This window comes from Coloeus monedula (assembly GCF_965178545.1).
Source record: "Coloeus monedula genome assembly, chromosome: 16".
NCBI classification, from domain to species: domain Eukaryota; kingdom Metazoa; phylum Chordata; class Aves; order Passeriformes; family Corvidae; genus Coloeus; species Coloeus monedula.
The window spans coordinates 489,278-730,485 of NC_138796.1; the positions used below are offsets into that span (position 1 = coordinate 489,278).

Below are 241,208 nucleotides of genomic sequence, written 5' to 3' on the forward strand. Positions count from 1 at the left end.
CACAGCCAGGGCGATAACCACAGGAGCTGTACTAAGAACTCTTGCTTCCTGCAGCTGCTGCTCCCTTTTAGAGATTGTTCACAGCTGGAGACACCAGCTCTGACTTCGTCCCTGTAGAGCTCTGGCTGTCATTGCTGGGTGCTAACCCCAACGGTCCCCAGGGGTCTGCATCATGTCCCAGCTGCCAGTCCCAGGCAGGCATGGGTGCTACAACCCCCTGAATCATAGGTGACCTATAGCAGCCCTCACTTCAGTCAAGACTGAAATAACAAGCAACAATTCAACTTGCCATACAGTTTATTTCCAAAGACTAGTTCAGTCTAGACAAATGTGGTTAGGCTACCTCCATATAGCAGTTGTCCTCTTGGGCAAGGGTTTGCACAAGTTTCATTTTTTTCTCATTCTTCCTGCTGTTTTCCCTTAACAGTTCTATTGGTCGTTTTTTAATTGCAAGTGCCAGTCTGGAGTCCTCACTGTGAGTGGTGTGAGAATCAGAAGGATAGGAGTTACTCACAAGATGACAAGGCAATGCCTTGTCTGAGACATGGAGCTCCAGGGGCTCTGCAGTTTTTCTGTCTAAGTTTAGCCCAATACTGTCCAGTGATGCTGGTAAGCTAGCTGCTGAGCCACAACTTCCCCGTTCTGCATGCTTCAGCACCTCTTCACTTCCCCCTGCATCTCCGAGTTCCCTCAAGTGGTTGTGTGAGTGGCAGTGGAAGCCAGTATTTAGTCTGTTATCACCACCGTCTTGCATTCGCTTACCAGTAGGGTTAAAGCTTTCCCATTTTGTCCCCTTTGCAGCTCTTTCTCTGCTGTTTAAATCTTGACATTTCATCTCTAACAAATGCAACAGCTGTTCATCTCTTCCGGTATTTTCATCATTGCTATCACCAGACAGCTCATTAGCGCTGTTGATCCAAGGGCTCCCATCACAAGTCTGTGTGTCATTCTCACTAGATGCTAAACCTGGGAAAATGCTGCTGTCAGAACCCTGAACAGTCAAAGACACACAGTCCTTTATCCTTGGGTCAGGTTCATAGATTGCAGTATCTGGAGGTGCTACACTCAGGTTGTTACACAGACTAATGAAGGATTCATTTGGTGATGTAGAGATAACTTCATTGTTACTGTCACAGTCTAGACCATTACATTTACCTGCACTACCAAAAGGCTGATAACCAGATGGCCAAGGTGCAATAGGGCAAGAAATTATATTGGCTTTCTTTTGAACATTTTTATATATTACTTGCTTATGTATTTCTTCCTCTGATAGAAAAGCTGAAGCACCTTCATTTGCATGTGTGGAGAAAAACAGAAAATCAGTATGTTCTGAACAGGTGTTTGGAAAATCAAGCTCAGTGCTAGGAGATCTGTAGTTGTTATAACACGTCTGATTGCTAGCAGGCTGAGCACTTTGATCTCTGCAGCTGTGTTCCAGCGTCTCTGACAACTGTCTCAAAGGCAGTGAGGGACGCACGCTTTCAAAGCACGGAGTCAGGCTACTGTTAGCCATCGACTGAGACACGAGGGCATTGAAGCTCTTGTATGCAGAGCTGCTTGGTTCCTTGCATGCAGACACAAGCATATTAAAGCTCCTGTAGGCAGAGCCACAGGGCTCCAGGGAGGGAGGCAAAAGGGTGTCACAGCTCTTGTAGGCAGAACCACACAACTCCATGGTGGCAGACACAAGGGTACCAAAACTCTTGTCTGCAGGGCTGTTTATTCTGTCTGTTTTGGTCCCAAACAAGGATTTATTTGTAGATTCCTGGATCGGGACGCAAGAGTCAAGCTCACTTTCAGAACTACATAGAAAAAGGCTTTGATGAACCATTTGTTGAAGATCTCTCGCATCCAGAGTAGCAGAATTTATGCTGGAGCTCCGATAGCCAGATTCAAAGGATTCTTCTGAAAGTTCTGACTCTTTGCTGGCTGTACTACAATTGTAGTCATCTTGAGAGGCTTTGGTGAAAAGGGGAGCTGTATGAGAAATATCACATGGTTGCTGACCCTGAGCTGCACTTTCCTTTAGATTTCGCTGTGATAGATTTTCTGACCCAACGTTCTCTAAGGTTTTCCTCCCAGCTGTGGGGATGTTTGGGCCTTTATTGTCTTGCATGTTATTTTCATCTGCCAGGAGTGCATCAAACATATTAGCTAGTAACTCATTGTGTTCAGGCTGCTCTCTGAAAGCACCGATGCTGCTCTCACAAGGCTCAAACATGGTGATCTGGGTGCCAGTTTCTTCTTGGCTCTCAGTTTCACTGTCTGTTAAACATACACAGATTTCTATAGACTCTTCAACTGGTATTGTATCAGGGGTTAAAACTGCACTGCTGCCTTTTGGCAACCACTCTCCAGACCTGCTGTGGCAACTGCAAGATTTCTCAACATTTCTGATGTTATCTTTTCCCTTGAAGTTTTGGCTTGAAAAACTTCGAGCCAGACAGTTCTTGCAACTTCTGTTTTTGGAAGTCAAAAGGAAAGGACAGTTAATGTTTATGTTACGGGAAACAACTTTATGCTGTAAAGCAGAAGGATTTTTTTTTAAATCTTACTTACATTTGTTGATCCATATGACTCTGCTTTAAGTCATGGAAAGGAAACTTGATTTCATCAAAGTAGCACATAACTGAAAACTAATAAAGATACAATGAGATTTAGGACTCATATGAATTGTGTTTAGAATCCTTTGCACTAGACAGACAATAGAATTTATTATATATTCTACTTCTGATGATCAGGAAAAAGTATTTTTTGCAAAGCTTTTTAATTACCTTGACATTTTTTACAACCAAATGGCTCTTTGCTGGATTTGGGATTTGATCCCACCATTCTTTCTTCACTCTGCAAGAGAAGAATGAAAATTATTTGTTTTGACTGCACTTGGGCTTAATCAGTGTACATTTCCCTCTTCTGTTCTCCTTTCCCTCTTAGGCATCTGTATTGCAGCAACAAAAAGTGCTCATTTTGTGCATCTCCTGCTTTTCATTAAACCAGTGCAAAGATGTTTATACGTTTGGTATATGACTGCTCTGCACAATGACAGTCACCTGTTCTTCTAATCGTATTTAAAATGATGTGTGAAACAGACAGGATCTCACTTTCACATTACCATTTTAAAAAATTTAAAAGAAATAAAGATATTTAGCCATCATTACTTGAACTCCAGCAGAGACCATGGTCCAAAACTGACAACCCCCTGCAATAACAAGCCTATTCTAGTAAGATTAATACAGACTATTCAGAAAATGACAGAGTGCAACTGACTTGTGTTTATAAAATCTCTGCTCACAGACAGCTAGATAAAGGTGCTGAGAAAACACAAAATATTAGATTTCTGTGCTACCAGACATTCCGGCTAATCGATAGCAATACTGATATCCGTATAAACTGTTACTCTATAAACTCTGTAAGAAGCAGGATACCTACTTGGTAAAACAGAAGTAACAAATGATGGATCCTGCCATGATCAGTATGCAGGAAGTGGGCACAGCCATCTGCAGAATGTCTTCAGCCTTCACCTGGTAATCTGTTAAACAAGCAAATATTTACATGTGAACGTGCATCTAAATGCAAGCACTGGCAATACCAAATTCATTGCTGCTCCGCTGCAGCTTAAAAAAATGCTCTCTTAGAGGATGTAAAATAAAGCCTCCAGCCCATAAACAACACACCCCCACAGCTGCCAGTAGTGATGGTGTGTGGTGTGTCAGAGACCGTCTGGCGCAGGTACTGTGGTCAGCTACTGGGCATGTCAGGAGCTGGGAGAGCCAATGTGTACTGCGAGGCCACTGTCAGCTCTTAGGGACAAAGCCTATCACACAGTGCCTAAAATTATCATTGTCACTGTAGTGCAGCTATGTTTCTTGTTCTCTCTGTTGCTCTTCAGGGGTTTTTATAAACCCTCAGACCTCCGATGGTTAAAATACTGCTTAATTTGCAGCCTATATATATATATATATTGTTCATTTATACCCACTTCCTCTCACATCAATGTTGCTGTTTAGCTCAAATATCTCTTCTACTTCCCTGTTGTCTACTTCATGAAATATTTATACAGAATAAACACATCCCTTTCAGCCTTTTTTTCACAAGGCTAAGCAATCCAACCTCCCTTGGTCTTCTCTTCCTTAGTTTCCAAAGGAGTTGCCTATCTATGTTTAGTGTCTTTGGAAGCCTTTACAGATGTATTCACATTACATTCAAAATGATGAAGATGATGAGTCCATAGCTCTCCTCCAAGAGAGCAGCAGAGTATGAAAGACTATACCATTCTTTTACCGAGCTGCTATTTCTGACACTATTACCACAGTGAAATTCAACTTCTTCACTCCATTCACTCCAGTAGGCTGGGTAGTCTGTGTAGTTACACCTGAGACTTGCAACGTAATCAAAGCCTCTCTTCAAGGACCTTGCAGTAATCTCAAAGCTTTTTGTCTGGTAGTTAATTGCTTTTACAGAAATCTGAAAAGAAAGTGAGAAAGTTGATTTTGATTTCTTTATAAGGTGAAGGGTTAGTGACAGCAACTAAATACCAATAGGGTTGTGTGTTTCAGTGACCTTTCACAAATGAACAAATGAATGACTGTGTATGATAATGCAGTTCATGTCATCAGCGGGTGGTATTTGTTACATGCCCCCATGCACGTTCCTCTACCAGAAGAGGCCCAGCCCAGAAATGCTGGATTATTCAGAAGAGTGTTTGAAGTGCCTCACCTCCCCCACAAAGCCACCAACATCCAGCTTCCTGATGTCTAAGGATCAAATGAAGTTCAGGCAACAGAAGCATTGTATTTTCAATCTCTGCCCTGTCTACTGCAAGCAGCAGACTATTTTGGGGTGGCAGTCAGGAGAGTTTCAATCCTCTGACATCCAGCTGAACCATCCTGGGGGCAAAGTGAACTGTGGCAAATGTGTAATCAGGAACACTGTGGGACTTGCTCCTACTGGCCCTTATACTAGTATTCATGAAGTGACTTTTTAGAGGACTTTTTAAACTTGAAAGCTCTGGAGACAGAAAATGAAGAGACTGGGTGTCTCTTACCTCTGTTGGGTGCTGCTTCCTCCAGTATTTCACTTCATAGATGACTGGCTGTCCAGAGAGCAAGGATGGAGGAGAGTAGCTCTCCTCCCAACTCAGATTGAAGTTACCATTTTCAGCTTTCTCAATGGCAAGATTTTTGGGGGCCCTCGGCTTAACTGTATGTTAAAAAATACAGAACAGGGTAATGGGAGAGTACTGATAGAGAGAAGCAGAGAGAGAAGTATTCACCAGAGACCAGAATATCATCGTAGTCTATGCACTTAGCCCTTTTCACTATGCTGTAGCACAAGGATAGAGAAGCCAAACCAGAGCAACTTCAGGGTATTCATTAACAAGCACTGATTCTTCAAGCTGGCTGAACAAACTGAAGGTATGGCCTTTTGGTGCACTGGATGCAGCTTTCACCCTGGAGAAACGGGAACAACCTGCGCCCTGACAGTAGCAGCTGTGTGGCAGGGGGGGCACAGAGCTCCAATGTCGCAGGCAAGCTGTCCTGGCTCCCTGTCTCTTGGAAATCAATGTGAACTTCTGCTTACTTGGCAGATAAGCAGCAGCATCAATCAAGTATTCTGAAGAGAACCAGCTCCTCAGCCTGCCTAAGGTATTAAAATGGTTTCTCTAAGTGTTCAAAATGTGACAGGCGTAACCAACAAGCACACTGTTCTGACCAAACTGGGGGCCTAGGCAGAGACATGAACTGTGTCTACACTGTCCTGTTTAGGAGCAGTCTCTAACTTTTTATCACTGGCTGTTAAAATCTAACAGCAATTACTGTAAAAAACCTTCTGCTCATGTAGCATGATTCAACTGGCATGAAAAATCAGAGTACGACAGAGACAGGAATGGGAGGAATTCCAGTAGGGATAGCCTAGTTTCCTTCTAGAAACTGAAAGCAGCATAATTCCTCTTCATCCTGTAAACCACAAATAAAATGCACTAAAGATAATCTAAACCCCCAAACTCCTGCTGAGTTTGCTTGCAGCTGAGAGGGAACAGCTAGAGGAAGAATCACTCTCTGCTTTCCCCATTATATTCATTCCTTAAGAATCTAATCCAGAATAAGGTTGCTAAAACAAATTGATTTTGCATTTAAGCTACCATGACACTTTCCACCTCTGATAAGCAAAAACTGTTCTGGTGACATGAATGAGAAGTTAGCTAAGATTGCAAAGCCTGGAACCAGATGTGCCAGTGACAAAGTAAACAAGTTCTTACCAACAAGGGCTGGTGTAACATTGTAATTCCACATATCAGTCCCATTGAATTGTAGGGCTAGAATATATGTGAGGCCTGATACAAAATAATCTGGATATATTGTGCAAGTGCACCTTAAACTGTCTTTTTCATTCTCAGGAACACACATGTTTCTGAAAAACAGGCACAAAATTATGGGATGTTTAAGAGAATGTGACACACTATTCCTTGGAAAGGTGAAATCAAGTTTCCCAACATGCAGAACTAATCAAAGCTGAGACAAGTCAGTTCCCAGAAATGTTTCCAAGGCAAAACTGAGATCCCCAAACAACCCACCCTCCCTAGACATCCCCTGGCTATCTGTATCGCACAAATGAAAAACTTGACAGAAAGGCCAAGGATTGATCCCAAATACGACCCTTTGTCACACTTCAGCCTCTAAAGGAACATACTAACAGCTTGTTAGTACAGGAACAGGCTTATTGCAGTGTATGAGCAAGGTCATTTGAATGTCAGTGTGGTGAAATCCTACAGAGAGGAACAGGAGAACCCAGATGCATCTTCTTTTGTAAGAGATGATGACTGGCCCTGCTCAGAACAAGGACAACAGTCTGTGCCTGAACAAGGAGTTAGACTGTATGCAGAGACAATTACCTGCACTCCAGCAGAGAGTATCTTTCACACAGGCTACAGACTGGTGAATCACATAAGATTTCTCATGAAGAAGGTAACATTTTGCATGAATTAAGGTTTTGTAAACTTCTAAGAGCCCTACCATTCCTACCAGTAGGACTTGATCCCTCCTCTGTACTAAGAGTGCATAAAGTTCTACAGAAGAGTAGACCACCGAACAGGGAGTGCTGTTAATTGCAGAAACCCATTTTACTAAAAAGGAAAAGAATCCATTTTACTTTAAGAGGAATAATCTGAACTACATTTTGTCCCAGACACCCACAGTAGAGGGAGGGAATTAAAGCCAATAGTGGCTACAGGATATATGAAGCCTAACAATGGCAGTGTAACATCTTATTAAACACTTACGACACAGAAGAAGTTTCCTTGCTGTAGCAGAGCAGGAATTCTTTGGAGCAATTAGTTTGTGCAGGCACCTTCCAGTGACAAACCAGCTCTTTGTCATAGTCAGTGAAGCATGCAAATTCTTGTATGTGTCCTGCAGTCTTAACTAGAGAAAAGCAGCATACAATGAGAAGCAAGAGAATCAGAAGACCATTGGACTACACAGACACATCAACTTTTCCATCTGAACAGAGCTGCCACACCCCTACAAACTAACTGAAAACATTGTTATTTTTTGTGTCTGGGCAAATGTAAAGAGTGGCACTCAGACTGTCTCCACCTTTCTGGAGACAATCTCTACCATCCTGGAGAGGAAGAGTCTGCAGTAGCAATATTGAGATAGAAAGGCACATCTCAGCCAACATAGACTTCCAAAAACAGAAAATCCGATTCCAATAGCCCTATTTAAAACACATAAACATTAAATTACAAAACAGCATAATCCCACCTATTAAGTACAAAAGGTTCAAAACCCAAAATGCAGATAATTAACAGTCAGAGCAGGATCACTGCTTACAGTCATGACTCATGCTTTACCTACAATGGTTCTAAGCTTCCCAAATGCACAACTTCTGCCTCCCCAGAGCAGCTCCCCAGTGCTTAGAAGACCGTCCTGCCACAGTCTTTCTTCTAGTATATAGCTTTACTTCATCTCACTCAGTACTTCCCATTCTGTCTTCTACTTGTCATTGTTATGAGAGCATTCAAGACCCAGGAGAAATGAAGAGTCACACAGAGCCAGGCACTGAGCAGGTATACGAAAGCCCAAAGTCTTTGCACTCCAAATTTATAACTATTTTCACTGGCAGTATTTAAGCAAAAAATAGAATATACAGTTTGTTATAACTGGAAGCGGAAATAGAATACACAATCCCCAGTACCCCTTCCAGCCTCACTTTCCTTTATTTCAATGTGCTCCACATGAGTGATACACAGAACAGAAGAGGAGAAGCTAGGTGACAGTAAGGTCATGCTTTTATTTGGACTAACAGTATGCCAACCATGGTACTGGACCCTGGAATGGGGTAATTTCTCAACAAAGCAGTCAGAAATAGCTAATACTTTTATCATCCAAGACAATTATTTCCCTTTTCTGATGTTTGACTTCTCTTTCACAGGTAAATAATAACAGTATCCCCCTTTTCTTGCACAAGCTGTACAAATATAAATCCTTTTCTACTTTACATGTCAATTTCCTGTAAAAAATTTAAAATAGCTTTGACTGGTTTTTTGAATCCTATTAATTAAGATTTTCTGAGAATTTCCAAAAGGATTCTGCTAGAAGGTTTTCTGTGGCAATTATACAAGACCAAATTTTGTGTACGTGGCCCAGTGCATTACCAACTTTCTATGCTGGTCATTTACATTGCAAATTCAAGACTCAGTTGCCAACAATTCACATCCTGCAAGGTCGCTGTCCTTCAGCCACTTCTGCTTCACAGGCTTATTCCTTCCAACGGGTACCTAAATTTCAGATTATTCCTTCCAAGCTTTTTTCTGAAAGTACCTAATTTCATTTTATCTTCCCTATATTTCTGTTTTTCTGTAGTCCACTTGTGTTATTTATTATGATCCAACTTCTGCATACTCTGCTACAGTACAGGATCTGCAAGTGTAAAATGTGATGGTCAGATACCTTTTAGTGGACATGATATATAGCACAATGGGATCTAAAAAATTTGGATTCTAAGTTGTCTGATAGATTGACTACTTATAAATCTAGAACTGACTGCAATTCATGGTTTCATTAGTGTTCAGATACTTAGAAAATGTTTTGGTTTAGTTAATAAAGCTACATATTTATCTTGTAGGTTAGAACTATTGCTATTATGTCCTTCCTGGATGGCAGTAGCATGTTAGGTTCCTTTTTTTTCTGACCCAATTCTTTAAAACTCATCCAAAAAGCAGCAAGTCAAACTTCTGCAACACTTTAACAGTCACACTCCTTTTTATTTTACAATAATCATTATCCTGTTGATGTTGTTTATATTTGGTTGCCATTTGTAATTTTATTGCTAGTTTCCTTTATTCACTTTAAAATGTACTTTTAACAGAAGTACTATCAATTTAAGGCCCTTAAAGATGAATGACATTATTTTTCAATGTGTTAATCATCTTACACTTTCAAGAATACTCCAGTTAAATGAAGCTCCTCCTGCTGTGTTAAGCTATGATGACTAACAGTTTTACTTTATCTTGCCATTCAGTGCCCTCATGTCTTTTCAGAACTCTGAATTATATTCTCTGCTCTTTTCCTGTCACCTTCTCGCCTTTCCATCTCTGGTATACCATATTTTTTTTAAAAAGCTCAGATATTTGAGAATTTCCTTTTGAAACCATATACGGTACAGGGTTTGTTTTGAGTTTGTGTAGTTAAAAAAGGGAACTGAAATATTGAATTTCTTTTTTAATCCTCAAAGAGTACACGATGAGGAAGAAACTTAAAATGTGCAGTTAACTAGGCAAACTAACCCAAAGAAAACACTATAAAATTAAACTTAGATAAAGATCATTTAGGGAAATCAAATGGTGGGATTACCTAGATCAGACAACCCTGCCAATGTGCTCTTGCAAACCTTGATCCTTCTAATGAATTCAAATTGCACTATTTCATAGTATGTAAGACAGTAGCTATTAAACCTTCTTTTTTAGAGACAGGGTATTTTAAATTGTCTTTTAACTGTTTTGGTTTGCTTCATAAAACAAAACAAAATGAGATCTAAGAAACCATAGACCATTGTAGAGCTAGTTAAAAAAATACAGAAAGCAAAGTGTGAGATTCATTTTCCAGAAAATAAAAACGCATTATTTAAAACCATTAGTATATATATCTCATTTGTATTTATAATCAAACATCACAAAAGATGCAAGGAAAACAACCCATGTTTATATTCAGCTTCTGCCAACTAAGCCTCATGAAATAACCCTTAAGGAAGCAGCAGCACTCGGACGCATCTGCAGGCTGCCAGAACGGCAGCAAGGGACACACTGGAGATCCTGGATCCTGTCCCTTGTCTGTTCCAGGTGCCCGTCAGAGCTGCAATGTCCTACAGACACAGCCTGCCAAATCTCTTCTAATCCAGGCAACTATGTTTTCCAGCTCAGTCACTCTGCAGACTTTGGAGGGCACAAACTGACAGCAGCCCTGCAGGCACAGTTCTGGGAGCACAGCTCCCTCGTGGTCCCACCAACAGGGCACAGCAGCCAGGGGACACTGAAGCTTCCTGCAGAGCTGCCTAGGCTACGTTGAGACCTTGTTCACAGTGAGGTCCAGTGCAGATCAGATAGTGGGGAAGGAGGAGATGGCTTTCCAAACCTGTTTCTCCTTTCTGTAAATTTCTAATTTTTCTTGCCCACATAGAAAAGGTCAATATAAAGAAAAAAAAATCTAAGAATTTTTTCTACTACAGGGATATTTCTGACTTTTGAAGTTACAAATTTTATAGCAGTTAATTAGTTAATTAGTGGTAACAGCGTTACCTAGTGGTTGTGGAAAAATGCTGTCAATAAAAACTTCAGTATAATAATTTAAAATATTGACGAACATACCTTCATTTGTTGTATATGAAAAGAAAAGGATCCACAGGGTATATGGTGCAGCACTTGGGAGTCTTGCCATTATTGACACTGGTCAGATTCAGTAGGAAAAACTGTGCTGCAATTCTGCCAATAGAAAACATAATAAGCTTACATCCCTGTCTCAGTTAAGGTAAAAGTGTAGTTTTTCCTACCACTCTGCTAGATGTTAGAATTCAGATCCCCTGCTGCACCTGTTTCCCACCTCTGTCCCCTAAAATTAGCTCATGGAACAATGAGACACGTAGAAGAATAAGAATACAAATGATCTAGAAGACTTTTCTGCAAAATTTAAATTACAGAGGATATGGGACTGACATTGGCAGTGGACCTACTCTCTTCAGCTACTAGAAAAGGAAAGTTGCTAGTATGTGGGTGATTAAAAGGGTAAGCACTAGACCAAAATCAGTGACATTGTCACCAAAGCCCTATGATTCCACTCAGATAACTAAAAGAATTTAAGAATGAAGTGTCTGATCTATTGACTAAAATGTTTTCCCCAAGTCCTATCACCAATACCTTGACAATCTGAGTATCATCCTCTTAAAAAAAAAAAAAATTAGCAAAGAACTCTGAGCAGTGCTCCAACAGAATGCAGATTCATTAAAGCATGAAATAATTAGAAGCTGTAAAACTCATTCCTAATCATGATATAACCAGCACAGCTTTGGAGAAGGAAAATAATGCAGCTTTTATGTCCCTAAGCATAGCAAATCTGTCTAGGTAAATTGAAAACAGATGAAATAATTAATTTCTTAAGAAATTAAAGAAGAAATTAAAAAGACTTAAAATAGCAAGTGTCCCCAAGATTTTTTTACCAATGTAGCTACTTAATGCCTGAGATATGGCTACCAGCTTTTGTATCACTACAAATGGATGTGATACATTTAAAATTCTGGTAAATTTGTAGGTGAAATCATGCTAACTAATATGCTTTTGGTTTTGCATTCATTATAAAGAGGGATAAAATTTGTTCAGCAGCACATTGTTAACACATAACCCTTTGGTCCCTTCCTCCCATGCTTTTGGAATTTTCTAACCTCCATGTCTGGACAGAGTGTTCTTGCTGCCTGCAAGCTTCAGATGTTCTGTTTACACCTGTAGAGCTCCCAGGTAGTACGCTAGTTTTTATTTCAAAGCCTCATGATTCTCTCTGTGTGAGGAGAGGAGAGGAGAGGAGAGGAGAGGAGAGGAGAGGAGAGGAGAGGAGAGGAGAGGAGAGGAGAGGAGAGGAGAGGAGAGGAGAGGAGAGGAGAGGAGAGGAGAGGAGAGGAGAGGAGAGGAGAGGAGAGGAGAGGAGAGGAGAGGAGAGGAGAGGAGAGGAGAGGAGAGGAGAGGAGAGGAGAGGAGAGGAGAGATCTCCTTCAGTAGGTGAATTGTGTTGGGTGTTCTGCAGAAGCTTGGTCAGATTCTGAAGTAGAAAAGACCACTGAAAGGTATTTGTGGATGGCAGTTCAATACTCTCTGCCCCAAGCCAACCACAGCAGCAGAACCACATTTCACGTGTCTAACAGGCGAGTCTGTCTGTCTGAAAATATCCATCTTAGAAGTTAAGGGATAAGGACATTGTTAGTGAAAATAGAACATCAGATTGGAGACTCTTCTGTGACCTTCTCTGGGGCAGTTACTACTCATCTAGTAATGAAGGACAAACCTGAAAGACAAATTTCTCATAAGAGCTTGAGAAAACGATTACTCAAGAGCTGACTTTTTCAAAATCTGGGAATAGATGAAATGTGAATAAGGACAGTAATACATTTTTTTAAAAGAACACAAGCGCCTTTGCTGCTGCTCAGAAAAAAAGAGCCAACTGCTCCAGCATAAAAAAATTCCTTCATTTCCCCTTTTCCTGGAATTCTCAAGAGAGGAAGCATTTCTTCTCCACTGTTAGGTAATACTGCTGCATGACTGGAGTTCCAAGAAACTCTTAGAACTCTTACAACTTTGGCAGAGAATCCTGAACCATGCAGGCATGTCCAAAGGAGCAGATGGCAGACCAAAACCATCTTTTCACAGTAGAATGGATCTGCACATATGGATGAAAACGGAGTTAAGCCATAGTTTTAATGAAACTGCAAAAGGAGAAAATTTTAAAACATCCACAGCTCTTCTGCCTGTTTCCTCTTAAGTTTTTCATTATACCAGACAATGACATACCAATTTTTAAAAAGTATGTAACACATACAGACAATACTAAAATTGCAACAAACCTAGGAATCCCAATATATTTGAGGAAAGTAAATTGTAAAGACATAAGTGACTTCCCCAAAACTAAGAAAGAAATCTCTGTAGGGGTTAGAAGCAGATCCACATGATTACTGGTACAAGCTACATGCCTTGATCACTTAACCTTTCTGTTTCTTGAAAAAAATATGATATGATTAAAATGATTTCATTTACTTTCAAGAAAAACGGTACTAACTTTTGGTCTGGTCTTCTAAGGAAATGAGGGTCATATTTCATTAATAGCTATGACCTACAAAACTGTTATGTGCAAAGAGTAATTCCTTCCCAAACCAAGAGGTCAGATATTACACAAGACTGCTTAATGCACCATTGCTGCAATTGTACAGTTGAAGCATCACTCCCTGTTTAAAACTGGCTCTTTTGAAAACTGAGGCACATCTGGTCTTACTCTCTAGTTTAAAGCACTGGCTGTAGACGCTGAATAAAATGAGACAAGCGGTACACGGCAAAACAAAAGGTTCACCACCAGATTCTGTATCAAACCTTGAAAAGAAAACCCGCGCAGAGTGTAATGCCTTCTGATGAGAAAGCGCTCTCTCTGAAGCCGCGTTGAGCCCCTTTCCGGGCGCTCAGCACTAACCGGTCCGAAGTTCTGTGGGCCTCCGGGCACACGGGGAGCGCAGCCCGAGCCCCGTGCTGGGCACGGCCGGGGACGGCTCCGGCCGGGGACGAGGGCCCGGGACAGGCGGGGCTGCTGCGCCCACCGCCCAGCACGGCCGGCGGGAACGACACTTCGGAGAATTACACCACTTCCGTCTAAAATATTGTAAAAGGAGCACCCGAGTTAAACAACCTCAAGGAAAGAGAAGCGCTTCTGCTCGCGGGCTCCAGCCACAGCCGCCGCACAGGACGGGCCCCGGGATCTCCGCCCGGCCAAGCTCCGGAGGAAGCACAAACCTTCCGCCCTTCCCAGAACCGGCACGGAGAAAAACACAGACGGCACAAACGGCGCGCCAAGCGCAAGTAACGAAAAGGAGCGGGTCCTGACGCCGGGACGAAGGGGCCGCCGAACGTACCTTGTCTCGTCCGGGCCCCGCACCGGGCTCCGAACCCGGGGCCTCCCAACCCGGTACACGTCGCCGCTCCGGAGCCGGCCCGACGCCCTCCGCCCACGGGCAACGAGCGTCCGGGGCGGGGCCATCGATGGCAGGCGCGCGCAGCCAGCGCGGTGCTGGCGAGCACAGGTAGGTGCGGGGGCGGCGTGAGGGGGGTGGTGGTGCGTTGGGAGCTCCGGGAAACTCCGGTAGGTTCCGGTGGGTCCCGGCAGGGCCGAGGGCCGGGCGGTTTTTCGGGCCATTGCCTTCGTGGGCTGCGGCTGGCCCGGGGCCGCGCGGGCGGCGAAGCGGCGGGGCCAGAGCTCAGCCAGAAGCGGGCAGTCGGTCGGTGCGCTGGTCAGGGAATTTCTTGAGCTGCCTTTAGTTAGTTCAGGCGTTCTTCGAAACCTGTAGAGGATTATTTTCGGTCCAAAGTCACCCGCTCTGATTGACTGTGTTCAGATCAGGTTGTGTGGGGAGTAGGAGCTTTATCCAATGTAGAATCACAGATGGTGTGTTTGTCACCCAACACTGTTATTTTCAGGTTTGGGGGATGGCAGTGTTGTAAATACCGTAGGAGGGGGTAGCGGTTAATGGAAAGTTATGTAACGGTTGGTGGGGCGTTGAGAGCTCTCTACCCACCGTCCGTAACAAGTCAAACCGGCCCAATCCAGTTTGCTCAGCGACATGCTGTGCAGCTTCGATGAAAACCACACCGTATAGAGAAGATCATTATCAAAGTTTAGAGGCTCAGTGACCACCAGGGGTGCCTAAAGACCCTCCAAGAACACCGTCTGAGACTAACTGTGCAGACTCAAGCGACTTCATATATATATATCGCCTTGAGCCAACTATGCACGTTAAGTAGGAGTCATTCCTCTGTGTATCCAGTGCTGCAATAAAATATTGCTTGCTTCTTAATTAGGAGTTTTATTCCCGATTTTGGGTAACAAAAATGCCTATGTTGTTCTTTTCTGTAGCTAAAACTAGTTGGGCTTTATCTCTTGCACCCTTCCAGAACCTCAGAGCTGGTCACCCTCAGCCTTCTGAGGACGACCTTGGGATCTGATTTTTTTGCTCTTATTCAATGTAATAGAGTTTAATGGAAATCTTGTGTACACTTGGACTGTGTATTCTTAATTTCCATGAACATGTGCATTAATTCCAGCTTAACCCTCCTGCAGCCTGGTGAAGCACCGTGATGGCAGCTCAGATGACTGATGCTCATCGACGGTTCTTGCAGGTTTTGATGTCTAATGGAATAACAGAAGGATCAGAGGCCAGGAAAATACACCAGCACTGCTGTGAAACTGATAAAGGTGTGTCTGTCTTGGTGATGAAAGAACTGGGGTTTTTTCATGGTGCAGCTTACAAATAATTTGATTTCTGAAGGGCACGGACCAGCTAAAAAAAATTTAAAAACTGTAATGATATGAGTGTTCCCTCTCTTTCCTGAAAGATAAAATAACATAGCAATGAGTAAACTAACTTCTAATCAGGCCAGATTTGTATATAGTACTTTTTATTTTATCAGTGTTGTTTATAGGTTATACATATAAATAATTTAACAAAAATTTTTAGAAGTACTGGAAGTACTTCACTATAGTGAATGCTTTTAAGTAAATGCACTTCAGTTATTTCTCTCAGGTGTTGTGGGAGAAGTGACTACTGCAGAAACATTTTGGTGAGGATGAGATGAGGTTTCCTGGTGAATTGCTGTGCTTTTTTCCCACCTCACCTGCACTGTATTGTCCATTCCAAGTCCTGGCAGCTGTGCTCCTGCCAGACTTAGGAGTGTCCCTGTGCCATGTCACCATGCTACCCACTCTGCAGGGACTCTTCTGGTTTTCTGTGAATTTGTACCTACTTACCCATAGATGTAAGGTCAGAATGAAGTAATCTATTTGTGTGTCTCTTGAGTCAGGAAGTATAACCTGACCTACTTCTTAGATGCTAAAATTGTGAAGCGCAACTTTTGGTGTGCTCTAACCCCTATTCATTTTTTATGGAGAGTTTTTATCCCTTTTTTTCCCACATAAGATCTACTGGAACAACCACTCATCTCACATGAAAATATTAGAGCTGTTGTACAAAAGAGTATTCTGCTATCTTTCATCTTTTACCCTCTCTGAGATCTGTCACTAAAGCTTCTTGACTGCTGTGTGCAGTGTTTCCTGTTGACAGAGACTAAGCAGGTGACAAAATTACACTTAAATATTGTACTTACTTTACTTAGTACTTATTGTACTTACTTTTTATTGTTCTTGCTGTTTGTTGGCTTTGTTCACTAAAGGAATCATGTATCAGAATCAGGAAGTCCTGGCCAGGAGCATCCTGTGAGTGCTGTTTGGCACTGTGGTGTATAGTGCCATGGGGCTTGGGAGTGGGACCTTGGTTCAATGCTGTTATGTGAGCGAGGGGCTCCTGTGACTGAGAACAGGATTAATTTAGTGATAACTGGTTGTATTTTTGGGACATGAATCATTTATCTAAAATTACAGAGCTGTTACTTATCTCGGGTTTTTAAACCATAGACTGATGAAGGCAACAGGAGTGCTGCCACTGACAAAATCTTGTTTTGGATGGACATGAGGGTTGTGCTGGTGCTGTGCAGGCAAGAGCCATCACATGCGCTTCCACAGAATGACTCTAAAGTCCATCTTAATTATGTGTATGAGAAAACTGCTGCTAGTATTTACTTGGTTTATAGAACATGATTCAAGATACTACTTGTGTTTCTACAACACTAGGATTTTAGCTTTTCTGATATGTAACTTGATCACTTATATGCCAGTTATTCGTGAAACAGAGCACACAGAAACAAGAAATCCCTTGCATGTAAAGGAATTCAAGTCAGTGTATTTTTCTATCGTGCATAATATTTTTTGTCAGTTGTGTTTTATTTTCAGTTTAGCTTAGTTCAAGTCACTGTAATTATTGGATTAGTACCATGGATTCCCTGAAACAAGGCAGAATGTCTGGACTCTGTCAACTGATTTTAAAGGAGCTGAGTGTCTCTTAGGGCCGCGAGACAGCAGCACAAGGAAGTGATATCTCTGCTGAATAGAACAGTTTGAATTCCTGTTTGAATTCTGCCTCACAGTTTTAGCACTTTTACTTGGGAAATATGTTTCACATAAAAAGATCTGCCTGATGTGTAGTTGTTTGACTTTTCTCTGTATGTGGTTTTTCTCATTAATTTTCAGTTTACTATGCACACGATAAACTGGACGATTTCATCAGCACTATTAATAGCCACCTGCAGCCTTTGTTTATGCAGATCCGGAAAGGACTATCGGAAGATGATGGGAGAGCACATTATGCTGTAGTAGGTACCTGCTGTTTGTGTGGGGCTGGCAGTGGCTGCAGGAGCTGCTGGGAGGATAAACTGCCATAGCCCACGTGTGTGGGAATAGGACATGGCAGCAAGGACAACAGCAGTGTCGGAGTTACTTAGCATAAACATTGCTTAAGTGCTGAAGTGAGATTCCTTTACCACAGGAGACTTTCTTTCTTGAGACAGATTTTTAAACTAGAAAACACAGAGAGCTGTCCAACATTAGTTTCTTTTTCTCCCACTCAAAAATCAACCTAGCACAAAAGGGTTGTTGAGGAGTGGCCTATAAGAACTTTCCCCAGATGATCTACAATATGCATGTCATAGAAGGAAGGTTATCTAGTAATTTCCAAAGGCCATACAGGAGGTATTCTAACATTAGCTGCTGCTTTTAGACTTTCCTTTTGCCAGTTAAGTTGAGCTAACAGTTAATAGTAGTAGCATGTGCAATAAGAGTAGAAAACATGGGCAACTGTTTTTCACAGTGAAAAAAAAGGGGACTGATAGCATAGTTTCTGCTGCTGTCTTGCACTGGGCCTGGTGTGAGGTGTCAGCTCTGCTGCAGCACTCTGTGTCAGTTCTGGGAGCTTGGGTTGTTGAATGGCTTTGCCTGGGCAGAGGCAGCTGTGGAGAATTTGTGGTTGGAAGATCAGGGGTTGTAAAGAAAGAACTTGAATATGATCAAGTGCCCCTCAAATAACTAACATTTATGTTAATTGTAAGATGATGTATTCTTTATCTCAGAGGGTCCTTTACAGTTTCTGGTATACAACTACAATGGCACTTTTGTATATCAGTTGATTTTTTTTTAGGTGAATTTGGCGGAAACTGAAGTAACTAAAATGGCATCTGACTATACAGAAATTGAATTAGAATTGTTCAGAAAAACAGTAAGTATGTCACTTACCACTTAGTAAATCATATTATTTGGGAAGTTATCATCTTAAAATTAATGAAAATGGAAATGAATGGAGATGTGGTTGAGGAAGTAGTTGCCATTTTACCTAAATTTATCTGAGATTAGATGGGTGGGGTGGGTGGGGACGAAAGTGTGTGCAAGTAATGATTTGCTCTTGTAAATCAGTTATGGGTAAGGCAATATCAGCACCAGGGAAGGGCTCCTTGGGGTTAGGGACACAACACATCTGCTTTTAGTTACACAAACAAAAGCAATTTGTTCAGGATTTTCAGTCATGATTGCTGAGTTTTTCACTGGCTTCCGTAGTTTGGTCATATACAGTAGTTTTTAATGCTAGTAACACACAAAATGAATTTGCTGATTTGAATATAAACATTTGACCATGGTTATTGAGGTCTTTCCTGAAAAGAACTTCAATAAAGAGCAGATAAAAAGAAACGGATCTCTCACCACTGAGTGTGTCCAGGGGTCCCTGAATGCACTTAGGCAGCTCTTCTATTTGTGGAAATGTTTCCTTTCCAGAGATGGAAACTGTCAAGGGGACAGTGATTGTTTCAGCTTTTGGCCTTTGTTTTACAATTCTGGTTCAAGCCATATACTGTAGTATCTCTCACTTACATGGATGCTATAAAAATGCACATCAGCACGTTACTATAAGGTATGTCTGCCTAATTGCAGTGTTTCTAATACTTGATAATGTTTCTTCCTGTAGATGGACCTAATAATTTTATCAGAAAATGGGTTTGCCTCATCTACAGATATTTTAAACTTGGCAGACCAATTTAAGACAAAGAAAATGAAGAAAAAGGAAGCAGAACAAGTGCTGAAAGTTTTTGTGGAGGACAAGTGGCTCTCTGAGGTAACTGCATTCAAGTGTTCGTAGTTCAGTAGGTCCAGCTACCATGTTCTTATGGATGTGGTAGCTGAAACTGGAGGTCTTCTTGAATGACTGATGGCAAAAATGGTGTTATGGGGCCCATGCTTATTGCTGCTCCAGTGATTTTTGCAGAAAAGGAAGGAGACTTATAAGGAAGAAGTCCTTGGGTAGGTCTGTGCAGGACTATATGGTTTCAATTTCTTGTACCTGAGCCAGGTGGGTTCATGTGTCCAGTCCTGCCCAGTCACACACGGACATCCTTTGTACACAACAGCACAGCATCCTTCAACCTGGAACAAGAGCTGGGGAAAGCTCTTCACAGTGATCAGTGCTGTTAGTTACGTTTACAATTTCCTGAAAAGGAGTAAGGCCAGACATGTTGAAAACTCCTCTACCAGAAATGCATGGGCCACTGTGCACATGGTTACACCTGTTTTATTTTATGAGGGAGCAGTGGAGATGAGCTCACCATGTGGACACTGCAGTTGCTTGCTAAATGAGACCTTAAACCCTTGTCTGCTGGAGTCATTGCATCATAGATCTCCAGCCTGCTGCCACACAGTTACTTGCATGTTAAGTTGATTTGACAGAGATTTCCAAAGATACCTCAAGCAGGAAATGCCTAGATTTTCTCGAAAGCTGGGAGAATTTTCTCTTAATATATCAATGGAGAGTCCCAAAACAGCATGCCTCTGTTAAGGCACACATGCTTGCTCATCTGTGCTTTTCAAGGACTAGATCCCTGTTAAAGGTGTGGGATCTTTATTCTGCTCCTCTAAACCAAAGGGGTTCTGCTATTTCAAAAGTGTTCTGGTATTGCATTGTACCAGCACAGTAATTTCATGACGGTAGAAGAAAGTGGCTTGTTAATAAGTGGTTAGCAGTCAAAAAATGTAAAAGGAATTTAAAGAAATTCCTCATCTCAACACTTGTTTCCTTAGAAAAATGGAGAATATACTCTGCATACTCGTTGCATAATTGAGATGGAACAGTACATTCTCAGCAACTACCAGGATGTGGCAAGGAAATGTAACATCTGTCACAGCCTCGCCATCCAGGTAACATATTTTACCACCTCCTCCAATGGACTTGTGTCATCATAGCTGAGGTTTGTGGTACTTTCCCTTGGGTAGTAGGTAGGCACTAAAAAATCTTGGTCTTGTAATCTGGTCATGGTGCTCGTGTATTTTGAAAAAAAACCCCTTTTTTCAGGCATTTTATCTTCTGTCTTTAGAAATAAAATTGTCTTGGAGCAGTGTCTCCAAGTATAAGGTTAGGGAAAGTGCACTCCTGCAATGAGATTCGTGGTTGTGCTGTCTGGCTTTCCAAACCAGCATGTTAGAGATGAACCCCTGATGCTGAAAGAGGTTTAGCAATGAGGTGTTAGCAGTGTCCTCTTCGGGTCTTACCAACAGATGTCATCGTGTGACACGTTCATTCTTGGTCCTGGGATTTTAATTCAGGAATTGCTTGTGTTTGAACCTCAGAAGGAGCACATGTGCTATGTAGAGCATGCTGAAGCACTGTGTTTTGATAACTGGGACGTTACCAGTTCAGTCTTAAGTAGTTACAGCCTGGATTCCTATTCCAAAACTGCTATGTTTTCTTGCTCTGTGAGCCTGCATCTTCTGATCTGCCCAACTAACATGCTTCCATGTTACTTTTTCCATCCTAATTGGTCTCCTTTATTGCACTGAAACTGTTGTCTTTCAAGCTAGATTTTGTCAATATACCTCCTTTTACCCTTTACCACCATTGACTGTTGAGTGTGTCCACCACCTGTATTGTGGGAACCATTCTTTGGAACAAAGCGTTGCATATCTGCTGCCCTTTGTAACAACTTTCTCTTAAATTGAAGGACAGATTAGAAAGATTTTCTGAATCAACACTCCTGATTTCAGAGCCAAGTATGTGAATCCTGTGGAATTGGAATGCACTTACCTTGTGTCAGAAAGTACTTCAGAGCTCAGGCTGAACCTCGCTGTCCCAAGTGTAATGAATTCTGGTCATGTGACATCCCAGGTACCAAGCAACCTATTTTTAAAAAAATTGAGTGTAATAATACTAGGGAATGGGCTGTGATGTTCAGTGGCACTGGCTGTATTATTTGTAACTGTATCAGCCATTTCTGACTTCAGCGGTATGTTTCAGACACTAAACCACACATAGGCAGTATCGAGCCCCCACAGTGCCCAAAGAGTGCCACAGGGGCATAGAAGACCCTGCGCATGTTTTTTTATAACTATCTTTAGGAGGTTGGGGGGAATAGAGACACAACCATGACACTAAAACTTCTGGAAATACCAAGCTTCTAAGAATCTCTTTGGAATTCCTCCATTTGTCCAGGGAAATGGGACATTGTGAACAGCAACATGGGAATATACAAAGCATTTTCGAAAGGGAGGTTATACAATATTATTCTTTTTTCTGTGTTGTCCATTAACCTTTAGCTTTCTTTGCAGGGATGAGTCGGATGGGCTCCCAGACCCACCACAGAACTCCATTCTTGGCCCTAGATGATGCCAGTAAAACTTGATGACAGTGACATCTGTTTGCCCCCACTCTGGCAGAACAGCCAGACTGTATTGTATCCATTAGTAACAGTGGTCAGTGTACTCATTTTCTAAAGTTTTAAGAATCTTAAAATAAAACCATCACTGACCTCCCTGTTCACAGTAACGCCTGCCTTCCTGTTTTGTGTTTGTAATTCTCCATATTCTTGGGTTGGGACTCTCAGTGCATGTTTGGGGATGAAAGATGCAAATGTTTTAGTTGGTCCTGCAAGCTGATTTATGCAGCTGAACTCTTGAAAGAAGCCTTTCTCAGCAAGTGCTCCCTGTTTGTACAGGGACAGTACAAATTCAGGTGCACAGTGGAAATGACACCTGCTGTAGCACCTCAAGCAGGTGAAAAATCAGTGCAGTATGTGCAAGGCAGCTGGCTGAGTCTCTGACCTAGGACTGGAGTTGAAACACTTCTAGTTGGCACTGTGGTTGTGTTTTGTCCCTTCTTTAGATACAGAAGAATTTGTCTTGACATAAGGCCAGGTCATGAACAGCTGTGCTCTGTAAGGAGGGAATATTGCCACAGAATGATTAGGAAGCAGTAGGAGCAGACTTAGGGCAATTTTAGCTTATGTCTGCAAAGTGCTGAAAAAGTTACCATATTGAGATTCTTTAGGTTTTTTGTCGTGGCACTTCTGTCTCCAGTTTTAAGTAAGGATGCTTCTTCCTTTAAGAGTGACTTGGATAGGAGCCAAGGACTGGCTGTTGCCAGACACCAGACTGAAATGGCAGCATTCTTGTCCTTGGTAGAGATGTGTGACACTGCAGAAAGGCTCTGTCAGCAGTTCAGGTGGTGCTTAATCAAAGTATAATTAGTTTATCTAACTGCAGTTAAACTATGGATTAACTTATGTTCTAGGCATTAACATGATGTTGTGGTTTAGGAATGGTACTCCCCAAATTAGTGTTCCCACCAAAACACTCCAAACCACAGGGTGCTTGCTCACTCCCTCCTCCCCCTACCTCTCCCCTCATGGAGAGGAGAATTGAGAGGCCCAAAAGATAGAGATCATAAATTGCAAAAAGAACAATTTACTGGAAACAGCAATGGAATAAGAAAATGAGCAGTAATAGCAACAATAACAAAGTGTACAAGAGAGACAAAAGATTCACACGGAAGTGTAACTCAATCATTAAGAGACCAAGGAGCTCCTTCCAGCCCCTGGCCCACAGCAGTGGCTGGCTGAGGTGGTACAGAATAACCTCTGGGTCTGGGCCAGATACTGCAAAAATTAACCCTGTCCTGGCCAGAACCAGGACATGAGTAGCTTCTTCCATGCAGGAAACTAGTACCTTGCTTGGTGTTAGCCTAATTTTTTAATGTATTTAACCTCTAGGTAGCACCATTTCTCTAGCTAACTCCAGGGTTTAGTGTTGCTAAATCCAAGTAGAAGATAACACTAACCTGGTTTTTCAGACAGAGGCTCAGGCAGAGCCCTGGCAGTGCCTGTACACAGGCTGTTTCTGAGGGGTGCACACACAGGATAATGACCTAACACATGCTCTTTAGGAGTTACTAGAAACATCTACAAAAATGAAGTGGCTACAGCATCATCTTTCCGCTTACCCATCGTGACTCCTTTTCCATGCTTTAGCAAGAGTTTGTTGGTTTTTGATTTTGCTCCACCTCTAAGCTCCCCTGAGAGAGTTGCTACTTCCCAGATTTTTAATTCCTGTTTCAGTTGGCTGACTACATTTCAGAGCTATGACCACCAGAAACTAACAGAGAAGCTGAGCTCAAGTGATCGCACGTAGTGCCAATATTTAACAGGAATAAACAGAATCTGTCCAGGCATCAGAATGCAGGACTGAAATGCAGCCTTTGTGAAATTTGGAAACTTGACCAAGTCTGGATCTTCCACATCAACCTATAAAAAAATCAATCATCAGAAGAATGTCTTTACTCACATAGGATTTAATAAGGCAACACTACTGATATTAAAATTTCAGGCAACTATTTACCTGACTAGTGTTGTGAAGAATTTGGCTCTCATGTGGGTACAGGTTTTCTGAATATTGTGGTGAAGAGAGACGGATATACTTTCTTCCAAATACCTATATATAATAAAATAATTTTTTTCCATTGGTCATTAACTGGCACATTACTGGAAGCTGTGGGCCATAGCTGGCATTTAACAGTAAAGTATACCTGATTACAAGGAACATAATTACCTTCATTAGTAATAGACACTGCTATAATAGAAAGTTAAATCAGGCTATTGGAATTCAAGTACTTCTTCAGTTGGAGCAGATAAGAACTTGAAATGACTTTCGGAAGGAAATGCCTTTAACCAAATTGCGTTCAATTCAAAGTTTAAGGCACCCAATTTATACATCGTTTTTTGGGCTCTACATAGCTAAAAATAAGAACTGAGAATAAGGATGCTGAACCTTCATTGCAATTCATATCAACAGGCAGAGGTACATGCACAGTGACTGCTAAGCTTCCAGATATCCCTCAAACTCTTATTTCTATGTTGTCATTAAACCAGTTCTTTCATTGGCACGCTGAAATGAGATGAGAATTCGTAAGGTGAGTGGCCCGGCTTCCCTAAGCACTACATGAACTGCAAGTTTTGGTGCCAAGATGTGGCAGCATGAACGAGTCAAAGCTGACTCCTCTGCTGATACCAGTGGAACAGCAGGTTGAGGGTGAAGATTCATACTCTTGTGCCAGCAATCCAGATCACCTCAAGAGCTAGGCATGATCACACTTGTTGGGAACTGTCCTCTTATGGGTACTCTAACCCCAGCACCCTGGAGTGGCTACCCAGCCATTCCTAACCAACCTGCTTTTTCTCTACCTTAACATCCCTTCCCACATAATAGAACAGAATTTCCTGAAATCTTACCAACACCGAAGCTGTCATACAGACTATTTAGAGTTTGTTGCTTCAAGGACAGCACATAAATGTATTCTACAGACTGGACAAATACCAGTGTACTCCTGCCTTGTCCTACTCTTCACTATCACTGATTAAACTACTAGAGCATTGATCTACATAACTCTGTCTGTCCATGTGTTTTTAGGATGCCTTCCATACCCCAAAGGGATTAAGGATATTAATTACTCTGTAAAGAACCAAGTATTACATGGTATTTTTGGTGACCCATGGAAGTGACAAAAAATGCTGGTTATTGCTCCAACAGCATGTTCTCTGAATGCTTGAACTTTTTTTGGGACTGCCATCAGCTGTTAACAGCTCCTTCCTTAACTTGCCTCACTGGGTTAAGACCTTGTATATTATAAGACTGGGGGCACCAGTTAATGGGGAATAGCCTGCATCTCCAGAGACTGCTTTTCTCAATAATGGAAAAACTACAACCTTGGCACCAGCCAGCAGGGATCATTTCACTTTGTTACTTGTGCTTGTGTCTTCCTGTACTCCACAGCCACAGTTTAAATGGCATCACGAAGCAGGGCAGTTTTAATTGAAAGCTGCCAGATCACCAGCTGTTCAAATTACAAAGACTCTCTCACAGCACTGGCAGATAATCTCCCATTTTTCAGGCAGAAGAAAACAAGCTCTGAGGTTTCTAAAGGAAGAATCTTTTCCCAGTTCAACAGCTCCTATAAATTTTTCTTCTACCAAGAACAATTCTCCTCAAGCTTTACATAGCATAAGTAGTACAGTACTTCACTTTCAGAATGCAGCAGTATGTGTGTGCCGAGCAAGTAGCACAGAAGAAAAATACAGTCCATACAGAGCTGCACAGCAGTTGTAAAAAGCCATTCTAGGAAGGCCTGAATTAAGCCTCGGTTTCAAGTGAAAATAGCAAGATGCAACTGGAACAGAGAAACTAAGGCTAAACCCATAAATAACTATCAGTAGAAAGTAATGTCACAGTCCTTCTGGAAAAGTGTGAAAGTGTAAGCCTGGGTTTTTTTAAAGAGTTTGATGGGACAGCAATCTCCTTCAGTAAACAAAACACCTCTCAGTATTTGAAGATTCACAGTAGTCAACTGCTTGGATCCAGAATACATCCATATATATACAGTATTGCAAAAACTTCAGTATTGCTGAAGCCTTTTCTGCTTATCATACTGCCATGCTGGCAAGGAAGTTGGAGGTGCCTGGGAGGCTGGGAGGAGACACAGCCAGGACAGGTGACCCAAACTGACTGACCAAAGGACATTCCAGACCATATGACATCATGCTCTGTATATGGGGGAAGAAGAAAAAAGGGAGGATGTTTGGAGTGATGGTGTTTGTCTTCCCCAGTAATTGTTAAGCATGATGGGCTCTGCTCTCCTGGGAACAACTGAACACCTGCCTGCTCATGGGAAGCAGTCAAGTAATTCTTTGTTTTGCTTTGCTTGCATGCACAGTTTTTGCTTATTAAACCTCAATCCACAAATTTTCTAGCTTTTACTCTCCCTGTTGTCTCTCTGATCCTGCTGGCTGGGGGATGAGAAAGCGCCTGCATGAGGCTTGGGGATTGGCTGGGCTCAAACCACACCACCAGAAAAAGAAACTCCTTAGTACAACATGACAGGATCCAGATTCTTCCCAACTCTGTTACAAATTCCATGTGACCTTGGAAAAGCTGCTTCTTGTGATTTCTATCTATCATCTGTAAAACAAGGGTAACTAATGGTCTCTCTCAATGAGCAACACTTGTGGTCTACAAGATTACATTCAGTATTAAGTTGCAGTAGTGGCAAATGCAATAAAATAGGAAAACAGTATCTGTCTGCATGTTCTCTATCCTTCAATTTGTCTGCTCCCCTTGTCTCTAACACATACCATAAGCATTTTCTCTAAGTATTGCATTAATGGCATGTGCAGAGTAACTACAGTACATACCTGAGCTAAAAAATTTTGCTGGGGATCCTGATGAAGGGGTGAGATTGTGCCTCCTGGACCAAACCAAGCATTAATGGTGATGTCATCTTCTTCCCCTTCCCCCAAGCAGCAGTAGTCAGGGATACTGATATCTTCTTTCAGTTCTGGGATCTACTTCCATAAAGAAAGAAACATTAAAAAGAGTATGTGCTGACTTGCCAAAATATGTAATTCATAGAACAGATGAGCAAGGCTGGACACAAAAGAAAACAAATGACTGGCTGGTCCAGCAAGGGTAGGAGAAAAGTAGCTGACCTGCTAGGAATCTGCAGGAAATGTTCTCAAACTTTCTGTTCTAGTGAGCAGATTCTGTTGGAAGGAGAAGTGGGAGAAAGAAAGGGGTTTCCTCATTCTTTAGAGAATCTTTGCTTTTGCAGAAACCAGAAACACCCACAAGAGTCTGCTCTTCATGGAAAAGGAGCAGCTGATCTCTTCTATACTATGCTTGCTTCTCTGTGAGATTCCTTTTTATGTCTCCCACCAACCTAAGCTCTGGTAAACTGGAATGACATTTCAGATTATGGTAAACATATCAGTGTTGAACACTGTTTCCTGTCCAAATCTCTTCCCTGACTTATAGTCTTTGAGGAAATGGGTTTTCCAGGTGATATCCCCCTAAGTATATGCTACATTGTACTGAAACAGCACTAGGACTTAATGTCTTCATCCCAAAAGGGTTTTGTTTCCATGTCTTGCAGCCAAATGGAATAAACCTCTCCCTCTGTTCCTTCAAATCATGGGAATAGAAACTTAAGAATTACTGCGAATTCTCCATATGCCCTTCGATCTAGTACAGTCGTCTTCAGAGACAACTTGTGCTACAAAAGGAATACATGACTGTAGGAAGATAAAAACCTTCACTAAGTTTTACCTGATCAAAAAGCTGGTGCTGGGCAAGGTATCCTACATTGTTCTGAAATGACAGCAGAGAAAGACAAAACACAGTAACATACAGGTAAGACAGTGAGTTATTTTACTTACAGGTGAATATAATTTACTTATAGGTAACAACCATTTCCAATGGCCTATTCAGAGTACTATAACTATTTGAACAGTATAAGGGTCTTCAGAAATAGCAACTTACAGTAAGCTCCATTGAAATTGTGAGAGTGTAGGTGTGTCTCCACAATCAATAAATCATCCAGCTCGAGTTACTGAAGGAAGCTGGGACTCCCTATTGAATCTTGACAGCTGACAATGCCCTGCATCTTTCTAGCCAGACCCTGCTGGCACACAGACCAGTTCTCCTTCACGCCCTGGAACTACTTCCATACTCTATTCCAGGGTGCACCACAGATCAGTTTGCTATGGCACATGGTCCTTCCTGCCAGAAGGCCAGGAAACACAAATGGGGGCTTGGGATCCTCATCTGTGAAAGCAAAAAGACATTCCAGATGCTAATCAACTTTGTATTTTTGTGCCTCATGGCATGTAAATTTGGATCTGATCCTAAATCTCATGAAACAGTTTAATAGAAAGAGGAACAACACTGCTGGCTGAGGATCCCTTATCCTTAGATTCCACCAGTCAGGTTTTTGCTGCTTATGTATGTATGTATGTATTTATTCATCAAATTCCAGCCACTGTACATTTGATTATAGGTAAAATTCAAACCTATTGTTGCAATAATTATTCCTAGCTTCAGGTCTTGAAAATACGTTAAACCATTTAATTCAGAGTTGTGCTTACAGCACACCCCCTCCCTCGACATCACCTCTGTTTGTGGTAAGCAGAACTGTTGTCTGTATCAGCACCACACTGCTGTGTTTGGAGATGAAACAAATGAGTGTAACAGACCTCATCCATGATACACTGGCTGATGAAGTCACTGACAGTCATGAGCTGCTGAGACCATTCCTCGTCTGTGTACCGAGCACCCAACTCCACAGGGACTGTGCGGCACCCTGCGACTTGACAAAAATAGTCCACGCTGAAATAAAGAAAGTTTCATTACCTTCTATACTGCTCTTACTAATTCTGAATGTAAGGCAATCAATCCAAATCAATCTTGTTGGGTAATAAAATTCTACTAGCCTGAGCTTCTCCTGTCTAAATCAAACCAACCAGAGGAAAAAGGCAGAAGAAAAGGGTGCAAGCAACAAGGAAATCAGCAGGCAGGTTTGTGTGTACATGACCCCACAACTGTCTGTTTTGGTTTGGTTTAAAAACCTGTTTGCCTCAGTTGTTTCCTTCCAAACTAAGAAAATTTAAGCAGTTACTGTCTCTTGGCAAGGGATGGCAAATTTTTTGCTGCCTGCTTCCACATGTGATAAAATGTTGTATCTTTTAGTCAGTAATACGAGATCAACTCTCTGTCAGTGTCTATACGGGTGCCAAAAATACCCATCCCAATTATAGCCAGAGGGATTAGTTTGATGGGTGAAATACATCTTTCCATGGAAAATGGTATTACCTAAATGGAGAAGTTAATCTTTTTAAGTGCCTAAGGTTAACTAGTGCAGTTAACTTCCCTCAAAAATTAATAAAATCCCTATGACATAGCAAGTGTGATCAGTTAATTTTACCTTTGGTTGTTGAACTACTCAAACTAAGCAGGAGTGGTTTTTCCCCTTTTCTAGGGAATCATGACCTTCACCTCACAAATGCTGGATGCTCAGTATTGGAAATGTGGGCACCATTGCTTGCATTACCCAGGCAGCACAATGCTGTTAGTCCTGCACAGTGGTGTCTGAAACTCAACACTCAAACACAACAAGGAACAAACATCAGTGCTTGGACTTAAGAATGAAAAAGTCAATCATGCTTACTCACGGCTCTAAAATTCACTTTCCATCGCACTAATTATCAGCAAGTTCCAAGGGGTAAAAACCACTGACGTGTGCATGACACAGATCCACTGAGCTGTGAGCAGCTCACTGGCACTTTGCAACGTGCACTTCTGGTGAGTTCCCAGGTGTTGCCATTGGGCTCCTGGGACGGCTGCAGGCTGGGCAGAAGGCGGCCTTCACTCATGGAAGAGCCAGAGACTGGGCAAAGGGTCACGTCTGCCCCAAGACAGTCCAGCACCTGCCGTGTGATGCCCTGAATGCTACGAAGAGCTTCCCTCATCTATGAGGCAACTTCCACAGAGCAGTAGGACACCGCTGCTAGCAAAATGCACTGCCCACGGTATCCATCCTCTGTGAAGGTCTCTGCTGCCCTATCGAGCATCAAGATACCCAACACAGGGAACAATCGTGCCTTTACTTGGACTGGGAAGGAACTTCTCACCTCCACTTCTTCATACACGGCCAGTGGTCCATGACGCCCTCCAGGACCACAGGCCGCTGGGGAATGAGGTAGTTGTCTCTGAAGTGCTCCAGCGAAGGACACTGAAGGTGCGGAATCACCTCCTCCGGCTGTACCGCGGGGGGCGGCGGCGGTTCCGGCCGGACCCTCTGGAATGGACGTTCCCCCTCAGCAGCCGGCACGGGGGGGGGGGGGGGGGGGGGAGGAAGGACGGGGCGCGGGGGGGAGGGGGGGGGGCGCTACCTCGGCGCGGGCTCCGTCGCGCGGCACCGCGCGGGGCAGGAGCGGCTGCAGCGCGCGCACCAGGCGCGCCAGGACGTTGTCCAGGACGGCGGCGCCCAGGAGCAGCCCCAGGTCGCAAAGCCGCACGGCGCGCGCTAGCGGGCGGCCCGCGGCCACCTCGGCCAGCGCCCCGAAGAGGCAGCCGTAGGCGTAGACCTGGCGCCAGCCCTTGCCGACCTCCCTCCACGGCCCCGCGTTCAGCTTCTCCCAAGAGTAGTCGCGCAGGACGTCGCCGAGGCGCTCCAGCGCCGCTGCCGCCTCCGCCCCGGGCCGGCCCGCCGCGCCGTAGAGCAGCGCGCGGGCCCGCCGCAGTAGCGGCAGGATGCAGTCCTCCACCTCGCCGCTCAGCGCCAAGGTCAACCCCTGCTCGGTGCGGGGCAGCAGCGCCCGCATCTCGGTCCACAGCGCGGAGCCGTCGCTCACGCCGCCCGCGCTGCCGGTCGCCGCCATGGCCGCGCCGGCGTCCGAGAGGCGGTGCTGCCGGGCCGGGCCGGACGCGGAAAGCGCGGGGCCGGGGCTGAGGCGGGGCCCGGGGGACGGCCCCGCCGGGGGGCGGAACTTCTCGTATCGCCGAAGCTCGGTCTGGACGTTGTTACTTGTGCGCTTGACCAGCGGGTCCTCTGGAATTGCGTGACTGTGATCGACGCTGCCGTTCGCAGTAAAGGGGAGCGCCTGGACCCGGTGAAGGTCACGGTGTCTTCTCCGGGCGTTCACCCGGGACCGGCGTGAGGAGGTGGCTGCCTGCGCTTTGGAAGCCTCTCAGTCCCGGTCCCGGGACAGCGGAGCGCAGGCGGTGAGTGCTGGGGGAAGGGGACATACGCCCTTCCCAGCTGACCAGTTTCTTTTGTGCTGCCAAGAAACGTCCCTGCTCGGGCCCCCGCGTGCGCTCGAGGAGCTCGAGCGGAGCCCAGCGCGGCTCTGAGCCCATGTCCTCTCGCTGGCTCGGCTGCTTGGTGTTAATCTGCACATAGGACGTGCTTTCTGCATGGAACATGCACGTCAGTCTTCTTTCTAACGTGCTGGGCACGGCATCATTGAGCCCCAACTTGCTTTGATAATGTGCCCTGAACGTTCTCAGGTCTTAATACTATTGACTGCAAAGGCAAATCAATATTTTACTAAAAATTCAGCAGCAAAGTTTTAAGATGGTGAACCAAGCTCTAAACCACCATAAGAAGAAATAAGGAATTTGTAGCTCCTAGTTAGGGTTGAAAGCTTCAGATTTGAGACAAATCCTAATTCACAGAAGTTAAAATCATCACATTCTATACTGAGACACTCTCTCTTCTTTGCTCCATGTTCAGTCACTAGTGCTTTCCAAAAAGGAAAAAAAAAAAAAAAAAAAAAAAAGAAATAAAAAGTAAAGGTGATGTGAATCCTTCTGTTGCTGCTGGTGGTGGCTCTCCCCCTGCTCCCCAGCTGTCTCCTCTAAATGATCACTTCTGTTCTCACACTTCTCACTCTTCAGACTTGTGCAATGCTTATCATGCTGGTCTGTCTATTGCCTGTCTTCTGACTGCCTTTCTCTTGGCACGTTAAATTCCTCCCATGACAGTGTGATTTTAGCACCTTCATTCAGAATTTTCTCCTTAAACAGATAGATGTTAATATATGCTGCTGTACGAGAAAGTATTTTAGTGGCAAGGAGATTTTCTTGTTAGACCTTGTGTTCATTATTTGTAATTTAGGATGCCAGCAAATGTAGTTAGTCTTGTGCCTGTGGACTGTCCACTTTTTATTACCATTTACATTAACTTTTATTTGCATTTAAGTTGGTCAATACAATTTTCATTAAATAATAGTTTTTTTAGTTTAAATGTGAGTAATATTTTCACGAGTTTCACTTCAAAGATTAGGATTTTGTTTCCAGAATTTCAAATAACACTAACATCTGAACATGTAATCTCCAGCACAACAGTGAGGCATTGAGGCCGTGATGAACTTCATCGGTTTCACTGCAGGTGGTTTTAGTTTTTGGATATTCAGGGAGGCTCAATGTTCCTCTGTGAGCATACACTGGAAGACAGTTATTTCTAGTCAGTTTTGGTGCAATTGTTTGAATTCTGATACAGCATCAATAGTCTTGAATCACAGAATCAGCTAGGTTGGAGACCTTTGAGATCACCAAGTCCTGCTCTTGACCTAACATCCCCTTGTCAACCACACCATGGCACTGAGTGCCACTTCCAGTCTTTTCTTAAACACCTCCAGGGATGGCGATTCCACCACCTTCCTGGGCAGCCCATTCCAATGCCTTGCCACTTCTTCTGTGAAGAACTTCTTCCTAATGTCCAGCCTAAAACTCCCCTAGCACAATTTAAGACTGTGTCCTCTTGTCCTGACACTAGTTGCCTGGGAGACTAACACCCACCCGGCTACAACCTCCTCTCAGGGAGTTGTCATTGCAGTTAAAGGGGCTGCATATCTGCTGAGCTAATAAAGCTCAGGTCTTAAGGTGTGTACTGAGTCTTGTGTGTTTGGCCTCTAGTCTAGGAGGAAAATCCACTGAAAGCTGATAGTATCATGCTGTGTCTTAGCAACTTGGTTGAAATTGTCTTCATTGGGAAAAAAACCCAACAGATTTGCAAATACTGAATTGGAAAGTTTAGCTCTCAGAGCAGTTAACTTTGCAATAATGTATGCTAGTTTTGGAATGCCTGTAAGATACTGCAGATATTTTGTGTGAGCTGGCTGACCAAGGAAGTGGACGACTTCAGTGCTAGACATTTCCGTTTTAGGTCAAGAAGAGAGCATTTAATTCCTGCTGCCAAAGAGCAAAGATTACTGTCATGTGTCTAACCTGCAGAAACTGATGGGAAACAGAGTTCCATGGATTATGCCACTATCACTGAAGCTTGTGCTGTTTTCATCAGAAGTAAATTTTTAAAGATTGTGGAAACCAGACTGCCTAACCTTGTAGAAAGATGTCCCTTTAAAGTACAGAAGAAAAGTTGGTACCAAGATTTCCTGTGCTGCTTCCTGAGTTATAGCCTGTGCTTTTTGTTCTCTTTTATATTCTGCGTATTTTTAAAATATGCTCCAGCCACCTCTCTTTCTCCTAGCACGGACTTTCAGAAAGAAATGACCTATTTAAAAAAACCCAAACAAACAATTGAGGGAGAAAAATGAAGTCTGGTAAACCATCTGTATTTCTCTCTTCTGTTTACAGTCATAGATTCCAGGACCCACAGTTGATGTTACCTTGTCTGCCACTGGTGAAAAAGTGATTAGTTACTCCAAATATTAAAAAAAATGCTCTGTATCTTATCTTGCATTTGTCTTCATTGAAAAGAATAGGTATTTGGCGTGTCCAGAATTTAATTTTTTAAACTTTTTATTTATAGGAATATTCTCCTTTATAGCACTCTTTCCTCATTTACTAATTTGAGTTAATGAACAAAGTCCTGTGATTGTTTTTGGATTTTATTAAAATGTTTTGGATTTTATTAAAATCAAGACACATGCTCAGTGATTCACCACTTAAGTCCAAAGTAGGATGTATGTACTAGGTGGATCAGTTTTTTAAATGACATCATTTGCTTGCTTCTACACATTTATTTATGATTCTTCCCCAGGTGAGTGCAGCAGGAGTCTGGTGAGTGATAGCCAGCTGTTGGAATTAGCAGATAGAGAAAGCAGTTATTTGTTCTGGGAAGGAGTGTGAGGGCTGAGGCCAGGAGTAATAAAAACTAAACAGATGCCCTAAATATCTAAACACAAGACAGGACGTGTAAGTTGCTTGCAGTGCTGATTGGTGAAGTCATCTCAGTTGGGTTGCCTTGTCTGGAATTCTTATTCAAGATGAAATATTCTCTGGTGCAACATCGTATCTAGCAATCCAGAGCACAAGTAACACTAAAGATTTTCTTTCTCGGGACTCCAGGCTCAGCTCCTCAGGAATGCCATGTCCCTTTTGGCAGCCTGACATTTTGGAATTTACACCCTCCTTAAAGGGAGGACGCCAAGAAGATGGAGCCAGGCTCTTCTCAGTGATGCCCAGCAGTAGGAAAAGAGGCAACAGGCAGAAATTGATGCACAGGAAGTTCCACCTGACCATGAGGAAGAACTTATTCACTGTGTGGGTAACATGCACTGAACAGATTGCCTGGAGAGGGTGTGGAAAGTCCCTCACGGCAGATATTGGACACAATCCTGTGCTATGTGCTCTGGGATGACCCTACTTCAGCAGGGAGGTTAGACCAGATGACCCACCTGTGATCCCTTCCAACCTGAACCATTCTGTAATTCTGTACCAGGGAAGGTGATCTGTTCCCTTGTTTCCAGGCTTTTGGAATGCCTGGGCATGTGCCTTCACCAGCCATCACAGCAGGTAAGTGCCTGTCAGGAGTGGCAGTGTCCAGGAGCAGGGATGAAATGGGGACAGGCTGGTACTACTGCTGCCCTGCCACCAGTGCTTAGGCTGTTTTTGCTTCCAGGAGTGATTGACTGGTACCTTCCATGAACAATATACTCATTTAACATCGCCTCTGCGCCTCCCCACCCACACAAAAAAAGGTAAAAATAAATGAAATTGGAACCTAAGATGCCCTCTAGCACTTAAATGGGAATATAAATTGATGACTGTCATGAAAGCCATAGCTGGCTCTTATATTCCTTTACAGGAAATGGTTGTCTCCTCTTTTGCAAGAACAAAAGTGACACGTAAGACTTTAAAGATTTTGGATATCTTTGCTGGTTGCTTTTTCTGTTCCTCTGAACAGAAGATGAATGATTCTGATTAAAATATGCACAGAACTAATTGCTAAACATAATTTTTCTCAGATGAGCAAGGTCTTCCTGACTAAGAGTAACACAGCCATGCATTTTGATGGTATCTTGGAGTTGAGTGGAATTGTGCAGCGACAGTGTGTAAGGACAGATATATCTGTATAAATCCGTTCCCTGCACTGTGTTTTTATCACTGCCATCTGCTCAGCCAGCTGCCAGGTCTCACAAATAGTGCTGTCATATACTTTCATGTAGAACAACTTAATGTTGTAATTTCCCTGATATTACTAGATGAAATAACTTTAAGTGAGATAAGGTGACATTTTGCATGGCACTTTGGAATTCCTCTCATTGCAGTGGATATAGTGTTCTTTCTGGAGCAAGCTGTATCAGCACACCCAGTTCTACTTTCAGAAATCACTGGAAAATACTTATTTTACAAAAACATTATGTAACATCCATCTGGGACATATGCGTCAGTGCTGAGACATAACTGAGACAGTATTGCTTACACATATAGCCTTAGTTACCTTTGCTGGATGGAAATTATGTAAATTAGACTATTTAAATTTTGTTTTCCTTATATCACCTTGAATCGCCTTCATATTTGCAAATATGTTCAGACAGCTCCTTCAACATTAAAGAAAACATAAAGTCTTTACAACTGTCATGAATGAGTGTTTTAAGGTTGCTTAAAGAATCGCCGGCAAAGGTATCAACAAAAGCGTGTTTGATATAAAAGTGGAAGCATGAAAAAGTTTGTTGGCAAGGTTAACTCTACTACTTGGTTTGAACTAGAAAAAGCAAACTAAAATCTAAAATCAGTCAATCTAAAACCAGAATCAACTCCAAAATTATCTGTGTGGAGACTGGGAGGCTGAAGGGAAAAAAAGGGTAAGGGCAGAAAATGATAAGGATAAAAAGGAATCAGGAAGACCCTCCTGCTGAGTTACAGGGTTCAGAATGGACCTCCTTGCTAAACTGAGCCAGGGCTTGACCAATGGTTTAGGCCCAAAGGTTTAACAGCTCTTAAATTTAACAACATTTAATTGACAGCTCAAGTTAAACAATTTAACAAAATATTCATATAGAATTTACTATAGTGCAACAGTAACTACTAGGCCTAATTTACTTACAAATTTAAATTTCTTAAGAATTTAAGAGAGCATCATTCATAGTACATTTCATATAGCATATTCACATTTGCACGCCCAGAGACCTAAACACTATTTACAAGGTATATACCTGTGAAAAATTCCCCTCGAATTCAGTGGATTCACATTGGATACCTTTGCATCTTCTTAACAGGCAAAGGGTTGAGCCTTGAGGAGTGGGGGTATCAGCCCAGGATCTGTCCTTGTCATTCAGCAGTGGTTGTCTGAGCATAACAAACTTGAGAATTCACTGGCTCTGAGTGGCCCCACTCAAAAGGAGGTCGCTGGTCGCAGCCCGCTGCAGTCCAGGAGAGTTCAAAGGGTCTCACTCAGGACCTCTGTTTATAGGGTTGCAAGAGAGTGAGCTTCAGTCACAGTAATTTTTCATCCTGGCTGCAATTTGTGTTGGTAACTTTCTTTGAAATTTCGATAACAAAAATGTTGTTCCACTTGGGTTGTTATTCAGGCAAGAAAAATAAGTTTCCAAGGCTGTTCATTAAAAACAGGAGCTCATTAGACAGCACCACTTCCTGGGAACTGACAGGCACTGCTTCTGATAAGCTCAAGAGGAGCTTGGTGCAGGTGCTGTTTGTCAAGGCCGAAGCCTAACCAGCATTTCTTAGATCATAGTGTGGCCCAAGAAGGAATGGAGCAGATGCACTACCACAAGAACAAATCTTTAAAACAATCTTTATAGCTGCAGGTGCAAGGAAAACTGAATTGGGATATTACTTATTGCTAATGAGCATTACTGAGAAACAGCCTTTCTGATAAGACAGAGAACCCAGCTGGGATAAAGAAGGTAGAATATGTATTCCTGATTCTTCTATCATTTTCTTATTCAAGTGCTATAGGATGTCAACTGCTGAACAGCTGATTGGCAGCCTGAAGGTCTGAGGCACAGAGACAGCTGGCTTGTAGTCAGCCTGTTTGGAACACTGCTGCAGGTAGAAAGCCTTCCTGACAGGAATGCGGAAGGAAGTGAGGGCATGGGTCCTTTATATTCTTCTGTTTTATCTGAACGGATGTGTAGATTTGGAACTTCATTGCTAGCAAGGCATAGGCCAGTGGAATTGTGACCAGTGTTCTCCCAATGGCAAACAGAGGGCCAGGCCAGAGAAAAGTCTCTTGGCATTTAGCTGATGTTGGACATTCTGGAAATGTAAGTCTAACCTGTCGTTCCAGTAGTGCATTTCAAGAGCTGACGCAGGCTCCTGGCATTGTAATGATCTTGAGCACACACAAGATTCCCTTTTTATCCTAAGGGCTGGGACATGTCATTTTCATTAGCCATACTTCATATACATGTATGAACCTTAAGAGGAAGAATATATATACATGTAGAACTGTACTTGGTGAAGCCACTTGCTAGTGGGAAGTGTACTCAGAGAGAAAGCATTATCCCTCCTTAAATCTGTAGCTGACACACACCTTTCCCAGCTAGGAAAGCTCAGACATGTAAAAGTGATGGTTGTTTGAAGTGTTGAAAATGAGGGAGGTAGCTGAACGTATTATCTATAGATAGTTTTCTTTGGGGTGCTTGTGAAGAACTCTGAAACAGGTATTTATCTGCAGGATATTGAAGTTTATATTTGAATGCTGAAAATAGAAAAAAAACCAAAAACTTCCCTTGTGGAAAGGAAGTGATGGTATCAGTAGTGTCCTTGTGTTGTGCATGGATTTGTCAGTCAATGTAGAGTTTCTCTAGAGAGGTTTCTTGTCTTCTTTTCATGGTTGCTGGCTTTTAGATTTGAGTAAGAATATAAACAATGGGGGAAAAAATGTTGTTTGTGTAACATTTAGTTGAAAATTTTATTAATTTTATGGACTAAACTCTAATTGCCCTTCTTTAGAATCTGAACTTGGAGGCTTTCAAGATGACATTTTTATTTGGAGCCAATAAAGTTTGATGCAAACAGTGCAATTCTTAACATCCTTGAGAAAACCACATTTCTGTATGTAACTGAGGTGCCCTCTGTGTAGTCTGACTTATCAAAGTTGGGGTGTTCATTCTGACAGACTGCAGAAATGAGTTTTGGGGATGACACTGCAAAGTGCATCAGTGGATTTGTTCATCATTGTATAAACTGAGACGTTTTGGTTTTAATTGTAGTCCTCTTTATTGTCAGTACTGAGTAATAAACAATAGATTTCCATCTGAAATAGTTGGATTTTCTCCTGGCATGGAAGAATCTTCAGATCATCAAGGGAAACATCCTTTGAAAATGCCTTTCAGACACTACTTCCAAAATGAGGCTGTGTAAAACTTTCCCAGTTGTAATACCACGTATGTGATTCAGGAGCTTCCACGTCTCTTTAAAAGCAAAAAAACCAAAAAACCAAAAAAAACCAACAACAACAACAACAAAAAAACCAAACAAAAACGCATAAGTGTAATGTGCGGACATTGACCTGTCTGTACTGAAGTTGCACAGTTTTAACTTAAGTGTTTCTGGAACCTCTGCTGTGACAGCTTTGTTTTACTCAATGTAATCGCAGGCAAGTCTGCTGGCAGGTGCTGGTGTTTTGCTAAAGAGACTTTGTAAATACCAACTGCTGTGAGAGGAATGGTCATCCTGAGGTGCCATTTTGTCTCACCTGAAAAATGCAATGTATCTTTTGAAGAAAGCATTTATTCTGCTATAGAATCATAAAGTCATAGAATGGCCTGGGTTGGAAGGGATCTTAAAGATCACCTAGTTCCAAGCACCCTGTCACTGGCAGGGTCACCTTCCACCAGACCAGTTTGCTCAGAGCCCAATCCAGCCTGGCCTGGAACACTTCCAGGAACAGTTTACTTTTGTGAAGATGGATGGAAAAGCCAAGCTGGGGTCCTGGGCATTTACTGTCTGTGGGTTGTGGGCAGTCTGGGTGCCTGTCTGTCCACATTCCCTGCAGGGTGAATTAACTCTGCTGCTACCATGGTTATTTTTTTAGGGTCTTCCACAGACAACTGGAGGAAAAAACTCTGGTCTTGAAGGAAAAATGGACGTCTTTGGGATTGTCTGAAAATCTGTCTTGTGGTTGCTGGGGTGAAGGATGGTGATGTGGGGATCGGCTTCTTCTCCCAGGCACCCAGTGATAGGACAAGAGGATGAAACTGTGCCAGAGGAGTGTAGGTTGGGCATTAGGAATAATTTCTTCACAGAAAAGATGATTAGACATTGGAATGGGCCATCCAGGTGGGTGGTGGAGTCACCGTCCCTGGAGGTGTTTAAGGAAAGGCTGGAGGTGGCATTCAGTGCAATGGTACAGTTGACACAGTGGTGTTAGGATAGAGGTTGGATACGATGACCTCAGAGGCCTTTTCCTACCTTAATAATTCAGTGATTTGTAAATTTGTGGCTTTATGACTATGTTATTATTTCATACCACAACCTATGGCTAGCCCCGCAGTGGTGAGAAGCACGGGAACCTCTGTAAGGTTACCGTGTTAAAATGGTCAGGCGAGGCCCAGCCCAGGCCGAGCCCCGGGCGGTGCCGCGGGCGGTGCCGTGGCCGCGGTTTCCCAGCGCCCCGCGCGGCGCCGCCCGGCCCGGCCCGGCGCGAGCTGGGAGGGAGCGCGGAGCTGCTTCCGGGCCTGCCGCTCCCCGAGATGCCGCTGCTGGTTAATGGAGCGCGGGTCGACCTGGCCCGGCCCACAGGGGACATGATCCGCGCCCACCCGTACCTCGAGGTGAGGGAAGCGAGAAGGGGCCTGGCGGGGCCCGCGCTGCTGCGGGTCCCGGGGGGAGAAGCCGCGGTCGCGGCGGGTGGCGGAGCGGGGCGGCCTCGACCTGATAGCGGGCAGGGGCGGCCCCGGCCCCGCGCGTCCCCCGTGCTCTGACAACGGAGAACCACGGGCTGATAGAGAATAAAAAAGTCGGTGTCCGCCGAGAGGCTTAGCGGTGACGGTGCGGCCGGACGTGGCGGGGGCTGGGCGGGCCCGTTCTGCGTGAAATAACAAAAACTGGTGATAAAAGTCAAGGTGGGCACTCTGAGAAGGGTGCCGATCTTGCTTTCAGGGCATAAATGTTATAATTTCAACACCGGAGTGCGAGCCAGGAATGTGAGCAGAGCTGCCTGGGGAGGTGTTTCCCATCAAAAGATGTTTCTTTACAGACCCTGAGATTATGCAGAAAACGAGGGCAAATTTTATAAAGCCGTGAAATATTTTTTGAGCCCAGAATGGAAATTCACTTTGTCCCCAGCAGGTCTGTGATGAAGCACTGCAGTAGTCATAGCCCAGGAATCCGGGTTTTTCACGCACCAATCAAGCTAATAATCGACAATATTTTGATAAGTGCTAAATAAATATTCTGGATTATGGCAGTAGAAGACTGAAACCTCTATATTACAGAAGCGTCCTGTTCTGATTAAACTTCCAAGATCAGTTCTGGTATTATCTACTGTAATCTTTGCCTAGTCCAAATGCCTTTTATTGTGCCTCCATTTTATGGTCCATATAACAGGGAAGGGTGTTTTGTGTGTCTCTGGAATGATGGGATTTAACTATTAACTTGATCAGTGTCAGGAAAGCAAAAAACTTTCAAAATTCAGAATACTCTGTAGTACAAAATACGCGTGTTTCTCTCTGACCTGAGTCCCTTTGCTTTTCAGAAGTGATGTTTCTGTGAAGTAATGGATATACCTGAGAATTCAGCCACTGTAGTATCTGTTATCATTTATCTTTAGGAAAAGGCAAAACTACTGAGAAGTCAGCCTGCTCAGATTGTGGAACCCAAAGGCCTTCTCTATGTCCAGCAGAGAGAGTTTGCAGTGACTACTCCTAAAGATGGTGTGTAAGAACATAAACATTTCTTCTTGTACTGAAGCAGTGATTGTGAGAGTTGAGTTCTTACGGTGTTTTCCTCCTTTAAAATAGGTTCTGTTTCCATTCTTGGATCAGATGATGCCACTACCTGCCACATAGTTGTGCTCCGACACACAGGTATCTATCTCTAAAGGATGTTCAGAGCAAAGTCTGTACCCCTGAAGTAAAGAATTAGTACTGGTTTATGTGGCATTAATAAAATAAACTGCAGTTACATTAATATAAACCTGAATCCCCAAAAGTCACATAATGTGTTAGCTATAGACTCGTTCAGAGAGTTGGTGTGTTTAGCATGAGAGGTTCAGTGTTCTCATTGCTCAATGAGCAGATTTTAACTTGCTCTGCACCTTTGGCCAGTGGCAGTGGCATTGCAGCCCTGCGCAGCGTACAGCAGTCTGGCAATGCATGGTTTGGACATTGCAGAGATGGAATTTGTGGAAAGATCCTCACTATGTGCCTGGATTTCTGCCATTAGAGACATTGCCTGGTCCCGTTAAGAAGGTGCTTGTACCCCTCACACGAGGTGTGATTTTATAATGGCCCATGCAGAGGGTGTTGCCTCAGCCCGGTCATGTCCCCTGCTGGAGGCTGCTGTGCTCAGGTGAAGCAAGGCAGTGGGGAGACAGCTCTCCCCCGCGGCAGTGGGGATTCCCGCTGTTGGTGCCACAGTCACTGAGTCCTGTTCTGTGCCTTCCCCAGGCAGCGGAGCCACGTGCCTGACACACTGCGACGGCTCAGACACGGAGGCCGAGGTGTCGCTCATCATGAGCTCAGTAAAGTCCTTCTCTAACTCCACAGGCTGTGGCAGGTCAGCTCTGGTCCTTTCTTGTGTTCTACTTCTCTCAAAGGCTGCTGCAGCTCATACAGTGGGGAATTGTGAGGTGATTTGGGTTCAGACAAGGGAATTGTGCAGGAAATACCTCTTGATAAGCAGCTGCATGTAAAGTGAAAATTATTTCCTTGATGACGATTTTGGGGGTATTTTTAGCAGTCATTTAAAGCATGGTTTTGTTCTGAAGAGTGTCTCTGTAAAATGCCACCATGAGGTTTGTGTTTGCTGTTTCCCATTTAACTTTTGTTCTAGATTTGCGAAATTTTCCATATAACTGTTATTTGGTTTATATTATATTTTTCCCTTCAGAGTGTTGAGTTTTTAAATTCTTTTCAGCATCTGACAATCCATCAGGAATTTTCTAAGTCCACATAGAAAAAAAAAAGGGGTGTGGAGCACAGGACAGTGGGTAAAAAGCTCTGAAACAGAATTTAGCAGGCAAGCTTCATGCTGGATGTGGAGGTTTTTGCCCCTGTGGTTTGGTAAGAACAAAAGCTAGCTCATGAACTTAATGATTTGTAAGGACTTGTCTTTACATAGACACTGCTTGTAGAAGAACCCTGCTGCATGGTCCAGAATAACTGTGAGGAGGTCATGGGAACAAAAATCTTCACATTTAATTAACCCTTTGTTGGGAATTGAAACGTGATTACAAAGTTCAGTCCAAACCAGAGGTGCTGACCGTCAGAGATACCCCTGGGATAGAATTGCATGTATTTAATGCCTCTTCAAGCTTTTTCCTGTGCCATTTCCTGGGTGATCGCTGAAGTTTTCAGAATGGAATTACCATAACTAGCTGTGTAATGCAAACCAGCTTGGTGCATGTGATTGTAATAAGTGAGGCTTCTCTAATGATTGCTTTGCAGTTTGGGCTGGGGATTATTTTGTAAAGCTATTCATTTTGAGATGTCTTTTTAATTGCTGTTTCCTGTTATTCCATCTCTGTTAGGCTGGAAGTGCACCTAGTTGGAGGTTTCAATGATGATAGGCAGTTATCACAAAAACTTACTAATCAGCTTCTTAGTAAGTTCATGTTTTTTCCACTCTCATGTCCAAAAAAAAAAAAAGTTCTGGCTGGATTTGGGTAGAGTTTGTTTGTAATCCGAGTCCCCAGACATTTACTGGAAAGAAATGTGGATTCACTTTGAAGGGTCTTTTTCTCTGCCTGAGAATGTGGTGTGGAGCAGGGTTGGACTGCTGGGGCTTGCCCATGGCCAGTGCCTGGGCCACAGGGTCTGATCCTGTCACTTCTCCCTGGCTCATACTTGGGTGTGGAGAGTTGGGTGCAGTTCAGCTGGGCTTTGATTCCTGGCTTGATTTCTGCTAATCTGTTGTGGGATTTTGGGCAAGTGTTGTCACTCTCCAAATGTATGCATGTGGATGACTTCATTAGTTACCATTCAGTTAATTCCTTAATGTGATGAGGTAAAATTTAATTATTGTTTGGAATTGTCTAATGAAAAATGTCAGGTCTGTTTATAAAATCCATAGTCCAGAGGAGTGATGGCAGTGCTTTATTAACAATTGGAAATGTAAAGTACCTGCTTACCTGGAAGTGCTCTGGCTTGTGCTGAGCACTTTCTGAGTGTGGAGAGGCCTCTGCCCCACTGGAATAGGGATGGGGCAGGTGTCAGGAGGGAGGTGTTTAAGGGGGTAAACAAAGGAAAACCACGGCCCTGGGCTGCAGCCTTGTGGCTATGATGCTTGATGTGTGTTATGTGTCATGTGAGAGTTCTGTCCAGAATAAAATATTTTGGTTAATTTACTTTAACCTTCTGATCTTCATGCATCAAGGTACAATTTGAATCAATGATGCTGTTTTGCTATCAGAACTTCATAAAAAAGAGGGGTTTTTTTCTGGATATTTGGAATGGTAAAGGCAGAACTAATTTACAGTTAATGAAAGACTGGGTTTGTTCACTATATATGTATCATTTTAGGAAAAAATGTTTAAATATAAGCTCCTAAGTGTATATAGACTAAAGCAGAGCTGATGTGATGCCAGAGCTAAACCAGTGTCAATAGAAGGAGTAAGTGGCAGAGCACTTTTTTAGCAGATTTTTGCTGTTACAAATGGCCCCTCTCTGTAAATTCCTGTTAGTCTGAAGCAAATGTGCAGAACCTTGTTTGCTGTATTGCCCTACCTGGGGCAGGGGGTTAGGTGTGTTCCCCTGGCCCCAGACAGCACTGCCCTGCCACCACTCTCACAGTTTTGCTGTCCTTGTCCCTGCAGGAGCATTCGATCTCCAGCCAGAGGATGTTCATTTAGTGACTTTCTGCGTAACAGGTAAGAAAGAAAATGATGCCTTGGGTTTGGAAGTACCTTTCCTGAAATCAAAGGGTAGGGGGCTTTTCACACATGGCTTTTTCTCTGTCCTGTAAGAAAGAACAGCACAAGTCCCCCATACCAATGTGTCATTTTCAGTTTTGCTGCTGGTGTGCATATGGTGATGTCAGAGAGCCAATGCAGGGGGGATTCTCTCCTTACCAAGTGCTGCTGCACTGCAACCAACTCGTGATCATGACCAGGTTATTTTGGCCCATTTATCCCAAGCAACAGGCTCTGTACCCGTGGATATCTTACAACTGAGTAGCACACTTACGGACCTTTATTCTCCTGGGCTGCTGGACCTGCCTCCCTGCAGGGTCCAGTGAATTCATAAACTTCAGTTACTTCATGGTGTGTAGTGTCATGCGGAGGGGTAATTTCCTTTTCATTGTATCATGTTGTGGTCAAATTTCCATCCTCTTTCCATGTCAGAGGTGTCAGTGACTCATATCTTTGAAACTTGGCATCACAGTCATTTTGCATTGTGGTTTTTTTCCCCTGGAAATTGTCCATGCAGAAGTAGGGGCAGTTGGCTGGAGCTGGCTGTTCTGCTAGGAGACAGTTCCAGGTCCCGCGTGTGTTGTTATTGACTTCTGCCTTCTTTTCCATATTTCTTTCAGGCTTCCTTGTTTTTTTCTGTCTGTTGCTCTCCAATAACATACAACTAAATAAATGCTGCTCAGATTAAAATCCAAAGCCCTATGAGTTTGACTTCTTTTTTTTCCTTACAGAACTAAATGACAGAGAAGAACAGGATATTCACTTTCCAATCATTTATGGAATAGGTGAGTTAGTTAAACTAGAATTGAATTTTTTTTTTGGTAGCTGGATTGTTTTTCAGATTCCAATAGTAAGTGGGCTGCTTTTAATGACTGAGTAAAGTCCTCCCTAAAAGTTACATGCTGCTGTCAGAGGCATATGTAAAAATACTTTCCTTCAGGTGCCACAGCTGGGGAGCTGCACATATGGAAGGGGCCATGTACAAATGCAAACATTTTTTTTTCCTTTAACTGCACTTAAGATTTTATCAACATCAAGCTACTGCACTAAATTTATGCTTAGAATTTAACCTTCTTCTCTTCAATTACACAGTGTTTTTTCTGATTAGTTTACTCATCTCTGGAATATTGAAATGCTGCCAAAGGAAAGTAGAAATGTGCTGTCGCAGGCTCGGGGTCTGAGAAATACAAGTGTGTGATGTGTTCTGCAGTTCTGCAACACAATTGTGTTGAGGATGTGGTCACTGTAAGGAAGTGCCTTGAAACAATTAATTCTTACTGTATTTAATCTCTATTTCCTCCCAGCTGTGAATGTTAAAACAGCAGAGATTTTCCCTGCCACATTCCCAGAAAAAGGGCCGGATGAGGATCTGCGTTCAGCCCATGTTTTAACAGGAGCACCAGTGAGTAAAAGTAATGGGGAAAACGGGAAGGGGAGACCAGCTGGGGCAATGAAACATCCAGAGTCTGAGGAAAAAAACCCTTTGGTAGGTCTCTGTCCTTGGGTTCTGGGTTTGTTGTTACCGATTCACGTTGTGTTTGTCAGAGTAGCTGGGTAATGTAAGCGCAGTTGGAGGGAGGCGGGGCTGACGTGGCCTAGCGTGCCTGGGACAGGCCAGACTGAGAGGAACTCTCCTTGTCTGGATGAGCCCTGGCTGCCTCTCTGTGTTGTTACAGCTGACCAACATCTATGATGCAAAGACAGAACAGCTCCGGATTGGGCCTTATTTCTGGGGGCCTTTCCCACATGTGGATTTCTGGTTGGAACAAGATGATGCACAGATTTTACAGGTACCTGAAACTAACTCTTTTTTTTTTGCCTTCTAGCTGAATAGGGAGAGGGGTGTTGTAGTCTGTCAAAACTTTTTCCAGTGCACTGCTGTCCCTGGGAGGGTGGGGAATAACCTTCAGGAAGGGCAGGATAACTGAGAACATTGTATTCTGAATGTCAAGATGCCCTTGCTCCCATCTTCTTTTTCAGAACCTTTCCACATCGCCCCTGGCTGAGCCACCCCACTTTGTTTCCCACATTAGATCTACATTAACATTTCTAAAAGAACATCCATTTCCATCTCGGTCCCTGTTCCCTGACAGGAAACCTCGCATCTACAAAAAAAATGAAGAAGGATTGTGGGAACAGGTTTGTTCTGACAAAATCTAACCTGGAACCAACCCCCACAAGTGCTTTAGGGAAATACAATCTCGCAAGAAGAGCAATTTGTTGCAAATATCATATTGCTGGTCGCAAATACCATTGTTCCTGTGCTTTTCAAAATAAAATATTTTGATAGAAGTAACTTGCTTTTTCTGCATTACTTATGTAGAAGTCAGGGCTTCTTTGAAGAATTTGGCTTTGTTTAGGTTCTGTTGCTCCAGTGCAGTAATTTGATGGGCACAGGTAGAGAGGTGGCAATGCTGGAGGCTGACAAGGTGAGTCACTGCACTGGTGTGCACTTAATTTAATGATTCTGCACACACGGGGGGAAAGAGCGAGCTTGCTGGAATGGAGGGAAGTGTCCTTCAACAATAATTCCAGAGCAATAATTTGAAGAATCTTTATTGAAACATTCAGGTAAGTATTTAAAGAATGAAGCTCATTCCAACAAAACTACTGATTTAACATTTCCAAATATAAAAACATTAAAAATTAATCTTTGTGGTGATAACTTTTATCCCCAACAAATTACTCTTATACTTCATTGCACTGAAGAAACCACGGAGGAAGACTAGCCAACTTAATTGCTTTTGCACTTTAGAAAAAATTGCACTGATTTACATAAATTACCCCAAAATTACCCCAGGAAAATTAACCTTGTTCATGCCATCCCAGCCCTGCAGGCTTGAGAAGCTGAGAGTCAAATCAGGTGCCAGTACAATTCAACACCTTCAAAATTTGCAGATGATCAAAGTAAGTCCTACTACCACTAGAGTCATTATGGTGTTAAGGGATACCTGGGGGGCGGGAGGGAGGGAAAAACCCAACTGGAGCAAACTATAGTACTTGTATCCAGTTCTACAGGGAGGGGAGGGTTTGTATCACAGGTAACTTGGGGAAAGCAAATGTTGCCAAAGATGGCTTTTCCACAAGAGGCTCTGAAAATTTGCAGTGAAGTAGTTAGGATGATTTGGGGGAAAATGCTTTTACACATTGGATGTTGATTGATTCAAAGCTTTGCTTGTGCATTAAGTAGTCCCAGACACTCTGAAGTTGTGCTGTGTTGTAAATAACCTAAATAACTTCTTTTGAGTCTGTACAATTCCTACCATAGGTAAGTTACTGTTATTCAAAAAATAAGTGTTGAAACCATCACAAATGTATTGGTTTTTCAAGCTTTACTACAACTGTCTTTAAAAATACACAACAGAAAGAACCCCAGTTACACTGCATGAACATGTTCAGTATTTGGTGTGTAAAGGCCATGCAAAGGAAAGTAACAGTGCCTTGTGCTCCTTCCCAGGGCAGGAGCAGGAAGCTGGCCAGGCATGCAGAGGCACTATTGCTTTCTAGAAGGCTGAAAACTCACTAACTCAGTCCCCACCATAGCCAGGGCCATGGCTGGGGGGTGAAGTGGTACAAGTGCAAGAACAAAGAGATGATGGTCCAGCATTCCTTAGTGACTCCCATCCCTAGGGCACCTGTCCCTCCCCAGTGCCCCCACCCCACGGCTCTTGGGCAGGGTGTGGATAAGGTAACAGAAAAGAAGCAATACAGAACTAGGTTGATGGCGGGAGATGTTTTGCAGGAGAGGCTAAACTGAATTTTAAATAAAAGGTGAACAACTGGCAGTTGCTTGTTTTTTATAAAGTATAGTAACATAAAATAATTTTATAATTATTGGGTGCATGGCTGAGTGGTTAGTTAGCAACTGTTGTCATGCGTGGACTCCTGCAGGAAAGGTAACTGCCAAGTGTTTTTACAAACGTTCATGAGCACTTTTATAAAGTTCACTACAGCTTTGGTGACACCAACATGGAGAGGATTAAAGTAACTGTAACAAGTGTACAATAAGACAAATCTCTGTCCCAGCGGAGGGAACGTGTATTTGTGCAAAATGCCAGTTAATAAGTTACAGTAGTTATTACTGTACTGTGTGTGGCACTGTTCACATTTTCAATGCATCACTGCCACCTTGCCTCCCTGGGCAGGGGCTTCCTGGGCACAGTCTGAAATCCACACTTTGGATTTTATCTTTGACTTGCTTGGTCCTCTACCTTGGTGCAGTCTGGTGGCAGTTTGTCACTGTGAATGTCCTCAGTGTCTGTCTTTGCCTGTGCCACCTCCTTCTGCTCCTCTGCTTTTTCCATCTCCAAAGGTCCTTGCTCTTGGCCAGGGGAGAGAGTTGGGGGTCTCTGATCCATCTTATCCAGTTCATCACAGTGGCTGATGGAACTGGTCTCACTGAACCCATCAGAGCTTCTTAAAGACCTTTTGAAAGCTTTCTGACCTGTGAAGAGTTTGAAGCATAATGTACGCATGGAGGCAGCAAATACAGTGGCGTGCACAAGTTCAGTTTCCAAAGGAAGTACTGGAATTTTGTAACAGCAGAGAAGTAGATTTTGTTTGTGTGCTACTTTGGACCCTGAACACAGCCCCCACTCCCTTGAGTTACTGACAGGTCTGCAAAGTAATAGCACCTGTTAACTGTATCCTGTGTATGCAGAGACACATAAAAATGAGCTGAAGCCAAGCTGCCTGCACACAAACTGAAATCATTCCAGGTCAAAAAACTGCACTGAAAGTCATAGCCCAAAAGGTGAGTTAAAACTGGGGTTCCTGCCAGGCAAATCAGCATTAATTACTAATAAACTATGCAGAGAGTGCCATCAGTTTAACAGATCTTTACCTCAGAATGGATTCGGCCACAGAATGTTTGGTAGCAAAAGAAATGCAGTTGCTGAAGTACATGGCTACATGTTATTATGCTTTTATTTCAAATAAAACTTTTGGCTTGTTTACCTGCTCATTTTTAAAGCTCAATAACCTCATAATATTCCAGAGGAAGATTCTAGACTTCATGGACAGTTGTCAGTTAATGGGATAACTTCCTGTGGTCCCAGGAAGAATGTGTGGGGAGAAGACAGCTTGGGGTAGTATTGCGTGCCATGTGTACATTAAGGTTTTTAAGGTGGTAGAAGATGAGCTCTAGTTCCAGATGTTATGAAAGATGGAAAATCATGTGGGTCTGCCTCTGACGGGGAAGTTTCGGAAATTAAACTTGGCCACAGAAACTTACCAGGAAGTCTGTGCTTTGCAAGGCTGGAAGTGGGAGTTGGTGGTGGAGTGGTGCCTGTTCCTTGGGCCTTTGATACATACATAGATTCTGTGGATTCCAGAGAGCCTGCAGGTTAAAAAAAGTAAGTTGACTAAAACTTACTTCTGAAACTGCAAACTGCCACATGGGGGTGATGCATTTCTGAGAACCCAGGGACTCGAGTGCTGAGACTTCAAAAGTGAATCATGTTTCCCCTCACGCTCATTTCACAACACTGCTACACTCCATAGTCCCATTTCCTTCCTGCTCTGGGCATGTAACATCTTCCCAGCTGCAACCTGTGGAGCGGTGCACTTGGAAGGGGTATCTCAGCCATGCAGGGTCAGCATTCCCTGAGGAATAGACTGTTTTCTGCTCTAAGAACCTGCCAGCTGGTGCATCCAGAGTCCGAAAGGCCCTGAGCAGAGCAGGAAGCTTTCCCTGCAGGGTACAGACACACAGTGGGCCACTGTCCTGGGTGTGACACACACTCTGCCCAGGAATATTTATTCCTATGACTGCCACAGTATTTTTACAGTGAAAGTTTATAATTTCAGGAAGTATTATGTTGGTGCATTGGTCTCACTGATGTAAAAGCTTATAGGCTTCCTACATCCCCAGACACAAACTACAAATCTGAGAGTAAAATAACAGATTGTACCATTCCATTTACTACTGTTTCCCACACAGCCCAGTTGATGCCAGTCCCCAGCTGGCTTTAACATGTTCTCCAATTGCTGGACATGCAGTTTAGCACACAGACCAGCACTTATCAGGATGGCAGCAGCCAGGCAACATCCCAAATCAGGATTCCAGGTAGACATCCCATTCAGGGGCACAGTGGAACACGAGTGCCCTGGAAGCACTGGAGAGGATACACATGCACTCATGTGAAGAGCAGTGTGCTAAGGCCAAGCTACCCCCAGCTCACGTATTTACAACCCCCAAACTCCTTCAGCATATGCAGCCAGAGGTCACAGCAATGATTCCTCTATTAATAAATGCCCATGTCTATCATGGCCTTTTTAAACATGATTCAACATGCAAGAACAAAACGTAAACTGTACAAGAGAGAGTAGAAGATTCTTACTGGGCATTACAGAAATAGTGCAAAGCATGTTCTTATACATCCTGAGGGTGATTATGCCACTCATGATCAAACCAGTACAGGAACTGTGCTGCAGGTTCAGTACTGAACTGAGCAGTCCCAATGACATGGCTGCAGGTGCCCTGAGCCCTACCTGCTGTCAAATTAAATGTCCTTCCCTTGGGCGAGGCTTGGAAGGGAGAAAACCAGTTCAGCACAGAGCCCACCACAGGGATCTGTCGCAGCAGCCCCTGCAAGGCACAATCCAACACTGGCTGGTGAGAAGAGTCCCCCGGGGGGACAAGTTACCTCAAGGTACCACAGGGCCGGTGTTTGTGGCCTCACCTCTTCCAGCAGTCGTTCTTCATTTGCTTTCTGAAGCTGGAGCTGTGCTTCCTGTATCCCTTTTCTAACAACTTCAGTCATGTTTTCCAACAGCTAATAAAATCCAGAAATAAGGACATATATTATTTGGACTTGAATTTGTCTTTTTAGTTCAGGTTTTCAGGATGGAGACAGGGTAGTCAGATATTTTTCTAATTTAAGACAGTATGTGACAATCGCTATTTCATTATTACTATAAATTAAAGAATGTACATGCTGACTGCAAGATTTTTAACACATAAACCCAGAGAAAATAATGTAATTTTAAACAGGAATGGTACTTTTTTTTTTTACACTTAGAAATGAGCCTGTGACCCAAATTCTTTGAAGACCTGCTTAGTGTATAAATGTTCCTCAGATGAATGTCTGGGAAGAATGTATAGAGTACATTTTGGTTCCTAGAAGCACCAAGGACTTATATCAGCCTCACAGTAACAAGGTACGTGTCAGCCTGTAGGTTCACATTGTTTTTCTGCTCTCATAAACAGCTGCCACTGATCCCTGTGGCAGCCCAGGCCAGCTGTGTTCTATGCTGCAAAGGGCAGGCAGTTTACTGGGACAGCTGCAGGGGCAAGGAATGAACCCAAGAAGCTACATCTTTCTTTGTGCAAGACAACTGCCAATTTCCATGTATTAATGTTGGTTTTAATATTGCACAAGGACATGCACTTCCTCCAAAATGCCAAATGTCAGCTAATAAAAGGGCAAAGAGGAAGCTACTCCTGTTCCCTGGGGGAGAGACCAGCCAGGAACTGACCCCCAGGGTAGCTCAATACCCTGGTACTCCCTGGCTAGAGGAAGGAGGGCAGTGGGGTGGAATTCAGAGTATCAGGAAGAACCACTGTGTTTTCTGGCCCAGTCAAGGTGTTTATCTTCAGCTTTGGTCCTGCCTTTCGGTGCCTTTAGTGCATGTCCTCAGGGCAGGCTGGACTGATGTGGGTTTTTTCTTCCCTTTTGTACCAACCCTCTTCATCTGAGTGGGGCAAGGGGCATTCACAGATGGGTTCTGCTTCCCAGCTTTGGATCAAATGATGAAGATCCACAGGTTTACTGCAGCTGGTTCCAAGGACTGCACCTTTCTGAGTCTTCCACTACTCTGCTCCTTCAGGATCCGAGGGGCCCATATCCAACATTCAGTTCCAACCTCTCCACTACAACAGTTAAAAAACTGAAGGTGCTCTATGGGCAAAGCATTCCTCATGTCACCCTCCATGCAGAACAGGGAGTCAAGAGTGGGCAAGAAGTCACTGCTAGAAAAAATCTCACTGCATATTCCCATGAGCAGAAGTAGGCAAAGGATTTCTGAAGTTCTATTTATTTTTGAGATGATAAAATTAAATGCCCAACACTAGCAGAATCAAGGGACAGATGTAATGTAGGTCACTTAAGAATTCAGTTTTAGAGAACATCTGGAGAACTCTATTCAGGTAAATGCTTTGAGAAATAGGAGTTGCATCATCAGCTTTATTACTTCAATGTAATTTGTAATTTCTGGGTTTAAGACACCAATTTAAAGTTTTTCACACATCTTAGAGCATAATCTTATCTTGAAGATGCTATATAAAGAATCTCAATCCCACCACATCTAGCAGTGAAGAGAAACACCAGCTCAGAATCAACCTTCCCCTTTCCTTTTGTTTTTTGACAGCTTAAAATTTGAGTAATAAAATGAGGCTATTTCAGTACTACTGAAGTTTTTCATTAGAACTGCACATAGGACCATGAACACAAATCCAGACATCCTCACAATATCATAATCCATAATTCTTCACAAGTAGACACAGATTATTCCTTCCACAGTAATTAAAACTGTTGTGGACAAGCACAACTTCTACATTCACAATGAACAAAACCATGTCCTGAAGCCAATATGAAAAGGGAGAAAAAAAGGTGCTTCAATGTTTTGTGAGTTATTAATACATACTCTTGAATTTTCTTCAATTTCTCTGCCTGTTGCTGCAATAGTTTCAACCAACTCTGACACATCCAGATCCTCTGTGACCATGCCAATGTAAACACAGTTCTTCTGCCCTCCGAATTCTGGACCTGGGGACACAGGAAGAGTCAGGTCTTTGTGGTGAACAAATGTGCAATCCTGCAATGGCTGCAGTGCTTGTGCTCATGAATCTGGAAATCCCAGTACACAATCCCCACTCCAGTACCTAAGGGCAGCATCTGTGTGGCTACAAATTATGCAGGCCAAGAAGGTTCAGTTCTGGGGGTTTTCAAAGACAGAAAACATAACCTGAGCAAGAAAAACAGTGGATATTTTATACAGTCAAGGAGTTGTATAATAAATACCAGTGTTGAATATGCTTTAAACTCCTTAACTCTGCCATTTACAGGTTATTTGGTTCCACAACTGCAGGGCACTTAATTTCTGTCAGCTGATCAGAAAAAGACCAGAGTTCTGAATACTGAATTAATACTGTTTCAGCTATCATGTGGCACTGTGTAAATGTGAAAGTGTTGCTGATTATCACAAAAGTCATCTAAAGTGTTTAATTGAGCCACAGAGAGCAGTGAAACCACCAGTGCCAGTGGGTTTGGAATGAGATCTGCTTTCCACTAGATCCAGCACTACTTGAGAAGGCTCAGTTTACACAGAGGAATCCTGCAGCTTATATTCTTTCTGACAAGGAAACCCTTCTTGGTCTAGTTGCCCATACATCAGTTTTCACAAGGATTTCTGAGAACAGTGCACCTTGCTCACCTAGTGAACACTCCCCAGCTGAAACAGGGGGGAGGAGGAAACAGTTACAGGTGTTCCTTCTGCAGCAACCACATAGGCAGCAGCTCATTCTGCATTATAATGACCTATCAAATCATTCTAACACAGCTAGGAGATTGACTATTAGCTTGAACAGAAGTTCTTTAAATACTGCAGTTACCCAAAGAAAAAGTGAGATCCGACTCCAGTTCATTTAACTTTTTCAGTAGTTCTGTATTGATTTTTTCTAGTTCTTTTTCTTGTTTATCATCATTCTTCCCATCACAGTGATGGTTGTACCTTCAAACCAAGCCAAGAGATAGTAATTTCACTTTACAGTACATACAGAAGCACCTACACATTTAGTATGTGTCTACAAATTCGTGTATTTTACAAACAAAAACCTCAGAACATTACAGCTCCTACCAGCAAGTTTATGGGCATTTGGCACTGGGGATTTTGGAGTGGGCCGAGCTTGCTGCTGCAAACTCAACACAATAGATTTCTAGTTGCTGTTTTGACTATACAGAATCCTTCCCAGAGGACTGTATCAAAGGATCAGAACACAGACTTGGAGGGTTTATTGAAGTCTATTCAGCATATCAGTGAGTGCCATTATAGATAAAAAATATAACTTATGCTTGGCTAGAGACAGTGAGATGCACTTGCTCATGACATATCCCACACATACACACACAGCCTTCCAATGTTACAGCTGGTGCCCAAAACAGCTCTTCAGCTTTTCTTTAAGAAATAATCAAAGAAAACAACTTTATAAAGGCAATTTTCTAAAAAGCTTCCACTGGGGTGCAAAGCCAGATAACAATCAGGAAATGAAACATCCAAATCACCACTGAAGAGACCACGTAGTCCTGTCTGGTCAAGCACAGTCTTTGCAAATACAGCATGAAGAAAATAATTTACCTCACAACACCTAATCCTGGCCAGCTAAGATCTTCAATATATAACAGGCCAACTGTTCTTCTCACTTCTTGCTCAAATTCCTCTCTCAGCTGCAGTGTGCTTGTCAACACTGGTATCTTCATTTTTAAGCAGTCTACCAACTGATCAATGTCTTGTATTTCAGTTCCTAAAACTACAGAGCAGAAGTGTTAGTGTGTGGCAAATGTGATGGATGTGACACAGATGTCTGAATTAAGTAATTTGTAAAGGAGCCACTCTGCAAGTTAATGACAAATACAATTTACAGATAGTATTAAATATCTTGTTCTATACAAGTAGGTTTTTGGGTCAATTATCTATGCACTGATACATCAAAATGAAAGGAAGTAAGTATTTAAAAAAAACGTAATAAAAAGGATTTTCTCATGTTACAAACAAATAAGGATATGTTACAATACCCTTTTACATTACATCAGTAGCTAGCATTACAAAAACCTACTAACATCCTTTTCCCATAGCCCAGCTGCTCATGAATTAGCTTCCATGCTGGTTTAAAACAAAACATCACAGCATCACCAAGTAATTTTATTCTAAAATCTGCTGTTCTGTGTACACCAGGACCCTCTCACGTGAATGTCAGCTGTTCTACAGCCTAAGCCCCTCACCCCACACAAGCCAACAGGAGACACTGTGCACCCCCTGAGCCCTGCACACTGCTCTGTGCATCTGCAGAGTCTGAACTAACAGTAAAACACTGTGGGCTTAAACAGGAAATTTAAGACACTTTCCAAAACACAGATTTTTTTTTTATAAACACACCCCCCCCCACCAGTAATTATAGAAAACCCTAGAGGCTTAGTAAATAATTATTCTAGCTAAGTAGGTGTATTTTGAATACAAGTACCATTGCAGTGCTGAAACACCTGTGTAGAAAGGTCAGGCATCTGGTGTTCAGCAGCCGAGAGAAGGAATTTAAGTGCTTTTCCTAATTAACTGCTTTTCCTAATGAGTTTAAAAAGTAACCAGGAAGTCTTTCTCTGCAGAGGTAATGAGGCAATGTCACCCATAACAGCAGGGCTCCCACTAATGCACCCACTGCTGAGGTACAGCAGAATGATAAAGCTGAGGTGGTTTTGGTTTGTTTATAAGAAAATCCTCCCCCCACAGAAGAATATTCTGAGGAGCTTCTTAGGCACACCTGCTTTCACCCCAGGAAATTGTTGTACCATTCCATAGCAAAGCCCAGCCTGCACAAGGGGCTGACTGGAGTGAATGTTACCTGCAGAAGTCATCAGGGGGCTGAAGCGCACGCAAGTGCCTTCATCCTCCAGCTCTACCACATCGACTCCACTGGCAGGAACCAGCTGTGCCAGCTGCTCTCCCAGCTGCAGGGACAAGGCACAGTTAGGGAACTGGACAGAGCATGGCTCCTGCAGGCCCTGCCTTAGGCTCTGCCACAGCTCCGGGAACAACATGTACACAGTTTTCTCTCAAAATCAGCTCTTGCACCAAAATACTTCACCCTGCGGGTGAGACAACTGAGTTTGACAGCTGCTTAAAATCATGAAAATTCAGGATAAGCTGCAAGTGTTATGAGTCAGAATTTTCTGCAAAATTGCCACTGCCATTAGGTGTGCCATGACTACTGCACAATGGAGCCAAACCAACCATATGCTCAGCCCTGCCAGCACAGGCTTCTAGAATTAACTCAAGAGCTGGAAAAGGCAGCTGTCTGTTCAAGAATACAGTGGCACTGGCAATAGAGCATTTGGCTGATTTAAAAGAATTCTAGTTCTCACATATTCCCACTAGACCAGGGGAAAAAACAGCAGCTTAAGATTCAGGAATTATTTCAGTAGTAATAATGTGTAAAATGATCAGAAATGTGAAAGCAACTTTGCTTCAGAGTAAATTAATCTTTTAAATAGCCATAAGTTCTGCAAAGGAAATCGGATCAAGAATACTTTTGAAAATACTCTAACAAAGGGTTTATAGCTCCTGATGACCCCCTGAACCATTCCACTGTCACTTCTCTTTCCCTAAAGAGAAAAGCATCCATTCTTACCCACTGATTGAAGGTGTCATAAATGTGCCTTTCGTTGCTTATTATGGGGTGCTGAATAGTTGAGGCTTGTGCAGCATGTGAGGTCTGATCTGAATCCAAAGACACAAGAATCACAGAACTGGATTTTTATTTACTTAATTAAACAAAAGGCAACCTAAAATTTAGATAAAAGACAATTACATTTCCTAGATAATATAGCACATCTACACCATGTACTGAGCCTGGAGAAGATGAACATGGATGTTTTTGTAAAGGTATGTTGAACATGATAAATACTAGAAGTAAAACAGAGTTGAATGTAACACCTTAAAAAAAACAAAAAACAAAAAACCCCAAAGAAACCCCAAACCAGTAAAATAATTCTGAGTTTTAAGGTTAAAATGCTCCAATGGAAATACAACCAGTATTTTCACAAAGCAAAATCCTGTCACAGTAGGCTGCAATACTTAATACCTGTGACAGCATTTCCCGAGCAGTTCCTAATGTGTTCTGCTGCTTTTAAAATTATTGCAACAGTAACTGTAATCAGTAAACCACAGTAACAGTGGTGCTTGCCACTAGCTACAAATGTTTGAAAGGAACAGAAAACCTAAACAAAGTCTTTCCCCACCAGTACACTCAAACCCAGCCTGCAGCTTGCAAGAGACTTCCAGCATCTGCTCTCAAGATCAAAATCATATGCAAATCTTCTCACTCAAGAAGGCAGAAAATTACTTGTTATGAAAATTTAAAACACTGCAGTCTGTCTAAAAAAAGAAGCTATCACGTGTATGATTTGTCACAGATTTTGACCAGCATTCACCACCTTTTTAAAAGCACTTTACACGAGTGAACTGCACTATATCACATTTATCCCAAATTCATTTGGTGACTTACTAGTTTAAAATACTGTATAGAGAGGGCTTTTTTCCTTGTTGTTTGGTTTTGAATAAATCACATACCTCTATTTGAATATTCCTGGAAAAACTTGAAAACCACCACTGGTGAACTCAGTTCATCTTCAACCTTCAAAAGAAAAAAAAATATTTTCCCCTGTTTTTTTAAAGATTTGACACCATGTATAATTCCTCACACTGCTAAGCAAAGCTTTAGCTCTCTTGGAAATCACCCCAGAATCACTGGGAAACATCAAGAAAGTTCCAGCAGGAAAAATAAGATTATAATTGATCCTGCTTTGGATCAGTTTGGAGAAACAGACTGGGCTACTTCTGGAGACAATCTGAAACTACATTCACAATCCTAAAAACGCAGGATTTATTTATGTTGAAAGGTAAGTGATACAGTAACTTGAACTCCCAAGGCCATTAATACTCCACAGCTTACTCAGCAAACTGACTAAATTTTCTATACATCAAATATCAACTAAAATTCAGGGGTGGGGGTCAGCAAGTAAAATCATCAAACCCTGTTGGACAGGACATCTCACAGAAACTGAATTTGGAATGAATACATTAGCTGTAATTTCTAAACCTATTTCTGGTGTAAAAACTTCAGCTGGGATAATTTTTGTGTACAATTTCACAGGGTTCACAATATGATCTCTACAGCAGGGTAAGATGCAGCCAGAATATATTAGAGACACTTATGGAAACTGGTTTCATAGATGTATTACTGAGCAAACCCATGTTCTAAATGCAATTAAATCAAGCTCTGAACACAACTTCTGGATGCTCTTCTGCACTCCCCTGGGTGCAGGAGTACAGAACAATGGAACAAACACGATCCAGAGGTCACACACAGCCAAGCCATGAGATTTCACTGAACAACAGAACTTAATTAGAAAGATCCTGAGCGTCTTCAAAACAACAACTATGATTTAAGAAATATTTTAAAATAATTTATTCTAGTCAAAGTTATTTTTATCATTTAACAGGCAGAAACTAAGATATACAACCAAAATATTAGAAGTAGACTGTACCGAAGTTTTAATGAAATCCAGGTTTTTCAAGTTTTCCAGCAGCCTTTGACTCTAGAAGACCAGAGCAGGAGAACAAATGGAGGAGAGAAATACACAGTTTTAGAAGTGGAAAATTATTCTGACAAACATGAAACAGCCACTGCCACAAAATCTTAAAGACTGATGATACTGATACTCTTTTAGGTCTTTCATGCCAGTAGCTTCTGTACCTTTAAGAAATAATACTTTGCATATAAGCACTGCATTTTGTAACTAACGCGTTATATTGGACCTTAACTTTTACTAAAGTAAGGATTCCAAACATAGTGCACTTGTACCTCAAGAAATGTTTTGAAGTCCTTTTTACTAAAAGTAATTCACTATTACTTAAATCAATACGATGCCAAGTAGAATAGGAAAATAAAGTCTCTCTGAAGAGCTTTCAAGAAAAAATAGTTAAGAGAAGTGACAAAAAAGGAAGCGATTATGTTACTTCACTGTCTAGGAAGAACAAAGACTTTTTTTTTCTCATTTATAAAAAAATACATACAATCCAAGAGTAAAAGCACATCCCTCCCTCAAACACTTTCCTGTGCTTTTATCATGTGTGTGACAATATGAACCAATGTTATACTGCCAACAACTGCAGTATTTTAGTTAAGCCTTCTGCAGCACATCGCAATAACCAGAAAGATCTGTCAAGAGCTGTCATAAATCACTGCTGAGCTGTTGCTCACCAGTTGTGAGGCATGTTTTATCCTCTCCACAATGCCATCGTGGCCCAGGTACTGCAAGGAGAGCCACAGTGGTAGGGCACGGAGCTTCTCCACGGGCTGGCTCGACGTTAGTCCCGCTGCCAAGGACTGAGGAGGAAAACAAACCACTGTTAACCTCTCCTCAATGCTGCCACTTTTGCCAGCTTTGGAAATTATACTTTAGATGCTTATGAAGAACATGGCAGCACACTGATCAGAATCAAAATTCCAGGATCGTGAGAATGGTGAGTGGGAAGCTGAACATACCAAGGATGGATCCTCATGTCTGTAGAGTGTCACTGCAGGCACTGCTGGGAGTCCCAGCCAGGAACCCAGAGTCAGAGTCATGCTGTCACATTTTGTAGCAGCCTGAAGTTTATTACAATAAGCAGAATATAAGCCATATCTATTTTGATTAACCTTACACAAGCACATTATTAAGTTTCTAGATACAGTGAAACATACCAGTACAGAAGAGGAGACATAACCCAAAGCCAAAGTTGCCAGATTCACACTGGAAAAAAGAAGAGAGTTTAGCATATATTAAATATGTATTAAGAGACAGCATTTTAATCTGCAGTTTAAATATTTCATATGGATGTATAAAGGGAGATAATTTTTTGTTCATATATTTTTCATTAACAATGCAGGAGATGTTGCTGCTTGTTATTCCGAGATTGAAAACCCAAAAGTAAAAATCTACTTTGATCTAAAAATTTTCAGTCCAACCTTTGGTGAAATCATCACCCAAGGTCCTATCCATAATTTAGCATCAATTTGGTATCAGAAATAAGTAGTACACAAATATAGCTATTCTACAAAATACCAGGAGAAACAGTCTCTATTTCAGGCTCAAAAAGTATAATCTTAGAGCACTGGAGTCTTCATTGACATTCCAAGTTCTTGGAATTTCTTTTACTCTTGGTTTAATTCCCCTCCCAGTCCTGCTGCCCACTGCTCTTGCTGCAGCCTTTTTGACAACCTTAACTGAAGTGTCATTTCATTCTCCCTTCTCATTCTCAGTAACCTCTGTATAATGTCCTTCCTGACTTAGGTCTTTTTAGGCCTCCCTGGCCTAGAAGGTCTTTTTATACATATTTCAAGCTCTTCAAAGCAAGGGCAGATAAGATTACCATCTGAATAAAAGTAATCACTAATAAGTGCTGAAATTACCTTTCCAATTAATTCTTCCCGGGTATGTAAATCAATTTGTATCTCACAATAACAAAATTATAACCATATAAAATGCTTCCTATGACAAAACTAAAGTTGGCTGTATGGCTCTCTGTGAGCTGTCAAATTAGATGGTGTCTATTAATCAGCCTTTTAAATGAATGCAGTTATAGAGAAATAAGTCTCCAGTTTCATACCCTTCCACATGAAGCCACATCTTGTACTGCTCACAGAGCTCCTTCAGCCGGCCCAGCTTGTCCGTGTGCCCAGCACCTGGAGTCCCTTGAACAGGAAAAAGGCAGTGACAAAGGATCAGCCTGCAAACCAAGGCTCTATAAAATGACCCTCTAGTACTGATTAACATCTCAGATAATTTTCCAGGTCCCAAGCAAGTAACAGTAACCTCCGTCATTTATACTTAAAGCAAATTTTGTACATGTGTTTAATTAACTAGAAGAAAAATATCATTTTTCAAGCTAAAGTTGATGGCATATCCATCAAAAAATTCTGAAGTGTTAATGTGAAACTGATTTTTAACAGGAGATGTGCGCTCACTAAAATAAGTTATAGTCATATTAATATATCAACTGACATAAGCAGAACTGTAACAGTACAATCCAAATTTAAACCAGTTAAATAAAATCCCCTCTGGACAGGTAATTATTGTGTGGTCATTAAGATATTTCCTGATATTTCTTGATATGCAACCACTGAGCTATTTAGGAAAATACATATATATATATATATATATATATTTTAATTGTATTCATGAAATAGCATGGGGGTTATTGTGATGGTTTAGCCACAGCACTTACCAGCATTGGCCACAAGCAACAAAGGCAGTTTTCCAGACTCAACATCATCTTTAATCACTCTGTCCAACAAAGCAACATCCTGGTATCAGTAAGAAAACAATATGTTTGTCAAACACTGAATTGTTTGTGCTGAACTGGGAAAATGCATTAAGATTGAAAGTGAACAGCATTCTGAAGTTCTGAAAGGAAACACTCTCAATGGCTTTGTTTGTGGCTTGCGGTTTCTTCTTCTCAAAGGCAAAATAATCTGAAGGCCAAATAAAGTATTTGTGAAAAATAAACCACAAATACATCACATAATTTGTGAAAGTACTCCAACTCCTCCTATTCTAGAAATCTTGCACTAAAAAGCACTTTACTTAAAAGCCATTAAAATATTTTGCAAATGACAAGACCAAGATACAAGCTGCTTTTAGAAAGTTTCCATGTGTGATTTGTACAGCTTTAACACAGAAGATTTAGAGGTTGAAAAAGTAAATATATTAACAGCCTTTCCTAACAACATACTTGATATTCATTTAATGAGGCTTAAAAACCAACCAACCAAAACACAGAAAGAGCTCTTAGGGTAGACAAACTTACCATTTGGTGCTGAGATCCAAACATAGTGTTACAGGGCACACGGCACATGCAGGAAAGGGGCAACCCTAGCTGCAATAGAAATTATGGAATTTCAATTGAGAAATATTCATTTCATGTGCTCACAGAAATACAGAGCGACACAAAATGACAATAGAAACCTCAATATTACATTACAAATTAAGTTTTCTGCTGAAACTTATAATCAAATTAATAGAGAAAAAGCACAGGACAAATTGTGTATGTTTGGGCTCAGGTCTATTTCACACGACCAACAGCTTAATATTTAAAGCACAATGCACTCTAGAAACAATCACGCATTTTTAAAGAAGTTAGCACGCAGGATCCTTTCACTGGAAATATTCAGTTCTCTTCCTCCCACTGTATCACTGCTGCAAAACACAGTCTGTAGATAAAAACTCAAAGTATTTTTCTCAGACAAATGGTTTTATTTTAAATGTAGGGTCCACTACAGCTGAGGTTATGCCCAGTATGGATTCTGCTTCCTTTGCTGTTATTTCCACCATGAGGAAAAATAAGTTGTCAAAAACCAAAGCTATGCAGGCAATACGAAGCCAGGTAGGTTCTAGTTGCAGCTCAACCCCCCCTGACTGACTTTACCTGATTGCAGAGAGCTTGGCCCAGGCCTGTTCTGGCTGCAGAACTAATGTATATGACAGGCTGCTTAGTGTAGAGCACATTAAATCCCTCAAGTGTATAATCTTCATAGCGGGTGTGAATCACAAGTCGACAGATTTTTAGGAGACCTTCACGATCATCTTCATGATAATAGGCTGATCCATTTTCATACCTGAAAGAAAAGCCAAGTAAATATGATCAACAAAACCAACAGTCAGTTTAGGGACTAAAATAACACTAAGCAGCAAAGGAGCTTGCCAGAGGGTGGAGAAGGTAATAAAAACACTTCTATTTTCCCAGGTTAAAGCAGATTAAAAGAAAACACTAATGAGACAGGTTGAGATTAACAATGAGAGAAGCCTAGTATGTATTTTCATTTAGATTCAGAGTAAGAAAGAAAAAACATGTGGGTTCCTTTAAGACTGTCTTTAGAGAGTTCAAAACCTTGCTTACTGAGAGTGGAGCATGGGAGGAAACACACAAAAGGCTTCATTCTGGTTTTAACACAGATGTAAATTCTGGACTGCTAATTTTAAAGACAATGTAACCTGACATTCTTTAGGCTAGGTTAAGGTTGTGTTTCAGACCTTCCAAGTATTTCTAAGTTTGTGGGACAGTGGTTTCTTTTGTTGACATCCTCAGAGCAGTCACATCCATTTTTAAACATTATCATTACCTTGTCACACAAGTTATTCCCAGGGACTCACCTGAAAAGCCTGCAGAGCCAGAGAGTAGTGTCAGAGAGGATCCTTGTTGTAAGTTTTCTCAGTCTTTCCCTGTCCAGCACAGATATGTAAGCTGCCAAACTATGTCCCAGTAGAGCCATGTGACCCTGTTCACCAACATTCTGAAGCCTGCAAGCCAGAACAGAGAAACAGCCGACCAAATACAAGTCACGGACATTACAGTAATACAGGGTTTGGGGGTTTTTAATGTAGAGTGACAGAATTGGTTGACATGCAACTTAAATATTCAGCAGAGAGAAGTGCAGTATATCACCACCACCCTCCTGTCATTGTGTATGACACACTAAGGTGCCAGTGCAGACAAGAGCACTTCCCTTTGCCCAGCTGCTCACAGGAACACCTCTTGCTTTTGAACCAGCCAACATGAGCTGGAACTAAGCACTTTACCTGCTCTGGGACTTGAAAGTACGTTAAACTCTCCTATGCACAGAAAACTCAGGACACTTACTATTTTTAGAGGCAGAGCTTTTCTTTGACGGGTTTTTTTTGTTGGTTGGTTGGTTGGTTTGGGGCTTTTTTTCTGGTTGGTTTTTTTTTGTTGTTGTTGTTGGTTTTGTTTGGATTTTTAAAAAATCTTGAACATGCTTTTTGAATGTTAGTTTTCAATAATCTTCTGCAGATCAGTTAGTACTATTTCCATTTTGCAGAAAAATGGAAACAAATTTTATTTCCTTTAATTTTAAGGTCTACAGAGATAAAAAATAAAAATCTATTGGTATTCAAAGCTTTAAGACTTTCTGACTTAAAACAACTTTCAGAAAGTGGAAAAAAAATGAGCTGTCACATCAAAAACAACTCCCTTATATACCTCAATTTAGTAATTAGTAATGAAAGCTTTGTAATTTTAAGAAAGCCAAGCCTCATGCACTATTCTGCTTCACTATACAATGTAAAGTGCCTTTAAAAAGTTACCTGGTTGCACAATATTTTACACTTTAAAATATATACTAAAATATAGAGAGAAATTATATATACTGAAACATACATAGAACTTAAAATTAAGTAAGTTCTATAGTGATCAGAATATAACAAAATCAGGTGTCTTCCAAATACAGTACCTGATATTGGCCTTACCTGTAGGACTGTGAAGTTTCCTCTTCCTCCTCTCCATGCATTAGGTTCTGAACTAACTGAAGTATGCTCACCATATCCTGGCCACTGGGAGAGAAACAAAACCATATTAAAAAGACACAAGCAGGTAAATACCAGCATCTAAAAGAAGCCATCTGGGACACTGCACTTTTACTGAATGCTGAGTACAGCAACAAAAATGGTTCCTTGGTCTCAGAAAAACTGATCACGAAGATGAGGATGCTGAATCAATTCAAAACTACTTGCTTATAGTAGGAGACTCAGAAAAACAAATCTATTGATATCTGAAAATTTGGTCTGAAAAGCCTGACTTGCCAACATTGAATTCTTACTGCTACACAGCCAACTAAAGTAGCAGCTAAGGATCCACATCTTGCTTCACATGAAGCAGCTTCAGCTCATAACTCAGCACATCTCTTAAACAATTCCCTACTAATCTCAGTTTCTGGCAGACACAAGCTACGTTAGACTTCTGACATGAGACAACATGGTAAAACTGGAAAGGATACACAACACCTCAACTTTTATAACTCCAACTAAAATTTACAGTAGTGTAGGAACTTACATTGACTGTTGAAATTGCTTTTTATTCACAGAAAAGATAATTCAGTGTCTCCACTCAAAAACAGGGTTAGTTTCTGCACAGCAGAGACTTTGCAGTATTTTCTGAAGTGCTAGCCTGAGCTCCTGCAGGATCTCCTCCCACAGAGGACACAACCAGTTTAAATCTTAGTTTTCAGGTGCAATGGTCTTACCTGCCTGATGCATAAGAGCTCTGTTTAATTTCTAAAGACAGCTGCGCTGAAAAGGTGGGAGGTTTCTGGGTTTGGGATTTTTTTTGTTTGTTTCTTTACTGTTTTCTACCTTATCAGTCTCAATTATTTTTTTTTTAATCTGGGTACTTTTTTCCGACAGAAATTTGTTTACTTTGAGTCTCAATCACCACTGTAAGCAACAATACTTCATCAGATTCCATGAATTCAAAATCTCAGTCACCAAGGACAAGTAATCTCTTTTTCTCCTTTCTACATGAGAATGAAAATAGTTGGTATGACTATAGATGATGCCTGGAAAATGTTAATATTTCCATTAATACAAATTGCTTGGAAGACAAACATGCCATGCGTAGTTTAAGATTTTGAAAAGAGCAATATCTAAAAACTGTTGCTGCCTACCTGCCTTGGAGTGGTCCAGGAATATCCTTCCGTGCATATTTCTTTTCATTTTCCTCCTCTGCTTTCCTAAGTTAAAGACACAAAATAAACTCTGTATTTAGTTTGTGTTCTGTAACATCAAATACGTAATTGACTTTGACTTGCAGAAATACATACTGACATGTATCTATTTCACGAACAGGTTCAGGAATAAACCAGATGAGATCAACACAGAAGTTTTGTTCAGACTGAATTTAAAAGTTCCCAATTGTTTGGGTTTTTCAGTTCTTTAAGAGAAAGCTTAGAGAAGAATCCCATATATACAGGAATTAAAAATTACTTGCACTGCAATACTAAAAAAAAAATCCTACCTTTGAAAAACAGACTTGTTGGACTTGAGTATTAGAGAGCATGCATAAAAATGCATACATTTACTTTAGAAACCCCATCATTTGAGAAATAAAGGTGATTTGTATAGGTGTAAACTTCAGAATTACAATATGACTTTAAACTACCAGGAAAATGACGGTTTTTTCGACTTAATGTCAGTGACACAAATAATCCTCCCTTCAGCACAAACAGCTGTAGTTTTTTATTGTATCCTTTGCACACACCTCTGATTGTCTTCCAGCATCTTCATTGCTTCGTTCAGATTCTTCCCCATTTCTGCTAGAGTAGGGTCCACCATCTTTTAGGAAAAAGATAGCAACTTTAAAGAAAAGATCAAAAACCACTTATCTTACTACTGTCTCTACAATCTAATAAATCCTAGAAGAGGCTAAAAAGTCAAAATTTTGCACCTAGAAACACAAGAAAGTATCCTTTGAGACTGCCCTAGAAAAGAGAAATAAAATGGCACCATTCCCTGCCATTTCCCCAGTAGACTTTTACAACAGTAGTTTTCAAAACAGATGAGAAAACACCTAACCCAAATACTCTTGTAAATCTATTTTTTCCCTATTTCTGGTATCTTTAAACCAGTTTTTAATTTTAACTTATTGGAGAAATTCCCTTTCTGTAGACAAAAGAGTAAAGCTGACCTGTGGCAGGAGACAGGCTGACATGCAGCAATTATCCTCCAGCAGCTACCGCCCTCCAGCTGCACAGAACAGGCCACTCACTGCTGTAACCACAGATATTGCCAGGATGGAAATGTTTAAAAACCATGGAACTTTTTGGCCCTGAACCAATGACAAGCTCAAAGTATTTCCCGAAGAACTGCTCTGGCTTTGAAGAAGTGTCATTCATAAACTTTAACCCAAGAGGCCTGGCAGAAGTTTGTGACACTGACACAAGACACCTGGACAGGAACATTTATCCATTTAAGGATTAGATGACTTTTGAAGCTTCCAGAGAATGTGGAGGTGTCATCTGGCAGAGCCTGATTTACCTATATTTGAAAAATAAATATACCCCAACGTGATGGTAGAAGGCAACACCACTGCTAAGCTCCATCACATCAGACAGCAAACCCCCCTGAGATACTCAGGTGACCCCATGACAGAGTTTCTTCTCCCTACCTCTGCATAAATTCAACACCAAGCCACCACCCACATACCAAAGACTCTGGTGGTTACCCCTGCAGGCTGCTGCTAAGGTTGGGGGGGGGGGGGGGGGGGGGCAGGGGGAGGGACAGGGGTTGTTTAAAGAAAAAAATCCCACAGGCAAATGCATTCACTCAGGCAGATGCAGACACAAAAACAAATTTAATCACAGAAGGTAGCGGGATTCATTTACATGAGGATTTTACACGATTTTCATCTGGAGGACTGATCAAGAAAGGAAAAAACAAATTAAGTTGAGAGTTACCATATGTTCAAAGAGTGATTTTAACCAAATATTTTGAGATTTAACTCACATTATAGCAAGTGGTAGGTGGCTGAAAGAATCAGTAGCCAGGAACGGGCACAGTGATCAGACCAAGACTGACAATTCTCTATTCTGTGGCTTTGGAAGTGGCCAGTAACAAATGTTTGGGGGAAGAACAAAAGAACAGAGCAAGTACTGAGTAATATTTTCCCATCAAAACTGCCAGAATTCAGCAATAAATGGGTTTTTACACTTTTACACTGACTTGTACAACATCAGCTGAGTATGAGGGCCACAACTTGATTAAGCACTGAGTGACAAAGTAGTACAAATACAAAAAGTTCAAGACCCCATCACAGAAATTAAAAAAAACCCAATACACACTGCAAGCATTCAATACTCAGAAGAAAACAGATATAACCAAAGAAAAAATATAAATTTGATCTTTGGCAATATGTCCACACATTTTGACTGGTTTCCAGAGTTGTACCATGTCAAAGAAACTCTAAAAAGAAACTTCTAGAAAGAAGTTTGGGAAAAAAAAAATCAGTTTTGCTCCTGCAAGCCCTTAAGAGAGTAAACAAGTGGACTAATCTACTGATTGTGACTACCTCACATAATTTAATTCAGGCTGCCATAAAACATCATCAGTGGCTGGAAGGCAGTTATTTGTTTGAACCTTCCTCAGCATCACATGCAATTATTCAAACAGATGTGTTGTAGATGAGGACTTGAAATGTAGAGGCATTACAGAAAGGGCTCTGAGCTGCTTTTGTTCGCTACTTACAAAATTCACCTGCTGAAATGACATCAGATGTTAAAAACTGCACATCCCTACCTTGTGACTCATCCTGTCTCTTACTAATAATTACACACGCATGAAACCCCTCTGCCATTAAGCTGGCAGAGTAACTACATAAAATACAGCTTCAAAACTCCTAAGTTACACTAGGCTCCAAAAAATGCTATGAAATCCACAAAGTCTTTGAATTCTGATATGGGCTGAATTGGAAAATTAATCCCTTCTGATTTTTTCCAGTTGCTAAGTGGCTATGCAGCAACTTATTTTCTCCTCTGAATTATGGAAGGGGAAAAAGCCCACCTTTAACTGCTGCATGCTGAACTTTATATATGCTCCTCCTCTGCTCACATTAGTAAGGACATGGAGGTGGGAAGCAGGACACTGCTTATTTTAAGCAGTAAGAAAAATAGGTGTGGCAAAGTTGCAGCAACAAACCATTTAGTTAGGAAAGGTTTCTGAACACACTTTAATAACAAGAGCAGTAATAAACAGAGTATTTTTTTCATGGTCTTGAACTGTTTTGAAAATGACTCGGGGAGGAGTTCTTGAACGCTCCCTCCTGAACCACAGGACAACACATGTGTTTAGGAGGTTAAGCAGCTGCAGGAAGTTTCTGCACTCAATCTTTTCCCTGGATCACAGGCAGCCTTTGACCAGGGGAGTTACAGGACACGCAAATCCTTCCAAGCTCTAAGGAGGCACCAGCCATGGCTTTTTCCTTCTAGGTGTCCATTCAGCATCCCAACACCTCCTGCCTCCTTCAGCCCCTCAAAGACCCTGATATACCTCAGCCTGCTTTGTCTTTTATCATTCATTGCCTTCAAAATGTATTAATCCAACTCCCTAAGGTTATCCTGCAATAGCTTTGATTAGTAGTCACTTCCCTATTCTGTAGCTAATCTGTTACTATTTTATTAAGCACTTTGAACTGTGTACTGTTTATGACTTTATAGGCAGGATGTCACACCTTGGAGTCACTTGGCAACTGGGGAGAGGATAAGGGGCCATTTTCCAACTGTGATAAGACTGAACATTAATTGCAAATTCAGAAGGAAGAACATTGCTTCATATGCCAATGTTTTACAATATTGATTTTGCATGTCTGTAGGCTGTACTCCTAATCAAATAAAGGGATGAATTTTAAGCAGTTTACATAAACTAATGTTGTGCAAAGCAACTCACAGGTGTAGCTCTTTCCCTATTTCATGAGAGCTCATTTTCCCACTATGTTATTATAACTGCCTGAAAAGAAAGTTTTACCATCAAAACCCAAAACCTCTTCTCAATAGTAAATGAATCTCAAACAGTATCAGCATTCTTCAGCCAAAAGAATATTGTGTTTATTCTCCAGGGTATGAAGAGTTTAAGATAACAACAAAAAAGCAGACACTTCACGACTATTTGGCTTGAATAAAAATGGCACTGTGTCATCACAAGGCTTCTGCTCATAGGTATTTGCTCTTTTAATCTTTATTATTCCCCTGACATGCACCAGGACCTGCATGCAGCTCTGCTGCCATGAGTTTTCTGTAAACTTACCAGGACGTTGTGGTAAATAGCACAGTAACAAAAGACAAGAGCCACAGGCTGAGCAAGAAACCAAAACAGTTTTTTTCATGTTTAGGGAAAATACTGCTGTAGAGACAGCAAGAAGTTACAAGGAAAGAATTTACACTATTCTACTACTGACAAAGTCACCTAACTTGAAATGTTAAATTCTTTCAGAAGATTGGTCACTTCTATCAAAATCTAAATGGGGGGAAAAAAAATAGAATAGTTCTGTTAAGGCAAATTCCTGAAATCTAACACAGGCTTCCAGAATTATTTAAATAAGTTCAGCCCAACAAAAGATTTCTGAATTTCAGATAAAATTAACTGTAATTATATCACTTATGACACACAATATTAATACCTTAAAAATAATACAAAAAAAAATCTGCTGAAACAAAGTTAATCGGCAAAATCAAGCCAAGAGGTTTTTGGTGTGCACACTTGTGTGTCAGACTCTACAATGGTTTTCCTTGCAGTTCTACTGTGCAATGTTTTCAATTCTCAGGAAGTTTCTCATCTGCTAAAAAAAAAATCTTTTTCCATTTGCAAGACCCTAATGATGGCAGTCACTCAATGTCACTGCATTACAGCTCATCAGGTGATTGTACCAAAATGGTTATGAAAAATACAAAGTTGTAACAAATGTTACTACAAGTTAAAATGTATTTATCACTGGCATCCTGATAAGCTACATGTATAAACACATGGCAAGGAGCGAATCCATGGTTCAAATAAAAGACAGTCTCAGATCTATTACCATAATGCTTAAATAAGCATAAGATAAGTGAATAGACATTCTCTGCAAAGAAATGCATCCCAGATTGGAGGAATTTCAGATATATTTGGGGAGAAGACTTCTGACAAAGCATGCTCAAGACTAAGTAAAATGCAAATTGTACAGATTTACCACAATCTTAACCAAAGACTACTCCAGGAGGGCACTTACTGCTAAATATCTAGAAGACCATAATTGTATTATGGCATTTTATTATACAGAGAACTACAGCTTTTATCACAGACGTGGAAAAAATGATAAGAGACAAAGTAAAACAAATTATAACTCTTGACACTTATCTATCTGCATATTTGGAAAAATCAGACATGCAAGTTTTTGCAGACCATTATAGACGATTCCTTACAGCAAGAATAATCAAAACATGGACTTTTTAAAGGTATTTCATTCTCACAGTGTGCTTATTGCTTCTTACGATGAACTAATCAAGCAAAGCTTTTACGAACTTGGTCAGTACTACACTACTTGCTCTGTACTAATGCACCTTCTTTAGATAACCACATATCATACTATTACTCTTTCACTCCAGTTCATAGAGACCTCACTCCAAGCTATTCCAGTAAATTTTACTTATATAACTAAAACTTTTCATAACAAGCAGGAGCCACTTCTCCCAGCACAAGTAAAGAACCTAAGCTTTTAAACACTAACAAATACTCTGTAACAGTATATTCTTCATGAAGCTTGTAATAAACATATCAAACTTTTTTGCCACCAACCAATTAGCCACGTCAGAAGGATACTTCCTGAATTTCCCAGCCATCTTACTGGAGCACATCCCACTCAAATTTCTCTGGACCATCCCAAAGATCACATAAAACCGAGCATGCTGGATATAGTAAATGACGCAAGGAGGGGCGTGTGCATTCAAAGCCTTAAGCACACAAAGTACTCGTTATTCCAGAGGCACACTGTCCCCACAGCAAGAGAGCGACGGGGCCAAGCTCCGGGAGCAGCAGGGCCCTCGGGCAGGTGCCGGCCCCAGCACAGGTGCGGAGCAGCCTCTGCCGAGTGACTCACTGTGACAGAGGAAAACAGGCTCTGTCCGGCACTCACGGCATTACAGAGCCAATATCTGCTTTGTACAGTGCATTGGGCAGAAACGCCCAGGGCAGCAAACGCCTCCATTTCGATTTTTAAAAATGGGTAACATAATCATTTATTTAGTAACATTTCCTCTCCTATCCTGCTGAAGGCTAACGCTCACAGGAAATAACCTCCATCTTTTTCTTTTTAACAAAACAAAAAACGCGCTCCTAAAGCATTTCCTTATAGTTATCCTGCCTAGTTCCAGATCCGGGATACGGATGCCAGTCACACCGGCGGCTGCGGGGGCCGAGGGGGACACGCCCGGGGGATTCACTGGTACCACAAAGCTCCGGGAGGCAAAGCCGCCTCAGCCCCGAGGCCAGCGCCGTGCCCCGAGCCCCAGCCGCCGCCGGCCCGCGCCCTCCCCCGCCCCGGCCCCGCGGCGCTGCCCCGCAGACCTTCTCGAGCGAGCCGTCCATGGCCCCGGGCCCGGCGACGCCGCCTCGGCCGCTCCACGCTGGCAGCGCTGACGGGGCCGCGCGGGGCGGGCCGCGCTCGCGCGCTCACCTGGGCAACGGGCCCGCCCACCGCCGCGCGCACCACCGCGCCGCGCCGGCGAGGGGGTGCGCGGCGACCAAACTGCGCAAGGCGCATCGAGGCCGGGGCCGATCCTTCGCTCCGCGCACCGCCTGAGGCCGCTCCCCCCCGCGCCGGCTGCTGGAACAGTCCCGGCGAGAAGGCGGGTCGGTACTGCACAGATACCGGCGCATGCGCAGGGAGTGCGGCCTGCGCGGCGGTTGGCGGCCGCTCCGGAGCGGAGCTGCGAGGCGAGAGCGGGACGCCGGTTCGAGTACCCGGGGCGGCGGGTCGTGGCAAGCCGGCCTCCGGGAGGGCTCTGCATGGCTCCAGCCTTCCCGATTTTCTCGGTTGTCACCCCGCTGTCGTGTACGGGAGCACCAAAGCCTTTCCTCCGCGCACGGGTCCCGCGCCGGAACGCTTCACGACCTTGGCGGAGAGCACGCACCTGCCCGCGGGTTCCCGTCCGACAAGCAGCCCCCGAAGACCCAAACCTGGGCTTTTTCTGAGCTTTATTTCTGTGCTTTCAAGCCGCAGTTACTTTTCGGTACATATGCCTCTTCCTATTAGTGCCATTGTTGTTATTTAATAGCACCACTTGCAAATGGCGCTGTTTTGCGCAGGGATGTGTTGGGATGAGGAGCTGGAAAGGGCAGTCCCTGGGCCCTGCCACAGCGTGTCCGCCAAGCACTGGGCAGCGCGCTCTACACTCTTACTAAAATTTACTTAAATCCATGCCTATTTAAAAATTTACTTAAATCCATGCCTATTAAAGCCGTCCATGCCTATTTATAGTTGTTCATGGAAGAATTCATGGTAGTTTCAAAGGCATTAATCCAGGTCACAGAGCAAGCTACCACCTCCTGCCTGGAGATGGTTCCCTCAGTCAAGCCTGAGCCCATTGCCAGGAGCAAGGGGAAGATCCTCGCGGATCCTGGCGGATGCGCCGTGGCCAAGGGGGCTGTCATGCAGGACACGAGCCACCCTCGGTGTCACCCCACAACGTGGGCTTCGAGTCCGCTTTGTGGCACTGGTTCTGCATGTACAAAGCTGTGTACACGAGTCTCTTCAATCACCTGTGGCTTTCTCCTCAAGTTGTCTCAGCAGCAGAGGGCAAAGCAGAGGAACCCCACGGGCTGCTGCTGCTCAGCAGGTGTGCATCGGCCCTGCTCCGTCTGCAAAACAAGGGCAAAATTGAAAAGAAAAAGCCATAACCTACTCGTAAGCAGGCAAAAAGGAGATGATTTAAAAAAGATAATAAGGAAACAGTGCCTAGTTTTCACTTGTTTCTCAATAGCTGCAGCACTAATGCACAGTGACCCCATGGTACTACTTAGACCAAACCCCAGGCGACATAATCACTGACACTTTCGGGGTGAATGCACAGGCGCTATAGAGGCGAGCCCACGAGCTGGCGCCCAGCTGCCCTGCCATAAACCGCGGGTCATCCATCACCCACCGGGGCCCGGCACGGGGAGCCGGCCTTTCCTGGCAGAGGGAGCGCTCCGGGGCCGCGGGGATGGCGAGGCGGCGGCGGGGCCGGGGCGGCGGGCGGGCGCGTGGGAAGGAGGAGAAGGACAAGGAGGAGGAAGAAGAGGCGGAAGCGGCGGCGGGCGATGGCCGCGGCGCTGCTGCGCGGGGTGCGGCGCTTCCCCTGGCTCTGCAACGTGCTGCTCTACGGGGGGCTGTTCGCGGCGGGGGACGCGGCGCAGCAGCTGCTGCGGGGACAGCCGCCCGACTGGGCGCAGACGCGGCGCGTGGCGCTGGTGGCCCTGGCCTTCCACGGCAACTTCAGCTACGTGTGGCTGCGGGCGCTGGAGCGGGCGCTGCCCGGCCGCCGCCCGCCCGCCGTGCTGGGCAAGGTGCTCTGCGATCAGCTCCTGGGCGCGCCCGTCGCCGTCCTCGCCTTCTACACGGGTGAGTGCCGGAGGCTCGACCGCAGAGCCCCGCACCGGCAGCGGCACCGCATCGGGACCCGCGCCGGGCTCGGAGAGCGCGCACCGGCAGCGGGACTCGGCACCCCCGGGGTGGGTGGGTGCGTACCCCCTGCCCGCCCGGCGCGGCTCCCGCACCCCAAAACGCCGCTGCCCGGGCGCTCGGAGCGGGGGCCGCGGCCGGAGGCCCTGCAGACCCCGGCGGCTCTCCCCGAGGATGCTTGCGGGTACCGCGGGCGCTGAACCGCCTGTGGCACTTCAGGGCTTTCCATGAGAGGTGCTGGACCAAAGGAGGCCTGCCCTGAGCTCGGTTGGGCACGTAGTTTTTAATTAACAACAAAGAGTTCAAAGCACCTTCAAGGATTGTAGCATCCATGTCTGTTTGAACTGTTCTCCTTAGTTCTCAGCATCAGCTGTCTTATTTTCCAAAACACAGCTGTAAATGTCAGGAAATGCCATAGTTCAGCGAACCATCTTCTGCTGTGAGAGTCTATAGAAACACAGCATGCTACTAATGGCTAATCTCAAAAGCTAACAAGTAAGAAGATACTTTAAAGAAGTCTAGTATCTATTTCAGAAATAAACAAGAGGGAATAAGAAAATTAGGAGGTGAGACTAATGTAATTAAATTATCTAATTTAATTCAAACTTCATGTGGAAGAAGAGTAAGACAGGTCCTCTTTTTGCCTGGCATTGTGAGATCTGTATTCTATGACCCCAACAGGAAAACCATTCAGTTTGTTTTTGAAGAGAAGTAAACAAAGAAGTCAAACACCAGATACTTCCTCTCAAAATCTTAACTATGTCACAACTTAAGCTGAGAATTGCCCAAGGACCAGAAGGATCGGAAGGACCACAAAGGGGATAGTAGAAGTCCCTAAACTGGGAACCAGTAAAATAATGTATCCATTGAGCGATACCGATAACCTCAAGGCATGGGAATACCCAGAAAAATCCCAGAGTCGGACTAAGGAGCCTCTGCTTATATGGTAAATGCCTTATTCTCTCTCTCATGGGTGTAAAAGGTGCTTTCATCCTCTCTGTTCCACCACCACACCACTGGTGACTGGTATGGCAGAGAAACAGATGCTACACCACCTGTACACCCAGTATATCTCAGCTGATCTCTGGTGTCAGTGCTAGGAGTCAAGTCAACAGATGAGATTTCTTGTAGCACTATTAGGTAGTTAGAATGGTATTTTTTGTAACAATATCAGCTTTTCTTGCAAAGATATTACAATATATTTTGAGAAGGGTCTAGGATGTCATTGAAAAATGTGAGGATTTAATTGTTTGCTTTTTTTCTGATTATTGTAAATATTTTACCACTAGGTATGAGCATCCTTCAGAGGAAAGAGGACATCTTTTCAGACTGTAAAAAGAAATTCTGGAATACATATAAGGTGAGGCAAGCAATTTGCTTATCTCACAGCTAAGCAAAAAAAAAGGATAAAATATTTGAAATATTCCTTCCTCCAACCCTCTTTTTTCACTCTTTCTTTCACTCCATTATTTAATTATGTGTAGGAAGCTTTACGTACCAGCAGCCACGTGAAGTAAAGGCAGTTTGGGTTCAGCAGTGTTGCCAGATGAGTGAAATTATGCCATTTTAAAAATGTACAGTGTTTATATACATAGCATTTGCACCCAGCTCTGTTTGACTGATAGCCCTACAATACAACAATGATTCAGGGTTTTTTTACCTTTTGTCTTAAGAACTACCCACACACAGTGTTTAGTTAGTGATACTATTGGAAACACTTTTATGCACACCTATTAAAATCATTAATTACAGAGACACCTTCTTTGATAATAATTTTTAGCCTGTACTTTTCAGTGAGAATTTTCTCACTTTCAGAAACACAACCCCTTGCTTTAAGAAGACTTTGCTATAAACAATTGGCTTTGATTTGCATTTCTGCATACACAAGACAAAATTATCTGTGCACTTCAGAGCTCAGCAAGCTGAGAACATTAAAGGTTTCTCAGATGCAAGAAGAATGATGGATTAGCAGGAAAAAAAGTAATAGAATAAGAAAATGTGATTGCAATGTGAATTTCTTTTCACAGTATAGAACTATAAAGGTAGGATGGAAAAGGATTATTTTTATTCCTATGGAAGATGATTCTAAAAGCAGTCCCACTATAGCCTATCAAAACATAAGGTTTCTATCAGCCTTATGTTCTATGAGTAAATGATCCATTGATTTTTCTAAATATGCCTTATGTGTATGAGTAAGTAGAAGGAGCATTGCAAGTGTGAAAATATAAATAGTGTTCAGTGGTATTTTTCATTAATCACTGAAACAAATGTTCACATGTTTAAACATTTGTTCACCCATCTGGTAAATGCACTTATTGTGTCTGGTGTCAGATGTCTGTGAAGACTTAACTGTGCTTAGGGTTTTTTATTTAAAATGAGTTAGAATAATGTGTTTGAAAAACTCACAGCAGAGGCTCATGAAGATGATTAGAAGTTTAATATGGCAACCTCTAGGTTAAGCGACTCCATTTGTAATTGAACAGCTTTTATTAACTTCACTCAAATACGTTTTAGTCATCACTAAATGTGGAAAAAATGAATCTTGGTGGTTGAAATCAGTAAGAATAACAAATGATTCGTTTTCCTTTCAGACAGGACTGATGTACTGGCCTTTTGTGCAGGTGAGTTCTCAGGGTAACTCCGTGAGCCTTTCTGTGCCATAAAACCTGGTCCTGTGCAGCCACATGGTGTCTGACCCCAGGAGAAGCAGTAGAGTTGTTGGGTGTGTAGCAATGCCTCGAGCACTAACTGAGCTCTCTCTCCTTCCAACACAGCTGTCAAACTTCATTTTGATCCCAGTTCACCTGCGAACAGCTTACACTGGGCTCTGTGGCTTTGTCTGGGCTACCTTCATTTGCTTTTCCCAACAGAGTGGAGATGGCACAGCAAAGTCAGCATTTATGTGGCTCCAAGGAGAGAAGGTCAATGCAGATGAAGAATCATCAGACAAATAAGAACTTTAGTTCTGAACGTATTTTAAATTGCTAAACTGAGTTTGTGAAAGTCAGTAAATCACACTGCAGCCTCATTGTTGTGTTTAAAATAAGCAGTTATCTCAACATTTGGTGGTTAGTATAAGCAGTGGAACAGTTTGTCTTTGTGCCTGTTTATTTTTCATAAAAGAGGCCAGTTGTATATTGACATCTAATTATTTTCATGCTGTCAGCCCGTCTCATCTGAGAACAACTGACTTACAGGGCAATGTAAGCAGTTGCACATCATGTCAGACTGCCTCACTGGGGAGAAATATTAACTGTAATTTAATTTTCAAGCAACTTGTAATTGCTAGAAAAAGGAGAATAGAACATTAAATCATCAGTTGTCGGACTTGACAATTGTTATCAATGCAAAATTACTTGCAGAACAAAATTTAATGGATTCCATATCTAAAAAGTGGCATTGAATCTGTTTCATTGAGAGGAAACGTAAGTGCTATGTTTGTAGAGCCCACTTTTCTATGGGGCCAACTTCTTTTTATTCTACATGAAAATTTATATAGCAAATGAATTATTTCATAGAATATACAAACCTGAACTATATTTGTACATGTTTTATCTTAGCTAGGAGAATAAAGACAGCTTTGGTCAGAGTCCTTTGGGGTGGATGCTGCCCATTGACCCTTGGGGTCAGTCATAAGCAGCTCCTGCACAGTGGAACCCCCCTAAGCACTGCAGAGAGTTTTTGTTCTGTGTGCAGCCACTGCTTCCTTTGCTCTTCAAGGGCCAAAGTGTTGAAGAATACATGAGGGTCTTGACTCCTCCACTCTTTTCAGCTGCTTTATTATGCTGAAGATATAATTAAAATTTTGAAGAAAAAGAGCACAGGAAGGAAGGTAACATGAATGGCAGAATCCAGCTATATATATATATATATATATATCAGGAACTTCCATTTCTTCCTTAAATGGCTTTTAAACATTCCTATTCACAGAAGACACTAGGTAACTATACACAGGAGACTAGGAGAAGGTGAAAATTAATTATGGATCTGTTTTGTCAGCTTGAGGATCAGGTCTGGGTATGGGTATTTTTTAAATGTGCATATGTATCTCAGAACCGGAACTGTGCAAATTTCTGTGATTGCAGTAAGTTGAAATCAGACCAGTAAAGGAGCCCTTGCTAGATTAGAATGGGATTTTATGCCTTGAAGTTACTGAACTGTAAGCTTGAGAGAGTATCTGATTGAATGGGTCTGATTCTAAAGAGAAGACTCATCCCTCTGTTACAACAATAATAAACCACTTTGAGGAATGTGTGAATTCCTCTGTCTTGTCTAAATAGTGTACCAAAGCCTGCTTAGGCTATAAATATTCATTCCTTTGGCCAGCAGCTGTGCTACTTAATATATTGGTAACAATTATTTGTCACTGTAGGAGCCCAGTGCATCTTAGCTGAGAAAGGAAAAGGGATCATGCAAGCACTGCCCAATCTATTTCAGGTAAAATCAACTTGTTTAGCATAACCCAGTAGTCAAGCATGATGCAAAGTGCCCATATGGCTTTGACCAGAGGACTGCATGGCGGGGGGAGGGGGGTAGATGGCAGGGGGCTGCTTTCACAGCCTGTTTTGCTGGCCGGCAGGTGGAGGAAGTACCTTCCCTGTCAGGATGGACAAGTCACTGCAAATCCATCTTCAGCTGCACAGGCAGATGTGGAAGAGCACACCTGCCTATAGCCTCAAGGTGGAATTCATTTTAATTGACTTTTGACACCTGTGGTATGGACATCTCCAACTTGGTTAATTGGTTTAAGCTCCGTATGATGAAATGTGCACTGTAAGAGCCCATTTCTCTCCATCTATAACATGGAAGCTCATATGACTGGCTGCTATGTCAATAGCTTCTTTGTAGATGCTTATATTTGGTGAGTTGAATTCCCCTGCTGGATGTTGCTGCATGAATCACATAGTGTAAATTGAGCAGTCCTGATGTTGGACATCCCAGGAGGAGTAGAAATCCACAGAGGAACTAACTGCATTTTGTCTGTCTATTTAAAAAATGAGTGAACAAATGCTTCAGACAGCTATAGCTGTTAAACTGTTCTTGTGCATATAAAGTCCTCAGGATAAAGAAGCAATTTCAGTAGTGGCTTTTTTATGTTCATATTTTTGGGATCAGACTGGTATTCTGAATTCTATTTAGTAAGAGCTAAATGTTTCAGGTAAGGTGTGCTAATGAAGTATTTAACTTTTTTTTACAGATGCTATTTATTTTTATTTCTGCTTGTGCCTTAAGTGTTTAATGATTTGTAGCTGTCACTTGGAGGAGGGAACTGGAGAATAATGTCATTACAAGGAGAGTGAAATGCTGGTGGTTTGCTGTAAGCAGTATGTGATGTTTTGCTGTAACTCAGAGCAAAAAATCTTTCTTCATGGGTATGGTTGGTAAAGCTTAATCCCCAGATGAATCAAGAATTTATAACTCATGATCTGTGTAATTCTGATGCCTTTCTTCATCAGGACTAACTAATAAATGAAAGATCCATCTTTTATTTTAAATGGCTTAAAAGCTTATACAAGCTGTGCTTTGTTGCTCTCTGCTTTTGTGCTGCCAGCTTTTTGCTTGGGAATTTGAGCTAAATGCTGCTTTGTCGTCAAGTTTCTCTGGCTGGGGAGTTCAGGATTTCTCTCCATCTTTCTATTACTTGAAGTACAATTCTTTCATGTAATGGAAGCCTGTGGCTCTTATATTTCAGTAGACTTTAGATCCTACATAAGCCTTTCACTTTCTCTGTTTTTCTTCTTAAGGCACTTGACAGCTAAGTAACACAAGTCCCTTTTCACATCAAAAAATTTGTGGTTTTTTCTTTTAATTATGAGCACTGATTGGTCTCACAAACATTTCAGACCCACATAATGCAAAATAATGAAGCTGTGTTGGAACAATTTCTCAGTGTGCATAAATTAATGGACCTTCTAAAGATTTTCTTCCTCTGACAGTTTAGTCTGAGGACCTAATCCCTTAGTTGTTAGAGCCTTCATTATTTCTTGATACTTTTTTGGCTTAGAAGATTAATTTCACAGAATAACAGAATGATTGAAGTTGGAAAGGGCCTCTGTATGTCCAGCCCAGGTCATCTAGTCCAGCCCTATTTGACACATATGTAAACTTTTGTTTGCTACTTCTAGCAACTCACTAATTTTTTGGGGGGAAAAAAAATAAATAAGAAAAAGTCAGGCAAGATTTATCCTAATGTCTCTCTGCTACCCTTTGAAAAACAGTCATAAGGGCTTTATGACTGTTTCAAGGAATTGCACTGATCTTACTGCCAGCTGAACATGCAGGTTTCTTTCCACAGGATGAACAGAATTACACATCACATAGGTGCTCAGGAAGGAGCAATACACTGCCAGTAGCTATTGGGCCTGCAGTCAGGTGATCTTTTTATGCCATTTCTAAGAAGAAATGGGATGAGCAGACATTTGTATCAGGTGCAGCTCCAGCTCCGTGTTATTCTGGATGGCTGTGGAGATGTGGAGTCTGAATTTGATAAAATGAGAATTTCAAAATTTATTTTTCTACTGCAAATCTTTTATGTAAATGAACCTTCTGTGCTTACTAGTGTGCTAAATACATCCTTCTTAGAAAATTCACCAGAAGGCCTCTGTCTTTTTCACACCAGAAGAACCCATCCAATAACACAGCATAAAATAACCAGTTCCTGCTGCAGCAAAGGTGAAACTGCCTCTAGTCTGTTACCATATCTGATATGCTGAGTTCTCTTTATAGAACAACCTTTGAAATCTATGCAGCTTCAGCCTTCCAGTTTTCTGCTGTAAGTGCCAGTGCTTCCTGCTTGTGCTGCTGCCTCTACTGCTAGTGCCAATCCAGTGAGATGTGCAAGAAATACTTGCATTTTACTAAAATAATGAACTTCAAGTTGACTGAAATTGTCTATGTTTTTGCAAAGGCTTAATAAACATTAAATGCTGTTTTTTGGCTCTGTCTGTCTTTAACTAGTAGGTGTATAAACAAAGGCAGATCGTATGTAATGTTCTCATGGTATCTTCATGGACCACATGCAGCAAAAAGTTCAATTTGATGTCATAGATCTTAACACAGCAGCAGAGTAAAAACTAAGCAGGGATTATTCACTCCCTTTAAAATGCTGTTATGTACATTAAGTCATCTGCCATTTCCGTACAAATTCAGAACAGAATTAATAAATAATATATATGCAGAAGGAATGGAGGAATTCAGGTAGGAAAAAGATATAAACTTTTCTAGAGTACAGAGGTTAGAAATGGGATCCTTACTGAAGGACTTCACTCAGCCTAGTTTGTGTGAGATACTCTTGGGAAGGAAATGGTTCAGAAGATTTGAGGCTGAAGGAAGTAATATATTCCACAACTGGATGAGAAATATACCACGTCCATTCCATGCAGTAATTTTTGTATATTTAGAATGAGGAGGAAGCTTTATGGAAAGATTTCAAGTTGAAAAAATTCTGTTTCACAGACTTCATGGCCAACAGCGAGAAAAAGGATCACTGAATGCTTGGGTAATGCAAAGCAAGGATTTCTTTCTGAATCAAACCAGTGATGTTGAGTCCAATGCCATCTTCTAGGAACTTATCCAAAGACTTCAAGTAACAGAGGATCTTCTGCATCTCAAAGAAATTATTTATGTGTTCTTATGAAATTTTATTACCTACCCACATCAACCTGGCCTTAACATTCTAATAAAATGTTACTCCCTTTCTGACAAGATTTAAAGACTTGGTGCAGCAGGCAAAGCACCTTCTTTGTGCATGTAGTGGTAAGCAGAGTTTTTGTTTATTCCTTGGATAACTGTAATAGTTTAGCTCTGTTAGCCCTTTGCTATATCGTTCTTGAAGCTCATTTGCAAACCCTTTTTTGCTGTGCAACCTCTAATTTAAAATGTAGAGAGTAACACTGTATTGATCCCAGTGACTTTCACATATGCCTCAGATAATATTCTTTCTATCTCTGCCTAATATTCCTGTTCTTAAACCGCTCAGGACTGTCTGTCCTCTCTTAGTGTCCAAGTTGCACTGAGAATTCACATGCAATTGCCAGTCCACCATGTCTGAAGTTACTGTAATCCATTTTAAACACGAACAAAGAATGCAGATTACACATCTGTATGTGTTGCGTATACTTTTCAACATCATCCACCCTACCAAACACTGCCTTCCCTTTTTTTGCAGTTTATGAATTTAATGTGGTAATGCCTGAAAGTCTTGCACCTTGTGTCCAGATAAAAAAACAGACTTTAGTGTAAAGAATATAATAGAAGGTATCATTCCCCTCTATGCAACACTAGTAGCAATTACACCTTTTTGTGCTGAAAGAAATCTTGGACCGGGAAAAGCCTAATGAGGTGTGAAGTATGGTCAGAAAAGACATTGTTAAGGACAGCTCTGCTGTAGCAGCAGGTACATCAGAGAACTTCAGAAACTGAAGAATGAGTGGTTTTGTTTGCTGTGTTCAGGGAAAATCAGTTATGAAGTGGGGCTGTAAAACAACAGGGGAAAAATGACATCAGGTCAGCGTGCACACACTTGGGGTTGTGTGCACATGAAGCAATGAACAGGGGACACCTATGCAAATGCTCGCCTCTGCCAGAAGACCTTAAAAATGGGATATTGATACAGTCACCCTTTTCCATTTTACACCCTCAAGACTGATAGAATCAAACAGAGACCAAGAGGAAGCATGGATGTGTAGCCTAGTAGGTAGTTCAGTCACCAGAGATAGCGGGAGAATGGGAACTGACTGGGAATGAGAACTGTTCCCTAGTTCTGTTACTGTGCTTTATCCAGTTACAACAGAACTAAAATGTATAAGCACTCAGATGGCTGTGATAAATACAGGGTTTGGCCCATATGGACTCAAAGCATGCACACAAAGTTCTGCACTACATGAGATCCTTTATCTGTGGAGGAAGTGTCAGCTTCATTCTGAATTGTGTGCCCTTTTACAGGGTGTAACTTGGTGGCAGAGTAATTTAAGTTGCAACTCTTCCCTGGAATTAGTGTCTTACTGATAACTAACATGCACTTAGTGTATGCATACATAAGAACAAACCCTCATTATTATTTCTTTGATTTGTCAGGATAGCAGCTTTCCTGTCATTGCACAAATATTTTGGAAAGAAAATACAAGTTTTGATGATTTCTTTTTCCACCTCGAGTTGTTTTCTCCTGTTCTATGCTGGCCTGTAGAAATCTACCTCGGAAAGACTGGTCGGTCCCCTGTGGTATTCTTGTTCTGCCATTGCTTACACCTCTCTGTGAATTAAAAAACACCTTTACTTACTACTGAGAGTGTTCAGCTGCTTCCATTTCATGCATCACATATTAGTTCTACATCTAGTTCAGAATGGTCATCATACAGTAATGAATTATTTTGTGTTCATAATTACATCTGATACATCATGGCAATTATGCATACAGTGTTTACCTTACTGTTTGGGGGCAGAAATTGGCAAAAAGCCCCAATGGAACACAGGTACAAATATAGAGAGAAATTCAAGTCATAAAGAAACCTTTCAGAATTCAGGGCAGTGACTTTATAGCTTCCAGTTCCAGTGAGAGGAGTAGTGAAATGGCTCACAGAAGTGGACCTGCCTGTTAGGATGCAGGGGTAATAGAGCATGTACACTGCATACGGACATGCATCGATCAGCAAGACACTGGCACAGTCACTTTGAATGCCTCACAGCTTCCAGGCACTTTTGAGCTCTCTGTGTAAAATGCCAACTTGTGTAGGTAAAATGGAAGCTTACAGAAAGTCACCTTTACAGTTTGGACCATGGTAAATGAGAAAAGGCTCAGGCCCTGAGAGAGCTGTGCCTGGGGCTGTGTGCTGCTGCGTTTGCAAAATTTACACAGGATGTTTATTACTTCAAAATGGACATGCCCACATACACACTGAAATATTACTTGTTGCCTGCCATGTTTGCAAGTCTAATAGCCCAGACCAATTTATGTTGACATCTAAATTTACTGAACTCAAACATCTGTTTTTCCTTTGTAGCTATGGACACCCATCACTGATGCAAAAGCCACCTGCAGAGTGACTCACCTGCACAACAGTCAGTCCAGTCATACCACTGGACGTGGCTCCAAATGCCAAAAAAGACTCTTACATGGGCAACTTCACTACCCATGGTATTAGTAGCGTATCTGACAGATGCTATAACAGCTTTTTCTCTGGAATTTTTACCTTAAAAAGACAGTGAATGTAGAAAGAATTTACTAAGACAAAAGTAAAATGGGAAAGAAAAGAGTTTAGAGAAGTATGTTTCCAAAATCTCTAGTTTGGTCACAACTACAGCTTTTGAAGTGTGCAGATTGTTTCCATTCTTTCTACCAGATATTTATGCCCTGACTCTGCTGCTGCATCTCCCGAGTTTGTGCTGTGTGTTCTGACCTTCTGCACAAAAAAAATTAGTTCAGATAAATCTAAGTAAGTCACGTCTGCCATGGGGCATCTGTGATGTCTGACAGAGGTCAGACAGCAAGAGATAGGAGAGTGGATTTGCCAACTATTCCTGCCCAGCTATAGCTCCTGGTGGCAGGATTTAGTGAGAAATGGGAACTGAAGCCGTCAGGGAAAACGACTGTGAGAGCGAAGTGCACCTCCATTTCTCTACCAGGCATTATGTTAAAAGCAGTGAGAAGAGACCTGAATTTTTGTATTTTCTGCGTTAACAGTGCTTTCAGCAGAAGAAAACCAGCCTTCATGAGTAAAGGAATGCATTTGTAATTTATATTGCCAGGTCCACTGAAAGACTTCATCAGTAGGAGAGAAATTTAATTCCACTGGCAAATGCAGCAGCAACAATGCTCCAGAGTCACAGTAATAAAAATCCTGATCTTACATTAGCAAAATAACTGATACATAGTTAGGCCCTACTCTTGCAAAAACTTTTGTCCAAATGACCTCAGTGGGGCAGCTTCCACACACCTGCTCTTATGTGCAGCACTCTGTTGAACTGGACCCTTACTGGATTTTGTGACTTTTCAAAATGAGCAGGTGAAAACTTTCTAGTTACAATAAATCACCTTATATATTCTTTGCTTTATGTAAGTAAATTCTTAGCATCCAAGTTTCTGACAAGTGGGTGTTTTTCAGCCGTACTAACAAAAGCAGTGCTTTAAATATTCAACTATTTCTAGGATCACTCCTCCATCTCCTAAACAATGCACTTGAGTTGTAATTACCTAAAAAACTTGAAAGGATGGTTTGAAATTAAACAGTCCTCAGATCTACCAAAAATTGGCCCTTCTCCCCAGTCAGACTTTTTCCCTTAGTCCCACTCTCATTCAGATCCCAGATGGACTCTTATTCCTCCCACATTTGTGTTCCTCACTTCTACCAGTGAGTCAGTCCAGCCCACCCCAGCAGGCAGCTGCACTGTCACCCAGAATCAGCTGTGCAGAGTCCTGCCACCAGCTTTTCTGCTTGACTCACGGCTCTGTTTGGGCTCCGTCTCTAAAGGCCAAAACCAGTGAGGATGAGGCACTGCAAAGGCAACAAGAGCTGTTCCAGCACGTCTGGTGCTCAATTCATGGCATATCTCTGGGGAGCACAGCTGACAGAGAAAAAACAGACTTCCCTGAGGATGTCCTAAAACTGTCCAGCTCATCTTGTTGGCTAATTCCAATTCTGAGGAAGACAAGTAGAGAAATTTTCTGTTACAATTTTAAAAGCAATGTGGAGGTTTTCTCACCTCCAACACGTGAAGCACTCCTCAAACAAAATTGTTCACACAACAGCATCAGTGTACGCCTGTCCAATTAGTAAGTGTATCACTGAACCCAGAGGTGGTATTTTTGAAGTGTTGAGGATTAAGGACAAGACTTTGCAGGCAAAGGTAGATGACAAACAAATCAGCTTTCTCAGCATTGACCCAGAGTAACTCTTTATAAATGAGGCAAAAAGGTTTGCTGTGGGGCACTGGACAACCTGTCTAACTCCTGCTTCATTGTCTTTATGTCAGAAATTATACACTCACAGTAAAGAGCGATGTGATCTCACTGAGAAAGGTAGTCTCCAACTGTAAAATGCTGTTCACGGATTTCATCTATATAACCTCCCTTACAATAAAAGAAAAAACTTAATAATAACAATCATAATTACCACACTTGTGCTTCCTGCAAAATCATTTCCTTTATTCCCAGCAGGCTGCATGAGCAGCAAAGCTGCATGCTGATGAAAAATGAGAAACACAATATCGCATCACTTGTTTGAGTGCTGTTCTCTGGCTTGGGGCAACGTGATGCTGGAATGAGTGTCATTCCAGTCAGTGCAGGACTTTTAGGAAAGCCAAAGGCTGAATGCACAGCAGCCTGAGATGTGTTAGACTGCAAAAGCCATGAACGGCTGTGGATGTTACCATTATTTCCCAGCTGCTCAGGTCAGAAGACGTGCTCAGCTCTGCACCGGCCACAAGATGGACAGTCCTGGCAGCGAGCGGGTTTGCGAACTCTCGCCTGCCCGAGTGGTTTGGCTACGCCAAGGGGAGCGCAGCCCGCAGGGCTGGGCAGTGCTGGGCAGGCTGGGCAGGCTGGGCAGGGCTGGCAGCGCTGGGCAGCGGCACCGCAGCGAGCCGGGGCCGCGGAGCTCCGGGCAGCACCCCCGGGGCGGGCAGTGCCCACCCGAGCAGAGGTAGGGCCGGCCGGGCGGGGCGTGTGTGCAGCATGTGCGAGCTGTGACACCGCTTTGTGTCGCGACTCGCCCGCCCCAGCCCCGCACTGAGCATGTGCCGGAGCCCCTGCCCGCCCCCCGCCCGCGGGCCCCGCGCCGCGCACGGAGCGCCCGGCCCCGCGCAGAGCCCGCGCCGCCGCATGGGCTGAGCGGAGCCCCCGGCCATGGAGCTCCGCAGGTCCATCTCAGCCAGCGCCGAGGCCGAGAGACCTATGCGGCGCTACGGGGCAGTGGAGGAGACGGAGTGGAAGGCGGAGGCGCTGGGGAGAAGTGAGTGGGGGCCGCGGGTGCGGGTCCGGCCGGCCGGGGAGCCCCGGCTGCGGCGGGGCCGGGCGGTCCCGGGTCCTGTTGGCAGGGCGAGGCCACCTCGGACTTCTCGGGGAGGAGGGTTTGTGTGACCGTTTTGCCCTCTGAGGCTGGTGCTTTGCTTTGCGGGCGCTGTGTCGGGGACGCACAGCTCGTCTGTGCCAGGGACAGGGCGGCTGAGCCGGTGCGGCTCGGGGCGCTCCAGCCTCTGCCTGCGGCACGGGCGGCTCGTTCCGCGCACCGAAGCGATGAGCGGGTGGCCGAGGAAGGATCACTGGGACGTTTGCTCTCCCCCGTTGTTTAGTAGGTGGGATTTAGTATAGGGATTTTCATAAATATTGGTAGTCTTTAACGTGTTTCACATTTGGAAAGCACAGATGACGACCACTTTATTCCCTCGTTATCTCAGGCAGACGGTACAGCAATACGGCACTTAATTCACACCTTCAGTGGTTTAACTGAATTGATGAGCTCAACAAATGTTCTGTGCTGGGAGAGCTTTCTTGAAATCATAATTTTCTGGAAAGCGGCAATTGACATAAGCTGTCCAAAGTTCCAACGGAAAGAGTAGTTAAAAAGACACATCACTGCCAATTCACATTATCCGTGGGACCTTGTTGTCTCTGAGATACCAGCTATTATTCTTCTATTGGCAGAACTATCTTCTTTACAACCTAATAAGCCTGCAAACCCCTTATAATTGTCCAGGTAACCACTGAGGCAAGAGATCTTGAAAAGCTAGTCACAAAAACTGTACTAGACAGTATCAAGAAAAATATTTTCTAAGTTTCACCAAGTATTTGATTTGGCCACAGGAAAAAAAAAAGCTTTGTGTGCTATCTGTTGTGATGATTTCAACTTGGCTGGTACTGGAGTTGCTGATATCCTTGATTTCCCCACCCATCTTTTGATCGTGAAGTTTCACGTGGATGGTTTTAAACATGGCATGGCTTTGCAGCACCTTGGTAGCAGATTTTAGCCAGTGCATCTGCTATGTTTACTTTTCAGAGACTGCTGTGTTCTGGAATGATACTTCACCTCTAGCTTCAGTTTTTAATGGCTATGTTATTGTCTACCATATGCTGATGACAGGGTGTAACTCTCCCAGTGACGCTTCGGTTGCAGTGTTGGTTTTGTTGCAGTGCCTGGCATAGATTCAGGACTGAGAAACTCCACACTTTCTAAAATGGAATTGAAGACTTAAATCACTGTTGACTGAGTTGGTTGAGTCAGACACATGCAACAGTTTTGCAGGTTCTCTGGCACGATATGGACGTGCTTTTCTCGTTCTCACAACCATGTCTGGTTTTGTTCCAGCACTCAGGAGCTGAGTGCACTGCAGCACTTGTAATAATAATAACAATAATAACTGGTATCCCGAGGTGCCAGGAAAGATTATGTCTTGCAAGCTTTGGACAAAAGATGGTCTGTTTGGCAGAAGGCAATGTGCAGGCTGAGAGGGAGATCTGATCTGCTCAAAAATACGTATTCAGCATTGAGCTGCCACCCCAATCACAGCTTGACACCCAGTGCCAGAGTGGGCTGTTGGCAGGACTAGGACGCAGTGTATGAGGTGTGCACCCTGGCTCTGCTCTGAGCTGCCCTTCTACACACTAGTTTCTGTTTAATGAGAATATTTCTCTGTGTATAACAATTTAGATAGGAGTAGGAAATAATCTAGAGGCTGTGATCTGTTCTTTGAAAAGTAGAAAATTTTTGTTTATTTGAATAATTAATTTCTTTTGTTTGCTTATTGGCTCCAGCTTTCTTTAAATACTGTGCAAAATGTTATTTATAGTAGCTGGTTTAGATGATTGCTGCCTATCTTTCCTGTTTAAATACTAACGCTGACTTCTGGTCACACTTTTGCAATGATTAAAAATAAATAGATCTTACTATTTACTGTAATGCTTCCTTACAGTCCTCCTAAATTGCATGGCATGATGACAGTAGTCGCCAGACTGTCTGTGAAGGAGCTGAAAAACCGTCATCCCCTTTTTTACTGATGTTTACAATTAGCTTTTGGTATTTGCATATTGTTTTAAATATGAAGTGCTTGGTAAGAGTATTAACAAAAGCAGAAGTCTATTACTGCATATGAATTTGCCCTTTTTTACTCTGAGGATTTGTTGTATTAAATCAGGATCTTTTTGGAGGCAGAACTTGTGTATCTGTACAACACTGCACAACAGAGTGCTGTTCCCTGGTCAGTACCTGGTGATGTGAGTGCAGTCTTATCACAAGAGAATGTTCATCCTGATTATGTCCATTACAGAGGGAATGTCATGGAAGTCAGGTAATTTCTCTTCAGTTTGTCAAATGGAAAGGGGGCTCTGTGCTAACGTCTCTATCCATGGTACTGAAGGCATTGCTGGGTATTGGTTATAAACAAAGATGAGTTGCTTCACAGCAATGAAATGTGCATCATGCATATTTCTACCCTACAATGGCCTCTTTCAGCCAGGTTATCAGTGGAGTTAAGATGGTTCACAGTAGCTGAGGATCTGATGCCCTGTGACCTGATGGTGTCAGGATCTCTAGTGGCTGTGCAAGCAAAATATGAAGCAGATTGTTTAAAGGTGTCTCTTTAACAAGTCCCTGAAGCCTTTCTCTTTGCATACAGGAGGGAGTTTCCAAGGACTAGAGAACACTAAGAATGGTGGTTTACTATGTACAGGGCAACTCATCTGTTTTCAAGTGCATGCATATAAAAGACAAGCTTATAAATTGTCAGGCTTGTATAATGATAATGTGGTTACAGCCTTCGCAGTAAACGATTTTTACAACTTAGTTTTGGGGAGCCTGCTCTGAAGCAGAACACTCGAGCACTTTGGTCTGTCCTTACTACTGAGTGCACAGCTTCATTTAGAAACATCTGTCTTGCCATTGGCAACTCATAATGGCCTGATTAAATAACTACATGCACACCATGCGAAGAGCCACAGAGAGACAAAGCAGTTTTTCACTGTCCTTCTGGACACGGCACTTCTCAGATTTCTGCTGAGCTTTCCTGTCCTCTTGCAGTTTGTGTGAGGGCTGAAGCTAAATGCAAAATTCACCATGAACCCTCCAGCTTGAGTCAGTGTAAGGAAGCAGAAATGCCAGAAAACTGCAAAGATTATGCTTTGATGCAATTTAGTGCACCATGAAACTTGTTTATTGTTTTCATTTGAAAGGTAACTCAGCATTGGAGGTAAGCTGCCACACTCCTGTATTGCAGAGACCCACCTTTTTGACTGTTCTGGAATATGAAGCGGAGAATAGGGGAAAGGGGCCCTGTTACAGCTTAGTACTAAAGAAGCTGGAGATTCCCACCATGAGACTCAGTAGTAGCACAAAGCCTTCACAGGCAGCTTTACTTGCTCTCCCTTCTTGCTGTGAGTGTTGTATCACAGCTTCTGTCCAAGGAAGGAGCATGAGAACACTCCAGAACAGCACCAGTGGGGTGAATCTAGTTCTGAGATCACTCTGATGTATTAGAAAGATAGAACAGGTCCGAGGTTCACTGAGATCCTGGGCTGACACATGTGAAAACTTATTTCACCATATTCAGTTAGTTTATCTTCAAAATCCTTCTAAGCCTGTTAGCCAGAAAGACTCTTGTTTGTATTTACATGCTCTGCTGCTGAGCACTGAAAACACGGGCTATTTAATGTTTTGTTTCTATCATCTGATAGTTAAGCATTCAGACATATACCTTTGGGCTTTCTTTCATAATGCCCCACATATTGTACAGACATCCACAAATCCATGCTGGTGCTTTGCATAAAAACTTCCTGTTACTTCAACACCTCCCCAGTCAGTCAGTGATGCAATATGGCCCTGCCTATCATACTCTCATAACACTGTTCCCCAATCTCATCATGTTTCCACTCTGGTTTTAAAAAGAAATTTAAAAAAAAAAAAAAAAAAGTTTCAGAGGCACAAAAAGAATTCATGTGACACAACCATCACGCTGTTCCTTCATAGTCATGCCCTTGTGTTACTGTAAATGGGAATAATTGTTAATTATATCTATTACAGGCAATGAAAGACACAAAACAAATTAGGCTTATTCAGGCCATCTATTAAATAGGTGGGAAAGAGGCTAACTGAAGGATATACACAGTTATGCTTCTTTTTATAGAAACAGCAGCACTGCTGGCTTTGTGAAGGTCTGAACATGGGCTTCAATCAGAGAATGTAATTAATATTCTTCCCATGTCTTCACTTAAAAAACCCAAACCCACAATTGTGTAAAATTTTTGAAAAGAGAGTGGCCAAAAAATTCACGGTGACAATAAAACGTTTACAGTGAACCCTAGACCTTTTTAGAAAATATTGGGCAAAACATTGTCATCAACAAAGACAACTGATTCAAAGGATGCTGCCATTCTAGATTTTTACCTTTTTCATTATTTTTAATGTTAATATATTTATATTGTACTTCAAGAGGAAAAGCAGCCGTGTCTGATCTGTGGAACCAAGACAGAGCTCCCACACTGAAAATCAGAAGGGGTTTTCTAGAAAGGATTGAGGCTATTTTCTATAGAACAGTTGTAAAACTCACCTGCTTTGATGGCAGTCAGATGGCTCTAAAATTCTCCTACACAGCTTAGTGTTTTTATAAGTAATTTGCGATTTTGGCTAGCAGTCTGTACCTAAAATGTACCATTTAATAATCTCCACCAGGTCATTGCTGCATCCCTGTAGCTCATGAGGGAAGGCTGTAACTTGGTGTTTGATTTACTTCACAAAGAGCCCAGAGAATGATTGACAGAGTGAGACTAATCCAGTTTATACTATTATACACATTGTCTCATATTTCTAATTCCCCCTCCCACAGCTGGTTGCTCCGGCAACTACTGAGACAGAGGAAGAAGGAAAAGAGAGAACTGGAAATATTTTAGTGTCTCAGAGTGTATTCATACTAAAATATTGGTCAATGGGGAGGAAACTGTGACTCTTAAAGCAGCTTCTTCCAAATGATACTTTATGTGGGTGTCTCAAGGCCACAGAGCAGAAATACATCAGTTATTGGGCCACCCTTGCTCCTATAGTCTCCCTCCTTTTGTTTCTATCATCTGATAGTTAAGTATTCAAACATATACCTTAGGGCCTTCTTTCATAATGCCTCACATATTGCACATATTTCATGAGTTTTCACTTTTTTGTCTAGCTATGTGTGTCCAGGGTTTCTCAACAAAAAAGTGCCTCTTATCTACTCCCTAAGTTGTCCCAAGGTTCTGGACATAAATGTCTCTTTATAATACTTTGTATCCTGTGAAGTCCAACCCCTCCCACAAAACTCAGGCAAACGAGGAAAACAGCAAGCAAATCCATCCCAATCTAATCAAAGCCAGAGGGGCTGAGAGGAGAAAGAAAAGGCTGAGGGAGCTGGGAGTGTTCAGCCTTAAGAGGAGATGGCTGAGAGGGAACACCATCCGTGTCTGTCAGTGTGAGCAGGGAGGGCTCAGAGCATAGACCAGGCTCTGCTCTCTGGGGCCCAGCAGTGGGAGCAGAGGAACGGGCAGGAACTGATGCCCAGGGAGTTCCACTGAACGCGAGGCAGAACTGCACTGTGAGTGACCGAGCGCTGGGACAGATTGTCCGGAGAGGCTGCGAGACTGCCTCGCTGGAGATCCTCCAGAGCCACGTGGACACAATCCTGTGCTGCGTGCTCGGTAAAGACCCTGCCTGAGCAGGGAAGTGGCACCAGATGAGCCACTGTGATCCCTTCCAACCCGACCCGTTCTGTGAGTCTGTGTAATTCTGGCCTATTCTGCAAAAACATGTTGGTTATTACAGATCAAGATCTTACTGCTGCACATCTACTCACATGTCACAGCGAAGACGTTTCTCTCGCCTGAGACACTCGTAAATCTGAGGGTTAAGAACTTAAAAAACTCTGTGCCCAACCGTGTGTGCCAAGCAGGAAATGAACACCTAACATTCAATGCAATGTTTATAGTCAAACCAGTGTCAACAATAATTGCTGAAAAAGTTATAGATGAACCTAAAGTGTCATATTTGGGACTGTTGCCCATGAATTTTCTCATTTCCTTTAAACATATTTTACAGAAAAAAATGCATTAGATTTGGAAACTAGGACACTGAACTACAAAAATCATCCTTGCTGTTGGTAGCCTGTGGGATTATGGACTCAGTCTGTGTAATTTTTTTTTTACTATGTTTGATAACTGATGTCTTCGTTGCATGGCATGTTTTTATCAGAGAAACCACTTGTGAGAGTGTGTGTATGTCTGCCTCAAGGGTGCTTTATAAAACAGGAACAAAACCTTACATTTAGGATTGGGCATGCACTGCAGAGTACTGTGTATTATGTGTGAAGTTTCTAGAGTTTTCTTGTAGTTCCTGAGCACAAGAAAGTTTGAAACTCAACACTCTTTAATCCTTATTCCCAGAGGGCTCTTCTTCTGTAGCTAAATATGTTCCATTTTCATAAAAATCTTACTTAGTAAAATAGACCCAGAGACAATAAATAATGCTAATTTATTTCCATGAAACCTGTTCTGCTGTCTGCCTACTTAAAAGGCACAGTATAAATGGATTCAAAACACAGAGATGAAAAATGTGTGCTTGGAGGGCAAACTATGAGAAATCAGGAGGAGCACCCTTGGATAAATTATGTTAGTTGCCCTTCAGGATCAGCAATGAAACATGAATTATCAACATTTTGTCAGCTCATAAAGGGCAAAATATCTGAGAAAATATTTTTAAGAGAGTTTGTCACTGAATGAGGATGAATGATTTCCAGTGACACAAGCTGCTCATTGCAAAAGCCTGATGATTGCAAACACTACCAAAATGCAAGAGGTAATTTGTTATTGTAAGAATATCAGCAGTGTTTAAGGATCTTTTTATTGTCCTGAATCCTTCCGCCACCCAAACCTTCATTGATTAGGGTTTTTTGTAGTTTTTTTACACACACATTTGGGTTTTTTCATATACTGGTAAAATTAGAACAAAAGATCTCATTATAAAGTGATTTAATGGTTTTGTTCATCTTTTGTAGAAAACAACGCAAACCAGGAAAGGAATCAACAGTCAATTTTACCACTTATGTCCTTTCAGTCCAGGAGGCCAAAGTAAGTTTTAGAATAATGGTGTTGAAGCCAAAAGAGCAAGTGACCTGACCTCCCTGGGAAAGGATGGAGAAGCCTGATTGACACTTTCTTGGTTGCAAATACGAAGCACAGTCCTGACTTCATTAACATCAGTGGAAATTTCCTCACTGATTTCAGTAAAAGCAAAACTGGACCAGACTCTGTGCCTTCATCTCCTGGAGCCCTGTTCACCTTGATTCTCTTTAGAAAACAGGGGAGGGGATCTGGGGGCTGTGTCACTTCTATGAGGACTCCCCTGGGAATCTTTGTCAGGCTGCCCCATGGGTTTGGTGTCTCTGGCCTCAGTTGTCACTGGGCCTGTCCTGTGGCAAGCAGGGATGAGCATTTGCTCCCTGGAGAACCATTTGCACTGGCAGAATAATGGCACTACAGTCTCCCTGTCTGTGAGCAGTGAATATCAGGTAATATATTGGAGTCCCTATGGTGAGCGGCTGCTCCTCAAATTATCCTGCTTCACACTAGAGAAAGTCACAGAAATTCAGTTATGCATTTGTGTCCCCACCTTCCTTATCCAATCTGTAGCTTTTCGCCTTTCATCCTCTACCATGGATTCCTGTACAGCTTCCTCTGGGCACCGTGCCTGGGAGGGGATTGAAGTTACTGCAGTTTGGCAGATTCTGAGGCACACATTTTCCTTCAGGCTGATAGTTGTCTGTGGCATAGACAGTGTGTGGGATGTGATAGTGAAGGGCAAGCCATGGTGTTTTGAAAGCCAGTAAAATCAAGATCCATTTGTCTCTGCCTTGGCAAGGGGTGAAACATCCTGCGCTTAGGAAATTTCTTTCTTTCTCGTATGCAGAGAAGGTGACAGCCAGCTATCGATTTGTCTCAGATATAGGTAGGACTCTGCTTGAATTGCTTTCATTTCTTCACCTCTGAGACCTCAGGCAGCTCAAACTCACAGCTGCCCAATGCCAGTTGTGAGGAAGAAAATATTAGTGTATATAAAGAAAAGTGAATCAAAAGTCAGTATGCAAAAGCAATTTACTTGGTGAAAACAGAGCTTGCTAGAGAATGACTCCACATCCACAGATGAAAGGCAAGTACAAAACACAGTTTTTTACCAGCTGTCATCATTTGTGTGAGTTGAAGAGCTGGAGCCCTGTGCTGTTTCACCTCAGAATTCACTGAGAAAGAACCAGCTGGTTTTGGCTCTCCTGGCTCTGGCTATTTGATCTTTAAGAAAGGACACAGCTTTTGCCTGTGGCTCCCTGCAGATACTGTGTGCCTCATACACCGAAGAACAAGATCCCAGTATGATTCTCTGCTGCCTGACCTCCCACTCTGCTGTCAGACTGTACTCATTGTATGCCCATGGCCTTAAGAATAGCAATGTTCACCCCCCTGGGAAATTACTTGTCCTGTGAAATGAGAAACACCTTTTTTTTCTTGGCTTCTGAGAAGCATTTTCTCAATATTTATTTACTTGCTGGAGTGGGAATCTATTATGTAAACTAGTTTCTTTACTGTCTGAAGCAGTTCTCTATACCAGTATCAGTTTTGGTCTTTACTGGATTGGACTCATATGTCTATAATAATTACCAAGTGGTTTTAAGGTTACCTAAAATTACCTGCCAGCTGCTGGTAAGATGTTTAGATCACTGTTAGAAAACTGTGTTATTACAGAATCGTATCACAGAGGGGGGAGAGACAGAGAAACAAGCTTTCTGGCATGCAGTCAGATAATTTCATAGGAGAATATCCTGAAAATGTGAAATCTTGAAATGTCAATGGCCATTTTACTATTATTTCATTTGCAAATATGCTGCTCTTTATCAACTGATGCTCATATATTCATTCCTAAAGAGGTTTTGCAAGACTCCTTGAGAGTGAATATTTTGTTGACTTTGTGTTTTGGAATAAAAAAAAAAAAAAATGAAGATAGAAAAAATCTTTAAAAAATACCAAACTAAATAAGTTTGAAACCCCTGAACATTAGCTGTAGCTGGCACTGTTACAGTAGCATTCGAAACACAAGTACTGAAGCTTTTTGTTAGTATTACAGGATCAGAATCTGACTCTGGTGAGGAATAAAATGGAAATCCACAGGCTGTTTCCTTTGACCACTGAGCAAAATGACGGAAGGAAATGAACAAATAATGTGTGTTTCTTAGCACTGCTTTTTAAATCTCCGTGACATAAAATGAAGTGATGTAGCAGGAATTGCTTTCCTTGGAGTGTGGCTTAAACTCAGTCTTGCGGCAGATGGGAAGGTGCAATGATTTCAGTGGGAGCTCCACACTGGGGAAGGTACCTACCACAGCAAGGAACTGTTCCAGTTTCTGTTTACAGCCTCCTGGTAGGGCTCAGCCTCATGCAGGGCTGTGGCAGGGCTGGGCACAGAAACCCCTTCCAGAGTCTTCCTGACTCCTTGGCAGTTTTCCTGAGCCAGACTAAAATAGCTCCTTACAGATAAAGGTCTAACCCAGTGTCATTGAATAAAACTGACAATGAGGGCTTCTGGGTCAACCTTCAAAGGCAATTTTCCCTCATTTTTTGTGTCCTGCTTTGGATCCATTTTTCCATAGAAACAGCTGTCAGATCACATCTACTGTGCAAACTTCCCCACCAGGCTACACACATGTTCTCCCCGTTCTCTGAAGGACAAACTGCTGTTTAAAGTGCATAAGGTTGTATTTTCAATTCATAACATCGTGGGAAAAGGTGAAAGGACTGTGGAAATCCAATAGCAGCTGCACTGTCAGCATCATGGTTTATTTAAATGTCAAGCAAGTTTTCATCTCACACAGGTTTTTTTGGAAAAATAAAATACTATTTTAAGCACTTGGTCCGTTCCTCTGTCCTGCACACCTGAGCAGATACCAAGAGCTGGTTACTTTAGGACTTTCAACTCCTGACTCTTTTGCATTGTCTTTAAGTAATCAGAGAGCTGCTAGGAAAGCTAATGCCCGTTCTCACAAATCAGACCTCTAGAAAGAGGTAACTAATGCAGTTTGATTTCTGGATGTTATTTTCTCTGCCTCTGAGGCACTGGGGGTCACTGGAGTGAGGACAAATGACAGTGCTTGTGGTGTGAGAAGCACTGAGGTACCTGGAGGCAGCCAGTGACCAGTGTGTTCCTTTTAATTTCTTTCTTGATGAAGTGAAAAGAGTATTCAAGAGGGATGTAACAGTGGTGCTTGGACAATAATTTGGGGAGGAGGGGAATACTAAGGCCTATTTCAAGGTTTACATGTTATGAAACCATTTCCATATACTCCCTGGGCGGGATGGGTGCCAGCTCTTGTACTGGCTCAAGCAACATTTTCCACTACGTTCAATCTTGTCTTTGATATGCAGGCATGATGTGCTAGAATGAACGACTGAGCTTAATTCATCCCTCCCCTTGATTCCTCCTGTCTTTACTGCAGCTTTCTGCCTCATCTCCTATGTTCATTCGAAGAAAAAAAAATACAGCTATGACTCAAACCACAGCTCTCCTGCTCCTGGGTTTGTGTGTGCAAAGCTGCAGGGATCTGAGGGCTGGACAGACCACACCTAAGGCATGAAAAGCACTCTCAGCTTGTCCAAGTCATGTCTGTTCAGCAGAGATATCCTGCAAGAGAGCTGAAATGTCAGGGTAATTCCCTATCAGAAACAAAGACCATGTACAAGAGCTCTTCCAACATCAATCTTACCCAGGCAAAGCTTTTTTTCAAGCATCTTCCCAGTTTTTTGTTGCAGCCATTTCATAGTAGCCGATGTGAGTTTTTCCCTCAGGAGTTGTGGAGAAATAATTTATTGAGTTTACCTTTTATGTAGAATAGTCTGGATATAAAATATCTTTGTAAAAATATTCTTGTAGTGGAGAAAATCATAGCACTTAATTTTATTGTTTTAAAATTATGTGGTTAGCCACAACAGTGGCTAACAGTTACAACCTGACGTAACTATTTTCATGCTGGGAAGGTGTTACACAACTGTGTTGCAAGCAAGAAAAAACTGTCTCCAGTGAGTCCTCCGCATATATAGGTATTTACAGCAAAGAAAATATTGTCCTTGTAGCATGTTTGCATTCACTCTGCACGAGGGAGAAGAGATATTTCTCAGAAGTCAATAATCTGTGTGTTTATAAGGGGGTCATCCACTGCCCTTTGCAGGAGTGAAATATACATAGAGCAAGAAACAGGATCCCATCTCATGGAATATCCTTTTAATAATTTTCCCAGGTTTCCTTATTCTGGAATGGTAGAAAGACAAAATACCCAAGCCAGAAACCACTCTCTCTACTAGAACAAATGATCAGGATTCTCATCAGTTTCTAGGTCCTGTGGAACATCCTCCCCTAATAACAGTTGTGAGTTTTTTGTGGGCTATCCAAGAAGCCTGGGTAGCAATGACATTTTTGTGGGCTAACCCAGGGCATTATCAGATGCTGGCTAGGATAAATGGGTGTTTGCTGGTGAGTCAAATAAAGAAACAGGCAGCATGGGGGATGGTTGTTTTGAGATGTGTATCTTTCTAAATGAATCAATATTGCAAATGAGCTGAAAAACGTGCAAACAGATGCAAATAAAAGAGCATGAACTGTTCATAGCAGTACTTGAGCATTGTTTTATACCCCAGTCTGCATCAACACAAATTAGGTCAAAGATAATCAATTCAGATAAAGGTCTGTAAAAATGAGATTCATCACTAACAGCTTACTTAATTCAGGAGGTTAACTTTGCATAATGAGTTCTGAGGAAATAATTAAATGGAGCTTTTATTTTCCTTTTTACAAATAAATGCCCATTAAATGTAAGAATTTGTAAACAGAGCTTAAAACTACAAATGAAAGGTAAATTAATTATTTAATCCTGTAGAATTTACTGTACGAAGAGTGATCTGAGACAGGTTATAGTGAATGTGTTTTGTCTATTCAGTCTATCTGATAACACTTCCTGAATAGAGTCAATATTATTTTCTTTTCTGGTTGCAAGTTTTCATATAGCAACAAGGGAGATAAACACCTAATAGGTGTTTATAGGAACATCTCATTGTAAAGCCAGAGAATCAAATAGGAAAGATTACTGGAGGGGGAAAGAGGAAGAAAAAAGGAAGCAATTTAGCTTAATTCACTTTAAAAAACCAACAGATTTCATGCTGGTGGCATCCCAATATTTCACTGAATGACAAATTTGTTTCTAGCTCTTTTTAGGCTTATATTTAATTCATAAATAGGGAATTTCAAATTAAGAAACACAGGATTCTGATGCGTTGGATTTGTGGTGGCTAATTCTTGGTGAAGTGCATGTTCAGCATATGTCAAAAATCTTGATCTCACGCTTTGTGACATGGAGATGCACTGAGATGAAATTCTTGGCTCAGATGAAAAAAAATTTCCTTTTTCAAACACCTGCCTCGTAAGAAAGGTGACTTCTCATATAGGAGACCTTCAACTTTACACCAAGTATTTGTGTCACACATACTGATTTTTGCAAAACGGGGAGAGTTCATATATGAGATACGAGGTCAGATATTGCCTTGGTATTGAGAATTTCTCTGGGCAGCATTTTAAATGGGACACATTCCAGACTGGGTATGTAATTAAGAAAATCTTCTCTAAGTCTGTGATATGTGGTATATGAAACAGTATCATGAGAAATTAGCTGATTTGTCTCGCATGCAGAGATTTATTTATTTGTTTATCTGTGTATAGGGGCAGAGAGAAGAGTGAGGAACCAGGAGAACAGAACAGTAGGAGAAGCATCTAGTTTTAGACTTGCTGGGATAATGGGGGCACCCCTCCATCTGGTTAGGTCAGTAGGAGAATCCCTGATGAAATACACAGTGGTACATCTAGAAAGAGGTGGAAAAATGCCACTCTGTTATTGCAGCTACATCAAGACAAATTAGGTTGCTTAGTTCCAGACTGACATGTAGTGTGGTCTGGGGGAAATTGCTTTCACGCCTCACCTAAAGTCACCAGCCAAATGTGTGAAAAATCCTGTTGTCATAGAGCATCTGGAAACAAGGAATGTGGTACTGGTACCCAAACTAGAGTTTATTTTAAATTGGAAATAACAGTAGGAAATCTGGAAAATGTTCTTGCACAATTCAAGTATAGTACTTTGTGAAGTCTGTCATAATTCTCTGCAGACCTAATTATGCGGACAGCTTTTCTTTAAATCCCACTCAAACCCACTTAATCCTTCTTTATGCACAACAGAAATGGCTGGATGAGATACCATGGGCTATTTTGCAAATGGACTGCAGTTGTTTTGAAGAGAGTTTGTGGCTCAGTTCAGGCCCTGGGGATGCAGAATACTGGGCTCTGAAGTGATGGCACCAGTCGTGACTGTGCCCTTCCACTGTGCTGGAATTGCTTGAAAAATTTCTGTATGTGAGCAAATCCTTTTGCACTCTGTCAGGATTTCTGAGGCACCAGTAAAGACCCACTGTGTTGCTTGATATTTATGTTTAATGTGTGATAGGAACTATACTGAAATGATCCTGAGCTGCCTACTGAGCAGTCACTTGCAGGACAGCTTGCATCTGAAGGCGTGAGCTGTTGTGACCTTATCACAGTCACCATAAGGAAAAAAAAGTTAAATCTGCTAAATTTAGAATCTGGATATTTGAAAACTGTCTCAACTCAAAGATGCAGCTGATATTAAAACAGGATTTGGTTTCAGCTGAGTGGAGAATTGGATGTGAATCCATGAATAATGTGTCTGGGGTTTTTTAATTCAATAGGACTTGAGTTTAAAAAGGTTTTTATAGAGATATTAATTCCAACTCCCTTTGCTGTTTTCATGGTTCTGTTTTCCTCATTTTTATGCATTTGCCCTCTAACCAGTTGAAGAGATGTGTGCAACCTTGTTATCACTGACTGAATGGAAATTGGCTGGGGCATGCAAATTGCCCAAACAGAGTCTTGGAATCAACATCAAAGTAGCAAGGTTGAACTCTGTAACTGGAGTGTCAAAACCCCTAAGGGTTTTCAAGATCCAACCTGTAAGTGTCATGGGGGTAATTTATCTTAGTAGACATACTTCTGCATATCCTGAATTTATTTACATCAGGAGCACTTCCTGCAAATTTCTATCACACTAATAAAATCTGTATTTTTGACAATATTATGGCATAATCAAATCAGGCCTGGGGCTTTTATTCATTGTTTATGCAAAGATTTTAATAGGAAGCTGCTTTTGTCTTATCTTTTCAAAGAAACTTTAGTTCAATATTAAGTTCTGACTTCTTGGTCATTTATTGCTGAGAGTGTTGAAATCCTATTTCCTGATCTGTAAATATGGTTTTGTATTAGCTCTTAAACTACTGCAAGAGAGGGTGCAACTGAGGAAAAGTCCTCCCTCTCCCCCTAAAATTGACTGCTTAGGGGACTATCCAGAGTATTGTGAGACACAAATCAAAGACATATGAAAATAGAGAAAGCCAGGAGAACTCTCAGTAGTAGAAAACACCTCCATGAAAATCATACTGATATTGCTACAAACCAGCACCAAATCAAACACAGATTTACAGCTAGAACTGATTGTAGTTAGAGATAATTAGGTAGCACATTGTCCCACTGTACTGAATCATTTCCTTGCACACACAAGCACCCTTAGATCCAGAGGAACACAGAAGCAGATATGGAGCACTCTCTTGAAGGGATAGTTTAATTTGACAGGATGGATCCTTATGACTTCCTGCATGGAGAAAGAGTCTGCAGTCTGTAGGGGCAGTGTCTGACTGCAGAGGACACTGGACCTCAAACAGCTAAATCCTACCTTAAAGCCCCAGATAATGGTCAAATTAATCTTCTCTACGTCCTGAGTCTGACCTACTGTGCCTGCAATACACAGTAGCTGAGCTGTTTACAGCACCTGTCTCCCTCACCACAAGGAGATGAGTACCACAAGGCTGACAGCATCAGAAGTCAGGAGAATGCTGGAATCTGAAAGCTTAAGGGCAAGGTAGAAGAAATGGAATTTATAATCCCAATATAGGATAGCATAGTATGAGGTATGTTAAGTCTGAATATCACATTAAGACCTATGCATGACATTAAATTTCTACAAGAACTCCAGCCTGGTGCTGATTCACAGGATCCTCATTGTCAGGGAAAGATGAACAACTATTGCCAGATGAGCTGTTTTTTTCAGGATAGCATTACAACCAAGATGAAGCTTTCTGTGCACAAAGCAGTTTCTCAAGACTAGAGACATCTTTTTCCTGGGGGAAGTGTAAGATTAAAGGGTTGCATAATTACCCACTTAGGAAACTGGAACTGCCATAAACTGACAAAAAACAAAGCAAAGAATAATTACTGCTTATAAATTTTACAGGATAACAAGCAAGCATAAATTGATGCTTTTTTTTAAGAGGCAAGATCTTTATAGATCTTACCACTATGGATTTGTGCTAGTATATATATTTAAATAGGGAAAAAGGGCAGAAAGTGGTCCCTAAATTAAAAAGTTGGAACAATCATTTAACTGTAAAACTTCTAGTTAGCAAAGTACTGAAGACCATCCTTAATTAGCAATCACTTTTAGCACTGACTGTCTATTTCTGCATGGGGATATGTAGTTCAGTGAGAAAACTCAAAGCAGGATCTCTTTCAGGTTCAGTTTTTAAACCAGCTTTATTCAGTGCATTGCAACTTGTTCTACAGAAGTACAGCATAAAAGATGGAAAGCAACTGAGAATCTTATTTGGGCAGTGGGCAACTGCAGGCACTTCCATCAGATGTGACAGGAGTCATTGTGTGCAGTACTTTTGAGTTTAATACCACAGGAACCAAAAGGACTTTCAGAGTTAGAGGAAGGAGTTAACATTCAACACTGTGAATGTGGCATTTGTATTTCAAGAGAAATCTCAGTGAGACCAAGTATACAAAAGCCTGAAATGGGAAAGAATAGATAGCTGCCAACAGGCTTTCTTGCAAAGGTAAATAATAAAAGATAGAAGGTCAAAGCTTGGAGATAAGAACAAGAAAATACAGGACAAGCAACTAAAAGAATCTTTTTATAACCAGAGGCTCTTAGATATGGAACAGACAGGGCAGTGATTCTAGAAGTGCAGTGGGCAATTGCACGCTGTGCTTTTTATATTCTCTGCTCACCTAATTTTAAAATGGGGTCATATGGTAGAGTGTCAGTGAGATACTTTTGAAGTAGAAACTTATGTTTGAAGATGTCTGGGCTGTAAATCTGTGATAATTTAAAAAAAAAAAGTATTCATGACAAAATAAATCCCAATATTATAATTACAATTAGAATAACTATAATATATATATAATATATATTACACTCAGACCACAGCTGACTGAAGGACAGAGCCATCACCAGTCACAGCAGATGATTTAGTAGTTCTTGGGAGGAAATGATATGGCAAACAGAATGATCTGTGGTGGTTTTTGAATGAGAAGAGGTAGATGAATAGAGAAAAAAATTAATCATATGTGTCTCTCTACAGACATGAAATTCTGATCTCTTGCCTGAGGAGCTGCAGAATGGACCAGATGTGAGGGACTGCTCAAGTCCAGCAGTTTATCCCAGAACATAAGTGATCTTTACACAGCACAGCACAGAGCCGAGGTCGCCGGTGCTTTGTGCTTCAGGTTTGCTGGAAGCAGAGATGCACCACAATTCCGCACAAATCAGAAAAGTCCCCCACTTCTTCTCCTTCTCCAAATGACATTGGAGAAGCAGGGATATTTGATGGCCATGACACTCCCAGAGATCCTGGTGTTTAATCAGCGTTCAGTAGGCATCTCTGGATTCTTCCTGCCAAAGAGGATCCCTAGAGCTGCCAGATTTCACAGCTGCCTATTGCAAAGCCAAGCTGTAAGAGGACTCAGCCAGCCCAGAGGTTTACTCTGAAACATGGAGCATGTGAAAAAAACACCTTTGGGATTTCTAGCTGCCCTGCTGTCTGGCAAAAATATTTGAAGCTTTGATGCCTGGTTATAGCCAATATCTCAGGGCTCTAAGATTACCCCCTGTGCACTTGGGAGCTGCATTGCAGTTGAAACTTCTGATTACTTTTGGAATTTAACATTTCCAGAAGTGCAAGGCTGCTCTGGATCCTCATGCACTGAAAGGAAACAAGGGTCTTTGCACAGAGGGGTTCTTTTTGACTTTATAGTAAATGTACTGAATCCAATGTTATCCCCCAAATACTCTGAATGCCACTTCTCTGGCATTTTCCAGCAGGCACAGTTGTGTCAGAAAGTTTTGGCTACCATTGCGTGCAGGGACAAAGCACATCTGGCTACCTGTGAAGGAGGTGTGCTCCTTGTATCAGCCCAAAGTGCAGTTCATAGCTCTACGTGCCAGAGATCCCAAAATTTAAATGTGTTGCTCCATTCGTGGAGAAGTATCAGTAAGTATTCAAAAATTATAACAGCCACAATAATAAGAAAAAAAATTCAGCTTCATGCTAGAGGCAAAATTCAGCTGTGCTATCTCCCTTATTCAGTGCCACTGATGCCAGTGGAAGCAAAGTGATTCTGAGAACTTTTGCACATCTGACCGGAGTAGAACGTTAGCTTTTTGCTCCTCCAGTAATAGCCTCTGCACACTCCTATTGTCTTTAGGGATTACTTTTCCACAGTGTTAAAACTAATCAGGTATTTGTGCTCCTGCTGCCTCAGTGCAGCCTATTAGCTGGTCACTGAGGGCTGATGCAACCAGCAGCACCATCCCAACTTTTACTGAATTCTCTGCCATCACCAACCTGTTCTTGGTGCAAGAGATGAAACAGGAGAGCAAATTGACAGGCAGAGGGAAGAGATTGCCTTGAGGGAAAAGAGATTGCCTTGAGGGAAAAGAGGAGATTACAGCATTTCTGAAAGAACTCCTGAAATGAACTCTGGGCTGTATTCTGCAGCAAGATGAGGACATCCCTGGGATGTTTCCCAAAGCCAGACCACTGCCTGTGTCCAAACCATGTGAGCCCAGGCAGTGAAACCAGCAGAAGTGTGGGATGTGCTCAGTGCCACAACAGTCAGCTCACTGCCACCCTGGTACTGCCCCTTTTTTCCCTTTCCCCCAGTCTACCCATTCTGAATTGTGCAAGACTGCAGCCTCTCAGGCAATCCAGGAACAAAATACATTGCAGCTGTTTGTATTGTATTTATATGGAAATTACATCATAAAGCATTGAATAAATACTGTGCCACACACATGCCAAATTTAGTAATTGTTAGGATTCACACTAATAGAATGCTGCAGCAAGCTAGATTAGAATTAACAATTAAATGTAGGTTTTCCTACACAGGTTAGTTACTGGCCACTACATCCTGCACCAGAAGGATTAAATCAAACAGAAAAAAAAATCAACTCTAAGGCAGCATCAAAAGGTATAGTAAAAGGCCTGGCTGCAAAGCTAGCCATTCATGCCTCCAGGTGACATGCTAGTGACAAACGATAGGAATAATCTGATTCTTTTCACATGAACATATTTTTATCTGGAATATTTTGAACTATAACAATATTTCCGCATTATGCAACTATTTCAATTTCCACCAAGCATGCTGGTTTTAAGTGGCACTAGCTGGTTTTCTCTTCATCCACTTCTGACCTATGCCTCCTGCTTACTCTTTTGTCTCATCAACCAATAGTGGTCTTGGAAGTCTTGATTTTGATATGTGAAGTAGCATTAAGAGTTTACTTGCTGCACTCTGCTCTATTAGCACTTAATATACTTCAGTGAAAAAGGATTAGCTCAAAAATTTCACTGAATTCTTGAAAAAGCCCCAAAAGTGCTGACCCGGATTTGGAACAAAACTTATCCATTAACATTTTCTTAACAAGGATTATCTTATTATTGGACAATTTAAAGGAGTGGAAGTAGGCCTCAAATTGCTCAATTTAAGTCCAGTCCAGATCAATGACTTAAAATAATTTTCAACTGGAGCACCATAATTGAGTGGGCTGAAGAGCAGGTTTGCTGTTGAGTGGTATCCACATTAGAGAAGTCATGCAGCTTATCTGTACTACCATCCTTTAAAGAGCTCTTAGCAGTCATGGGTTGAACAAACAGTCTCATTTAGGATGGTTCACCCATGTCAAAGATGAAAAAGAGAAGTGGTAGAGAGCGGGGCCATTACCCTTAACCTGTGCTGGAGCTCACCCCTTGCTGAATGACTGAGATGACTCTTGAAGGCTGAGTGACTGAGTTTCCAACAGCAACAGTCATAAACAAGAAAAGGATAAACATTGTCCTGAGAAGACTTCTGATCCAGCAGACCCTATGCTTGCTGTGTATCCACAGGCAACTCCTCCCTGAGCTTTTCCTGCCTTCGTGCTGCAGGTCGCCTGCAAGTGCCTGAGGTGTTCATGGAGCTCAGTGTGTGGTTGGCACCAGAGTAGCAGTGACATTGTTTTGGGTTCCTACAGCACAGATTTGGGACCCTTTGTGTTACTGATACACCGAACCTTCTCCATGATGTTTACAATAATAAGAACCCCCCAATGACAATTAAACCACTAATGGCTGCAGAGCACAGGGAGCTCCTCCTGTGGGGCCACCATCCATGACAGCAGCAGGACCTTTGCTGATAATTAATTACAGCACTCCTTACCAATTGGTCTGAAACTATTGACACCATGTGTAAAACGTTCTCCCATTTCTCATTGTGTCAATTCAGGCTTCTTTTAAAGTTTTCTTTGCACTTACTGACTTAATAGGCAATTTATTTTTTTGTTGCTTTTAAACATAGCTGGCTACTGTTCTATTTCTGGCTGGCACACTGAGGATAAAATGAGATCATTAAGTTAATACCTAGTTTAATTATAGCAGTCTCCATTTAAATTGAAGCAAAATTATGCATAAATAACTTCAGGTTTACCTCTTCAGTCACTCTCACTATATGTAATAGCTTGATAATTTTATTTCCGTATAGTAATTATTTTTGTGCTAATATCTTTTTGTGCATACAGTAATATATTTTTACTTGTTTCTTTGTCACTGAAAATTATCCCGGACATTGCAGAACAGACAAAACAGTTTCATCCTGTCACTGGCTGTGAGTAATCTCAGTGTTGTCTCCACTTTTGCTTTATGAATTTTGTATCATTACCAGGAGAAAAGCTTAATAACAATATATGCTAAAAAAATAGTTGACTACTGCATACCTGCTTTAAATAAAATGAAATGTTTATTCTTTCTTTTTTGAAAATGTAAGAGACTTCAGTGTGAAGCTGTTCTGAGTCATGTATCAAGGCACTAGAGGTGTCATTCCTCACTGGGACAGAGCAAGAGCTTTACTTAAAGGCTCAATGATGTTAACATATTCTTCCCAAGTGGTTCACATCCCAGGACCTCAAACCATTTCATGAAAAATAATTAGTTATGCTTCAGCACAGCTGCTGCCAGGTAGGCCAGTTATCCACAATGTTAGAAGAGAAACTGAGCCCCAAACAGGCTGGTGGTTTGTGAGGATCACAATGCTGAGGGGGTGAGGTGGGAATCCTGACCTGGCCTCTTCAGGGGCAGTGTCCTTACACCTGTGCTCCATTCCATTGTTCCAGCCACATCTCTGAGTTTGCAGAACAAGCTGTGAGCTAATATCTAATTGTTTCTATATTTATTTCCCTCCACTTTCAAACTTCTGCTGCCTTGCTTGCAGTTTTAATTCTTTTGGAAACACTGCATAATTTTGGATCACTTTCAAAACTATTTTCTCTGGTTCAAGCACACATTGAGTGGGATGTGAAGGAGAATCTCTTGACTGTTGTGCAAGGGGTCAGAGAAGACTTCTGCCTGACACACTAATTCTTGTGCTGGCTTTAAGCACATCACCAGGGCATAAGGCTTGTTTGTTCCTGAATTGCTGAAATCACAAGGTGGAGGCTGACCCCACGTGAGGGGTGTCACTAGGGCACTTACAGCTAGAGCTGCAGAGTGCAAGTAAATGAGTTACTTTTTTTTCCTTCTGTTTTCTGAGTTCTTGAGAACTAATTTTATAATATGTACGTATGTGTAATTTATTTATGGCTTATATTTCTGTTTACCAGTATTATTGGCTTTAATTCGTGGTAGCATCAGAATAACTTCCCATCTCCTGCTTATATTTTTGGCAAGCAGTGAAAATGAGAGGTGGGGCTGTGGGAACCTCATGACATTTAGACTACACATCAGCTAAATATACCCCAACAAATACAACGGTTTCTAATAGGGAAATCCATCCTGTACAGGCATCATTTGTGTGCTCAGACACACAAGATAGCCTTGCTTTACAAACCAGTTTTGCAATTTGAGTTTTAAAAACAACTACTGAAACATGGCTGTTCTCTCATGACAGACATTTCAAAATTTGTCCCACTGCTTTTTCTCAAGATTATCTTGAAAAAAAAGTGGTTTTTTTTGTTTCCCCACTTTCTTTGTTAAGAAATGAAGTCAAAGCTTGCAGATAATACTAGCAGGATAACTTTAAAAAAATATTTTTTTATCTGTTTTTAAATACAAGGGAACTATATTTTGTTTATATAGTGTATGTTTATATAGAATAGAATAGTGTATGTTTATATAGCATAGAATGTTTTTCCTTTGCTTCCATTTTGGGAGAATCATGAACTAAGCTCATACGGGGGCTGTTGGTTGAGATTTTGTAGTTTCATTCCTAGTCCAAGTTTCTGTCAGAAATTCTGCTCAGCTGTGCTTAATCTGTCATGAGGGACTTCAGAATTAGTCTCCTCTTAATTATTGAACAGCTTATTTTCTAATGCTTTTTGTCTGCTCTTTTCTGGATAATTATTCTGAGTAGATTTTGACCTTTCTGTTTTCCCTTTTTCAGATCAATACAGCTAAAACAGGCCTTCTTTCAGGAATATATCTCCAAAATATGCAGCCACCCTGTTTTTCAGTCTCTAAATTCTTGTTTAACATGAAGGCCAAGTATGATGAACCTTTGGAATGGAGTTTTCTAGAGGCCAAGCGGCTCTTTTTCCAAACCCATCTTATATAAATTACCTTCAGGGAGCACAGTTCGCAGCCCTGTTTCTCTCTGGGTTACAGAGGTAATTCATCAATTATGTAGAAATAATCATAGAAGCACCATGGCCTTACCAGTTGCCAGGTTATTGCTGCAAAGTACTTTTTGTCTCCTCAACCAATTGTGATGTCCCTGTGAGAGGCACTCAGCCCCTTGCAGGATGAGGCCCTACATAATTTCTGATCACATCCTTGGCTCCTCTTGGTAGGGCTGGGCTTTAGCTCTGAGTCAAGCTAAGAGAGTGGAGTGGCATGGAGAGTTAGAAGGGTTAAAGATGGGAAACATTCATGGATTTACATTGCCTGCACCAAGATAGGACTCTTCAGAGCTGCAAGTAATTGCTCTGAGAGAGTTTTGAAGCAGTCAGTTTGTGGTGATACCAGTTAAGGAATGGTGGCTGTAGCTGTGTATGGGGTTGGGATTCCTTAGAGGAACGGTCGAGCCTCACTAACGATTGTCACTTTGGCTTACGGAGCCTTCCACTTCTAAACAGTTACATTGGAAGTAATAACCAAAAAAATAGAGAAACCAGTCAACACAGCATTCAGTTAGAATTAATTACTCCATAGTTAGGTAGCTCTGATTTAATTTACATTCCTGAAAAACACCATTAAGACAGTCTGACTGGCTTAATTAATTTTCTCTGCTTCTACACACAGATCAACTTGACATCATTTCAATGGCTGAAACAACAATGATGCCTGAGGAAATTGAGCTCGAGATGGCAAAGATCCAGAGGCTTCGGGAAGTCTTAGTCAGAAGAGAATCAGAACTCAGGTTTATGTAAGTATCAATCCTTCTGGGAAAACATTATGCAAAATTAATCAAAATAGGAAAGAATGGTACTTAGACTACTTTTATCTGCTTGACATTTTAAAAGGGAGAAAGATAAAGAGCATCCCAGTTAGGTGAGCACTTACAAAATGCCGTTGGGAAATGATTTTTGTAGTTGCAGAGGAAATTACCTTTTTTTAATTCAGCACCTTTTTTTTTTATTCAGCACAATTTGCAGAGTACATAAAACAGATCTCTTGCTTACAAAAGGAAACTTTAGCGAAGTATATGTCTATGGAGCATATTTTCTTACCTGATTTCAGTCCTTTGTGGGAAGGATGTTTGTCTGAACAAAATATCAACAGGTAGGGGATTTGAAGCTTCCACAGTCTAACCTAATTCAGGCTTTATTCCTACTTCATCAGCGGTCTTAGACAGTTCATGTCACAGGAGAGCACACTGTGTTCTGCACTAATAGCAGCCAAGATTTGACATTTGTTAAATGGAAGCCATTAAGTTATGAACACAAAACACTTTCTGATATATCAAATTAAATGGGAATACTCCAAGAAGGATTTTCAAAATTGCCAAAAAGGTCAGGCATAGGAGCCTCACTGAAGGTTCATGAATATTAATCCAATTCTGATGATGAAGTCAATAGGGTTAATATTCCTAAATCATTGAATTTAGAAGATCAGAGCTTATTAATAAGAAATGTATTATTTTGAAGTGTCCTCTCTGAGTATCCGAGGTCAGAAACAACTTGCCGACAGGCCAAGAACTTCAGTAGCTCTAAAACCTGCTGAACTCAGACCCTTGGCATTAATGAAGCTTCAGTGCCCTGAAAAAACTCACTGGCTGTCTTCTCACGTTAAAGTACAGGGGACTGGTACTTCGACCCTTATGCTGGAGGTTAACTTTAGTGCCCTGACTTGCATTGCCAGAAGCTGAAAGCATCACCCCTCTGCAAACAGCACAGACATCTATCTCTGAGTATTATCCCAGAAGACTTCTGCCCAGAATCACTGCTTAGACACCTTTGGAAATAAGGATTGGTAGTAGTGGCACTGACCTTTGATAATGCCATAGTGGTACAAATAAAGTGAACAGGAAAGGTTTTGTCACTCCTGCTCCTGGTAGTGAAATAACTGCTTGGTTATTGGTTTGTACATAAATTTAATCTGGAAGAAGCCTCATCAGTGAACCCTGCACTTCTCTTGACATTTTCTGTATCAAACAAAGCACTGAAATAAACTGCCCCAGTGAATGAGAGCAATTGTTCTGTTTGTTCTGGTATCCAGTCTGTTCTTTGCATTTCCCCCATGCTCACACTCTTTACTCTGTATTGCCTGGCAGGTGTTTGAGTAAGGGATTTAACACAGAAGAGCTTGGTTATTGAAAAGGGAATAGAACTGATGTTCACACTGTGCCCTGTTCTCCTTCTGCGTTAGATCTCATCCTCACACACTGCCTAGAGCTGCCCAGGAGCACTCCCAGCCTCTCCCTGGCACAGGCAGGAAAGTTCTTCTGAGCAGCAGAGTCTCCATGAGGCTTGGCCCAAGGTACTGGCAAAGCAGGCAGGTGACAGAGGCAGCGACTGCAGAGGTGGCCTCAGTTTCTTTCTTTTCTAAGTCATGGAGTGCCACAGTCACAGACCCTCTCATTCTTTCAGCAGGAGCAGACCAAGATGACCACTTCTCCAGGGATATTCACACAGCTTTCTAGCCCAGCTGCTCCCTGCTGTGTGTCAGAATATTCTGACTCTGCTCATTAATCCTTGAGGCACTTAAATTCACTTTGTTAGCACCACTGAATGAAATGGCCAAAAAAATTGTCTATTTGGCTTTATCTAATTTTTTAAAATGTTTTTACAATTTAGCCCTGACAGGAGAGAAGCATATTGCAAGTGATACCCAGGTAATACAGCAGCACCTGTTCTTTACTGCTTTCATGCTGCATAGTTTACACTGACGGAAGGGCTCGGCTGCATTTGTCTTCAATGACAAACATCTTCTAATGACAAATGTATTTTAATGACCTGTTGCTGAGATTAACAGCACAAATCATGGTTACCTCAGTGGTCCAAGTTTTGTATCTGTTTAACTAAGCAGATTACATAAACTCTAATTCACAGACAGATTGTAGAAGACTTTATATGTAGCCTTTTTTTTTTTTTTCATTTCATTTCTGAAGTAATGAATTGCCAATGTCCCAAGACCAGAAGTCTGTATGTAGGTCATGAATTTTAGTAACTGATTTCTTCTGACAGGACTAGATTCCCCTGGGAATGACCTATACAACCAGCCACATGAAACTGAGCCTCCTCAGACAGGTTTAAGGCAGACTCAGCTTTGAACCCTGCTAACAAGCAGCCCTACACCTACGCTCAGACCACGGAGTGCCAGACCAGCTTTAATGAGAACCACATCTCTTTAGTTCTTGCATCTGTTTTAGCGTTTCCTTTAATTATAGCAAAAGGATAAAACACACACATAGTGTTAGAGAAACTGTGTGGTATGTTTGTATTCCCTTTTTTGCCCTTCATGCTGTTAGCAAGAGAATAGAAATTCTCTTGAATTGGGGTGTTTTTACAGTTCTTACGAAAGCATGAACACGATGAAACGATTCTGTATCGCTTGCACATCCAGCCACAGCTTACATTTCCAGCTATGTTTTTTAAAGTAATGGTTCATTCTTCTCACTGTCTGTCTGTCTGACTGATCTTTTTATTCACATGTAGCCAGATCCTAAAGCGTGACAAAGTATATTGTAGCTGTGCTTAAAGAAAGCAGTGCTCTGTAGCTGTGCACAGAGTGTGTCCCCAGCCCTCACGGTGCCCGTGGCTCCCTCCTGTCACAGGCACACACGACCTGTCAGCTCTGCTTGCACACCCCAGTAGGTGCCACCGCTCTTCACTGCATTTAGAAACACTCAGGCTCAAGAATAAGGAAACAAAACTCTGCAAGCTAGACCTGCTGCTGATGGAAACCACAGCAAGCTCTTCTTCTGTCAGGTTTAATCCACGGAAGGAACATACTTTGAGGCTGCTAATTAAATTTACTATTTTCCATGAAGAAGATGCAAATGTGGTAGCCATAAAATAAGGACATTTGGCAGAGAACAGCTCCAGGTTAGCATATCAGCCAGTAAAAAGCCCCCAACAAACCCAACTAAAAAAAAGCCCTAGCAAGGTCTAGATGTTAATGGACCTGGAATTGGTTTGCATTTTTCACACTTCTGTGTGTGAACAAGGAAAAACTGTTCCTGTTGGTATGTGAGATCATCAATAACGTAATGTTCTTTCTGGCAGTTCCTCAGCTGTGGTTTGTATAGCACGTGTCTCTCTTCAAACAATACAAACTCTGCATGAGGGATTCCTTGGCAAAACGTAGAATCACAGAACAGTTAGAGTTGGAAGCGACTCACTGACTGGTGGACATGTACTAATACCCATCAAAATTATTTTAAAATTCAGAAGATATATTTAAGAAGGTGTTGCAATTTCACAGCATCTCTGTACCAGGCCCACAAATGATGTGCTGTCCCCAGTCCCACAGAGCAGCACATACTGGTTTTTAGTGACAGACCAAGGATTCACTCTCAGACAAGCATAGATATTTCTGTAGTCTACTGTATTAAAAAAAAACCCCTTCCCCAACATACAGAAAAAACCATCTGTGAGAACAGTGGAAACAAGTTTTACCCTGTGTAAAAATGAAACAGCAAAAATTTTTATGTGGAGACCAGAAATAGCCATACAGTTCCATTACATGTAATTTTTCACTCTTTTGTACTGCTTTGCAGTCCTTTGTACACTCTTTCCTCTGCCTTGCAGAGAGAAGTGGAAATTCCTTACTGGTGCACTAAACATAAAAGTAAGACCTCATTTCAGTAATTAAAAACTAAAGCACTTAAAGATGAAGTGTAGTCACACAAAGATATATTTAAACAATATGACTTTCTGGAACTCTAAAGTGAAGCAAAAGCATACAGAAACTCCAACAGACATCTCTGATTTTCAAATTTCAAATAATAATTTTTATTGCAAAACACAGCTTTTTAATTTCGCTGTGTGAAATTTAGGTGTGTGACAGCTTATTCTTGGCCTGTCCCTTGAAATTTTTTTATTTGAAAAGCAAGGAAAGCAGCTGAACTATTTTATCTATTTGACAGACTATTTGCTATATACCACAGTGAAATAGTTCATCCTGTAGCATATACTTTATAGGAGGCCAGTTTTCTGATAATTCTTGTTTTTCTTTTTATTGATACAAAGAAACAAAGAAAGAAAAATGAGCTGAAGCAATGGACTAACAGGTCATGAAGTTCCCCAAACCATTGTGCACATTTCAAGTTAGATATTAACCTTTGTAAATGTGTCCTTTGCTTTGCTCTTTGTTTTTGTTTCCTCCTTTAAAAAAAAAAGGAGGGCAGCTGCAAGCAGCTGTACCCTTCATATCCAGGAAATCCACACTACTTCTGGCTGAATACCTGCTTGCTATGAAGAACTATCTAAAGTTCATAAGGAGACAATTTTCAGATTATAAAATCAAGCCTTCCTCAATTAGGTAATGCCACAATTTATGTTGCACAATCATATTTTAGCTCAGGCAACCTCAGTCACAGCAGAGCAGATGCACTGTGATTTGCTCTGTAATTACATTATCAAATCCTATTTTTGTCTCAAGACCCTGCCTTGCTTAGTGCCCAGGATGGACCTTCTTGGGATATGTCCAGGTTATGTAGAAATTGTGGTTGTGTTTAGCATCTCTCCTTCAATGCTACTGATACTATGAAATTTCATAAAATCATGCCAGGAGCTGTTGTGACCATCTCCAGCCAGCCCAGGAAATGAAAATGTAGCTTGAAGCCATCGTATGCTATCTCCAGCTCTTCTTGGTTTGTTTTTAGAATAGCTGAGAACTCAGCATATATTCATATGAAGGAGACAATATGTACAGAAAAGCATCAGTTTATAGCCTGCCAGCATTCCCCCTCCTTCTCTTTTTAGGCTTCTCTCAGCTCCTTTCTTAAAATGTTCTCTATAAAAAGAGTTTTGGGTCAAACTGTAAATGTTCAATCTGTCTGTACTGTTAAGGAAAGCAAACACACCACTTCAGAACATGCACGCTCTCTCTTCCTTTCTAATTCTCCTGTCCCATTTCCTTTTTTTTTTCCTTTCCTGTTGAGATAACAGACCCAAAAGCTGAGAGAGCTGCTCAGGCAGCATCCTCTTTGTCACATTTGCCACACATTTAATGTGTTGCTGCTGTGGATGTGTTTGGCTTCAGAGGCAGTTTAGGATCGCTGGGGGCATGGAAATCTACTGTGCTGAAAGACAAAATTGTGAAAATGGATGATGCATGTGTTAGCTCAGTTTAGCTGACAGAGAGAGGCAGCAAACCCTCAGACCTCTATGTGATACAGAGCAGACCAAAACTGAACTTCTGAATCATTCGTAGTGCAAAAGTCGTGCATTTTAAAATGCATTAGCATGTTGGGAGCCAGTAAATATTATTAGTAAAGGTGAGATCTTCTCACCCACAGTTATTGCCTATGCCTGTGGAAAGGCATGGAATTCTTATAAAATAGCATCCACTGTCATCATGAAACACAGTCTGTGGGAGATCTGCCAGTGCCTGATACTGCTGGCTTTCCAGATGGGAAGCAAAGCTTGAAGCAAGCTATATTGGATGACCTTGAACTAAAACTGTGGTGGTTGCTTCCACCTGTGATAGATGTCTTGGGATGGTTATTTCTGCCATGTAGAATGGCAGAAAATGGCAGAAGCTGAATGGCAGTTTTTTAATGTGTAGGGAATAGAAGATATTAAACATAAAGCCCTATTAGGTTGCTTTAGCCAATTACTGAAAACATTTTACTCATTAAACTTTTTTTTAATCTGTAAAAATGCTATAAATACAATGGTGTATTTGCTGAATGTCTGTGTGGTTATTACATCACTAAACTAATACTGTGAAGATGCCAAATTCACCTCCACACTGACTCAGAATTAAAATTGGTCGTTGTATACTCTCACTACACACTAGTAGGTGACTCCCTCTTCTCCAGAGTGCTAATAATATTTACATCATCCACATTCTCCATAGATCTATTCAGGATTTTAGACCATTTTATACTATTATGGTTGCTTACTTGAAATCCTAGACCCTTTATGTAGAAAAGTTTGCTGCAACTTGACTTTGCAGTCCCACAGCTTCATTAGCTGTCCAGAGTACATAATTTATCCCTAGTTTGGTTTTTTTTCTTGCTTCAAATCAGGCTTACTTTTTCTTTACTTGCCTTTTAAACCTTTATCCTTCTCCCAGTTTGCAAAACCCCATAAATCTCTGTTGTCCTGCTGTGACATTGATGTGTCCATTGCTGGTAGTAGTTGAGGTGGAATAGTCAGTAATGGTCATTCTGGAGGGTATTGGGAATAATGGTAGAATCTCAAACTCAGGGCAAATTCATGGAGAAAAATGTATAGTACATACTCCTTCTAAGAACAATAGGACATCCATAGGGGTCAGCTAGGAGTCTCACCTTTATGTCATTTGCAATATGCACAGCACATTGGTATTTTAAGTACAGAAAAGTAGCTCTGATGATTGCCTGCCTTTATGCAACCACTGCAAAGGGAAGCAACTCCAAAGTATGCAAGAACTGCTGAAGTGAGAGGTTAATTCCCTTGGTGATGACAACCCTAAACAAACCAACTTAGAAATCCCATGTTTTAATTTAAAATGGGTGCAGTAAATCTAGTAGACACAAAGTGGGAAAATGAAACAGTCTCATTACTGGCTGAACTTGGAAAGTAATGCTGCAAAGTACTACAAAAACGTGTACGTGGAGTGTTCCATTCTAAAGTGAGAGAAGGCAGCAGTAATTGCTGTCGTTGTATGAACAAAATTAATTTCAAATTTGAATTCTTTTTTGAACCAAATACTTTAACACTCTTACAAATGTCTCACTAATGTGACATCAACTCTGATTTCTCAGTGGCTTCATGCCTCCTGTGGCAACAGAGCCCCACACTGAGCATCACCCTGGGGAAGAGAGAGGAAAGAGAGAAAACAGGCTGTCAGAGGTGTGAATAGCAGTGGTAACTCACTGGTTATATATTGCTAAGCAGGTATTCTGACTTTTGCTTTCTTGGGTACTTTTGATTCTTTTGCTCCTTTTTTATTTTGTACTGTATAATATCTGTTTTCTGTCATCTAAGGTTAAGCACGGAATTCCCTTAGGACTGTTTACTTATGTGTTGAGCATCTGGTACTTTTCTCTGAGTTTGGCACCTTGCTGTTACTGCAGTGTAAATAAATAACACCAGCAAAACCAGATTTTTGCTCATGAATAGAGCTGTTGTTGTTGTCAATGTTTTCTGATAAGATCCCTCTTTTCATGGAAAGGAGCAATAAATCTTTTTTCCTTCACTGTTCTGGAATCTTAACAATACAGCAGATTTCCTTCCTTTTTTTTTTTTTTTTTTCTTCCTGATTGTATCTTGCTCTAGGAACGTAGGATGCACTTGGGGAGGCTGTAGAGAAGGAGGCAGTTGTGTGATGATACATATTATTCAATAGATCACCTGTCGGGTTGTCGGCTCCATAAGATAAGGCACCATTAGGGGAAACACCAAGCCCAGCTGTTACACTGATACAGCCTGGTGTGGCACAGGCTCTTCTGCAAGACAGGGTTAAGTTGTGGCTGTGTCCCCATTGAGCTTTGCCGTCCCAAGCACGTTGCAACAGTGTCCCACCCGCAAATAACCAGAGTCCTTGAGACAATAACCAGGAAACTGCAAGCTGTGAAATGGCACAACATGCTTTTGGAATGAAAGTTGTCAGATAGTCAAAGCTTGAGGTCTCTCAGATTAGGGACAGCATTTCTAGGGGACTGCCAAGGGTCTGGGAGCCTCAAGGATGTCAGTGTGCCCACTGTAGAGCTGGGAGGTCCTGTAAGGTCCAGCTCTGCCAAGTCTCCCAGCTCCTCACATGGGAGCCTGGAAGCCTGAAGAACATCAGTTCAGGACAGAATTGCAAAGTTCTGGACTGTGCACTTTAAGCTAAAAGTTCGGAGATCAGCTCTCAAAGAGGAAAGAAAATGCCTTAGTTCAGTTTGATCTCTCTGCAGACCCATCTCCTTTGCCCTGTTTGACAGCAAACCATCAACCCCAGAAGAAAACGCATTACACTTTCAGATGTTTGGCTGTAAAAATGGTGCATTAAAATACTCAGAAAGGAAAAGCATTTTTTTAGTGTATAATGATAAACATATCATTCGGAAAGTATTTAATTAATTGTAAACTTGGTAGTTCAGATGTTTGTGTCTTAGAAAAAATGTAATAGGAATTTTTATTAATGTCTCTGTTGGACAGCTAGAAAAATAGTTCTTTAATAAAGACTTTTTTTTAAACAGCATTTTCTACATTGAATATGTGTTGTGGTTGTCACAAAATGCTGTTAATAGAAGAGGGAGCAGCTTTAATCTTTTGACATTGTCATTTTTAATCCAGATATTTAGCACTGTATTTCCAGATGTAACCTTTAATCCCAGACTGTTTTTCACTTCCCAGTTCTTAGCTACCTCTGCTCTGGTTTGCATGAGTGGAAGGGACAATTGTCCCCGTTTGTACAGTTGAGCTTCCTCTAGGCAAGGATGTTCTGTAACCAAGTGTCCCTCTTGCCCTGTGGTATTTCACTGGTCCTTCTCACTTGTCTTCTGCTATAAATAGGAGAGTAACCAGTGAATTGAAAAGCCCCGAAATGGACTGTCAGTGTTTAATTTTATACCAGAAATCTTTATATTTTTTTTCAGCTGTGATAAATAGTTGCTCTTCTGGTTTTAAAAATAAGAAAGGGTCAAACCATGAAGGCAAATTAAGAAGGAAGTGGGTCATCGATTCTGCTAGAGACAATGCACAGCCAGACCTAGAGTTTCCTCCTTCAGGTGCCTAATATCCAAAACCAGAACTACCAGAGTAGTTTAAATGAACCACGCCCTATGCTTTTGCATAGAATCTTCTGTATGCTGCTGCAAAGGACTGATACTTGTGAATTTAAATCTGACTTCTTTATTGTCTATACATTTTTAGACAAATTAACTTAGTCAATTTTTGCCACATGGAGAAATATTCCCCTCCACAGTGGGGTAATTTCAGGAAAACTCCTCTTGTTACTATTGATTCGTGGTAAAACTTCATAATTGCCAGATGAGATGGCCAAGCTCAAGAGAATTTAGCAATGTCAGTGAAAATGAAAAACAGACAGCCTCTCTAGACACTGTTCTGAATTTATGTGAAATATATCTTAAATATGACCCTTGAGGGACTGAGAATTTCAAATGCCATCTTCTCTTCTCTGAAACAACAGCTGAATTACATTACTGTGCTAGTTGTGGTTCATGCACTGTTCCTCCAGCAGAGAGCACTTTAAACAAGAAAAGTTAGACACACTTACTTCAATAGTGCAAGTTAATCACAGGACTTCTGATTTGTGAGCTGCCCTGCTCACAAATTGCCAGCTCTGTGTCTTCCAGCCCCAGCAGCACCAGGTGCTGAGCTAAATAACAGTGTGATAAACACACACCATAATGACTCAAACAACGTGTTCTGTATTCATTACATGTTGCCTGTGATCTCACAGATTTATAATTAGAAGATTTGAGTCACTAAGCCAAGCTGACAGGGACAAAAAGGAGTCAAATATAGAAGAGGAGCATCAGGTGGAGGTTGGTCTCTTCTCCCACATAACAAGCAAGAAGACAAGAGGAAATGGACTCAAGTTGCACAGGGAAGGATTAGATTAGATATAAGGAAAAATTTTTTGACTGAAAGGGTGATCAGGCATTGGAGCAGGCTGCCCAGGGCAGTGGTGGAGTCAGCATCCCTGGAAGTGTTCAAAAGACATGTGCATGTGGCACCTGGGGACATGGTGTAGTGGTGAGCGTGGCAGTGCTGAGCTGGCTGTTGAACTCTATAATCTTATTTTCCAACCTTTACAAATCTATGATTCTATAAATTTATTGTGCTCTTGTACTCCCAAGAACACTGTCACCATTGCAGATTCCCCACAGCTTTGGCAAAGCCATAAACACCTGCAGTACCCAAAGGCAGCCTCCACTGAAGTCCCTTGAATTTGCAGCTTGACATCATCCCCATCTATGTAGCAATTCTCTTTATTTCTATACCTCTCTTTACTTCAGTCCCCCAGATTTCTCCATCACTACTGGTTGCTCTTGGCTGGTGCTCACCTTGCTCACTGGGGACACCACCAAGGAGATGATCTTGTTATCCCTACATGGAGACCTTCAGTTACAATCATGTCAGCTTGTGACTTAACATGATACCTGATTCTCAGGCCAGCTCCTAGACTGGCACTATCAAAGTCTTCAGAAACTCCAACAATCACAAGCATTTTACTCCTGGGACAGGAATGTATTAGAACTAAAAATAATCTGCAAACCCTCTTGGAAGAGAGGGAAGGAAACCAACAAACCCGGTCTACATTCCTTTTTTAACTTCAAGCACTTTAATCCAATAACTGAAAGCAAAGGAATCTCAGACCTCCTCTTATAGACGTGCTAGAGGGAGCACAGATCTATTTCCAGCTTTGAAAGTCATTCAGCAAAGGCAGAAGCTCTCTAGACACACTGAACTGCTCTGCTCATCCTGAAATCAATGAAAATTATATTTGATGCTTATGTAGCTGTTACTAATAGTTCTTACACTCAAATATGAAGTATTTGTCTGTCTTGTTGGCCATCCCTTTTTCTTGGCTGACCACTAAGAGGGGTGTTTAATGATTTTTTTCTATGAGCTTTCACTATAATTTTTCCTTTTTTCCTATCCATGACTCTAGATGGCACCTAGGTCTTACACCGGGGAATTTGCTTTTCTTCCTTGGCTGAAAAGAAGACAGAAAAATTTAGCTGTTGGGGAATAATTTCTACTGAAACAGAACAAAACAATTCTTTTGTGTCTGGTACAGAATGTTTCTTTTTTAAGTCCAGCCTCCCATTATCTTGCACAGCCTTTGAGTCTTGCCAGGGCACAGCTGAATGGGAGGGCTCTGCTGCGCTGGCATGCCCTGCTCCCCCTCAGTGCAGATGGTGCACAGCAGAGGTGACTCATGCTGTCACCTCACTTGTGGATCGGGGGGCAAGGACAGGGTGGCAAGGACAGCGCTTGGGGCACTCTCCCCGTGGTAGCTGGACCACAGAAGCATGTAATGGGGCTGAGTCACGGTGCCAGACCACTGCAGGCTCTCCTGACCCACTTATTTTCCTGTCATTTTGTGACATGTTTAGAAAACCTTTTTCTCATGCTGTTTATTCATTATGAGGTTTGTTTTTTTAGGTTTTTTAGTTAGTTTGTTTGGCAAACAGAGAGTCTACTTGTAGGTTGTGATGATATAGCTTGAAATACTAAGAGAGAGAAGAAGAATATGTGCTTGTGTGATATCTCCAAGCATACAGAGGGTGTTCTGCAATAAGCCAGTAAGAAAGAGAAAAGCAGAAGTGCAGACAGTGTGTCAGGAATACATGAAAACACACTGAGAATTCATTCCTAGTTCAATACTGTTGCAATTACTCCAGGAATGGATTTGGGCTCCTAACAAGAGAAATGTTTTATCATACTCATAACTCACGTGTTTAGGATTCCTGGGCAGACATTTAAAACTCAGCTCTGGAGGCAAAAGTGCCATATTGTAACTGCTGTTTGCTTCATTGATGTTTTTTCTACAATGTGAAAAATTATTTCACAGGGACTGGAAAGGATGTACCGTCTCTTCCAGAGAAGAGAGAGTTCAGCAAAGGTTGGTTGTATATTGCAAATCTTAGGCAAATGTCTCAAGCAGCTTTGCAGGTAACTCAGCCAGGCTTGGAGGATGCCGTGTCAGTGCCTGTGCCATGCTGAATCTGCAGGGAAAAGTCACTGCACCCTGCACAGCCCCACACCCCGCCTGTGCTGCCTTTCTTCCAGAAAGCACCAGGCACACAGGGAGTGTCACAGAGCTTTGGAATGAGCTGGACAAGAATTTGTATGACTTCTCCTCCAGCTTGTCTTGCATTGATAGATTTGACTTACAGGAGAGAATGGGCTGCAAACCGAAGTTCAGTGTGTTTCTTTAGCTTCTCTGTAGGTTAGGGGACCCAAAGGAGTTTTTCCTCCTCTATTCTGCAGATTGCTGCTCTCCTTAAGATTTCCAAAAGCTCTTTTTACTTCTTAAAGAGGTCTGATAGTAATACCAAGGTGCTGTCAGTCAAACCCTGCTGACCATCCAGCTTCCAAATGAGAAATACACAGGGATTTGATTTTTTTTTAATATATTTTTTTTTTTCTCAGAAGCAGCATTAACTTCTTCTGGGACTCCTGTAACTACCTCACATCCAACATCCAGTGCATAAGGGGGAAAAGAGAGGAAGGTTCATAGTACCAGTACAGATTGAATGGCCTTCCAAGAGTTTTCCTCTCCAGGAGTTCCTCTTCTTCCCTTTGCTTCAAGGGCAACAAGGCAACTCTTTCCCAGGACAGCACCTGTCCCCCTACATTCAGTATTATTTGCTAGCAGATGCAGGATGTGCTTTATAGTTACAAGCAGCCATAGATCCTACTTTCATTAAGTCAGATGGATGAAGCTTTGGCATAGTCTCATATGTCCTTCAGCCATCCCTTTAGTCATTTAACCTTATTTTTTATTACTTTTTTCCTAATCAGCACTGTGGAATGGATGAAACAGAAAGGCTGTTTGACACAGATGGGAGGAAAGATGTTCCATGTGCTTAAGGGGATTGGTGCAGATGGTGGGTTTAGTTTTTGTCCATCAGCACAATGCACCAGCCTGCAGAACTGGGACTCTGGAGAGGTCATCTGACTTATGATCTTTGGAATTCATGTGGTCACAGAGCTGTTACAGAGCTAAAGTGCTTTGGCCACAGATTTACTTCTCTGCTGCGTGTTACAAGGCAGGAACAAAGTTTAGGTCTCAGGAAAAAGAGATGCTAAGGATATACATGGAATATCAGCTACATGCTCTGCAGTCTAAAAACCAGCCAAAATAACAGGGAGGAAGTGCAACTGAAGCTGCAACATGAGGCCAGTACCTTTGCCACAAATTAGGCATAGGGACTGTAGGGTCTACTGAACATGAATGATCCTGCTCACTTGGAATATACTGCTGCTGCTATTTTAAATTCCTGAAAAGCCTCAGAGAGGAGCTGTGCCATTAGCTTTTTGGAGTTCCTTAGCGAGGGCAGGGAGCCAAGCTGATATAGTAAAGTATTTTAATTAGTGTATTTCAGAGCTTCTCAGAATGAAGCCAAATCTACTCAATCAGGAAAAAAAGTCCTCTCTCTGTCTATCACAGAGATCTTTTGTAGAAACTCACTGTTCTCTTCACTGTTCTGTTCTAGTTGAGAGTGTGGCCCAATATCATTTGAATACAGCAGTTCAGTATTGAATATTTCTTGCCAAGAAACTGTCATCTTTGTTAGCCATGGTCATCTTACTCAAATGTATGAACATGACACCCAAAGTACCTGAACATTGAATAGATAAAGAGCTGTGAGGTTTGCTCATATCCCAGCGTATTTTGAATACCAACTCTCCTGGGAGGACAGCATTTAAGATTAATTGATAAAAGTAATTTCAGTACCATTTAGTGTGATGGATCTCAAGAGTAAAGCAGGCTTTGCTTGTGATGAGCATGAATAATATGGGGAGTCTAAGTGAGAATATTCATCAGAAAACACATCTCTGCCTCCAAATGTCCTAAACACACACAGCAATGGACTGTGCACTAGTCCTGAGGCAAACATGCTGATCTTCCCAATAAAACTAAGTCTTACAAGACAGATGGGCAGTGGGAGATCCCAGCAGAGGTGACAGGGATACACAAAAGAAGAAAAGAGGTCAGCAATAAGGATTATTTGGAGAGGTATTTCACGGTCGTATTTTGGGAGGAAGGGGGGTAAAAAGGCAGCAGGAACAGCTGTCATAGTACAGTGAAAGTAGAACAGGCAAGATAGAATTAACCTAAGCAGCAAATAATAAAAGGATCAACATGTTTTACTAACAGGAGCAAAGCAGCTGAAGGACAGCTCCCTGCAGAGACCTGCGCTCCTTGCAGAGGCGGCAGGGAGAATAAAAGCTCTTGGGTTGTGATTAAAGTCTTATTTGTGCCAGAAACACCTACTTTTCCCACTCCTCACTTAAATCAATAATTTGGCTGCATTGTCCTTTGGGGGCTCGCTCTCACATATACACACACTCGAATCCCTCAGCCTTCCTCTCCTGAAATACCACTGTGACAACCCCTGCTCTGATGGCACTTCAGCTACCTTGGGGTGCTCAGCCAATCCACCCCTCAAGCACAGGATTATGAAAAACAGAAGATCTGTGGGCAAGGAGAGTGTTGGTGAGATCCAAGCTGAGAATGTACAATTAATCACAGAGGCTGGGTTTTGTGCTCTTCAGGGTGTGATTTGAAAATGGAAGCCCCAGATGCAGACCTTGCGGCCAACACCTGAGCCTTGGCTGCAGCTGTGGCTGAGACACTGAAATGAAACCTGTGCCAGGAAGCTAATGCTGAAGGCTGCTACCTTCCAGGGGAATCACTCAGTATGGCAGCTCTCTGGAGAAGCAGCAGTTTCAATGAGAACTGAAGGTGCAGCTTCTGCTAATGTTACATTTTTGGGGTTTTTTTAAGCTGTCTTCTGTGTCTTAACATTGATGGACTTCCTGCACATATCACATAAGGATTTGAAGCATTCAACATCAACTGTGGAGGACATTCACCGAAGGCACAAGACCTCAAAAACAGATAAATGCCAAATTATGACAGTTTCCAGATCTCTGGTATTAGGGCTGAATTATTAGTAAGGTCACCAAGAAAGCTGGTAGTGGGATATAAACCTTGCCCTGGCTGTGCCAAATAATGTAGCACCTTCTGCTGCCCCTTTCCAGACTCTCTGCTGTTCTCACCCTTGCTCTTTCCCTAGTGAAAACTGTTGCTGCAGTAAGCGCAGTATGGCATACCTGTCTTTTCCCAGGACACAGGTTCCCATTCCAGAATGTTCTCTGATGTTCAAGAAAGCAAAAGGCATTTGAAATTATTCATAGTGTATATGACCTATACACAAATTAGAGCCCAATAAGACAAGTAATCAAGGGCTCAGTGGGCATTTAGTATTAAATACCCTTTGCTTTCTGTTAAAATAGGTGAGTGAAGAGTGTCAGGATCCCCTCTGCCTTTCAGGCTCACAGGTCCCAGGTAAGGGCCAGGGTCATGTATTCAGATGAGATCTGGCCAATCCCATCAACACAGGGTGGAGTTTGCATGTCTGACCATGCTTTTTCTGTTTCTGCAGGATGGATGACATCCAGCTGTGCAAAGACATTATGAACCTTAAGCAAGAGCTGCAGAGTTTGGTAGCAATCCCAGGTAATGGCTGTCTTCATCCAGTACTAGGTTAATACTTGTGTTCCTGGCACCATTCCCACCCGTGCATCACCCACCCATGCCCCAACAATCAGAATCTCCTCCCCACAAGGTTGAGTTTCATATCTCTTTCCTCTAGTCCTTACTTTTAATTCCCATTTTCCTGTCCATCTTTAATCTCCATGTCACTAAATTTGTTTTCATGCTGTATTTCACTGCTCCCATGGCAGCAACCCTGCAAATATCACTCAAACAAGGAGCACATTCCTTATTTCTTGCACTCTCTTGGCAATCTCAAGGGAACCAAGTGGCACAGAGATTGTCAGGTAGAAAAGACAAGTGCTGAGATAGCAGAGATAAAAGAGGGAAAGGAGAAGGATTTATAACCATCACTGTGAATGTGATTGATTTTTTCCTTGCTACACCAATACATTGTCGCACCTGTAGTTAAATCTACCTTCTAGAATTAAGAAGAACAGGTTTCTACAAAAAGCAAGGCCCAAAACTCTGGTTTGTGTTTTGCCATAAATCTCTGCAAATTCACTAGTTGAAGGAGGGACAGAGTTGTGGGGGCAGTTCTGCAGTTCTTGGCTCAAAACTCCAGCTGGCATCAGTGAGGAATTTCACTTCACTACAGCTTTGCCATTTGAGATGATCCACAACAGCCCTACTCTACTGAAGAAAAAAAATACAGACAGATCCTGCAAAACACTCAGAAACTGCAGCAGGCCATTTACACCACATATTACTGCACAGCCTCCAGCACCCTGCAAAAATAATTTGCTCCTGCTTAACTATTAAGGCCAAGTTTTGACTATGCCTTGGTTATCCTCATTTTTCTTCCTCACGTTTTATTGTGCAACTTTGAAGGACAACTTTGTCCTCAGAAAGGAGAGAGAAGGTCACTCGTGACACAGGAAAGAGGTCTGCTCTGAAACCACCCACTCTTAGCTTGTGTGAGAACTTTGCCACATTTTGCACCCAACAGAAATAGATTAATAATATTTCTTACTTTTTCTTTCCTTATACTTCTTAGTTATGTGTAGGTCACATTTTAAATTTTTAATAATAACACCGTTGGTTCATTATTTGTTCAAATGGTATTGGAGGGGATTAGAAATCCTAGAAAGTATCTGTGAATGCTGCCCCTTGCCTCACCTTTCTAATCTGCAAGCTTTCCTGTCTAGACTTTTAACTTACAGATAGGGTTAATCAGCTTTCATTCTTTTGGTGTTTCTGCTGTTTGGTTTTTTTTTTTTTTATCTTTTCGAAATGATTTTTCAGTCTCAAGGTCTCAAGCAGAGACCCACAGACAGCAGTTTCTCCTTAGCACTTTGCAAATCTCAGCAAACTTAAGACAAACAAATAGGTGTAGTTCCAGCAGCAGGATCTTTAGGCGGAATCACAACAGCTTGGTCTTAACAAAGACAAAGCAGCTGCTGGCATTGCCTAAGTGCTGACATAGCATGTGCCTAACCTAGAAAAACACATTCCAGAAATGGATTAATTCACAGTATCTCTACCAAAATTTTCCTGTTGGAATACAGATTTGTATAGAGAACTGCTCCTTGGTTTCAGTAGACAAGTTTCAGTTTAGCCAGTTTCAGTAGATAGGGAATCAGTCTTTTAGTACACAGAATATGCAGTAGTTTATTAATATATTAGTATATATTAATATATTTTATAGACAGTTTCCTGGAGGATATAATGGGAGAGCACATCTCAGTTTAGGAAAAGGATAGATTGAAAGGAAGTAGAAAGTAGCTTCTACCTTCAGAAATGAAGAGGGTCCTTGCTCCTTAGCCATAAGAGACAAAGCAAGAAAAAGCAGTGACTTCAAAGCATTCTTTTTTTAAATCTGTACTAAAACCAATTGTTTTGAAGTGTCTGATTAATTTACCTGTTTAAACTGTCTTATAACTTAAATCAGCAGCCATAACACAGCTCAGATGCATCAGACTGCAGGCAGCCCACTCTTCTTCCATCAGCTCTCACTGTACTGAATTGTGTAGTTCTCTAAACACAGTTCTACTGCCCAAATCCCAAATTCTTGATTTAATACAAAGTGCCTTCACAGCTGATCAAAAATTTCAGCTTCTCGGAGAAATACGTGAGCTTGGGTTTGTCTCTGGCTTTCTCATCTCTGCTGCACTTGGTGGGTTGGAAGAGTTCTGTCTTAAATACATTTGCTTTATAGCCTGAAACAACAGCTCTGTACTCCTTAACAATTACGACTTTTAGTTTGTGACAGGCACATCTTTCATGCCACAAAAATGGTTGTTTATAGACAACCTAGCCATTCCAGACTGGCCAATTAACAGGGACATATAGCAATTACTCAGATTTTTGAAGCACAGGGAAAATAAACTTTCACTTTTTTCCCCACGTTACAATTGATGCTATTTGTGGGGATTTGCAGCTCACCTGCCTTGTCAGAGTAGAAAAAAAAGTGTTGTTTTCAACAGCCAAAGCTGTCTTGAAACAGAGAAATAGTTCCTTTTGGTGTGATCTCCTTCTGCCTGAGGTCAAATGGAGTTTGTACATCAGATTTTAATAAAGCATCTTGAACTGTATTCTTGCTAAAGCTCTTAAAAAAATTCCAAGCAACGTCTTGCAGAGTAATTGAGTATTAAAAATAAGCTTAGCAAACCCCACAGAGCCTTCAGACCATTAAGCTGATCAGAGTCAACAACAGCAAATGAAGAGAGCAAAGAGGCTGTGACCTGGCTTGCTGGGGTTTTGGTGACTCAGGTCTGAAAAACCATTGACTTCAATCAGCAGTTGATTCTCAGGCATCTGCAGTGTCCTACACCACCCCCTCACACTCCCTAGAGTCCAAAGTAATACATTCTTTTCTCGTTTTTGACCAGAAAAAGAAAAAACAAAGATGGAGAAGCAAAGAGAGGATGAACTGATTCAGAAGATTCATCGACTGGTACAAAAAAGAGACTTTCTTGTAGATGATGCAGAGGTGGAGAGATTACGGTAAGAACCAAGAGCAACTGAACTTATTAGTGACAGTCCACAAGCCTAATAATACAATAGATTAAGTGACAAAATTTAAATCAACATTAATGGGAGAGAATTGGTCCTTCAAAACAACTTACCAAGTTAAAAGCCTCCTCCCCATTCCATAGGAAAAAAAAATTTTAGATTACTCTAATTCTGTGGCTCTTTATCCCATTAATGATTCAGTCATCTCATGAATAACAGTGGGCTTTGGTCTCCTATTTTCCTACCAGAAACAGTCTGGGCATTTACCATTTAAAAGAAAAGGATTTCTGCTGCTACCAGGCAATCCACGTAAGAAGTAGACATGACATGGAATTCTACAAGGGGCATATTTGTTGACATCTAGAATCCTCGTTTCTTAATTATTCATGTGCTTGGGTTGATTACTACTATTCCCATCTTGTCATAGCAAAAAAACCCAAACAACAACAAAAAACCCCAAACCAATTAAAAAGCACTCAGTAGTACAACCCTACCTAACTTAAGACATAAGCAAGTTCTGAAGGGTTTCATCTCAGTAGCTTAGCCCAAAGTTGCCAAGAAAGTCTTCCTCAAAAGTTCACTTCCAGCTCCCAAACCCGATCTTTTTTTTGAGATCAGCACTCTACAAAGAGTCAGTTTTGCTCTTGCTTCCCCCTCTCTTTCAACAGAAAACACTCAATCCATTTATCCAAAATGACAATATCTCCTCCAACACATTTAAATTCAAAGCAAGCAAGGAGAGGACAAAGCAAAGCTTTTGCCAAAGTCCTGCAGCTGATCAAAGAGAGCTGGCCAAAGGCAGCAGCTGACAAGCAGCCTGAGCTAGAACTGAACCCAGAGCTCTCACTGAGCCCCATGTGCAAATTACAAAAGCCTCAGCAGCAGTTTTCATTTAGGCAAATATTTTGCTTTTTAATATGTGGCAAAATTAAATGTTTCTAAAAATAGCAAAGAAATTAATTGTTTACTAGTGACTTGATCCTAGCTGCTCTAGCTTCTACTGTCCCATTTACAGAGAAAACTGTCATTCCTCTAACATTTATTTTCCTTCTTTCCACCAGGGAAAAAGAAGAAGACAGAGAGATGGCCGAGTTCCTTCGCACCAAGTTAAAACCCATAGACAAAGCAACACAGTCTCCTACGAGTGAGTTCCTAATCATTAAGGAAAAAAAAACAAGGACAAAAGGGAAAACTCCAAAGACAATTGATTAAAAGAGCACTTTCAAAGGCCAGCCTCTGGCAAAAGCTAGGTGAGGCTAGCTAGATCACCCAGAAGCAACACAGTGTGTCAGCAACTACCCCTTACCAAACTACCCCTTAAAACTGAATTTAAGTTCAGTTTAACATATGGCCACTTCAAAATTGCTTTGTATGTTTTAAATATGCAAAGTATATTTGTATACACAGTGCCACAACCTGCTTTTCTAAGCAGTTAGATTTTTGTTAATCATTTTCCTATCTGGTTCTGCAAAAATAACTGAAAAAAACTTCCTCAGATCCATGCTTGAATATGTGAAACAAAGGTTACCTGTTTTACTGCAGTCAAGATGGAAACTAGAGAAAAGACTGTAAACTTCCACAGCTGACCCAAATTTCTTACTTATTACCATCAGAAATAGGCTTTTCAATCACCCCAACCCAAATCACTTGTAATCAGAATGGCAAACACACTGGTTTCTGAGAGACTAAGTATATTGTGTGAAGCCTTGGAAGCTTTTAGCTGCAACTTTCAAACAGAACAGTCACAGCAGGAGCTCTAGAAGTTCACAGGTTGATTTTGCCTTGTCTCAAGATGAGCTCTTAGGCAGAGTCAAGTGAGAGCAGTGTTCGTCTTAGAAATGGACTTTGGTCCACCAGCCCAAGAGGTTTTTATCAAATATTCTGCCATTTTGTACAGATCAAGATCTTGCTCAAGTTTCCAGAGGGACTGGAATGACTGTGAAGTTCAAGTACAAGGCTGAGAAGAGACATTTTAAGATGCATCACTAATTATTTATACCCCCTTAGTCACAGGGAGCATGACTCATCTCCTTTGTTAGTTTATTTTGTCATTGCTTTTAAAAGCAGTTTAAGAGATAAAAAGATTCTTCTCACCCTGAAAAATTTAAACCTACCTTTATCTTGTTCTCCTAATTACAACATCCAAGTTGATGAGAGAATAAATTTTAGCAATACTTTTGTTCTTCAGCTCCTTTTGTTGTTGGGAGTTAACAGTGAAATGACTTCGTGAAAGGACCCATTATCTGACCCCATGGCTGTGAAAAGGGACACCTGCTGTGAACCAGATGCAAGTTTACCCTCCCTTTGAGATGTATGGATTCTTTAGCCCCTCTTAACACCCTTCCCTGACGAGATAAGACTTTCTGAGCAGTTTCAAATACACCAAAGCTTGTTATTCAAACCGGAGTTGAAAAATTCAGGGTGGGTGGAGAGAGGGCGGGAAAGGTTTGCACCCTTTAAGGCAGAAGTAGGAAGAAACATTTTGAGCAGCTCTTGGTTCTAATGGTGTCCTGTTTTGAACATTGCAGACAGCCCAGCAGAAAAGAAGGCAGAACCTCCTCCAAGCAAGCCCACCATTGCCAAGGCAGGGTTGGCAATTATTAAAGATTGTTGTGGGGCCACACAGTGCAACATCATGTAGAGCTCTGGGCTTCCTACCCTGCTTGTCTTTTCAGTGTTTCCATTGAGTGAAACTGGATGGTGAGGGGAACCAACAGGTCCTGCTAAGGGAGTCAAGAGCAGCTGGCACAAGTGTAATCTGTGGACTGTACAATGGCAGGTTCTTCACTGTTGCATGGATCACTCTACATGCATGCCTAAAAACAAAAGAAATTTATTTAGTGGCTGTCCAGGGACCAGAAGAGATCAGCAGTAGAGTTAACAAAAAACACCCCTGTGATACAGGTGAATGAAAAGGGGCTATATTTTATCCAGCACGGTGTAAAACAGCAATTCTAACAGGCTATAACTTTATGAGAATATGTTGTACACTTTTCACCCCTGTGACAAACTGCACTCAAAAATTGCCAAATTATCCTATTTTGGCTACTTTTCATAACAAAAGCCACAAGTAGCAATGCTATATATAGCACAATTGATAGAGGAAGCAACTGTAGGATAACTGATGTTGCATATAAAATACCAAACCTGTGTGATGTTCAAGTACTTTGCTGTGGAGTTTCACTTCAAATTCTTCCTAAAGAATGAGATCAGCGACAAAGATGCTGCAAGTAGCTACAGATTTTTATATGCCATGTAATATCTGAATTACTCAAGTCAAATTAATATTGTTTGCACCAGGGGAAATAAATCCCTGGCAAAGCATTAGCAAAGCACAGCTACGGTAATCTGCAAATAGATGAGGCAGTCCAAGGTTGTGTCACTTCTGTTTTAGATCGCCACCTCCCATGAAGTCACAGAAATATTCACCCAGGGTTTTGTCCATTTTTACAAGCTACGTGCAGTAGGCTATTACACATCACTGGAAGATTGCTGGGAGAATAGAAAACAAAATTTAACTGATACTGAAACCATGCTTAACAAATAATAATTGTATATCTTTTGACCACAAGAAATACAAACTATCAAGCATAGGAAGACACAAGCCACCCAAGACAAATTTGCCACAAGACAAATATACAAATACAGAAGTAGGTATTTGTGGCAGGAAGATCACATTCTATACAAAATGGGTTTAAAATTAAGGGAAATACAGAAATACTCGTCTGTGTTTCACCATTAAGTGTGTTTCTGGTCTCTATGCAGATTAAGCTTTGTGGAATCTAGTATCTTTATATTAGCTGTCAGTAGCTGGTTTGTCTGTGTGATGGTATTCCATATAAATGTACTGTGATAGGTGTCAATAGTAAAATAAACGTACATGGATCTAGTGTGACAATCTCAGGCTTAGAAATAACAAAAGATAGCAAAAAGTTCCTAAAATAAAGTTTTACAAGAGGAACTTCCATTTCGTGAAGCCAGCTAAGTGAAGTGTGTGCTTATATACCAAGGTACCACAGTATAGGAAAGGAGAAAAAATTAACAGCAGTTTCCCCAAAAGGACAAACAGTTATTTTTTTAGAGAGAAAAAGTATCTTGTTAAGGTTGAAGGCAATAGACACCATCTAAAGTAACTCAGACTATTCTTATACAAATAAAACCTAATCGCTAGCACTGACTGATCTTATGAAAAACACTTGCATTTCCAGAGTAATTTCAGTATTGCAGACTCACTTGAGACAAAGAACCCATGTCATTAAGTACCTTAACTTTTAAGGATCAAAGAGGAAAAAACACAAAGGGTTTCCACTGAGACATGAAGCACTTTAATTAGTTTGACCAAAGATGCAGGAAAGAGAACAAAATCTGGCTGTCATATATAGTTATTGTATCCTTGTTGAGACATTCAGCTTTAAGCTCTGTAGCTGTACTTGGTGTGGGTTGGACTCTGCATGGCACCTGTGCACATTGACACAGTTATGGGGAAAACTGCTTTTAGGGGAGAGAATACACACTGGAGGGAAAGAAAACACCCACTGGCTTCTGTAAAATTCCACAGCCTTTTGCCGGTGCCCCCTTAAGACATCAGGAACTGTCAGTATCTTAAGACAAGAGGCAGATGTTCAGTATCATTAATAAAGGCAAATGGAAGTCAGGGAAACAGCTGTAGTGAAGCACCAAACTTTAAGCCTTAGGAGGATCAGCTGTGAATGCCACTAAGGGTCCAGAAGGACTCCTGCACAATAGTGTTTATCCCAGGCTGTGCTGATGATTGACTGGGGTGATCCCTAGAGGCTGCACAGAATCTGCAGTCACTTGGGAATAAAGTGAAATGAGTACAATGTCGGCTTCCATGAAAAAATTTCAGTAGCAAGAAATAGAGTTAGACATTCCTGGGAAGCAACACTCATAACCAGGCTACAGAGCCATCTCCTTTAATTAAAACCAAGGAGAAACACAGCAAGTAGGAATGTGCAATATGCATACATTTAAGCACTGGTAGCCGATGCCCTAAAGGGACTTGGACTCCAGCAGTGTTAACAAGAGTGGACTTCGTTTTCAGAAGTTCTTGCTTGGCTCAGCTGGAAGGTTTTCTGTATGCTGGTTTTTGTTTTTAATTAGCAAATGCTTCATTTCTGTGTTTATTTGGGTGGATTTGAACAGCTTGCCTGCAGTGCACCAGTGGTTCCTTCAGAAGTGGGTCAGTGATGGTGCTTAGCAATAAAGTCCTGGATTTTTTAGACTGTAAGGTCAGATTCTCAACTGTGTTCAACACTGGTTTAGTGTTTCCTATCTAGAACACAGCAGAGTTAATGACTGCAATTAAACAAATTAAACTTGGGAGGAAATTAAGTGTAAAAATCTTGACCCGTATTTTTAAAAACGAGACTAAATCACTGAATATCCCAAGAACAACCAGGGGTTTTGTATCTTCCATGATGCTGTGAACATGACACATTATACAATCCCCATGTATAAAATCAGCAGAGTATCTTTAGGTGACTATATGGAGTAACTGTCATCATTTCAGAGCTGATTTTCAGGTATCAGTCCCTGTCTGCAAAGAGGGACCGTGACTGACTGAAGTACCCAGCATTTCTTCTGGAAATCCTGGCTGTTTATCACTTCAGAAAGAAGGCAAGGCATTGGAAAATGAAGAATGTGTAAGGTGGATTTGACACACTGGTAAATATGCCTATGTTCAGGAAAGGACCTTGGTCTACTGAGAAAAACAAAAGTGCTGAAGTGCTATTTGTACCAATCACCAATTCCACCAGCAAATGGTTCTCTTGTACCTTCCCCCTAGGCCTACTGAATCTCTTCCAAGTTAAACATATTTCCAAATAAACTAAGCTGCTGTGTTATACTAAGCATTTGTTTCTTCCTGTTACTGAAGGAAAAGTTGGTTGTGGAGTAGAGTGGGATGCAGCTCCTGTGCTGCTACACTTTTCAAAAAGAATGAGGTTACTATTCTGCAAGAAAGGAGTAATGCCTAGGTAAGTTAGAGATGCTACAGAAATAAAGGATTTTCTCACTGAAAAAAAAAGAAAACCCACCAAAAAAGCCAATCTCATTGTGCTCCTAGATGACTTTGGAACCTCACTACAGCCCAGAGCCTGCACAGATTAGACAGGTCCCAGCCCTACACTGAGAATGTAAGGGTCCCAACATACCTGAGTATCAAAAGAATTGCCAAGCCAAGAGGGCAGTCATGTTATTTAAATGAACAAAACAATCCTCCTCCACCCCAGCATAAATGGTACCATTGTTACCAAGTGCATCTTGTTTCACATGATCCCATCCATCCTATAAACAGCCAGGCAAGCAGGCTGCTTTCAAACAGGATCATATCAAAAATACTACTCCAAGTCCAAAACTTCCTCTCCCTTCCACGTACACACAACACTTCACACGGGACCCTGAGAACACCGCAGCAGCTGAGCCTGGATCCTGACAGCCTTGGCAGCAGCTTGGTCTCAGAGGTGAATAAGTTGGCTTTCTTTACAGCCTTAGTAGTTTCTTAAGGAGAGGCAGTTTTCTGCAACAACACTTCATGGGAGGTTGAAATAATTGTGGTAAGACACCAAGAGATGTTTAAACTAATTACCTAACAAGTAAATCTCATCAGTTACAGAGATGAGTGGATTTTAACAGGCTTGATCACAAAACCAGAGGAGATGACTGCAGCTAATACCAAGTTTCTTGCAGCCACTCACCTCATCCCATCTACACCAACAGAGGAGTTCGTTGGTTTTTTCCTTAAAGACACAGAACAGCTCTTCTGGCAGAATGCAATTCTTCACTTTCAAATTCAATAACTGAAAGACTGACTTGAAACTTGAGCCATGCCATGACATAAAATAGTGCTTTGACAGCCATGTCAAAAAAATGCTCAAATAACATCCTGAAGTGGCATTTCAGAAATTTCTTGTAAAATGGCATTCTCTATTTAGATCAATCTGCTTTCTGTAGCATACATATAGCACCACAAACCATTTTAATAACCACTTGAATTAGGATTTTTTTCTTTGTCCACCTAAGGAAATACTAAACATAAAAGTAGTCATACAGGAAGGAATACAGCATTAAAAGTAATGCTTGCTAGAAAAAGGCTCCTTTTAATGGGAGTTAAACCATAGCTCACCATGCAACGAGTCTGTTACATTATGGCAGGCAAAACAAGCCATGTTAATTTTAGAAAAAAAAAAAAAGACAGTTTTTTCCATAATGACTTTTTTGCTAACTTAAAACAGATGGCTTAACATAAAATGAGAATGAAAGGAGTGGGAATGTTTGCAGCACAATACCAAAGCAGCATTTAAAAATCAAACTCATCTTTTGAAGGTAATCACATACCAGGTGCTATGAGGGATTTTACTCCTTCATTTACTTAAAAACATTCACAACTACTGAAAAATGAAATTACAGAGCAGTGATTATGGGGTTTATGGTGCTGCTCTGGGAAGTTTCTATAAACTGCCTGTTCCTCCTTTCAAAGAGGAATACTCATTATTTTCAAGAGGGATATTTATTACACTGTTTATGAAGAGTTTCCTGGTAAGTTTTTTAGGCAGTTACTTTAAAATTGTTTACTGAACAAGTATTCTGTAAGGTCAAAGGATTGCTTATCTGCAGCAGGCCTGACATTTACTCCAGGAGACTCCACTTAACAGTTCTGCTAAGTGAGAGTATGTTATAAAACAAAAACCAAATTCAGCCCAAACGACCCCCCCCAAAAAAAAGATAAAGTCAGGAGCTGCTCATCCAGCTCTTTACTTTTGTCCATGATGCTGTGAGAAGACAAAACAGTTCAGTTTAGTTGCCTTATTTTGTTTTGTTAAGATTTGGAATTTCAAAACACTCCAGTGAAAGGAATTTGCCAGATTTCTCGTTCCTGGATAATGACCATCTTCAGCAAGCTCGAAAACAAAGCTATTATAACTCAAAAGTGACTTGTTAAACTTTATTAACATTCACATGACCTTATTTGCAACAATTTTAGCATCTCAAAGGGAGACACTGAGGAGGAACACCTGACATCCAACTGCTGAATTTACACTCCCTTTCTGTATTTTTCTCTTTAGGCTGATAACGCAGCTTCTTAAAAAACCCCTAAACATTATGTTGCATGAAGGGCAGTAAGGGATACTGAGTGCATCTGCAAACAGCTCAATTGCAAAAACTGGGAAAAGCCTCATTCTCCAGAATTTATGGTGTTTCTTTTTATTTTTCACTAAACCCCAGCTCTCTGTTCAGTCTCAATAATTAAATTTAACATGACACAGCAAGTTACATATTCCAGGGCACACTGGGGTGGGGTTTTTTTTCAAGTCTTCAGACAAGGACAAGAGTTATGCTTGCTTGAAAATTTTATTGACAACTGTTTGGTCCCAACACACAAAACAGCACTTGAGCCACAAAAGAAAGTGTCCAAACAAGGTAGACAGCTAAGAAATGAAGTCTTTCTTCTCTCTCCCATTCCAAGAAAAAAAATAGTGCATAAATTGAGGGCTTCAGTGACATATTTTCTTTTGAACAAACATGAATCTGAAGTAGTACATTTATTTGCTAAATAAAGAATTTCATGGTTGCAAAGCTTTTAAATCTGTAAGTCACATCATTTGTTTAACCCTTTGGATAAAAAAATATATTGCAATTCAATTAGCTATTTTGTTACACTATGAACACAACTTCTCAAAAGTATTATTCTATTACTTTCAAACAGCAATTTCAGCAGAATCACACATGAATCCAGATAAGATATGCTGACCTCCACATGTGGTATAACCACCACTTTACTTGGATAAATACCATATTTTCCTCTGAAGCAAAAACCTGGTTTTCTTCAGTACTCCAAATGACTTGTAGCTGCATCTCATGAAAATACAATTTCAGGCTGGTCTCTTCTCCCATGCATGCTCTTCTGAAACAAAGATCTAGACTGATCACTGTCAACCTTATCAAAATTAAGGTGAAAGCAGATTTTTTTGCATTTAACTCACTAAAAACATTCCAAGAAAGCTTACTTCTAAATTTCTTCTTCTATAGCAGTATGTCTGTAGAGGTTTACTATGGACTCAAAATACTGTGCCATAATGCTCAGAAAGACTTCCCGGTGTTTCTTTGCACTTACAACAGCTATAAACTCACTACTGGTAATACTTGCCTAAATATAAAAGATTTTATAACAAAATCTGACTAGTAAAATTCTGTCTATAGCCATTGTTCAGTGGCATTTCCTGCTGCTGGCTGAAAAAATAGAGCCTGTGTTCCATCTCTTGCATATTACAATAGAATCCATCTAAAAAAAAAATATTCAGTTGGCCAGTGGAAAACTTCTAGTATAGGTTCTTTCAATACTACAAGCAATTTATTTGCTGCCTGGCAAATACAACCCATTGTAAATGCCATGGTTACCCAGAATGGGTATAAAGTCTCACACACTGGACAATTCTGCTAACTAGAGTTAAGGTCATCCACTGACTTAACCTCTCTCCCAAAGCTGGCCCTTGCAAAAGCCAACACAAGATACCACAAATTCAAAAAGCTTCCAACACTAGGAGTAAGTCTTAGAATAAAAACAGACACAGCTAAAAGACAGCACATCAAAGAACAAGCTTCCCATTTACTGAACATGCTTAAAAATAGAAAACAAGGTTAAGCAGAACAACCTTAGCATTTCCACATGTAGCTAGAACTTTCCTTACAGGTGGAAATAGCATCAATACCTCCCATCACAAACCACTTTAATAAGACCTGCTCCATTATCTGTAATTTATGCATTAGATGCATATTTCAGAAATATCAGAATCTTCCTAACTTCATTTCTAGACACAATGAAAATGTGTGTGTCTGTATCTTACACTCATGACATCAAGACAATCTCTTCCTTAACCAAACCCATGCCAGACAAAATAAATATGAGGGAAGCTTAAAGCATCAGCATCCTAAAGAGCTCCTAAATGGAACTGAAAGCTACAGCAAACAAACATTTAAAACAAGTTTTACACAAGACCCACATAATCTTCTACAGACATCTTTAGACAGGCATTTCCAATGCAGTTACAAGTCATCTGAAAGGTCAGAGAACAAGTTTCCCCTCTGGAGAGCAATCAGCTCCCCTCACTCTTGTCATTCCAGGTCAGCGAGTTAAAATTTCTCAACAGGCTTTTGAAAGACAAATCATGCATTTCATTAATACTGTCTGAAACAATACCAGTAAGCAACAGCCTATAGAATACAATATGCTACATTTATGATTACATTACCAACGAGGCTTAAAGAAAATAAAATCTGTTCCGTGTTTGTTGAATTAATATTTTGCTTTTACTGAACACATTTATGAAAACCTGTAAAATTTAAGAATAATTTAACAAATGCCAGATTTTTTTGAAAATAATAGAAAAAATCTGCTCTGCTAACAGCTGTGTTCAGTGTAAAAGGAACAAAATCTTCACAGGATACATTAAATACAAATTAATTCCTCTAGGTTTTCCATTAAAATACACATGGGCTAGCAAACAGCTTTACTTTGTGCACAGTCCATAGGTATTTGTCTTTCACACTAAAAAGAAAGAGTTAAAGCTTGGTTACAGGTGCAAGTGAGAAGTTTGCTGCCAATTTGACCTTGTTTTTGTGTTGCTTTTTGGCCGGGCTGTCCGTTGCTTCTTTGTTTACTTGGGTTTCAGAGGACTGGCAGGGAGGCACTGAAGCATTCTCTGTGGTGTCAGACACCACAGAGCCAGAGACCAACTTTTCTTGAGCTGTGGTAACAATTCTTTGTTTTTCTTCTTCTGTTAAAATCATTATCTCTAAAATAAATAAGACAACTCAATTTACTGAGGCTCTGCTCTTGTAAAAAAGAATATTTCTCTGCTATTAGGCAACAAAATACTTAAAAAAGAACTCAGCCTGATTTGAAGCAACATAGGGAAGCAAACTCTTACCTGGGAGGGGTGTGGGGCGTTCCTCAAACTGAATGAGGTCTGCAGACTCAAGAACCACAGGATCAGGTCTCAGCTGGGGGGATGGCAGGCAGGAAGGTACTGGCTCACACAGCAAGTCAACAGGAGATGTATTTGTGAGGCAAAGGAGTTCTTGTTCTGTTTGATTAGAAGCTATGAAAATAAGGGAACATCTTTCAGAGTATCTGTAAGCTGTGAAGGTGTCACTATTGTCACAGGTAAATGTAAAGTCTCCAGGTGCAAATCTGAGGCTTGGACAACTATGCACTATTTGAAATACTAACACCAAGCTAATTTAATTAATGCTAATTAACCTCAGATTTGTCACATCAAGAGCATCTAACAAAATTCTCATCACAATACAGGAGACACTGCTATCAGAAGCTGCTGCTGGACCCCCCCCCCCACCCCATTAGCTTCATGGCTATAGACTTAAATTTCCACCAAATCAATGGGAAGCAGTACCCAGCAGATATATATATATATATATATATATACACACACACACACACATTTATACACTGGCAGCTCAGGACACAAGCCTAACCACAAAGTCAGAGAAGTTCAAGCAGCTTTCAAGCCAAAATGTATATTAATACTAGCTGAGATTTAGTAACTCACCCTTCCCCATGCTGCAGCAATTACTCTGCTTATTTTCCCTAAGACAATAAATTTCTTATATAAATCAATTTTGCATTACCATTGCTAGGCCTTCCTAGGTTTAATTCCATTGATGAAGTGGATCCTTGGGTCTCCAGAATACGTCCATTATTGTCAGCAAGTTGATTTCCTTGATTATCCACATGATCAGCAGGGGGAAAACTAGGTGAGCTAAAACGAGCTACAAAAAGGCAAGTTAATTTCATTAGTTTACTCAAGCTACCTCTTAAAAAAACTCCAAAAAACTAAGATACTGCTCAAAATTGAAATGGCTTACTTTTCATATCATTTTTCAGGACTACAATTCTCTTATGGCCATGTCCTTTAATCCAGACCACCTATTGAGAAGGAAGCAGAATTGAACATCAGCACATGCTAAACTCAAAGCATTTGCTCACTGCCTTTCATCCAGCTTTGCTCTGACATTATTGCTAACAGTAAACGAAATCACACTGCTAATTTGTACTATACTACCCAAGTAAAGGCTCCAAGTAATTGATACCAAAGGCAAGCCATAGTGCCCCAAAGTATACTAAATATACATTAATGAAACTAAATGTATAAACATGGAGCTGAAAAATTCCATTTTGTCACTCTTCAGAAAGATTGACTTACTTAAAGGAAATATTATAGCCACAAACTAGGTCACAAAATTATCCCAGAGCAGTCAGGATATGTGGACGACAAGAACATGGTGCTTCTGACAAGGTCCCAGAATTCTTCACTCCCAGACCCAATAATGCACTCTGATCAAAATGAGGGTTCAGTACTGTACAACCATTCATTCACACAGACAGAAAATCAATTCTCTCACTCCAAGATGCCAGGGTTGTTTACAGCCTTACTAGGAACAGTTCTTAAGCAAAATTTCACCAAAACATATGTGCTGGTTTGTTCTCTTTTTCTTTCCCAGATGTCTCTGAATATTAAAAATACAACTGGTGTAAGCTTCCCTGAAGAAGGTAATTATTCCGGTAATTCGCCCCGACTAACAAACTGTGGTTGTGCAACTACTTTTAATCCATGCACAAATCTCAAAGTAATTGTGCAAAACTGAGTTCTTCACACCTGTGGAATTGCTCCCAAGAGCTCTTCTAAATTATTGCATCCATATGCTTTAGGCTGCAGCACTTCTCCTGTGTATTTGCTGTATGCTACTGGGAACTCATGAAGAAAAATTTGCTGATAATGGTAGGTGTGAAGTAAGGACCTCACATTCTTTGCAAACATATACAGATTTGTAAGCTTGACATATTCTTCTGCTGCACCGTTGGTAAAAACCTAGCAGAAAAAGGGAAAAAAAAAAAAAAAGGAGAAAGAATTAGAGCACACACTTCCATAGCCTCTAGACACAAGGCCTTTTCAAACACATCAGAAAGGCAAGAGCTTACACACCTCAACCAAGTAAGGCAGACTCTTCAGGAGTTCAGTTAAGGTCATAAATCCATATTCACATGGATTAAGTGAAGTACTGTGGACTGTTTCATAATGTTGCTTAAGCTGTTCAACAGAGAGAAAGGATGTTCCATCCCAGGACATCAGCAAAACCAGCAACTGGGCAGTCAGAGTCCGCAGAGATTTTCTATTTATCAGCTGAATTTGCTTGCCAGATTCTGTGTCAACCACCTAGAAAAATTAATTGGTAAAGAAGGTAGGGGCCCAGAAGAGACTGATTTATAAATAAGATGTATAGCTGGGGTTTATTTAGGCATAGCTGTATCTGACACTCCCCTAGCCAAAACCAAACAAAATCAAGCAGCTTATTACATGAAGTATTTACTTTAAACAGACAAGACCTGTACAGCTGTGCAGTGGTTTCTGTCCACTGCTAGGTATGATTTTACTCTTTGTTACAAGCCAGTTGGTCCTGACTGAGCTCCAGCCTAACACCAGCTGCTAAGTCAACAAAACTGGAGCAACTAAACCAATGTGCCCACATCCATGTAATTGCAACTTCTCTTTTCCATTGGCATAGAAGACCACTTATGTATTTACATTCAAAGTCTCAAACCATAGCTAAAAAAAAAAAAAGTAAAGGAACTGAAAGCATTAGAAGACTGAAAAACTACTACAGTTATTAGAAAACTGTTTTTCACAGTTAGAAGTCAGGTGGGGGAAAAAATAAATTTATACTGTTAAAATAAGTACTAAAATAGAATTTTGTACTTATTATTTGCTAAATAAACATGAGTATTCCCAGACAATGCTGCAAGGTTACAAAAGAACAAAGAGAACATCATAAGAATATAGAAACTACATATAAAACCCTTTTGGACTTTCCCCTTCCTGACTTAATGCCATACTCCAGAAACAACATTTTGTTGCACATACTGAGCCACGTCCTGCGAGACACAACCCTACACACCTCCCAGAGGGATAACTGACAGGGCCAAAAGGTTACCTTTACAACGTGGCAGAGCTTCTGCATGAGGGCCGGCACGGAGCTGACGTCGAAGTCGTGCAGGCGCAGGGCGTAGCCGAAGGTTTTGCTGTACTCAGGCAGCAGATCCGCCAGCAGCAGCGAATTGTCCTTCTGCGCCCGCAGCAGCTTCACAAACTGGGCAGCCACTGCCTTCACCTGCTCCACCTCTGTCAAGGTGAGAATCTTCTCCTCTCCACACTCCAGTACCTAGAAAACACAAGCGACGCTCTGCTGAAGTGATTGATGGAGTCTGGATGAACAAAGTCATAAGCCTCAGCTGAAACTCAGGCCTGGCAGGCTGGCATTTGCTATGTAGTACCAGGGCTCAGCCACCTCAAAAACTGTTTGTACAGCAAAGCAAAACCATGTAACTTCTGAAATACAACAAAACAAGCAGCTAAAAATAGCTAACTTTTAAAAAGCAAACTGAACAGAACTTTAGTAAAACTTAGCTCAGATTTTGAGGCACTGTATTTATTTTTAATTTGTCAACAAACAGCCTCCTGAACGTGCTCAAAACCATGGACTTTACCAAAACAGCATTAATATAAGATTTTCTTAAATACAGCTGTCTAAACATTACGGGTGCACAGTTTATACCTCATAATAAAGTTTATGAGACACATAACCCCTGCTGAAACAGTTGTACATATTCCAGAAAAATGCTTTTGTCCAGTTTATGATTTTAGGACTTACAAGTAAGACATCTGGTATGGCTTCAAAGAGTTCAAGTAGTTTTGTAAACCCATAGTAAGCGAGTTTGCACTGACGCCCAAAGTGGTGGTGGTAACAAGGAATAAATTTATTGAAGGGCATTCGAAAATGGGGCTGGTGCCGCAGCAGATCCACCACCTCCTTGGAAAACTGCTTGGTTCTTTCAATTTCCTCCTGGGTACGTTCTAAAATTAAAAAAAAAAAAAAGCAAGAGCTACACCTCAACACACTTACAAAATGCAACAGAATATAATAAGCAAACACAATGGCTGGTTTTCAGCCTGATCATATATTATGCCAAGTCAGTCTTTTCTTCTACCACTGAGACCTTTACTAGACTTAGATGTTTAGAAGGTTATTAGCACTTTAGGAGGTTTCAAATAGCCAAATATGCTGGGTTTTTTTCTGTATGGAAACAATCCACACTCTAATCATACCACAGAAAGCACAACTACATGCAAAAGTAGTAACATTGGTTTTTTGCCACCTGTCCTGTTCTCCTGTCCTATTACAAGTGTTCAGAGAATGACATTCTTGATTTGCTAGAACTTAGCAACTTAGTTACAAAGGTAGAAAGACAATTATAAAAAAAAAAATCCAAGTCACTCCTACACATTTGAGTTACTAAAGCTTCAGAATAGTCCGAGAATAATCTGTTTAGAAACAGCACAAGAAAGTTTCATGGACATACCTCTTTTGGGAATACAAATTACCATTTCATTGTCTTGCTGTGACAAACAGATGGTTGTATCCGGAATTTCTGATATAATATCAGCCAGTTCACACACTCCATACTCAGTAACATCCCAATCCTTAGAGAAACACCTGAAAATTTTAAAAATTTGTGTGTAATACAAGTATTAATGCATGCTGTGTAGGCAAAAAAACCGTTTTTTTGAGAGTCGAGAAAGCAAGCCTCACATCCTAAAAAAAGTAAGGATAATTTCCACATTGGCAATAATACTAGCCTGGAAAACTAAGGGGAAACTAGAAATCCATTCTAAACCAGAGAAGTAAGATCTACTCTCATATGAACAGTGTAACAAAGAGCTGTATGTATCAAGCAGTCATTTTAAAGTGCTTTAGGAAAAATGTAATTATGCTGTGCATACAGCTCCAGCTGGCTACATTTCTAATAGTCTGTATCTGCTTAATAGTTACAGCCATACACTCTTAAACAAGAACAGGTCCCAAGAGAAGGCAGAGACCATCTCCTAGAAAATATCGTATTAAGCTTCCCAATACTGTGTAATATATTAAAATGTGTTTTACTCTTCCCATCTCTCCAACCAAAATCTCTCAGGAGAAAGAACCCTTCACAAACACTTCTATTCAACAAGTGGCCAGCGCTGACTCTACATTAAGTAGATTTATAAACAACCAGTAATGTGTTTTTGCCAAGAGTGGAAATAGGAAAGTGCACTCCCAAGAAGGAGCTGTTGGCACATAATTTACAACAGCACACATTCAAAAACAGATTCATAGGTAGTTCTAATATGTCATGGTAGGTTTAAAGCACATTAACTATTACTTTCTATCTTCATATTAAAGAAAGCATCAATCTTAATTCTTAAAAAACCCCAAATACCCTATTTTTTATCATGCTAGAACAGAATGTTCCTGACAGGTATTACTCCTCATTTTTGCCACTGCTACATCCAGTTAAAGCACTAAAAGTAACTCCTGACAGTTAATCTATTCATTTTATATTTCCTTCTGAAGAAAGCCTAACACTAAGTTTTCCCTTTACTGTTCAGGTTAATGTGCCATGACCCACTTGCTTAAATCCAACCTTGCAGCCATGGCTCCAAAGAGAACTAATGAAATACAGTAACCCATTTCCAACCCCAATGAAATTAGATGAACCTTAAGTACTAAGGGAAGGAGTAAAATACGGCAGAGAGCTTTTAGTTTTTGTTTCCATTGGAAGTGTAAACTTCCACATAACAGTGAAAAGGCAATGTAGCTGCCACAGTTTTGTTTTAAGATTTTAAGTGCTGACTCCTCTTGCACTAGGTATTAAAATCACCCTTAACAGACATGCCCTGCACAGTTCTTGTTTCATTAAGGATAACTTACCAGTGATAAGCCTGCAAGAATTCCCTCACAATAACTTGCTTACTGGCCTGGGATTTGAGCAGCTTCAGTAAATCTTGAGTGAAGCGCTTCACCTGAGCTCTGTGCGTTAGCGTTAACAAGCGTTTGGAACCCATGCCAAGAATCTGAAAGAAAATCAGATTTAGTCACTCACATCCAGTATCCTCAGTAAGAGGTATTTAAAAGCCAATATTAGTACAGGTAGGCTAGAAAAAGAATATAATAGAGACAGCATCTGGAATGACAGCCTCATGAAGCCACCCACTTCCTGTACTAAGAACTATCCCCTCAAGAAATTCAATACTTCATCCATGAGTGCTATTGCAACTTCTGCCCATCTGCATTGGTTATTTGAAAATTCTACAACCAACTGCTTTTCAAAGTTGTAAGCCAATGTGACCGCAGTAGTTTTGCAATAAGGTCACATGACTTATTTCTCACAGAAATCCCTTCAAGCCACAGGCTACACATCTCAGCCCAACTCATGAGCACTCAGCATTTACAGTCTTCTTATGCTGCACACAGCACAATTAAAAACTTTTACCCAAGCACCTACCAGACGTTAAAAGTAGCTTCAAACTTTATTCCTGAGGCTTATATGAAGAGTTAATTTTGCCAGAAGTTGTTTTGAAAGGGTAGGCACAGAAACAGCATCTCAAGAAAGAACACACCCACCAAGGTTCAGTCAACCATCTCTTTCAAGGGGCACTAGGTAATTGCCCAGCATCTAATCTACAACAGCAACCAGGAATTCAGATAGCTGCAGCTACAGTTGTGGTCAAAATGGCCAGTATCACATCACTCACCTGCAGTACGTGAGGCACTGCTTCCAGCAGCTCCATTAATTTGGAATAGCCATAGTCAGACACTCGGCATTGCTTTGCAAAGTGGTGGTGGTATGTTGGGATGAATTTGCTGACAGGGATGACACAGGATGGTTGGCTTTTGAGTAGATCTATCACTTCTCGACTGAACTGAATGAGCTGGGGATTACCTACAGGGCTCTTGGAACGCAGAAGCCAAGGATCTACAAAGAAAAAAGTCATTACTGTACCTTTCACTAGTATTCTTCCACTAGCCACTACACTGTACTTACAGATTGAAGCTACAGCATAGGGGAAAATAAGTATGAACATTCAAGCTGAAAGTTGAAAGTTTCTCCTTATAAAAAGTTTAAAAACTATACATGCTTATTAACAGAACTTATTAGTTTAATTTTTTAGCATAAAAAAATTAGTTCAGAGAAAAAGTTTTAAGCAGAAATATTTACCTGCAGTAGGAGGTGGTGGTTTGTTATGTATCCATTTGATAACTTTAATGCCATTTTGGGCAGTGGCAATGTTTACTCCAGGAACACAGGTAATCAGATGTTCTAAAGGAACACCACCTTGGCCTTCTGGCACCATTTCAAGGTCATTGAACTCTGACATGTAACAATCAGGAAAACTTTGGAGGAAAAAAAAGAAATCTTCCATTATACACTAAAATACCACTATAAAAATTGTCCTAAAAACATTGTTATTTTGAAATCTCTTACTCATGAAGTGTTTCAACAACTTACTGACACATTACAGAAATCTTCATAAAATGCATATTTTAAATAAGTGTGCTGTTTTTGCTAAACAAGAATTTTAAACGTAATCACTTCATAGGGCATTAATTTGCTATAAAGGATACCATTTTATTTAAGAACTGAGTTTATATACAACCAGTAATTTCCATAAGGTTTGAAGTCTTCAACCTATCAGACCTTACTAAAAGCATAAATAAAAATACTTTACCTTAGTAAAGGCACAGTACCCTCATGTGTCTGTAGAAGACTGTGAACTTGGGGAGCAAATGTCTTCAGAGACAAAACCACAAAAGGAATTCTGTAAGAATCTGGATCAAATTCATGTTCACTGCAAAAATAAGAGGTTCAAGTTTCTATGCTTACTCTACACACAGCTTTAACATAGTATCTGTGCTCACATAGTAAACATACTACATGCATGTAATATACTGCTACTAGTGACAACAGCACTTGTAGTACAGTACAAGCAACTTTCATCATGTTTTCCCCAGAAGTAATACAGCTGCAGTGTAGATACAACAATGCTGCTAGCGAGGATTTTCTTGCTATTTTCTAAGCCCGTGAGAGACTTTTCTCTCTCACAGAAGAGGTAGCAAAGCTATGTAAACAACCAAGCCACCTGCAGCCTTGGAAAGTCTTGTTTATGGTACAGTAGAAAAATATTTTGACAATGGATGTTCTAGGATTTCAGCCAATCACCCCAAGGGGTGGCTGACCCTTTGTCCAATTAGACTATGAAGAAAAAAGTCTATAAACGAGTTTGTAAAATAATTCAATAAATCAATCTTGCTGCACAATTCCTGCCTGCTGGATCTTCTCTCCCCCTCCCTATGGCTGTGGGACACGGTGATACCCTAGGGTTGTAGTAATACTACAGCAAATTTACAGAAGTAACATTCAGAAGACCATATTTTTATTACCTATTAAAACTTTCAAACTAAATTTTAGCAGCACATACGAGATGAACACCTAATAACTCCTCTAGTAGCACAACCTGGCAACTGTTGAATTACACAAAAAACTTAATACATGGCTTCAGGAAACCTCCAGCTCACTATGAATCACTAAATGTAGCTGGAGGACAAAGAAGAATGATCAGCTACAGTTACATAATGAAATTCAGGTAATAGAAGTCTCTAGTATGTATAACCTTCCTACATAACCAGAGAAATACAGGCAACCTTCCAGCTTCCATTAAAGAAGTGTTCAAGTCCTGGCACCTGTGCTAGAACACAATTCTCTTACCTGGGCACACCAACCCATGAGAACTGCCTAGAAAATTCAATGGCCCATTTCACTATTTTCTGCCTGACTTAATTCTTGTGAACATATGAGGAATGACTGGAGCACACCATGAGAACACACACCTCGACTTTAATACACCTGTACACCATAAATGCTGCTCAAATATTTGTAAGATTTATAGTATTTTATACACAGCTTACATAAAGTCCTTATTCAGGCAATGCTGCTTACAAACAGGCTCGTGATATTCCAACTCTTCAAATATTATTGGACTACAGTTTGCTGAGGAGCCATCATGTGACTGTGAAGATCCCAAGGGACTCTGCCTGGCTTGGCTGCTGGGCAGGAGGCACACGAGCCTCCCACTTCCCTGGTCACGGATCGCCACAGTGTCTGTGAGTTTATACAAGTCTGAGACAATTAACTTACGGCCAAATCTAAAAGAGAAAGATTGAAATAAATGCACTTTATAAACGCAGGTAAGGCAATGCTGTAATCTGCCTTTTTTGTTTAATAAACAGGAACATGCTGGAAACTATTTAATGCAAAATGTTAAGGTAACTAACCTATTCATAGCAATGCAAAAGAATTAAGTAAAATACTGAAAGTAGAACCCTCTAAAAAAGGCCAGTTTTGCCATCATTGCCTCTGGATACAAAATATGCTGCAACACCTAACAACAAAAATTCCTAACTTTCCACTCTGCTACTCTCTCTAAGTCACTGCAAAAGTCATACATGATCAGATTTTTTTTTAGAAGCACTGGAGGGGAAACCACCAGGAACTCACTTTTTTTCATAGATTTCTGTGAATTTGAACACAGGCAAGCAACAAGCAGGTGCATCCTGCAGAATGGACATTGCTTCTGAGCTGTAAGAGAAGTTTTGCAGCATTAGCACAAAATTAATCTGCTGTTATTAGACTCCAGCCTAAATTAGTGAGATATTTACAGACACAGTTTACGAACTATAAATGAAACAGGACAAACTGCATTCCCTTCTATTGCAGCACTGTAAAAGTTGTCATTTTAGATCAGGGAGTGCAAGTAGTAACACTTCTGTTAATTCATCAGGTCAGGTCTCTGAAGGAGTTGCATCTGTCATAGGTGGTGCTAAGATCTGAGCACCTATAAAAACCTCAAAGTTGCAGAATTAGAAGTTATCAGCCTGGTCATTACATTACAAACTTTGAACAGGCAAGAATGAAATAAAGTCAATGGCAAGTAGTATATAATTGTAGAATACTCTACAGTCCAAGCACTAGTTTCATTCCCTGGAGAAATGATGACAACTTTTTTCCTAATGTTTTCTGGAAGAAAAAAACCTCACTTATGTTCTCACTAGCATCAGCACTCTAAGCTGTATCATATTTCACGTACCAAATGAAATGCTGCTGGTGTATCCCTGATGTTCAACTGTGTACCCACCCTCAAAAACAAAATTCATACACGCTTTCTTGAAAGAAAGAAGAAATAGAGATGGCCCAGTGTAATCTTAACTCAACTGCACTAATGAAGTTAAAGGTATATCAGTATTATGCAAGAATAATAGTGCAGCTATTAAACCCTCTTAAACAGAGATCTAGAGTCTTCAGATGGAACTTAAAATATAAGCAGTACAGAAATGCTAAACTAAAAACCAGCCTAGTTGTATGTAACACATTTATCAAGTCATACAACAGATTTTTCTTTACTTCCCTATTATCCCTTTAAGCAGTATTTTAAATCATCTCTCAGCTACTAATACATACTAGGACAATTAAGAAGATACCAAAGTGCTTATTACCTAAGTAGAGAGAGTGATTTACTAGCAGCTCCCGTTGCTAATGAGACCTGGATCCTCTTACTGCCAATTTTGTATCTGTGCAGACTGTTGACAGCACTGATGGCTTCTTGGAGGTTTTCCATCTGAACATTGGCCTTCAGCTGGTAGTCTGTGTGAGGACTGAGCTCCACACTTTTGACCTGAGAGGAAGAAAATACCTCATACATTTACAGCAAAATATTAACCCAAAGCAAGTCACCACTAGAGCAGTCTTGCTTTGGCCAAGAGCCAAATACAACACTAAAGGGAAGGGAGTGATGAACCACAGCCATCAGTGCAATGCAAACAAGAGCCAAGTACAGCGATCCCAGACTAAGGCAAGTCGATGGTATTTCATTAACACAAGCATCATCTTCCCATGTAAAGATTATGCCAGAAAAGTGTCATCCACAGATCAGACAGAAATAGGACCACTGACCTCACCTTCCATAACTGCTTTTTACCAATTCACACTTTCCCTGCTTTTGATCACTTATGACTCAAAACAGTTTTTACTGTGATTTTTAAGCTGACATTAGGAATTCAGCTTTACAGCTTAAAAAGATTATCCTGTTAAAGCTTAAATCTCATCCCTACATACTAATGAGACACTTAGTAGGAATTTTATATACCAAACTTCAGAATACCAGATCTAAGAAGACCACACACAGATTAAAAACCTAGTACAAGTGGTTATCTGGTCTTTTTCACAGGAAAAAAAACCTCCACAATCCATCCTTTTAACAAGTCCTGCAGGTTTAAAAGTCCTGCTCCCAACACCTTTCTACTTCTGCTCACCTGAAGCTAAACCACAAACATGTCCCTAAATACATAAACAGGAAGTATTTAAAAAACAGACTTAATAAAAATATTTGAGCCTTTACCTTGCCATGTCTTGAGAAGATTTCTTGTAAATTTTGCTGCAACTCTTTCCTGGACAATCTGTAATCTATGTTGCTGATCTGAATGTCTGCACCATTTGCAAAAGGATCAGGGCAGTCTGTACCACCGGTATGATTCACTACATTAAACGTGAGTGGAGATGATCTATTTGAAAGATTGGGAGACATACTCCTGGATAAAATAAAAACATTTATGAGCTGAAGTAACTGCACAATTCCAATATATACATCTCAAAATCAAGTAACAGACACAGGTCTAGCGCACAAATACAGCGCTTAGAAGGGATTTTCCCAGTATGTGTGTGCAGGCAAAACAAATTCCAGCACAAGCAAATCAGCTGCCAATAATCAATGTGTATATTGGTGAAGTCTCACTTCCCCTCCCAAGACAGACAAACACTTACCGAGACGACCAACAACTCTGAGACATCAGTAAAGGACTGAGTTGTCTTGAGGCTGTCAACTTACTGAAAGCAGAGGGATAGCTGACCTGAAATACAGTTTCATCTTTATCTTTTTTATCTACAGGGGAATTGGTAATGCTCCTGGAAGCAGAGGTCTCTTTTCTATTTACAAATATATGTAAGAAAAAGAAAAAACATCGTGTTTCAGAATTTACATTAAAAAAATATGTAACTAACATCAACATCTATTTTTATTTTTAAACATACTTCTGACTATTTTTGGAGGACAAGTCTCCTGCTCCCATTTTTTTGGTTGCCAGAGACACGGAAATTGCTGCATTAGAGTTACTCTGAGGAGAAGGAATTTGTTCTCTTAAACGTTCTTGCTGGTTTTCAGTATTTCTACTGATGTTCTTTGATTCAAGGCGGCACAGCTCCTATATGAAACAGATAAAAGGTCAGCATAAAAGCACCAGACATCCCTTGCCAGAGGCTTTCTTTCTGATGGAAGGCTAGGTGACTGACCATTTTTTCTTTAATAGTGTTTTCATTGGTATTTCATAGTAAGGAATTTTTGATTTTCTGCAGCAGAAGACAGTAGACTGTCAATTAGTTGAAATGTTTTGCTACATTATAGGTCTAACCCTACTTCTCCTTAAAACAAAGAAAATGGACCACTCTAGATGTTACTCATCGCCAGTGCAAAAGTCAAAAGTGGCAAGAATTTGAGAGCTAATACCAGCAGTATTTTCAATTTGAGAAAAACATGGCAGGGAGGGGGAACAACAACCACCCTCACATTGTCTGCTTCCCAAGCAGATGAATACAGCTTTCATTCAGGAATGTCAACACACATTACAGTTAGTTATTTAATAGGAGTGACAAGTTAAAGTTGCAACAGAAGCAATCCTCAGAACACAAGGAAAAGCAAGAATACGGAACAAGGCAGAACAACAATACCTGTAAACTTTTGACATTTGTGGGTTTGATGATAGATCCATGGATCTGGAATCCTCTCCCAGCAGAGCCTTTGGTACCAGCAGACTGATCATTCGAGTCTTTGTTGAGGAGGCACAGCTTCGTGTTCTTGTTAATTTTTTTGGGAGACTTGACCTTCTCAGTTCCCACAAAGCTGGAGCTTTTTGTTTCACTAAATTCTTTGTTTTTGGGAGTGAAAGACACTACAATCCTGTTACCAAAAACATCTTCATTTTCCATTCGCTTCCGAGCCCGTTCCGCACTTTCCTGGTTCAAGAAGCGGAGAATTGCGCTGCTTCCAGAAATGCTCAGCACCTTCCCTCCGCAGTTGTCTGACAAACGCCTCAGGCGATTGCTGACACTTTTGCTGTCTCTGTTTGTTGGCAGATTATAGACATATAACAGTGTATGACAAGCCTGTTAAAAGGGAGGAAGATTTCAGTCTGATTATGCCAGAATACCCTCTGGTCCAAACCCAGTAGTTTTAACACTGGTTCTGGTGCCCATGCCCTCCTCCCACCACCAAGTTACTCCTTTCACAGCACTCAATCTGTTTGGAAAACTCTCATACCACGGTAGACCCTCAAACTTCCATCTCAAATATAACTTAAAGTTAGAATAGACTATAGAGTCCCTGATCAATGGATCAATACCTGATCAGTTCTCCAGATGAGAAAGCACCATTGTTAACCATCCAGTAACCTATACGTTCTATACATGCATGTGAAAACATAGGTCAGGAAGTTATTTCCAAGAAAGAAAAAGTCATGAGTGCTGTACAAATACACCATAACATATCCAGAGGGAATCACCAAGGAAGACAAAAGCCCAGGAAAAGGCAATCACATAAAACTTAAGAAAGCATCACTAAGATGTCTCAATGCATAACTGAGTTCTTACCCAAATTTTCTGCAAGGGAAAGAAAAGCATGTAAGGTATATTATCTGGTAAAATAGTTATTGGTAAGAATGTGACTTTGCTATCCTGTTTTTTAGTAAACTACTTTATAATTTTATTATTTCATTCTTTCTGCCTTAAAGCAGAAAGCAAACATTCACATGGTAGTAACTGAAATACAGACAGTGGCCAAATACACAGCAGACATCACTCCCCATCATAACTAACGCATACATAATTTCAGCCTGTTCTCCTCCTAAATTACAACAAAAACTCCAATCTGACACTTGGGAAGGTCTGTTGCATCAAGAATTAAAATCTTTACCGGCATTTTCAGTGGTAACCTTGGTGGCAAATCTGAAATAAATTCTTCAAAACAAATAAGCTCATGGGCATGATGTAAGAGTGCTTCTGAAGCTTGGTTTTTATGCACCAAAATTATTCGGAAACCATGTCGATGTCTCAGGTCACTCAGTTCCAAAGCAAAGTTTACATCCGCTGGAGGCGAAAAAAATTAAATAGGCAAGGAAACACTTGAAAAATCTGATTGAAGAAACAAAACCACAAATCTCACTCAAGTTCTGTTTACCAGTAGAAATTTCCAATGAAAAAACACCACCAGCAACCAGGCTTCTCAGACATTATTTAAAATCAGCAGTTCATATTCAGTCTCAAGACAAGGGCTTCCTTTTAACTGCAGCTTGTAGCAATTCATCAGCAGGGCATTGGACTGGTACTGGATATTTCTATAGCAAACATTTGTTTAGCTTTAGGGAGAAACCCAAGGCCATCACATGGCAATTCAATAGTTGAGTGGATTGCAGATTTAACTGTATAATATGCTGCTATGAGAATTAAAAACAAATACATTTTGCTCAGATCATAAATACAACTTCATGTGTTTTACTTTAGGAGCTTCCTGCTGAAGCTAACTTCAGACAGTAGTCAGACACATACCTACTGATACTCAAAAAGGCATCAAATCATAACAGACTAAACTGAGCCAAGTTCTCTTCTTACTCTCCCTGCTTTTTCTCTGCTGCCATTGACATTAAGAATTCTTCAGCAGTTCAGTTAAAGCTGGTTCTAAACACCACCCTTGGCAATCAAAATAGTGTCATATGCAAAAATACTATGGAAGAGAGGAACTGAAGCCAGCACTGTAGCTGAGTATCACAAACACTTACTTGACACAAGAACCACAGTGGCAGGTGCAGTGTGTGTATCAGCAAATCTCCTCAGACTCTGTCTGAGTTTGTCATCAGCAGCATTCTTGGCTGTAGCATTGATATGTGCAACAGTCACCTGTGGAAATACATAAGCACATTGAAGAAAAGCTTCAATGTGAACTGTGCTTACTTCAATGGAATTTTTTAAAAAACTTAAAATACAAGCTCTCGCATGCACTTTTAATTTAGGTAAATTAATGCACACATGCATGAAATGGAATATGTAGGGATCAAAAAGTGTTCTGTGAGCACTGAACTTCAACCCTACTTGTTCAGCAATGTCTTTGGGGTGACTTCTGCTGTTCTGTTTAAAGGATCACATTTCATAGACCTCAAAAACATGCCAAAAAACTGTCAACCTGTTATTATACCTGCAATTTAGAAAGTGGTAATTTCTGACATAGAAACCAGCACAAAAAGTTAAAAAAAATATGAAGAAACAGAAGGTATTGATGGAAAAATATATGTAGCATTAAAGGTGCTCCAATCAATACCACTAATCTACAGGCGTCCTTACCAATCAGCACAGTATTCACTAACAAAGTAAAAAAGTTAATCATAGATCTTTTAGGTTAATCACTTAGTCACAGATTTGAAGGATAACAAAAACTCCACCACATTTTAGTGGATGAGATAAAAACCACTCTTGTGAACACTGAAACTAAAGCTAAACCAGTTACCTACAGAAAACAGAATGCAGATTCACTTTTAAAAAATATCACAGCAGGAGAAAAAAGGAATCAATGTTAGAGACCCCAACCATAAACTAAATATGCAATAAACCCACAGAAGTGAACAAAGCTTTAATGAATGATAATCACTCTTGGCACACTCAAAGTACACAAATTCTCAAGCAAAAACACCAAGCTGGTGCTGGTTGGATACCTGGCAGTTGTTTAGCTCCTGAATGACTTCTTTGTTTTCTTTACTAATGTCACACACACAGATGAATTCTGCCTCTCTGTGACCTTTAAAAAATTTCTCACGAATCCTCTGCACAACTGCTATAGCTGAACGGCCAGTGGGAACTGAGCAGTTTTCAATATCCCAGAAGACTCCAATGGGGGGCAAGTTTTCCAGAACTTGGCCTGTTATTGCAACTTCCGGGGACCCTGTGCAGATGGAAGAACACAGCTCATTTTTATCTCCAAATACTGAATATGCTAAACCTAGCATACTATGCTAGACATGGGAAGCCTTATGAACAACATGCCCAGGAATGCAAGTTCAGTTTTACTTTCTTACTGAATCCAACAAACCATGAGTCTTAAACAGAAATTTAGGCACTATCAAGTTCGGATAAAGATGCAAGACAACTTTGACTTCACCTTTAAGCTCTCAAACAATCAAGTAATATATTTTAAAAATTACCAAATGTCACAAAAAACTGTCTGAAGTTGCCTAACACTTGGTGCTGTATCAGCAACAGAAGCAAAACATGGAAACTGTTCAAATTCACATTGTGGATTAGATAAATCTAAACAAAACTGGATTAGATGACCAGCATCATGATGGCAATTACAGAAAATTAAGGCAGTATACAACTAACACAAAGGTATCCTACAGCTCAGGAGAGGGAGCTTAGGAGTTTTTGCTACTGCAGGCTAAGCTGGTGTTTCAGCACTCTGAAAATCTATTTAAATTTGAACCAACATTATACAACCATTCCCTCCCCACAAAACAACTTGAAAAGAAACACGAGGAATGACACAGAAGCCTCACAGTTCAAGAACAAGCTACAAATTAATGTTACCTGAGACTTTAAAATAAGGCACACCAGATAATCATATTTGTTTGTGTGTATGTTGACTAGTTACACAAAAGATTCACTGGAATCACATTTTGTAAAGATACTTGATTGGGGTGTATCACCTTAAAAACCTTAAAATGGATGTAGTCTTAAAGTAAAACTATCAATTTCTTAATATTCTGTGACTTTTAAAAGAGTTTATAACTTTTATACTAGATACAATTTCATAATTGAAGCAGTACTAACACCGTAGAAAGACCATGCAATTATTTCACACAGTATTTTCCTCTTAAGAACACTTGAGGAAGCTATACTGTAATTATAAATGTTACACCTTTACTGCATATGGAGTAACAACAGACACAGAGCTATGAAAATGCTTTTCAATTATGGCTATAGATAATTTCGTTATACATGACCAGAACAAAAAAGCTTCCAAGTCTGCAGAATTTCTTTTTCTAGTTCTTAAAGCAGTAAGAACAATAACAGTAAAATCAAAACTCAAGGCAAACAATACAGTAAGTTAACTAAGTAGTCAAAACATGTAAAAGCAAGTGATGAATTTTCAAGAGAGACAAGATATTTTTTTACTGTTTAGTCTTTTATGACTTCACAGAAGTTTCCAGATAACAATGCAATTTAAGAGAACTCTTGCTGTGCCACAGTATCTAAAAGGAGAATATCAACTAAATGGAAGTTTCAAACAAACGTGGTTTACCATATTTCTGTGGTGATTTGCCAAGGCTGCTTGCCAGTATCAAACTCTTCTCATTTCCTGTTCCTTTGGTTCCACAGCCATTACAGATTGGGATAGGAACAGGTGCAGTCTGTGCACTTGGAGGAGGAATATTTGGCCAGATTTTAGCAGCATCAACTAGGCTGTTTCTGGTTGGCTGTTGGGACAATTTTTCAGAATACATGTTCATTTAGTATACAAAATTAACACATGCTAATCCATGCTATAAACATTCAGTTTGCCTTCTGCAACAAATGCCAGTTCGGATGTACTCTACAAAGCTAATTAACAACAGTATGATGGCATGAAGGAAGCTTCTGTCCTTCTATCCCAGCATATTCAGCTTTAGATTTCCAAATGCAAGAAAGATTCTACTAAACTCAACATATCAAGACATGTCACCTTTAAGTACTACTAATATGCATCCTCTAAAAAAAAAAACAAAAACAAACAAAGCTCAGTCAGAGACTTAGTACACAAAACCAGCACATGAAGAGTAGAAGGTGTGATGGTAAATCCAAATATACTGAATTCACCATTTAGTTCATTAAAATTACATTTCACTTTTATATTGGAAACTCAAACTTAGAAGTTTAAGTAGCACATCCTGCAAAGTTGAGTATATTATTTCACTAGAAATTCCTAGTGATCCTCAAGCACAGTTCTAACAAGTTCTAAATTTTACTAAATTGGTACTAAAGTACAAATTACAAATTTGGGAAGACTGAACGAAGACCTATCAAACCAAACCATCAAATTCACATTCAAACCAGGACTAGAATATCCTTGTAGCATAAGATGTATCATCTGACTTACAAATGGCTCTTTATTGATCAGCTGCCCAAGGGTACATCTTAACTGTTGTTAGCCTTTTCTCAGAGTCCCTACCATGGAACAGTTTAATCGGAGCTGTAAAGAAGAGATGACTGGATTTGAAAGAAGTTAGAACGCCACTTGAGTACATTAAAGATCCCCTGTAGGCTAAACATTGTGATATCTCTTTTGTGTTCCTATGGCACTGAATGTTACCTCAGAAAAGAGCTCAGCTTCAAAAAGGCTGTCTAGTACACTTGGACTGTGCATCACCAACTAGGGGGATGCAAGCTACACCTTCAGGGGCTGGTGTTTTGCTCAAGTTACACAGTTTCAACATGAACCACATAGCACAGTGAGGAAGGAGAACCACGGGGTGTACAAACCTTGCTCAAGCAGTCAGTGCAGTAGTGAGAGCCCTTCAGACACACGGGAGGCGCCACGTTTAGGTGCAGAGGGTTGGCGCACGCGCGTGACGTCAGCTCCGACTGTGCAATGTGCTCATCCAAGCGCCCCGCGGCCCCACTCGTGAACTCGGGACAGGGGAAATAGCCAGAAGATGGGCAGCTCTGCAGGGCTGGGAACTGATGCAGTTTGTGCACGTTACCGTGACAGGGCTGGAAATGGAGTTTTCCACAACAGGCCAGATGCTGACAGGAAGATACACTGTTTTCTACGCACATGCCAGAGAACTCACTGGAAATTCCTGCCAAATTGCTTCTAGCTGAAGGGTTCTTCAGTGAAGATGCAGACTGATAAGCAAATCCTGACCCTACTTGACAAGTTATTGTCCCAGTGCTTTTTGAATCTAATACTGTGCCAGGGTGAATCAGGTTTCCGCCACCACCACCACCACAATGCATTTGTGGAGTACAAGAAGAGTCAGAGCCATGAGCACAGCAGCTTACTTTGGGGCCAGGGGAAAGCTGTAATTGCTGTTGCTGAAGAGGATGAACATCAGGAAGCGGCACTGCTGGAAACAATTTAGAGCCAGAGTGAGGAGATGCAGCATCCTTCAAGTCTACAGCAGCTTTCTTGTTCTCCATGTAATCTTTCTGGAAAATGAAAGCACAGTTACACTCACATACATTAATAAAACGATAATTTTATAGGGTAAAAAGAGCATATTTTAAGACTATTACAATTCTGCATTCAAAGTGCTACCCTTATGATTACTATTACCTTACTGACTGAACACGTAAAATATTAAAAGAACCACGTGGTTACACGTGCCAGTCTTAGGTATACTGGTATCAGTGGATGTTGGAAACAACAAACCCAAAGAGCTATACACCAAATAGCAAGGAGTCCATAAAACAGAATCATAAAAGCAGAAAACTGTTAGGCTAAAGCTCAGAGATCCTTATTTCTTGTAAGAACAAACACAGATGGATGTGACAAAGCTTCACAATTTGCAGATACACAACCAATCATATTTTAGTTTGAGTAACGATTTAAAAATTGTATTAAAATTCTGAAAGTAATTTATTAAAAGAGTATGACTTAAATAAATTAGAAATTACATCAAGCAGGTAATATAGCAGAGGGCAAAGAAGGCTAAAGTTCACAACAACTAAGTGATTTTTGTCTATTCTGATTTAAGATAACAAGATGTACAGACAAAGGCACAGACAAAGTTTTTACAAATGCCAGCAGTGAAAACCAAGCAAGGTTAAAAGAAGCATAGAATACTCAAGGCCAGTAGAGGTAACCTGCACAGAACACTGCTACAAAACTTTTGAACAACTTTTATTTTCCAAATTGAATTTAATGCATTTTCTAGTACACATGAATGAATAATTAATTACTCAACTTGAAAACCATTCCTCTCTACTTGATGCTACATCTCATGAAGATAAACTCTGCCAAAAATCTGTCTGGAACTGATTTATATACCAAATTCCAGGTTTTATGGCAGCTCCCTTCCTAACCCCCAACATGTGAAAACAGCAACACACTCATTCATTTCTCTTATGCCTTTACTTAAAGACAGATTAAATGTGTCTGAATCAGTGTTATTTAACAGTTGGAGCTAACTTGCTCAAGTACCTAATTGTGTTATACTACTCCTTCTAATCCTTAGCCTTTGCATCTTAAATGTATAGAATTATGTACATTACAGAAAAGGAACATTTAAAGAAATGGAAACAAGGAGTAAGACATTGTGAAGAACAGTATCCACAACTGCTATAGCTACTATACAATAATAATTCAGAGAACTATATATGCCTCCAAACTAAACAGATAAACTGGAAGCATGACCTCCCCTACTCTACTCTTCAACAATAAGTTGGCAGAGCTCTCCAGAAGTTCCTTACACACCTTTTAGGCAGCCAGTTGCATTATTCCAAACAGCTGTGGCAAATAAAGCCTGACAAGCAAAGCAACTTTTCTCACCGACACCGGTGTGAGTGCTGTGAGCACAACTGAAGGCCTCAAGTGCCCAGGCAGATTTTGTACTTACCTTGGTCACTGCTGCCTCCTCTTCCTTCCCTCCCCACTCCCCTTTAGTCAGTAACACCACTGGAGTCAGCCACCCACCCCCTCTGCACTGGGGGCCCAACTATACTCTTAGGGTAGGCAGAAATTACCGTTTTCGCACTACAAGGCAAAGCCTTCTCAGCAGCAGAAAAGCAATTAGAAAGTTTCCAGAGCCATGGTTTAGCATCATTCTCTTGTCTCTGAAGCCATCCCAATGATCTATTGCAGAGGTTCTCCGTCCTGTTTCCTTCCATCATACAGCCAAACAAAAAGGTTCAACATCCTTTCATCCCCCCTTCCTTTCATTCTTCCCACCTGTTGAAGGGAAACAAAAAAACCCCATGCTTTAAATAACTTTTGAGGCAAGACAGAAAAACCATGGTGATCTTAAGAATTCCACTACTGTTCCATCAGTGAACCTGCATCATTTATGTTAAATTTAATTATGCCTATGGCCAAGGTCTTCACTATCCTTTTTAATATAGGAATGCTCCTCGTGACCTGCAGCACAGAAGAACCAGTCCAAGGGAAACACCTTGAGGTCCATGGCATTAGCTGGAGTCACACAGCTGCTGATATGAAAGAGTAGTCTCAAACCTTCAGTGCACTCTCCCAGAAAGACAAGCCAGGAAGTAAGAACAACTCAATTGTAAATACACAACAGGTGCAACTGAACTCAGCTGAAAGAATTGAGCTGTATATTCACTGTTTTTCCACCGGCTAAGAAAACCTATACATAACACACCTCTATTAAACACACAGTATTTTGCATTTAAAAAAAGAGCTTCAAATCATTAAAATAAATTTACAAGTACTTCTGCTAGTTCTCAAGCTATCCCACTGTACATCAACTTAGCTTTACAGAACCACAAAGCAGCAAAGCAACCTAAGGCTCAGTACGAGAAAAACTGTGGTTAGCAATGAAGTCTTCTTCCCCTCCAACTACGTGCTGCGTTCCTTAGAGTACACTCTTTCAGGTTCTTTTGTATTTAATCTTCAACACAAGAACCACAGAACACATTACATAGCGCTACATTTACCTCTGCATTGTTTTTAACCTCAAAAAAAGTTTTACTGGTTTTTTTCTTTAAGCAGAAATGCTTATTCACGCCAATCCTAGCTATCCAAAAATTATGCTGTACACAGTATCAAGTTCATCCAGTTCTACCACTCCAGAGTACGTTACTTTTGAATGTGTCTGATAGCACCGGTTAATTTCGGAATTAAAACGGTAACTGAAAAGAGTTAGCGTTACATTAACCAAAGCCCCCGCTTCTCCCTCTGCGTCCCGAGGCGCTTCTAGGCCGACCCTCCCCCACGCCACCCCACCGGCCCCAGAGCGCTGCCGGGCTCCGGCTGCCCCGGGCCGAGGCCGCCGCAGCTCCGGCCGCAGGACGGGCCGTCCGGTGCGGGGCCGTCCTTCGCTGCCGCAGCAGCCCCGCGCTTTCAGGGGCCCAGACGTGCTCCCCTGCCCGCCTCACCTGCGCCGGCCCCGCCGCCCCGCGCCCGCCGCGGCCCCCCGGCCCTTTGTTGTCCTCCCTCCTCCCGCTCAGCTCCTTCTGCCGTCAGGCGCCGCCGCGCGCCGCCAAGCAGCGCGCTGCCGCAAAGCCGGCCGTCGTAATGCCCCGCGCCCGCCTCCTTTAAAGCGGCGGCCTTGAGGCGGGCCCGGAGCGGGGCGAGCGGGCTTAAAGCGCACAGAAACACCGCGGTAACTATCGGGGTTGAAGCCATGGCATGAATGTGTAAAAGTATCTGCAGGGAGGGCTCAGAGCATAGACCAGGCTCTGCTCTCTGGGGCCCAGCAGTGGGAGCAGAGGAACGGGCAGGAACTGATGCCCAGGGAGTTCCACTGAACGCGAGGCAGAACTGCACTGTGAGTGACCGAGCGCTGGGACAGATTGTCCGGAGAGGCTGCGAGACTGCCTCGCTGGAGATCCTCCAGAGCTAGGGAGGTGGGACCAGGCTGACCCCTGTGGTCCCTTCCAAGCTGACCCCGTTCCGTGGTTCTGTGACAGCAGGGTGTTGGAGCAATGGAGGAATGCAGAGTATCAAGTACCAAGTTGATATATATCCCAGGAACAGACCGCTACAAATCCGTATTTCCTTGACAACTAATTGTTCAAATAGATCCACGCAGAAACGAATAGAGTATAAGGTTAAATAATAACTTGGTAGCAGCTGGTAGGATGAAATATAACCTCAAATTACTTAAGGTGATTATAATGCTAAAAAAAAAAAAAAATCCTTGACTTAAGATAAAAATGATGTGGCAAAACTCAAAACGTCACTGTGTTATCAGCACCATTTGCATTCGGAATCCAAAACACAGCACTGTACCAGCTACTGAGAAGAAATTAACTCTATCCCAGCTGAAACCAGGACAGTGACCAATCCCCTGTTTCTGTATCATTCTTTCTTTGTTACCATTTTCTATAAAAGACTGTGCTGGTTTCCTCAAAGGTGCACCACCTGTGTTAGATGCCTGACACCCTGTTCTGCAGAATGGTAACAAAATCGAGGATTTTGACTCAGTGTTGCTTGGCTCTTGTACACTGGACGAAAGAACAATGGGATAAGAAAAGGGGTCTCCAGGAAATCCCGTGGAGTGGCCTGGCCACCCAGCAGGTACTTGAGCAGGTGTGGTCATGGCTCAAACATGTGTCAGGCAATAAGGAAATTACCAGGATGCTGAATTGGGCTCTTACAAGTAACAATTCTGAACACCCTGCACAGAATTTAAGGTTTCACTTAGAACTTAATTCACACACAAAAAAGTCCGGGTAGATTGTCAGGGACATGCACTTTTAAGTGTTTTTAGGAGCCTCTTGCCTTGAAGGCAGTTTACAGTCCAAGCCCAAGGACAGCAGTTAAATGTCAATACAGTTCAGAAATCTTCTGTTTGCTTATTTTAACGGACATGTCTGACCTCTCTGTACTCTGTACTTTCTGCCTTGGGCATCATTAGCTATTCCCCAAGTAAGATGTACACAGCTTGAAAATATAAAGCAATTACTGGCTAACAAAAAAAGAACAACCTTCTAAGAACCCACTGGATTAGGCATTAGTGTGTCCCCACCTCTGAGACAAAACACCTGAAGTCTGCTGGCCAAAGAAGCATCAAGAAAGCTGTGGGCATCCATTCATCACTCACTGGGTCTGTTGATGTGGTGACACTGGCAACTCACTAGAGAAAACTGGGGTTCGCTCACTTTAGGATTGTATAACTTTCCACGTTGATATTTTTCCTCTTGAATCCTTGTGCTGCTAATAGTCCTTGTCTCAACAACCCTACCTTTAATTCTAATTTTCCTGTTCTTGCCTTTCTACTGTCATGGCTCTGTCTCACATTTTAACAGGTCTCTTGGAAGGCTGGGCCAAAGTCATGCGGCCAATCCATGTTATCCAGGCTGGGCTTGCTGAGCCCCTCAAGGAGAGAGGTTAGTGACAGCACAGGGTGGGGATCTGCTTTTTTTGCCTCAGTATCTTTTGATCATAATTGTGGCATTAGCCTAAGCTGGAATTTACTTGCACCTTTGCCTAAGAGGCTGCAGCCAGCAGCAAGGAGAAACCCTGGTGAGAATGCTCAGAGCCACAGCCAGGCTTGCAAGGGTCACCAGGGGTGTCACTGCTGTGTGCCAAGGCTGAGGGAGTTGCTGTGTTCTACTCTGCTTAATAAACCAGGTCTATTAGTGAGCATTTGGCAGTTTCATAAAAAATGTGTCAGTTCAAGATATCAGAAGGTTTTTAAAGTAGTGAGAATCTGTTTCTTGCTAAAGCAAGCATGTGCAAATCTGATTCTATATATACAGACTGCAGAGAATTATATAACATCTTTGAAGAGACAGAAAAAATGTTTTATTAATGCCAAATACTTGCTTTTCAACGATAGCAATATTTCCATATGACATTCTAACACGTTTGTTGCATCTTGCTACGGGTGTCAGTAATCCATTTGAAAAAAATAAAAAAAGCAGTTCAATAGTTTGTAATGACAATTGGTAAGCCATTTCTGTTCCACCCATAGAGTGGGTGGTGTGATGAGTTATTTAATTCTCTAAGAAAAGCAAATATTTTTTCCCAACAGAAACTTATTGCCAAAAGATAAGGTATTACAACCTTACCAGAACTTACAGTGGATAAATTTTTGTCCGCTTAGCTTTTGTGGAAGAATCAGTGTGGCCTTCTCATTAAAATAACCAGCACATGAATCCTAGCACCACAAAGATCTGCCAGTTATTAATTATTAATCAGCAAACTAAAAATAAATGCATAAAATAATTTCTCCTCCTCTGCTAATTTTGAAATAGACAAGTGTTCTCGTTCTTCTTGCAAACAAGGCAGTCACAGTGATTACAGTAACCTTTTTCTAAGAATATTTATTGCTTGTGTACAGTAGTGCTTCCAGTAGTGCCTTTGAGACCCTGGCATTTGTTAGGGTGCTGTTTCACTCTTTCAGAGTTGGACGAGAGGCTAACAGCTTCCTCTGAAATCTCAGAATTTTTGCTGTGTTTTACAAGTATTTCAATATGAGAAATTTTAAAAATACTTGCGTGTACCTGTGACATGATCTGTGTAGTCATACTATCCTCAAAAATTTGCTTGAAATGTTGGAGTAAAACATCCTTTGTCCCAAACTTGTGAGCGATGTATAATCTTTTTAATTACTGGGAACACGCTACAAGAGTATGTGGTTTGTTTTCTGCAACTTATCCGATAATAAAAACATTCTTGAGTAATGACAGAACTGCAAATGCTATTAACCCAATTTTTAAAATACCTTATTTAGTTTTCTCTTCATAGTTGCATGATAGTTTGTCTCCATTTACTTCTGCTGAACATCTGACCTGAAAATATAGTTATTTTGCTGAATGCCTCACCAGAAAGTAGAACAGTTTTGCTCATCCTTTCAGTTAAAGTTATCGTAGTTATGGACAGATTCCTTCTAGTGTAATATTTATGGAAAAGCATCCATTGTCTTAGTTACAGTCCCAGCCTTGTTCTACAAAGCCTGTGGGAGAGGCGTATTTCCACTTTAGACAGCTCTTTTCAGAATCAGACTGTGTGCTCCAGGCCTGGTGTTTCATCTCAGAGGTAAATGCAGCTGGGACCGGGGCTCCTGCACGTGGGTGCCCATCAGCAGCCGTTCGGGAATCGCTGCCGGGCGGTACCCGGTGACACATGGCCCTGCCTGTCCGGGCTGCTGTGATACACGTGTGGTAATTTGTGGTTTTGTTTTGGCTCCGGAAACAAGTGCCAGGCACCACTAATGAGCAAGTGTTTGTGTACACGGTTGGTAGGAACACACCTGAGGCACTTGAGAAAGCCTCTGCATAGCTCGGTTCCCTTCCTATCGATCCTGCCTGCCAGGGCACGGCAAGGAATTTATGGGCTGCAGGGAGCTGCAGCTCTGCCCCACTGTCTGCGGGAGCTCGATTCCCCTGCGGATGCCAGCCGCTCGTTTTCTGGAATGATGACATCATGCTGAGATAGAGATGAGTGGAAGTGTCTAATATTTCATAGACTGCGACCCAGAAACCTGTCCTTGGTTGGGAAAAGGGCACTTTGGTCTAAAGATGTTGGGCTGGCATTAAAAATAGTTACGGGCGCTGTCTCGCTGCTTGCTTTTGCAGCAGAGGTCTTTTGAATTAAGAAAATAGAATTAATGTAAAGTTTTTCCTCTTTTAGACCATTTTAAAGGCAATCACGCCTTTAAAATTACGGCACGTACTGGTTTACACCTTTAGCACCTCAGAAGATGGGGAGCCTTGTGCATGTGACTGTAGGTCATTGAACGTGGACGGAGATGTTTTAGCGAGGCTGACGGGGGCCGGGAACAGGAATGGGAACAGTGCCGGGGGTCGGGAACAGGAATGGGAACAGTGCCGGGGGTCGGGAACAGGAATGGGAACAGTGCCGGGGGTCGGGAACAGGAATGGGAACAGTGCCGGGGTCGGGGTCGGGAACGGCCGCGGCCGCCGCCCCCGGCGCCTTTTGAAAGTCACCAAAGTTTCCGACGCGCGTCCCGGCGGCGCTGATTGGCGGAGCGCCGCGCACCACGTGATCGGCAGCCAATGAGGCGGCGGCGCCGGCCGGGCTGGGAGCGGCGGTGAGGGCGCGGCGGGAGCGCGGTGAGAGCCCAGCGCGGCCCGGGGGAGCGGGACCCGGCGCAGGGGACACGGGACCCTGTCCGGCTGCGGCCTCGCGCGGACCTGAACCTCCTCCTGCTTCTGGAGCTGCTCGTGCGGGTGCTGGTGGGGCGGGGAGCCGAGCGTGGGAGCCGTGCCCACTGGTTTAGCTCCCGCCCGGCTTCGTGCTTCGCATGGGAATGGGATCCGGGAGCGCTGCCTTGCTGACCCCTTGGCTTGCAGCTGGAACCACCAAGGTCAGGCGTTTCAGCGGGGAAAAGTGCGGAGTTTCCTTAGGAGTCACTAGAAAGTTGCAAGTGTCGGAGCTGGACTGGTTACTGGGAAGAGGAGGGTTTTGCTGAATTCAGCCTTTTGGTAGAGAAGCCCCGGAGAAGCTGATAACTCTTTTCAGTGCTGGCTGTGGGATTTCGTAGTAATCCTGACGCTCCCGTGACCTCTCCCTTTTCTTTCTCTTTTGTGGCGATTTTCTTTTGTATTGCTTAAACAAAACAGACCCATGTATTACAGGAAGACCCTTTCAAGGGGAATATTTTAAGCAAATCTAATTTTCATATGACGGGAAAACTACTTTTCAGGAACAAAGAGGTGGTTTGTTTTGGTTTACATTTAGGAAAAAAATGTCTAATTCGTGCTTCATCATCTCTGTCATGGATTATTCAGTAGTATTTGTGGTACTGTTTTACTTTTTTATTACAATATGAATTTCTTTGACTTGGACCATTAGGCATTGCTACAAAGGTAGGCTAGCATTGTTCACCAAGCTAAATGTTCTTTTGTGAAGAAAAAAGTTCAGTATCAGGGTTGTTTTGAGTCTTTTGTTCTAGGACTGAAACAATCTAAATTGAGGCCCTCATGAATTTGGGTGAACTCAGACTCTGATTTCCAAATTGAAGTTCCTTCAGTAATTTTTTGTGTGGCTTTTCTTGATACTTGTTTTTTTCCTTAGGAATTTTGCAATTCTGCTCTCACTGGTATGAAATTGTTTCCCGCAATAGTTATCCTGTGGTGTTCTCATTGCAAAATTCCAGTCCCCACCCATGATCACTTCCACTTCCTGCATGATGTGGTTTGTAATGCCTGTGACCAGCGTTTGTGCTGCCTGCACACAGGAAGTCTGGCCAGATGTCTCTTCTGGCTTCATGCGTGCGGAAACAAGCAAGATGCAGCCGGTGTGTGCCTGTTACATACTGATTTCTCTCCTTGTTTTTTCTACCTTTTCCAGTGTATAACAAAGCATTTCTAAAACCTCCTTCACCCCCCTTGCTCTCCCCACTTTTGTGGTGAGCCCAGACAATGAGGAGTTCCTAATTAATTTCTCTTCAGGCATTTTGCATATTGTCTACAAGTTGTTAAAAATCATGGGGAGATGGCAGCAGGGGAAAACCAGTCGTAGCTCTACCCTTTCTACAGGCAGTTTAACAAGATATACGTGGTTTTTGTTTTTATTCTTCTTAGACTAATTTCAGAAAAAAAGTTTAGAAAAGCTTTAATACCTTGTCTCAAACTTGGATTTTTTCTTTTCAGTTTAAGTTTGTGTTTTTCATCTTTGATTAGTTAGAAATTCCCTGTGAGCTAAGATGTAGTGCAGGGAAGGAAACTAATAGGTCTTCCTTTTATGTTGCAGCAAAAAAGTGCCTGTGGCACTGGACAGTAGCCACATCTCTGGAGTAAGTACAGGTCCACAGTCCTTCCATGTATTTGCAGTTGAACAATTAATTTTAAATTATAAGTACTATGTAGTAATGGTAACCTTGAAGCAGAGCGAGCTCTTAATGGATGATATCCTCAGAGGGTCCATAATCTCACATTCACAAGGACATACCTGGAAGTGAAGGAACAGCACCTTTGTGCTGCTGTGAACGTTCGCAGGGTTCTCTGAAAGTCTTATGGATCATATGGATCAGTTAAGGAAAGTTCTTCTCTATGCGGCCCTACAATCTTAAAAAATGCCACTTATTACAGTCTTTTAGTTCTTCCAAAGTGCAGTAGAAAAACACAAGAGCTAGATAGGATCATATTCAAGATTTTGGGGCTGGTGGAAGCTGTCTTCTGGTTACAGAGGGTGGTTTGAAAGCTTTTCAGAGCAAGATGTCTTGCAGGTCATCTTTATCTTTCCTGAATTATTTTTGTTGACTGTCTAAACACAGATATTGGATTTATTATAATGCTTGTGTCAGAAAAAAAGCCTTTTTCGATTTTTTTCTTCACAAGTGTGATGCACAGATTGGTGTGTGTGTAAACACTGCCTGGAGCAGGACGTGCTTATTAACATCAACGACACTTTCAGTTCACTTAAAAATAACAGAGTAGATGTGACATAAAGTATCCTAGGTCAAGGATGTTAATTCTGCTTGGTCATGATTTTCTTCTTAATGGGCAAGAATACTATTTGGAAAATCACTCCTCCTTACTCACACTCCTTTTCCTCTCTTTTTTTTGCCCGATGCATACTTCAGCCTTGAGACTTTCTGCTGGAAATGTGCCAGTACATTATACAACGCCTTTATTTTTTAGAAGGAACACTTCTAGCTTTGTCTAATGAACATTTTGTGTCAAACTCAATTGTAAAAACTAAGACTTAGTAACTTTTCTCCTCACCTTTTAAATAACAGTGTAATTTCTGTACGTGTGTAGCTGATACTGTGCACTGAGGTATGCGGGCACAGCCCCACTTAGCTGTGACGCTGCTTACTCCTTGCTCAATAATCTGACAATTACTTGGGCTGTGAAAAGGATTTGGGGTTTGTGGCATTGCTTGGGTGTGTAAGAATTTGGCTTCAGATTGCCACAGTACTTTTGAGTGCTTTTGTCTGTAGTAGAGGTAAGAATACTGGAGTTTGTCTCAGTAGAGTTATGAAATAGGTGGCTGTTAATCAATCATATTTGCACCAGATGATTTTTTGGAGAGAAAAAGCTCGACACAGGTTAAAGATATTTTCTTCCATAGAGTTCAATAGATGTGCAGTGTATGCACATTTTCTTTAGCTAAGACATGCTGCTCAGAGGGTCTACTCCTGCATTTTATGAGTATCATAAATAAGAGTGGAAGACAGGGCTGACATCTAAATGATCTTTGAAGGCTTCAGCTGTCCCTTCTTTGTTCATCAGAATTACCTCTAGGCAATATTTTGCTCAGCAGAACTGGAGTTGAAACTTGATAAAACTGTGTTTCTTCAGTCATTAGATTTCAGTGATACTGTGTTCTGACAACTGCCACTGTCATGAATTGTTCAATTCCATCTCTATTTGCTCTTCTTGATCTTCTTTGGTTTCTGTTAAGTTGGTAATGTCTGAGTGGAATCTTTGCCTCACCCAGGGCTGGACATGGGCAGATTATGCAGAACACTAGGTTTGATGTTTCTCTATTGTCAAGACTAACTCATATGAAATATTTGGTACTGAGTGGTTAATAGAGTGTGTCATACACATCACAGGGCATTTATTTAATTGTGGTGTTTAGATACTTAAGTCCTCAAGTGGGAGTGACCAACTTAAGGTTCTTGATTCCCTGGTGGCTCTTTCATGTGCCATTCCCATTTGGGACTATGTCCTGTGACCGGGTTTGTGCTGGCACAGGGGCAGCTGGATGGTCTGGATTGCTGCAATCTTATCTGCATACCTAACCCAGCCAGTGGTATCCTGCTAAAACCTCTGGGGAGCTTTTACCCTCCCTTCTCCCATGACTCTCTGAGGTTTCCAGATATATTGTAGCCATACACAGATTTTGATATTTCAGATTTGAAGGTTGGGTAGCTTTGTCTGTGTTGACCTAGGAAGAAATTTTTCTCATGTCCGGCAGTTATGTTCATAAAAAGCTTACGTGTTCCTGGAAATGTTAACTCAGGAAATCAGTATCTTGAGTACTTAATCTGTTGTCTCTTTGAAGTTTCTCTTTAATTTCATGGTAAGTGTCTTTAGGGTTGTTGAATTGCAGTGTGTTTGGAGCTGAAGTTGTGGCTGAGATGTCTTCTTTCCCTTGTGTTCTCTGTGCATTGGCACAGCTGCAGCTCAGGTTTGGGGTTTTGTGTAATCAGAGGTGCTGAAGGTGCTCACAGCTGGGAAGGTGGTGTAAGCCTGCAGCATCTTTGGAAGAACTGGGTCAAAGTGAGTTAGCAGGAATTCTTTCACATTTATGGTCTGTCAAGGCTGGTCTTTAGTTTGGTCTCCAGGCGAGCAGTGACTGTGTGGGAGGATGGGTGTTCTGCTCTGCAGCAAGGAGGACTGAGGCTGCTCACTGCCTTAGTTCTTATGCTTGACCCTTTAATTTTTCAGGGGGGAATATGAAACAGGAGTTTTAGACTTTGAGGACTCACTATGGAAGACTCAGAAGGACGACACTTCAGCTCAGTGGAAGAAGAAACCAGATACTGGAAGGAGCTGGCTATGAAGTACAAGCAGTGGTAAGGCAGTGACTTCATTCCTCCAAGTTGTTGGATAAGGTGCCTAACACTGCATGCAAAGACACAGACCCTTCATTGCTGCTTGTTTAGCTTGCTGGAGGATTGTTTCAATAGAATTGTTCAAGAGTATAAAACACTTCCTTTCATCTTTCTCTCTGTTTCTCACTTTTTATTGCTAATCAATAATGTCTTTGTTTGTATTTCCAAATAAATAATAGAATTGAATAATGGAATAAATGTGTGATGGCAATGGACAATTGACAAACTAAAAAGATGCCACAGATCCTCAACACCTATAGTGTGAAGACAGACTCCGGGGTTTTTCTGTTTATTTGAATTTTTTTATCTACCAGTTTGCTATGGGGTGACTTCCCATGCGTGGCAGAGAAACATTTGCATATGGTTCTCTCTTCCTATAGAATACATATGTTGGAGAAGGGCATATAGCTTTCTACGTTCAAGAGCAGTGTTTTTTTTACCTTGAGTGTACAAGAGATGTTTTTTGCTTTGCTCACTATGGTGAACTCTGTTGCTGGAATTTCTCTCTAGTGCTGAGAATACGCAGGAGGAATTGCGTGAATTCCAAGAAGGGAGCCGAGAGTATGAAGCTGAACTGGAGACTCAGCTGCAACAAACAGAGTCCAGGAACAGAGACCTCCTGTCAGAAAACAACCATCTGCGGATGGAGCTGGAGTCAGTGAAGGTAAGAGCTGGTGATGCTCCTTGTGTGCATGTCAGGTGTTTGCAGACTCTGTTTGCCCTGTGGTGTCACACTCAGCATTACAAGGGAGTTGAGCAGAAGACTGCAGAAAGGAGAGTCTTGAAAAATAAAGAAATGCCAACCTGTTGTCTACTTTGAGGATTCTGTGTTCCTTGGTAGTGTTCCTGGACCCCTGTTCACAGGTTGTGGCTGTGTGTCAGGGTAGATTTCAGATGGGAGAAAATTGTCTACAGTAGAGTGGAGACTTAAGTGTGAACACAAGAGAGCTGCTGTTCTATTCCTTCTTCCATCTATTTAGTGCTGTTGTTCATAGCTTTCTTGTTGTCTGCATCATGCAGTCACAGATAATGCTGCAGAACAATCAAAGCACAAACACTGCAGCTGTGTTTTTGCATTATGTAAGGAAATGCAGTTTTAAACCCTTTTTACATAGTTGTGTATTTATTATCTGACATTTCAGATCAGCTGGGAAGCAGCAGCTGGTGGGTAACACATAGAATTGAGAGTCATAAAACAGTTTCAGTCCTGGTTTTGTTATTGACTCTATCTGTCCTTAGGGAAAAATGAGTTATCCTCTTTGCACATGGTTTGCATTCTGTGAAACTAAGCACCAGCAGAAAGGCATTAACTTCCAGAATTATAAAATATAAAGGATATGCACTTACTGAGATGGAGCTTCTTAACACAGTGGTTTAAGAAACAGTGAAGCTATATAGAGTATGAAGAGTGATGAGTGCCTCATTTCAGTCTCATCAAAGATGCTACTAGTCCCCTGTGCTGACTGACAAGTTTAGGAAATACTGGTAAGTTCTCTTAAGTTTGGAAAAAAATTGTCGCTGAAATTGGTGTCACTTTTTAAAGTTTTATTTTAGGCCTTTTGCTTACAGATGAGTTACAGTCACCCAAGAAATACTACACCATGTTTTGTAGGGCTAGGTCAATCTCTGTGGAAGCAGAGATTAATATAATTACACTACTTCTACTCAATTGGATGCAATAATGAGCTAATGGGAGTGTAGGTATTTAAGTGATTAATCACCAGATAATCCAGGTTTGCAATGCCTTTTGTTTAAACTGTTGTCCAAATTACTGTCTTAAGGAAGTACTCTTCTGTTCCAGGTGGATGTTCTGTCCCTCTAGCACCAATTTAGCCATTCCCTCCACTTCCTGCTTTTTGATAGCAAGACCTCCAAGACTTGTTTAATTGTATTTATGTTCATTAATCCTTGTTGTTCTTGTAGCACCTTAGAAATATTAAATGTTGTGCATGGTGTATTGGTCTGCTGTTCCATGTAGCCACATAAACCTATGGAAGCTGATGGGTTTGGGGAGAAGACAAAAGTTTGACAAAGATAAAACCCATAGTTCATTTAATTGAGGAGCGTGTAGACTATTTTCTTTCTCTAGCTGGGATGAGAGGAAGGGACAGTGAACCAGCCGAAACAGTGAAGAATGAAAATAGCGGGAGGCAATACAGAGCCTCAAAAAGTGGAGGGGAGCCATATTTTAGAAAATCTGAAATTATTCTTGACAGTAGATAACTCTCGTAATATATATTCTGCTTGAAATAAACCATTCAACAATTGGCTATTCATGCAGCTTGAAAACTGCAGTAACAGCCTGCAGTGAAGGAACAGAGCCACCACTGAGGGCCAGATCAGCTGATAGTTTATTACAATTGGCTAAAAACAAAGACTCAGATCTTGCAGTTCTGGTCTTTTATCTGAATCAATTCAAGAGCAAAGCATTAATCTCATGAAGCTATTGAGCAGCAGTGTTAACTGAGCCCATCAAGGGTTGGGATCTGCATCTAGGTCAACACCAGTGAACTTTGCCAGGCCCACACAGCCCAGCGTGTGTCCTTGCTGCCCCTCTGAAATCAGAGCTCACACTACCTAAAAACTGATGGGAATAGTGCTTTGGAGGGTTAGTTTAGAGAGTCTTGAGAAACTAGTAGAAAGTAATCTGCCTCTTGGAGCTTAGAGGCTCTTAACTATGTTTCAGAGATTTGGAATTACAGCAGTGTCACCACACTGCAATCAAATAAGGATTTCTTAGTTCAGGATGGATATCTCTTTCCCTCCTCCTCGTCTATGCACTCCATGTGCTAAAATAGCTGTTTTCACATTCACACTAGATTACTTGCCATGGTTTTCAAATTCCAGTGCATGGATTTGTTTCCAGTGACTTCAAGTGTTTTGTACTTGAATTCTGTCTGGAGAGCACTTCAGGAATGCTGCTTACACAGCAATCTTGGAGTTTCTAAAAAATGTCTGGCATGTTGAAGTGGTCTGGTAGCAAGGTGGTTGAGTATAAAGCACTGTAATAGTGTGCTGTGAAGCTTTCCCTGTCACATGCTGTGGAACTAACTCCACATTTAGTGGTAGTGCAGGAGAGAGAGATCTGATGTGGAAGCTGAGTCTTCCTCCCTGCCTGTGCCTTTCTTAAATGTATGCTTGTATATATGGTGTAGAGGGAGACTGAGTTTGGTTTAGGTTCACATCCAAAGTATAATTGTGCCTGAAATGTTCTGTGATCTAGAATTCTGAACCTGCTGTGGGCTAATAAAACCATATGAGCAGTGCAGGATCTTGCTGATTCCACAGCAGTATGTAACAGTGTCACAGCAGTTGGGTTTTTGTTTTTTTTTTTTTTTTTTTAATCTTGTTACTTTGGCTGCTAAATACTGCCTGACTTCATACTAGGTTTGAAAATAAGTGGCTTCTCTTGTGTCCTGCTTTGTGTATTGCTAAGAAACTGTGCTGAGTCAGGCTGTCTGGGAGAGGCAAGGAATTGCCCTGTGCTGTGAGTGTTGAGAGCTGTTCCCCAGCACTTTTGTTTGATAAGGAGTGACAGGAAGAGCTCTTGTCTGCTGGCAGCCCAGAATTATGTGAGCAATAGAATTTGTTGGCATTTTACTGTATGTAAAGTGATGTTTCTCAGAAAACTTCAGAGCATCTGTCTCTGCCTTTCAAGGGGCTCAGACAATGGTGCAGAAAGAGAACGTCTGTTGCTAAGTACCTGATGTGCTATTTGATTTGCCTTTGAGTAGGAAAAGATCGAAATGCAGCATTCAGAAGGATACAGGCAAATCTCTGCACTGGAAGATGACTTGGCACAGACAAGAGCTATTAAAGAGCAGCTTCAGAAATATATTCGAGAACTCGAGCAAGAAAACGATGACTTGGAAAGAGCAAAAAGGTGATCTCCTTTTTGTGAGTTTTTTTTCCACCTTTATTCTGTCCTGCGAGCGTGGTGTCACTGAGCTGTTTGTAATACTGTACTTGTTAGCACTGCCATTCTGAGCTATCACTTGTGTGATAGTGTGATGATAGTGTTGAAGAGATTGGTTGCAGATGGGCAATGTGATAGATTTTTTTTTTTACCTCTTCCACTCCCCTGACCGCACTCTTTCATATCTTACAAGCTAAATTAAAAAATAATAATAAAACAAAGTAAACCAAACAAAAATGCAACAGTATCCATTTTCTTGTGAGAGAAGGAGTCCTCGATGTGCTTGAGCGATTTGGTAGTGACACCTAATGCACTCCTTTTCAGAGCCACTATAATGTCTCTGGAGGATTTTGAACAGCGTTTAAACCAGGCTATTGAAAGAAATGCTTTTCTGGAGAGTGAGCTGGATGAGAAGGAAAACCTTCTGGAGTCTGTGCAGCGCCTGAAAGATGAAGCCAGAGGTTAGACAGAAGTTATTTGTATCTTTTCCTTTCTCTCCCGCTGCCTTGTAGCTGTTCAGTCCTGTCCATATGCCTTAGAGCTGGGCTTTTAAGTTTGCTTCTTTAAAACCTGAAGGTTTTATCTGAAATGTAGAAACAAGTAAGGAAACTTAAGACTGTTCTGCCCCATTCCTTGAACTCCTGACCTTGTTCCAGAGTACTCACAGAAACAAAAGTCTGTTCCGACCTTCTCCTTATCAGGGCTTTAGGGAGTTGAGAGGAGCCAGTCCAGCTGGGGCACATGCTGGTGTGGCTTCCTGTAACCCATGAAGGTCAGCTTTAATACACATTAACCTTGTTGTTTCCTGGCCTGTGGAAAGTGGAGTCAGCGAAGCACTCATGGGGACATAAAACAGGAAGGCTGTGATTGACTTCTGGTTGCCTTGGAATGCACTGGCTTTTTGCTATCTGTAAGTAAGGCTGGGTGAGAAGAGAGAGACCCTGCAGCTGGATGAGCTTCTATTTTCAGGTCTTTTATTCTGTGCCCTTGAATGATATCCATAAGCTACAGCCAGGCTGTGGGACAGAAGTGATCTGTCCCTTGGCTAGATAATGATGTGGCTTCCACCTGGCCTCAGCTCAAGTTTCCTTCGTGTGGGAACCAGGATAGGAAAGGGTACAACGGGTAGGATCTCAGCCTTGCAGGAAGCCAGAATGTAGCCAAGGTGCGTGCCAAATTGCCAAGCCTCAGACTTGATGTGCCTCTGCTTACCAGCCTGTAACATTTGGAAAGGAGTTAATTCCTGTCTGAAGAGGAGCCTCATGAAAGGGTTTGAAAATGAAAGCCAGATAATAGCAACTGAACTAACACTACTAAAACATCTTCAGCTGCAATCCTAGAAAGGCCTTTAGTTATCTGGATTTTGAAGATATGCCTGGAATAATCTTCTACAAGGATAAGTGACTTTAGCTCACCTCCATAAGGAGAAAAATCTTTTGAGCAAATTACCTCCTGTTTTTATCTTGGTGGCTACATACTCCCAACACTTGCTTTGTGTTGCTTCCTTCACAGATCTACGACAAGAGCTTGCAGTGCAGCAGAAACAGGAGAAACCCAAAACACCGATGAGAACTCCCCTGGAAGCAGAAAGAACAGACACCGCAGTTCAGGCCTCCTTATCTGTGCCCTCAACACCGGCAATGCGTCAGACCCCCATCAGCATACCCACCCCTGGGACATTTAGGAGAGGTGACTGGCAGGGAACCGGCTCAGAAATACTATTTGATGCTCTTGTTTTTGCTATAGTTTGCTCCCTTCTTTTAATTCATAGTCTGTTCATTTCCAACTGACTTGAACAGTCTGGTAATAATGAGGGATAAGATGAGCTCTTGGGATTTTACTATTAGTTCACAATTGTCCCAGAGATGTTGGACTAATTTAGGGGAAAGGTTTTAAAAACCTGTGTGATCTTTAACTGTGTTCCTTGAATCATCTTCTCTAAGAGTTGGGTGATTTTTGTTTTTCCTCTTTTCTTTTCTTGAGTAACATATCCTTCTTTAATCTGCCCTGCAGGTCTTGAGGACAGTTATGGTGCAACCCCTCTCACACCAGCTGCAAGAATATCTGCACTTAATATTGTGGGAGACTTGCTGCGAAAAGTGGGGGTGAGTGATTACCTGCCAGGCAATGCTCTTGGAAACCTGGAGCTGTTGGAAGCTGCAGCCAGCACCACTTGTGCTGCTCTTCAGGGGAGACAGACTGGAAAGAGTCTCTTGGCTCCAGGTTAGCTAAGCATTGCCTTGGGACTGGTTTGGACTTCAAATATTTCTGACCAACCCCCAAATAAAATGGACCGTGCTTATTTTTCTAAGTTCTAATCCAGATCAGGATAAGATCTACCTCTGTGAATTTCTGGAAGTGCATGTGCAGAAAAATAAGTTAGCATGAGTAAATTGAGAAGGGATCTGTTCCAATGAAAGGCAGAGAAGTTAGCAGGCTGGTGCCTGCTGTCCAGAAGGCTTCTGGTGAAGTTTGCCTTAAGAGTCCAGTAGTCTTTTGAGCAAGGCCTAATGTCCTGCTAAGCTGTAGTTTGATATTTAAGGTAGTGCTGATGCTGGGAAAGTTATCCCATTACTTGTGTTTCATTTCTTATGCCTCAGTGGTGTGTTGTTACAAGCATTTGTATGACTCTTTGATGGGCTGAGCTGCACAACTGATACAGCCAAAAAGTAACTCAATAAAGATCATCTAGAATGGGAGCATGTGATGGAGCACAGAATATATGTGGGTCATTTCCTCTGGTGTACCATGATAATACATGTCTAGGGAAGCAAATAGCTCAAATGAACATTTAATAATCTAAAAACTGATGCCTGTAAGAAAGATGTAAAAATGTTCCTTAGGAAAGTGAAGATTTTGTGTTCCTGCTGGTGAAGTGCATCAGCTCCCTAGAGAAACAGAGATTCAGCTTTAGAGAGATGACTGTCTTCATCTCTTCACAAATTTAGAACTCATGTGGCACTGGGGTCTAGCAGGTTCCTCTACTGGATAACTCACTCTTAAAGAAAGAAAAAAAAAAAAAAAAGCCCAAACCCACATACTTAGTGCCATTTTGGTATGCCACAGTGCCATCTTCTGAAAGAGAAGGGTTCTGACACTTCCCTCATCTATTTACTTCAGGCTTTGGAGTCCAAGCTTGCATCTTGCCGAAACTTTGTGTATGACCAGTCTCCAAACAGGCCTTCAGTGTCCATGTACATGAACAGAGATGTCCTTGAAACGCGCCTGAGTCCTCATCAGCCTCTGTGTGATACAGGGTGAGTGCTGGGCTCTGCTGGTGTCTTGGTGACAGCTGTTGGTGTTGGAATTTAGGGACTGGTATTTAAATATTTAAGTCTTAGTTTTGGTAGGGACAGATTTATTTTCAAAGTGTGAGAAATTATTCAGGATTATGATTTGAATGTTTCAGGTCAGTTTAAAATTTGGAATCAGTAGCTGCTGAAATTGGAAGACTAGCTGAAATCAAGTTTTGAATACCTCAAATTTGAAGCAAGTGCAAGATGTGTTTTATTATAAATCAGTGTTTAAATGGGACAAAATACAACAGTTCTTGCTTATTGGTTCAATTTGTTTTATGCATTTTGTTCTTGTACAAATGATGTCTCAGGAATGTTACAGCATGTAGGGAGACTTCCCTTATCATAGTTAAGATTCTCACTTATGGGAGAACTGGAAAAAAGGTGGATAGTAGTCCACTCAGAATGCTTTATGGTTGCTAAGAGGTGTTTTTAAGTAGCAGCTGACAGGAAGTTGCTTTACTCACAGATTTCTCTGAAGGTTTGAACTGGTTGCCTTTTTTTAATCAAATGAAGAAAAATCAGCAAGGTTATTGCAAATTGCAATAACTGCCCATCCTGTACTGCACATTTTTTAGGTTCTGTGTAAATTAAGTGCCTATAGTACACTTTGTTTCAGACTTAATTATTTAGCCAGACCCTTGTGCTGTGAGTTCTGGTTTGTCCTGTCATTCAGTGCCTAGTTGTTTAGAAGGAATGTTCCACTCTGTACTTGCTCTCCTAGCTTGGGGAGAAACCTCATGAAAGCTCCTGCAAGAAAGCCTCAGGGGCCATACATTTACATATTCATGCAGCTGATTATCTACTGCTGCAATGCTAAACTGAAATTTCAACACCTGTAAAAGATAGTGTTCATTACTCAAAGGGAAGTGGAGCCCTGTGTTACACTGGAAACTCAGCCCAGTTAAGGAATGGGCTCATGTAGTGCTCAGAGTGCTGTTTTTTCATCTGCTGGTTTCTCAGCTGAGTAGTGTGCTGTAGAAGAGAGCAGTTATTCTGAGCATGGTTACACATGAGAAGTGCACTGACTTGTATTTTTATTTGCAGGTTGGTGAAACGTCTGGAGTTTGGAACACGGCATTCAAACGTTCCAGGACCCATGAGCCATCCCTCACAAAGTGTTGTCAAGATGCTGCTATGAAAAGCCTGGCTGGCTTTGGGAAAGGAGAAGAAATGTGTATTTCAAACTTTAGTTTTAAAGAGAGTATCAGTGAGAAGCAGACAGCAGTGTCAGGGTAGGTGAGAGCTGAACAAGAAGTCTCAGTTGGCAGTGGCTTCCAGTGTGGCCAGTGGGCAGGCTCCGTGGGTGACAAAGTGTGACAAAGCAATGCTGACTGGCAGTGCAGGACTGGGAATTGCTTCCTGTATCAGCTGCTGTAAATAGCTCCTTGAAGGTCACTTCTTTTGACACTGCCAAAGCCATTGTCCTTCTGCCTACAACATAGCAATATTCCCTATCCTCAGGCTTTGGCTTTTCGTGTTAATTTACCACCAGTTCTGGCTGAAATTCTGCTCTCTACCATGGGTATTTTGTGCTGCAGTCACCCAAATTAAAGGAGTGTTTTTATGTGGAGAAAGGTGTATTTCTGCAGGGAAGCTGCTCAGCTCCTTGTGGGATGTTTGCTGACCAGAATGTAGCAGCACAAAAACCTGCCTCTGTAGTGCCAAGATGTTTCTGTAAGCAGTGATTTGTTATTTGGAACAGGTCATGTTTAAAGTTGAGACATGTCTAGTGCTAAGAGTGCATAGGAGATCCTAGAGCTAATAGCATGTAGACATCTTTCCCTCCCCCCCCCCCCCCCCCCCCAGCCATAGTGGGGGCCAGACCTGATTGTTTCTAGTTCTGACATCTTGATAGATGGGTTTTACTGCTTTACAAACCTCCCTTCACTAAGGTGCCTTGGGTGTTAGTGGTTTTTTTCATGTTTTATTTTTCTGTATGAATGTATCAGCTATTACTAATTTAGAAATGCTTTTTTAACCTGGAAACCCCTTTATACTAGAGGAGTGTATATGAGTAGAGAATTATTTTAAAATAATTTTTCCCTCTGTAAAATATTACTGCATTTGTTTTTTAAATGGAGTAGATTCATTCCCAGTGTTAATGTATTTTATGGAAGGCTGTACTTGGAAAACTAATTGTGACTAAACAATTTTTTTTTTTCTTTTGTGGCAGGGGATGTGGAGAGCTTACTTGACAAAAGAATACATAGATGGGTTTGTTTTTTGGCAGTTTTTTGGGTTTTTTTTAAGAAAGTGCTGTGAAAACAGCCACTGATACATCTGTTTCTCTAGAATATGAAAACCACAGATAATTTCCATTTTTCAGTCCACCTATGAAGTTGGTTTAACTGGGGAGCAGAATAAAGCTTATTTTGAATGCGCACTCTTGATGCATTTTGAGGTTTTTTGCAAGTTGAGGTTTATACATGTTCAGTTTGCTGATTCTGTGCCAAGCATTGGTGATTAAGATCATTTAATATGAAGTCTGACTTGCTTGTCTCCTTGTTCCCACACATGCAGGCTCACAAACTGCGTTAACAGCCAGCTCTTGAGCATCTTTACAGAGCTGGGCTCTGTGCCTAATCAAGCAATGATCAAGTCTTATCCAATAACTCCTAACCCCTCTCTGCTCAGCTTGTCATCTTAATTGCTCTAAATGGATTCTTCCTTTAGTCTTTCATGAGCAGAGAGAATTCTCTGGGCTCTGATTCTGCTGGCTAAATGGTGCCTAGTCTGAATCCCCAGTTCGTGATCTCTGCACTTGTGAAACAATTCTTAGATTTAGAAGATGATTGCTTCAGCTGTCAAGGTGGATGTTTGTGCATGATTTGCTCTCCCTGTAGTCACACTGCTTAAGGTTCACTTGCTGTTCAATCAAAGGCATCGGGTAAGCTCTCTGCACTGGATTTAGAGAGATTTTACATCCTGCTTTGCTGTACACGGCTCCCTACTGCCCCGGTGTGACCACAGAGCTGCTGCTGTCAAAGTGCTTGAGCTGCATGGGTTTGTTGTAGGTCCTGTTAGCTCCCAGGAGTAGGTTGTGGTCTTGCTGGAGTGCTCCAAAAATAAAAAGTAACTGCATGCTGAGCCCTTAGTGCAGAATAGCCTGGCTTGGATCCCTGCATTCAGTGTGGGCTGCTGTTTCTGATGGTTTCAGCCTGCTCTTGAGGCTTTGGTTGGAAATACTTCTGCACATAACAGATGTCGAAGGGTGGGTTCATTGCCCACAGACAGACACATAGGGCCCTGGCTGCTTTCCAGCTCCTGCACCAGAGTGCTGCAAGTCTCCTGCAGGTCCTGTGTCTGTCAGCCCTTGGATGCATCCCAGGGCACCTCAGTCAGCACTGTGTATTCCTGAGGGAATCAAACCTGTCCCGTGTACTTACTCCGTTTTACTTCCAGGTCAGTGTATAGACTTTTTTGTATTTCAGCAAAAGCACTGCTTTGGAGAAAATCACGGGTTTGTTCTAATGATTACAGATCAACTTTTGTAAGAAGTATTTCGGTTTTAGATAAGCTCTTCTGCATCCCCCCTTCCCTTCAAGTGACACCTGTACACAAGAATAGTGGAGTCATTTTTATAGCCTTTTATTAGTGTGTAAGCACATCCATGGTGCATATAAAACTGTAACAGTTGACTTAATTTGAACAAATGATATTTTTCAGTAAGTGATTAAAAAGGCACTTCCACCTTGTGAATTGTGCATCAGGGGTGTAGTAACCAGGAGAAAACCCTATATTAATTGAATACTCAAAACAAAATGAAAGTTTAAGAAAAGATTAACTGACCAATGCCTTTTTTTTTTCCTGCAACAATCTCATGAATCCTCTGTAGACTATAGTTCACTGGCATTTAAATGATTTGAGCTACTAGAACTCACTTTCTGCAAGATTCTCAAAGTGAATTACTCTGTTAAAAGTCTCCACCTTTTCAAATACACTTCACGGTAAGATAAGTTTTGGAGTACTTTTAGTGTCAATCTATACATTGGAGACAAGGCAGTTGTGCTTTTATTTGTCAGAGGAGTAGGTGTATGTGACCTTGACACTAAGAGTAGACTTATACAGTGCTAAATATCGTCCTCCCTCCCTCCCCTTGCTGCAGTGCAATTTTTTTAAGCGTGTTTATTCACTGGCTTTTGTTCCATTGAAATCTCCATCTCTTGCATCCATTTCATCATCACCTCCATCTGTTGCATTCTCAATTACTCTTCTGCCTCCAGATCTACGGGGTGGGGCAAAAGAGGCTGGCTCATTTCCCCTCCTGCAGTAAGAGGGGAAAAAATAGAAAAAAAAAAAAATCAGGTGTTAGGTCATTTGGAATCCTCACAAATAAGCAGAGTTTTGTAACAGGAACTGTGTGGCTGATGATTCTAAATGCAGAAAAGCCAAGAGCTGTGGGCCTCTAATATCACTTTCTGTATGTCATAGTAATTTGTGAATAGGCTGAGACTCCCAATTGCTTGGAAATGTGATGGGTTTCCTGTTCTTGTGCTTGTGTCCTTGTCCTCCTCTAAATAGTCTCATCAGCCCCAAATCACCCCCACTCTTCCCTTCATTTCACTGGTTTCCCCTATGGGAACTTCAGCTGATGGTAGTTGAAAGGAGTGGAAGCCACAGCAGAGGAGTGTCCCTCCTTGTCCCTCTGGAGGAGCAAGGAGAGAGAGCAATTTGTATGGAATTTCTGCCCACCAGTTCCTGAAGGCCTGTGAGCCCTGGGCCTGAGGTAGTGCTGTGGATGTCAGCAGGCGTCTCTGAGCCCACAGTTCCTCTTTGCACAGGCTGCACTGGTCAGAGCACCACAGGTGCTGTGACAGGAATGACATCCAGGTTCTGAGTAACTCCAATCTCTTTCCCAACAGAGAGGAAACAGTCATTGCTTTGGAACTGCTGTAACCCAGGGACTGATGCTTAGCAGTGCAAGTGTCTTACAGGAAATGCTTTTCCCACTTTACCCCCTTTTCCTCTCCCATCTCCCTCCCATCCCCACATACTTCATAGGTGCATCCCAAGGCAGGGACACTTTGGTCCTCAAGGGTAATTTTTGGGGAGGTGTGAGCAAGTGAGACAGAAGATGGGTTTGTCCCATGGCCTCCATTGGTAATGTGCTACAAAGCATTTCAGTTTTGTGACATGGCCTCTCACTTGCCCCTCATTAAGCAAACCTTTGTAAAGGCTTGAGAACAGAGACATAAGCAATAAAATAAATGCATGATCACTGGATATTGTGCCAAAAATACTAATTTGATGTTAAATATGTCCAAGACTGCACTTTTGGGTACAGCAATCATGCATAAATATTTAAAGGCTTGTCTTGTCCTTGCAAAAGACTAAGCCGGTGCCCTTTCTGAAGCAGCTATTTAAGTCTGAAGCTCAATCTTCCATATGAGGGAAGAGGGTAGGAGCATTGGCTGGACTAACTTAGTTCAGAGGCACGAATATGCATTTCCAAGATGGAAATGTGACATGTAGTCTGTTTTCCATAATTCTGCCCTTAAACTTCAGTGTAAGCAGGCAATTAGCTGGCTAATAAAGCTTCATGTAAGATCACTGATAGTTAACCATGGTTGTTCTGGTGCTGATGGCACATATTGAATGCAGGGCTGTGTAATTTCTACCCTGGTGTGTGCTTGGCAGGGTGTAACAGCAGGGTCTGCTATGTTATGGCAGCAGGTATTTGTTATTATTATTTAGCAAGAAAGTTCTAAGTAGGCTAATAAATTTGTTAATTCTTGTTAATAAAGGAAGAGCTCTCCACCCCCTTGGACTTGTGCTGTCTGGACTCAGTTACTCATGAGTCATTTGTGCTGCAGTAATTCACTGAAGTGCTGTAAGAGAACATGGGACTGGGGAGAATAACAGCAAGAGTCTCACCAAATTGTGCACTACAATTTTGGCTACAAAGTGAACTCCTTATCACCCACTAACTTATTAACAAACTGTTGCAGTATGCATAAACTTACCAGTTCTTTAAACTGGTATTGGCCCTGCGGATAAACACTTTTTGTTTATATCTGTTCCTCTTAAACAAGTTTATGCATTTGATAATATTCATGTGGTCATTGGCATTTGTATCTTTAGAATAAAGTGTGTATCTGGGACAAGCCTTCAGCATTAGTTTTTGCTTAGCACCTCTGTATATAATCTGCCTTTGAACAAGTGCTACTGGAGTAGTGCTTGAGTAACAGTCTGACTGGAAATACTTGGCTGACTAAAAGGCACATGCAAGGACAAGACATCATCTTTAAATATTTGTGTATTGACAGCAAAATCCCGCCTATGTAAAACAGAATATATACAAATATTACAAGGCAATAGCTCTTTAATTTTTGCAGTGCAGTTATTATTCCTATCTCCAGAGAATGTGCTAATAAGTATAACATAATGCTGTGCTAGGTTACAGTGTCAGCTTTCATTTCTGTGTCCGTGCTCTGTGTTTTAATAACAGTAAACAAGCAATGTAATGTCTGTAAAATAGCTCTAAAAGCCTCAGTAATAACTCTTTGTAAGCAATACAGGTACAGAGTGCTATGTAATGAAAGGCAATACTTTCTCTTTTGTCTGTGATTTTGTGGTGTGTGATAAATCACATGCAAGTAAGGCTTCCCAAATCTCAGGTGAATTAGATGGGCTCTTACCTTAGGTCAGCATTACAGTAGGCACAGGAAATACTGTGAAATTCTAATGACATGCTGTGACACTCAATATTCATTAGTCCTTTTAATCAATTTTACTAATTAATGGTGTATTTTATTTGAAAAAAAATTACTCTTCGTGGCAGTGCACAAAGATGATGGGCAAAAAAATAATTCATGCAGAAAAGTCAGAGTATTTAATTAGGTACTCTGTTGGTAGAGCTTGTGAGAATGCAATGTTGGTAAGTCTACATCAGTACGTAACCTACTTGTAAGAAAGATGTATCACTGATGAACAGCTGATGGTAGCTAGATTATTGTAATATTTGTCTTTTTTGATAAAACAGATTAATGCCAAGATATCCAAGCCTTCACAGTTTGCAGAAACCTCACATAATTTTAACCAGGACCAAAGAAAATGGAAATTTGTGCAATACAAGCTAGCTGCAAAGTTGAAGGCATGGTACCTGCTTAGTCATGCGAAGGTTCCTGTGTCCCTCTGAAACAGAGATAAAGAGTCCTGGGCAGTTATACTAGGCACATGGTCATGATCAGAGGTAGGTAATTACTTTTAAATAATTAAACAAATGAAACATTACATTTAGATAAAACAAAAATGAGCCTTATGGTGGTCTATGTAAAAGGGCTGGACACAGCCACTGCTTCATAAAGCAGCCAGGAGCATGTACTACCCAAGATAATGGAAAAGGCTGCCACATCCATAACTCTTCATTTTGAAGGGAATCCACATCCAGTAACACTGAAGCATGTTACTGGTAAACACCCTGGCAAACTACTTTGAGAACACAACTAGACAGGTGCTTTTTTTTGTGTCTGACATACTGTTGTTCTTAGGCAGAAGGTGAAATGTTATGGTATAGTGATGCAGATAGAGCAATTTCTTTATAACTCAAGTCAGCCTCTTAATTTCAGTGAGCTCATGTTTTCAAACCCAGGAGTGCAGAACTCAGAGATATAGCTGACTGATCACAGCTTTATCTTTTTCCACACAGTTTTAAAAAGAAAATGCAAAGGGATGTTTTAATCTTTTCCTTGGACTGATGACACTGAATCCCATAGTGGTGAAGTCCAAAGAGGCTTTGGAATAAGAATAATGTAATGTGCTTTTCCTTTTACTGCCTGTGATGTCCAAGACTGTTCACAGTCCTTACGTGTGAGTTGTGCATGTGTGAAAGTGTGAAAAGCACAAGCATTTCTACCCTTTAGTGACTGCTTCTGTATAAATAGATACAGCCATTATATAAGGGGTGTTTTCCAAAGCAACAAAGCCTAATTCTGTTCCAATTTGAGCCAAAAGGATTTTGATTAGAGAAGAGTAAGGCCTGTGCCATGTTATCACAGTTCATCTCAGCTGAAATCCTGAGGCTGCTGCAGTCTATGAAATGCACTTCACTCCTGACTTCGGCCTTTTGTTCTGAGTGCCAAGCGAACACAAGGAGCGAGTAACTTTGCAGCATTATCAGTGTCTGTTCTTTACCTGGCAGATTTTTTCCCACTTTTGTAGTTCAGTTCTAAATTTCAAGGCTGTCAGTGAGTGGGAAGGGCTATCCCAAACAAGGGGACTCTACCTGAGCTTGCTCTTTAGTGCTGCAACCTCACGGCCCAGGGCTTCGTTGCTCTCAGTAGCTTCATCCAGCTCCCTCTGCAGCTTCCTGCGGTTTGCGTTGATGCGCTGGGACTCCTCCTCAGCCTCCTCCAGCTGCCTCTTCAGCTGCTTGAGCCGTGTGTTGCCCTTCTCAGCCTAAAGGGAAATTTTAGAGTAATGCTTTCATTTAAAACAGATCTAATAGCTTTACATTCCTCATTTTAATTTCTTGCTTCTACTGAGAGTTGTACTGAAACATGACCCAAATCAAAGTTTGGAAGCTTATAGCCTGAAAACAACTTTGCTTTGTAGGACTTTATTTTGCTGATAGCTACTGTATTCAGACATAACCTTCTTGTTTCTTTTGCTGCACGGTCCTACCTCTGCTTTTCAGGCTTGCAGATGGATATGCATTAGATAGAGCTAAAATTTTAATATAAAATGTGTTCAGGATCTCTATTCATATGGCACCAAGGGTGTTGTGGACAGTGCTGTATATTGCAGTGCAGTCAGACTGTTGCAGCTGGCTGATTGACAAGGACTTGTGCTTTGGCACTTGGTATAGCATGAAAGAATTATATTGTCCCATCTTTTAGTAATGGACTGTATAGGTCTCCCAGCATATAATCCAAACATAGAGTCTGCTTTCTAGAAGGGCATTTGCTTGAGGCAGAATATGGAATTCTCCTTTCTTAGAGCAAAACCTGAAAACTCCTGTGCCCTTGACCGAGACCCTTGTTGGCACAGTCTGTACCTGATCTTTGTACTGCTCTGCTTGCTTCCTCTCGTCCTCCACCTGCAGCAGTGCATCCTTCAGCTTCTTGTCCTTCTGGCGCAGTGTCTTGGCTGCTGCCTGCTTCTCTCTGCAATGACAGTGCAGCGTTTGGTGATGTGGAAGCTCTGGACTCTACACCTGCCTCGGGCTCATGAAACTGGCACCAAGGACCCATTTGTTAAAGGTCTTACTGAATTTAACAGGTGAATTCTAAGAAAAACTTAAAGGCCCTGTTCTTCTGATGAAAACAAAACCAAATATATGTCTCTGCTGTATGCTAGAGGTGCTCCAGGAGATGTGTTCTGAAACACAAGGTTATTTCCTCAAAGAATAATCCAACAAGTGGCACAATGTGTTCTGGCAATTAACCTGGCAGAGTCATATGGCAGTTACTCTAAAATAGGGGAGCAGATCCTTGCCTTTGGTACCCGTAGAACTTTTCAGCAATAAAATGGGTCTTAATCAGAAACTGTAGCAACTCCAGTTAAATGTCATATATCTCAGAAATGTTAAGTGGGAATGAGACTTTACTGAGTCTTAGTGGCTCTGAAAGCCTGAAGACAGAAATCCTGCTTGCCTTTGTTTATTTTCTCTCTCATTAACTGGAACAATAAATGGAGAGCTGTGCCCTCTGGGAGCCCAGTACCTGGCTTCCTGTTCCAATTGCTCTTCGAGAGAAGCAATTTTGGCCTCCAGAGCAGCAATTGTAGCTTTGAATTTGTTCTTCACAGCTCCCTCCATCTCCTGCAGCTTACTCTTTAGCTCTTTGTTCTGCCTCTCCAGTTGCTGCCGAGCATTTTCGTTCTTCTGTGCAGTTGAGCGCTCTGTTGCCAGCTCATTGTTCAGCTGCTCTGCCTGCAAGGTGGGAAGGGATGCTGTCAGAAGTGTTGCATGCTTGCAGAAGTGTTGCATGCTTTCAGAGAAATGACAGGTGGCAATTTGGGATGGCAGTTCTCCAGATATTCAGAATCACAAGTAGCTTTTTCTGGAATACGAACAGAAAGTGCTGTGTGCTGGAATGAGCTCTACCTGCTGTACCGCTTTCCTCATGCGGTCACCCATTGCCTCTATGTTGCTTTGCTCCTCTTCCAGCTCTTCCTCCAGTTGGGCAATTCTTGCCTCCAGGCGCCGTTTCTCATCCTGAAGGCTTGTCCTGGAAGTTTAAATTTAAAAGGTGAGTAGTTATGGCTCTGACCATATGTTATGGATGCATTATGATCTGCCAAAAATTCAGAAAGGGAACTAGATATTTCAGTGAAAGTAGTCATATGTATGCATGTTGTGTTGTTGAGACCAGATGGCTTGGCAGCATTAGTAGCATGTTCAGAGCCTTGTGTGTAATTCGATGTATTCCTACCTTCCAGAGGCAGCGCTTGCAAGTTCCTCTGCCATCTCTTCTTTCTCCTGGTCTGCTTGTTTGCGAGCTCTTTCTGCAGCAGCCAGGTCCTATAGAAATGGAAAAAGCAGCATAGTAAAGAAATGAGTAAATGGTGAAATGGTTATAGCATGATTCAGAGGACTGTAAACTTTCTAAAGCCGGTATGAGATGGCTTGTCTTGTTAACAGAATAAATTCTTGTCATATCATAAATCTTGGGAAGTACAATGAAATACACTTTATCCAGCCTGTCAGCTGGTTTCTGTTTTATTTGTTTTAGTCACAAGATTGCCATTTAATACAGGTAGGAATAATAGCACTAAGCCCTGAAGAATTTATTGCTATTGAAAACAATTTGTGGTGGATCATACAGTTCATTTCCCTTTAAGGCCGGTGATCTGTACCTTCTTCCAAGGTGATTTTTTTCAGTTCAATCTGACTATGCTCAGATGGAGATCCAACAGCTTTAGTGGAGTGCATGGAGCACATGGAACTTGTTACAAATTCAGTCCCTAAGAGCTGTTAAATTACTTCACTGCAGTTTGTTTTGCTACTGAAGGTCATATATAGTCTCCTTTCTGCTGTAGGTTTCCCACTTTACCTCCTGAAGCTGCATGAGTTCTGCTTCCAGGCTCTTTGCTTTCTTCTCATTTTCTCTGGCTGTAGCAAATATTTCTTCTCTGGCAGCCCGTGCATCATCCAGCTCTCGTTGGTAGTCCTTCATCTGAGCCTTGTTGAAAGGAATAACAAATTTGTTATAATTTCAGTAGGAAGAAATGTGGATGGAACAGAACACGTACACATTTACATAGTCATAATGCTGCTTAAGTTATATTTTCTGCAGAGATCAGGTAGCACATGTTGGAAAGATCTGAAATGCTATTCCAAGGAGGGCAATGCTTCCACTTGAACACTGCATCTTTTGTAATGCCTGTTGTCCATATTTCCTCTGGATATTTGAATACATGTACAATCTTAATCTTTCTGATTAAGAAAATTTTTGTTGTTTAGTTGTTAACATGTGACACAAAGGTTGATAGGGAGATTTAAAGTATAAACAGGAACATGCTAATTCAGAGAAAACCTGATTTCTGAACAGTCTTTTATGCTCTTGAGTAAAGTGTTAGAATCCGGATTGAAGCCCTGTAATAAGATTTTATCTTATAGTCCTTTCTCTTGATGTGAATCTTTTGTTTTCCTCCTTGTGAGTAAGTCAGCAGCAGATGCATGTTGACTAGAGAATTCTGGAAGATCTCTACCATGATGAAATTTAAGATTTTAATCATTTGCCCTGTGAATTTTTCCACTGTCATTCAATCTTAGCATTAAAATACTGATATTTGAATGTGGGAGTCTAGTTAAAATTCTCCCTCTGACCAATCATTTGTAATGGGCATCAAGTTCACAAATGTCACCTAACTTTTGTATTGTGGCTGTGCAAGACACAGCGGTGGGAAAAGCTGTATTTTTGGCGTTACATACCTGTAATTTGCGAAGTTGTTTGATGGCTTCTTCCCGACCTTTATTGGCAGAGTCAGCCTGGCTCTCCAGGTCTTTAACATCCATCTCCAGCTTCTTTTTGGCAGCAGCTGCCAGGGCACGTTGTTTCCGCTCATCTTCCAGTTCCGTTTCGTATTCATGGAGCTGATCATTAAGGAAAACAAGTTCAGTCTAGGAAAGTCTTTGGGCACTCTTAAACACTCTGTGTATGTCTGAATAGTGTATACAGACCCCATATCTCTGTGATTTCCCTGGCAGATAGAATAGATTTCCATTTTGTCCCAAAATTAAAGGTTTTTGAAAGAACTCAGCAATTTGGGTTCTGTATTCGTGGAAATACGTGTGTTACAAGATGATGACTACAGCAGTTGTCCTTGCTGTCACAACACTTCTATAGAAATAAGTTTTATCCTGTCTGTTTTCATCTCCAATGCTTTTGTATGCATTCAGTGTACCTTGGGAAGACAGATATATCAGAAGTTGTCTTTTTTCACTTGCACTGAGAATACAGGGAAGGTGATCCTGACTGTGTAAGAAATAATAATTCGTATGTTTTATACGGTATTGGTTGTAGATTTACTGGTAACTGTGCATCCCCTACTGAAACAGGGAAACCCCCCTGCCTTTTACAGTACAATAACCCTGTCAATAACCCTTTTATTTTCTTCTTATTATTATTTTTCTTTTTAAATCACCAAGTACAAGGCAATGTAATGCTTCTTTCTCATTATAGTTAGTGAGGTGCTTGTAATAATGGCATTAGGTTGGGGCCTTTCAACTGACTTGGTTAGATATTTACAAAGGCAATAGTAGAGAATGGTACCTGTCTGAGGAGTTGTCTTTTCTTCTCCTCATTCTGTTCATCTCTGGCTTGTAAATCTCTTTCAAACTGGCCTTTCAGGGCCTGCATGTTAACTTCCAACCTGAGTTTGGCATCTTCAGCAGCTTGTAGCTCATCCTCTAGCTCTTCTAATTGTGTCTTCATCTCTTCTACTTGCTGTTCAAGGGTCCGTTTAGATTTCTCCAATTCATGGACCTTTCAAGCAATGAGAATTTAATAGACTTGTTACGAGAAATAAAAATAATTCTAGTTATACACAGTACACCTGCAGTATAGGCCACATTTGAACCAGCAGCTGTGGAAATAATTTACATTGAAAATGGTAAATTAGCTTTATTTTGTACACTTGCAAAACTGTCTTAAAATAACATGAGATTCTCTTTATCCCAATCTTTAATTTCTAATCTAGTCAAATATCATAATTTAATTTATTTAGTATTAGAAGTAATATAATCACATCCCTGTAATAAAAGAAGTGATTGGCAGTGCATAAATGGAAATTTGGCAGTTATATAAGTAAATATAAGGCAGGTGGCAAAGTCAAATATAACTAATAAAATAAGATTTGCAGAGTTTACAATTTCAAAGAAGTGTAATAAACCAGTTACATTATTTAGAATCTCTTTAATGTTTTTCCAGTCTTAGAAATCAATTAGAATCTTCTTCATGCTTGAAGTTATGTTAAAAATAAACATAGCTTACAGTTACTTTGCCAAGTCGCTTGAAAGTTTGGACACAAATGGAATAACCTTTGAATTCCGTATGAAATGTCTGATCTTGCTGAATGGATTTGTGTGCTGCAGAGAATTTCCCACACTGAAAACAATGATCTCTTTTTTTAGCTGCTATTCTAAGTTATTGTTGTGGAGATTGTTCTAAGGCCAAAACTTACATTCTTGCCAACATCATCTTTGGAACTAACAAGATCTTCCATTTCAGCTTTCAACATTTTGTTCGTTCTCTCCAGTTCTTCTTTGGCTTCCAAAGCCTCTTCAAGCGCTCGAGCCAATGACAAAGCCTTTGTTTCCTTTTCTCTAGCTTCAGCTTCTGCTCTGTCCCTTTCATCTGCATATTTTGAGGAGATGTTCTTCTCTTCAGCTAGCATCTGTAGAAAGGTAGTGTCAATATAGGAAATCATTAGTAACAGGGTTTTTCTATTGCAGCTGTATTGTCAGTAGTTAATGACAGGGTAGAATCTCTACTTTTGATAAAGGCATATAAATACAAAATTAACCAGTGTTTGTATAATTACATTTTAGTCAATTTTTTTGTCCCTTTATCCCAGTGGACACTCTGTGAGTTCCAGACAGGTGATAACACAGCAAGGGAGAATCTTAAGTCCATACCTGATCAAACTTCTTCTGTTTCTTCTCCAGGTTGGAGACCAGCTGACGCTGGTTGTCTAAGTCAACCACCAGGTCATCCAACTCCTGCTGGAGTCTGTTCTTGGTTTTTTCCAGTTTGTCATAAGAAGCAGCCTTTTCCTCAAACTGTTGTGTGAGACTTTCAATTTCCTTCTGAAGTTTCTTTTTGCCTTCTTCCATGAATTCTACTGTGCTTGTAAATTCCTGTATCTTCTTCTTAGAGTCAGAGAGCTGAAATTTGAGTTCAGAAGACAAATCTTTGTAGCTGTGACAACAAAACTTGGCAGAGAGACAAAAATTGGCCAGGAGACAACTAAGACCTGGAGCTTTCCTGGTTTGACTTGTGTGAAGCTGGTGACGAGTTACCTGTCACCCAGCCTTCATACGATGAGGCAGAGCACAGACCTAGGATGCACATACAGGCCTTGTGTGCAAGACTGTCTGTGGAGCTACCTTGCATTTGTATCTGTCCTAGGGATGACACTTTAAAGGACAGGGAGACTGCTGCCTCCATTGTGGGGCACCGCTGGCACCATCTGGGCTAACAGCACGAATTCCCTGAAGGTCCGTGTGCTGTGCCAGGATAATTCTGCAGATCCTCTGGAATTGCTAACGAAACTCTCAGTGATGGAACTAACGATTTAACTATGGCACTGATACCTGTATTGTCAGTGTTGAAATATGTCTCTCCAGATTTTGTTTTGCTTCTACTTCTTCATCCAACTGCTCCTGCAAGCTGTTCTTTTCATCCTCCAGCTGGCGGAGTTTGGTGGACACATTTAGCTTCTGCCGTGTTTCTTCCTGAAGCAGCTCCTACAGTCACCACATCAATTGGCAAGACAGTCATGAGTTTAGGTCTTTTTAGAGTGCATTTTATGAATATTGTAGGTGAGCTGTTCTTGGATGCAAGTTTACCTGTGTATCTTGTAGCTGAGATCCTAAGGCTGCCACGTCTTTGGTCAATTTGATATTCTTGCTTTCTGCTTCGTTGAGCAAACTCGTGACGTTTTCAACCTCCACCTGTGAAACACCACAGAGAATAAACTCAGTTATTTTGGAAAACTTTGTAATCTTCCTCAAACTTTAGATTCCTTGGGTTTGTCTGAAATCTTAACTAATGCCATTTTTGTCTAGTTTACTGTAGTATTTATTACTAGTCATATTAATGACTATTGACAATGAATTGCAAAGGAGAATGGGGATTTTGGGTGGATTTTCCTTCCTCTTCCCAAGTTTGACAGAAGTTGATGCATTTTGATTTTATTTTCTTATTTATCCATCAGCTTAAAATTGTAGATAAGTGAGCATTCTCCTTTCATTGTCATCTTTTCTGAGCGCCTGTGTTTAATAGCTGTCTAATACATTTCCAAAAGCCACATTCCTGTTAATTTTCCTCCCCACCCAAAAATGAACAAACAGAACAAAATTGTCAGCTCTGCATCATGGTCACTGAATCAGTGATGGCATTACAGACTGCAACATGTACAGAGAGACTAAAAGCTCTCAGTTCCAGGAGATAGAATGGTTGTAGTTGATTAATTGTGTGATAATTGAGGTAGGAGACAAAAAAAATGGGCATTTTGGCTGCAGGGCCATCATTCCTCTAGATATCCCCTAACAGGACAGTATAAACTGGACTTCTCAGTCCCACAGTGTCAGAGCAAAACATCAAACTCCTTCCTACCTGTAATTTATGGACTTTTTCATTGAGTTCTGTCCGAACACGCTCTCCTTCAGTGTATTTGGACTGTAAATCCTGCAACTGCACTTCCAGCTTCTTCTTTTTGTGCTCCACATCTTGTTTGGCCTGATTCAGGCTCCTGACTTCATTAGCCAGGTCAGCATTGTCTTTCTCCAGTGACTGTTTGGTCTTATCCAAACTTGCTTTAGCCTACAAGTATGTGAAGAAGTGAAGAAAGGTGAACTCTAAGAGGAAACCATGTTTTCTAGGAGATAGTTTTCGGTGAGATGGATTTCTGTTTACCCGTTTAAATTGTTCCAGCTGCTCTGTGAGCTCTTCCACAGCCTGAGTGTGCTTTTGCCTCATCTCCTGGACCTGGGCTTCATGAGTTCGAGTCTCCTCCTCCAGAGCTCTCTTCAGCACCGTGACCTCCTGCTCCCGCTTTGCTCTGGAAGGTGACACACATCAGTGGAGCAGCAGTGGATAAGAGCATTCCAGCCCTACTGCAGAGTCAGTGGACAGTATTGTACTGAGCTTGGTGACATTTCTTTTTGCCCCTTGTGCTACATCTCCATACCTGAGCTCCTGCTGGGTGGCTGTGGTATCCAGAGTATCCTCAAGCTCTGTCTTAAGAGCCTCCAGCTCTTCACCAAGGTCTCTCTTTTGTTTTTCTGCTTTGTTTCTTGCAGCTCTTTCAGACTCCAGGTCTTCCTGGAGATCAGAAATTACAGATTCCAATTCACGGATCTTCTTGAGGGCATTGTTCTTCTGAGTAGTTTCATCTTCAAGCCTTTTTGAAAAGAGAGCATTTCATCTTATAAATTAAAAAAGTAATAATGATTTCACTTTGAGAAAGTATACACTAAAGATTTATAGGTTCTGTGCAAGAAAGTGCCAAAGAAAGGGGGAACTGATGCAAAAAAGATCAGACAGCTGTACTTTATCTGAATGCAATGTCTGGAGATGCTGATCAGTTGATTCAGCAAATTTCAGTAGAGTATTTTCCCTCTTAAATTTATACAGAAAATCCACTGATATTCTGGAGTGGATCAAGGTCAGACTCTTAATTTTTGCCTGTTGCCTATGAAGTAGGTTGTTAATTTCATCATACTTGACAGCACTGCCCTTGCTTATGGGAAGAGGATTTTTCATTGGTACCTGGAGGTAATTTAATAAAATAAATTATTTGTCTGTGGACAAGCAATAGCATAATTATTTTTCACAAAAGGACATTTGGAAAATGGGGAAGCACCCGGAGGGGATGAACTGAGAGATGAGATTCATGGCTGCAGCTTCTCAGTGTCTGGGAAGGGGCAAGATGTGTTCCAGCCTAGGCTTTCCACCATGGGCAGACCCAGGAGTGAGTACCTGGCCAGAGCAGCCTGCAGCTCTTCCTCCTTCTTGGCCAGCTGTGCCTTCAGGTCAGCAATTTGTGCCTGGAGCTCTGCAATCTGCTCGTGTAGATCATTTGCCTCCCCTTCCAGCTTCCTCTTAACTTTGTCCAGTTCTTGTCTGCTCTTCTCTTCCTTCTTCAGCCGCACTGAGAAAGGAAGGATTTTGGTCACTGGACTGTGGTAGTGGCAGGAGTCCTTAATCTGACCACAAATTTAGGCAAAAAATGGTTCTGACCTCCAGTGTGGCCATACATTTAGCTACAAGTCACTGTGTTTTGGAGCAACTTGCAGTGCTTTATTTCTAGCCATCCTAAAGAAGCATTTCTTTATCTTTCTGCAAAATAAGCATTTTTCCCCCCTCAATTTTCTCTCTACTTTTTTGTATGTAAAAAACAAAAGGTTTCTGTGGTTTGGCACCATGGGGATTTGGTGATTTTCACCAAATTGGCTTCAGCATAAAAAATTTGGAAAACAACACAAAGATTTTTTTAGAAGTTCTCCCCAGATTCCGTTTAGGTGTTTTTGTTCTGTGCCAAGGAAAAAGAAGAAATTCTCAACCCCCCCCAAGAAACTATTGTTCATGTTACCTTCAAGTTCTGAAATCATAGATTCATGTTTGTTCTTGAGCTTTGTAAGATTTTTGGCTTTTTCTTCTTCTTCTGCAAGATTTGTTGTTAGATCACTTATTCTCTCCTCAAGGAGTTTTCTTTCCTTAAGAAAAATAAAATACTTCTGTTAGCAAAAGTGTCTGTCATTGGTGATCATAAATCAACTCTTTGCCAACCAAAACTGTCCAAGAGACTGTCCTTTTATGCTGTCTTTCTTGAGATGGTAGTGATAGATTTCAATTTTTCAGTTACAGAGGAGCTATGGAATGGTATCTATGACTTCCATGTTCTCTAAGCTGCTGCTCTTAGAATCTTGTGCTCTCTGATGGCTGCTAAGTACAGGGCCCAGTTCACAGGAGCATTCCCTTTTCAAAAGTACTGGAAGACATGCTTATTTCCAGTTTTAATAATGAAGTTTGGTTGAAATTAGTTGAAAACCAAGAGAATTATTTAGTCTGCTCTTGGACAAGAAGACATTTCTTCCACTGATTGTGCTTGACTGCTGTGGATATTTTGCTTGAAGATATTTTTGCTACAGCAGATCTCAAACACAGTAGTTTTAAACAATTTTGAATTGTTTAAATGAGCACTGAAAAATTATCAGAAATGCATTTGATATAGGCTGGACTGATGGCCTGGTGTAAGTGTACATCCATGAGATTAGACAGTCAAGAGTGTTCCTGTTGTTCTAGTAGAAGAGAAGGTTTTCTCTCAACTTTCACTACTTTCAGAGTAAGAAAGTGGACTCAGAACACTTACTTTGCTTAGCTTGTTATTCTGATCTTCCATTATCAGAATATCATCTTCCATTTTCTTTATCTTGCTATCTGCTGCTACTTTTTCAAGTTGCAGTTTCTGCCTTGCAGCTTCTTCTTCTTCCAGCTGTTCCTCAAGGTCCTTTGAGGGGGGAAAAAGAAAACCACAAAACATGAATTCTGGAAATAAAATACCACTTATATAATTCTTAAGAAAGGCTTAATGTTTATTACTGTATGTTGTAAACTTTGTTGTTTTTATTAAGAACTAGATAGTCTGCAATACTTCACAAAATAGAATGAAAGATTTGTTAAAATAATGTTTTAGAGAAAAGATTATTTAAGATTGAGATAGGGAAAATGATAACTCTGGAGGAAAGAGCATCAATTGGTTGTCCTTACTTCAGTGGCACAGACATATATCCTACAGAGGGTTGTGTAGCAAGCACTGTCCTAGGATCTGAGGTTTGCCAGTCTCTGTTGTTTGTCAGTGACATCCAAGTTATTGTCTGTATTTGTCACTTATCCTTCCTTACCAGCATTTGTTGTTGCATCTTTTTCTTCTCTGCCTGCAGCTGCTGGCTGCGCTCCTCCTCCTCCTCAATTCTGGCTTCCATCTCATGCAGGATCTCTTCCAGCTCTTGTTTCTTAGCAGCTAAACGGACTCTCATCTCCTCAGCCTCAGCATACAGCTCAGTTTCTGCCTGAAGCTGCTCTGCCAGGAGGTTCTTCTCTTCAACAAGCTGCACAAATGAAATGGAGAGGAAGTTAAGGCTTGGAGTGCAAATTGGCTGTTTCACTGGACAGTCCTGGGGTACAGGCAGGCAGCTCTACCACACATTTTTGTGTGGATGTTGGGCCTTTACTGAAGTGACTGGGAGCTTTTCTGCACTGACCTGTTCTGGACCATTGCTACGAAGAAATACGTGAGTGCAAAGGAGAGAGACACCTTGATTATAACAGCTTCTAGACATGGTAAAAGAACAGCTAGTGTTTTCCAGAGGCTCAGAGCTGTAAATCACCTGTGAGTGTTTCTGTTCAAGCTCCTTCAATTCACTCTCTGCTTTTTGTTGTCTTTCCTTAGTTTTTTGTAGTTCTTCGTCCTTGGCCTGCATTTCTTCCTCTTGGCGGGTGACTTGCAGCAGTGGTTTCACCTGGAAACAGAAAGGTTTTTCAAGAATGTTTCCTGTCAGTATTTGTGTTGCTGAGCATGGTGCTTAAAGTACTGACTGGCACTAGTGGTAGTGCTGCCATTGCTCAAGACTGGACAAATACTGTCCAGCCAAGCTTGATGTGAACATCTTTAAAGCCCCGAGCCTCAGCAGTGTTGCTCTTGGCTGTCTCTATGTTAATTCCTGGGGCCTTGTGAGCACCTCTGCCTCTGATAGTGTCACTTTTGGAATGGCTCCAAACCTGTTTTAATCCCCTGATAATGTACAAAAGCTACATCATCTGCTTAGAAAGGCAATATGCACACCCAGGTGTGTGTTACTGCCTATTTCTCATTGAGAGGAGATTGCTATCAATCCAAGTAGTAAAAGTTCTCTGAATCCAAACTGAAGACCATTCATGAAACACCCAAGCCTCTTTAATAGGAAAATAGACTTAATTTGCATGAGTGCCCAGCACAAAGATGTTTAGTGTACCAGTTAGGAATTCTTGAGCTACTGGGTTCCCCACAGATCTATCACTTTGGATGTTCAGAAAATTCAGTTTTACTCTGTGTTCTCATTTTCCACTCCTGTGAAATGATTTAATTTCGTGGCAATTAAAAAAGTCCCCAAAGATGCAAAATATTTTATGAATTTCTGCTTAACTGGATTGTCTTCTTCTCAAGTTAGTTCTAACTTTAATGTTAATGACATAATATAACTATCCAGAGTATCTCTAATGCCAAATTTTGTGAAACGAATGAGGCTCTTGCCATCAGCTGCACTGGGCTTTGGAACAAGGAGCATGCCTGACACTATGTACCTTGGTATCATGTGCATTTCATTTCTTTTGGAAAACTGAGGAGAGATTTACTGATAGCAGTCACTCACTTTAGTAAACAGTCTCCACCACTGCCAGTTCCTCAGCTTCAGGTAAGCAGCACAATTTCTTTGGATAACCTTCATTGCAGTCAACTGTTGCTGTCTCTTGGCAAAGGCTCTGTGATTAAAAATGTAAAGCAAATTGGTTCAGTCTGAAAATAGAAGGTGTTTGCAAGGTACACACATTAAGCAAAGAAACTCTGGCATGAGAGTCTGCTGATGAGCCACATGGTTTGGGAAGTCTGGCACAAATTCTTTTGTTGCTTTAACAGTGCCTGTGCTTTCCTGAGGAATGATGATAACTCTGGTTAGCTGTCTGGTATTTTATTTTGGTGTTTTTGGCTGTTTGCCTTCCATGGGTAGGCACAGATTTATAGATCTAGTTCTGGCTGCACCATCTTTCCAGAGTACACAGGGACTCAGATCTTGCACTGATCATCATTCTTGAAACATATTTCTTTGTCTGGCAATTTGAAAGCCTTGATAGTATGCAGGAAAAAAAGGCATTATTGTTGATAGTTTTGTGGTGTACATTAACTGAGATCATGCTAGATGATCAGTGCTCCACGCTGAAGCTGTGGAAGAAATTATTTTATGTTTTATAGATGCCAGGGGTGCTGCTACTTGTAGTGCATAAGACTCCAGTCATAGCTTAGGATGCTCCTCCTCCTGCTGGTACAAATATATAAATGTTTAAATGATGGGTCATTATCTCAGCTTATTGTACAGAGGGGTGTGAGCAGCCTCACAATGTAACTGCTTCCCTGTAATTACACTAATCAGCCTCTTCTGGGCTGGAAGTGAAACCTTCATTGGACACGAGTTCTAATGCAGTATAAATAATAATGAAATGTCTCACTATCTTCACTTTGTTATATGGAAAACTAAAGGCCCCTGCAGATACTCTGCTGCAGAAGACGTTCTGTTTGTTAGCACATATTCTTACTTTCTTGCTAGGTAGCCTCGGGACATAGCTTGGAAGGCGATAATAACGTCTGTGATCTTCAGGTCTCTCTCTTCTTCCAGGTGAGCCAGAACACCAGTTCTGAAGAAGATTTTACTCTGTCCAATTCTGTACAAGTTGGGATCGAGCTCTAGTGCTTTGATCTGGAGGAAAACAGGGATATTTGTTAACTCCAGTGCTGAAGTTTAGGGTACTAAAAATCACTTCTCATTTCTGTTCAGTCTCAACATTTTTTATATAAGAAGTATAGACCTGATTATCAATAGGATCAAAAATGCTTTCCTCACCATGAGTATGCAAGCCTGCTTCCCATCCATGAATCCTTTAGGAATGGCATTTGCAGCGAGAATCTCATATCTGCCAAAAGATGCTTATGTTAGGGAGGTTGAAATGCACTGGACGGTTTTGTACAGACAGACAGGTGTCACAGCTCTACTGAGCCCAGAACCAGGGCTGAGGGACTCGTACCGCTGGCGGAACTCCTGGAAGACGATCCTGTTGGGGAATCCCTGCCGGCAGATACGGATCCCTTCCAGGACACCATTGCAGCGCAACTGCTCAAGCACTAAATGGGCATCAAGTTTTCCAGACTGAAAGGGGAACAGAAGGTATTTTAGCACAGATTTACAAAAATATCCATATATCTATGTTTGAAGACATTGTTCAGCTCTGCCATGTGCAGCAAGCAGCTCAACAGCAGTAATGTGCCAGGAGTCTGAAAACCAAGCATCTGAAATTTACCCTTTTTTCATGATTTGGAATGATGCAGCGGACAAAGTTGGGATTGGTATTCCTTAAGGTGGTCATCAGTTTGGTCAGCTGCTCCTTATAGAGTTGTCCAACAGTACGGAACATGCCTTTCTTGGTTTTTGAAGAACTGGGGAGTGAACTTTCGCTCATCTTCGCCATTTGGTCCAGCCCAACTATACGGTCCACTGAAACAGAGAAGAAAGAATGGAACAGTTTATAAACTGTCCTTGCCTCACATTACACTCATCACTGGCATTGTTACACTGCAGCTTGCCAAAGAGGACCAGTATATTTTTTATGCAATAGAAGCCTTCTGACAAATGTACTAGAAGCCCTTTTGGGTAAATAGTCTACTTCTGTCAAAAATGAAAATGTGGATTTTTTTAAGTAGTGACAGAATGGAGCAACTGAATACCCAGGATATATTTTGTCCATGAATTAAATAGAACTGTACAGAACTTACATGAGAGGATTCATAAAACCTAACAATAACCTGTTTTAAATGAAGTCTATAATATTACATACTCAGCAACATTATAACAGTGTGATGAATAATTTTTATTCAGTTGCTGAATAATATTAAGGAAATTTTTGATAGTGCTTAAAACTCTCTAAAGAAATTTTTCATAAACATGTCTTTAGAACACATTATTTCTTAGTTCAGTCTCTTCTATGCTTATCATGTTCACACTTGTGTGCTGCCAGCAAGGGATGGCTGTCAAAAAGTTCTGGTAGGAGTTTCTCCCTTTAAACCCCATCACCAATTTAGAGTTGTGATTCATACCATCCTTCCAAAGGTCTGCAACAAATTTGTCTGAAGACTGGTTCAGCAGAGCAGTCACATTGTCGTTTAGTGGATCCATGTTCTTTGTCAGCCAGGCAGTTGCGTTGTAGGTAACCTGCAGGGAACAGTGAATGCTACATCAAAAATTTGTTCTTGATAAGAAATCTGGAGTGTCCAAGAACACAGGGCACTATATCAACACAAAATCAGACAAATAATTTGCAAAGCTTTCTAGGGTTGAGAGTTGAGTATTTATTCTCACATGTACTAATGTCTTTAAAAAGTCTGCTTGCTAGAAAAGAATCCAAATTACTTGGATTTTCAATAACCTTGGTGCTGGTTATTTTTGTTTACTTCTGAGCTTAGCACAACCATGATTTGCAAATCTTATTTCATGTGTTGTGTAATTAAAGCACTTAATAAGCCCATTTTGTAATTAAAGCCATGTCTCATCAATGCAGGTACCACAATGTTTCTATTTGATCCTTTGGGTATCCCTAAGTCAAAAGAGCTCAATCTGTCCAGTACCTTTCCTGCATAGTGTATTATACAGAACTCTGTTTTATCCTTGAGTTGCTTGGGCTTCTGGAATTTGGGATGGTTGCCTTGTTCTTGAATTAGTTTCTCCACAAAGGATGTGTCAGTAGCCTTGGGGAACCAGCACTCTTCATCCAGCAAAGCCAGGACACCGGGAGGATTGGTCTGCAACACGAGCAGTATCAGATCAGAAACATCACAAGCAGAGGCAGAGACAGAGCACCACATTCTTTACCCCTGAGGTTACAAATCCTTCCAGGAAATAAAGGATCTCTTGTTGTACTGACACATAACTATGTAGTATCCCACCTACAGAGAGATAATCTTACTGGTCTTTCGATCAGCTCAATGCAAGGTTGCAGGTCAAGGCCGAAGTCAATGAAATTCCATTCAATGCCCTCTCGCTGGTATTCCTCTTGCTCCAATATAAACATTGTGTGGTTGAAAAGCTGCTGAAGTTTCTCATTAGTGTAGTTGATGCAGAGCTGCTCAAAGGAATTGATCTGTGAAGAGGAAAAAAGTGAGTTCATAATGTTAGAAAGAGGCCTTTAAGAGTGAACTTAAATGATAAAATAGTATTTGCTATTTTGTATTTCTTTTTGCATATTAAAGTAATTAAAATATAAGGATCTATATCAGTTTAATCAGCTTGTGTCCGCAGTATATACCTCAAAAATCTCAAATCCAGCAATGTCAAGGATCCCCAGGAAAGAAGCTCCTTGTCTTTTTGTTTTATCGAGAGCTTTGTTCACACGAGTCAGGATCCAACGGAAAAGACGCTCAAATTTTGCCTTGGCCAAAGCTTCTATGGCAAAGTCCGCCTGGAAAAGGTAAGAGGAGATTGTAAGTGAAAGAAGAAACCCACTTAACTGTTAATTTCTGAAGAAATGAGATATAAAATGGACATTTCCCTTTATACAAGATGTAAAGGAGAGCTGAGCAGAGCGCATGTGGTACCTGCTCTTTGGTCTGAGCTTTCTGGACAACATCTCGTCCAACCTTGATTCTTGGGGTCAGAATAGATCTTGTGAAATCTGTCACATTAATCCCCATCAGGTGGCACACTTTTTGTGCAGCTAGAATAAAAAAGTGAGATTTTATTTCAGACTGAATTGCCTCTTAGCAGGTCAGTAAGTGTGAATATGAGTAGCTCAGCAAGTATGTGGAGTTACTTATATTCTTTAGAAGCTCCTCTATTGTACAAACAAGAGATGACACTTGCCATAAAAGTAACATTTGTGATCCAAGCAACAAATTCACCATTCATCAATTTATGGATTCAAGATTACTAGAAAAGGTAATGATAACTGAGCTGATTTTAAGGATGGGTTATATTTTAAAGCCTGAGCGCTAAATAGGAAATAGCAATTAAATAAAAAATACTGATAAAGAGTGCTTATTCAGTTGCTATTTTATTAATTTCTTAATGTTAAATAAAATTTTGAAGTGGAAAATCTTACCAGTATCATCTGGCATAGAAGCTTGATCAGTGTTTCTCTCCTTCTTGAAGACAATATTACCCAGTTGTAGGACAGATGAAACGACCCTCAGTATAGCTGTAAGAGGAACAGGTAATATAAATGAGGACCAGAATGGCCATGTTTTGAAAGCTCTGTTCTCTGCAATAACATTCTGTTGCCTGTGATAGTTTGTACCTCTCTGGAAGGAGTTAAAGGACTGTGCCATAAACTGCAGGAGTTTGAATGCTGTTTGAGCAACAATCTCCATGTGCAGTGGAGTAAATGCGCCAGTCTGGGAACACCAGCACCTCAAGCTAACTTAGGCTGGCCCCCCAGGCAGATCCCCACATCTCAGGAACTTGTCTCCCACTCAGTGCCTGTAGCATCTTCCCTGCTCAGTGACTCAAGAGTATTTCTGTGTTTAAAATAAAAAATATATCTGAATTACCAGCAGCTTCAAAAATGTGTGGCACTTCTGAATGTCCAGTTATTCAGGGATATATGGGTATTTTGTTGTGCAACTAAAATCAAATCTGTACATATCTTTGAAGGATTAGTGTCAAAGTACAGAAAAGTAATTGACAATGTTTGATTATTAAAATATATATAAATGTGATTCCACCTAATCTCGGGTAGTAAAATCTACTGATATGTTACAGATGAGGTTGTATGAATCTGGGGAGTTCTATTTGTTTATCTGATAAATTTACACAGGAGAAGGATACTGTCCTAATGGGCTTCTGTTTTAGAGCATGAAATCAAAGGGGTTCAGACAGTAACACAACGACTCCTGCTGCTGCAGTGGAGAATGCTGCCGTCCACACCACTACTGTCAGGAGAGCAGACCAGTGTGCACCAGTAACATCATCTAGATAGACCAAGGCTGGGGTTTTGCTCAACATCCCTCGGTCACTGATGCAGCTGCTGCAGCTGCTCCAAGGCTCAGGCAATGGGAGGATGCTGCTTTTGCCACCAGGTGTCACTTGGGACGTGGCAATTTGCATCTCAGTTTGCCCTGCACACTCCCAGCGGCACTGAACTAAAAGCTATGCAGGTGGATGTCTCTGGCAGGCCTACATTTTCTAGACAGTTTAGTTGTTTCATGCTCTTTGCTTTTATTCTTCTTTTCTCTGAATCAGTGAGTACATATGAGTTATTTGAGCCTGTTCCATTTCTTTAAAAAATAAATCAGATTATTTTGCAACTTTTTCATGCTAGTTGTTGGGAAGTTCAGAAAAATGGCTTTAAATGGCCATTACTGTTGATAGAGCTGGCTTGGACTCAGTAATCTCTTTCTGGATATGTAGGGAGTTCCAATGAGAAATATTCTCTTTCATAAACAAATTAGCTTTGCAAAGTGATTATTCTGGACAGAATTAACCTCTGCATTTGCATCTCTATGTAGTGTCACTTGCAGATGTATATCTTGAATATCTGTATATACTTGAATATCTTGAATACAGTGTTGATAACAATTCTCACATGTCTGTTCCTCATCAGTAAAGCCCATAATTTTCATGGCTTCCAAGGTCTCCTGGAACATTTCATCATCTTGTTGAGAAGGAATAGGCACGTAGCCACTAGATAGAAAGGTGTAATTGTTGAAGCCTTCCAGCAACAAATCATCTAAAAAGAAGAAGAAAAACTTTATTTAAGTGCATCTACTTAATGCTCTTGGTTCATGAATTCTCCTAAGGAACAACAGAAAAAGCCACAACATTATCACCAAAGGAAGATTCTGCTTGTATGAGGAGTTTAGGGTTTTGTGGTGCACAAATATTTTCAAAACAACTATTTTAGCAAGCTTGATGGTGTTAAGTTTCCAGTTTTCATTAGTGACTGGGGAGCATCTCTGCACCTTGGGGTAATTTTGTGTCCTATGGACTCAAATCTGAGCCATTCTTCCCCAGATTCTTTTATTTAGTGCCATATGTAACCTACTCAGAATTATGCCTCTGCCTGTGGGGATTCAGGTAATAATAAGAATGAAACCAGGCAACAACCAAATTGGGCCAAACTAACAGGCTATTCAACCCTATTCTATGGCCACCAACAGATTCTTAGGTAAGAAACATAAAAGCCAGTTATCCATTGCTTTATACATTCTTTGGCAGTGATTGAGGGAAATATGTCATATTTGAACCGTGATGTTCCAATACATCTGAAACTGTGGCTTTCAGAGTGTAATATGTTCTGTGGCAAAGACATTCTCTTAATTTATTTTAAAACAACAAGCTGATATGCTTGTTGGAACCCCCAGTTTCTTTTGTGTAAAGCAATTAATAACTCTTCCCAATTTTCCTCTTGAAATTATTCAAGATGGGATCTGAATGAGTCTACATCTCCTGTAAATTTAAATATCCTGTAAACTGCCTCAAACAGGTGGACATGAATTGATGCTTTCGTATAATTCACTTGAGAAAATTATTTTCTATAGCTAAAATTCATAGCTATTTCTATGCCTGTTTATTTATAGAAAGGATTGAATGACATATAATTACATAAATTAAGATAAATACTTAGGCAAGCCATTGCTCAGACTATTCAATGAGATGAGAGAACCATTAGTAAGGAACTTACTTCTCATTTGTTCAGAAGCTCCAGCAATCAAATAGTAAAAGATGTGAAATGTTCTTTCATCTTTAGCCTGACGAATTGCACGGGATTTTTCAAGCAAATCTGTTTGTCAAGTGTGTTAAAAAAATTTCCTTAATTGTGCTATCAGCCTCAGAACCAGCAATAGCATTGTCAAAGTATTTGCCACGAGCTTGTAAAACACTAATATATGTCTAATTCTGTGGCAGAAGCTCTGGTAATGGTATAATGCTTACCACAAAAAGCAGATCAATTTCGTACCTCTTATTGCAGGGTAAATACTGGTAATCATGGCAGTGAGCACAATAGACCTAAATGCTTCTAAAATCAGAGGTATAAAACTAATATTATCTATATCACAATGTAACTCACAGCACTTTGAAAATGAAATACCAATATAATTCTTTAATCATAAGGTGGGGCTGCTAGAAAAAGAGTTCTTGAGGTGAGTATTGTAGGTATAAAAGCAATAAAATCAAGTTTTATTTATGAACCATTTTTGTGACTATAAGCTAATAAAAATGAAGTTTGCAATAGTGTATTTCAATACCAGTCAGTGATTCACTCTTTAAAAGCTAAAGTGCTGTAGATAAAACTTCAGTTAAGACCAAAAATGTTAAAACATGACTTTTTCTAAAGATCAGCTGTCAAAATAAGAGCAGAATTATAAACTGTTGCTTGATGCTATATTCAAGGGATAAGGTCCTTCTTTATAGCTGAATCATTCTTTCTCATTTATTGGAGCAAGAAGCTCCTTCTGTATGCAAAAATGAGCAGTGCAACACGGAGGAAACTACCTGCATATTAATATGTTCATTAAAACATACTACCTCATAAACATAGCCAAGGGAACAGGCAACATACTTGACAGACAAGGTCAGACTGAGCTGAATTTCTCTGTACATTTTCCCTGAAAAAGTACATCACGGTTATTGATATACAGCTCCCTGCTCCGGGTGTGTAATTTGACACAGCAGTCAGTATTTAGCATCCAGGCAAGATGAGTTCTCTGGTCATGAAAATGACCCTTGCCATTGCCTAAGTTACAGTTTGTCCAGTTTCTGAAGCTGTATTTGGGGAATAGCTCCCTTTCCCATAGCTGAGAAAACAGCCCTGAAAACATAAACCTGAGAGCAAGACAAACTGAGAAGCTGGTATCAGCACAAACAGAGCCACTTCCCTCCCTCTTTGTTTACAGCAGCCTCATCAGTATTTGCCTTTCTTAGACATGCAATGAGCTTGTTTATCTTACTTCCTCTCAGCCTAGTGCAGCTCACTGAAAAGGATACAAGTCTCTATGTTTGCTCCGACAATGTAGCCCGTCACATCGAAGTTGATGCGGATGAATTTGCCCTGTGAATGAAAAGAAGATCTAAATTGGGCTATTCTTTCAGCTTATGCCAGGTTTTCTGACTTTAGCCAGTATTTAGCCTGTTTCATAAGATGTGTGCATCATCCTCCCAAGAATAACATGCTTGACTCCCTCCTGCTGGGACAACCTGTGGAACAGCCTGAAAGGAAGTGAACTTCTCTGATATTCCCTCTGTACAGATTTCCCCCAACTTTGTTCAGGCACCTAGAGGGAAAGGAGTTCTCCCTGCTGGACTAGGCTTTGGAATCAGGGGTAGGACAACATCTTTGTTCTACTTTGATTTCCACAAAGTCAGTGAGGGAACAGCCTTGGATTTGTGTAACTCACTCTGCTAAGGGTTGGCCCACATGGATCCCTAAAATTTGCAAGGAGAGAGCAGAGGTGGGAGAGGAGGGTCTGCAGGGAAAACAGGCATCTGCCAGCACTTGCAGGAAGAAGTGTCATCAGATAATGACAGCTCTCAGCTCACAACATTCTAACTCAGATCTGTGTGACTGTTTTTTTCTTTCTTCTCCATTTTCTCTCCGTTTTTTCTCCATTTTCTGTTTATTATCTTAACCAGGACGTAACAGACACACCTTATGAGATATATATATATACTCAACAATAGTGCAAAGAAAATGGAAGTACAGATCTGGTTTGCAAATATTCTGAAGGTGGGTATCTGCTGGAGCAGAAGGTGACTCTAAAAGGTCACTCTAAAAGGTCACACATAGACTGCTAAATTGTGAGAGACAATGTTACTGTCAAGTTTGAGCCTGATCTTTAATCTTCTATCAAGCCAAATTCCTGTTTAAGAGGAGAATTCTAAACTGTTTTTAAGGGATCAGTTTTAAGGCTCTCTTTAGAGAGAAGCACTGATGGGGACCACTGTCTGTACACTGGCTTTTAAAAGGTGTTTTACCTCCCCCTCCACCCCAGACCGACCTGGATTTCTCCTACTTACGAATCTGGAGGAGTTGTCATTCTTCACAGTTTTGGCATTTCCAAAAGCTTCAAGAATAGGGTTTGCCTGTAGAAGCTGTTTTTCCAGCTCACCCTAAAATTCATTCAGAAGCAGTTAACACTGAACTTCGTAATTACTTACCTGAAACCAACACTTGTACACAGGAGAGAAAGGTGAAATCTAAGTTAAGTCGCTATTTTTTTTGCTGAATACTGCATTTCATGTGGATTTGTTTTCATTCTAGATTAATCTTTGTGTTTATCTATTTGTGCAATTGACTGCTGCCCTGTATACATGACCCTTTTCCAGCCCTGTTGCCTGTGACAGATCAAATTCTATTAATCTGTTTAACATCATGACTGGCCTTCCTTAAAAAAGAGGGTCATTCAATGTCAATTTTTTCTTCCAGTTTAGTATAATTTTTAAAAGGGATACTCTTAAAGGAACCTCTAGCATGTCTTTTCCAAGTTAGTTTATTGAGACCCTTTGCTAGCAAATGACAACGTAATTAGAATAACTTGCCGAGAATAATTTTAATGTAATGCAGCACAAAGCTACAAAGCAGATTTCATCAAGTCTATTAATAATGATCCATGCAAGGCTACTTAGGTTAAGTATGGAATTGCATTGATTTATTTCAAACTAGAATAATGAATTCTCATGCAAACACACAAACTTCGTATTATATTGTTAATTGTGATTGGTAATTGCCACGGAAACAAATCATGCAATGAAACAGGCATGCATTTAATTCTATATATTTACCTAATCCTATTTCTAAGCAAATCAATGAAGTTGAAAAAATACTTTGAATATGTATACAGCTTTTCAGAACTCTTCATTCAACTTTGTCCTATGAGATCATTTACATTCACATTTACTTTGCCACACTATTCTTTGAATACTACTCCATGGTAACATGCATTATTTCAAATAACTCACCTTGAAAAGGAAAATGTCCTTGATAGATAATATGATATAATTTAAGCCATTTTAATTGGAAATTAAGGCAATATTTTGTTTGAATCTAGGAAATAATTTGGAAAATGAAAGTGCTCCCAATTAATGTGCAAATCTGGTAACCTTTTTCTAAAAGTCACTCCTAAATGTCCTGTAACTCCTATGGCAATGATGAGAGCTACCTCAGCAGTACCATTAAAAAGCTTACTACCCAAGAGTTGGAGGAGGAAGGAAGGAAAGTTTCCTAACAAGTTCATACAGGAATCCTAGAATAAGTAATGAATTCCTAAAAGTCCCTGAAGATTCTCTGTACTGAGCAGATCTGTCCAGTTACTCTGTGTAGATTAAAAACTCCAGTATAAGCAAAGGGTGTTGCTGCAATCAGATGGTGACATCTGAAGTAGTACCTTGTCTGTTAAAATGAGACAGACACCACCTGCTTCTACTGAGAACCGAACTATGCCATAAACCTGGGTATAAAACTAGGGCTCCACATGGCCAGCACTGTGTGCAGCTCTAAGTCCACCAAACTCCACAGAGGTGCCTATGCCAACCATGAATTAATTTTTTTTTTTTTTTTTTTTTTTGCAGAGAGATTGTCAAAAGAAGCACTAAATTAACTAAGAGGCAACACTGTCATAGCTGAAGTCTGAGAGGCAGCAGTCAGAATGGGGCAAAAAAGACTGCATGAAAGAAAATAAATCCCATTTGCCTGGCACAGAAACACCAAGAATATGCCAGCTAACCTGCCTGGATTCCCAAAGCATCGCTATGTGGTATGCCACACAGAGAGGAGGGCCTGTAACACACCTGCAGACAGGTGCTGCAGTGGGAATTGCTCTGTTACATGTCACAGCAGCAAGTTAAGAACATGCTGACCCTTGTGGTGGTGCACAGTTCTCAACAGTTACACGGAAATGCAAAATTCCAAGCAATAACAAATGAAAAGCATGCAGCCAAACAAATCAAACACTGTGAGGTTTAGGAATTATTTCACAACAGTCCTAAAAAGTCCAACCTGAAGCACAGAAAGCATTTGGGTATTTCATTCAAAAACCACATTGTTTCATTTCAGGCTGAGTGGCTCTTCCAGGATCGTGGGAAATTTAATTCAAACTATGGCAATTTGAACACACACAGAGATATAGAAGAGGGTGATATTTGAAAGATGACCCAGCCTGTGTCAGACCTCATTCTTTACCATGGAGCCTGACACAGTTAGGGTTGATTTGTGAGAGCATTTGGTGCTATTGTTGCTTTTTATCAGATCATACAACATATTTCAACAAAATCTCTCTTAAATTTTTGGGGTGCAACAATAGCATGCAGATCTACACTCAGTGCCTTAAACACACATCAAACAGTCTAAGTTACTCACGTAGGCAAAAGATGGACCTTGCTGTATTGAATAACATGGTATAAAATAAGTGTCAGTATAATTTCTATTAGACAGACATTTTTATTGTTTTTCCTCTATTAAAATAACCAGTACACAGTTTCCATGCAAATAAACCAGGAATACAGATATGAACAATCTATTGCAGACATACCAAGGGCACAAATACCATTAACATACATATAGCACTTTAACTGAAGAGAAAAAAAGCCCTGAAACAAAGGGATGGGATTTGGATCCAGTCCCAGATTAGTCTCTCAGGACCAGACAAGGGCAAATATTTTTATGAAAAATCCCTTATTCTTCTCTGGTGCATTTTGTTATTCATTATATTTTAATGACTGAAATTGCAGTGTCAGTAGTTCTAATCACTGAATTACTATTTGTCAGCATGGTACAGAACAAATTAGACTTTTTCTCAGCTCCTCTCTGATGGATATTTGCCTTCAGGTCTGTCTCAGGGCAAATTTGATCCTGAGACTCATGTAATTCCCCAGAGGAGTCAGCAGCAACTGCAGTTAGGGATGGCTTTGGCACCCCATGTTCATTTCCCCCAGGCACTGAGCAGGATCTCAATAGGCAAAAATAATTTTTTTTGCATAAACATTAAACATTAGTCTTGGACTGTTTCCACTAAATTTAATCACAGATTTCTAGAAAATACTACTCAAAAGGACATCTACTCCTTCCCCTGCCCCAAATTAGAATCTCCTGTACATAAAAGCCCAGCTATTTGTGGTGGAAGAGGGAGGGCTGCACATCCTGTGCTCTGCTGACGCATGGGCAGGGGCAGCTGCAAGACCCAGCACAGGGGTGGTCATGAGATTTTACTTTACTTCCCCTTTCCGTACTAATTACTCATCTTGGACCCAGTCTTGTATTTGAGACACGATGAAATGTGTCTCAAATGTGTCTCTGTATTTTGTCATAAAAGTGAATTGCTTCATTTTTTTTGCAGAAGTTTTGAGTAACATTGGAAAGGCTGGAAGTGACATAGGACCTGGAGTTGTATCACTGAGAAGAGCAAAGACAGCTGAGGGCCTCAGCCCTGGTAATGATCTCCAGGAACTGGGCAGGTATATGGTTCAAAGTAAGAAAATGAACTTTAATCTCTCAGGCAAGACTGTTACAAATTTTGAAGTCACAAAGTACTTATAAAAAATTGTGCCTTTCAAAATTGTTACCTCTGACAGAGTAGTAAAAAGAAAAGACAAGTTTTATACTGGGACTCTTTGCTAGTTAGTAAGAAAACTTAGTAATGAATCCAATCAAAACTTTGGAAGTTTAAATGCTGGTATACATTTTTATGATGCTGTTGGACAATGTGTTAGTTACCAGCTTTCCCACACTTCTTACTTGCTAGAGGTCAAGGGTAAAACAAGGCCTCGAGCCCTTGCAGACTTCAGTGCCTTCATGCTGGCATATAAATAGGTGCTATGCATATGGAAAGCTATGAATATTTCTGTTCTCCCTAAGTACATTCGGATTTGATGCCTAAGATGGTGTCAAACAAAATTTTCTTTCCATAAACATAGAGCTGTGACGTAGTTGTGTACACTTAATATGTCGACTGTTTGACAAGCCACAGTCCCTGACTTGCACAGTCACCTCAGCACAGCCCTCAGAGGCCTGAGGGAGAGTTGGATATGGAAGAGCTCACTTACAGTGACGCTGGTGTCCTTTTTGCCCTTATGTGAAGAAGCAACAACAGCCAGGTACTGAATGACCTTTTTGGTATTTTCTGTCTTGCCAGCACCAGATTCACCTCTGAGGGGAAAGAAAATAACACAAAAGAAGGTAGGTAACCAGTGGACTCCTTCTGCTGTGTAGATGTGTGTAGTATATAAAAACAGGACTGGAGACCGCCCAGCTCAGTTCTTATTTACCCCAGAACACCATCTCCCAAATCCACCTGACTTCAGCCTGCAAAGAATGCATTATCAGAGCTATATCTCTGTCCTGGTAGTATTTTGAGTGGACAATTGGCTATTTAAGGGAATTCTAAAACATGATGCATTTTTGAACAGCAGTTCATCTTGCTTTGGCAGCATCTGAACACTTCTGAGAAGTGGAGCTGGCAGGGAATCTGCTTATATTTAAGATCAAAAAATACAACATTAACTATGATGTGGTACAGCAGTAAAAGAAAACATCAGCAGTAATACAATGGTTTTCTCTTCTGAAACTCTGGCATTAAAGTAGACTAACTACAGATGAGGCAGCTTGATCCTGCCTCATCTGAATTTTGTGTTCAGATGCTCCCTGAATTCAGTGGGACCCGGAATGGAGCCACCTGAGGTGTCCCTGCTCACTGGGTAATAAAGGACATCATGGGGAGATGTCTGACCAGCAGAACTGGCATCCCAGCTCTGCTCCATGCCCTCAGTGTCCCTTGGGAAGCAGGAAGGCAGTAACTTCTTATCTCTTGGAAGACTTCCAGGTTAAGTTTATTTACAACTTTTAAGCCCTCTCTTAAAGTAAAAGAGTGGTTTTCAAAGTACAGATTGACAGTCTTTTCTCAATAGAAATTTCCAGCCAATTTTCCTCTCTAATTGTTACATTACATCATCTTATGTCTTTCAGATACCTCTGGCTCTGATGATTATATGGACAAAAATGTTTCATACTGTCTTGCTCAGCAGTCAGAAAGGGTGGTAAAGTGGGTGTGGATGTAACAAATGATTTCTTTCAACTGAGCTAGTGCTGTGAGGAGAACAACAATCTAAGTTGGACCTCTTCTTCTTTGGATCTAAACTAAAATTGATTTAAAAAAAATAAAAGAACAATACATTCAAAAATCCCAGAGATATTCATCAGCTCTTTTGAGTCTGAAACTTTTTAGCTGGATCCACTGCAGTTATGCTTCTTTTCCTGATTAGGAAATGCAAGAGTTAATTTTCCCTATCAAAGAACCAGTGATAAATGGACATGAAAATATGGAGAAGTGCTGGACAGAACTTTCAATACAGAATGACATTGATGTAAACCTTAGGAAACCAGAAACAATTCCTGCCTGAGGTACGACATGATAAGAACTGTTTCTTCTGGCTTTTAGAGTTTGAACCACAAATAATTGAGATTAATAGATTCCTTTTCACAAGACCTGGGTTAATTTGCACAGTTTAGAGATTGGATTCATCTCTGCCTGTGCTTCAGTACTAAAACATTTCTATGTTTTATTGATAAAAATTAAGTGTCCTGGGAACAATTCCAAACCAAGCACACCAATTTGAAGACATATCCATACAAACTTTTCAAATAAATCTACCTTACAGCTTTGTTTCTTTGGAAAAAAAACAACCAAAACAACTTTCTTCAAACAAACCCTGGGCTTTGAACTATTCCATTTTATTAAGGGTTATTTGTAGTTCATCACATCATCATTGCATTTCCTTTCTCCCAGGGCAACAGTGCCCATCATTTGGCTTTTCCCTGAATCCCTGTGAGTATTACCATATATGGCATCATTTTACTTGTAATTATCCCATCATACTGTAATGCTTAAGTTACTTAACATTTAGTTTTGTTCTTTCATCCTTAACTCTTTGCTTCTGCAGAGGCTGAGGGCTTTCCTGTTTTCTGCAGATAGACTTTGGGGCTTTAACTTCCTTTTGAAACAGACAATAAAAAGTTCCTCAACATGATATACAAAACACACAGAACCTCAACCACCTTGGGTTAATTAGAAAAAAGTCTCCAAGGGCAATAAGTAATGAAGAATAATGTCTGCAGCAGATGAATACATCTGATTTTCAACATATCAGATCAGTCATAAATGTCCATGACAATAGACAGGTCTGATAAACAAGTATCCATTAAACAACATTAGTAGCCCTCATACTCTGAAAGATGTATCACAGCCATATGACAACATCTGATTTCATCTCAGTGATGAAATGCCATGTGTCTGTAAACCAACTAATGAGGAGGCATTGACCCCTAGGTCAGGGTCAATGCCTCTAAATATCAAGACGTTTACCAAGAGAGACCCAGGAGGAGAAGACCATGTGAATCTCTTAGGTCACTTCACAGGTGGATGAAATTGTTCCTAGAACTATTGAGTTGCAACAGAATTGGTCATGCAGAATGGGTTTTTTCTCTGCATCTGCCTTGAAGTACTATAATTTCTGAGGTGGCAGAAACAACTTCCATTGTAGTATGAGAAATCCCACCTGCTTTAAAATCTACTTGCTCTCTTGAGCTCAGTGACTGAATTTTTTAAGATGGGTCTTTTTACTGCAAATATCTTCTGGTGGTTTTGGCATGGACCATACGTGATGGGATTCCTCCCAGGAGGGATCTGCTCCTTTTTTCTGAGTGTCCATTTTCCGCAGACTTAATTATGTTCCAAGTAGATGTTCACCATATAAATGCTGTTACCACGCTCCTAACCTTCATCTTTAGGAAGCAGACTGACCATTTGTTTAATTGAAGCCTCTCAAATAATTCTTTTTCCTGCCATACACAAGGGAGCACATTTACTGCCAGTGCTGTTCTTTGCACCCAGCTCAGATGGCCAATGCAAAAAGCCAGATCAAAAGCAAGTTCCACTGCACAATTCTGAGTGGCCCAACAGCAGTACTTTAGCTACTTCCTATGCAAGTTTTCCTCCTAAGAAACTCTTTGGCTTTCCCAGAGCAAAGGGCTCCACTAGGCTAACAGTCTTGCTCTGTTAAAGATACCACTCTCACATCATGGGGTATAACTTAAACTTATCCTTCCCTCGTTGCTTGCCAGGCATTGTTTTAGGAACTCAGTAGGGGATTTAAAGCACATAAGGTCACATATATAGTGCTCAGCTATAACAGAGTTTTTGTCTCTTGAGCTACAAAATCCTCCATGACTCCATTAACTTCACCTTAAATGAAAATTATCCCAGCTAGAATAGGTTTCCAAGTAAGAACAAGGTGACACTAGCAGATTGGCCCCACTGTTGGGAGTTGAGCCTGTGGGGTAACTAGGACTCTTGTACATTTGAGAATAACTGGGGAAAATTAGTTTTAAAAGTGTATTTTTTTTTGCTGTTGTTGAAAAGTTGAAAGCTTTCCATGCTAATATTATGATATGAGACTTAGCTTAATTCCACTTTTGGAAACATCTGAAAAGCAACAGCAGAATTTCTTTTCAGTGTTTGTTTCAGTAAGCAGTGAACCACAAGAATTGCCCGTTCACACATCCTTTAATCCGGCTGTGCTGGCACTGTGGGAAGCCCCTGTGCACAGGGCACTCCATGTGGTGCTCTAAATCACATCAGGGCTTGGCAGCCTTTGTCCTGCAGTATGAGATGTGCAAACATAATGAAAAGCTTTGTCCTAGACCAGTTGTACCCCACTGGAGACTCGTGTCAGAAGCCAGCCCAGTGATCCTACGGGTTTGCTTACAAAACAATTCCCAAAGGAGACGGAGCGGGTTCAGCTCCGCCCGGGTCTGGGGCTCCACGAGGTGTCTGTGTGGGAGAGGGGCGAGGCAGCAGCGCCTGCCAGCCCCAGCCTTTGAGATTTACTGAGCTGGGGAAGAAGAGCTTAGCTCTCCCGTGGAGGAGTCTTTTGACTAGTAGGGCTTTGCCGTTTGGAGATGTTCTGGATGATTTTGCTTCTTGACATGTGTCAGGGAAGGAAATGGGCTGGAGTCCCATAGCCGGGTGAGGCTCTGGAGAGTTTGCCCACAGAGAGAGAGAGAGGAGGAGGGGGAAAGGAGCAGGATGGTCACCGCCCCACTCAGTGTTTTGTTGCCATATCAAATTAAGTGGAAATACGATCCTGCTACTTCCCCCTTTTTTATAGAAGCTATTCAAACGGAACCTGTGTTTTAAAAAACAAAAAGGTAATGAAAACGTACTTGATTATATGTACAGGTATTTAACATGTACTTGTTTCCACAGACTTCACAATACCCCAAACATTCAGAACTTTGATCAGATTGTTTTCTCATTCATTTAAGGTAGATTTTTTTTTTTAACTGAAACTTGTGCACAGTCCTCTTAGCCACATTTGCTTTCTAGAAAATACCTGCTCTTTTCAGGAAGTGGCTAAAATATGATAACCTCGAGATCAGACAGGTTTTTTGAGGAAATTGTTAAAACTCTCATGTGGTTAGTTCTGCAAATAAGCACTTGTGGAATTTTTAGTGAAAAACCTTTTGAAATCTCCAGGAGAATCCACTTGTGTCTTTAGAAATCGAACAACAAGAGGCCAGAAGTCTCCTTTGAGGGCTTGTGCCTCTACTAACACTGTAAGAAGCTTGAAAAGCCACAAATCTGTTCACTGGCCATTGCCTAGTTCAATTCACACTTTATTGCTGATGTACTGAACTTGCTCAGATCTCTGAGTACCTGGACAGATTTCTTGGGATTTTTCCTTCAGCAACATCTATGTGCTGGTCAATATGGACTAAGAGTGAGTACAGACTATTTCGTGGCCAACTCAGATGTCAAACAGGAGAGAGCACTGTGTGGGGGGCCAAAGCACAGGCAGGAGTTTCAGGAAATCCCAATGGGCAGGCAGAGCAGTGAAGGCTGCTCAGAACAGCACAGAGACCAGGACACAAGGGTAAAAAAGTCTTACCTGCCCTAATTTTCAGACACATAAAAGAGTAAGATTCCATATTTCATACCTTTAGTGCAATATTTTGTATTGTATATATATTATATATGTTATGCTAGATGTTACGTTACAGTAATGCAGTCACAGATATATTAGTAAGCACAGCCATGGTATAAAGTTTTTTGTGCTGTAAATGTGCATGGTAAGATGGGGGATTTTGAGACTGACTGTAAAATGCCAGAGAGCAACAGGCAGGGAATGACACGAGAGCATGCTCAGTGATGGTACCCATGGGAAAGAGCTAACAGCTGAAAGGATGTGTATGCAGAGGAGAGTAGGCCAAAGGCAGTATGAGTGTAGTTATTAATAAAATGTAGAGGAAATAATGAAATCTGGAAAGACGGGGAATTCTGAGGAAGAACTGGAACCCATGAGCGTTGAGGACAGACGGAGATTTTAAACGTACCATGGCTAATCACACAAAGGGGAGGGATTGAAAAAGGATACACACAGTACTTAACCACATGAGGGCAGCTTTAATGAGCTGAGGGTGAAGTCCTGAGAATGGGTACATTTATAGTCAGAAACACAGCATCAGGCTCAGTTCTCAGATCTGCCCCCCTGCCTGTGTGCCAGGAGCATTTCAGGGGATCCATATGAATCCTTACAGCTATTCTTTTACAATTTAGGTCCCAGGCCTTGGAAAGTTAAAGCCTGTAGCTTTTTCATGAAAAAATCCTGGTTGATCAATGCCATGAAGTCTTCAGTTATTACATATTTTAGGCAAAAAGGTAATTTCTTAGCATTTTTAACAATTCTATAAAGTACTACAAATTGCTTCAACTTGATAGCTGCCAAGCTGAAAGCCAAGTGAGCTTTCTTCTTTCTGCACGGCCAAATAAGGCCAAGAATAATGTTAAAGCAGTAAAGTTGTGTACATTGGTTTTAGCTTGGCCAATCTTCTTGCTTTAAAAGACGTGTGAGGACTGTTTTAAGCTATGCACGTCCAACATACAGCAATTACTCTAAACATCTTGGAGAGTCACTTGCTGTGGCTGTTTTCAAAATGGGAAAGGCATTTCATTCTCTCTGTTTTATATATTACTGGATGGAAAAGGCATTTAATTTTTTCTATTTTATGTATTACTGGTGTGAAACAATTTAGGTTTCCAGCAAGATGGCCAGGTAATTTCAATAAATGAAGCTGCAAGAAGTGGATCCTTTAATGGATTTTCACGAACAAAAAGGCATAGACTTGCAAAAGAAAGTCCCTTTCTTGAAAATACCAATGTTCCAAAGTTAAAAGAAGATTTACTAGTGGAAAAATAAACATAAGTACAGAAATAGAAGGAGGAAATGCATATTGTAAATTAGTCTTTATAACCATGACATGTTTCATCCTGGGAAGAATGTGATGATCAATTTTTACTTCATCATTGCAGGAATTTTAGATTTCTTTTAGGTGTTAATGTCTTTGGGGTCAGATTTTTGATTGGTATACTTACAAATACTGAAGTCTTGTTGTAACGGAGGTTAGAATTATGATAGCCCTTATGGTACCAGACAGAGTGTATAATTTTTATTAGGTGATAATTTTTTTCCAGTCAGCAGTGGCATTCAAAAATAATGTTATGGCTGGTGATCAGTAGCAGTGCTTTTAAAAAACTTTAGTGTAAATGTATATTCAGTCAGTAGCCACATTTTCTCAGATAGCCTAAACCTGAAAGATTACAGCATCATTGCATGACCCTGCTATAAATAATACACATGCCAGCTCTGCAAACAGTATTAGCGTTTACATAGAATCAAATCCTATCTTTTATCAGGAAAACTGGAAAATGTCTAATTTAACAAGCACAAAATTATCTCAAAAGCATTCTTGATGGCATTCAAGAAAATAAAACCAACTAACAAGCAAGAGAAGAATGGAAAGACAGTCATAATTGAGGGTCAAGCAGCAGATCCCTGTACAGTTCAACATTTAGAGTGATTTTTCAAAACAGGCAGGAATGACAAACCAGTGGGATTTTGTGGAGTAATAATCACACTCCCCAGTTGCTCACTGTAAACTGTTAAATCTCTAAGTTCAGAAAATCAGTTTAAAGAAATAATTTTATCCATTAAAGACTTCCTATGACACTGATGCTCTTTATCTTATAAACAGGTCTATCTGCTGAAGTAGGTTTGGTACTGGAGTTCAAGCTTACTGAAGGTGAGGGGAATGTGTCCATTCCATCAGAATTTGAATTGATTTTGGATAAACAAAGACATTGTGACATTGAGATATACTAAAATAGATTATTTTGCTTACGTGCACAGGATAGACTGATCTTCTCGATCTGTGAATAAAGAAAAAGAATCCATTAATTAGGGAAAATGGCTTTTCTGACAGAAGCACTTATATTTATGAGGATTTACATTGAACAGCCTAGACCTTCTAAAACCTGGCCAACCATGATTAGTCAAACGTACTGGGTTCACATCTTATTTAATTTGCCCTTGCATTTAAATAACCATCTCTAATAGAAATATTTTGTACAAAAAATGAACAAAAGGTTAAGAGGTCAAAAATATTTTCTGTAAATTCCATTAGAGATGAACTGTAATGAGGACAGAAAAAAGATCAGACTCTCTGTAAGAAGATTATAACAAAATTTCAAACCTGAAACTCAAGTTTTTACTATGCTTATGAACTATGGCTAGCAGCCCACTCGAAACAAAGTCTGGACAGATAAACCATCAACAACTAAGCTGGTCATGCAAAGCTTTGACTTTTGAAAGCAAAGCAGTTCAAATACCTGAATAACATAGTCTATATTTCATTTCAGACTGAGAGACAACTTTTATCAAGAGCACAAGTAATTTCTTTGGGAGATCTTCCAAAGAATAAAATAAAACAAGATACTTTGTAGATTTTACAAGATCATGTCAACAAGTATGTAAGTATTCTTCATGTTTTTTACTACAAACAGACCATCAAACACATTTTGGATCAAGATTTATATAAAAGAGGACCAAAGTTTCCATTTCTACTATGTGAAACATGTAAGAGTTTTCAGCATAGCGGAGTCCAGTGTTCTGTAATGCTGCAGGAAGGTTTAGGATTGCATCCCATCTCCATAACCTGTTCTTGGAGTGATCTTCCCTGCTTATTCACCTGGAGATGGAGTTTCTCTCTACCTTCAGAACTTTTACACAGATTCTTCTACCAAAAGGCATGATGAGCATGTTTGCTGTGATATGTTCTAAAGTACAACCGTTTTCTTCACTTGTCAAACATCCGGGCAAGTTTCTCAGAGAGGTGTGGTATTTCCAGCCCTGGAGCTACTTGGAAGCAGACTTGAGCAAGGCTTTGAGCAAACAGCCCCAGCACTGAAGTTTGCCTTTACAGTCTGTAAAAAATCTTTCTGACTTAGGAAAATAAATTTCCGGGCAGGTCAAATACATTTTTGAAAAATGTGCTTAGTTTACAAATCTGAGACTTCAGGCAGGTAATTGGGCAGAAGCCAGTGCTTCTGTATGGTTTGGCATTATTTATCCAAAGCAGAGCCAGCATCAGCCTTTGCTCAGAGGTGAAGACACGAGCTCCTTTTGCTCAGTGTATGGGGTGACTTGCAGGAATACCTGTCCAGTTGTTCACCCCTATTCCTGACCCTGTATGTCATAAATACCATGAGATAAACCTATTTAAACCTGTTTATTAAGCTCTCAAGTTCTAACTGCTGCCAGGCCCACAGCCAGTCTAGGAAACACATTAGAGGATTCTGCAATGACTTGGATTGATAATAAACAACTGTTTTACCTCCAGTTCCTCAAAAGCTATAACATTAACTGCTTTATTGATCACCACACAACAAATGGTGCCTCTTAACCTCTTTGTTTCGTAAATTGATACAAAATGACTCATTACATTTCTATTGGAGGTATTTGTCAGCAATCAGCACAGCAGGACTCTCCCACATAAACATTTGGGAGGAGAGGAGCTGTGAGCCATGTTTGTTTTTCACTGCAGGAGATTAGCTAGGCTTTCTTTTAAGTTAAAAAAGTGAGAGCATGGAAGAACAAGAACTTTTGCTAAAAATACATTGTTGTGTAAATAGAAACCATGGGCTTATATTGATATTGCATCACTAACCCATAAATACCATAAAGAAAATAAAAGTCACTCTTGATACTGAGCTGCCAGTGGAATTTCTGAGCGCAGGGAACATTAGAAAAAGCTGGTCTCCTCCAAGCCAAGTCTTATCTCACTACTTTTGCTGCCCATTGCTGCCCTTCTTTTGCCCCTCAGTAGGGGAACCCCCCTGAAGGTGTCTCGTAGACTGCCCCACCCCGGGGGTTTCTGTGAGTGCCTGTGAAGGGGCAGCCTGGGGATACAAAAGAGCAGAGGAAGGATTAGGAAGGTCAGAAGTTGCACCAAATGTCCCCAGGGATAGGTTAATCATGGGAGAAACCTCATACTGGAAAACTGTGCTGTGCTCACTCATGGAGGGAGAATTCCAGATGTTGTTCTGTCTCCTTCTTCAGCTCTAACTAACTGCAACTCTAAGGATGAAACAGATCAGGAAGTCTAATCCTTTCCTGTTGTGACCTGAGCTGCCGATACTGGTCTCATTTACTTTCAAAGGCTCTCCCATTTGATTAATCCTATTTCTGTTCTGGAATGTTTTATTCCATATAGAAAGGACTGTGCCCTATTTTGTGACTCTGCAACTTCATGTGGTTAGATCTATCAGAAGAGAAAGAGTTGTAGAAATAAAACTCCTTAAGCGTGATTCCTGAGGCTTAAAAAACAACAAAATATGTCTTCTAGATTCTAATATCTTTTTGGCTAATGCCTTTTAAGAAAATTTGATACTATCTGGAAGAGTATCACCCACCTTCTGTATGTCTATATTAGATGTTTAAAGATTTTTAAAAAAAATTTCTCCTCAATTTTTAATAGAGACCTACACTTACATTATAAACCTCACTTGCTTTCCTAAACATACAGCAGAGCTGGCTTTTTTTTTTCTTTCCGGAATCTGCGTACTTTTTTCACCAAACACGTCCAGATTGCCTGTAAGAATTCTTGCCCCTCTGCTCTTGATAGACCAGTTAGCTCTGCTTAATCACAAACAAAATCAGATGGTTTATCACAATGAAGCAGCAAGTTGGCAGCTTTACCATAAAAGGAAAAAAACCAGACTGAAATCATGTTCCCCCACTCACTTACTGCTTCTTTACATTTGTTAATAACTCCACTGCCTAAAGGGGACATTTCTGTACAGTCCTGCTGAGGACACAGTAAGCAGATGGCTTTTCACAGTAGCCTCCTTTTCTAAGACCTTGGGAACTGTGTTTCCCTCCCATACCTCCAAGTAACTACCAGGTTGTTTGTTTTTCCATTTTTAACTCAAGCTTGCATAAAAGTGGCTCCACAGAAAATAATCTCCTTGAATCTGCAGAAAGCTGTAATATATTTTCTGCAGGATGATTTATTGCCAGGAAACTTAATGAAGGCCTAACCAACTACACAAAAACTTTGTTACTACTTCTACATAACATGACTTTTCACATTTGTATTGTCTATCATTTATTTTTTGTTTCTGCAGGGAAGATGACAGAAGGCAGCAGAATTACTCCTCCTTACTGGAGCAGTGTCTCAGCTTCACCATCACTGGAAGCCGGCAGTGCTGCAGGAAGGAGTCAGCTACCCACCTCCAGCTCCTCTTCTCTGGCCTGCTCTGCCTCCTCCTTGCTGCTGTGACCAGCATTCACAGACCACACTGTGCACCAGGAGGAGGGGGACCCACTTCAGAACAGCAAAAAGCCAGGGATGGCTTTCACCTGGAGCAGTTTTGCATCATGGCTGCATGAAGAATCCTGCTGGCAGTGCAGGAGTTGGGATGGGGATCAAGCCCTTTTGTATGGAGCTACTTCATCCCAAACACAGAAAAGAGCAGAGGGTGCAGGAGTAGGGGGAAATGTTTTATGATTGCAGTCTCTAAGTGTAGCAGTAATCAGCTACAGCTGGCCTGTAAACACAGCCAGGAAGGCCCAGTTCAGTGTAGTAACTCCTGGGGACACACACACACACACACAAATGCTCTTGTAGAATTCTCAGTCTTTGAGATTAAAGAAAATTAAAGTTTATTCTTGTTCTGGCTGGAAATGAGCATCCACAGCTGTGCCTGGGCAACGATCATACTGCATTAGTGACATGGTATCCAGCAGATTCAACAAGACACCCAGCACTCCTGGCTGAGCATGAGACAGCATGACTGTGATTTGTAAAAGGGCTTTAGGTGCTCAGAAGCACTTGAAACAAGTGGAAATTTTATCTTTGCCCAGCCAACATCTTTGATAATTCCTGTGTCCTGTGAGATGTCAGATTTTCTGCATATTTGGATGAAAATCTTATTATCTGATTGCTGATAGCTGTGGCTAAGTGTTTTTATCAGAACAGCTTTGACGGGACTTAAACATCACCCCTAATGAATACATTAACCAAGTAAGTCTCTTAAGCAGAGGAGAAATGCAGTGTGCACAGCTCTTGTTTTCTGCTGGATGTTTGTGCCAACACAGGGGAGGGTGAGAATGTGGAGGGCTGGGATTCCCAGATGATGAACCTGCAGCAGGACCAGGGATCTGCAGACACAGAGACTTGGTTCGCCAAAAGATAAAGGATCCCTGAGACATCTGAACAAGCTGATTGCTCTGGCCAAGTGGCCCTGGTCATGAAGTACCAGAATATAACTCCTCAGTCTCATGAATCTAAGACATATTTTACTTTGGCAAGCAGAAACTATGCAAGTTTCCAGATAAGGACCAGTACTGACTTTTCACAGGAAAAACATTTAGTGCTCTGATCCATGTTTATGAGTAAGAACTTCTGTTTATATTCCATTTGGAAATATGCTCACAACCCCCTCTGAAGCTCTCTCTGCCTATACATGTTGCGTGCTCACACAGAACTGTGTTGACGCCCACTTTCACCACTCCAACGTGAACAGAATTTGGCTGAATAACCAGAGTTATTTTGAGGGTTGGTTTTGTTTTATGCACAAAACACGAGTCAGTTTTACAAACAAAAGCACAGCTTTAAAAACAGCTGGGGCCCTCTTCAGAGATGGAGAGACTCCAAAATGACACATGCAAGTAAAACGTGGGTGTCTTGGGCTTGTGCTGGGAGCTCTGGCCATTCCACTCCCTGGCTGCCGTGCCAGCTCCGCATGGTCGGGGTGGGAGGCAGTGAAAGAGCATCCTCTTAAAGGTTCAGCTGATCACCTACTCCCTCCTTGTTCCTTCCTATTTGCTCTCCTCTTCCTCTCTGCTGCCAGGAATAATTGCAATGGTGGCACATGAATAATGAGGAATAAAGCTTCCCCAAGAGCTGGCAGGGCCAGGAAATTATTCTGAGCACCAAAAGAAGTGAATTGATAGGAGCCTGCACTCTTGCTGCCTCCTGCCTCCAGCACCCAGCCTGGGAGGCACAGCTGAACCCAGGCTGTTCTAAGTGCAGTTAATGGCCACAGCAAGGCAAACCAGCTCCAGTGGCTTCCCACTGCTCAGGAGAATGTGCTGGGAGGGACAGGAGACAGTCAGAGAGAGGGGGAGTGGAAGATATCCCTGTGCTGCTTAGATCAGGCTCATCTGTGCTGAGACTAGTTTCCTGTTAGGCAGAAAGCTCTTGTATTGTCAGGACAAAACAGTTCTATTTCAGCATAGGCTGCATTCATATGGGTTTTTTCCTTCCCTAAAGACACAGGTCTTTTTTTGTTTCTTTTCGCCCCACCTTGTTTCTAGGGACAAGTACAGTACCCTGCACAACTGCTAATGTCCTGCAGGAGCCAAGAGCTTCTTCCAGAGCTCCCCTCAAGGCTTGCTGCTTAAATAAAGGACCTGAGGGAGGAATGCCTTCAGGGCCTGCCCGGAGCCCTGGACAGTGCTGGATGCAGAGCACAGGGCTCAGGAGGGAAGCTGGAGTACAAATATGGGACTGTGGCTTAATGGGACGACCTTCTGCCAAGTAAGTTTTTTATAACTGTGATTATATCACATAGTGTGTAGGAAGGTCTGTTTTCAGGATATTTTTGTTGCTTTATTGGTCCTTCTCTGCTGCACTATAGTTCTGCCTTCTGGGATGCACTCAAATAAAGGAATTGATATAGCTCCAGAAAAGAAATGTCATATAAGCCATAGGAAGAAAAAATCCTAATCCTTAAGCTCAAAACTGGGAAGCCCTAAACTTTAGAGCCAAGCCTGTGAATCTTGCTGAGCATAGTTGTCAGCCAGAATTTCTGTAGGGTCAGAGTCCTTATGAGGGCATATAAATTTCAAAGCATTTTGTAGAGCTCCTGGTTTCCTGTAGCACCCAAGGTCAATGTGAGATCGTACCTGGTCATGCCCTGAAGTCTGAAGGTGTTGCAGCCTCCTACATTCATCATTTTAGCTTTTTCATCCCTGAGTGATGGTTTTCCTTAGAACAAAATGCCCTCAGTCTGTCAGTAGTGACTGCAGGGGGAGGAAAGCACTGTGAATTTGGGGGGTTTGTTTACACCCTTTGGGGCCTGACTGCTTCCCCATTGTTCATTGCCATCCTTGTTGGAAAACAGAGCACATCTCAACTCGGGGTTCAAGACATCAGGCTGTAGGGAAAGTAGCCCCCAAACACTGTTTGAATCTGCTGTGCTGGCGGGAGAGAGCAGCAATGCTGACAGATCCAGCAGCGCTCACAGCTAACTTTGGAATAGTCTCCACTAGTGGAGAGGGAGCATTTTCCATGCCCGTATTTGCCAAAACTATTTGCTTGACTTTGAAACCTTCCCACATGCCTCAACACAGATGGGTAAAAGGACTGTTTTTCCTTTTTGAGTCACAGTGTTTGTGGACTGCTGTTCCTGCCAAAGAATTCCTCTGAAACTTCTAGAAAGGCAGTGCTGCCCTCTGTGAGAGCTCTTTCCTGGCTGAGTGCTGGGAGGAGCACATATGGAGTTCCCAGGTGTTTTCTGCCACATCCCGGGCAGGGATTGCAGCCCGGGGCTGTCCTACCTTGCAGCATGCTCCTGTAGGCCGTGTCGGCGATGGCGTAGATGTGCGGCGGCATCTCGTGCCTCTTCTTGCCCTTGTACATGTCAATGATCTTCTCTGAGTAGATGGGCAGCTGCTTGTAGGGGTTGATCACAACGCAGAAGAGACCCGAGTAAGTCTGCAAGGGAATTCAAATAAAAGCTGGACTTAGTATCCCATGCCATGTGTGGGCTGGGAAACGCAGGCATCGGCTGCGTTGAATTAACGGGGTTTTAGCGAGCAGCGCTCCTTTGTGCTCTGCCCACAGTAACAAAGGAAGCAGAGATTTTCTGAATGTATGCGTATGGGTAATTTCCAGGTGCACAAATAATTTCTAATAAGTGAGCTGCTGGAAAGTAGGCGAATTTAGCAATCTGTAGAAACACTGTGATCTGATGTTAGAGCTCCCTAACTTCAGTTATTTTCAGTACAAACCCTTATCACACATAAGGGTACGGTAACAACTGTAATAATTAATATTTCTTTATATGTGTATTTTCTTATCGGAATATGTTATAAATATGTGCTCACATAGGCATCAAATTCTGTAAATTGAAATCCTAGGTAAGAAGCTTGGATTGATGTTTGAAGGGTTTTTTAAAAAAAGCTTCTATGAACACATGTAACAATGATGATTGATAAGAGTCCTTAAAAAAAATTTCTCAAGTTCCAAATAGATGCCTTGAGAGATTAACCATACCTTCACTACATGACTATTTCTGCAGGAAACTTAAGGAAAAATGTGGTTTGTTTAGAATTTAATGAAGGTATTAATGTAAAAGTATATGCATAAACAAACAAGAATATTGGCTGCCAGCTGATAGATGTTCATCCATGGTTTCTTAGTTTTTTGTTTGTTTGTTTGTTTTCCTTTATTTCTAAATACTCCAGCTATTGAACTGGACCACAAATAATAGGATACGATAATAGATGACGAGACGTATTTCACAAACAGTTGCTAAAAATAAGAAATTTGCAAGGGTATTTAATTTTAAAAGAAGATTTAAACCCCCAAAATAAAAAAAAATTACCACATTATGAGATCATAAGTGCAGGAGTATTGTGATATTTAAACTGGCCTATGGAAAAAAAAAAGAAATAATGAAAGTATGCTGTTTGTTTGGTTGGTTGTTTTGTTGGTTTGTTTGTTTGTTTAATTTTTATGATTATTTATTTTATTTTCCTGCCGTGTGTGTGAACGAGGCTCTGTGGGGTGCAGCTGCTGCCCTCCTCAGCCCCGGGGCTGCTTCCCCCGTGGCTGGAGCTGACCCGGCGAGGCTGGGCCCTGGCACCCGGCAGGCTCCGGGCACAGGGATTTCCCTTTCCTGACCATAATAGGCAATGGCCCAACACAGCCCCGGCAGAGCCTGAGCACTTTATATGGTATTTATTCTGCACACAGGGCCGGAGCCTCGGGCTCCAGCAGCAGGTTGGGTGCTGCAGCTGGGCACAGGACATCTGGGGTGCTCCGGGTGCTGATGGGGACCTCCACCAACAGCTCAGGTTGTGCCTGTGTCACCACAGTCCAAGAAAATCGAGCTCAAATCCTTGCCAGTTCTCAGCATCCCCAAGCTGAACCCCTTGGTGTGGAAGGTAGGGAGTTGCTGGACTGGATTTTCATTGGCATGGGAGTTCAGAATGAAACTGTGCTGCTCATGTCAAAATGAACTTTAGTGTTGCCAGGATAACACACTTGAAAAGTGACAGTTTTATCCTAGAATGACCACCAAGGCCCTTATGGAAAGGACAGCAAGACATTTTTTAATAGTATAAATAGATTTACTGTGCACACTCAACTAATCATTCTCACCCAAGTAAAATAATAGGAGAGGAAATCAAGGAAATTATTTAGGCGTCCCTTCCCTGAGATTTCCAGGCATTTCCTGACTTGCCACATGTAGGGCTGTTTGCATACCCAGGCACACAGTAACATGCCTTTGAAAAACTAATTTTGAGGTACAAGAAGCAGGCAATTAAGGCAGAGTAAAAGCTGATGAAATTCAGGAATCCTCATTTCTAACTGGACTGTGACTATATGATCTGTCACCTCAGGAAGTTTAATGAAGCCCTCTTATTTTGGTTGATTGTTGCTCTAGGTATCTGCTTTTCAAGGATTTGGGGGAGCTAGATTAATATAGAGGATGTTTTGACATGGCCAAGTGTGTGATTGAAAGTGGGGGCACTGAAGCTTCCATGTCTTAAATCCTTCTCCCTGGGGCAGAGCCTGTCTAGAGAGGAGGACCCCCAGCTGAATCTCTCCCCCGAGGGTCTGGAAGAAGAACATAATTTGAAATGTCTTAGGGATACTTCCATGGGAGTGCTGAGCTTGTGTATCCCTCAGACAGCTACTGCTGATGGGTATTTACAGGAGCCTGGCACAAATACACATCTGCATTGTAAATATCTAGGTCGGGGCAGAAGAGTCCAACCTCAGTTCCAATATGCATATATAGCTTTATGTATAAAAGACAGCATTTTTCACTGTTGAGTGAAGACTGAACAAGTAGTGCCTATGAATACAGCCACAAGGAACTTGATTCTACTCTCAAATCCACTGAAGTTGCATTGCTGCGTTATTCATGCTTATATAATAATTTTTGGTGTAATTTGTGTGTGGATAAAGCAGATTCTTTTTGTTCTGAGCAATGTGAAACATGGGTTAGTGGCTCATGTTTCTTCTTGCCCCTCTATCTTAATTATCTGTGATGAAGCAAAAGGCCAGGGTGTTTTTCTAGTGTGCAGTCACTCTGTGAATTTCTGCACTGGATCTTTGTATTTAACAATATTTAATGTAAATGCAAGAGGGGAGATTATTTTTCTTTAGCAGATTTGGGAATCCCCATTTGCGTCAGTGATGCTCTGGAGAGAAAAATGTTGAGGTCATGTTTTCTTTGAATGTGTGGGACTCCAAGGGATGCAAATTAGGCAACACATGGCAAAGCCAGGAGATGGTTGCTTACAGTTAGTTTTGCAAGTGGATGAGACTCAAATTCTCTTTAGAGGCCCCCTCTGTTTTTAAAAAGGTATGACAGCATCTAGTAGGGCAGCACTGCATAAAGCTGGACAGTTTCAAGCAGATTTTTGTTACTGAAAATATGATTAACTTGTTGCACTACAAGTCAAATTAATTTCTTTGAAACTTTTACCATCTTAAAATCTAGTCTCTTGAGAAAGAAAACTTAATTTCAGGTACACTTCCATTTTTGCCTCCATGAAAAACTCTTTGATTTCTAATTGCATTATCTACCTTTGGAAATTAATTTCCTCTTCCTGTAGAAAGTGGAAATTCCACAAAGTAAACATAAGGGAAACCCTGGAACATCTCTGCAGAGTGTTGCTGAGAACAACAACAAAGAAATGCCCAATCCCCCATTTTATCCTATGAACCTTCTACTAATTCTTTTAATTCTTGCAACAATGCAGAACACTTTCAGAAAAAGTCTATTTTAATCATTAAGGCTGCATGTTCTGATATAATAGCACGTGGGTCCACATGTTCACCTGCAAACTTAAAATCCAATAAACTCAACTAATGAAAAGATGGGAAGTCAAGCTTCTTTCAGGAACTTCTTAATGTGTATTTTAGTACATTCCTGAAGGAAAGATCTTGAGCTTAGCTCTTTGAAGTTACGCATAACAAGTAAGTAGTTCCTTTGTTGTACTCCATATAACTATCTTATTTTCTGCTTCATTTCCTACTTTTCAATTTAGCATTCCTCATATTAGTAATAAGACCTTGACTACTGTTTCTACTTAAGCTCTGTACTTTCACTCATCAGTGGTCTTTCATACAAGTAAAATGTTCATAGATTGAAACTGTAGGTAACTTTTCTGCAGCACAGCATAGGGATCCTCCATGTAAAATCAAAGATAACAGCTAAATTCCTTGGAAAAGTTTTGGGCTTTCTTACTGTGGTGTTTGCTAACTGTTGATGTGGATGGACTAAAGGGTTATCAATGTCAAAATATTCTTGTGTTAATGTACCTGTGTGGACTGAAAGACAGAATAATCTTGCGTAGTCTAATAACTCACATGAATATAGAGAAATTATTATTTGTCCAGGCTTGTCTGATCTGTAACTTGACCAACATGAGGGAGAAAAAGGTTTAGTGGATGCATGACTTTGCTTCAGTGGTACACTGGTACATGCAAGTACTCTTGCCTAAATTCCAGTGGGTTTGTACGTTTATCCAAACATAAGGTTTAACTCAAGCACCACCAGACCAGAACTTTCCAGCTGCCTTTCAGTGGGAGTTTTGCATGAGAAAAACTGCATGATTTGGCTTTTCCGTATGCTCTTTTTGCAAGTTACTGGAAACTTGTTCAGGTTTACCTTGAATTAATTTAAAAGTCCCTATTATTTTTTTTTCCCCAAACAGCAGAACTCAGATTTTGTTCACCTATCAGAGAGTACTTTCCAAGCCAACAATATTCTTTCAGAATCTGTACATTTTGCTGAAAAGAAACCTTCATGTGTTTTAATTTAGTTAAGAAGCCATTATTAAAGAAGCAGGAGAATCATGGGGAATAAAGTGAACTTAAAACATTTTTGGGTTAGGATGCCATTACTGGGGGTTAGTACTTGTATGGCAGTGTTACACAAGGCCTGTGTCGCAGGCAGTGGGTGGGGATCCACCTCGTTGTCAATGGGACATGGTTGCATGCAACAGGAAATGCTCTGAGTGTGGTTGGGTCTACTCACATAAATTAGACCTGAGAAGTATCTCTCCCTTAGATTGTGCAGCACTGAAGCTTCATTGAGGCAAGTCAGCTCTGCCATGTCCTCCACTTTGGAGAACTTTGGAGGGTTCATCTTCTGGATGTCATCCTTGCTCAGTGTCACTTTCTTTCCATTTTCTGCCAGTTCAACTGTCACCTCATCCCCTTTCTCTTCCTTGATACTTGCTGCTTCAAATCCATGTTTCTCTGATGGAATCCAAACCAGTCTCTTTGCTGACCAGTCAGCCTGGGCAAGTGGGTTGTTGATGAAGTTTTTGTCCACAAAGAGGAATTTCTCATCATCGCTGAGAGGTTTTTGAGCCATTTTGACTCAGCAGACACCTGTTGAGGAAGCAAAATATTCTGGTTTAAAGGGATAAAGGAAGGCAAATGTGGAGACATTCCAGGCAAAACACATTTGTCAAATATGCAGGAGGTCCAAAGGACTATAGGTCCTGTGTCATATCTCACATTTCCATGTGGATACTTTTGCGTGCCAGCTTAAATACTTTAGAATGTATGTGTTCAGATTCTCATGCCTTTGTTACTGTGTCTGGAATCACCAAAATCAAAAGCTTCATGGCACTAAATCAAATGAGGACTTCTGGGCTTATTACTTTATCTTGTTTATATTGCACTGAAGAGCAAAGAGAAAAAAAAAGGCATAACTAATGCCTGTGCAATGAGACTGTCAGAACTGCACCAGGACCACCAGCTGAACACCCTCCTGCAGCCTCAGCTCCTGCCCATCACAAAGTTAATTGAATTCAGACAAATAAAAAATTTCCCATCACCCAAATGCTGTTGGGTGCATACTGGCATATCAGTGCAATAATGAAATAAATAGTAGAAGAATGGTTCCCCAGCTGTGTTCCAGCAAGGACAGAAATGAACTTTTCTTGCAAAGGACTATTTCCAATCACTTAATACCAATTCATTTGGAGAAGAATAGGATTAAGATATGGTCAATAGAAAAAGCAGAATTTTTTTTTTTTTTCTCAGTACTGCTCATGAAGAAGTAGAGTTAGCCCCTCCCCATGGGACAGACAATAGCAGTTGATAATTTATGAAGTATAAATGTCTATCACATGAGAGAGAGAAGAAATAAAACAAGCCTGGAAATTGCCTCAGCTAAAAGATACTCTGAACCATGATGCTCAGACTGGAAGGATGATGCACCTGTGCCATGCACTTGCACTTGGACAAAGCAGCTGGATGTATCTGCCCCATAGGTGAGAGCCAGAGGAGAGTTTGCATGGTGCTGAGACAGGAGGCAGCTGCTCTCCTGCTCTGGCAACTGAAGTTTGGATGTAGCTGCAAGATCAGTGCTGATAATGCTGGAGCTTTGTAAGTGTTTTGCTGTATCTCATGGGGGACACAGATCTAAAGGAGGGAAGGAGTACATGGAGGATTTGTGGTTTGCTCCAGGGCAGAAAGAGTCCTGCTGGCTGGGAAACCTGCTGTGCAGTGGAGCAGAGAGGAGAGCTGGGGAGGAGCTACAAACATCTCTAGGAGACAGAGGCTGTTTCATTTCCTTATTGAGAATGAATTTAATATTTACAGCATTCAAACAAACATGAATCTGGAGGGAGCTCAGAGAACTGACTGCTAAAGATGTCAAGCAGGACCCGTAAGCAGGACAATATTTGTAACGACCAAGCTCTGTGGTATGTAGCCAAATGGACACCCTGTGCTCTGGGAGTATCAGAGCTTGCTTTCTAAATATTTTTCCCTGAAGCCTTCCCACAGATTAAGGTTTTTTTGCAAGGCCACACTCTCTGAGGGGTCTGAGAAGGAAACATGGATCATGCAGAAGGTGGCATAAAGCTTAAAAACAAAACTAGGATTTTTAGAGGTGCCTAAGAAGGTTAGATGGTATCCCGCTGAAATCCAGTGGAAATTAGATGCCCCAGCTCTTTAAGCTCCCTCGACAGTTTTGTCTTAAAAAAAAAAAAAAAAAAGCTGAATGTGCTTGTTCTAGAGCCTTGCCTGGAAATCCCAAAGATGAAAATTCACCCAGGTAATCCATGAACATGCAATGTGTGAGGGAGGCCCTGGCAGGTTGGACTGGTGCACTGCCACTGGCCCTGAGCAGCGTTCCCCGCTGTCGAGGCTCTGGGAGGGAGCATCTGTAGGATGTGGCCCTCTGCTTGCTCCCAGGAGATTCTTGGAAGAGAGCAAGAGGAAACTATTTGACCTCTGTGTGGATTAAGGCAGAAAATGCTCCCTTGTTGCCAAGAGGGCTGGTAGAGCTGCACAGTTCCAATAATGGAGATGGTATTCTCTCCAGCTGAGCTCTCCCGCTGGTGGCTGCGGGGGGAAGCCATGGAAGCACTGCCCCATCTCCAGAGCTGCAGTTCCCAGGGCACGGGGCTCAGGGAGCAGCAGGAGCTGCCCTGGCCTCTCCCACTGCATTGGCAACAGGCAATGTTCTCTACCCCACTGCCCCAGCAGCATGGGAGGAAGGGCTGCAGCAGTGGAGACGGGGATTTCAGCCCATCCTATGCCCAGAAGAGAGCTATATAGCCATGCTGAAGCATCAGAAAGGTTGGATAGTGCTGCCTCTGGCTAAATGCCAGGTGACAGCAGCACTTTTATATCAATAGGAATTAGATACTGCTTTCAGAAACACCAAAAGTGAGACTGAACTGCAGAGCTGAGCTTCATGGGGTCAAATCCTGCTATTCTGAGGCTGCTCACAGAAAATGATGATGGAAATCAAACTGCCAAATCATCCTGACCATCTACCTCAAAAACCCAACTGCAGCTAAAACTGTTGGCCTGCTACAAAACATGTCACAGTGGGACATCCCAGAGGTTTGTCTGTTCTGTTGCCTAAGGATCAAGGAAAAGTTCCTTTTTTTGTTACATGCTAAGTCAAAAACATCTTCCACAGATTCTAGCATGAAACTGAGAGCTGGTCTGTGTCTGTTTGACTAAGTTCTCCTACTTCTTCCTGCACATCCATAGCAAGGTGCAGAAAAGTTTTAAATTCAATCTTTTTCAAAGCAAGATCCACTTGGAAGGTATGTAAGGTGGAGTGAACTGCAGAACTTGGAAATACAGGTTCTTCTCCCCTAGCTCCAAGCACTAGGACTAGTTTGGGTATGGTAAGAATAGATCCCCTACAAGAACTAGTGAATAGACAGTCTGAGCTGGATCCCAAAACTCCTCTGAAACACAATGAGGAGAAAATGTGGATTTATGTGAAAAGAACTGTTCGTCACTGAACCTCTGGAATCTAAGGATAAAGTTTTAGCAGCTTCTGACTACCACTGTAGTAAAAAAGGAAATGCAGTTAGGAAGTGTGGATTAATGGCTAATAAAAATGTATTTATTAATGTGCACTATTCATTTTCATGATAAAGGAAGGTTTCTGAATGGAAGGGGTAAAATATAAGCTCCACAAACTCAACTAAATTTGTCCTAGTGAGGACTAATGAGCTGCTAATGAGATGCTGAAGCTTTCTGATTAATAATTGGCAGTATATCTTCTGATCCATCTCTGATCAAGACTGCACTGCACTGGGCCAGCATGTGCTTGAAACTGGGGAAATGGGCCAAGGTGAAAGACTCCTTACTGCCTGCTGAGAACATTCCCTGGGAAGGCAAAATTCACCCTTTAGCCAGTTCCTGGGTTTCACCCATAGGACTGGCTGAGAAAGTGGAGACCCCTATCCATGTGCAAGAGGTGGTAGGAGGTTCTCATCCATTTAGCCCAAATCACGTACAAGAGTATACACTTTTATACCCAGAGGTGAGTTATCCTGAGAATGGGAAGAGGAAGAGCAATCACAAAAATACCACTGATAGGAAGTTTCTTGCCTTAGGTGCCAAATTACACCTAACCTGATTCATTTGTTGTGCTAGCCCCCAAACATGCATGGATATTTCCACAGCTCACTCTATTCCTCTGTCTGCTGTCCCACTGTGGAGTTATCTGGCTGTCTTCACTTCCTCTTCCCTTTTCATGTTAATGACAGAAGCTGAATGCTGTCTTTATAACTAGTTTATCCTGAGTATATTATTTCAAGGATGAAATATAAATATTTCCAGGAAGTGCACTTTAATTAAAAGGTTATTGGCCAAGCAGAATTACCTCCTGAGTCAGAGCTTGGAGGGACTGCTTTTCTCCCAAAGGAAAGATAAAGGACATTTCTCCCTTCTTCTGCAGGATGTGCATGTCAACATAAAGCCTTATCACATCTGTACAGGGAATAATTATTGCAACAGAGGAACATATAGCCAATTATTTTCAAAAATCAAGTCCTGCTCTCATGAGCAGTTTCTGATAAGAGTGGAGCAGTAACCTGCTGCTTGACTCAAACTGCATTTCTTGGGCTACAGTAATCCTTGGCTACTTTCTTTCCATGTTCCTTATCTTTTACTTTTCCAGCACTTAACTGAATCATCCTACTGAGCACTGCTTGGAAAAAAAGATAATCAAAAGATAATCTAGGGGTGAATCCTAGCCTTGTGACCTTCATTTGGGAACAGGATTGACAGCTTTATCATGAGCCCTGCTATCAATCCCTCCTGGCCTTTCACCTTTCCCCACTGTGGAGCTTTTCATCTGGAAATGGAGGTACCATCAGTTTGGGGTTTCTTTTTTCATTGGTTGGCTTTGGTTTTTGTTTTTCTTTTCTGTAATGCATTCTCCATATATTTCAATCAAATTATCTGTAAGTGCCTCAGTTGCAATAAGATCTTCTCATCTTTCTTAATGTGAATTATTACGTAACTCTGACTAAACATTTGATTTTCTAATATTAAAAAGAAATTGGCCCTAATTATTGCCTGTTATAAACTGTAAAAATCAGAAAAGAAGGAAAAAAAGGGATAGATTCTCTTTATCTAGAAAATACCAGCTATTTCAAATTCCTGTAGATGTCACTCTATTAACTAAATCAGATTCTGTATATTGATTAGAATTCACAAATAATCCATGATTTAACTAGACTTTGCACAACTTGGAAAGCTATCTAGCTCTTGGTTTCTCCTAAAATTAACATACTTAGAAGCCAACAGATTTGCAACTAATAAGTGTCTGTGATTTCCAAAGCATTGGGATCTCTGCATACATCCCCCCATGCTGCCTTTTATGGAGATGTTCTGCTCAATACTCGCCGTTCCACAAAAATGTAATGATAACAAATTCAAAACAAATACCTTTTAGGGACTAGTGTGTCAATTGCAAATGAGATAATAAAATTCATTGTTTACATCCAAGCGAACACAGCCAGAGCAGAATTGGGCATTAAACTGAAGTGACAACCTAATTAGAGCTTTGCTCTCAGGGGGTTCATCTGTTCAGCCCCTGAGTGGGTGGCTTGAGGGAAGGGGGGAACTTGAAGAGCTCAGCAAATCAGTCCATCCAGACAATCCTGCTGCAAACTGCCTGTCAGGGCAAAGCTTGGAGTGAAGGACAAGGTGGGCTTGTTTTTCAACAAGTGTATTTTAGAGAAGATTTTACTAAGATGTATGTATTAGGTAATAATAACAAGCCTTCTGATTTCCCTTATATTGAAAATATCTCATGATACTTCTTAATTATGCAAACATATATGCCTTTCACATAAATATCTACATTTTTATAGGTGTGCATGCACACAGACCCGCGCACACACACACACACACGTATGTGAAAGAAGCCCGTGAACCTCTGGGATGACACTGAAGCTGCTTTCTGCACTGCCATCTACTGTCGTCTTAACTTACTTAACGGGATTTTCTTAGAAGTTGGTTGCTTTATTTTCCCTTTAAAAAAAAGGCATGCCACCTTTGAAATTCGTGTAGTTCAGTAAATTATCAGATTAGTTTTGCTTAAACTTTGTTCCCAGCATATTAAAAACATATATATGTAATGCTGGGGCATTTACATAAAAGTGTTTCCATTCCTTCTAATTTTTAAGCATTTTTCCTGTTTACAGAACAAGTTACTGATGAACTGATTATTTTATTTGGTTGCACTTTCTTTCAGCAGTCCTTAATTAGGTCTAAGAGGTTAGGAACACTTAGAGAAGATCAGCAGCTCAGGTTACCAGGCTTTTTCATTCCCAAACGCCCGTGTGGTGGTTACCTGCAGCAGGTACCTGTGACCGCCTGCACCTTGTGGAGGCGTTGCTGCCGGCTCAGAGAACGGCTCCTTCTCTGCAGCCAGTGTCTTTCAGCCTCGACCCCGCAATGGTGGTGTTAGCAGTGACTAGAAGCAGGCTAGAACATCTGTGCACACTGTCAGGCATGCACAGTCTCTATGCATTTTAACCAGAACCCAACCAGTAACACACAAACCGGGATAAATCGTCTGGGCGCATCTGATCGGTCTGTTCCCATCCCCAGGTTAATTCTCTGAGTGTGTTCGCAGAGCAGTGTGAGAGTTAACTTGCCAGACTACCCATCCCAAAGTGTGTGAGCCCCCAGCCCTGTCCCCGGCAGGGACTTCACCCCGCCGTGGTACTCACAGGTGTCCAGTTGTGGGAGCGGAGTGAGTTGGAGATACAGCCACCAGCCGGGACAGCCCAAGTCCTTGCTGCCTTCGCAGCCTCCCTATATAGAGGAGGAGAATCTTGTCAGTGGGGAGGGGCCCTGGAAACCACGTCCTGCTGGAAAATCCTTTTGGTACCTGGCTTAAAAAACACAGCCTGAGCCAAGGACCTCGTTCCCAGCAGGGCCTAAACCTAGGCTGTGGCCCCTGCCCTGAGCCACTTTTTAGGGAAGCAGGCTGGTTCTGGCTTTCAGAAGGGTGTATGAAAGGGGTGCCCCAAACTCACAAGTTCAGGGTTTCACCCTTTTCCCCTGCTGTTTGACAAAGCAAATGGACCTTTAACTCCTTCCTGCCTTGCCAGTATCCCTGCCCCTCATGGCCCCGTGCCTGGAAGGGCAAAGGGCAGGTCATGGGCCCGTGTGGCACAGGATGTTTCCCACTGACCCACTGTCAGTGCATTTTGTTGGAGCTATGTCCCTGAGTTCAGGGGCTGCTTGGGCAAAGAGGGTTATTCCTAACACAGGAGGGCTGTGTGGGTGGAGGTGGCTCTGGGTCTCCCTGTGTTTATGTGACATTTGGAGCCTGAGGCTGGTTTAAGCCTCATTTGCCTGTGGGAAAGGAGAGGGTTGTTTTCCACCTTCCCAGCAGATTTGCCAGTTTCTTTCGTGATCCAGTGTGCAGCTCAGTTCTTGATAAAGGACTGTAAATACTTGCTCATGTATAAGAAATACCTCCCTGTGTCCGTAAATGTAGAAGAGAAGCGGTGAAGAGCTGGGGGGGCACAGTCCCCGGGATGCATGGACAGAACAGGGAGCAGGCACCGTGTGCTGGCAGGGAGAGGAGGACAGGGTGCTGGGAGTCAGACCTGCAGGGGTTAGGGAGTGATCTGGTCCTCATCAAACCTTCCTCACACCCCCCAAACCTTCAGTCTTCAGCTGTCCCCCCTCCTTCCTCCCCTGGTAGCCAACAGCCTTGTGCAGTAGGACCTGTGGATGGAGATATCCCAAAAAGGGAAAGCTAGGATCCTCTAGGAATTCCCATCAACGTGCCAAATACAAAATACCGAAACAACCCCCTCTCAGCAACCGACTAAATATGGTGTATACCCAAAGGATCAGAGCACAGGCTTGAGTGAAATTATGTCTCTTGACATCAACAGCCCTCTCTTCTTTGGAAAATAAACCATCCTGGGGAAGATGGATGGGGCTCATACAGGTCTAATCATCCTAAAAAAATACTTATGAGGGGAGGCTGGGCTAAAAACCTCTGCTGTCACTGGGTCAGGAACTTGCAGGCGTGATAGACCTGTAGCCCCTTCTAGTTCTGCCCAGTGGTGAAAAAATTTGGACAAAGAGGAGGGAGGGAAAGAGCCCTGGGGTTTCTACCCTGCAACATTTCAGAAATATCAGATGCAGGGTCAAGTTTGGGCCTCAGCTGGAGAAGGCCAGATTTTCCAGGGCAGTGACACAGTGCCAGAGGTCACAGACTGTCCTGCTACAGGGAGGGTGGGTGTCTGCAGTGGTGTGGGGCTGCCATGGAGCCATGCAGAGCTTTCCAGGACCCTGCAGCACCATATCAGACTTGTGCATGTGTGACTTTGTTGGAGCAAAGCCAAGGGAAATGATCACCATGACATAAATCCAAGAAACTTGTCCTTGTTAGCAGAAAGTTCGTCACAGGGCAGGGTCGTTCACCCTATTTTACTTTTTTCCCTGAAGTTTCTTGATTGCAAACTTAGCTTCTAATTAGAAACAATGAAATGCAAGGGAATCCTCTGAAAAGTATTTTAAACATTCATTTTAACATTCATCAAAGTTATCCTAAGAAGTTCCTTTTAAACACATGCAGCTGTTTCACAAAACCAGACACATTAAAATAGTAGCTTAAAAAGGAGTGGAAATTATTCTGGCTGGTCTGCAAACCACTGCACACGCAGGCTTGCTGCCCGAGGAGGCTGTTTAACAGCAGCAGTGCTGGAGGGTGATATATGATGTGACATTAAATGGAGCTGGAAAGTCTAAAAAAATACTAGTGCTGGGCCTGAAAGAGTTGCACTCTCAAGCCATGTGGGGTAGCAGCTGTTAAATGTAAGCATGGCTTCCAACCTTCACTTAAAAGTTAATGTAAGAATATACTAATCTGATAGCCTGGTTGGGGGTTCCTGAATGTTGGGGTGTTTGTTTTAAACCAAAGTTACCTCAAAATGAAAGCTGTGGATTCCCAGTGGATGATGAGTTTGTGACAAAAAAATAAGCTTTGTTTAAATCTCCTTGATTTGTTTATTTATGTAAGTACTTTTCTAGAAAAAAATAAAGTATTGGGCAGCCTGCCCTTAAATATCTCCTGACTGAATTTGCACTGTAAATATTGTGCTTAGGGAAAAGAAAGAGGACCCAAGAAGGAAAGAAGTGAACTTTTTGCCGCCTTACCATGGTGTAATCTGAACACAACAGAGGGGAAAAAACCAAAAGCACAGATGGTGATGTTAGTTTGTTAAATAATGTGTCAGGTAAGCAATTTTTGTTTTGTTTAAAAATGTTTTTGCTTAAGTTTTACCAACCATGTTTCTCTAAGATGACAAATATAATTAGAACTGGTAATTATACTGGTGGGTTACCACCTGTGTCAAGCTGTGCCCTTACAACAGGAGGGACAGTCTGTGACCAAGCCAGGACAATCAATCTTGAGGCAGTCTGATGAGGGAAAACACTCGCCAGCTGCTTGATGTTAAGGTTTGTGCTCAACACCGACTGCAGGTGGTCGGGTGAAGTCAGTGAAGGGTTCAGGTCAGCTCTGAATCAGCTGCTACTGAAAGGGTCTCTTTGCAAGTGTGAACAAACCTTTTGGGGTTTCTTTTCCTAAAGGTGATCACCCGAGGATAATCACTCCTCCGGAAAACTGATCCAGTGACACCGAGATTGGTGCTCAGGAAGGAAAAAGTAACCGACTCCTCACAGTGAGCTGATAAAGCTTTAAAAAAATCTCTCCTGTGCAGGACAGAAACTAAAACCTCTGGAACAGCATGGCTGCCCTGGAGCCTAGAGACACACTTTTCTCTCATTTGAGGAGAGAGCAAAAATTTGGTCTTAAAAAACTTTTTATTTTTAAAACTTGTGGGTTAAGTTCTTCCAAAGAGCTTTCCAGATCTGATATCCACACCAGACTTCACTGGCTCCTAGTCACCTTCACTTGTGATAATGTGCTTAGACAACAAACAGCCTCTTTTAATGGAATTCCCTCTGTAAAGCTCTTAGTTCATGTTCTGTCTCCAAGAAAATTCACAAATGCATTTTGCTGTTTAAAGACCCTAAACTTCTATATGCTTGTATCTTTCTTTTTTTTTTAATTTTCAGTTGTCAGTAGAAAGAATAAGGGCAGTTAATGCAAGACATCCCAGGCTGTAATTATTATGCAATTACGCAGCTTCTGAAATTTAGAAACTAATTTTTGTATATGCTCACCTAGGTGGCAATTTCTTCTAAAACCTGAACCTGTGACTCTAGGACTGTGACATATTTTGATCTAAATATTTATCTCACCTTAAAATTTTAAGGAATGCTAAGTGCATCCATATGGCAAAGATTTTGCAATTCCTCTTCACCTGGTAACAAGGCAGGCAGTCTGACATTCAGAGGACTTGCTGTTTGTCATCATCATGAAAGATACTCTCACGTTTCATGTACTGTCAAGATAAATGGTAGGCCAATAATAATATGATTAGACCAGTATATTTTCATGGACATATTTCAAAGCTTTGTTGTTAATAAATATCACTGGAAAAACACTTTAATTTGCCTTTAGTTTGCTTGTACAATGACTACAATTTGAAACAAGAGATTGTTTCAAAACCCCAGATGTGGGCTGTGAGGGTATTGGAGAATTAGATGAAATGCAAGTTGCACCTAGAGCAAACAGGCCAAATTCTACCCTCTGTCCCAGTGCAGTGTCTGTACAATGGGTGAATCTCCAGAGAAAACAGCCCAAAGATTCCCTTTGTTTTAAATGTATTTTGTCTCTGATTTCAGACATACACCTTTATGTCAAAGCTCAGTGAAGGATGCCTGTGTAGCAGCCTCCGCTTTCCTGACTGTGGACACAGGAGCCTGCTGAGCTGTGGGCTTGGGAAAGGGCAGGTACCAAACATCCCTTTGCCTTCTTCAGCCTGGGTGAAAATTGTGTTTAATTTCTACCATTAAAAATTAATTTCCCAGGGAGCTCCGTGGCACCTGGGCAGCATCTGGAATGATCTATGGTGGGAAGACAGAAAGCAGAAGTAGTGGCTTTGGTTACACTGAAACATTTGCATAGCAGAGGATGTTTGAGCTTTTGTGCTTTCAGAGCCTTTCTCTTTGCCCTTGAAAAGACAATTCAGAATCCAAATATACGTAACAATTTGATCCACTGGTTCATGGAAAAACAGGTGTGTAGCACTGAACTTCTGGAAGACCAAATGAAAAACTGAGGGATGGCTCTT

At 41.4% G+C, this 241,208-nt stretch overlaps 10 protein-coding genes across 26 annotated transcripts; 5 read left to right on the forward strand and 5 right to left on the reverse strand.

The window, feature by feature from the left end:
- Positions 1-296: 296 nt before the first annotated feature.
- Positions 297-14,270, reverse strand: IL4R (interleukin 4 receptor). 2 transcript variants are annotated; one of them, XM_082292138.1, is made up of 10 exons: positions 14,155-14,270; positions 10,865-10,978; positions 7,280-7,421; positions 6,260-6,411; positions 5,045-5,199; positions 4,308-4,464; positions 3,430-3,529; positions 2,775-2,844; positions 2,560-2,636; positions 297-2,459 (listed from the first exon to the last, which is right to left on the reverse strand). In XM_082292138.1, exons 2-10 carry the CDS (start codon positions 10,932-10,934, stop codon positions 335-337), a joined length of 3,048 nt encoding a protein of 1,015 aa, XP_082148264.1. In that variant the 5' UTR covers positions 10,935-10,978; positions 14,155-14,270; the 3' UTR covers positions 297-334. The 2 variants fall into 2 exon arrangements, with proteins under 2 accessions (XP_082148264.1, XP_082148265.1); XM_082292139.1 differs by lacking the exon at positions 6,260-6,411 and having other exon boundaries at positions 14,155-14,180.
- NSMCE1 (NSE1 homolog, SMC5-SMC6 complex component) lies at positions 14,267-27,487 on the forward strand. 5 transcript variants are annotated; one of them, XR_014226865.1, is made up of 9 exons: positions 14,273-14,322; positions 15,357-15,491; positions 17,379-17,500; positions 18,322-18,399; positions 19,141-19,287; positions 20,247-20,363; positions 21,207-21,327; positions 21,768-21,911; positions 27,415-27,487. XR_014226865.1 is itself a non-coding variant. In XM_082292143.1 (8 exons), exons 2-8 carry the CDS (start codon positions 15,374-15,376, stop codon positions 21,839-21,841), a joined length of 777 nt encoding a protein of 258 aa, XP_082148269.1. In that variant the 5' UTR covers positions 14,272-14,322; positions 15,341-15,373; the 3' UTR covers positions 21,842-21,940. The 5 variants fall into 5 exon arrangements, 3 of the variants coding, with proteins under 3 accessions (XP_082148269.1, XP_082148268.1, XP_082148270.1); XR_014226864.1 differs by lacking the exon at positions 27,415-27,487 and having other exon boundaries at positions 14,267-14,322; positions 21,164-21,327; positions 21,768-21,795; XM_082292143.1 differs by lacking the exon at positions 27,415-27,487 and having other exon boundaries at positions 14,272-14,322; positions 15,341-15,491; positions 21,768-21,940.
- KDM8 (lysine demethylase 8) lies at positions 22,882-31,022 on the reverse strand. The gene is made up of 7 exons (XM_082292140.1): positions 30,209-31,022; positions 29,948-30,114; positions 28,514-28,646; positions 27,588-27,629; positions 26,678-26,827; positions 23,832-23,924; positions 22,882-23,737 (listed from the first exon to the last, which is right to left on the reverse strand). Exons 1-7 carry the CDS (start codon positions 30,695-30,697, stop codon positions 23,573-23,575), a joined length of 1,239 nt encoding a protein of 412 aa, XP_082148266.1. The 5' UTR covers positions 30,698-31,022; the 3' UTR covers positions 22,882-23,572.
- An 8,650-nt stretch (positions 31,023-39,672) lies between these two features.
- NTAN1 (N-terminal asparagine amidase) lies at positions 39,673-46,382 on the forward strand. Its single transcript, XM_082292141.1, has 10 exons — positions 39,673-39,805; positions 40,804-40,906; positions 40,994-41,059; positions 41,642-41,750; positions 42,724-42,797; positions 44,008-44,061; positions 44,835-44,888; positions 45,408-45,505; positions 45,780-45,893; positions 46,084-46,382. The coding sequence occupies exons 1-10, from the start codon at positions 39,725-39,727 to the stop codon at positions 46,261-46,263; spliced, it is 933 nt and encodes a 310-aa protein (XP_082148267.1). The 5' UTR covers positions 39,673-39,724; the 3' UTR covers positions 46,264-46,382.
- Positions 46,383-46,655: 273 nt separating this feature from the next.
- On the reverse strand, positions 46,656-72,028 carry PDXDC1 (pyridoxal dependent decarboxylase domain containing 1). 2 transcript variants are annotated; one of them, XM_082292016.1, is made up of 23 exons: positions 71,905-72,028; positions 65,968-66,041; positions 65,375-65,440; positions 64,182-64,265; positions 63,069-63,215; positions 62,344-62,533; positions 61,726-61,794; positions 61,144-61,222; positions 60,526-60,610; positions 59,621-59,669; positions 59,423-59,524; positions 59,138-59,263; positions 58,422-58,472; positions 57,445-57,508; positions 56,504-56,592; positions 55,718-55,823; positions 54,460-54,631; positions 53,717-53,835; positions 52,750-52,871; positions 50,787-50,879; positions 50,596-50,692; positions 49,337-49,441; positions 46,656-48,547 (listed from the first exon to the last, which is right to left on the reverse strand). In XM_082292016.1, the coding sequence occupies exons 1-23, from the start codon at positions 71,989-71,991 to the stop codon at positions 48,288-48,290; spliced, it is 2,436 nt and encodes an 811-aa protein (XP_082148142.1). In that variant the 5' UTR covers positions 71,992-72,028; the 3' UTR covers positions 46,656-48,287. The 2 variants fall into 2 exon arrangements, with proteins under 2 accessions (XP_082148142.1, XP_082148143.1); XM_082292017.1 differs by having other exon boundaries at positions 71,796-71,915.
- Positions 72,029-73,529: 1,501 nt separating this feature from the next.
- MPV17L (MPV17 mitochondrial inner membrane protein like) lies at positions 73,530-76,844 on the forward strand (the record flags this gene model as incomplete). The annotated part of the gene is made up of 4 exons (XM_082292478.1): positions 73,530-73,830; positions 75,180-75,250; positions 76,482-76,511; positions 76,665-76,844. The coding sequence occupies 4 exons, from the start codon at positions 73,530-73,532 to the stop codon at positions 76,842-76,844; spliced, it is 582 nt and encodes a 193-aa protein (XP_082148604.1).
- A 9,797-nt stretch (positions 76,845-86,641) lies between these two features.
- Positions 86,642-133,994, forward strand: BMERB1 (bMERB domain containing 1). Its single transcript, XM_082292477.1, has 6 exons — positions 86,642-86,834; positions 109,586-109,709; positions 125,073-125,146; positions 128,014-128,128; positions 129,199-129,281; positions 130,666-133,994. The coding sequence occupies exons 1-6, from the start codon at positions 86,729-86,731 to the stop codon at positions 130,776-130,778; spliced, it is 615 nt and encodes a 204-aa protein (XP_082148603.1). The 5' UTR covers positions 86,642-86,728; the 3' UTR covers positions 130,779-133,994.
- Positions 133,995-136,342: 2,348 nt separating this feature from the next.
- Positions 136,343-161,386, reverse strand: MARF1 (meiosis regulator and mRNA stability factor 1). 3 transcript variants are annotated; one of them, XM_082292207.1, is made up of 27 exons: positions 161,286-161,386; positions 159,915-160,119; positions 158,232-158,378; positions 156,493-156,667; positions 154,910-155,136; positions 153,983-154,100; positions 153,121-153,293; positions 151,881-152,315; positions 151,188-151,357; positions 150,921-151,082; positions 150,499-150,688; positions 149,597-149,775; positions 148,602-148,682; positions 148,013-148,249; positions 146,776-146,895; positions 146,265-146,440; positions 145,801-146,021; positions 144,977-145,119; positions 143,589-143,722; positions 142,880-143,082; positions 142,163-142,390; positions 141,157-141,387; positions 140,830-141,042; positions 140,039-140,099; positions 139,802-139,942; positions 139,084-139,254; positions 136,344-138,948 (listed from the first exon to the last, which is right to left on the reverse strand). In XM_082292207.1, the coding sequence occupies exons 2-27, from the start codon at positions 160,059-160,061 to the stop codon at positions 138,716-138,718; spliced, it is 4,716 nt and encodes a 1,571-aa protein (XP_082148333.1). In that variant the 5' UTR covers positions 160,062-160,119; positions 161,286-161,386; the 3' UTR covers positions 136,344-138,715. The 3 variants fall into 3 exon arrangements, with proteins under 3 accessions (XP_082148332.1, XP_082148333.1, XP_082148331.1); XM_082292205.1 differs by having other exon boundaries at positions 157,710-158,378; XM_082292206.1 differs by lacking the exon at positions 161,286-161,386 and having other exon boundaries at positions 136,343-138,948; positions 157,710-158,374; positions 159,915-160,055.
- Positions 161,387-163,192: 1,806 nt separating this feature from the next.
- Positions 163,193-212,609, forward strand: NDE1 (nudE neurodevelopment protein 1). Of its 7 annotated transcripts, XR_014226882.1 has the most exons (13): positions 165,939-166,186; positions 170,223-170,350; positions 170,900-171,053; positions 174,124-174,272; positions 174,630-174,766; positions 175,818-175,994; positions 176,319-176,410; positions 177,426-177,562; positions 178,649-178,836; positions 209,133-209,317; positions 210,896-211,013; positions 211,691-211,734; positions 212,521-212,609. XR_014226882.1 is itself a non-coding variant. In XM_082292426.1 (9 exons), exons 2-9 carry the CDS (start codon positions 170,265-170,267, stop codon positions 178,740-178,742), a joined length of 1,026 nt encoding a protein of 341 aa, XP_082148552.1. In that variant the 5' UTR covers positions 163,193-163,241; positions 170,223-170,264; the 3' UTR covers positions 178,743-181,039. The 7 variants fall into 7 exon arrangements, 4 of the variants coding, with proteins under 4 accessions (XP_082148552.1, XP_082148553.1, XP_082148551.1 ...); XR_014226883.1 differs by lacking the exon at positions 212,521-212,609 and having other exon boundaries at positions 210,896-210,988; XR_014226884.1 differs by lacking the exons at positions 209,133-209,317; positions 210,896-211,013; positions 211,691-211,734; positions 212,521-212,609 and adding an exon at positions 179,778-181,039.
- Positions 181,177-236,763, reverse strand: MYH11 (myosin heavy chain 11). 3 transcript variants are annotated; one of them, XM_082292423.1, is made up of 43 exons: positions 236,712-236,763; positions 230,234-230,592; positions 225,513-225,669; positions 218,791-218,818; positions 211,602-211,704; positions 209,920-209,940; positions 207,582-207,674; positions 206,553-206,616; positions 205,249-205,347; positions 204,151-204,294; positions 202,669-202,764; positions 202,166-202,284; positions 201,877-202,029; positions 201,538-201,711; positions 201,200-201,373; positions 200,672-200,786; positions 199,879-200,072; positions 199,606-199,727; positions 199,425-199,494; positions 199,120-199,280; positions 198,183-198,291; positions 197,163-197,294; positions 196,677-196,883; positions 196,145-196,282; positions 195,365-195,488; positions 194,752-194,923; positions 193,961-194,173; positions 193,687-193,831; positions 193,387-193,593; positions 192,618-192,722; positions 192,363-192,515; positions 191,685-191,933; positions 191,231-191,443; positions 190,321-190,533; positions 189,480-189,641; positions 188,599-188,727; positions 187,978-188,066; positions 187,650-187,773; positions 187,267-187,475; positions 186,600-186,708; positions 185,829-186,001; positions 184,707-184,738; positions 181,736-181,868 (listed from the first exon to the last, which is right to left on the reverse strand). In XM_082292423.1, exons 2-42 carry the CDS (start codon positions 230,573-230,575, stop codon positions 184,711-184,713), a joined length of 5,832 nt encoding a protein of 1,943 aa, XP_082148549.1. In that variant the 5' UTR covers positions 230,576-230,592; positions 236,712-236,763; the 3' UTR covers positions 181,736-181,868; positions 184,707-184,710. The 3 variants fall into 3 exon arrangements, with proteins under 3 accessions (XP_082148547.1, XP_082148548.1, XP_082148549.1); XM_082292421.1 differs by lacking the exon at positions 184,707-184,738 and having other exon boundaries at positions 181,177-181,868; XM_082292422.1 differs by lacking the exons at positions 184,707-184,738; positions 209,920-209,940 and having other exon boundaries at positions 181,177-181,868.
- Positions 236,764-241,208: the final 4,445 nt, after the last annotated feature.

Coding starts and splice junctions, on each gene's coding strand:
- IL4R (XM_082292138.1), bottom strand. CDS start 10,934: ATGGCAAGACTCCCAAGTGCTGCACCATATACCCTGTGGATCCTTTTC. Junction 7,422..10,864: donor TTCATATACAACAAATGAAG/GTATGTTCGTCA, acceptor GCTTTTCTCTAG/TTAAGACTGCAGGACACATA. Junction 2,845..3,429: donor TGTTACTTCTGTTTTACCAA/GTAGGTATCCTG, acceptor CTTCTCTTGCAG/AGTGAAGAAAGAATGGTGGG.
- NSMCE1 (XM_082292143.1), top strand. CDS start 15,374: ATGGCAGCTCAGATGACTGATGCTCATCGACGGTTCTTGCAGGTTTTG. Junction 17,501..18,321: donor GGAGAGCACATTATGCTGTA/GTAGGTACCTGC, acceptor ATTTTTTTTTAG/GTGAATTTGGCGGAAACTGA. Junction 19,288..20,246: donor AGGACAAGTGGCTCTCTGAG/GTAACTGCATTC, acceptor TTGTTTCCTTAG/AAAAATGGAGAATATACTCT.
- KDM8 (XM_082292140.1), bottom strand. CDS start 30,697: ATGGCGGCGACCGGCAGCGCGGGCGGCGTGAGCGACGGCTCCGCGCTG. Junction 27,630..28,513: donor GCCAGTGTATCATGGATGAG/GTCTGTTACACT, acceptor CTGTCATTTCAG/AACAATGTAGGATACCTTGC. Junction 26,828..27,587: donor AGCACCAGCTTTTTGATCAG/GTAAAACTTAGT, acceptor TTATGGAAGTAG/ATCCCAGAACTGAAAGAAGA.
- NTAN1 (XM_082292141.1), top strand. CDS start 39,725: ATGCCGCTGCTGGTTAATGGAGCGCGGGTCGACCTGGCCCGGCCCACA. Junction 41,751..42,723: donor AACTCCACAGGCTGTGGCAG/GTCAGCTCTGGT, acceptor CATCTCTGTTAG/GCTGGAAGTGCACCTAGTTG. Junction 45,894..46,083: donor ATGATGCACAGATTTTACAG/GTACCTGAAACT, acceptor CTTCTTTTTCAG/AACCTTTCCACATCGCCCCT.
- PDXDC1 (XM_082292016.1), bottom strand. CDS start 71,991: ATGCGCCTTGCGCAGTTTGGTCGCCGCGCACCCCCTCGCCGGCGCGGC. Junction 59,264..59,422: donor GACATGAGGATCCATCCTTG/GTATGTTCAGCT, acceptor TTTCCTCCTCAG/TCCTTGGCAGCGGGACTAAC. Junction 58,473..59,137: donor TAAAACATGCCTCACAACTG/GTGAGCAACAGC, acceptor CTGGTCTTCTAG/AGTCAAAGGCTGCTGGAAAA.
- BMERB1 (XM_082292477.1), top strand. CDS start 86,729: ATGGAGCTCCGCAGGTCCATCTCAGCCAGCGCCGAGGCCGAGAGACCT. Junction 125,147..128,013: donor GAGTTTGGTAGCAATCCCAG/GTAATGGCTGTC, acceptor GTTTTTGACCAG/AAAAAGAAAAAACAAAGATG. Junction 129,282..130,665: donor AGCAACACAGTCTCCTACGA/GTGAGTTCCTAA, acceptor TGAACATTGCAG/ACAGCCCAGCAGAAAAGAAG.
- MARF1 (XM_082292205.1), bottom strand. CDS start 160,061: ATGATGGAAGGAAACAGGACGGAGAACCTCTGCAATAGATCATTGGGA. Junction 149,776..150,498: donor TCTTCTCAAGACATGGCAAG/GTAAAGGCTCAA, acceptor TCTTCCTCTCAG/GTCAAAAGTGTGGAGCTCAG. Junction 143,083..143,588: donor AATTTGTATTCCCAAAAGAG/GTATGTCCATGA, acceptor TTTTAATTTTAG/AACGTACCCAGGAGGAAATT.
- NDE1 (XM_082292426.1), top strand. CDS start 170,265: ATGGAAGACTCAGAAGGACGACACTTCAGCTCAGTGGAAGAAGAAACC. Junction 171,054..174,123: donor TGGAGCTGGAGTCAGTGAAG/GTAAGAGCTGGT, acceptor GCCTTTGAGTAG/GAAAAGATCGAAATGCAGCA. Junction 177,563..178,648: donor CAGCCTCTGTGTGATACAGG/GTGAGTGCTGGG, acceptor TTTTATTTGCAG/GTTGGTGAAACGTCTGGAGT.
- MYH11 (XM_082292421.1), bottom strand. CDS start 230,575: ATGGCTCAAAAACCTCTCAGCGATGATGAGAAATTCCTCTTTGTGGAC. Junction 199,728..199,878: donor TTCCAAATCATGAAAAAAGG/GTAAATTTCAGA, acceptor TTCCCCTTTCAG/TCTGGAAAACTTGATGCCCA. Junction 188,067..188,598: donor AACTCATGCAGCTTCAGGAG/GTAAAGTGGGAA, acceptor CCATTTCTATAG/GACCTGGCTGCTGCAGAAAG.